This window comes from Dendrobates tinctorius, unplaced genomic scaffold, assembly GCF_039654945.1.
Source record: "Dendrobates tinctorius isolate UK_male_01 unplaced genomic scaffold, ASM3965494v1 ptg000011l, whole genome shotgun sequence".
NCBI classification, from domain to species: domain Eukaryota; kingdom Metazoa; phylum Chordata; class Amphibia; order Anura; family Dendrobatidae; genus Dendrobates; species Dendrobates tinctorius.
Window position 1 is genome coordinate 90,945,379 of NW_027361679.1, and position 250,683 is coordinate 91,196,061.

Below are 250,683 nucleotides of genomic sequence, written 5' to 3' on the forward strand. Positions count from 1 at the left end.
ATGTAAGGAGTTTTAATATAAAATAGATCTTTCTTTTCTACAACATAGGCATTTTCCTGCTGACCAGTTTTACTTTTACATATAAGAAGGCGAAAACAAAGTTACAAAGAAAACAGGAATCTTTCTGTTATTTAATCATCAGGAAAATATTGTCTAGATTTGACAAAACACCTACTTCAACAAACAGGCTTGTGGCTCTGTGGCGCAATGGATAGCAATTGGCGCAATTGGACTTCTATTGGACTTCAATTTAAAATTGAACTATGCAATTCAGCCACTGAAGGCTCATTGACACAATGGATAACAGATAGGGCACAATTCATTATTGCATATTTTTGGTCTAGTGTTTGGTGTTCTGTTACCTGTATTCAGTAGACCATATTCTTTCTTGAATTTGAACCTTTCTAAAATTCTTATTTGTATGTGATTGCAAGATATTTCTTGATGATCTCTAATGTCGGGATTTGGAGTTTCTAGATATTTTTGGCTGATTTGTCAACTATAACTTTAAAAAATGCAACTTTGGTGCAAGCATTCTCCAGTCCATCCATAGTTTGATGAAATGTTTGCATGGCTTTTTGGTATCAATTTTATGTCATTAATGCAAAACATGGACAATTGTTTGCTTAAAAGTAAAAAATAGGTTTAAAGATAAGAACAGAGTGTTATCAGCTGCCTTGTCCTCATAAACACCTTCTGCTGTGCTGATGAGACCACGGAAATCATACAAGCAGGTCATTTTTGGGAAACTGAAATTTAGTGGAAATGAGTTTTTTGCGATTAATTTAATTTTTATGGTAAGAACTGAGTTTGCAATTTTGGGCAATTCATCTGATCTCTTTTCAGAATAATCTAGAGTTAACACAAATTACCAGTATAAAATCTAAGGCAGTAAACTGTGAAAGCCAAATTTGGTATCAGTCTGAAAACTTTTCACCACTATTGTACAGTCCTAGATATTCTTAGAAAAACTGCAAAAGGAAAAAATGAGGAATGGAAAAACATCTAAAGAAAAGTATAGCTGACTGCTAAAATCAGGATATCTAGTAGGAGACTCCAGGAAATTTCCCAGCATTTATTTGGACTAAAACAAAGCTTCTCTGATAGTTTTTTCACATGGATAAAATTATTTATTTTGTTTTGACTAATTTCCTTCCCAAACCAGTGGCCCATTAGCGTACAACGAAACTAATGTTCCAATCCGTTTTTCTCAGCTTAAGTTCCTGAGGGTCAGTGGCTACTGCATTGAATCTGGAGAAAGTGAAAAAGATCAAAGCTTGAGATTTAGAAACCAACAAAAGCTACCCCTTTTGTTATCTTGCATGAATTTCTATGTGACACTTTACCAACAGGGACCTTTGTTAGTAATTTAAAATGAACTGCTGGCATGTAAGACTAAAAAGTGCATGTAAGGAGTTTTAATATAAAATAGATCTTTCTTTTCTACAACATAGGCATTTTCCTGCTGACCAGTTTTACTTTTACATATAAGAAGGCGAAAACAAAGTTACAAAGAAAACAGGAATCTTTCTGTTATTTAATCATCAGGAAAATATTGTCTAGATTTGACAAAACACCTATTTCAACAAACAGGCTTGTGGCTCTGTGGCGCAATGGATAGCAATTGGCGCAATTGGACTTCTATTGGACTTCAATTTAAAATTGAACTATGCAATTCAGCCACTGAAGGCTCATTGACACAATGGATAACAGATAGGGCACAATTCATTATTGCATATTTTTGGTCTAGTGTTTGGTGTTCTGTTACCTGTATTCAGTAGACCATATTCTTTCTTGAATTTGAACCTTTCTAAAATTCTTATTTGTATGTGATTGCAAGATATTTCTTGATGATCTCTAATGTCGGGATTTGGAGTTTCTAGATATTTTTGGCTGATTTGTCAACTATAACTTTAAAAAATGCAACTTTGGTGCAAGCATTCTCCAGTCCATCCATAGTTTGATGAAATGTTTGCATGGCTTTTTGGTATCAATTTTATGTCATTAATGCAAAACATGGACAATTGTTTGCTTAAAAGTAAAAAATAGGTTTAAAGATAAGAACAGAGTGTTATCAGCTGCCTTGTCCTCATAAACACCTTCTGCTGTGCTGATGAGACCACGGAAATCATACAAGCAGGTCATTTTTGGGAAACTGAAATTTAGTGGAAATGAGTTTTTTGCGATTAATTTAATTTTTATGGTAAGAACTGAGTTTGCAATTTTGGGCAATTCATCTGATCTCTTTTCAGAATAATCTAGAATTAACACAAATTACCAGTATAAAATCTAAGGCAGTAAACTGTGAAAGCCAAATTTGGTATCAGTCTGAAAACTTTTCACCACTATTGTACAGTCCTAGATATTCTTAGAAAAACTGCAAAAGGAAAAAATGAGGAATGGAAAAACATCTAAAGAAAAGTATAGCTGACTGCTAAAATCAGGATATCTAGTAGGAGACTCCAGGAAATTTCCCAGCATATATTTGGACTAAAACAAAGCTTCTCTGATAGTTTTTTCACATGGATAAAATTATTTATTTTGTTTTGACTAATTTCCTTCCCAAACCAGTGGCCCATTAGCGTACAACGAAACTAATGTTCCAATCCGTTTTTCTCAGCTTAAGTTCCTGAGGGTCAGGGCTACTGCATTGAATCTGGAGAAAGTGAAAAAGATCAAAGCTTGAGATTTAGAAACCAACAAAAGCTACCCCTTTTGTTATCTTGCATGAATTTCTATGTGACACTTTACCAACAGGGACCTTTGTTAGTAATTTAAAATGAACTGCTGGCATGTAAGACTAAAAAGTGCATGTAAGGAGTTTTAATATAAAATAGATCTTTCTTTTCTACAACATAGGCATTTTCCTGCTGACCAGTTTTACTTTTACATATAAGAAGGCGAAAACAAAGTTACAAAGAAAACAGGAATCTTTCTGTTATTTAATCATCAGGAAAATATTGTCAAGATTTGACAAAACACCTACTTCAACAAAAAGGCTTGTGGCTCTGTGGCGCAATGGATAGCAATTGGCGCAATTGTACTTCTAGGGAGCAGATTGTGCTCTGTGGCGCAATGGATAGCAATTGGCGCAATTGTACTTCTAGGGAGCTGATGTGATTCAAAGGTTGTGGGTTCGAGTCCCACCAGAGTTGTATTTTGAGACATTAATACTTTAACTCGGTTCATCTTGAAAAGATGAAAAATGTTAATAACGTTTAGAGCAAATTAGATGTTACATTTAAAATTGAACTATGCAATTCAGACACTGAAGGCTCATTGACACAATGGATAACAGATAGGGCACAATTCATTATTGCATATTTTTGGTCTAGTGTTTGGTGTTCTGTTACCTGTATTCAGTAGACCATATTCTTTCTTGAATATGAACCTTTCTAAAATTCTTATTTGTATGTGATTGCAAGATATTTCTTGATGATCTCTAATGTCGGGATTTGGAGTTTCTAGATATTTTTGGCTGATTTGTCAACTATAACTTTAAAAAATGCAACTTTGGTGCAAGCATTCTCCAGTCCATCCATAGTTTGATGAAATGTTTGCATGGCTTTTTGGTATCAATTTTATGTCATTAATGCAAAACATGGACAATTGTTTGCTTAAAAGTAAAAAATAGGTTTAAAGATAAGAACAGAGTGTTATCAGCTGCCTTGTCCTCATAAACACCTTCTGCTGTGCTGATGAGACCACGGAAATCATACAAGCAGGTCATTTTTGGGAAACTGAAATTTAGTGGAAATGAGTTTTTTGCGATTAATTTAATTTTCATGGTAAGAACTGAGTTTGCAATTTTGGGCAATTCATCTGATCTCTTTTCAGAATAATCTAGAGTTAACACAAATTACCAGTATAAAATCTAAGGCAGTAAACTGTGAAAGCCAAATTTGGTATCAGTCTGAAAACTTTTCACCACTATTGTACAGTCCTAGATATTCTTAGAAAAACTGCAAAAGGAAAAAATGAGGAATGGAAAAACATCTAAAGAAAAGTATAGCTGACTGCTAAAATCAGGATATCTAGTAGGAGACTCCAGGAAATTTCCCATCATTTATTTGGACTAAAACAAAGCTTCTCTGATAGTTTTTTCACATGGATAAAATTATTTATTTTGTTTTGACTAATTTCCTTCCCAAACCAGTGGCCCATTAGCGTACAACGAAACTAATGTTCCAATCCGTTTTTCTCAGCTTAAGTTCCTGAGGGTCAGTGGCTACTGCATTGAATCTGGAGAAAGTGAAAAAGATCAAAGCTTGAGATTTAGAAACCAACAAAAGCTACCCCTTTTGTTATCTTGCATGAATTTCTATGTGACACTTTACCAACAGGGACCTTTGTTAGTAATTTAAAATGAACTGCTGGCATGTAAGACTAAAAAGTGCATGTAAGGAGTTTTAATATAAAATAGATCTTTCTTTTCTACAACATAGGCATTTTCCTGCTGACCAGTTTTACTTTTACATATAAGAAGGCGAAAACAAAGTTACAAAGAAAACAGGAATCTTTCTGTTATTTAATCATCAGGAAAATATTGTCTAGATTTGACAAAACACCTACTTCAACAAAAAGGCTTGTGGCTCTGTGGCGCAATGGATAGCGCATTGGACTTCTAGGGAGCTGATGTGATTCAAAGGTTGTGGGTTCGAGTCCCACCAGAGTCGTATTTTGAGACATTAATACTTTAACTCGGTTGATCTTGAAAAGATGAAAAATGTTAATAACGTTTAGAGCAAATTACATGTTATATTTAAAATTGAACTATGCAATTCAGCCACTGAAGGCTCACTGACCCAATGGATAACAGATAGGGCACAATTCATTATTGCATATTTTTGGTCTAGTGTTTGGTGTTCTGTTACCTGTATTCAGTAGACCATATTCTTTCTTGAATTTGAACCTTTCTAAAATTCTTATTTGTATGTGATTGCAAGATATTTCTTGATGATCTCTAATGTCGGGATTTGGAGTTTCTAGATATTTTTGGCTGATTTGTCAACTATAACTTTAAAAAATGCAACTTTGGTGCAAGCATTCTCCAGTCCATCCATAGTTTGATGAAATGTTTGCATGGCTTTTTGGTATCAATTTTATGTCATTAATGCAAAACATGGACAATTGTTTGCTTAAAAGTAAAAAATAGGTTTAAAGATAAGAACAGAGTGTTATCAGCTGCCTTGTCCTCATAAACACCTTCTGCTGTGCTGATGAGACCACGGAAATCATACAAGCAGGTCATTTTTGGGAAACTGAAATTTAGTGGAAATGAGTTTTTTGCGATTAATTTAATTTTCATGGTAAGAACTGAGTTTGCAATTTTGGGCAATTCATCTGATCTCTTTTCAGAATAATCTAGAGTTAACACAAATTACCAGTATAAAATCTAAGGCAGTAAACTGTGAAAGCCAAATTTGGTATCAGTCTGAAAACTTTTCACCACTATTGTACAGTCCTAGATATTCTTAGAAAAACTGCAAAAGGAAAAAATGAGGAATGGAAAAACATCTAAAGAAAAGTATAGCTGACTGCTAAAATCAGGATATCTAGTAGGAGACTCCAGGAAATTTCCCAGCATTTATTTGGACTAAAACAAAGCTTCTCTGATAGTTTTTTCACATGGATAAAATTATTTATTTTGTTTTGACTAATTTCCTTCCCAAACCAGTGGCCCATTAGCGTACAACGAAACTAATGTTCCAATCCGTTTTTCTCAGCTTAAGTTCCTGAGGGTCAGTGGCTACTGCATTGAATCTGGAGAAAGTGAAAAAGATCAAAGCTTGAGATTTAGAAACCAACAAAAGCTACCCCTTTTGTTATCTTGCATGAATTTCTATGTGACACTTTACCAACAGGGACCTTTGTTAGTAATTTAAAATGAACTGCTGGCATGTAAGACTAAAAAGTGCATGTAAGGAGTTTTAATATAAAATAGATCTTTCTTTTCTACAACATAGGCATTTTCCTGCTGACCAGTTTTACTTTTACATATAAGAAGGCGAAAACAAAGTTACAAAGAAAACAGGAATCTTTCTGTTATTTAATCATCAGGAAAATATTGTCTAGATTTGACAAAACACCTACTTCAACAAAAAGGCTTGTGGCTCTGTGGCGCAATGGATAGCGCATTGGACTTCTAGGGAGCTGATGTGATTCAAAGGTTGTGGGTTCGAGTCCCACCAGAGTCGTATTTTGATATTTTGGTATTTAACTCGGTTGATCTTGACAAGATGAAAAATGTTAATAACGTTTAGAGCAAATTAGATGTTACATTTAAAATTGAACTATGCAATTCAGCCACTGAAGGCTCATTGACACAATGGATAACAGATAGGGCACAATTCATTATTGCATATTTTTGGTCTAGTGTTTGGTGTTCTGTTACCTGTATTCAGTAGACCATATTCTTTCTTGAATTTGAACCTTTCTAAAATTCTTATTTGTATGTGATTGCAAGATATTTCTTGATGATCTCTAATGTCGGGATTTGGAGTTTCTAGATATTTTTGGCTGATTTGTCAACTATAACTTTAAAAAATGCAACTTTGGTGCAAGCATTCTCCAGTCCATCCATAGTTTGATGAAATGTTTGCATGGCTTTTTGGTATCAATTTTATGTCATTAATGCAAAACATGGACAATTGTTTGCTTAAAAGTAAAAAATAGGTTTAAAGATAAGAACAGAGTGTTATCAGCTGCCTTGTCCTCATAAACACCTTCTGCTGTGCTGATGAGACCACGGAAATCATACAAGCAGGTCATTTTTGGGAAACTGAAATTTAGTGGAAATGAGTTTTTTGCGATTAATTTAATTTTCATGGTAAGAACTGAGTTTGCAATTTTGGGCAATTCATCTGATCTCTTTTCAGAATAATCTAGAGTTAACACAAATTACCAGTATAAAATCTAAGGCAGTAAACTGTGAAAGCCAAATTTGGTATCAGTCTGAAAACTTTTCACCACTATTGTACAGTCCTAGATATTCTTAGAAAAACTGCAAAAGGAAAAAATGAGGAATGGAAAAACATCTAAAGAAAAGTATAGCTGACTGCTAAAATCAGGATATCTAGTAGGAGACTCCAGGAAATTTCCCAGCATTTATTTGGACTAAAACAAATCTTCTCTGATAGTTTTTTCACATGGATAAAATTATTTATTTTGTTTTGACTAATTTCCTTCCCAAACCAGTGGCCCATTAGCGTACAACGAAACTAATGTTCCAATCCGTTTTTCTCAGCTTAAGTTCCTGAGGGTCAGTGGCTACTGCATTGAATCTGGAGAAAGTGAAAAAGATCAAAGCTTGAGATTTAGAAACCAACAAAAGCTACCCCTTTTGTTATCTTGCATGAATTTCTATGTGACACTTTACCAACAGGGACCTTTGTTAGTAATTTAAAATGAACTGCTGGCATGTAAGACTAAAAAGTGCATGTAAGGAGTTTTAATATAAAATAGATCTTTCTTTTCTACAACATAGGCATTTTCCTGCTGACCAGTTTTACTTTTACATATAAGAAGGCGAAAACAAAGTTACAAAGAAAACAGGAATCTTTCTGTTATTTAATCATCAGGAAAATATTGTCTAGATTTGACAAAACACCTACTTCAACAATAAGTCTTGTGGCTCTGTGGCGCAATGGATAGCGCATTGGACTTCTAGGGAGCTGATGTGATTCAAAGGTTGTGGGTTCGAGTCCCACCAGAGTCGTATTTTGATATTTTGGTATTTAACTCGGTTGATCTTGACAAGATGAAAAATGTTAATAACGTTTAGAGCAAATTAGATGTTACATTTAAAATTGAACTATGCAATTCAGCCACTGAAGGCTCATTGACACAATGGATAACAGATAGGGCACAATTCATTATTGCATATTTTTGGTCTAGTGTTTGGTGTTCTGTTACCTGTATTCAGTAGACCATATTCTTTCTTGAATTTGAACCTTTCTAAAATTCTTATTTGTATGTGATTGCAAGATATTTCTTGATGATCTCTAATGTCGGGATTTGGAGTTTCTAGATATTTTTGGCTGATTTGTCAACTATAACTTTAAAAAATGCAACTTTGGTGCAAGCATTCTCCAGTCCATCCATAGTTTGATGAAATGTTTGCATGGCTTTTTGGTATCAATTTTATGTCATTAATGCAAAACATGGACAATTGTTTGCTTAAAAGTAAAAAATAGGTTTAAAGATAAGAACAGAGTGTTATCAGCTGCCTTGTCCTCATAAACACCTTCTGCTGTGCTGATGAGACCACGGAAATCATACAAGCAGGTCATTTTTGGGAAACTGAAATTTAGTGGAAATGAGTTTTTTGCGATTAATTTAATTTTCATGGTAAGAACTGAGTTTGCAATTTTGGGCAATTCATCTGATCTCTTTTCAGAATAATCTAGAGTTAACACAAATTACCAGTATAAAATCTAAGGCAGTAAACTGTGAAAGCCAAATTTGGTATCAGTCTGAAAACTTTTCACCACTATTGTACAGTCCTAGATATTCTTAGAAAAACTGCAAAAGGAAAAAATGAGGAATGGAAAAACATCTAAAGAAAAGTATAGCTGACTGCTAAAATCAGGATATCTAGTAGGAGACTCCAGGAAATTTCCCAGCATTTATTTGGACTAAAACAAATCTTCTCTGATAGTTTTTTCACATGGATAAAATTATTTATTTTGTTTTGACTAATTTCCTTCCCAAACCAGTGGCCCATTAGCGTACAACGAAACTAATGTTCCAATCCGTTTTTCTCAGCTTAAGTTCCTGAGGGTCAGTGGCTACTGCATTGAATCTGGAGAAAGTGAAAAAGATCAAAGCTTGAGATTTAGAAACCAACAAAAGCTACCCCTTTTGTTATCTTGCATGAATTTCTATGTGACACTTTACCAACAGGGACCTTTGTTAGTAATTTAAAATGAACTGCTGGCATGTAAGACTAAAAAGTGCATGTAAGGAGTTTTAATATAAAATAGATCTTTCTTTTCTACAACATAGGCATTTTCCTGCTGACCAGTTTTACTTTTACATATAAGAAGGCGAAAACAAAGTTACAAAGAAAACAGGAATCTTTCTGTTATTTAATCATCAGGAAAATATTGTCTAGATTTGACAAAACACCTACTTCAACAAAAAGGCTTGTGGCTCTGTGGCGCAATGGATAGCGCATTGGACTTCTAGGGAGCTGATGTGATTCAAAGGTTGTGGGTTCGAGTCCCACCAGAGTCATATTTTGAGACATTAATACTTTAACTCGGTTGATCTTGAAAAGATGAAAAATGTTAATAACGTTTAGAGCAAATTAGATGTTACATTTAAAATTGAACTATGCAATTCAGCCACTGAAGGCTCACTGACCCAATGGATAACAGATAGGGCACAATTCATTATTGCATATTTTTGGTCTAGTGTTTGGTGTTCTGTTACCTGTATTCAGTAGACCATATTCTTTCTTGAATTTGAACCTTTCTAAAATTCTTATTTGTATGTGATTTCAAGATATTTCTTGATGATCTCTAATGTCGGGATTTGGAGTTTCTAGATATTTTTGGCTGATTTGTCAACTATAACTTTAAAAAATGCAACTTTGGTGCAAGCATTCTCCAGTCCATCCATAGTTTGATGAAATGTTTGCATGGCTTTTTGGTATCAATTTTATGTCATTAATGCAAAACATGGACAATTGTTTGCTTAAAAGTAAAAAATAGGTTTAAAGATAAGAACAGAGTGTTATCAGCTGCCTTGTCCTCATAAACACCTTCTGCTGTGCTGATGAGACCACGGAAATCATACAAGCAGGTCATTTTTGGGAAACTGAAATTTAGTGGAAATGAGTTTTTTGCGATTAATTTAATTTTCATGGTAAGAACTGAGTTTGCAATTTTGGGCAATTCATCTGATCTCTTTTCAGAATAATCTAGAGTTAACACAAATTACCAGTATAAAATCTAAGGCAGTAAACTGTGAAAGCCAAATTTGGTATCAGTCTGAAAACTTTTCACCACTATTGTACAGTCCTAGATATTCTTAGAAAAACTGCAAAAGGAAAAAATGAGGAATGGAAAAACATCTAAAGAAAAGTATAGCTGACTGCTAAAATCAGGATATCTAGTAGGAGACTCCAGGAAATTTCCCAGCATTTATTTGGACTAAAACAAATCTTCTCTGATAGTTTTTTCACATGGATAAAATTATTTATTTTGTTTTGACTAATTTCCTTCCCAAACCAGTGGCCCATTAGCGTACAACGAAACTAATGTTCCAATCCGTTTTTCTCAGCTTAAGTTCCTGAGGGTCAGTGGCTACTGCATTGAATCTGGAGAAAGTGAAAAAGATCAAAGCTTGAGATTTAGAAACCAACAAAAGCTACCCCTTTTGTTATCTTGCATGAATTTCTATGTGACACTTTACCAACAGGGACCTTTGTTAGTAATTTAAAATGAACTGCTGGCATGTAAGACTAAAAAGTGCATGTAAGGAGTTTTAATATAAAATAGATCTTTCTTTTCTACAACATAGGCATTTTCCTGCTGACCAGTTTTACTTTTACATATAAGAAGGCGAAAACAAAGTTACAAAGAAAACAGGAATCTTTCTGTTATTTAATCATCAGGAAAATATTGTCTAGATTTGACAAAACACCTACTTCAACAACAAGGCTTGTGGCTCTGTGGCGCAATGGATAGCGCATTGGACTTCTAGGGAGCTGATGTGATTCAAAGGTTGTGGGTTCGAGTCCCACCAGAGTCGTATTTTGAGACATTAATACTTTAACTCGGTTGATCTTGAAAAGATGAAAAATGTTAATAACGTTTAGAGCAAATTAGATGTTACATTTAAAATTGAACTATGCAATTCAGCCACTGAAGGCTCACTGACCCAATGGATAACAGATAGGGCACAATTCATTATTGCATATTTTTGGTCTAGTGTTTGGTGTTCTGTTACCTGTATTCAGTAGACCATATTCTTTCTTGAATTTGAACCTTTCTAAAATTCTTATTTGTATGTGATTGCAAGATATTTCTTGATGATCTCTAATGTCGGGATTTGGAGTTTCTAGATATTTTTGGCTGATTTGTCAACTATAACTTTAAAAAATGCAACTTTGGTGCAAGCATTCTCCAGTCCATCCATAGTTTGATGAAATGTTTGCATGGCTTTTTGGTATCAATTTTTTGTCATTAATGCAAAACATGGACAATTGTTTGCTTAAAAGTAAAAAATAGGTTTAAAGATAAGAACAGAGTGTTATCAGCTGCCTTGTCCTCATAAACACCTTCTGCTGTGCTGATGAGACCACGGAAATCATACAAGCAGGTCATTTTTGGGAAACTGAAATTTAGTGGAAATGAGTTTTTTGCGATTAATTTAATTTTCATGGTAAGAACTGAGTTTGCAATTTTGGGCAATTCATCTGATCTCTTTTCAGAATAATCTAGAGTTAACACAAATTACCAGTATAAAATCTAAGGCAGTAAACTGTGAAAGCCAAATTTGGTATCAGTCTGAAAACTTTTCACCACTATTGTACAGTCCTAGATATTCTTAGAAAAACTGCAAAAGGAAAAAATGAGGAATGGAAAAACATCTAAAGAAAAGTATAGCTGACTGCTAAAATCAGGATATCTAGTAGGAGACTCCAGGAAATTTCCCAGCATTTATTTGGACTAAAACAAATCTTCTCTGATAGTTTTTTCACATGGATAAAATTATTTATTTTGTTTTGACTAATTTCCTTCCCAAACCAGTGGCCCATTAGCGTACAACGAAACTAATGTTCCAATCCGTTTTTCTCAGCTTAAGTTCCTGAGGGTCAGTGGCTACTGCATTGAATCTGGAGAAAGTGAAAAAGATCAAAGCTTGAGATTTAGAAACCAACAAAAGCTACCCCTTTTGTTATCTTGCATGAATTTCTATGTGACACTTTACCAACAGGGACCTTTGTTAGTAATTTAAAATGAACTGCTGGCATGTAAGACTAAAAAGTGCATGTAAGGAGTTTTAATATAAAATAGATCTTTCTTTTCTACAACATAGGCATTTTCCTGCTGACCAGTTTTACTTTTACATATAAGAAGGCGAAAACAAAGTTACAAAGAAAACAGGAATCTTTCTGTTATTTAATCATCAGGAAAATATTGTCTAGATTTGACAAAACACCTACATCAACAAAAAGGCTTGTGGCTCTGTGGCGCAATGGATAGCAATTGGCGCAATTGGACTTCTAGGGAGCTGATGTGATTCAAAGGTTGTGGGTTCGAGTCCCACCAGAGTCATATTTTGAGACATTAATACTTTAACTCGGTTGATCTTGAAAAGATGAAAAATGTTAATAACGTTTAGAGCAAATTAGATGTTACATTTAAAATTGAACTATGCAATTCAGCCACTGAAGGCTCATTGACACAATGGATAACAGATAGGGCACAATTCATTATTGCATATTTTTGGTCTAGTGTTTGATGTTCTGTTACCTGTATTCAGTAGACCATATTCTTTCTTGAATTTGAACCTTTCTAAAATTCTTATTTGTATGTGATTGCAAGATATTTCTTGATGATCTCTAATGTCGGGATTTGGAGTTTCTAGATATTTTTGGCTGATTTGTCAACTATAACTTTAAAAAATGCAACTTTGGTGCAAGCATTCTCCAGTCCATCCATAGTTTGATGAAATGTTTGCATGGCTTTTTGGTATCAATTTTATGTCATTAATGCAAAACATGGACAATTGTTTGCTTAAAAGTAAAAAATAGGTTTAAAGATAAGAACAGAGTGTTATCAGCTGCCTTGTCCTCATAAACACCTTCTGCTGTGCTGATGAGACCACGGAAATCATACAAGCAGGTCATTTTTGGGAAACTGAAATTTAGTGGAAATGAGTTTTTTGCGATTAATTTAATTTTCATGGTAAGAGCTGAGTTTGCAATTTTGGGCAATTCATCTGATCTCTTTTCAGAATAATCTAGAGTTAACACAAATTACCAGTATAAAATCTAAGGCAGTAAACTGTGAAAGCCAAATTTGGTATCAGTCTGAAAACTTTTCACCACTATTGTACAGTCCTAGATATTCTTAGAAAAACTGCAAAAGGAAAAAATGAGGAATGGAAAAACATCTAAAGAAAAGTATAGCTGACTGCTAAAATCAGGATATCTAGTAGGAGACTCCAGGAAATTTCCCAGCATTTATTTGGACTAAAACAAATCTTCTCTGATAGTTTTTTCACATGGATAAAATTATTTATTTTGTTTTGACTAATTTCCTTCCCAAACCAGTGGCCCATTAGCGTACAACGAAACTAATGTTCCAATCCGTTTTTCTCAGCTTAAGTTCCTGAGGGTCAGTGGCTACTGCATTGAATCTGGAGAAAGTGAAAAAGATCAAAGCTTGAGATTTAGAAACCAACAAAAGCTACCCCTTTTGTTATCTTGCATGAATTTCTATGTGACACTTTACCAACAGGGACCTTTGTTAGTAATTTAAAATGAACTGCTGGCATGTAAGACTAAAAAGTGCATGTAAGGAGTTTTAATATAAAATAGATCTTTCTTTTCTACAACATAGGCATTTTCCTGCTGACCAGTTTTACTTTTACATATAAGAAGGCGAAAACAAAGTTACAAAGAAAACAGGAATCTTTCTGTTATTTAATCATCAGGAAAATATTGTCTAGATTTGACAAAACACCTACTTCAACAAAAAGGCTTGTGGCTCTGTGGCGCAATGGATAGCGCATTGGACTTCTAGGGAGCTGATGTGATTCAAAGGTTGTGGGTTCGAGTCCCACCAGAGTCGTATTTTGAGACATTAATACTTTAACTCGGTTGATCTTGAAAAGATGAAAAATGTTAATAACGTTTAGAGCAAATTAGATGTTACATTTAAAATTGAACTATGCAATTCAGCCACTGAAGGCTCACTGACCCAATGGATAACAGATAGGGCACAATTCATTATTGCATATTTTTGGTCTAGTGTTTGGTGTTCTGTTACCTGTATTCAGTAGACCATATTCTTTCTTGAATTTGAACCTTTCTAAAATTCTTATTTGTATGTGATTGCAAGATATTTCTTGATGATCTCTAATGTCGGGATTTGGAGTTTCTAGATATTTTTGGCTGATTTGTCAACTATAACTTTAAAAAATGCAACTTTGGTGCAAGCATTCTCCAGTCCATCCATAGTTTGATGAAATGTTTGCATGGCTTTTTGGTATCAATTTTATGTCATTAATGCAAAACATGGACAATTGTTTGCTTAAAAGTAAAAAATAGGTTTAAAGATAAGAACAGAGTGTTATCAGCTGCCTTGTCCTCATAAACACCTTCTGCTGTGCTGATGAGACCACGGAAATCATACAAGCAGGTCATTTTTGGGAAACTGAAATTTAGTGGAAATGAGTTTTTTGCGATTAATTTAATTTTCATGGTAAGAACTGAGTTTGCAATTTTGGGCAATTCATCTGATCTCTTTTCAGAATAATCTAGAGTTAACACAAATTACCAGTATAAAATCTAAGGCAGTAAACTGTGAAAGCCAAATTTGGTATCAGTCTGAAAACTTTTCACCACTATTGTACAGTCCTAGATATTCTTAGAAAAACTGCAAAAGGAAAAAATGAGGAATGGAAAAACATCTAAAGAAAAGTATAGCTGACTGCTAAAATCAGGATATCTAGTAGGAGACTCCAGGAAATTTCCCAGCATTTATTTGGACTAAAACAAATCTTCTCTGATAGTTTTTTCACATGGATAAAATTATTTATTTTGTTTTGACTAATTTCCTTCCCAAACCAGTGGCCCATTAGCGTACAACGAAACTAATGTTCCAATCCGTTTTTCTCAGCTTAAGTTCCTGAGGGTCAGTGGCTACTGCATTGAATCTGGAGAAAGTGAAAAAGATCAAAGCTTGAGATTTAGAAACCAACAAAAGCTACCCCTTTTGTTATCTTGCATGAATTTCTATGTGACACTTTACCAACAGGGACCTTTGTTAGTAATTTAAAATGAACTGCTGGCATGTAAGACTAAAAAGTGCATGTAAGGAGTTTTAATATAAAATAGATCTTTCTTTTCTACAACATAGGCATTTTCCTGCTGACCAGTTTTACTTTTACATATAAGAAGGCGAAAACAAAGTTACAAAGAAAACAGGAATCTTTCTGTTATTTAATCATCAGGAAAATATTGTCTAGATTTGACAAAACACCTACTTCAACAAAAAGGCTTGTGACTCTGTGGCGCAATGGATAGCGCATTGGACTTCTAGGGAGCTGATGTGATTCAAAGGTTGTGGGTTCGAGTCCCACCAGAGTCGTATTTTGAGACATTAATACTTTAACTCGGTTGATCTTGACAAGATGAAAAATGTTAATAACGTTTAGAGCAAATTAGATGTTACATTTAAAATTGAACTATGCAATTCAGCCACTGAAGGCTCATTGACACAATGGATAACAGATAGGGCACAATTCATTATTGCATATTTTTGGTCTAGTGTTTGGTGTTCTGTTACCTGTATTCAGTAGACCATATTCTTTCTTGAATTTGAACCTTTCTAAAATTCTTATTTGTATGTGATTGCAAGATATTTCTTGATGATCTCTAATGTCGGGATTTGGAGTTTCTAGATATTTTTGGCTGATTTGTCAACTATAACTTTAAAAAATGCAACTTTGGTGCAAGCATTCTCCAGTCCATCCATAGTTTGATGAAATGTTTGCATGGCTTTTTGGTATCAATTTTATGTCATTAATGCAAAACATGGACAATTGTTTGCTTAAAAGTAAAAAATAGGTTTAAAGATAAGAACAGAGTGTTATCAGCTGCCTTGTCCTCATAAACACCTTCTGCTGTGCTGATGAGACCACGGAAATCATACAAGCAGGTCATTTTTGGGAAACTGAAATTTAGTGGAAATGAGTTTTTTGCGATTAATTTAATTTTCATGGTAAGAACTGAGTTTGCAATTTTGGGCAATTCATCTGATCTCTTTTCAGAATAATCTAGAGTTAACACAAATTACCAGTATAAAATCTAAGGCAGTAAACTGTGAAAGCCAAATTTGGTATCAGTCTGAAAACTTTTCACCACTATTGTACAGTCCTAGATATTCTTAGAAAAACTGCAAAAGGAAAAAATGAGGAATGGAAAAACATCTAAAGAAAAGTATAGCTGACTGCTAAAATCAGGATATCTAGTAGGAGACTCCAGGAAATTTCCCAGCATTTATTTGGACTAAAACAAATCTTCTCTGATAGTTTTTTCACATGGATAAAATTATTTATTTTGTTTTGACTAATTTCCTTCCCAAACCAGTGGCCCATTAGCGTACAGCGAAACTAATGTTCCAATCCGTTTTTCTCAGCTTAAGTTCCTGAGGGTCAGTGGCTACTGCATTGAATCTGGAGAAAGTGAAAAAGATCAAAGCTTGAGATTTAGAAACCAACAAAAGCTACCCCTTTTGTTATCTTGCATGAATTTCTATGTGACACTTTACCAACAGGGACCTTTGTTAGTAATTTAAAATGAACTGCTGGCATGTAAGACTAAAAAGTGCATGTAAGGAGTTTTAATATAAAATAGATCTTTCTTTTCTACAACATAGGCATTTTCCTGCTGACCAGTTTTACTTTTACATATAAGAAGGCGAAAACAAAGTTACAAAGAAAACAGGAATCTTTCTGTTATTTAATCATCAGGAAAATATTGTCTAGATTTGACAAAACACCTACTTCAACAAAAAGGCTTGTGGCTCTGTGGCGCAATGGATAGCGCATTGGACTTCTAGGGAGCTGATGTGATTCAAAGGTTGTGGGTTCGAGTCCCACCAGAGTCGTATTTTGAGACATTAATACTTTAACTCGGTTGATCTTGACAAGATGAAAAATGTTAATAACGTTTAGAGCAAATTAGATGTTACATTTAAAATTGAACTATGCAATTCAGCCACTGAAGGCTCATTGACACAATGGATAACAGATAGGGCACAATTCATTATTGCATATTTTTGGTCTAGTGTTTGGTGTTCTGTTACCTGTATTCAGTAGACCATATTCTTTCTTGAATTTGAACCTTTCTAAAATTCTTATTTGTATGTGATTGCAAGATATTTCTTGATGATCTCTAATGTCGGGATTTGGAGTTTCTAGATATTTTTGGCTGATTTGTCAACTATAACTTTAAAAAATGCAACTTTGGTGCAAGCATTCTCCAGTCCATCCATAGTTTGATGAAATGTTTGCATGGCTTTTTGGTATCAATTTTATGTCATTAATGCAAAACATGGACAATTGTTTGCTTAAAAGTAAAAAATAGGTTTAAAGATAAGAACAGAGTGTTATCAGCTGCCTTGTCCTCATAAACACCTTCTGCTGTGCTGATGAGACCACGGAAATCATACAAGCAGGTCATTTTTGGGAAACTGAAATTTAGTGGAAATGAGTTTTTTGCGATTAATTTAATTTTCATGGTAAGAACTGAGTTTGCAATTTTGGGCAATTCATCTGATCTCTTTTCAGAATAATCTAGAGTTAACACAAATTACCAGTATAAAATCTAAGGCAGTAAACTGTGAAAGCCAAATTTGGTATCAGTCTGAAAACTTTTCACCACTATTGTACAGTCCTAGATATTCTTAGAAAAACTGCAAAAGGAAAAAATGAGGAATGGAAAAACATCTAAAGAAAAGTATAGCTGACTGCTAAAATCAGGATATCTAGTAGGAGACTCCAGGAAATTTCCCAGCATTTATTTGGACTAAAACAAATCTTCTCTGATAGTTTTTTCACATGGATAAAATTATTTATTTTGTTTTGACTAATTTCCTTCCCAAACCAGTGGCCCATTAGCGTACAACGAAACTAATGTTCCAATCCGTTTTTCTCAGCTTAAGTTCCTGAGGGTCAGTGGCTACTGCATTGAATCTGGAGAAAGTGAAAAAGATCAAAGCTTGAGATTTAGAAACCAACAAAAGCTACCCCTTTTGTTATCTTGCATGAATTTCTATGTGACACTTTACCAACAGGGACCTTTGTTAGTAATTTAAAATGAACTGCTGGCATGTAAGACTAAAAAGTGCATGTAAGGAGTTTTAATATAAAATAGATCTTTCTTTTCTACAACATAGGCATTTTCCTGCTGACCAGTTTTACTTTTACATATAAGAAGGCGAAAACAAAGTTACAAAGAAAACAGGAATCTTTCTGTTATTTAATCATCAGGAAAATATTGTCTAGATTTGACAAAACACCTACTTCAACAAAAAGGCTTGTGACTCTGTGGCGCAATGGATAGCGCATTGGACTTCTAGGGAGCTGATGTGATTCAAAGGTTGTGGGTTCGAGTCCCACCAGAGTCGTATTTTGAGACATTAATACTTTAACTCGGTTGATCTTGACAAGATGAAAAATGTTAATAACGTTTAGAGCAAATTAGATGTTACATTTAAAATTGAACTATGCAATTCAGCCACTGAAGGCTCATTGACACAATGGATAACAGATAGGGCACAATTCATTATTGCATATTTTTGGTCTAGTGTTTGGTGTTCTGTTACCTGTATTCAGTAGACCATATTCTTTCTTGAATTTGAACCTTTCTAAAATTCTTATTTGTATGTGATTGCAAGATATTTCTTGATGATCTCTAATGTCGGGATTTGGAGTTTCTAGATATTTTTGGCTGATTTGTCAACTATAACTTTAAAAAATGCAACTTTGGTGCAAGCATTCTCCAGTCCATCCATAGTTTGATGAAATGTTTGCATGGCTTTTTGGTATCAATTTTATGTCATTAATGCAAAACATGGACAATTGTTTGCTTAAAAGTAAAAAATAGGTTTAAAGATAAGAACAGAGTGTTATCAGCTGCCTTGTCCTCATAAACACCTTCTGCTGTGCTGATGAGACCACGGAAATCATACAAGCAGGTCATTTTTGGGAAACTGAAATTTAGTGGAAATGAGTTTTTTGCGATTAATTTAATTTTCATGGTAAGAACTGAGTTTGCAATTTTGGGCAATTCATCTGATCTCTTTTCAGAATAATCTAGAGTTAACACAAATTACCAGTATAAAATCTAAGGCAGTAAACTGTGAAAGCCAAATTTGGTATCAGTCTGAAAACTTTTCACCACTATTGTACAGTCCTAGATATTCTTAGAAAAACTGCAAAAGGAAAAAATGAGGAATGGAAAAACATCTAAAGAAAAGTATAGCTGACTGCTAAAATCAGGATATCTAGTAGGAGACTCCAGGAAATTTCCCAGCATTTATTTGGACTAAAACAAATCTTCTCTGATAGTTTTTTCACATGGATAAAATTATTTATTTTGTTTTGACTAATTTCCTTCCCAAACCAGTGGCCCATTAGCGTACAACGAAACTAATGTTCCAATCCGTTTTTCTCAGCTTAAGTTCCTGAGGGTCAGTGGCTACTGCATTGAATCTGGAGAAAGTGAAAAAGATCAAAGCTTGAGATTTAGAAACCAACAAAAGCTACCCCTTTTGTTATCTTGCATGAATTTCTATGTGACACTTTACCAACAGGGACCTTTGTTAGTAATTTAAAATGAACTGCTGGCATGTAAGACTAAAAAGTGCATGTAAGGAGTTTTAATATAAAATAGATCTTTCTTTTCTACAACATAGGCATTTTCCTGCTGACCAGTTTTACTTTTACATATAAGAAGGCGAAAACAAAGTTACAAAGAAAACAGGAATCTTTCTGTTATTTAATCATCAGGAAAATATTGTCTAGATTTGACAAAACACCTACTTCAACAAAAAGGCTTGTGGCTCTGTGGCGCAATGGATAGCGCATTGGACTTCTAGGGAGCTGATGTGATTCAAAGGTTGTGGGTTCGAGTCCCACCAGAGTCATATTTTGAGACATTAATACTTTAACTCGGTTGATCTTGAAAAGATGAAAAATGTTAATAACGTTTAGAGCAAATTAGATGTTACATTTAAAATTGAACTATGCAATTCAGCCACTGAAGGCTCACTGACCCAATGGATAACAGATAGGGCACAATTCATTATTGCATATTTTTGGTCTAGTGTTTGGTGTTCTGTTACCTGTATTCAGTAGACCATATTCTTTCTTGAATTTGAACCTTTCTAAAATTCTTATTTGTATGTGATTTCAAGATATTTCTTGATGATCTCTAATGTCGGGATTTGGAGTTTCTAGATATTTTTGGCTGATTTGTCAACTATAACTTTAAAAAATGCAACTTTGGTGCAAGCATTCTCCAGTCCATCCATAGTTTGATGAAATGTTTGCATGGCTTTTTGGTATCAATTTTATGTCATTAATGCAAAACATGGACAATTGTTTGCTTAAAAGTAAAAAATAGGTTTAAAGATAAGAACAGAGTGTTATCAGCTGCCTTGTCCTCATAAACACCTTCTGCTGTGCTGATGAGACCACGGAAATCATACAAGCAGGTCATTTTTGGGAAACTGAAATTTAGTGGAAATGAGTTTTTTGCGATTAATTTAATTTTCATGGTAAGAACTGAGTTTGCAATTTTGGGCAATTCATCTGATCTCTTTTCAGAATAATCTAGAGTTAACACAAATTACCAGTATAAAATCTAAGGCAGTAAACTGTGAAAGCCAAATTTGGTATCAGTCTGAAAACTTTTCACCACTATTGTACAGTCCTAGATATTCTTAGAAAAACTGCAAAAGGAAAAAATGAGGAATGGAAAAACATCTAAAGAAAAGTATAGCTGACTGCTAAAATCAGGATATCTAGTAGGAGACTCCAGGAAATTTCCCAGCATTTATTTGGACTAAAACAAATCTTCTCTGATAGTTTTTTCACATGGATAAAATTATTTATTTTGTTTTGACTAATTTCCTTCCCAAACCAGTGGCCCATTAGCGTACAACGAAACTAATGTTCCAATCCGTTTTTCTCAGCTTAAGTTCCTGAGGGTCAGTGGCTACTGCATTGAATCTGGAGAAAGTGAAAAAGATCAAAGCTTGAGATTTAGAAACCAACAAAAGCTACCCCTTTTGTTATCTTGCATGAATTTCTATGTGACACTTTACCAACAGGGACCTTTGTTAGTAATTTAAAATGAACTGCTGGCATGTAAGACTAAAAAGTGCATGTAAGGAGTTTTAATATAAAATAGATCTTTCTTTTCTACAACATAGGCATTTTCCTGCTGACCAGTTTTACTTTTACATATAAGAAGGCGAAAACAAAGTTACAAAGAAAACAGGAATCTTTCTGTTATTTAATCATCAGGAAAATATTGTCTAGATTTGACAAAACACCTACTTCAACAACAAGGCTTGTGGCTCTGTGGCGCAATGGATAGCGCATTGGACTTCTAGGGAGCTGATGTGATTCAAAGGTTGTGGGTTCGAGTCCCACCAGAGTCGTATTTTGAGACATTAATACTTTAACTCGGTTGATCTTGAAAAGATGAAAAATGTTAATAACGTTTAGAGCAAATTAGATGTTACATTTAAAATTGAACTATGCAATTCAGCCACTGAAGGCTCACTGACCCAATGGATAACAGATAGGGCACAATTCATTATTGCATATTTTTGGTCTAGTGTTTGGTGTTCTGTTACCTGTATTCAGTAGACCATATTCTTTCTTGAATTTGAACCTTTCTAAAATTCTTATTTGTATGTGATTGCAAGATATTTCTTGATGATCTCTAATGTCGGGATTTGGAGTTTCTAGATATTTTTGGCTGATTTGTCAACTATAACTTTAAAAAATGCAACTTTGGTGCAAGCATTCTCCAGTCCATCCATAGTTTGATGAAATGTTTGCATGGCTTTTTGGTATCAATTTTTTGTCATTAATGCAAAACATGGACAATTGTTTGCTTAAAAGTAAAAAATAGGTTTAAAGATAAGAACAGAGTGTTATCAGCTGCCTTGTCCTCATAAACACCTTCTGCTGTGCTGATGAGACCACGGAAATCATACAAGCAGGTCATTTTTGGGAAACTGAAATTTAGTGGAAATGAGTTTTTTGCGATTAATTTAATTTTCATGGTAAGAACTGAGTTTGCAATTTTGGGCAATTCATCTGATCTCTTTTCAGAATAATCTAGAGTTAACACAAATTACCAGTATAAAATCTAAGGCAGTAAACTGTGAAAGCCAAATTTGGTATCAGTCTGAAAACTTTTCACCACTATTGTACAGTCCTAGATATTCTTAGAAAAACTGCAAAAGGAAAAAATGAGGAATGGAAAAACATCTAAAGAAAAGTATAGCTGACTGCTAAAATCAGGATATCTAGTAGGAGACTCCAGGAAATTTCCCAGCATTTATTTGGACTAAAACAAATCTTCTCTGATAGTTTTTTCACATGGATAAAATTATTTATTTTGTTTTGACTAATTTCCTTCCCAAACCAGTGGCCCATTAGCGTACAACGAAACTAATGTTCCAATCCGTTTTTCTCAGCTTAAGTTCCTGAGGGTCAGTGGCTACTGCATTGAATCTGGAGAAAGTGAAAAAGATCAAAGCTTGAGATTTAGAAACCAACAAAAGCTACCCCTTTTGTTATCTTGCATGAATTTCTATGTGACACTTTACCAACAGGGACCTTTGTTAGTAATTTAAAATGAACTGCTGGCATGTAAGACTAAAAAGTGCATGTAAGGAGTTTTAATATAAAATAGATCTTTCTTTTCTACAACATAGGCATTTTCCTGCTGACCAGTTTTACTTTTACATATAAGAAGGCGAAAACAAAGTTACAAAGAAAACAGGAATCTTTCTGTTATTTAATCATCAGGAAAATATTGTCTAGATTTGACAAAACACCTACATCAACAAAAAGGCTTGTGGCTCTGTGGCGCAATGGATAGCAATTGGCGCAATTGGACTTCTAGGGAGCTGATGTGATTCAAAGGTTGTGGGTTCAAGTCCCACCAGAGTCATATTTTGAGACATTAATACTTTAACTCGGTTGATCTTGAAAAGATGAAAAATGTTAATAACGTTTAGAGCAAATTAGATGTTACATTTAAAATTGAACTATGCAATTCAGCCACTGAAGGCTCATTGACACAATGGATAACAGATAGGGCACAATTCATTATTGCATATTTTTGGTCTAGTGTTTGATGTTCTGTTACCTGTATTCAGTAGACCATATTCTTTCTTGAATTTGAACCTTTCTAAAATTCTTATTTGTATGTGATTGCAAGATATTTCTTGATGATCTCTAATGTCGGGATTTGGAGTTTCTAGATATTTTTGGCTGATTTGTCAACTATAACTTTAAAAAATGCAACTTTGGTGCAAGCATTCTCCAGTCCATCCATAGTTTGATGAAATGTTTGCATGGCTTTTTGGTATCAATTTTATGTCATTAATGCAAAACATGGACAATTGTTTGCTTAAAAGTAAAAAATAGGTTTAAAGATAAGAACAGAGTGTTATCAGCTGCCTTGTCCTCATAAACACCTTCTGCTGTGCTGATGAGACCACGGAAATCATACAAGCAGGTCATTTTTGGGAAACTGAAATTTAGTGGAAATGAGTTTTTTGCGATTAATTTAATTTTCATGGTAAGAGCTGAGTTTGCAATTTTGGGCAATTCATCTGATCTCTTTTCAGAATAATCTAGAGTTAACACAAATTACCAGTATAAAATCTAAGGCAGTAAACTGTGAAAGCCAAATTTGGTATCAGTCTGAAAACTTTTCACCACTATTGTACAGTCCTAGATATTCTTAGAAAAACTGCAAAAGGAAAAAATGAGGAATGGAAAAACATCTAAAGAAAAGTATAGCTGACTGCTAAAATCAGGATATCTAGTAGGAGACTCCAGGAAATTTCCCAGCATTTATTTGGACTAAAACAAATCTTCTCTGATAGTTTTTTCACATGGATAAAATTATTTATTTTGTTTTGACTAATTTCCTTCCCAAACCAGTGGCCCATTAGCGTACAACGAAACTAATGTTCCAATCCGTTTTTCTCAGCTTAAGTTCCTGAGGGTCAGTGGCTACTGCATTGAATCTGGAGAAAGTGAAAAAGATCAAAGCTTGAGATTTAGAAACCAACAAAAGCTACCCCTTTTGTTATCTTGCATGAATTTCTATGTGACACTTTACCAACAGGGACCTTTGTTAGTAATTTAAAATGAACTGCTGGCATGTAAGACTAAAAAGTGCATGTAAGGAGTTTTAATATAAAATAGATCTTTCTTTTCTACAACATAGGCATTTTCCTGCTGACCAGTTTTACTTTTACATATAAGAAGGCGAAAACAAAGTTACAAAGAAAACAGGAATCTTTCTGTTATTTAATCATCAGGAAAATATTGTCTAGATTTGACAAAACACCTACTTCAACAAAAAGGCTTGTGGCTCTGTGGCGCAATGGATAGCGCATTGGACTTCTAGGGAGCTGATGTGATTCAAAGGTTGTGGGTTCGAGTCCCACCAGAGTCGTATTTTGAGACATTAATACTTTAACTCGGTTGATCTTGAAAAGATGAAAAATGTTAATAACGTTTAGAGCAAATTAGATGTTACATTTAAAATTGAACTATGCAATTCAGCCACTGAAGGCTCACTGACCCAATGGATAACAGATAGGGCACAATTCATTATTGCATATTTTTGGTCTAGTGTTTGGTGTTCTGTTACCTGTATTCAGTAGACCATATTCTTTCTTGAATTTGAACCTTTCTAAAATTCTTATTTGTATGTGATTGCAAGATATTTCTTGATGATCTCTAATGTCGGGATTTGGAGTTTCTAGATATTTTTGGCTGATTTGTCAACTATAACTTTAAAAAATGCAACTTTGGTGCAAGCATTCTCCAGTCCATCCATAGTTTGATGAAATGTTTGCATGGCTTTTTGGTATCAATTTTATGTCATTAATGCAAAACATGGACAATTGTTTGCTTAAAAGTAAAAAATAGGTTTAAAGATAAGAACAGAGTGTTATCAGCTGCCTTGTCCTCATAAACACCTTCTGCTGTGCTGATGAGACCACGGAAATCATACAAGCAGGTCATTTTTGGGAAACTGAAATTTAGTGGAAATGAGTTTTTTGCGATTAATTTAATTTTCATGGTAAGAACTGAGTTTGCAATTTTGGGCAATTCATCTGATCTCTTTTCAGAATAATCTAGAGTTAACACAAATTACCAGTATAAAATCTAAGGCAGTAAACTGTGAAAGCCAAATTTGGTATCAGTCTGAAAACTTTTCACCACTATTGTACAGTCCTAGATATTCTTAGAAAAACTGCAAAAGGAAAAAATGAGGAATGGAAAAACATCTAAAGAAAAGTATAGCTGACTGCTAAAATCAGGATATCTAGTAGGAGACTCCAGGAAATTTCCCAGCATTTATTTGGACTAAAACAAATCTTCTCTGATAGTTTTTTCACATGGATAAAATTATTTATTTTGTTTTGACTAATTTCCTTCCCAAACCAGTGGCCCATTAGCGTACAACGAAACTAATGTTCCAATCCGTTTTTCTCAGCTTAAGTTCCTGAGGGTCAGTGGCTACTGCATTGAATCTGGAGAAAGTGAAAAAGATCAAAGCTTGAGATTTAGAAACCAACAAAAGCTACCCCTTTTGTTATCTTGCATGAATTTCTATGTGACACTTTACCAACAGGGACCTTTGTTAGTAATTTAAAATGAACTGCTGGCATGTAAGACTAAAAAGTGCATGTAAGGAGTTTTAATATAAAATAGATCTTTCTTTTCTACAACATAGGCATTTTCCTGCTGACCAGTTTTACTTTTACATATAAGAAGGCGAAAACAAAGTTACAAAGAAAACAGGAATCTTTCTGTTATTTAATCATCAGGAAAATATTGTCTAGATTTGACAAAACACCTACTTCAACAAAAAGGCTTGTGACTCTGTGGCGCAATGGATAGCGCATTGGACTTCTAGGGAGCTGATGTGATTCAAAGGTTGTGGGTTCGAGTCCCACCAGAGTCGTATTTTGAGACATTAATACTTTAACTCGGTTGATCTTGACAAGATGAAAAATGTTAATAACGTTTAGAGCAAATTAGATGTTACATTTAAAATTGAACTATGCAATTCAGCCACTGAAGGCTCATTGACACAATGGATAACAGATAGGGCACAATTCATTATTGCATATTTTTGGTCTAGTGTTTGGTGTTCTGTTACCTGTATTCAGTAGACCATATTCTTTCTTGAATTTGAACCTTTCTAAAATTCTTATTTGTATGTGATTGCAAGATATTTCTTGATGATCTCTAATGTCGGGATTTGGAGTTTCTAGATATTTTTGGCTGATTTGTCAACTATAACTTTAAAAAATGCAACTTTGGTGCAAGCATTCTCCAGTCCATCCATAGTTTGATGAAATGTTTGCATGGCTTTTTGGTATCAATTTTATGTCATTAATGCAAAACATGGACAATTGTTTGCTTAAAAGTAAAAAATAGGTTTAAAGATAAGAACAGAGTGTTATCAGCTGCCTTGTCCTCATAAACACCTTCTGCTGTGCTGATGAGACCACGGAAATCATACAAGCAGGTCATTTTTGGGAAACTGAAATTTAGTGGAAATGAGTTTTTTGCGATTAATTTAATTTTCATGGTAAGAACTGAGTTTGCAATTTTGGGCAATTCATCTGATCTCTTTTCAGAATAATCTAGAGTTAACACAAATTACCAGTATAAAATCTAAGGCAGTAAACTGTGAAAGCCAAATTTGGTATCAGTCTGAAAACTTTTCACCACTATTGTACAGTCCTAGATATTCTTAGAAAAACTGCAAAAGGAAAAAATGAGGAATGGAAAAACATCTAAAGAAAAGTATAGCTGACTGCTAAAATCAGGATATCTAGTAGGAGACTCCAGGAAATTTCCCAGCATTTATTTGGACTAAAACAAATCTTCTCTGATAGTTTTTTCACATGGATAAAATTATTTATTTTGTTTTGACTAATTTCCTTCCCAAACCAGTGGCCCATTAGCGTACAGCGAAACTAATGTTCCAATCCGTTTTTCTCAGCTTAAGTTCCTGAGGGTCAGTGGCTACTGCATTGAATCTGGAGAAAGTGAAAAAGATCAAAGCTTGAGATTTAGAAACCAACAAAAGCTACCCCTTTTGTTATCTTGCATGAATTTCTATGTGACACTTTACCAACAGGGACCTTTGTTAGTAATTTAAAATGAACTGCTGGCATGTAAGACTAAAAAGTGCATGTAAGGAGTTTTAATATAAAATAGATCTTTCTTTTCTACAACATAGGCATTTTCCTGCTGACCAGTTTTACTTTTACATATAAGAAGGCGAAAACAAAGTTACAAAGAAAACAGGAATCTTTCTGTTATTTAATCATCAGGAAAATATTGTCTAGATTTGACAAAACACCTACTTCAACAAAAAGGCTTGTGGCTCTGTGGCGCAATGGATAGCGCATTGGACTTCTAGGGAGCTGATGTGATTCAAAGGTTGTGGGTTCGAGTCCCACCAGAGTCGTATTTTGAGACATTAATACTTTAACTCGGTTGATCTTGACAAGATGAAAAATGTTAATAACGTTTAGAGCAAATTAGATGTTACATTTAAAATTGAACTATGCAATTCAGCCACTGAAGGCTCATTGACACAATGGATAACAGATAGGGCACAATTCATTATTGCATATTTTTGGTCTAGTGTTTGGTGTTCTGTTACCTGTATTCAGTAGACCATATTCTTTCTTGAATTTGAACCTTTCTAAAATTCTTATTTGTATGTGATTGCAAGATATTTCTTGATGATCTCTAATGTCGGGATTTGGAGTTTCTAGATATTTTTGGCTGATTTGTCAACTATAACTTTAAAAAATGCAACTTTGGTGCAAGCATTCTCCAGTCCATCCATAGTTTGATGAAATGTTTGCATGGCTTTTTGGTATCAATTTTATGTCATTAATGCAAAACATGGACAATTGTTTGCTTAAAAGTAAAAAATAGGTTTAAAGATAAGAACAGAGTGTTATCAGCTGCCTTGTCCTCATAAACACCTTCTGCTGTGCTGATGAGACCACGGAAATCATACAAGCAGGTCATTTTTGGGAAACTGAAATTTAGTGGAAATGAGTTTTTTGCGATTAATTTAATTTTCATGGTAAGAACTGAGTTTGCAATTTTGGGCAATTCATCTGATCTCTTTTCAGAATAATCTAGAGTTAACACAAATTACCAGTATAAAATCTAAGGCAGTAAACTGTGAAAGCCAAATTTGGTATCAGTCTGAAAACTTTTCACCACTATTGTACAGTCCTAGATATTCTTAGAAAAACTGCAAAAGGAAAAAATGAGGAATGGAAAAACATCTAAAGAAAAGTATAGCTGACTGCTAAAATCAGGATATCTAGTAGGAGACTCCAGGAAATTTCCCAGCATTTATTTGGACTAAAACAAATCTTCTCTGATAGTTTTTTCACATGGATAAAATTATTTATTTTGTTTTGACTAATTTCCTTCCCAAACCAGTGGCCCATTAGCGTACAACGAAACTAATGTTCCAATCCGTTTTTCTCAGCTTAAGTTCCTGAGGGTCAGTGGCTACTGCATTGAATCTGGAGAAAGTGAAAAAGATCAAAGCTTGAGATTTAGAAACCAACAAAAGCTACCCCTTTTGTTATCTTGCATGAATTTCTATGTGACACTTTACCAACAGGGACCTTTGTTAGTAATTTAAAATGAACTGCTGGCATGTAAGACTAAAAAGTGCATGTAAGGAGTTTTAATATAAAATAGATCTTTCTTTTCTACAACATAGGCATTTTCCTGCTGACCAGTTTTACTTTTACATATAAGAAGGCGAAAACAAAGTTACAAAGAAAACAGGAATCTTTCTGTTATTTAATCATCAGGAAAATATTGTCTAGATTTGACAAAACACCTACTTCAACAAAAAGGCTTGTGACTCTGTGGCGCAATGGATAGCGCATTGGACTTCTAGGGAGCTGATGTGATTCAAAGGTTGTGGGTTCGAGTCCCACCAGAGTCGTATTTTGAGACATTAATACTTTAACTCGGTTGATCTTGACAAGATGAAAAATGTTAATAACGTTTAGAGCAAATTAGATGTTACATTTAAAATTGAACTATGCAATTCAGCCACTGAAGGCTCATTGACACAATGGATAACAGATAGGGCACAATTCATTATTGCATATTTTTGGTCTAGTGTTTGGTGTTCTGTTACCTGTATTCAGTAGACCATATTCTTTCTTGAATTTGAACCTTTCTAAAATTCTTATTTGTATGTGATTGCAAGATATTTCTTGATGATCTCTAATGTCGGGATTTGGAGTTTCTAGATATTTTTGGCTGATTTGTCAACTATAACTTTAAAAAATGCAACTTTGGTGCAAGCATTCTCCAGTCCATCCATAGTTTGATGAAATGTTTGCATGGCTTTTTGGTATCAATTTTATGTCATTAATGCAAAACATGGACAATTGTTTGCTTAAAAGTAAAAAATAGGTTTAAAGATAAGAACAGAGTGTTATCAGCTGCCTTGTCCTCATAAACACCTTCTGCTGTGCTGATGAGACCACGGAAATCATACAAGCAGGTCATTTTTGGGAAACTGAAATTTAGTGGAAATGAGTTTTTTGCGATTAATTTAATTTTCATGGTAAGAACTGAGTTTGCAATTTTGGGCAATTCATCTGATCTCTTTTCAGAATAATCTAGAGTTAACACAAATTACCAGTATAAAATCTAAGGCAGTAAACTGTGAAAGCCAAATTTGGTATCAGTCTGAAAACTTTTCACCACTATTGTACAGTCCTAGATATTCTTAGAAAAACTGCAAAAGGAAAAAATGAGGAATGGAAAAACATCTAAAGAAAAGTATAGCTGACTGCTAAAATCAGGATATCTAGTAGGAGACTCCAGGAAATTTCCCAGCATTTATTTGGACTAAAACAAATCTTCTCTGATAGTTTTTTCACATGGATAAAATTATTTATTTTGTTTTGACTAATTTCCTTCCCAAACCAGTGGCCCATTAGCGTACAGCGAAACTAATGTTCCAATCCGTTTTTCTCAGCTTAAGTTCCTGAGGGTCAGTGGCTACTGCATTGAATCTGGAGAAAGTGAAAAAGATCAAAGCTTGAGATTTAGAAACCAACAAAAGCTACCCCTTTTGTTATCTTGCATGAATTTCTATGTGACACTTTACCAACAGGGACCTTTGTTAGTAATTTAAAATGAACTGCTGGCATGTAAGACTAAAAAGTGCATGTAAGGAGTTTTAATATAAAATAGATCTTTCTTTTCTACAACATAGGCATTTTCCTGCTGACCAGTTTTACTTTTACATATAAGAAGGCGAAAACAAAGTTACAAAGAAAACAGGAATCTTTCTGTTATTTAATCATCAGGAAAATATTGTCTAGATTTGACAAAACACCTACTTCAACAAAAAGGCTTGTGGCTCTGTGGCGCAATGGATAGCGCATTGGACTTCTAGGGAGCTGATGTGATTCAAAGGTTGTGGGTTCGAGTCCCACCAGAGTCGTATTTTGAGACATTAATACTTTAACTCGGTTGATCTTGACAAGATGAAAAATGTTAATAACGTTTAGAGCAAATTAGATGTTACATTTAAAATTGAACTATGCAATTCAGCCACTGAAGGCTCATTGACACAATGGATAACAGATAGGGCACAATTCATTATTGCATATTTTTGGTCTAGTGTTTGGTGTTCTGTTACCTGTATTCAGTAGACCATATTCTTTCTTGAATTTGAACCTTTCTAAAATTCTTATTTGTATGTGATTGCAAGATATTTCTTGATGATCTCTAATGTCGGGATTTGGAGTTTCTAGATATTTTTGGCTGATTTGTCAACTATAACTTTAAAAAATGCAACTTTGGTGCAAGCATTCTCCAGTCCATCCATAGTTTGATGAAATGTTTGCATGGCTTTTTGGTATCAATTTTATGTCATTAATGCAAAACATGGACAATTGTTTGCTTAAAAGTAAAAAATAGGTTTAAAGATAAGAACAGAGTGTTATCAGCTGCCTTGTCCTCATAAACACCTTCTGCTGTGCTGATGAGACCACGGAAATCATACAAGCAGGTCATTTTTGGGAAACTGAAATTTAGTGGAAATGAGTTTTTTGCGATTAATTTAATTTTCATGGTAAGAGCTGAGTTTGCAATTTTGGGCAATTCATCTGATCTCTTTTCAGAATAATCTAGAGTTAACACAAATTACCAGTATAAAATCTAAGGCAGTAAACTGTGAAAGCCAAATTTGGTATCAGTCTGAAAACTTTTCACCACTATTGTACAGTCCTAGATATTCTTAGAAAAACTGCAAAAGGAAAAAATGAGGAATGGAAAAACATCTAAAGAAAAGTATAGCTGACTGCTAAAATCAGGATATCTAGTAGGAGACTCCAGGAAATTTCCCAGCATTTATTTGGACTAAAACAAATCTTCTCTGATAGTTTTTTCACATGGATAAAATTATTTATTTTGTTTTGACTAATTTCCTTCCCAAACCAGTGGCCCATTAGCGTACAACGAAACTAATGTTCCAATCCGTTTTTCTCAGCTTAAGTTCCTGAGGGTCAGTGGCTACTGCATTGAATCTGGAGAAAGTGAAAAAGATCAAAGCTTGAGATTTAGAAACCAACAAAAGCTACCCCTTTTGTTATCTTGCATGAATTTCTATGTGACACTTTACCAACAGGGACCTTTGTTAGTAATTTAAAATGAACTGCTGGCATGTAAGACTAAAAAGTGCATGTAAGGAGTTTTAATATAAAATAGATCTTTCTTTTCTACAACAGGCATTTTCCTGCTGACCAGTTTTACTTTTACATATAAGAAGGCGAAAACAAAGTTACAAAGAAAACAGGAATCTTTCTGTTATTTAATCATCAGGAAAATATTGTCTAGATTTGACAAAACACCTACTTCAACAAAAAGGCTTGTGGCTCTGTGGCGCAATGGATAGCGCATTGGACTTCTAGGGAGCTGATGTGATTCAAAGGTTGTGGGTTCGAGTCCCACCAGAGTCGTATTTTGAGACATTAATACTTTAACTCGGTTGATCTTGAAAAGATGAAAAATGTTAATAACGTTTAGAGCAAATTAGATGTTACATTTAAAATTGAACTATGCAATTCAGCCACTGAAGGCTCACTGACCCAATGGATAACAGATAGGGCACAATTCATTATTGCATATTTTTGGTCTAGTGTTTGGTGTTCTGTTACCTGTATTCAGTAGACCATATTCTTTCTTGAATTTGAACCTTTCTAAAATTCTTATTTGTATGTGATTGCAAGATATTTCTTGATGATCTCTAATGTCGGGATTTGGAGTTTCTAGATATTTTTGGCTGATTTGTCAACTATAACTTTAAAAAATGCAACTTTGGTGCAAGCATTCTCCAGTCCATCCATAGTTTGATGAAATGTTTGCATGGCTTTTTGGTATCAATTTTATGTCATTAATGCAAAACATGGACAATTGTTTGCTTAAAAGTAAAAAATAGGTTTAAAGATAAGAACAGAGTGTTATCAGCTGCCTTGTCCTCATAAACACCTTCTGCTGTGCTGATGAGACCACGGAAATCATACAAGCAGGTCATTTTTGGGAAACTGAAATTTAGTGGAAATGAGTTTTTTGCGATTAATTTAATTTTCATGGTAAGAACTGAGTTTGCAATTTTGGGCAATTCATCTGATCTCTTTTCAGAATAATCTAGAGTTAACACAAATTACCAGTATAAAATCTAAGGCAGTAAACTGTGAAAGCCAAATTTGGTATCAGTCTGAAAACTTTTCACCACTATTGTACAGTCCTAGATATTCTTAGAAAAACTGCAAAAGAAAAAAAAATGAGGAATGGAAAAACATCTAAAGAAAAGTATAGCTGACTGCTAAAATCAGGATATCTAGTAGGAGACTCCAGGAAATTTCCCAGCATTTATTTGGACTAAAACAAATCTTCTCTGATAGTTTTTTCACATGGATAAAATTATTTATTTTGTTTTGACTAATTTCCTTCCCAAACCAGTGGCCCATTAGCGTACAACGAAACTAATGTTCCAATCCGTTTTTCTCAGCTTAAGTTCCTGAGGGTCAGTGGCTACTGCATTGAATCTGGAGAAAGTGAAAAAGATCAAAGCTTGAGATTTAGAAACCAACAAAAGCTACCCCTTTTGTTATCTTGCATGAATTTCTATGTGACACTTTACCAACAGGGACCTTTGTTAGTAATTTAAAAATGAACTGCTGGCATGTAAGACTAAAAAGTGCATGTAAGGAGTTTTAATATAAAATAGATCTTTCTTTTCTACAACATAGGCATTTTCCTGCTGACCAGTTTTACTTTTACATATAAGAAGGCGAAAACAAAGTTACAAAGAAAACAGGAATCTTTCTGTTATTTAATCATCAGGAAAATATTGTCTAGATTTGACAAAACACCTACTTCAACAAAAAGGCTTGTGGCTCTGTGGCGCAATGGATAGCACATTGGACTTCTAGGGAGCTGATGTGATTCAAAGGTTGTGGGTTTGAGTCCCACCAGAGTCGTATTTTGAGACATTAATACTTTAACTCGGTTGATCTTGAAAAGATGAAAAATGTTAATAACGTTTAGAGCAAATTAGATGTTACATTTAAAATTAAACTATGCAATTCAGCCACTGAAGGCTCACTGACCCAATGGATAACAGATAGGGCACAATTCATTATTGCATATTTTTGGTCTAGTGTTTGGTGTTCTGTTACCTGTATTCAGTAGACCATATTCTTTCTTGAATTTGAACCTTTCTAAAATTCTTATTTGTATGTGATTGCAAGATATTTCTTGATGATCTCTAATGTCGGGATTTCTCTAATGTCGGGATTTGGAGTTTGCATGGCTTTTTGGTATCAATTTTATGTCATTAATGCAAAACATGGACAATTGTTTGCTTAGAAAAGTATAGCTGACTGCTAAAATCAGGATATCTAGTAGGAGACTCCAGGAAATTTCCCAGCATTTATTTGGACTAAAACAAATCTTCTCTGATAGTTTTTTCACATGGATAAAATTATTTATTTTGTTTTGACTAATTTCCTTCCCAAACCAGTGGCCTATTAGCGTACAACGAAACTAATGTTCCAATCCGTTTTTCTCAGCTTAAGTTCCTGAGGGTCAGTGGCTACTGCATTGAATCTGGAGAAAGTGAAAAAGATCAAAGCTTGAGATTTAGAAACCAACAAAAGCTACCCCTTTTGTTATCTTGCATGAATTTCTATGTGACACTTTACCAACAGGGACCTTTGTTAGTAATTTAAAATGAACTGCTGGCATGTAAGACTAAAAAGTGCATGTAAGGAGTTTTAATATAAAATAGATCTTTCTTTTCTACAACATAGGCATTTTCCTGCTGACCAGTTTGACTTTTACATATAAGAAGGCGAAAACAAAGTTACAAAGAAAACAGGAATCTTTCTGTTATTTAATCATCAGGAAAATATTGTCTAGATTTGAAAAATGTTAATAACGTTTAGAGCAAATTAGATGTTACATTTAAAATTTAACTATGCAATTCAGCCACTGAAGGCTCACTGACCCAATGGATAACAGATAGGGCACAATTCATTATTGCATATTTTTGGTCTAGTGTTTGGTGTTCTGTTACCTGTATTCAGTAGACCATATTCTTTCTTGAATTTGAACCTTTCTAAAATTCTTATTTGTATGTGATTGCAAGATATTTCTTGATGATCTCTAATGTCGGGATTTGGAGTTTCTAGATATTTTTGGCTGATTTGTCAACTATAACTTTAAAAAATGCAACTTTGGTGCAAGCATTCTCCAGTCCATCCATAGTTTGATGAAATGTTTGCATGGCTTTTTGGTATCAATTTTATGTCATTAATGCAAAACATGGACAATTGTTTGCTTAAAAGTAAAAAATAGGTTTAAAGATAAGAACAGAGTGTTATCAGCTGCCTTGTCCTCATAAACACCTTCTGCTGTGCTGATGAGACCACGGAAATCATACAAGCAGGTCATTTTTGGGAAACTGAAATTTAGTGGAAATGAGTTTTTTGCGATTAATTTAATTTTCATGGTAAGAACTGAGTTTGCAATTTTGGGCAATTCATCTGATCTCTTTTCAGAATAATCTAGAGTTAACACAAATTACCAGTATAAAATCTAAGGCAGTAAACTGTGAAAGCCAAATTTGGTATCAGTCTGAAAACTTTTCACCACTATTGTACAGTCCTAGATATTCTTAGAAAAACTGCAAAAGGAAAAAATGAGGAATGGAAAAACATCTAAAGAAAAGTATAGCTGACTGCTAAAATCAGGATATCTAGTAGGAGACTCCAGGAAATTTCCCAGCATTTATTTGGACTAAAACAAATCTTCTCTGATAGTTTTTTCACATGGATAAAATTATTTATTTTGTTTTGACTAATTTCCTTCCCAAACCAGTGGCCCATTAGCGTACAACGAAACTAATGTTCCAATCCGTTTTTCTCAGCTTAAGTTCCTGAGGGTCAGTGGCTACTGCATTGAATCTGGAGAAAGTGAAAAAGATCAAAGCTTGAGATTTAGAAACCAACAAAAGCTACCCCTTTTGTTATCTTGCATGAATTTCTATGTGACACTTTACCAACAGGGACCTTTGTTAGTAATTTAAAATGAACTGCTGGCATGTAAGACTAAAAAGTGCATGTAAGGAGTTTTAATATAAAATAGATCTTTCTTTTCTACAACATAGGCATTTTCCTGCTGACCAGTTTTACTTTTACATATAAGAAGGCGAAAACAAAGTTACAAAGAAAACAGGAATCTTTCTGTTATTTAATCATCAGGAAAATATTGTCTAGATTTGACAAAACACCTACTTCAACAAAAAGGCTTGTGGCTCTGTGGCGCAATGGATAGCGCATTGGACTTCTAGGGAGCTGATGTGATTCAAAGGTTGTGGGTTCGAGTCCCACCAGAGTCGTATTTTGAGACATTAATACTTTAACTCGGTTGATCTTGAAAAGATGAAAAATGTTAATAACGTTTAGAGCAAATTAGATGTTACATTTAAAATTTAACTATGCAATTCAGCCACTGAAGGCTCACAGATAACAGATAGGGCACAATTCATTATTGCATATTTTTGGTCTAGTGTTTGGTGTTCTGTTACCTGTATTCAGTAGACCATATTCTTTCTTGAATTTGAACCTTTCTAAAATTCTTATTTGTATGTGATTGCAAGATATTTCTTGATGATCTCTAATGTCGGGATTTGGAGTTTCTAGATATTTTTGGCTGATTTGTCAACTATAACTTTAAAAAATGCAACTTTGGTGCAAGCATTCTCCAGTCCATCCATAGTTTGATGAAATGTTTGCATGGCTTTTTGGTATCAATTTTATGTCATTAATGCAAAACATGGACAATTGTTTGCTTAAAAGTAAAAAATAGGTTTAAAGATAAGAACAGAGTGTTATCAGCTGCCTTGTCCTCATAAACACCTTCTGCTGTGCTGATGAGACCACGGAAATCATACAAGCAGGTCATTTTTGGGAAACTGAAATTTAGTGGAAATGAGTTTTTTGCGATTAATTTAATTTTCATGGTAAGAACTGAGTTTGCAATTTTGGGCAATTCATCTGATCTCTTTTCAGAATAATCTAGAGTTAACACAAATTACCAGTATAAAATCTAAGGCAGTAAACTGTGAAAGCCAAATTTGGTATCAGTCTGAAAACTTTTCACCACTATTGTACAGTCCTAGATATTCTTAGAAAAAACTGCAAAAGGAAAAAATGAGGAATGGAAAAACATCTAAAGAAAAGTATAGCTGACTGCTAAAATCAGGATATCTAGTAGGAGACTCCAGGAAATTTCCCAGCATTTATTTGGACTAAAACAAATCTTCTCTGATAGTTTTTTCACATGGATAAAATTATTTCTTTTGTTTTGACTAATTTCCTTCCCAAACCAGTGGCCCATTAGCGTACAACGAAACTAATGTTCCAATCCGTTTTTCTCAGCTTAAGTTCCTGAGGGTCAGTGGCTACTGCATTGAATCTGTAGAAAGTGAAAAAGATCAAAGCTTGAGATTTAGAAACCAACAAAAGCTCCCCCTTTTGTTATCTTGCATGAATTTCTATGTGACACTTTACCAACAGGTACCTTTGTTAGTAATTTAAAATGAACTGCTGGCATGTATGACTAAAAAGTGCATGTAAGGAGTTTTAATATAAAATAGATCTTTCTTTTCTACAACATAGGCATTTTCCTGCTGACCAGTTTTACTTTTACATATAAGAAGGCGAAAACAAAGTTACAAAGAAAACAGGAATCTTTCTGTTATTTAATCATCAGGAAAATATTGTCAAGATTTGACGAAACACCTACTTCATCATCAGCTTCTAGGGAGCTGATGTGATTCAAAGGTTGTGGGTTCGAGTCCCACCAGATTCGTATTTTGAGACATTAATACTTTAACTCGGTTGATCTTGAAAAGATGAAAAATGTTAATAACGTTTAGAGCAAATTAGATGTTACATTTAAAATTTAACTATGCAATTCAGCCACTGAAGGCTCACTGACCCAATGGATAACAGATAGGGCACAATTCATTATTGCATATTTTTGGTCTAGTGTTTGGTGTTCTGTTACCTGTATTCAGTAGACCATATTCTTTCTTGAATTTGAACCTTTCTAAAATTCTTATTTGTATGTGATTGCAAGATATTTCTTGATGATCTCTAATGTCGGGATTTGGAGTTTCTAGATATTTTTGGCTGATTTGTCAACTATAACTTTAAAAAATGCAACTTTGGTGCAAGCATTCTCCAGTCCATCCATAGTTTGATGAAATGTTTGCATGGCTTTTTGGTATCAATTTTATGTCATTAATGCAAAACATGGACAATTGTTTGCTTAAAAGTAAAAAATAGGTTTAAAGATAAGAACAGAGTGTTATCAGCTGCCTTGTCCTCATAAACACCTTCTGCTGTGCTGATGAGACCACGGAAATCATACAAGCAGGTCATTTTTGGGAAACTGAAATTTAGTGGAAATGAGTTTTTTGCGATTAATTTAATTTTCATGGTAAGAACTGAGTTTGCAATTTTGGGCAATTCATCTGATCTCTTTTCAGAATAATCTAGAGTTAACACAAATTACCAGTATAAAATCTAAGGCAGTAAACTGTGAAAGCCAAATTTGGTATCAGTCTGAAAACTTTTCACCACTATTGTACAGTCCTAGATATTCTTAGAAAAACTGCAAAAGGAAAAAATGAGGAATGGAAAAACATCTAAAGAAAAGTATAGCTGACTGCTAAAATCAGGATATCTAGTAGGAGACTCCAGGAAATTTCCCAGCATTTATTTGGACTAAAACAAATCTTCTCTGATAGTTTTTTCACATGGATAAAATTATTTATTTTGTTTTGACTAATTTCCTTCCCAAACCAGTGGCCCATTAGCGTACAACGAAACTAATGTTCCAATCCGTTTTTCTCAGCTTAAGTTCCTGAGGGTCAGTGGCTACTGCATTGAATCTGGAGAAAGTGAAAAAGATCAAAGCTTGAGATTTAGAAACCAACAAAAGCTACCCCTTTTGTTATCTTGCATGAATTTCTATGTGACACTTTACCAACAGGGACCTTTGTTAGTAATTTAAAATGAACTGCTGGCATGTAAGACTAAAAAGTGCATGTAAGGAGTTTTAATATAAAATAGATCTTTCTTTTCTACAACATAGGCATTTTCCTGCTGACCAGTTTTACTTTTACATATAAGAAGGCGAAAACAAAGTTACAAAGAAAACAGGAATCTTTCTGTTATTTAATCATCAGGAAAATATTGTCTAGATTTGACAAAACACCTACTTCAACAAAAAGGCTTGTGGCTCTGTGGCGCAATGGATAGCGCATTGGACTTCTAGGGAGCTGATGTGATTCAAAGGTTGTGGGTTCGAGTCCCACCAGAGTCGTATTTTGAGACATTAATACTTTAACTCGGTTGATCTTGAAAAGATGAAAAATGTTAATAACGTTTAGAGCAAATTAGATGTTACATTTAAAATTGAACTATGCAATTCAGCCACTGAAGGCTCACTGACCCAATGGATAACAGATAGGGCACAATTCATTATTGCATATTTTTGGTCTAGTGTTTGGTGTTCTGTTACCTGTATTCAGTAGACCATATTCTTTCTTGAATTTGAACCTTTCTAAAATTCTTATTTGTATGTGATTGCAAGATATTTCTTGATGATCTCTAATGTCGGGATTTCTCTAATGTCGGGATTTGGAGTTTGCATGGCTTTTTGGTATCAATTTTATGTCATTAATGCAAAACATGGACAATTGTTTGCTTAGAAAAGTATAGCTGACTGCTAAAATCAGGATATCTAGTAGGAGACTCCAGGAAATTTCCCAGCATTTATTTGGACTAAAACAAATCTTCTCTGATAGTTTTTTCACATGGATAAAATTATTTATTTTGTTTTGACTAATTTCCTTCCCAAACCAGTGGCCCATTAGCGTACAACGAAACTAATGTTCCAATCCGTTTTTCTCAGCTTAAGTTCCTGAGGGTCAGTGGCTACTGCATTGAATCTGGAGAAAGTGAAAAAGATCAAAGCTTGAGATTTAGAAACCAACAAAAGCTACCCCTTTTGTTATCTTGCATGAATTTCTATGTGACACTTTACCAACAGGGACCTTTGTTAGTAATTTAAAATGAACTGCTGGCATGTAAGACTAAAAAGTGCATGTAAGGAGTTTTAATATAAAATAGATCTTTCTTTTCTACAACATAGGCATTTTCCTGCTGACCAGTTTTACTTTTACATATAAGAAGGCGAAAACAAAGTTACAAAGAAAACAGGAATCTTTCTGTTATTTAATCATCAGGAAAATATTGTCTAGATTTGAAAAATGTTAATAACGTTTAGAGCAAATTAGATGTTACATTTAAAATTTAACTATGCAATTCAGCCACTGAAGGCTCACTGACCCAATGGATAACAGATAGGGCACAATTCATTATTGCATATTTTTGGTCTAGTGTTTGGTGTTCTGTTACCTGTATTCAGTAGACCATATTCTTTCTTGAATTTGAACCTTTCTAAAATTCTTATTTGTATGTGATTGCAAGATATTTCTTGATGATCTCTAATGTCGGGATTTGGAGTTTCTAGATATTTTTGGCTGATTTGTCAACTATAACTTTAAAAAATGCAACTTTGGTGCAAGCATTCTCCAGTCCATCCATAGTTTGATGAAATGTTTGCATGGCTTTTTGGTATCAATTTTATGTCATTAATGCAAAACATGGACAATTGTTTGCTTAAAAGTAAAAAATAGGTTTAAAGATAAGAACAGAGTGTTATCAGCTGCCTTGTCCTCATAAACACCTTCTGCTGTGCTGATGAGACCACGGAAATCATACAAGCAGGTCATTTTTGGGAAACTGAAATTTAGTGGAAATGAGTTTTTTGCGATTAATTTAATTTTCATGGTAAGAACTGAGTTTGCAATTTTGGGCAATTCATCTGATCTCTTTTCAGAATAATCTAGAGTTAACACAAATTACCAGTATAAAATCTAAGGCAGTAAACTGTGAAAGCCAAATTTGGTATCAGTCTGAAAACTTTTCACCACTATTGTACAGTCCTAGATATTCTTAGAAAAAACTGCAAAAGGAAAAAATGAGGAATGGAAAAACATCTAAAGAAAAGTATAGCTGACTGCTAAAATCAGGATATCTAGTAGGAGACTCCAGGAAATTTCCCAGCATTTATTTGGACTAAAACAAATCTTCTCTGATAGTTTTTTCACATGGATAAAATTATTTCTTTTGTTTTGACTAATTTCCTTCCCAAACCAGTGGCCCATTAGCGTACAACGAAACTAATGTTCCAATCCGTTTTTCTCAGCTTAAGTTCCTGAGGGTCAGTGGCTACTGCATTGAATCTGTAGAAAGTGAAAAAGATCAAAGCTTGAGATTTAGAAACCAACAAAAGCTCCCCCTTTTGTTATCTTGCATGAATTTCTATGTGACACTTTACCAACAGGTACCTTTGTTAGTAATTTAAAATGAACTGCTGGCATGTATGACTAAAAAGTGCATGTAAGGAGTTTTAATATAAAATAGATCTTTCTTTTCTACAACATAGGCATTTTCCTGCTGACCAGTTTTACTTTTACATATAAGAAGGCGAAAACAAAGTTACAAAGAAAACAGGAATCTTTCTGTTATTTAATCATCAGGAAAATATTGTCAAGATTTGACGAAACACCTACTTCATCATCAGCTTCTAAGGAGCTGATGTGATTCAAAAGTTGTGGGTTCGAGTCCCACCAGAGTCGTATTTTGAGACATTAATACTTTAACTCGGTTGATCTTGAAAAGATGAAAAATGTTAATAACCTTTAGAGCAAATTAGATGTTACATTTAAAATTGAACTATGCAATTCAGCCACTGAAGGCTCACTGACCCAATGGATAACAGATAGGGCACAATTCATTATTGCATATTTTTGGTCTAGTGTTTGGTGTTCTGTTACCTGTATTCAGTAGACCATATTCTTTCTTGAATTTGAACCTTTCTAAAATTCTTATTTGTATGTGATTGCAAGATATTTCTTGATGATCTCTAATGTCGGGATTTGGAGTTTCTAGATATTTTTGGCTGATTTGTCAACTATAACTTTAAAAAATGCAACTTTGGTGCAAGCATTCTCCAGTCCATCCATAGTTTGATGAAATGTTTGCATGGCTTTTTGGTATCAATTTTATGTCATTAATGCAAAACATGGACAATTGTTTGCTTAAAAGTAAAAAATAGGTTTAAAGATAAGAACAGAGTGTTATCAGCTGCCTTGTCCTCATAAACACCTTCTGCTGTGCTGATGAGACCACGGAAATCATACAAGCAGGTCATTTTTGGGAAACTGAAATTTAGTGGAAATGAGTTTTTTGCGATTAATTTAATTTTCATGGTAAGAACTGAGTTTGCAATTTTGGGCAATTCATCTGATCTCTTTTCAGAATAATCTAGAGTTAACACAAATTACCAGTATAAAATCTAAGGCAGTAAACTGTGAAAGCCAAATTTGGTATCAGTCTGAAAACTTTTCACCACTATAGTACAGTCCTAGATATTCTTAGAAAAACTGCAAAAGGAAAAAATGAGGAATGGAAAAACATCTAAAGAAAAGTATAGCTGACTGCTAAAATCAGGATATCTAGTAGGAGACTCCAGGAAATTTCCCAGCATTTATTTGGACTAAAACAAAGCTTCTCTGATAGTTTTTTCACATGGATAAAATTATTTATTTTGTTTTGACTAATTTCCTTCCCAAACCAGTGGCCCATTAGCGTACAACGAAACTAATGTTCCAATCCGTTTTTCTCAGCTTAAGTTCCTGAGGGTCAGTGGCTACTGCATTGAATCTGGAGAAAGTGAAAAAGATCAAAGCTTGAGATTTAGAAACCAACAAAAGCTACCCCTTTTGTTATCTTGCATGAATTTCTATGTGACACTTTACCAACAGGGACCTTTGTTAGTAATTTAAAATGAACTGCTGGCATGTAAGACTAAAAAGTGCATGTAAGGAGTTTTAATATAAAATAGATCTTTCTTTTCTACAACATAGGCATTTTCCTGCTGACCAGTTTTACTTTTACATATAAGAAGGTGAAAACAAAGTTACAAAGAAAACAGGAATCTTTCTGTTATTTAATCATCAGGAAAATATTGTCTAGATTTGACAAAACACCTACTTCAACAGAAAGGCTTGTGGCTCTGTGGATAGCGCATTGGACTTCTAGGGAGCTGATGTGATTCAAAGGTTGTGGGTTCGAGTCCCACCAGAGTCGTATTTTGAGACATTAATACTTTAACTCGGTTGATCTTGAAAAGATGAAAAATGTTTAGAGCAAATTAGATGTTACATTTAAAATTTAACTATGCAATTCAGCCACTGAAGGCTCACTGACCCAATGGATAACAGATAGGGCACAATTCATTATTGCATATTTTTGGTCTAGTGTTTGGTGTTCTGTTACCTGTATTCAGTAGACCATATTCTTTCTTGAATTTGAACCTTTCTAAAATTCTTATTTGTATGTGATTGCAAGATATTTCTTGATGATCTCTAATGTCGGGATTTGGAGTTTCTAGATATTTTTGGCTGATTTGTCAACTATAACTTTAAAAAATGCAACTTTGGTGCAAGCATTCTCCAGTCCATCCATAGTTTGATGAAATGTTTGCATGGCTTTTTGGTATCAATTTTATGTCATTAATGCAAAACATGGACAATTGTTTGCTTAAAAGTAAAAAATAGGTTTAAAGATAAGAACAGAGTGTTATCAGCTGCCTTGTCCTCATAAACACCTTCTGCTGTGCTGATGAGACCACGGAAATCATACAAGCAGGTCATTTTTGGGAAACTGAAATTTAGTGGAAATGAGTTTTTTGCGATTAATTTAATTTTCATGGTAAGAACTGAGTTTGCAATTTTGGGCAATTCATCTGATCTCTTTTCAGAATAATCTAGAGTTAACACAAATTACCAGTATAAAATCTAAGGCAGTAAACTGTGAAAGCCAAATTTGGTATCAGTCTGAAAACTTTTCACCACTATTGTACAGTCCTAGATATTCTTAGAAAAACTGCAAAAGGAAAAAATGAGGAATGGAAAAACATCTAAAGAAAAGTATAGCTGACTGCTAAAATCAGGATATCTAGTAGGAGACTCCAGGAAATTTCCCAGCATTTATTTGGACTAAAACAAAGCTTCTCTGATAGTTTTTTCACATGGATAAAATTATTTATTTTGTTTTGACTAATTTCCTTCCCAAACCAGTGGCCCATTAGCGTACAACGAAACTAATGTTCCAATCCGTTTTTCTCAGCTTAAGTTCCTGAGGGTCAGTGGCTACTGCATTGAATCTGGAGAAAGTGAAAAAGATCAAAGCTTGAGATTTAGAAACCAACAAAAGCTACCCCTTTTGTTATCTTGCATGAATTTCTATGTGACACTTTACCAACAGGGACCTTTGTTAGTAATTTAAAATGAACTGCTGGCATGTAAGACTAAAAAGTGCATGTAAGGAGTTTTAATATAAAATAGATCTTTCTTTTCTACAACATAGGCATTTTCCTGCTGACCAGTTTTACTTTTACATATAAGAAGGTGAAAACAAAGTTACAAAGAAAACAGGAATCTTTCTGTTATTTAATCATCAGGAAAATATTGTCTAGATTTGACAAAACACCTACTTCAACAGAAAGGCTTGTGGCTCTGTGGATAGCGCATTGGACTTCTAGGGAGCTGATGTGATTCAAAGGTTGTGGGTTCGAGTCCCACCAGAGTCGTATTTTGAGACATTAATACTTTAACTCGGTTGATCTTGAAAAGATGAAAAATGTTAATAACGTTTAGAGCAAATTAGATGTTACATTTAAAATTTAACTATGCAATTCAGCCACTGAAGGCTCACTGACCCAATGGATAACAGATAGGGCACAATTCATTATTGCATATTTTTGGTCTAGTGTTTGGTGTTCTGTTACCTGTATTCAGTAGACCATATTCTTTCTTGAATTTGAACCTTTCTAAAATTCTTATTTGTATGTGATTGCAAGATATTTCTTGATGATCTCTAATGTCGGGATTTGGAGTTTCTAGATATTTTTGGCTGATTTGTCAACTATAACTTTAAAAAATGCAACTTTGGTGCAAGCATTCTCCAGTCCATCCATAGTTTGATGAAATGTTTGCATGGCTTTTTGGTATCAATTTTATGTCATTAATGCAAAACATGGACAATTGTTTGCTTAAAAGTAAAAAATAGGTTTAAAGATAAGAACAGAGTGTTATCAGCTGCCTTGTCCTCATAAACACCTTCTGCTGTGCTGATGAGACCACGGAAATCATACAAGCAGGTCATTTTTGGGAAACTGAAATTTAGTGGAAATGAGTTTTTTGCGATTAATTTAATTTTCATGGTAAGAACTGAGTTTGCAATTTTGGGCAATTCATCTGATCTCTTTTCAGAATAATCTAGAGTTAACACAAATTACCAGTATAAAATCTAAGGCAGTAAACTGTGAAAGCCAAATTTGGTATCAGTCTGAAAACTTTTCACCACTATTGTACAGTCCTAGATATTCTTAGAAAAAACTGCAAAAGGAAAAAATGAGGAATGGAAAAACATCTAAAGAAAAGTATAGCTGACTGCTAAAATCAGGATATCTAGTAGGAGACTCCAGGAAATTTCCCAGCATTTATTTGGACTAAAACAAATCTTCTCTGATAGTTTTTTCACATGGATAAAATTATTTCTTTTGTTTTGACTAATTTCCTTCCCAAACCAGTGGCCCATTAGCGTACAACGAAACTAATGTTCCAATCCGTTTTTCTCAGCTTAAGTTCCTGAGGGTCAGTGGCTACTGCATTGAATCTGTAGAAAGTGAAAAAGATCAAAGCTTGAGATTTAGAAACCAACAAAAGCTCCCCCTTTTGTTATCTTGCATGAATTTCTATGTGACACTTTACCAACAGGTACCTTTGTTAGTAATTTAAAATGAACTGCTGGCATGTATGACTAAAAAGTGCATGTAAGGAGTTTTAATATAAAATAGATCTTTCTTTTCTACAACATAGGCATTTTCCTGCTGACCAGTTTTACTTTTACATATAAGAAGGCGAAAACAAAGTTACAAAGAAAACAGGAATCTTTCTGTTATTTAATCATCAGGAAAATATTGTCAAGATTTGACGAAACACCTACTTCATCATCAGCTTCTAGGGAGCTGATGTGATTCAAAAGTTGTGGGTTCGAGTCCCACCAGAGTCGTATTTTGAGACATTAATACTTTAACTCGGTTGATCTTGAAAAGATGAAAAATGTTAATAACGTTTAGAGCAAATTAGATGTTATATTTAAAATTGAACTATGCAATTCAGCCACTGAAGGCTCACTGACCCAATGGATAACAGATAGGGCACAATTCATTATTGCATATTTTTGGTCTAGTGTTTGGTGTTCTGTTACCTGTATTCAGTAGACCATATTCTTTCTTGAATTTGAACCTTTCTAAAATTCTTATTTGTATGTGATTGCAAGATATTTCTTGATGATCTCTAATGTCGGGATTTGGAGTTTCTAGATATTTTTGGCTGATTTGTCAACTATAACTTTAAAAAATGCAACTTTGGTGCAAGCATTCTCCAGTCCATCCATAGTTTGATGAAATGTTTGCATGGCTTTTTGGTATCAATTTTATGTCATTAATGCAAAACATGGACAATTGTTTGCTTAAAAGTAAAAAATAGGTTTAAAGATAAGAACAGAGTGTTATCAGCTGCCTTGTCCTCATAAACACCTTCTGCTGTGCTGATGAGACCACGGAAATCATACAAGCAGGTCATTTTTGGGAAACTGAAATTTAGTGGAAATGAGTTTTTTGCGATTAATTTAATTTTCATGGTAAGAACTGAGTTTGCAATTTTGGGCAATTCATCTGATCTCTTTTCAGAATAATCTAGAGTTAACACAAATTACCAGTATAAAATCTAAGGCAGTAAACTGTGAAAGCCAAATTTGGTATCAGTCTGAAAACTTTTCACCACTATTGTACAGTCCTAGATATTCTTAGAAAAACTGCAAAAGGAAAAAATGAGGAATGGAAAAACATCTAAAGAAAAGTATAGCTGACTGCTAAAATCAGGATATCTAGTAGGAGACTCCAGGAAATTTCCCAGCATTTATTTGGACTAAAACAAATCTTCTCTGATAGTTTTTTCACATGGATAAAATTATTTATTTTGTTTTGACTAATTTCCTTCCCAAACCAGTGGCCCATTAGCGTACAACGAAACTAATGTTCCAATCCGTTTTTCTCAGCTTAAGTTCCTGAGGGTCAGTGGCTACTGCATTGAATCTGGAGAAAGTGAAAAAGATCAAAGCTTGAGATTTAGAAACCAACAAAAGCTACCCCTTTTGTTATCTTGCATGAATTTCTATGTGACACTTTACCAACAGGGACCTTTGTTAGTAATTTAAAATGAACTGCTGGCATGTAAGACTAAAAAGTGCATGTAAGGAGTTTTAATATAAAATAGATCTTTCTTTTCTACAACATAGGCATTTTCCTGCTGACCAGTTTTACTTTTACATATAAGAAGGCGAAAACAAAGTTACAAAGAAAACAGGAATCTTTCTGTTATTTAATCATCAGGAAAATATTGTCTAGATTTGACAAAACACCTACTTCAACAAAAAGGCTTGTGGCTCTGTGGCGCAATGGATAGCGCATTGGACTTCTAGGGAGCTGATGTGATTCAAAGGTTGTGGGTTCGAGTCCCACCAGAGTCGTATTTTGAGACATTAATACTTTAACTCGGTTGATCTTGAAAAGATGAAAAATGTTAATAACGTTTAGAGCAAATTAGATGTTACATTTAAAATTGAACTATGCAATTCAGCCACTGAAGGCTCATTGACCCAATGGATAACAGATAGGGCACAATTCATTATTGCATATTTTTGGTCTAGTGTTTGGTGTTCTGTTACCTGTATTCAGTAGACCATATTCTTTCTTGAATTTGAACCTTTCTAAAATTCTTATTTGTATGTGATTGCAAGATATTTCTTGATGATCTCTAATGTCGGGATTTGGAGTTTCTAGATATTTTTGGCTGATTTGTCAACTATAACTTTAAAAAATGCAACTTTGGTGCAAGCATTCTCCAGTCCATCCATAGTTTGATGAAATGTTTGCATGGCTTTTTGGTATCAATTTTATGTCATTAATGCAAAACATGGACAATTGTTTGCTTAAAAGTAAAAAATAGGTTTAAAGATAAGAACAGAGTGTTATCAGCTGCCTTGTCCTCATAAACACCTTCTGCTGTGCTGATGAGACCACGGAAATCATACAAGCAGGTCATTTTTGGGAAACTGAAATTTAGTGGAAATGAGTTTTTTGCGATTAATTTAATTTTCATGGTAAGAACTGAGTTTGCAATTTTGGGCAATTCATCTGATCTCTTTTCAGAATAATCTAGAGTTAACACAAATTACCAGTATAAAATCTAAGGCAGTAAACTGTGAAAGCCAAATTTGGTATCAGTCTGAAAACTTTTCACCACTATTGTACAGTCCTAGATATTCTTAGAAAAACTGCAAAAGGAAAAAATGAGGAATGGAAAAACATCTAAAGAAAAGTATAGCTGACTGCTAAAATCAGGATATCTAGTAGGAGACTCCAGGAAATTTCCCAGCATTTATTTGGACTAAAACAAAGCTTCTCTGATAGTTTTTTCACATGGATAAAATTATTTATTTTGTTTTGACTAATTTCCTTCCCAAACCAGTGGCCCATTAGCGTACAACGAAACTAATGTTCCAATCCGTTTTTCTCAGCTTAAGTTCCTGAGGGTCAGTGGCTACTGCATTGAATCTGGAGAAAGTGAAAAAGATCAAAGCTTGAGATTTAGAAACCAACAAAAGCTACCCCTTTTGTTATCTTGCATGAATTTCTATGTGACACTTTACCAACAGGGACCTTTGTTAGTAATTTAAAATGAACTGCTGGCATGTAAGACTAAAAAGTGCATGTAAGGAGTTTTAATATAAAATAGATCTTTCTTTTCTACAACATAGGCATTTTCCTGCTGACCAGTTTTACTTTTACATATAAGAAGGCGAAAACAAAGTTACAAAGAAAACAGGAATCTTTCTGTTATTTAATCATCAGGAAAATATTGTCTAGATTTGACAAAACACCTACTTCACCATAAAGGCTTGTGGCTCTGTGGCGCAATGGATAGCGCATTGGACTTCTAGGGAGCTGATGTGATTCAAAGGTTGTGGGTTCGAGTCCCACCAGAGTCATATTTTGAGACATTAATACTTTAACTCGGTTGATCTTGAAAAGATGAAAAATGTTAATAACGTTTAGAGCAAATTAGATGTTATATTTAAAATTGAACTATGCAATTCAGCCACTGAAGGCTCACTGACACAATGGATAACAGATAGGGCACAATTCATTATTGCATATTTTTGGTCTAGTGTTTGGTGTTCTGTTACCTGTATTCAGTAGACCATATTCTTTCTTGAATTTGAACCTTTCTAAAATTCTTATTTGTATGTGATTGCAAGATATTTCTTGATGATCTCTAATGTCGGGATTTGGAGTTTCTAGATATTTTTGGCTGATTTGTCAACTATAACTTTAAAAAATGCAACTTTGGTGCAAGCATTCTCCAGTCCATCCATAGTTTGATGAAATGTTTGCATGGCTTTTTGGTATCAATTTTATGTCATTAATGCAAAACATGGACAATTGTTTGCTTAAAAGTAAAAAATAGGTTTAAAGATAAGAACAGAGTGTTATCAGCTGCCTTGTCCTCATAAACACCTTCTGCTGTGCTGATGAGACCACGGAAATCATACAAGCAGGTCATTTTTGGGAAACTGAAATTTAGTGGAAATGAGTTTTTTGCGATTAATTTAATTTTCATGGTAAGAACTGAGTTTGCAATTTTGGGCAATTCATCTGATCTCTTTTCAGAATAATCTAGAGTTAACACAAATTACCAGTATAAAATCTAAGGCAGTAAACTGTGAAAGCCAAATTTGGTATCAGTCTGAAAACTTTTCACCACTATTGTACAGTCCTAGATATTCTTAGAAAAACTGCAAAAGGAAAAAATGAGGAATGGAAAAACATCTAAAGAAAAGTATAGCTGACTGCTAAAATCAGGATATCTAGTAGGAGACTCCAGGAAATTTCCCAGCATTTATTTGGACTAAAACAAAGCTTCTCTGATAGTTTTTTCACATGGATAAAATTATTTATTTTGTTTTGACTAATTTCCTTCCCAAACCAGTGGCCCATTAGCGTACAACGAAACTAATGTTCCAATCCGTTTTTCTCAGCTTAAGTTCCTGAGGGTCAGTGGCTACTGCATTGAATCTGGAGAAAGTGAAAAAGATCAAAGCTTGAGATTTAGAAACCAACAAAAGCTACCCCTTTTGTTATCTTGCATGAATTTCTATGTGACACTTTACCAACAGGGACCTTTGTTAGTAATTTAAAATGAACTGCTGGCATGTAAGACTAAAAAGTGCATGTAAGGAGTTTTAATATAAAATAGATCTTTCTTTTCTACAACATAGGCATTTTCCTGCTGACCAGTTTTACTTTTACATATAAGAAGGCGAAAACAAAGTTACAAAGAAAACAGGAATCTTTCTGTTATTTAATCATCAGGAAAATATTGTCTAGATTTGACAAAACACCTACTTCAACATAAAGGCTTGTGGCTCTGTGGCGCAATGGATAGCGCATTGGACTTCTAGGGAGCTGATGTGATTCAAAGGTTGTGGGTTCGAGTCCCACCAGAGTCGTATTTTGAGACATTAATATTTTAACTCGGTTGATCTTGAAAAGATGAAAAATGTTAATAACGTTTAGAGCAAATTAGATGTTACATTTAAAATTGAACTATGCAATTCAGCCACTGAAGGCTCACTGACCCAATGGATAACAGATAGGGCACAATTCATTATTGCATATTTTTGGTCTAGTGTTTGGTGTTCTGTTACCTGTATTCAGTAGACCATATTCTTTCTTGAATTTGAACCTTTCTAAAATTCTTATTTGTATGTGATTGCAAGATATTTCTTGATGATCTCTAATGTCGGGATTTGGAGTTTCTAGATATTTTTGGCTGATTTGTCAACTATAACTTTAAAAAATGCAACTTTGGTGCAAGCATTCTCCAGTCCATCCATAGTTTGATGAAATGTTTGCATGGCTTTTTGGTATCAATTTTATGTCATTAATGCAAAACATGGACAATTGTTTGCTTAAAAGTAAAAAATAGGTTTAAAGATAAGAACAGAGTGTTATCAGCTGCCTTGTCCTCATAAACACCTTCTGCTGTGCTGATGAGACCACGGAAATCATACAAGCAGGTCATTTTTGGGAAACTGAAATTTAGTGGAAATGAGTTTTTTGCGATTAATTTAATTTTCATGGTAAGAACTGAGTTTGCAATTTTGGGCAATTCATCTGATCTCTTTTCAGAATAATCTAGAGTTAACACAAATTACCAGTATAAAATCTAAGGCAGTAAACTGTGAAAGCCAAATTTGGTATCAGTCTGAAAACTTTTCACCACTATTGTACAGTCCTAGATATTCTTAGAAAAACTGCAAAAGGAAAAAATGAGGAATGGAAAAACATCTAAAGAAAAGTATAGCTGACTGCTAAAATCAGGATATCTAGTAGGAGACTCCAGGAAATTTCCCAGCATTTATTTGGACTAAAACAAAGCTTCTCTGATAGTTTTTTCACATGGATAAAATTATTTATTTTGTTTTGACTAATTTCCTTCCCAAACCAGTGGCCCATTAGCGTACAACGAAACTAATGTTCCAATCCGTTTTTCTCAGCTTAAGTTCCTGAGGGTCAGTGGCTACTGCATTGAATCTGGAGAAAGTGAAAAAGATCAAAGCTTGAGATTTAGAAACCAACAAAAGCTACCCCTTTTGTTATCTTGCATGAATTTCTATGTGACACTTTACCAACAGGGACCTTTGTTAGTAATTTAAAATGAACTGCTGGCATGTAAGACTAAAAAGTGCATGTAAGGAGTTTTAATATAAAATAGATCTTTCTTTTCTACAACATAGGCATTTTCCTGCTGACCAGTTTTACTTTTACATATAAGAAGGCGAAAACAAAGTTACAAAGAAAACAGGAATCTTTCTGTTATTTAATCATCAGGAAAATATTGTCTAGATTTGACAAAACACCTACTTCACCATAAAGGCTTGTGGCTCTGTGGCGCAATGGATAGCGCATTGGACTTCTAGGGAGCTGATGTGATTCAAAGGTTGTGGGTTCGAGTCCCACCAGAGTCATATTTTGAGACATTAATACTTTAACTCGGTTGATCTTGAAAAGATGAAAAATGTTAATAACGTTTAGAGCAAATTAGATGTTATATTTAAAATTGAACTATGCAATTCAGCCACTGAAGGCTCACTGACACAATGGATAACAGATAGGGCACAATTCATTATTGCATATTTTTGGTCTAGTGTTTGGTGTTCTGTTACCTGTATTCAGTAGACCATATTCTTTCTTGAATTTGAACCTTTCTAAAATTCTTATTTGTATGTGATTGCAAGATATTTCTTGATGATCTCTAATGTCGGGATTTGGAGTTTCTAGATATTTTTGGCTGATTTGTCAACTATAACTTTAAAAAATGCAACTTTGGTGCAAGCATTCTCCAGTCCATCCATAGTTTGATGAAATGTTTGCATGGCTTTTTGGTATCAATTTTATGTCATTAATGCAAAACATGGACAATTGTTTGCTTAAAAGTAAAAAATAGGTTTAAAGATAAGAACAGAGTGTTATCAGCTGCCTTGTCCTCATAAACACCTTCTGCTGTGCTGATGAGACCACGGAAATCATACAAGCAGGTCATTTTTGGGAAACTGAAATTTAGTGGAAATGAGTTTTTTGCGATTAATTTAATTTTCATGGTAAGAACTGAGTTTGCAATTTTGGGCAATTCATCTGATCTCTTTTCAGAATAATCTAGAGTTAACACAAATTACCAGTATAAAATCTAAGGCAGTAAACTGTGAAAGCCAAATTTGGTATCAGTCTGAAAACTTTTCACCACTATTGTACAGTCCTAGATATTCTTAGAAAAACTGCAAAAGGAAAAAATGAGGAATGGAAAAACATCTAAAGAAAAGTATAGCTGACTGCTAAAATCAGGATATCTAGTAGGAGACTCCAGGAAATTTCCCAGCATTTATTTGGACTAAAACAAAGCTTCTCTGATAGTTTTTTCACATGGATAAAATTATTTATTTTGTTTTGACTAATTTCCTTCCCAAACCAGTGGCCCATTAGCGTACAACGAAACTAATGTTCCAATCCGTTTTTCTCAGCTTAAGTTCCTGAGGGTCAGTGGCTACTGCATTGAATCTGGAGAAAGTGAAAAAGATCAAAGCTTGAGATTTAGAAACCAACAAAAGCTACCCCTTTTGTTATCTTGCATGAATTTCTATGTGACACTTTACCAACAGGGACCTTTGTTAGTAATTTAAAATGAACTGCTGGCATGTAAGACTAAAAAGTGCATGTAAGGAGTTTTAATATAAAATAGATCTTTCTTTTCTACAACATAGGCATTTTCCTGCTGACCAGTTTTACTTTTACATATAAGAAGGCGAAAACAAAGTTACAAAGAAAACAGGAATCTTTCTGTTATTTAATCATCAGGAAAATATTGTCTAGATTTGACAAAACACCTACTTCAACAAAAAGGCTTGTGGCTCTGTGGCGCAATGGATAGCGCATTGGACTTCTAGGGAGCTGATGTGATTCAAAGGTTGTGGGTTCGAGTCCCACCAGAGTCGTATTTTGAGACATTAATACTTTAACTCGGTTGATCTTGAAAAGATGAAAAATGTTAATAACGTTTAGAGCAAATTAGATGTTACATTTAAAATTGAACTATGCAATTCAGCCACTGAAGGCTCATTGACACAATGGATAACAGATAGGGCACAATTCATTATTGCATATTTTTGGTCTAGTGTTTGGTGTTCTGTTACCTGTATTCAGTAGACCATATTCTTTCTTGAATTTGAACCTTTCTAAAATTCTTATTTGTATGTGATTGCAAGATATTTCTTGATGATCTCTAATGTCGGGATTTGGAGTTTCTAGATATTTTTGGCTGATTTGTCAACTATAACTTTAAAAAATGCAACTTTGGTGCAAGCATTCTCCAGTCCATCCATAGTTTGATGAAATGTTTGCATGGCTTTTTGGTATCAATTTTATGTCATTAATGCAAAACATGGACAATTGTTTGCTTAAAAGTAAAAAATAGGTTTAAAGATAAGAACAGAGTGTTATCAGCTGCCTTGTCCTCATAAACACCTTCTGCTGTGCTGATGAGACCACGGAAATCATACAAGCAGGTCATTTTTGGGAAACTGAAATTTAGTGGAAATGAGTTTTTTGCGATTAATTTAATTTTCATGGTAAGAACTGAGTTTGCAATTTTGGGCAATTCATCTGATCTCTTTTCAGAATAATCTAGAGTTAACACAAATTACCAGTATAAAATCTAAGGCAGTAAACTGTGAAAGCCAAATTTGGTATCAGTCTGAAAACTTTTCACCACTATTGTACAGTCCTAGATATTCTTAGAAAAACTGCAAAAGGAAAAAATGAGGAATGGAAAAACATCTAAAGAAAAGTATAGCTGACTGCTAAAATCAGGATATCTAGTAGGAGACTCCAGGAAATTTCCCAGCATTTATTTGGACTAAAACAAAGCTTCTCTGATAGTTTTTTCACATGGATAAAATTATTTATTTTGTTTTGACTAATTTCCTTCCCAAACCAGTGGCCCATTAGCGTACAACGAAACTAATGTTCCAATCCGTTTTTCTCAGCTTAAGTTCCTGAGGGTCAGTGGCTACTGCATTGAATCTGGAGAAAGTGAAAAAGATCAAAGCTTGAGATTTAGAAACCAACAAAAGCTACCCCTTTTGTTATCTTGCATGAATTTCTATGTGACACTTTACCAACAGGGACCTTTGTTAGTAATTTAAAATGAACTGCTGGCATGTAAGACTAAAAAGTGCATGTAAGGAGTTTTAATATAAAATAGATCTTTCTTTTCTACAACATAGGCATTTTCCTGCTGACCAGTTTTACTTTTACATATAAGAAGGCGAAAACAAAGTTACAAAGAAAACAGGAATCTTTCTGTTATTTAATCATCAGGAAAATATTGTCTAGATTTGACAAAACACCTACTTCACCATAAAGGCTTGTGGCTCTGTGGCGCAATGGATAGCGCATCGGACTTCTAGGGAGCTGATGTGATTCAAAGGTTGTGGGTTCGAGTCCCACCAGAGTCATATTTTGAGACATTAATACTTTAACTCGGTTGATCTTGAAAAGATGAAAAATGTTAATAACGTTTAGAGCAAATTAGATGTTATATTTAAAATTGAACTATGCAATTCAGCCACTGAAGGCTCACTGACACAATGGATAACAGATAGGGCACAATTCATTATTGCATATTTTTGGTCTAGTGTTTGGTGTTCTGTTACCTGTATTCAGTAGACCATATTCTTTCTTGAATTTGAACCTTTCTAAAATTCTTATTTGTATGTGATTGCAAGATATTTCTTGATGATCTCTAATGTCGGGATTTGGAGTTTCTAGATATTTTTGGCTGATTTGTCAACTATAACTTTAAAAAATGCAACTTTGGTGCAAGCATTCTCCAGTCCATCCATAGTTTGATGAAATGTTTGCATGGCTTTTTGGTATCAATTTTATGTCATTAATGCAAAACATGGACAATTGTTTGCTTAAAAGTAAAAAATAGGTTTAAAGATAAGAACAGAGTGTTATCAGCTGCCTTGTCCTCATAAACACCTTCTGCTGTGCTGATGAGACCACGGAAATCATACAAGCAGGTCATTTTTGGGAAACTGAAATTTAGTGGAAATGAGTTTTTTGCGATTAATTTAATTTTCATGGTAAGAACTGAGTTTGCAATTTTGGGCAATTCATCTGATCTCTTTTCAGAATAATCTAGAGTTAACACAAATTACCAGTATAAAATCTAAGGCAGTAAACTGTGAAAGCCAAATTTGGTATCAGTCTGAAAACTTTTCACCACTATTGTACAGTCCTAGATATTCTTAGAAAAACTGCAAAAGGAAAAAATGAGGAATGGAAAAACATCTAAAGAAAAGTATAGCTGACTGCTAAAATCAGGATATCTAGTAGGAGACTCCAGGAAATTTCCCAGCATTTATTTGGACTAAAACAAAGCTTCTCTGATAGTTTTTTCACATGGATAAAATTATTTATTTTGTTTTGACTAATTTCCTTCCCAAACCAGTGGCCCATTAGCGTACAACGAAACTAATGTTCCAATCCGTTTTTCTCAGCTTAAGTTCCTGAGGGTCAGTGGCTACTGCATTGAATCTGGAGAAAGTGAAAAAGATCAAAGCTTGAGATTTAGAAACCAACAAAAGCTACCCCTTTTGTTATCTTGCATGAATTTCTATGTGACACTTTACCAACAGGGACCTTTGTTAGTAATTTAAAATGAACTGCTGGCATGTAAGACTAAAAAGTGCATGTAAGGAGTTTTAATATAAAATAGATCTTTCTTTTCTACAACATAGGCATTTTCCTGCTGACCAGTTTTACTTTTACATATAAGAAGGCGAAAACAAAGTTACAAAGAAAACAGGAATCTTTCTGTTATTTAATCATCAGGAAAATATTGTCTAGATTTGACAAAACACCTACTTCAACATAAAGGCTTGTGGCTCTGTGGCGCAATGGATAGCGCATTGGACTTCTAGGGAGCTGATGTGATTCAAAGGTTGTGGGTTCGAGTCCCACCAGAGTCGTATTTTGAGACATTAATATTTTAACTCGGTTGATCTTGAAAAGATGAAAAATGTTAATAACGTTTAGAGCAAATTAGATGTTACATTTAAAATTGAACTATGCAATTCAGCCACTGAAGGCTCACTGACCCAATGGCTAACAGATAGGGCACAATTCATTATTGCATATTTTTGGTCTAGTGTTTGGTGTTCTGTTACCTGTATTCAGTAGACCATATTCTTTCTTGAATTTGAACCTTTCTAAAATTCTTATTTGTATGTGATTGCAAGATATTTCTTGATGATCTCTAATGTCGGGATTTGGAGTTTCTAGATATTTTTGGCTGATTTGTCAACTATAACTTTAAAAAATGCAACTTTGGTGCAAGCATTCTCCAGTCCATCCATAGTTTGATGAAATGTTTGCATGGCTTTTTGGTATCAATTTTATGTCATTAATGCAAAACATGGACAATTGTTTGCTTAAAAGTAAAAAATAGGTTTAAAGATAAGAACAGAGTGTTATCAGCTGCCTTGTCCTCATAAACACCTTCTGCTGTGCTGATGAGACCACGGAAATCATACAAGCAGGTCATTTTTGGGAAACTGAAATTTAGTGGAAATGAGTTTTTTGCGATTAATTTAATTTTCATGGTAAGAACTGAGTTTGCAATTTTGGGCAATTCATCTGATCTCTTTTCAGAATAATCTAGAGTTAACACAAATTACCAGTATAAAATCTAAGGCAGTAAACTGTGAAAGCCAAATTTGGTATCAGTCTGAAAACTTTTCACCACTATTGTACAGTCCTAGATATTCTTAGAAAAACTGCAAAAGGAAAAAATGAGGAATGGAAAAACATCTAAAGAAAAGTATAGCTGACTGCTAAAATCAGGATATCTAGTAGGAGACTCCAGGAAATTTCCCAGCATTTATTTGGACTAAAACAAAGCTTCTCTGATAGTTTTTTCACATGGATAAAATTATTTCTTTTGTTTTGACTAATTTCCTTCCCAAACCAGTGGCCCATTAGCGTACAACGAAACTAATGTTCCAATCCGTTTTTCTCAGCTTAAGTTCCTGAGGGTCAGTGGCTACTGCATTGAATCTGGAGAAAGTGAAAAAGATCAAAGCTTGAGATTTAGAAACCAACAAAAGCTACCCCTTTTGTTATCTTGCATGAATTTCTATGTGACACTTTACCAACAGGGACCTTTGTTAGTAATTTAAAATGAACTGCTGGCATGTAAGACTAAAAAGTGCATGTAAGGAGTTTTAATATAAAATAGATCTTTCTTTTCTACAACATAGGCATTTTCCTGCTGACCAGTTTTACTTTTACATATAAGAAGGCGAAAACAAAGTTACAAAGAAAACAGGAATCTTTCTGTTATTTAATCATCAGGAAAATATTGTCTAGATTTGACAAAACACCTACTTCAACATAAAGGCTTGTGGCTCTGTGGCGCAATGGATAGCGCATTGGACTTCTAGGGAGCTGATGTGATTCAAAGGTTGTGGGTTCGAGTCCCACCAGAGTCATATTTTGAGACATTAATACTTTAACTCGGTTGATCTTGAAAAGATGAAAAATGTTAATAACGTTTAGAGCAAATTAGATGTTATATTTAAAATTGAACTATGCAATTCAGCCACTGAAGGCTCACTGACACAATGGATAACAGATAGGGCACAATTCATTATTGCATATTTTTGGTCTAGTGTTTGGTGTTCTGTTACCTGTATTCAGTAGACCATATTCTTTCTTGAATTTGAACCTTTCTAAAATTCTTATTTGTATGTGATTGCAAGATATTTCTTGATGATCTCTAATGTCGGGATTTGGAGTTTCTAGATATTTTTGGCTGATTTGTCAACTATAACTTTAAAAAATGCAACTTTGGTGCAAGCATTCTCCAGTCCATCCATAGTTTGATGAAATGTTTGCATGGCTTTTTGGTATCAATTTTATGTCATTAATGCAAAACATGGACAATTGTTTGCTTAAAAGTAAAAAATAGGTTTAAAGATAAGAACAGAGTGTTATCAGCTGCCTTGTCCTCATAAACACCTTCTGCTGTGCTGATGAGACCACGGAAATCATACAAGCAGGTCATTTTTGGGAAACTGAAATTTAGTGGAAATGAGTTTTTTGCGATTAATTTAATTTTCATGGTAAGAACTGAGTTTGCAATTTTGGGCAATTCATCTGATCTCTTTTCAGAATAATCTAGAGTTAACACAAATTACCAGTATAAAATCTAAGGCAGTAAACTGTGAAAGCCAAATTTGGTATCAGTCTGAAAACTTTTCACCACTATTGTACAGTCCTAGATATTCTTAGAAAAACTGCAAAAGGAAAAAATGAGGAATGGAAAAACATCTAAAGAAAAGTATAGCTGACTGCTAAAATCAGGATATCTAGTAGGAGACTCCAGGAAATTTCCCAGCATTTATTTGGACTAAAACAAAGCTTCTCTGATAGTTTTTTCACATGGATAAAATTATTTATTTTGTTTTGACTAATTTCCTTCCCAAACCAGTGGCCCATTAGCGTACAACGAAACTAATGTTCCAATCAGTTTTTCTCAGCTTAAGTTCCTGAGTGTCAGTGGCTACTGCATTGAATCTGGAGAAAGTGAAAAAGATCAAAGCTTGAGATTTAGAAACCAACAAAAGCTACCCCTTTTGTTATCTTGCATGAATTTCTATGTGACACTTTACCAACAGGGACCTTTGTTAGTAATTTAAAATGAACTGCTGGCATGTAAGACTAAAAAGTGCATGTAAGGAGTTTTAATATAAAATAGATCTTTCTTTTCTACAACATAGGCATTTTCCTGCTGACCAGTTTTACTTTTACATATAAGAAGGCGAAAACAAAGTTACAAAGAAAACAGGAATCTTTCTGTTATTTAATCATCAGGAAAATATTGTCTAGATTTGATAAAACACCTACTTCAACATAAAGGCTTGTGGCTCTGTGGCGCAATGGATAGCGCATTGGACTTCTAGGGAGCTGATGTGATTCAAAGGTTGTGGGTTCGAGTCCCACCAGAGTCGTATTTTGAGACATTAATACTTTAACTCGGTTGATCTTGAAAAGATGAAAAATGTTAATAACGTTTAGAGCAAATTAGATGTTATATTTAAAATTGAACTATGCAATTCAGCCACTGAAGGCTCACTGACCCAATGGATAACAGATAGGGCACAATTCATTATTGCATATTTTTGGTCTAGTGTTTGGTGTTCTGTTACCTGTATTCAGTAGACCATATTCTTTCTTGAATTTGAACCTTTCTAAAATTCTTATTTGTGTGTGATTGCAAGATATTTCTTGATGATCTCTAATGTCGGGATTTGGAGTTTCTAGATATTTTTGGCTGATTTGTCAACTATAACTTTAAAAAATGCAACTTTGGTGCAAGCATTCTCCAGTCCATCCATAGTTTGATGAAATGTTTGCATGGCTTTTTGGTATCAATTTTATGTCATTAATGCAAAACATGGACAATTGTTTGCTTAAAAGTAAAAAATAGGTTTAAAGATAAGAACAGAGTGTTATCAGCTGCCTTGTCCTCATAAACACCTTCTGCTGTGCTGATGAGACCACGGAAATCATACAAGCAGGTCATTTTTGGGAAACTGAAATTTAGTGGAAATGAGTTTTTTGCGATTAATTTAATTTTCATGGTAAGAACTGAGTTTGCAATTTTGGGCAATTCATCTGATCTCTTTTCAGAATAATCTAGAGTTAACACAAATTACCAGTATAAAATCTAAGGCAGTAAACTGTGAAAGCCAAATTTGGTATCAGTCTGAAAACTTTTCACCACTATTGTACAGTCCTAGATATTCTTAGAAAAACTGCAAAAGGAAAAAATGAGGAATGGAAAAACATCTAAAGAAAAGTATAGCTGACTGCTAAAATCAGGATATCTAGTAGGAGACTCCAGGAAATTTCCCAGCATTTATTTGGACTAAAACAAAGCTTCTCTGATAGTTTTTTCACATGGATAAAATTATTTATTTTGTTTTGACTAATTTCCTTCCCAAACCAGTGGCCCATTAGCGTACAACGAAACTAATGTTCCAATCCGTTTTTCTCAGCTTAAGTTCCTGAGGGTCAGTGGCTACTGCATTGAATCTGGAGAAAGTGAAAAAGATCAAAGCTTGAGATTTAGAAACCAACAAAAGCTACCCCTTTTGTTATCTTGCATGAATTTCTATGTGACACTTTACCAACAGGGACCTTTGTTAGTAATTTAAAATGAACTGCTGGCATGTAAGACTAAAAAGTGCATGTAAGGAGTTTTAATATAAAATAGATCTTTCTTTTCTACAACATAGGCATTTTCCTGCTGACCAGTTTTACTTTTACATATAAGAAGGCGAAAACAAAGTTACAAAGAAAACAGGAATCTTTCTGTTATTTAATCATCAGGAAAATATTGTCTAGATTTGACAAAACACCTACTTCAACATAAAGGCTTGTGGCTCTGTGGCGCAATGGATAGCGCATTGGACTTCTAGGGAGCTGATGTGATTCAAAGGTTGTGGGTTCGAGTCCCACCAGAGTCATATTTTGAGACATTAATACTTTAACTCGGTTGATCTTGAAAAGATGAAAAATGTTAATAACGTTTAGAGCAAATTAGATGTTATATTTAAAATTGAACTATGCAATTCAGCCACTGAAGGCTCACTGACACAATGGATAACAGATAGGGCACAATTCATTATTGCATATTTTTGGTCTAGTGTTTGGTGTTCTGTTACCTGTATTCAGTAGACCATATTCTTTCTTGAATTTGAACCTTTCTAAAATTCTTATTTGTATGTGATTGCAAGATATTTCTTGATGATCTCTAATGTCGGGATTTGGAGTTTCTAGATATTTTTGGCTGATTTGTCAACTATAACTTTAAAAAATGCAACTTTGGTGCAAGCATTCTCCAGTCCATCCATAGTTTGATGAAATGTTTGCATGGCTTTTTGGTATCAATTTTATGTCATTAATGCAAAACATGGACAATTGTTTGCTTAAAAGTAAAAAATAGGTTTAAAGATAAGAACAGAGTGTTATCAGCTGCCTTGTCCTCATAAACACCTTCTGCTGTGCTGATGAGACCACGGAAATCATACAAGCAGGTCATTTTTGGGAAACTGAAATTTAGTGGAAATGAGTTTTTTGCGATTAATTTAATTTTCATGGTAAGAACTGAGTTTGCAATTTTGGGCAATTCATCTGATCTCTTTTCAGAATAATCTAGAGTTAACACAAATTACCAGTATAAAATCTAAGGCAGTAAACTGTGAAAGCCAAATTTGGTATCAGTCTGAAAACTTTTCACCACTATTGTACAGTCCTAGATATTCTTAGAAAAACTGCAAAAGGAAAAAATGAGGAATGGAAAAACATCTAAAGAAAAGTATAGCTGACTGCTAAAATCAGGATATCTAGTAGGAGACTCCAGGAAATTTCCCAGCATTTATTTGGACTAAAACAAAGCTTCTCTGATAGTTTTTTCACATGGATAAAATTATTTATTTTGTTTTGACTAATTTCCTTCCCAAACCAGTGGCCCATTAGCGTACAACGAAACTAATGTTCCAATCAGTTTTTCTCAGCTTAAGTTCCTGAGTGTCAGTGGCTACTGCATTGAATCTGGAGAAAGTGAAAAAGATCAAAGCTTGAGATTTAGAAACCAACAAAAGCTACCCCTTTTGTTATCTTGCATGAATTTCTATGTGACACTTTACCAACAGGGACCTTTGTTAGTAATTTAAAATGAACTGCTGGCATGTAAGACTAAAAAGTGCATGTAAGGAGTTTTAATATAAAATAGATCTTTCTTTTCTACAACATAGGCATTTTCCTGCTGACCAGTTTTACTTTTACATATAAGAAGGCGAAAACAAAGTTACAAAGAAAACAGGAATCTTTCTGTTATTTAATCATCAGGAAAATATTGTCTAGATTTGATAAAACACCTACTTCAACATAAAGGCTTGTGGCTCTGTGGCGCAATGGATAGCGCATTGGACTTCTAGGGAGCTGATGTGATTCAAAGGTTGTGGGTTCGAGTCCCACCAGAGTCGTATTTTGAGACATTAATACTTTAACTCGGTTGATCTTGAAAAGATGAAAAATGTTAATAACGTTTAGAGCAAATTAGATGTTATATTTAAAATTGAACTATGCAATTCAGCCACTGAAGGCTCACTGACCCAATGGATAACAGATAGGGCACAATTCATTATTGCATATTTTTGGTCTAGTGTTTGGTGTTCTGTTACCTGTATTCAGTAGACCATATTCTTTCTTGAATTTGAACCTTTCTAAAATTCTTATTTGTGTGTGATTGCAAGATATTTCTTGATGATCTCTAATGTCGGGATTTGGAGTTTCTAGATATTTTTGGCTGATTTGTCAACTATAACTTTAAAAAATGCAACTTTGGTGCAAGCATTCTCCAGTCCATCCATAGTTTGATGAAATGTTTGCATGGCTTTTTGGTATCAATTTTATGTCATTAATGCAAAACATGGACAATTGTTTGCTTAAAAGTAAAAAATAGGTTTAAAGATAAGAACAGAGTGTTATCAGCTGCCTTGTCCTCATAAACACCTTCTGCTGTGCTGATGAGACCACGGAAATCATACAAGCAGGTCATTTTTGGGAAACTGAAATTTAGTGGAAATGAGTTTTTTGCGATTAATTTAATTTTCATGGTAAGAACTGAGTTTGCAATTTTGGGCAATTCATCTGATCTCTTTTCAGAATAATCTAGAGTTAACACAAATTACCAGTATAAAATCTAAGGCAGTAAACTGTGAAAGCCAAATTTGGTATCAGTCTGAAAACTTTTCACCACTATTGTACAGTCCTAGATATTCTTAGAAAAACTGCAAAAGGAAAAAATGAGGAATGGAAAAACATCTAAAGAAAAGTATAGCTGACTGCTAAAATCAGGATATCTAGTAGGAGACTCCAGGAAATTTCCCAGCATTTATTTGGACTAAAACAAAGCTTCTCTGATAGTTTTTTCACATGGATAAAATTATTTATTTTGTTTTGACTAATTTCCTTCCCAAACCAGTGGCCCATTAGCGTACAACGAAACTAATGTTCCAATCCGTTTTTCTCAGCTTAAGTTCCTGAGGGTCAGTGGCTACTGCATTGAATCTGGAGAAAGTGAAAAAGATCAAAGCTTGAGATTTAGAAACCAACAAAAGCTACCCCTTTTGTTATCTTGCATGAATTTCTATGTGACACTTTACCAACAGGGACCTTTGTTAGTAATTTAAAATGAACTGCTGGCATGTAAGACTAAAAAGTGCATGTAAGGAGTTTTAATATAAAATAGATCTTTCTTTTCTACAACATAGGCATTTTCCTGCTGACCAGTTTTACTTTTACATATAAGAAGGCGAAAACAAAGTTACAAAGAAAACAGGAATCTTTCTGTTATTTAATCATCAGGAAAATATTGTCTAGATTTGACAAAACACCTACTTCAACATAAAGGCTTGTGGCTCTGTGGCGCAATGGATAGCGCATTGGACTTCTAGGGAGCTGATGTGATTCAAAGGTTGTGGGTTCGAGTCCCACCAGAGTCATGTTTTGAGACATTAATACTTTAACTCGGTTGATCTTGAAAAGATGAAAAATGTTAATAACGTTTAGAGCAAATTAGATGTTATATTTAAAATTGAACTATGCAATTCAGCCACTGAAGGCTCACTGACCCAATGGATAACAGATAGGGCACAATTCATTATTGCATATTTTTGGTCTAGTGTTTGGTGTTCTGTTACCTGTATTCAGTAGACCATATTCTTTCTTGAATTTGAACCTTTCTAAAATTCTTATTTGTATGTGATTGCAAGATATTTCTTGATGATCTCTAATGTCGGGATTTGGAGTTTCTAGATATTTTTGGCTGATTTGTCAACTATAACTTTAAAAAATGCAACTTTGGTGCAAGCATTCTCCAGTCCATCCATAGTTTGATGAAATGTTTGCATGGCTTTTTGGTATCAATTTTATGTCATTAATGCAAAACATGGACAATTGTTTGCTTAAAAGTAAAAAATAGGTTTAAAGATAAGAACAGAGTGTTATCAGCTGCCTTGTCCTCATAAACACCTTCTGCTGTGCTGATGAGACCACGGAAATCATACAAGCAGGTCATTTTTGGGAAACTGAAATTTAGTGGAAATGAGTTTTTTGCGATTAATTTAATTTTCATGGTAAGAACTGAGTTTGCAATTTTGGGCAATTCATCTGATCTCTTTTCAGAATAATCTAGAGTTAACACAAATTACCAGTATAAAATCTAAGGCAGTAAACTGTGAAAGCCAAATTTGGTATCAGTCTGAAAACTTTTCTCCACTATTGTACAGTCCTAGATATTCTTAGAAAAACTGCAAAAGGAAAAAATGAGGAATGGAAAAACATCTAAAGAAAAGTATAGCTGACTGCTAAAATCAGGATATCTAGTAGGAGACTCCAGGAAATTTCCCAGCATTTATTTGGACTAAAACAAAGCTTCTCTGATAGTTTTTTCACATGGATAAAATTATTTCTTTTGTTTTGACTAATTTCCTTCCCAAACCAGTGGCCCATTAGCGTACAACGAAACTAATGTTCCAATCCGTTTTTCTCAGCTTAAGTTCCTGAGGGTCAGTGGCTACTGCATTGAATCTGGAGAAAGTGAAAAAGATCAAAGCTTGAGATTTAGAAACCAACAAAAGCTACCCCTTTTGTTATCTTGCATGAATTTCTATGTGACACTTTACCAACAGGGACCTTTGTTAGTAATTTAAAATGAACTGCTGGCATGTAAGACTAAAAAGTGCATGTAAGGAGTTTTAATATAAAATAGATCTTTCTTTTCTACAACATAGGCATTTTCCTGCTGACCAGTTTTACTTTTACATATAAGAAGGCGAAAACAAAGTTACAAAGAAAACAGGAATCTTTCTGTTATTTAATCATCAGGAAAATATTGTCTAGATTTGACAAAACACCTACTTCAACAAAAAGGCTTGTGGCTCTGTGGCACAATGGATAGCGCATTGGACTTCTAGGGAGCTGATGTGATTCAAAGGTTGTGGGTTCGAGTCCCACCAGAGTCGTATTTTGAGACATTAATACTTTAACTCGGTTGATCTTGAATAGATGAAAAATGTTAATAACGTTTAGAGCAAATTAGATGTTATATTTAAAATTGAACTATGCAATTCAGCCACTGAAGGCTCACTGACCCAATGGATAACAGATAGGGCACAATTCATTATTGCATATTTTTGGTCTAGTGTTTGGTGTTCTGTTACCTGTATTCAGTAGACCATATTCTTTCTTGAATTTGAACCTTTCTAAAATTCTTATTTGTATGTGATTGCAAGATATTTCTTGATGATCTCTAATGTCGGGATTTGGAGTTTCTAGATATTTTTGGCTGATTTGTCAACTATAACTTTAAAAAATGCAACTTTGGTGCAAGCATTCTCCAGTCCATCCATAGTTTGATGAAATGTTTGCATGGCTTTTTGGTATCAATTTTATGTCATTAATGCAAAACATGGACAATTGTTTGCTTAAAAGTAAAAAATAGGTTTAAAGATAAGAACAGAGTGTTATCAGCTGCCTTGTCCTCATAAACACCTTCTGCTGTGCTGATGAGACCACGGAAATCATACAAGCAGGTCATTTTTGGGAAACTGAAATTTAGTGGAAATGAGTTTTTTGCGATTAATTTAATTTTCATGGTAAGAACTGAGTTTGCAATTTTGGGCAATTCATCTGATCTCTTTTCAGAATAATCTAGAGTTAACACAAATTACCAGTATAAAATCTAAGGCAGTAAACTGTGAAAGCCAAATTTGGTATCAGTCTGAAAACTTTTCACCACTATTGTACAGTCCTAGATATTCTTAGAAAAACTGCAAAAGGAAAAAATGAGGAATGGAAAAACATCTAAAGAAAAGTATAGCTGACTGCTAAAATCAGGATATCTAGTAGGAGACTCCAGGAAATTTCCCAGCATTTATTTGGACTAAAACAAAGCTTCTCTGATAGTTTTTTCACATGGATAAAATTATTTCTTTTGTTTTGACTAATTTCCTTCCCAAACCAGTGGCCCATTAGCGTACAACGAAACTAATGTTCCAATCCGTTTTTCTCAGCTTAAGTTCCTGAGGGTCAGTGGCTACTGCATTGAATCTGTAGAAAGTGAAAAAGATCAAAGCTTGAGATTTAGAAACCAACAAAAGCTACCCCTTTTGTTATCTTGCATGAATTTCTATGTGACACTTTACCAACAGGGACCTTTGTTAGTAATTTAAAATGAACTGCTGGCATGTAAGACTAAAAAGTGCATGTAAGGAGTTTTAATATAAAATAGATCTTTCTTTTCTACAACATAGGCATTTTCCTGCTGACCAGTTTTACTTTTACATATAAGAAGGCGAAAACAAAGTTACAAAGAAAACAGGAATCTTTCTGTTATTTAATCATCAGGAAAATATTGTCTAGATTTGACAAAACACCTACTTCAACTAAAAGGCTTGTGGCTCTGTGGCGCAATGGATAGCGCATTGGACTTCTAGGGAGCTGATGTGATTCAAAGGTTGTGGGTTCGAGTCCCACCAGAGTCGTATTTTGAGACATTAATACTTTAACTCGGTTGATCTTGAATAGATGAAAAATGTTAATAACGTTTAGAGCAAATTAGATGTTATATTTAAAATTGAACTATGCAATTCAGCCACTGAAGGCTCACTGACCCAATGGATAACAGATAGGGCACAATTCATTATTGCATATTTTTGGTCTAGTGTTTGGTGTTCTGTTACCTGTATTCAGTAGACCATATTCTTTCTTGAATTTGAACCTTTCTAAAATTCTTATTTGTATGTGATTGCAAGATATTTCTTGATGATCTCTAATGTCGGGATTTGGAGTTTCTAGATATTTTTGGCTGATTTGTCAACTATAACTTTAAAAAATGCAACTTTGGTGCAAGCATTCTCCAGTCCATCCATAGTTTGATGAAATGTTTGCATGGCTTTTTGGTATCAATTTTATGTCATTAATGCAAAACATGGACAATTGTTTGCTTAAAAGTAAAAAATAGGTTTAAAGATAAGAACAGAGTGTTATCAGCTGCCTTGTCCTCATAAACACCTTCTGCTGTGCTGATGAGACCACGGAAATCATACAAGCAGGTCATTTTTGGGAAACTGAAATTTAGTGGAAATGAGTTTTTTGCGATTAATTTAATTTTCATGGTAAGAACTGAGTTTGCAATTTTGGGCAATTCATCTGATCTCTTTTCAGAATAATCTAGAGTTAACACAAATTACCAGTATAAAATCTAAGGCAGTAAACTGTGAAAGCCAAATTTGGTATCAGTCTGAAAACTTTTCACCACTATTGTACAGTCCTAGATATTCTTAGAAAAACTGCAAAAGGAAAAAATGAGGAATGGAAAAACATCTAAAGAAAAGTATAGCTGACTGCTAAAATCAGGATATCTAGTAGGAGACTCCAGGAAATTTCCCAGCATTTATTTGGACTAAAACAAAGCTTCTCTGATAGTTTTTTCACATGGATAAAATTATTTCTTTTGTTTTGACTAATTTCCTTCCCAAACCAGTGGCCCATTAGCGTACAACGAAACTAATGTTCCAATCCGTTTTTCTCAGCTTAAGTTCCTGAGGGTCAGTGGCTACTGCATTGAATCTGGAGAAAGTGAAAAAGATCAAAGCTTGAGATTTAGAAACCAACAAAAGCTACCCCTTTTGTTATCTTGCATGAATTTCTATGTGACACTTTACCAACAGGGACCTTTGTTAGTAATTTAAAATGAACTGCTGGCATGTAAGACTAAAAAGTGCATGTAAGGAGTTTTAATATAAAATAGATCTTTCTTTTCTACAACATAGGCATTTTCCTGCTGACCAGTTTTACTTTTACATATAAGAAGGCGAAAACAAAGTTACAAAGAAAACAGGAATCTTTCTGTTATTTAATCATCAGGAAAATATTGTCTAGATTTGACAAAACACCTACTTCAACAAAAAGGCTTGTGGCTCTGTGGCGCAATGGATAGCGCATTGGACTTCTAGGGAGCTGATGTGATTCAAAGGTTGTGGGTTCGAGTCCCACCAGAGTCGTATTTTGAGACATTAATACTTTAACTCGGTTGATCTTGAATAGATGAAAAATGTTAATAACGTTTAGAGCAAATTAGATGTTATATTTAAAATTGAACTATGCAATTCAGCCACTGAAGGCTCACTGACCCAATGGATAACAGATAGGGCACAATTCATTATTGCATATTTTTGGTCTAGTGTTTGGTGTTCTGTTACCTGTATTCAGTAGACCATATTCTTTCTTGAATTTGAACCTTTCTAAAATTCTTATTTGTATGTGATTGCAAGATATTTCTTGATGATCTCTAATGTCGGGATTTGGAGTTTCTAGATATTTTTGGCTGATTTGTCAACTATAACTTTAAAAAATGCAACTTTGGTGCAAGCATTCTCCAGTCCATCCATAGTTTGATGAAATGTTTGCATGGCTTTTTGGTATCAATTTTATGTCATTAATGCAAAACATGGACAATTGTTTGCTTAAAAGTAAAAAATAGGTTTAAAGATAAGAACAGAGTGTTATCAGCTGCCTTGTCCTCATAAACACCTTCTGCTGTGCTGATGAGACCACGGAAATCATACAAGCAGGTCATTTTTGGGAAACTGAAATTTAGTGGAAATGAGTTTTTTGCGATTAATTTAATTTTCATGGTAAGAACTGAGTTTGCAATTTTGGGCAATTCATCTGATCTCTTTTCAGAATAATCTAGAGTTAACACAAATTACCAGTATAAAATCTAAGGCAGTAAACTGTGAAAGCCAAATTTGGTATCAGTCTGAAAACTTTTCACCACTATTGTACAGTCCTAGATATTCTTAGAAAAACTGCAAAAGGAAAAAATGAGGAATGGAAAAACATCTAAAGAAAAGTATAGCTGACTGCTAAAATCAGGATATCTAGTAGGAGACTCCAGGAAATTTCCCAGCATTTATTTGGACTAAAACAAAGCTTCTCTGATAGTTTTTTCACATGGATAAAATTATTTATTTTGTTTTGACTAATTTCCTTCCCAAACCAGTGGCCCATTAGCGTACAACGAAACTAATGTTCCAATCCGTTTTTCTCAGCTTAAGTTCCTGAGGGTCAGTGGCTACTGCATTGAATCTGTAGAAAGTGAAAAAGATCAAAGCTTGAGATTTAGAAACCAACAAAAGCTACCCCTTTTGTTATCTTGCATGAATTTCTATGTGACACTTTACCAACAGGGACCTTTGTTAGTAATTTAAAATGAACTGCTGGCATGTAAGACTAAAAAGTGCATGTAAGGAGTTTTAATATAAAATAGATCTTTCTTTTCTACAACATAGGCATTTTCCTGCTGACCAGTTTTACTTTTACATATAAGAAGGCGAAAACAAAGTTACAAAGAAAACAGGAATCTTTCTGTTATTTAATCATCAGGAAAATATTGTATAGATTTGACAAAACACCTACTTCAACAAAAAGGCTTGTGGCTCTGTGGCGCAATGGATAGCGCATTGGACTTCTAGGGAGCTGATGTGATTCAAAGGTTGTGGGTTCGAGTCCCACCAGAGTCGTATTTTGAGACATTAATACTTTAACTCGGTTGATCTTGAATAGATGAAAAATGTTAATAACGTTTAGAGCAAATTAGATGTTATATTTAAAATTGAACTATGCAATTCAGCCACTGAAGGCTCACTGACCCAATGGATAACAGATAGGGCACAATTCATTATTGCATATTTTTGGTCTAGTGTTTGGTGTTCTGTTACCTGTATTCAGTAGACCATATTCTTTCTTGAATTTGAACCTTTCTAAAATTCTTATTTGTATGTGATTGCAAGATATTTCTTGATGATCTCTAATGTCGGGATTTGGAGTTTCTAGATATTTTTGGCTGATTTGTCAACTATAACTTTAAAAAATGCAACTTTGGTGCAAGCATTCTCCAGTCCATCCATAGTTTGATGAAATGTTTGCATGGCTTTTTGGTATCAATTTTATGTCATTAATGCAAAACATGGACAATTGTTTGCTTAAAAGTAAAAAATAGGTTTAAAGATAAGAACAGAGTGTTATCAGCTGCCTTGTCCTCATAAACACCTTCTGCTGTGCTGATGAGACCACGGAAATCATACAAGCAGGTCATTTTTGGGAAACTGAAATTTAGTGGAAATGAGTTTTTTGCGATTAATTTAATTTTCATGGTAAGAACTGAGTTTGCAATTTTGGGCAATTCATCTGATCTCTTTTCAGAATAATCTAGAGTTAACACAAATTACCAGTATAAAATCTAAGGCAGTAAACTGTGAAAGCCAAATTTGGTATCAGTCTGAAAACTTTTCACCACTATTGTACAGTCCTAGATATTCTTAGAAAAACTGCAAAAGGAAAAAATGAGGAATGGAAAAACATCTAAAGAAAAGTATAGCTGACTGCTAAAATCAGGATATCTAGTAGGAGACTCCAGGAAATTTCCCAGCATTTATTTGGACTAAAACAAAGCTTCTCTGATAGTTTTTTCACATGGATAAAATTATTTCTTTTGTTTTGACTAATTTCCTTCCCAAACCAGTGGCCCATTAGCGTACAACGAAACTAATGTTCCAATCCGTTTTTCTCAGCTTAAGTTCCTGAGGGTCAGTGGCTACTGCATTGAATCTGTAGAAAGTGAAAAAGATCAAAGCTTGAGATTTAGAAACCAACAAAAGCTACCCCTTTTGTTATCTTGCATGAATTTCTATGTGACACTTTACCAACAGGGACCTTTGTTAGTAATTTAAAATGAACTGCTGGCATGTAAGACTAAAAAGTGCATGTAAGGAGTTTTAATATAAAATAGATCTTTCTTTTCTACAACATAGGCATTTTCCTGCTGACCAGTTTTACTTTTACATATAAGAAGGCGAAAACAAAGTTACAAAGAAAACAGGAATCTTTCTGTTATTTAATCATCAGGAAAATATTGTCTAGATTTGACAAAACACCTACTTCAACTAAAAGGCTTGTGGCTCTGTGGCGCAATGGATAGCGCATTGGACTTCTAGGGAGCTGATGTGATTCAAAGGTTGTGGGTTCGAGTCCCACCAGAGTCGTATTTTGAGACATTAATACTTTAACTCGGTTGATCTTGAATAGATGAAAAATGTTAATAACGTTTAGAGCAAATTAGATGTTATATTTAAAATTGAACTATGCAATTCAGCCACTGAAGGCTCACTGACCCAATGGATAACAGATAGGGCACAATTCATTATTGCATATTTTTGGTCTAGTGTTTGGTGTTCTGTTACCTGTATTCAGTAGACCATATTCTTTCTTGAATTTGAACCTTTCTAAAATTCTTATTTGTATGTGATTGCAAGATATTTCTTGATGATCTCTAATGTCGGGATTTGGAGTTTCTAGATATTTTTGGCTGATTTGTCAACTATAACTTTAAAAAATGCAACTTTGGTGCAAGCATTCTCCAGTCCATCCATAGTTTGATGAAATGTTTGCATGGCTTTTTGGTATCAATTTTATGTCATTAATGCAAAACATGGACAATTGTTTGCTTAAAAGTAAAAAATAGGTTTAAAGATAAGAACAGAGTGTTATCAGCTGCCTTGTCCTCATAAACACCTTCTGCTGTGCTGATGAGACCACGGAAATCATACAAGCAGGTCATTTTTGGGAAACTGAAATTTAGTGGAAATGAGTTTTTTGCGATTAATTTAATTTTCATGGTAAGAACTGAGTTTGCAATTTTGGGCAATTCATCTGATCTCTTTTCAGAATAATCTAGAGTTAACACAAATTACCAGTATAAAATCTAAGGCAGTAAACTGTGAAAGCCAAATTTGGTATCAGTCTGAAAACTTTTCACCACTATTGTACAGTCCTAGATATTCTTAGAAAAACTGCAAAAGGAAAAAATGAGGAATGGAAAAACATCTAAAGAAAAGTATAGCTGACTGCTAAAATCAGGATATCTAGTAGGAGACTCCAGGAAATTTCCCAGCATTTATTTGGACTAAAACAAAGCTTCTCTGATAGTTTTTTCACATGGATAAAATTATTTCTTTTGTTTTGACTAATTTCCTTCCCAAACCAGTGGCCCATTAGCGTACAACGAAACTAATGTTCCAATCCGTTTTTCTCAGCTTAAGTTCCTGAGGGTCAGTGGCTACTGCATTGAATCTGGAGAAAGTGAAAAAGATCAAAGCTTGAGATTTAGAAACCAACAAAAGCTACCCCTTTTGTTATCTTGCATGAATTTCTATGTGACACTTTACCAACAGGGACCTTTGTTAGTAATTTAAAATGAACTGCTGGCATGTAAGACTAAAAAGTGCATGTAAGGAGTTTTAATATAAAATAGATCTTTCTTTTCTACAACATAGGCATTTTCCTGCTGACCAGTTTTACTTTTACATATAAGAAGGCGAAAACAAAGTTACAAAGAAAACAGGAATCTTTCTGTTATTTAATCATCAGGAAAATATTGTCTAGATTTGACAAAACACCTACTTCAACAAAAAGGCTTGTGGCTCTGTGGCGCAATGGATAGCGCATTGGACTTCTAGGGAGCTGATGTGATTCAAAGGTTGTGGGTTCGAGTCCCACCAGAGTCGTATTTTGAGACATTAATACTTTAACTCGGTTGATCTTGAATAGATGAAAAATGTTAATAACGTTTAGAGCAAATTAGATGTTATATTTAAAATTGAACTATGCAATTCAGCCACTGAAGGCTCACTGACCCAATGGATAACAGATAGGGCACAATTCATTATTGCATATTTTTGGTCTAGTGTTTGGTGTTCTGTTACCTGTATTCAGTAGACCATATTCTTTCTTGAATTTGAACCTTTCTAAAATTCTTATTTGTATGTGATTGCAAGATATTTCTTGATGATCTCTAATGTCGGGATTTGGAGTTTCTAGATATTTTTGGCTGATTTGTCAACTATAACTTTAAAAAATGCAACTTTGGTGCAAGCATTCTCCAGTCCATCCATAGTTTGATGAAATGTTTGCATGGCTTTTTGGTATCAATTTTATGTCATTAATGCAAAACATGGACAATTGTTTGCTTAAAAGTAAAAAATAGGTTTAAAGATAAGAACAGAGTGTTATCAGCTGCCTTGTCCTCATAAACACCTTCTGCTGTGCTGATGAGACCACGGAAATCATACAAGCAGGTCATTTTTGGGAAACTGAAATTTAGTGGAAATGAGTTTTTTGCGATTAATTTAATTTTCATGGTAAGAACTGAGTTTGCAATTTTGGGCAATTCATCTGATCTCTTTTCAGAATAATCTAGAGTTAACACAAATTACCAGTATAAAATCTAAGGCAGTAAACTGTGAAAGCCAAATTTGGTATCAGTCTGAAAACTTTTCACCACTATTGTACAGTCCTAGATATTCTTAGAAAAACTGCAAAAGGAAAAAATGAGGAATGGAAAAACATCTAAAGAAAAGTATAGCTGACTGCTAAAATCAGGATATCTAGTAGGAGACTCCAGGAAATTTCCCAGCATTTATTTGGACTAAAACAAAGCTTCTCTGATAGTTTTTTCACATGGATAAAATTATTTCTTTTGTTTTGACTAATTTCCTTCCCAAACCAGTGGCCCATTAGCGTACAACGAAACTAATGTTCCAATCCGTTTTTCTCAGCTTAAGTTCCTGAGGGTCAGTGGCTACTGCATTGAATCTGGAGAAAGTGAAAAAGATCAAAGCTTGAGATTTAGAAACCAACAAAAGCTACCCCTTTTGTTATCTTGCATGAATTTCTATGTGACACTTTACCAACAGGGACCTTTGTTAGTAATTTAAAATGAACTGCTGGCATGTAAGACTAAAAAGTGCATGTAAGGAGTTTTAATATAAAATAGATCTTTCTTTTCTACAACATAGGCATTTTCCTGCTGACCAGTTTTACTTTTACATATAAGAAGGCGAAAACAAAGTTACAAAGAAAACAGGAATCTTTCTGTTATTTAATCATCAGGAAAATATTGTCTAGATTTGACAAAACACCTACTCCAACAAAAAGGCTTGTGCCTCTGTGGCGCAATGGATAGCGCATTGGACTTCTAGGGAGCTGATGTGATTCGAAGGTTGTGGGTTCGAGTCCCACCAGAGTCGTATTTTGAGACATTAATACTTTAACTCGGTTGATCTTGAAAAGATGAAAAATGTTAATAACGTTTAGAGCAAATTAGATGTTACATTTAAAATTGAACTATGCAATTCAGCCACTGAAGGCTGATTGACACAATGGATAACAGATAGGGCACAATTCATTATTGCATATTTTTGGTCTAGTGTTTGGTGTTCTGTTACCTGTATTCAGTAGACCATATTCTTTCTTGAATTTGAACCTTTCTAAAATTCTTATTTGTATGTGATTGCAAGATATTTCTTGATGATCTCTAATGTCGGGATTTGGAGTTTCTAGATATTTTTGGCTGATTTGTCAACTATAACTTTAAAAAATGCAACTTTGGTGCAAGCATTCTCCAGTCCATCCATAGTTTGATGAAATGTTTGCATGGCTTTTTGGTATCAATTTTATGTCATTAATGCAAAACATGGACAATTGTTTGCTTAAAAGTAAAAAATAGGTTTAAAGATAAGAACAGAGTGTTATCAGCTGCCTTGTCCTCATAAACACCTTCTGCTGTGCTGATGAGACCACGGAAATCATACAAGCAGGTCATTTTTGGGAAACTGAAATTTAGTGGAAATGAGTTTTTTGCGATTAATTTAATTTTCATGGTAAGAACTGAGTTTGCAATTTTGGGCAATTCATCTGATCTCTTTTCAGAATAATCTAGAGTTAACACAAATTACCAGTATAAAATCTAAGGCAGTAAACTGTGAAAGCCAAATTTGGTATCAGTCTGAAAACTTTTCACCACTATTGTACAGTCCTAGATATTCTTAGAAAAACTGCAAAAGGAAAAAATGAGGAATGGAAAAACATCTAAAGAAAAGTATAGCTGACTGCTAAAATCAGGATATCTAGTAGGAGACTCCAGGAAATTTCCCAGCATTTATTTGGACTAAAACAAAGCTTCTCTGATAGTTTTTTCACATGGATAAAATTATTTATTTTGTTTTGACTAATTTCCTTCCCAAACCAGTGGCCCATTAGCGTACAACGAAACTAATGTTCCAATCCGTTTTTCTCAGCTTAAGTTCCTGAGGGTCAGTGGCTACTGCATTGAATCTGGAGAAAGTGAAAAAGATCAAAGCTTGAGATTTAGAAACCAACAAAAGCTACCCCTTTTGTTATCTTGCATGAATTTCTATGTGACACTTTACCAACAGGGACCTTTGTTAGTAATTTAAAATGAACTGCTGGCATGTAAGACTAAAAAGTGCATGTAAGGAGTTTTAATATAAAATAGATCTTTCTTTTCTACAACATAGGCATTTTCCTGCTGACCAGTTTTACTTTTACATATAAGAAGGCGAAAACAAAGTTACAAAGAAAACAGGAATCTTTCTGTTATTTAATCATCAGGAAAATATTGTCTAGATTTGACAAAACACCTACTTCAACAAAAAGGCTTGTGGCTCTGTGGCACAATGGATAGCGCATTGGACTTCTAGGGAGCTGATGTGATTCAAAGGTTGTGGGTTCGAGTCCCACCAGAGTCGTATTTTGAGACATTAATACTTTAACTCGGTTGATCTTGAATAGATGAAAAATGTTAATAACGTTTAGAGCAAATTAGATGTTATATTTAAAATTGAACTATGCAATTCAGCCACTGAAGGCTCACTGACCCAATGGATAACAGATAGGGCACAATTCATTATTGCATATTTTTGGTCTAGTGTTTGGTGTTCTGTTACCTGTATTCAGTAGACCATATTCTTTCTTGAATTTGAACCTTTCTAAAATTCTTATTTGTATGTGATTGCAAGATATTTCTTGATGATCTCTAATGTCGGGATTTGGAGTTTCTAGATATTTTTGGCTGATTTGTCAACTATAACTTTAAAAAATGCAACTTTGGTGCAAGCATTCTCCAGTCCATCCATAGTTTGATGAAATGTTTGCATGGCTTTTTGGTATCAATTTTATGTCATTAATGCAAAACATGGACAATTGTTTGCTTAAAAGTAAAAAATAGGTTTAAAGATAAGAACAGAGTGTTATCAGCTGCCTTGTCCTCATAAACACCTTCTGCTGTGCTGATGAGACCACGGAAATCATACAAGCAGGTCATTTTTGGGAAACTGAAATTTAGTGGAAATGAGTTTTTTGCGATTAATTTAATTTTCATGGTAAGAACTGAGTTTGCAATTTTGGGCAATTCATCTGATCTCTTTTCAGAATAATCTAGAGTTAACACAAATTACCAGTATAAAATCTAAGGCAGTAAACTGTGAAAGCCAAATTTGGTATCAGTCTGAAAACTTTTCACCACTATTGTACAGTCCTAGATATTCTTAGAAAAACTGCAAAAGGAAAAAATGAGGAATGGAAAAACATCTAAAGAAAAGTATAGCTGACTGCTAAAATCAGGATATCTAGTAGGAGACTCCAGGAAATTTCCCAGCATTTATTTGGACTAAAACAAAGCTTCTCTGATAGTTTTTTCACATGGATAAAATTATTTCTTTTGTTTTGACTAATTTCCTTCCCAAACCAGTGGCCCATTAGCGTACAACGAAACTAATGTTCCAATCCGTTTTTCTCAGCTTAAGTTCCTGAGGGTCAGTGGCTACTGCATTGAATCTGGAGAAAGTGAAAAAGATCAAAGCTTGAGATTTAGAAACCAACAAAAGCTACCCCTTTTGTTATCTTGCATGAATTTCTATGTGACACTTTACCAACAGGGACCTTTGTTAGTAATTTAAAATGAACTGCTGGCATGTAAGACTAAAAAGTGCATGTAAGGAGTTTTAATATAAAATAGATCTTTCTTTTCTACAACATAGGCATTTTCCTGCTGACCAGTTTTACTTTTACATATAAGAAGGCGAAAACAAAGTTACAAAGAAAACAGGAATCTTTCTGTTATTTAATCATCAGGAAAATATTGTCTAGATTTGACAAAACACCTACTTCAACTTAAAGGCTTGTGGCTCTGTGGCGCAATGGATAGCGCATTGGACTTCTAGGGAGCTGATGTGATTCAAAGGTTGTGGGTTCGAGTCCCACCAGAGTCGTATTTTGAGACATTAATACTTTAACTCGGTTGATCTTGAATAGATGAAAAATGTTAATAACGTTTAGAGCAAATTAGATGTTATATTTAAAATTGAACTATGCAATTCAGCCACTGAAGGCTCACTGACCCAATGGATAACAGATAGGGCACAATTCATTATTGCATATTTTTGGTCTAGTGTTTGGTGTTCTGTTACCTGTATTCAGTAGACCATATTCTTTCTTGAATTTGAACCTTTCTAAAATTCTTATTTGTATGTGATTGCAAGATATTTCTTGATGATCTCTAATGTCGGGATTTGGAGTTTCTAGATATTTTTGGCTGATTTGTCAACTATAACTTTAAAAAATGCAACTTTGGTGCAAGCATTCTCCAGTCCATCCATAGTTTGATGAAATGTTTGCATGGCTTTTTGGTATCAATTTTATGTCATTAATGCAAAACATGGACAATTGTTTGCTTAAAAGTAAAAAATAGGTTTAAAGATAAGAACAGAGTGTTATCAGCTGCCTTGTCCTCATAAACACCTTCTGCTGTGCTGATGAGACCACGGAAATCATACAAGCAGGTCATTTTTGGGAAACTGAAATTTAGTGGAAATGAGTTTTTTGCGATTAATTTAATTTTCATGGTAAGAACTGAGTTTGCAATTTTGGGCAATTCATCTGATCTCTTTTCAGAATAATCTAGAGTTAACACAAATTACCAGTATAAAATCTAAGGCAGTAAACTGTGAAAGCCAAATTTGGTATCAGTCTGAAAACTTTTCACCACTATTGTACAGTCCTAGATATTCTTAGAAAAACTGCAAAAGGAAAAAATGAGGAATGGAAAAACATCTAAAGAAAAGTATAGCTGACTGCTAAAATCAGGATATCTAGTAGGAGACTCCAGGAAATTTCCCAGCATTTATTTGGACTAAAACAAAGCTTCTCTGATAGTTTTTTCACATGGATAAAATTATTTCTTTTGTTTTGACTAATTTCCTTCCCAAACCAGTGGCCCATTAGCGTACAACGAAACTAATGTTCCAATCCGTTTTTCTCAGCTTAAGTTCCTGAGGGTCAGTGGCTACTGCATTGAATCTGGAGAAAGTGAAAAAGATCAAAGCTTGAGATTTAGAAACCAACAAAAGCTACCCCTTTTGTTATCTTGCATGAATTTCTATGTGACACTTTACCAACAGGGACCTTTGTTAGTAATTTAAAATGAACTGCTGGCATGTAAGACTAAAAAGTGCATGTAAGGAGTTTTAATATAAAATAGATCTTTCTTTTCTACAACATAGGCATTTTCCTGCTGACCAGTTTTACTTTTACATATAAGAAGGCGAAAACAAAGTTACAAAGAAAACAGGAATCTTTCTGTTATTTAATCATCAGGAAAATATTGTCTAGATTTGACAAAACACCTACTTCAACAAAAAGGCTTGTGGCTCTGTGGCACAATGGATAGCGCATTGGACTTCTAGGGAGCTGATGTGATTCAAAGGTTGTGGGTTCGAGTCCCACCAGAGTCGTATTTTGAGACATTAATACTTTAACTCGGTTGATCTTGAATAGATGAAAAATGTTAATAACGTTTAGAGCAAATTAGATGTTATATTTAAAATTGAACTATGCAATTCAGCCACTGAAGGCTCACTGACCCAATGGATAACAGATAGGGCACAATTCATTATTGCATATTTTTGGTCTAGTGTTTGGTGTTCTGTTACCTGTATTCAGTAGACCATATTCTTTCTTGAATTTGAACCTTTCTAAAATTCTTATTTGTATGTGATTGCAAGATATTTCTTGATGATCTCTAATGTCGGGATTTGGAGTTTCTAGATATTTTTGGCTGATTTGTCAACTATAACTTTAAAAAATGCAACTTTGGTGCAAGCATTCTCCAGTCCATCCATAGTTTGATGAAATGTTTGCATGGCTTTTTGGTATCAATTTTATGTCATTAATGCAAAACATGGACAATTGTTTGCTTAAAAGTAAAAAATAGGTTTAAAGATAAGAACAGAGTGTTATCAGCTGCCTTGTCCTCATAAACACCTTCTGCTGTGCTGATGAGACCACGGAAATCATACAAGCAGGTCATTTTTGGGAAACTGAAATTTAGTGGAAATGAGTTTTTTGCGATTAATTTAATTTTCATGGTAAGAACTGAGTTTGCAATTTTGGGCAATTCATCTGATCTCTTTTCAGAATAATCTAGAGTTAACACAAATTACCAGTATAAAATCTAAGGCAGTAAACTGTGAAAGCCAAATTTGGTATCAGTCTGAAAACTTTTCACCACTATTGTACAGTCCTAGATATTCTTAGAAAAACTGCAAAAGGAAAAAATGAGGAATGGAAAAACATCTAAAGAAAAGTATAGCTGACTGCTAAAATCAGGATATCTAGTAGGAGACTCCAGGAAATTTCCCAGCATTTATTTGGACTAAAACAAAGCTTCTCTGATAGTTTTTTCACATGGATAAAATTATTTCTTTTGTTTTGACTAATTTCCTTCCCAAACCAGTGGCCCATTAGCGTACAACGAAACTAATGTTCCAATCCGTTTTTCTCAGCTTAAGTTCCTGAGGGTCAGTGGCTACTGCATTGAATCTGGAGAAAGTGAAAAAGATCAAAGCTTGAGATTTAGAAACCAACAAAAGCTACCCCTTTTGTTATCTTGCATGAATTTCTATGTGACACTTTACCAACAGGGACCTTTGTTAGTAATTTAAAATGAACTGCTGGCATGTAAGACTAAAAAGTGCATGTAAGGAGTTTTAATATAAAATAGATCTTTCTTTTCTACAACATAGGCATTTTCCTGCTGACCAGTTTTACTTTTACATATAAGAAGGCGAAAACAAAGTTACAAAGAAAACAGGAATCTTTCTGTTATTTAATCATCAGGAAAATATTGTCTAGATTTGACAAAACACCTACTTCAACAAAAAGGCTTGTGGCTCTGTGGCACAATGGATAGCGCATTGGACTTCTAGGGAGCTGATGTGATTCAAAGGTTGTGGGTTCGAGTCCCACCAGAGTCATATTTTGAGACATTAATACTTTAACTCGGTTGATCTTGAATAGATGAAAAATGTTAATAACGTTTAGAGCAAATTAGATGTTATATTTAAAATTGAACTATGCAATTCAGCCACTGAAGGCTCACTGACCCAATGGATAACAGATAGGGCACAATTCATTATTGCATATTTTTGGTCTAGTGTTTGGTGTTCTGTTACCTGTATTCAGTAGACCATATTCTTTCTTGAATTTGAACCTTTCTAAAATTCTTATTTGTATGTGATTGCAAGATATTTCTTGATGATCTCTAATGTCGGGATTTGGAGTTTCTAGATATTTTTGGCTGATTTGTCAACTATAACTTTAAAAAATGCAACTTTGGTGCAAGCATTCTCCAGTCCATCCATAGTTTGAGGAAATGTTTGCATGGCTTTTTGGTATCAATTTTATGTCATTAATGCAAAACATGGACAATTGTTTGCTTAAAAGTAAAAAATAGGTTTAAAGATAAGAACAGAGTGTTATCAGCTGCCTTGTCCTCATAAACACCTTCTGCTGTGCTGATGAGACCACGGAAATCATACAAGCAGGTCATTTTTGGGAAACTGAAATTTAGTGGAAATGAGTTTTTTGCGATTAATTTAATTTTCATGGTAAGAACTGAGTTTGCAATTTTGGGCAATTCATCTGATCTCTTTTCAGAATAATCTAGAGTGAACACAAATTACCAGTATAAAATCTAAGGCAGTAAACTGTGAAAGCCAAATTTGGTATCAGTCTGAAAACTTTTCACCACTATTGTACAGTCCTAGATATTCTTAGAAAAACTGCAAAAGGAAAAAATGAGGAATGGAAAAACATCTAAAGAAAAGTATAGCTGACTGCTAAAATCAGGATATCTAGTAGGAGACTCCAGGAAATTTCCCAGCATTTATTTGGACTAAAACAAAGCTTCTCTGATAGTTTTTTCACATGGATAAAATTATTTATTTTGTTTTGACTAATTTCCTTCCCAAACCAGTGGCCCATTAGCGTACAACGAAACTAATGTTCCAATCCGTTTTTCTCAGCTTAAGTTCCTGAGGGTCAGTGGCTACTGCATTGAATCTGGAGAAAGTGAAAAAGATCAAAGCTTGAGATTTAGAAACCAACAAAAGCTACCCCTTTTGTTATCTTGCATGAATTTCTATGTGACACTTTACCAACAGGGACCTTTGTTAGTAATTTAAAATGAACTGCTGGCATGTAAGACTAAAAAGTGCATGTAAGGAGTTTTAATATAAAATAGATCTTTCTTTTCTACAACATAGGCATTTTCCTGCTGACCAGTTTTACTTTTACATATAAGAAGGCGAAAACAAAGTTACAAAGAAAACAGGAATCTTTCTGTTATTTAATCATCAGGAAAATATTGTCTAGATTTGACAAAACACCTACTTCGACAAAAAGGCTTGTGGCTCTGTGGCGCAATGGATAGCGCATTGGACTTCTAGGGAGCTGATGTGATTCAAAGGTTGTGGGTTCGAGTCCCACCAGAGTCGTATTTTGAGACATTTGACCCGGTTGATCTTGAAAAGATGAAAAATGTTAATAACGTTTAGAGCAAATTAGATGTTACATTTAAAATTGAACTATGCAATTCAGCCACTGAAGGCTCACTGACCCAATGGATAACAGATAGGGCACAATTCATTATTGCATATTTTTGGTCTAGTGTCTAGTGTTTGGTGTTCTGTTACCTGTATTCAGTAGACCATATTCTTTCTTGAATTTGAACCTTTCTAAAATTCTTATTTGTATGTGATTGCAAGATATTTCTTGATGATCTCTAATGTCGGGATTTGGAGTTTCTAGATATTTTTGGCTGATTTGTCAACTATAACTTTAAAAAATGCAACTTTGGTGCAAGCATTCTCCAGTCCATCCATAGTTTGATGAAATGTTTGCATGGCTTTTTGGTATCAATTTTATGTCATTAATGCAAAACATGGACAATTGTTTGCTTAAAAGTAAAAAATAGGTTTAAAGATAAGAACAGAGTGTTATCAGCTGCCTTGTCCTCATAAACACCTTCTGCTGTGCTGATGAGACCACGGAAATCATACAAGCAGGTCATTTTTGGGAAACTGAAATTTAGTGGAAATGAGTTTTTTGCGATTAATTTAATTTTCATGGTAAGAACTGAGTTTGCAATTTTGGGCAATTCATCTGATCTCTTTTCAGAATAATCTAGAGTTAACACAAATTACCAGTATAAAATCTAAGGCAGTAAACTGTGAAAGCCAAATTTGGTATCAGTCTGAAAACTTTTCACCACTATTGTACAGTCCTAGATATTCTTAGAAAAACTGCAAAAGGAAAAAATGAGGAATGGAAAAACATCTAAAGAAAAGTATAGCTGACTGCTAAAATCAGGATATCTAGTAGGAGACTCCAGGAAATTTCCCAGCATTTATTTGGACTAAAACAAAGCTTCTCTGATAGTTTTTTCACATGGATAAAATTATTTCTTTTGTTTTGACTAATTTCCTTCCCAAACCAGTGGCCCATTAGCGTACAACGAAACTAATGTTCCAATCCGTTTTTCTCAGCTTAAGTTCCTGAGGGTCAGTGGCTACTGCATTGAATCTGGAGAAAGTGAAAAAGATCAAAGCTTGAGATTTAGAAACCAACAAAAGCTACCCCTTTTGTTATCTTGCATGAATTTCTATGTGACACTTTACCAACAGGGACCTTTGTTAGTAATTTAAAATGAACTGCTGGCATGTAAGACTAAAAAGTGCATGTAAGGAGTTTTAATATAAAATAGATCTTTCTTTTCTACAACATAGGCATTTTCCTGCTGACCAGTTTTACTTTTACATATAAGAAGGCGAAAACAAAGTTACAAAGAAAACAGGAATCTTTCTGTTATTTAATCATCAGGAAAATATTGTCTAGATTTGACAAAACACCTACTTCAACAAAAAGGCTTGTGGCTCTGTGGCACAATGGATAGCGCATTGGACTTCTAGGGAGCTGATGTGATTCAAAGGTTGTGGGTTCGAGTCCCACCAGAGTCGTATTTTGAGACATTAATACTTTAACTCGGTTGATCTTGAATAGATGAAAAATGTTAATAACGTTTAGAGCAAATTAGATGTTATATTTAAAATTGAACTATGCAATTCAGCCACTGAAGGCTCACTGACCCAATGGATAACAGATAGGGCACAATTCATTATTGCATATTTTTGGTCTAGTGTTTGGTGTTCTGTTACCTGTATTCAGTAGACCATATTCTTTCTTGAATTTGAACCTTTCTAAAATTCTTATTTGTATGTGATTGCAAGATATTTCTTGATGATCTCTAATGTCGGGATTTGGAGTTTCTAGATATTTTTGGCTGATTTGTCAACTATAACTTTAAAAAATGCAACTTTGGTGCAAGCATTCTCCAGTCCATCCATAGTTTGATGAAATGTTTGCATGGCTTTTTGGTATCAATTTTATGTCATTAATGCAAAACATGGACAATTGTTTGCTTAAAAGTAAAAAATAGGTTTAAAGATAAGAACAGAGTGTTATCAGCTGCCTTGTCCTCATAAACACCTTCTGCTGTGCTGATGAGACCACGGAAATCATACAAGCAGGTCATTTTTGGGAAACTGAAATTTAGTGGAAATGAGTTTTTTGCGATTAATTTAATTTTCATGGTAAGAACTGAGTTTGCAATTTTGGGCAATTCATCTGATCTCTTTTCAGAATAATCTAGAGTTAACACAAATTACCAGTATAAAATCTAAGGCAGTAAACTGTGAAAGCCAAATTTGGTATCAGTCTGAAAACTTTTCACCACTATTGTACAGTCCTAGATATTCTTAGAAAAACTGCAAAAGGAAAAAATGAGGAATGGAAAAACATCTAAAGAAAAGTATAGCTGACTGCTAAAATCAGGATATCTAGTAGGAGACTCCAGGAAATTTCCCAGCATTTATTTGGACTAAAACAAAGCTTCTCTGATAGTTTTTTCACATGGATAAAATTATTTCTTTTGTTTTGACTAATTTCCTTCCCAAACCAGTGGCCCATTAGCGTACAACGAAACTAATGTTCCAATCCGTTTTTCTCAGCTTAAGTTCCTGAGGGTCAGTGGCTACTGCATTGAATCTGGAGAAAGTGAAAAAGATCAAAGCTTGAGATTTAGAAACCAACAAAAGCTACCCCTTTTGTTATCTTGCATGAATTTCTATGTGACACTTTACCAACAGGGACCTTTGTTAGTAATTTAAAATGAACTGCTGGCATGTAAGACTAAAAAGTGCATGTAAGGAGTTTTAATATAAAATAGATCTTTCTTTTCTACAACATAGGCATTTTCCTGCTGACCAGTTTTACTTTTACATATAAGAAGGCGAAAACAAAGTTACAAAGAAAACAGGAATCTTTCTGTTATTTAATCATCAGGAAAATATTGTCTAGATTTGACAAAACACCTACTTCAACAAAAAGGCTTGTGGCTCTGTGGCACAATGGATAGCGCATTGGACTTCTAGGGAGCTGATGTGATTCAAAGGTTGTGGGTTCGAGTCCCACCAGAGTCGTATTTTGAGACATTAATACTTTAACTTTCTTGAAAAGATGAAAAATGTTAATAATGTTTAGAGCAAATTAGATGTTACATTTAAAATTGAACTATGCAATTCAGCCACTGAAGGCTCACTGACCCAATGGATAACAGATAGGGCACAATTCATTATTGCATATTTTTGGTCTAGTGTCTAGTGTTTGGTGTTCTGTTACCTGTATTCAGTAGACCATATTCTTTCTTGAATTTGAACCTTTCTAAAATTCTTATTTGTATGTGATTGCAAGATATTTCTTGATGATCTCTAATGTCGGGATTTGGAGTTTCTAGATATTTTTGGCTGATTTGTCAACTATAACTTTAAAAAATGCAACTTTGGTGCAAGCATTCTCCAGTCCATCCATAGTTTGAGGAAATGTTTGCATGGCTTTTTGGTATCAATTTTATGTCATTAATGCAAAACATGGACAATTGTTTGCTTAAAAGTAAAAAATAGGTTTAAAGATAAGAACAGAGTGTTATCAGCTGCCTTGTCCTCATAAACACCTTCTGCTGTGCTGATGAGACCACGGAAATCATACAAGCAGGTCATTTTTGGGAAACTGAAATTTAGTGGAAATGAGTTTTTTGCGATTAATTTAATTTTCATGGTAAGAACTGAGTTTGCAATTTTGGGCAATTCATCTGATCTCTTTTCAGAATAATCTAGAGTGAACACAAATTACCAGTATAAAATCTAAGGCAGTAAACTGTGAAAGCCAAATTTGGTATCAGTCTGAAAACTTTTCACCACTATTGTACAGTCCTAGATATTCTTAGAAAAACTGCAAAAGGAAAAAATGAGGAATGGAAAAACATCTAAAGAAAAGTATAGCTGACTGCTAAAATCAGGATATCTAGTAGGAGACTCCAGGAAATTTCCCAGCATTTATTTGGACTAAAACAAAGCTTCTCTGATAGTTTTTTCACATGGATAAAATTATTTATTTTGTTTTGACTAATTTCCTTCCCAAACCAGTGGCCCATTAGCGTACAACGAAACTAATGTTCCAATCCGTTTTTCTCAGCTTAAGTTCCTGAGGGTCAGTGGCTACTGCATTGAATCTGTAGAAAGTGAAAAAGATCAAAGCTTGAGATTTAGAAACCAACAAAAGCTACCCCTTTTGTTATCTTGCATGAATTTCTATGTGACACTTTACCAACAGGGACCTTTGTTAGTAATTTAAAATGAACTGCTGGCATGTAAGACTAAAAAGTGCATGTAAGGAGTTTTAATATAAAATAGATCTTTCTTTTCTACAACATAGGCATTTTCCTGCTGACCAGTTTTACTTTTACATATAAGAAGGCGAAAACAAAGTTACAAAGAAAACAGGAATCTTTCTGTTATTTAATCATCAGGAAAATATTGTCTAGATTTGACAAAACACCTACTTCGACAAAAAGGCTTGTGGCTCTGTGGCGCAATGGATAGCGCATTGGACTTCTAGGGAGCTGATGTGATTCAAAGGTTGTGGGTTCGAGTCCCACCAGAGTCGTATTTTGAGACATTTGACCCGGTTGATCTTGAAAAGATGAAAAATGTTAATAACGTTTAGAGCAAATTAGATGTTACATTTAAAATTGAACTATGCAATTCAGCCACTGAAGGCTCACTGACCCAATGGATAACAGATAGGGCACAATTCATTATTGCATATTTTTGGTCTAGTGTCTAGTGTTTGGTGTTCTGTTACCTGTATTCAGTAGACCATATTCTTTCTTGAATTTGAACCTTTCTAAAATTCTTATTTGTATGTGATTGCAAGATATTTCTTGATGATCTCTAATGTCGGGATTTGGAGTTTCTAGATATTTTTGGCTGATTTGTCAACTATAACTTTAAAAAATGCAACTTTGGTGCAAGCATTCTCCAGTCCATCCATAGTTTGATGAAATGTTTGCATGGCTTTTTGGTATCAATTTTATGTCATTAATGCAAAACATGGACAATTGTTTGCTTAAAAGTAAAAAATAGGTTTAAAGATAAGAACAGAGTGTTATCAGCTGCCTTGTCCTCATAAACACCTTCTGCTGTGCTGATGAGACCACGGAAATCATACAAGCAGGTCATTTTTGGGAAACTGAAATTTAGTGGAAATGAGTTTTTTGCGATTAATTTAATTTTCATGGTAAGAACTGAGTTTGCAATTTTGGGCAATTCATCTGATCTCTTTTCAGAATAATCTAGAGTTAACACAAATTACCAGTATAAAATCTAAGGCAGTAAACTGTGAAAGCCAAATTTGGTATCAGTCTGAAAACTTTTCACCACTATTGTACAGTCCTAGATATTCTTAGAAAAACTGCAAAAGGAAAAAATGAGGAATGGAAAAACATCTAAAGAAAAGTATAGCTGACTGCTAAAATCAGGATATCTAGTAGGAGACTCCAGGAAATTTCCCAGCATTTATTTGGACTAAAACAAAGCTTCTCTGATAGTTTTTTCACATGGATAAAATTATTTCTTTTGTTTTGACTAATTTCCTTCCCAAACCAGTGGCCCATTAGCGTACAACGAAACTAATGTTCCAATCCGTTTTTCTCAGCTTAAGTTCCTGAGGGTCAGTGGCTACTGCATTGAATCTGGAGAAAGTGAAAAAGATCAAAGCTTGAGATTTAGAAACCAACAAAAGCTACCCCTTTTGTTATCTTGCATGAATTTCTATGTGACACTTTACCAACAGGGACCTTTGTTAGTAATTTAAAATGAACTGCTGGCATGTAAGACTAAAAAGTGCATGTAAGGAGTTTTAATATAAAATAGATCTTTCTTTTCTACAACATAGGCATTTTCCTGCTGACCAGTTTTACTTTTGCATATAAGAAGGCGAAAACAAAGTTACAAAGAAAACAGGAATCTTTCTGTTATTTAATCATCAGGAAAATATTGTCTAGATTTGACAAAACACCTACTTCAAAAAAAGGCTTGTGGCTCTGTGGCGCAATGGATAGTGCATTGGACTTCTAGGGAGCTGATGTGATTCAAAGGTTGTGGGTTCGAGTCCCACCAGAGTCGTATTTTGAGACATTAATACTTTAACTCGGTTGATCTTGAAAAGATGAAAAATGTTAATAAGGCTCACTGACCCAATGGATAACAGATAGGGCACAATTCATTATTGCATATTTTTGGTCTAGTGTCTAGTGTTTGGTGTTCTGTTACCTGTATTCAGAAGACCATATTCTTTCTTGAATTTGAACCTTTCTAAAATTCTTATTTGTATGTGATTGCAAGATATTTCTTGATGATCTCTAATGTCGGGATTTGGAGTTTCTAGATATTTTTGGCTGATTTGTCAACTATAACTTTAAAAAATGCAACTTTGGTGCAAGCATTCTCCAGTCCATCCATAGTTTGAGGAAATGTTTGCATGGCTTTTTGGTATCAATTTTATGTCATTAATGCAAAACATGGACAATTGTTTGCTTAAAAGTAAAAAATAGGTTTAAAGATAAGAACAGAGTGTTATCAGCTGCCTTGTCCTCATAAACACCTTCTGCTGTGCTGATGAGACCACGGAAATCATACAAGCAGGTCATTTTTGGGAAACTGAAATTTAGTGGAAATGAGTTTTTTGCGATTAATTTAATTTTCTTGGTAAGAACTGAGTTTGCAATTTTGGGCAATTCATCTGATCTCTTTTCAGAATAATCTAGAGTTAACACAAATTACCAGTATAAAATCTAAGGCAGTAAACTGTGAAAGCCAAATTTGGTATCAGTCTGAAAACTTTTCACCACTATTGTACAGTCCTAGATATTCTTAGAAAAACTGCAAAAGGAAAAAATGAGGAATGGAAAAACATCTAAAGAAAAGTATAGCTGACTGCTAAAATCAGGATATCTAGTAGGAGACTCCAGGAAATTTCCCAGCATTTATTTGGACTAAAACAAAGCTTCTCTGATAGTTTTTTCACATGGATAAAATTATTTATTTTGTTTTGACTAATTTCCTTCCCAAACCAGTGGCCCATTAGCGTACAACGAAACTAATGTTCCAATCCGTTTTTCTCAGCTTAAGTTCCTGAGGGTCAGTGGCTACTGCATTGAATCTGGAGAAAGTGAAAAAGATCAAAGCTTGAGATTTAGAAACCAACAAAAGCTACCCCTTTTGTTATCTTGCATGAATTTCTATGTGACACTTTACCAACAGGGACCTTTGTTAGTAATTTAAAATGAACTGCTGGCATGTAAGACTAAAAAGTGCATGTAAGGAGTTTTAATATAAAATAGATCTTTCTTTTCTACAACATAGGCATTTTCCTGCTGACCAGTTTTACTTTTACATATAAGAAGGCGAAAACAAAGTTACAAAGAAAACAGGAATCTTTCTGTTATTTAATCATCAGGAAAATATTGTCTAGATTTGACAAAACACCTACTTCAACAAAAAGGCTTGTGGCTCTGTGGCGCAATGGATAGCGCATTGGACTTCTAGGGAGCTGATGTGATTCAAAGGTTGTGGGTTCGAGTCCCACCAGAGTCGTATTTTGAGACATTAATACTTAATTCGGTTCATCTTGAAAAGATGAAAAATGTTAATAACGTTTAGAGCAAATTAGATGTTACATTTAAAATTGAACTATGCAATTCAGCCACTGAAGGCTCATTGACACAATGGATAACAGATAGGGCACAATTCATTATTGCATATTTTTGGTCTAGTGTTTGGTGTTCTGTTACCTGTATTCAGTAGACCATATTCTTTCTTGAATTTGAACCTTTCTAAAATTCTTATTTGTATGTGATTGCAAGATATTTCTTGATGATCTCTAATGTCGGGATTTGGAGTTTCTAGATATTTTTGGCTGATTTGTCAACTATAACTTTAAAAAATGCAACTTTGGTGCAAGCATTCTCCAGTCCATCCATAGTTTGATGAAATGTTTGCATGGCTTTTTGGTATCAATTTTATGTCATTAATGCAAAACATGGACAATTGTTTGCTTAAAAGTAAAAAATAGGTTTAAAGATAAGAACAGAGTGTTATCAGCTGCCTTGTCCTCATAAACACCTTCTGCTGTGCTGATGAGACCACGGAAATCATACAAGCAGGTCATTTTTGGGAAACTGAAATTTAGTGGAAATGAGTTTTTTGCGATTAATTTAATTTTCTTGGTAAGAACTGAGTTTGCAATTTTGGGCAATTCATCTGATCTCTTTTCAGAATAATCTAGAGTTAACACAAATTACCAGTATAAAATCTAAGGCAGTAAACTGTGAAAGCCAAATTTGGTATCAGTCTGAAAACTTTTCACCACTATTGTACAGTCCTAGATATTCTTAGAAAAACTGCAAAAGGAAAAAATGAGGAATGGAAAAACATCTAAAGAAAAGTATAGCTGACTGCTAAAATCAGGATATCTAGTAGGAGACTCCAGGAAATTTCCCAGCATTTATTTGGACTAAAACAAAGCTTCTCTGATAGTTTTTTCACATGGATAAAATTATTTATTTTGTTTTGACTAATTTCCTTCCCAAACCAGTGGCCCATTAGCGTACAACGAAACTAATGTTCCAATCCGTTTTTCTCAGCTTAAGTTCCTGAGGGTCAGTGGCTACTGCATTGAATCTGGAGAAAGTGAAAAAGATCAAAGCTTGAGATTTAGAAACCAACAAAAGCTACCCCTTTTGTTATCTTGCATGAATTTCTATGTGACACTTTACCAACAGGGACCTTTGTTAGTAATTTAAAATGAACTGCTGGCATGTAAGACTAAAAAGTGCATGTAAGGAGTTTTAATATAAAATAGATCTTTCTTTTCTACAACATAGGCATTTTCCTGCTGACCAGTTTTACTTTTGCATATAAGAAGGCGAAAACAAAGTTACAAAGAAAACAGGAATCTTTCTGTTATTTAATCATCAGGAAAATATTGTCTAGATTTGACAAAACACCTACTTCAAAAAAGGCTTGTGGCTCTGTGGCGCAATGGATAGTGCATTGGACTTCTAGGGAGCTGATGTGATTCAAAGGTTGTGGGTTCGAGTCCCACCAGAGTCGTATTTTGAGACATTAATACTTTAACTCGGTTGATCTTGAAAAGATGAAAAATGTTAATAAGGCTCACTGACCCAATGGATAACAGATAGGGCACAATTCATTATTGCATATTTTTGGTCTAGTGTCTAGTGTTTGGTGTTCTGTTACCTGTATTCAGTAGACCATATTCTTTCTTGAATTTGAACCTTTCTAAAATTCTTATTTGTATGTGATTGCAAGATATTTCTTGATGATCTCTAATGTCGGGATTTGGAGTTTCTAGATATTTTTGGCTGATTTGTCAACTATAACTTTAAAAAATGCAACTTTGGTGCAAGCATTCTCCAGTCCATCCATAGTTTGAGGAAATGTTTGCATGGCTTTTTGGTATCAATTTTATGTCATTAATGCAAAACATGGACAATTGTTTGCTTAAAAGTAAAAAATAGGTTTAAAGATAAGAACAGAGTGTTATCAGCTGCCTTGTCCTCATAAACACCTTCTGCTGTGCTGATGAGACCACGGAAATCATACAAGCAGGTCATTTTTGGGAAACTGAAATTTAGTGGAAATGAGTTTTTTGCGATTAATTTAATTTTCATGGTAAGAACTGAGTTTGCAATTTTGGGCAATTCATCTGATCTCTTTTCAGAATAATCTAGAGTTAACACAAATTACCAGTATAAAATCTAAGGCAGTAAACTGTGAAAGCCAAATTTGGTATCAGTCTGAAAACTTTTCACCACTATTGTACAGTCCTAGATATTCTTAGAAAAACTGCAAAAGGAAAAAATGAGGAATGGAAAAACATCTAAAGAAAAGTATAGCTGACTGCTAAAATCAGGATATCTAGTAGGAGACTCCAGGAAATTTCCCAGCATTTATTTGGACTAAAACAAAGCTTCTCTGATAGTTTTTTCACATGGATAAAATTATTTATTTTGTTTTGACTAATTTCCTTCCCAAACCAGTGGCCCATTAGCGTACAACGAAACTAATGTTCCAATCCGTTTTTCTCAGCTTAAGTTCCTGAGGGTCAGTGGCTACTGCATTGAATCTGGAGAAAGTGAAAAAGATCAAAGCTTGAGATTTAGAAACCAACAAAAGCTACCCCTTTTGTTATCTTGCATGAATTTCTATGTGACACTTTACCAACAGGGACCTTTGTTAGTAATTTAAAATGAACTGCTGGCATGTAAGACTAAAAAGTGCATGTAAGGAGTTTTAATATAAAATAGATCTTTCTTTTCTACAACATAGGCATTTTCCTGCTGACCAGTTTTACTTTTACATATAAGAAGGCGAAAACAAAGTTACAAAGAAAACAGGAATCTTTCTGTTATTTAATCATCAGGAAAATATTGTCTAGATTTGACAAAACACCTACTTCAACAAAAAGGCTTGTGGCTCTGTGGCGCAATGGATAGCGCATTGGACTTCTAGGGAGCTGATGTGATTCAAAGGTTGTGGGTTCGAGTCGTATTTTGAGACATTAATACTTTAATTCGGTTCATCTTGAAAAGATGAAAAATGTTAATAACGTTTAGAGCAAATTAGATGTTACATTTAAAATTGAACTATGCAATTCAGCCACTGAAGGCTCATTGACACAATGGATAACAGATAGGGCACAATTCATTATTGCATATTTTTGGTCTAGTGTTTGGTGTTCTGTTACCTGTATTCAGTAGACCATATTCTTTCTTGAATTTGAACCTTTCTAAAATTCTTATTTGTATGTGATTGCAAGATATTTCTTGATGATCTCTAATGTCGGGATTTGGAGTTTCTAGATATTTTTGGCTGATTTGTCAACTATAACTTTAAAAAATGCAACTTTGGTGCAAGCATTCTCCAGTCCATCCATAGTTTGATGAAATGTTTGCATGGCTTTTTGGTATCAATTTTATGTCATTAATGCAAAACATGGACAATTGTTTGCTTAAAAGTAAAAAATAGGTTTAAAGATAAGAACAGAGTGTTATCAGCTGCCTTGTCCTCATAAACACCTTCTGCTGTGCTGATGAGACCACGGAAATCATACAAGCAGGTCATTTTTGGGAAACTGAAATTTAGTGGAAATGAGTTTTTTGCGATTAATTTAATTTTCATGGTAAGAACTGAGTTTGCAATTTTGGGCAATTCATCTGATCTCTTTTCAGAATAATCTAGAGTTAACACAAATTACCAGTATAAAATCTAAGGCAGTAAACTGTGAAAGCCAAATTTGGTATCAGTCTGAAAACTTTTCACCACTATTGTACAGTCCTAGATATTCTTAGAAAAACTGCAAAAGGAAAAAATGAGGAATGGAAAAACATCTAAAGAAAAGTATAGCTGACTGCTAAAATCAGGATATCTAGTAGGAGACTCCAGGAAATTTCCCAGCATTTATTTGGACTAAAACAAAGCTTCTCTGATAGTTTTTTCACATGGATAAAATTATTTATTTTGTTTTGACTAATTTCCTTCCCAAACCAGTGGCCCATTAGCGTACAACGAAACTAATGTTCCAATCCGTTTTTCTCAGCTTAAGTTCCTGAGGGTCAGTGGCTACTGCATTGAATCTGGAGAAAGTGAAAAAGATCAAAGCTTGAGATTTAGAAAACAACAAAAGCTACCCCTTTTGTTATCTTGCATGAATTTCTATGTGACACTTTACCAACAGGGACCTTTGTTAGTAATTTAAAATGAACTGCTGGCATGTAAGACTAAAAAGTGCATGTAAGGAGTTTTAATATAAAATAGATCTTTCTTTTCTACAACATAGGCATTTTCCTGCTGACCAGTTTTACTTTTGCATATAAGAAGGCGAAAACAAAGTTACAAAGAAAACAGGAATCTTTCTGTTATTTAATCATCAGGAAAATATTGTCTAGATTTGACAAAACACCTACTTCAAAAAAAGGCTTGTGGCTCTGTGGCGCAATGGATAGTGCATTGGACTTCTAGGGAGCTGATGTGATTCAAAGGTTGTGGGTTCGAGTCCCACCAGAGTCGTATTTTGAGACATTAATACTTTAACTCGGTTGATCTTGAAAAGATGAAAAATGTTAATAAGGCTCACTGACCCAATGGATAACAGATAGGGCACAATTCATTATTGCATATTTTTGGTCTAGTGTCTAGTGTTTGGTGTTCTGTTACCTGTATTCAGTAGACCATATTCTTTCTTGAATTTGAACCTTTCTAAAATTCTTATTTGTATGTGATTGCAAGATATTTCTTGATGATCTCTAATGTCGGGATTTGGAGTTTCAAGATATTTTTGGCTGATTTGTCAACTATAACTTTAAAAAATGCAACTTTGGTGCAAGCATTCTCCAGTCCATCCATAGTTTGATGAAATGTTTGCATGGCTTTTTGGTATCAATTTTATGTCATTAATGCAAAACATGGACAATTGTTTGCTTAAAAGTAAAAAATAGGTTTAAAGATAAGAACAGAGTGTTATCAGCTGCCTTGTCCTCATAAACACCTTCTGCTGTGCTGATGAGACCACGGAAATCATACAAGCAGGTCATTTTTGGGAAACTGAAATTTAGTGGAAATGAGTTTTTTGCGATTAATTTAATTTTCATGGTAAGAACTGAGTTTGCAATTTTGGGCAATTCATCTGATCTCTTTTCAGAATAATCTAGAGTGAACACAAATTACCAGTATAAAATCTAAGGCAGTAAACTGTGAAAGCCAAATTTGGTATCAGTCTGAAAACTTTTCACCACTATTGTACAGTCCTAGATATTCTTAGAAAAACTGCAAAAGGAAAAAATGAGGAATGGAAAAACATCTAAAGAAAAGTATAGCTGACTGCTAAAATCAGGATATCTAGTAGGAGACTCCAGGAAATTTCCCAGCATTTATTTGGACTAAAACAAAGCTTCTCTGATAGTTTTTTCACATGGATAAAATTATTTCTTTTGTTTTGACTAATTTCCTTCCCAAACCAGTGGCCCATTAGCGTACAACGAAACTAATGTTCCAATCCGTTTTTCTCAGCTTAAGTTCCTGAGGGTCAGTGGCTACTGCATTGAATCTGGAGAAAGTGAAAAAGATCAAAGCTTGAGATTTAGAAACCAACAAAAGCTACCCCTTTTGTTATCTTGCATGAATTTCTATGTGACACTTTACCAACAGGGACCTTTGTTAGTAATTTAAAATGAACTGCTGGCATGTAAGACTAAAAAGTGCATGTAAGGAGTTTTAATATAAAATAGATCTTTCTTTTCTACAACATAGGCATTTTCCTGCTGACCAGTTTTACTTTTACATATAAGAAGGCGAAAACAAAGTTACAAAGAAAACAGGAATCTTTCTGTTATTTAATCATCAGGAAAATATTGTCTAGATTTGACAAAACACCTACTTAGACAAAAAAGCTTGTGGCTCTGTGGCGCAATGGATAGCACATTGGACTTCTAGGGAGCTGATGTGATTCAAAGGTTGTGGGTTCGAGTCCCACCAGAGTCGTATTTTGAGACATTAATACTTATTTCGGTTCATCTTGAAAAGATGAAAAATGTTGATAACGTTTAGAGCAAATTAGATGTTACATTTAAAATTGAACTATGCAATTCAGCCACTGAAGGCTCATTGACACAATGGATAACAGATAGGGCACAATTCATTATTGCATATTTTTGGTCTAGTGTTTGGTGTTCTGTTACCTGTATTCAGTAGACCATATTCTTTCTTGAATTTGAACCTTTCTAAAATTCTTATTTGTATGTGATTGCAAGATATTTCTTGATGATCTCTAATGTCGGGATTTGGAGTTTCTAGATATTTTTGGCTGATTTGTCAACTATAACTTTAAAAAATGCAACTTTGGTGCAAGCATTCTCCAGTCCATCCATAGTTTGATGAAATGTTTGCATGGCTTTTTGGTATCAATTTTATGTCATTAATGCAAAACATGGACAATTGTTTGCTTAAAAGTAAAAAATAGGTTTAAAGATAAGAACAGAGTGTTATCAGCTGCCTTGTCCTCATAAACACCTTCTGCTGTGCTGATGAGACCACGGAAATCATACAAGCAGGTCATTTTTGGGAAACTGAAATTTAGTGGAAATGAGTTTTTTGCGATTAATTTAATTTTCATGGTAAGAACTGAGTTTGCAATTTTGGGCAATTCATCTGATCTCTTTTCAGAATAATCTAGAGTTAACACAAATTACCAGTATAAAATCTAAGGCAGTAAACTGTGAAAGCCAAATTTGGTATCAGTCTGAAAACTTTTCACCACTATTGTACAGTCCTAGATATTCTTAGAAAAACTGCAAAAGGAAAAAATGAGGAATGGAAAAACATCTAAAGAAAAGTATAGCTGACTGCTAAAATCAGGATATCTAGTAGGAGACTCCAGGAAATTTCCCAGCATTTATTTGGACTTAAACAAAGCTTCTCTGATAGTTTTTTCACATGGATAAAATTATTTATTTTGTTTTGACTAATTTCCTTCCCAAACCAGTGGCCCATTAGCGTACAACGAAACTAATGTTCCAATCCGTTTTTCTCAGCTTAAGTTCCTGAGGGTCAGTGGCTACTGCATTGAATCTGGAGAAAGTGAAAAAGATCAAAGCTTGAGATTTAGAAACCAACAAAAGCTACCCCTTTTGTTATCTTGCATGAATTTCTATGTGACACTTTACCAACAGGGACCTTTGTTAGTAATTTAAAATGAACTGCTGGCATGTAAGACTAAAAAGTGCATGTAAGGAGTTTTAATATAAAATAGATCTTTCTTTTCTACAACATAGGCATTTTCCTGCTGACCAGTTTTACTTTTGCATATAAGAAGGCGAAAACAAAGTTACAAAGAAAACAGGAATCTTTCTGTTATTTAATCATCAGGAAAATATTGTCTAGATTTGACAAAACACCTACTTCAAAAAAAGGCTTGTGGCTCTGTGGCGCAATGGATAGTGCATTGGACTTCTAGGGAGCTGATGTGATTCAAAGGTTGTGGGTTCAAGTCCCACCAGAGTCGTATTTTGAGACATTAATACTTTAACTCGGTTGATCTTGAAAAGATGAAAAATGTTAATAAGGCTCACTGACCCAATGGATAACAGATAGGGCACAATTCATTATTGCATATTTTTGGTCTAGTGTCTAGTGTTTGGTGTTCTGTTACCTGTATTCAGTAGACCATATTCTTTCTTGAATTTGAACCTTTCTAAAATTCTTATTTGTATGTGATTGCAAGATATTTCTTGATGATCTCTAATGTCGGGATTTGGAGTTTCTAGATATTTTTGGCTGATTTGTCAACTATAACTTTAAAAAATGCAACTTTGGTGCAAGCATTCTCCAGTCCATCCATAGTTTGATGAAATGTTTGCATGGCTTTTTGGTATCAATTTTATGTCATTAATGCAAAACATGGACAATTGTTTGCTTAAAAGTAAAAAATAGGTTTAAAGATAAGAACAGAGTGTTATCAGCTGCCTTGTCCTCATAAACACCTTCTGCTGTGCTGATGAGACCACGGAAATCATACAAGCAGGTCATTTTTGGGAAACTGAAATTTAGTGGAAATGAGTTTTTTGCGATTAATTTAATTTTCATGGTAAGAACTGAGTTTGCAATTTTGGGCAATTCATCTGATCTCTTTTCAGAATAATCTAGAGTGAACACAAATTACCAGTATAAAATCTAAGGCAGTAAACTGTGAAAGCCAAATTTGGTATCAGTCTGAAAACTTTTCACCACTATTGTACAGTCCTAGATATTCTTAGAAAAACTGCAAAAGGAAAAAATGAGGAATGGAAAAACATCTAAAGAAAAGTATAGCTGACTGCTAAAATCAGGATATCTAGTAGGAGACTCCAGGAAATTTCCCAGCATTTATTTGGACTAAAACAAAGCTTCTCTGATAGTTTTTTCACATGGATAAAATTATTTATTTTGTTTTGACTAATTTCCTTCCCAAACCAGTGGCCCATTAGCGTACAACGAAACTAATGTTCCAATCCGTTTTTCTCAGCTTAAGTTCCTGAGGGTCAGTGGCTACTGCATTGAATCTGTAGAAAGTGAAAAAGATCAAAGCTTGAGATTTAGAAACCAACAAAAGCTACCCCTTTTGTTATCTTGCATGAATTTCTATGTGACACTTTACCAACAGGGACCTTTGTTAGTAATTTAAAATGAACTGCTGGCATGTAAGACTAAAAAGTGCATGTAAGGAGTTTTAATATAAAATAGATCTTTCTTTTCTACAACATAGGCATTTTCCTGCTGACCAGTTTTACTTTTACATATAAGAAGGCGAAAACAAAGTTACAAAGAAAACAGGAATCTTTCTGTTATTTAATCATCAGGAAAATATTGTCTAGATTTGACAAAACACCTACTTCAACAAAAAGGCTTGTGGCTCTGTGGCGCAATGGATAGCGCATTGGACTTCTAGGGAGCTGATGTGATTCAAAGGTTGTGGGTTCGAGTCCCACCAGAGTCGTATTTTGAGACATTAATACTTTAACTCGGTTGATCTTGAAAAGATGAAAAATGTTAATATTGTTTAGAGCAAATTAGATGTTACATTTAAAATTGAACTATGCAATTCAGCCACTGAAGGCTCACTGACCCAATGGATAACAGATAGGGCACAATTCATTATTGCATATTTTTGGTCTAGTGTCTAGTGTTTGGTGTTCTGTTACCTGTATTCAGTAGACCATATTCTTTCTTGAATTTGAACCTTTCTAAAATTCTTATTTGTATGTGATTGCAAGATATTTCTTGATGATCTCTAATGTCGGGATTTGGAGTTTCTAGATATTTTTGGCTGATTTGTCAACTATAACTTTAAAAAATGCAACTTTGGTGCAAGCATTCTCCAGTCCATCCATAGTTTGAGGAAATGTTTGCATGGCTTTTTGGTATCAATTTTATGTCATTAATGCAAAACATGGACAATTGTTTGCTTAAAAGTAAAAAATAGGTTTAAAGATAAGAACAGAGTGTTATCAGCTGCCTTGTCCTCATAAACACCTTCTGCTGTGCTGATGAGACCACGGAAATCATACAAGCAGGTCATTTTTGGGAAACTGAAATTTAGTGGAAATGAGTTTTTTGCGATTAATTTAATTTTCATGGTAAGAACTGAGTTTGCAATTTTGGGCAATTCATCTGATCTCTTTTCAGAATAATCTAGAGTGAACACAAATTACCAGTATAAAATCTAAGGCAGTAAACTGTGAAAGCCAAATTTGGTATCAGTCTGAAAACTTTTCACCACTATTGTACAGTCCTAGATATTCTTAGAAAAACTGCAAAAGGAAAAAATGAGGAATGGAAAAACATCTAAAGAAAAGTATAGCTGACTGCTAAAATCAGGATATCTAGTAGGAGACTCCAGGAAATTTCCCAGCATTTATTTGGACTAAAACAAAGCTTCTCTGATAGTTTTTTCACATGGATAAAATTATTTATTTTGTTTTGACTAATTTCCTTCCCAAACCAGTGGCCCATTAGCGTACAACGAAACTAATGTTCCAATCCGTTTTTCTCAGCTTAAGTTCCTGAGGGTCAGTGGCTACTGCATTGAATCTGTAGAAAGTGAAAAAGATCAAAGCTTGAGATTTAGAAACCAACAAAAGCTACCCCTTTTGTTATCTTGCATGAATTTCTATGTGACACTTTACCAACAGGGACCTTTGTTAGTAATTTAAAATGAACTGCTGGCATGTAAGACTAAAAAGTGCATGTAAGGAGTTTTAATATAAAATAGATCTTTCTTTTCTACAACATAGGCATTTTCCTGCTGACCAGTTTTACTTTTACATATAAGAAGGCGAAAACAAAGTTACAAAGAAAACAGGAATCTTTCTGTTATTTAATCATCAGGAAAATATTGTCTAGATTTGACAAAACACCTACTTCGACAAAAAGGCTTGTGGCTCTGTGGCGCAATGGATAGCGCATTGGACTTCTAGGGAGCTGATGTGATTCAAAGGTTGTGGGTTCGAGTCCCACCAGAGTCGTATTTTGAGACATTTGACCCGGTTGATCTTGAAAAGATGAAAAATGTTATTAACGTTTAGAGCAAATTAGATGTTACATTTAAAATTGGACTATGCAATTCAGCCACTGAAGGCTCACTGACCCAATGGATAACAGATAGGGCACAATTCATTATTGCATATTTTTGGTCTAGTGTCTAGTGTTTGGTGTTCTGTTACCTGTATTCAGTAGACCATATTCTTTCTTGAATTTGAACCTTTCTAAAATTCTTATTTGTATGTGATTGCAAGATATTTCTTGATGATCTCTAATGTCGGGATTTGGAGTTTCTAGATATTTTTGGCTGATTTGTCAACTATAACTTTAAAAAATGCAACTTTGGTGCAAGCATTCTCCAGTCCATCCATAGTTTGATGAAATGTTTGCATGGCTTTTTGGTATCAATTTTATGTCATTAATGCAAAACATGGACAATTGTTTGCTTAAAAGTAAAAAATAGGTTTAAAGATAAGAACAGAGTGTTATCAGCTGCCTTGTCCTCATAAACACCTTCTGCTGTGCTGATGAGACCACGGAAATCATACAAGCAGGTCATTTTTGGGAAACTGAAATTTAGTGGAAATGAGTTTTTTGCGATTAATTTAATTTTCATGGTAAGAACTGAGTTTGCAATTTTGGGCAATTCATCTGATCTCTTTTCAGAATAATCTAGAGTTAACACAAATTACCAGTATAAAATCTAAGGCAGTAAACTGTGAAAGCCAAATTTGGTATCAGTCTGAAAACTTTTCACCACTATTGTACAGTCCTAGATATTCTTAGAAAAACTGCAAAAGGAAAAAATGAGGAATGGAAAAACATCTAAAGAAAAGTATAGCTGACTGCTAAAATCAGGATATCTAGTAGGAGACTCCAGGAAATTTCCCAGCATTTATTTGGACTAAAACAAAGCTTCTCTGATAGTTTTTTCACATGGATAAAATTATTTATTTTGTTTTGACTAATTTCCTTCCCAAACCAGTGGCCCATTAGCGTACAACGAAACTAATGTTCCAATCTGTTTTTCTCAGCTTAAGTTCCTGAGGGTCAGTGGCTACTGCATTGAATCTGTAGAAAGTGAAAAAGATCAAAGCTTGAGATTTAGAAACCAACAAAAGCTACCCCTTTTGTTATCTTGCATGAATTTCTATGTGACACTTTACCAACAGTGACCTTTGTTAGTAATTTAAAATGAACTGCTGGCATGTAAGACAAAAAAGTGCATGTAAGGAGTTTTAATATAAAATAGATCTTTCTTTTCTACAACATAGGCATTTTCCTGCTGACCAGTTTTACTTTTACATATAAGAAGGCGAAAACAAAGTTACAAAGAAAACAGGAATCTTTCTGTTATTTAATCATCAGGAAAATATTGTCTAGATTTGACAAAACACCTACTTCAACAAAAAGGCTTGTGGCTCTGTGGCGCAATGGATAGCGCATTGGGCTGATGTGATTCAAAGGTTGTGGGTTCGAGTCCCACCAGAGTCGTATTTTGAGACATTAATACTTTAACTCGGTTGATCTTGAAAAGATTAAAAATGTTAATAACGTTTAGAGCAAATTAGATGTTACATTTAAAATTGAACTATGCAATTCAGCCACTGAAGGCTCACTGACCCAATGGATAACAGATGGGGCACAATTCATTATTGCATATTTTTGGTCTAGTGTTTGGTGTTCTGTTACCTGTATTCAGTAGACCATATTCTTTCTTGAATTTGAACCTTTCTAAAATTCTTATTTGTATGTGATTGCAAGATATTTCTTGATGATCTCTAATGTCGGGATTTGGAGTTTCTAGATATTTTTGGCTGATTTGTCAACTATAACTTTAAAAAATGCAACTTTGGTGCAAGCATTCTCCAGTCCATCCATAGTTTGATGAAATGTTTGCATGGCTTTTTGGTATCAATTTTATGTCATTAATGCAAAACATGGACAATTGTTTGCTTAAAAGTAAAAAATAGGTTTAAAGATAAGAACAGAGTGTTATCAGCTGCCTTGTCCTCATAAACACCTTCTGCTGTGCTGATGAGACCACGGAAATCATACAAGCAGGTCATTTTTGGGAAACTGAAATTTAGTGGAAATGAGTTTTTTGCGATTAATTTAATTTTCATGGTAAGAACTGAGTTTGCAATTTTGGGCAATTCATCTGATCTCTTTTCAGAATAATCTAGAGTTAACACAAATTACCAGTATAAAATCTAAGGCAGTAAACTGTGAAAGCCAAATTTGGTATCAGTCTGAAAACTTTTCACCACTATTGTACAGTCCTAGATATTCTTAGAAAAACTGCAAAAGGAAAAAATGAGGAATGGAAAAACATCTAAAGAAAAGTATAGCTGACTGCTAAAATCAGGATATCTAGTAGGAGACTCCAGGAAATTTCCCAGCATTTATTTGGACTAAAACAAAGCTTCTCTGATAGTTTTTTCACATGGATAAAATTATTTATTTTGTTTTGACTAATTTCCTTCCCAAACCAGTGGCCCATTAGCGTACAACGAAACTAATGTTCCAATCTGTTTTTCTCAGCTTAAGTTCCTGAGGGTCAGTGGCTACTGCATTGAATCTGTAGAAAGTGAAAAAGATCAAAGCTTGAGATTTAGAAACCAACAAAAGCTACCCCTTTTGTTATCTTGCATGAATTTCTATGTGACACTTTACCAACAGTGACCTTTGTTAGTAATTTAAAATGAACTGCTGGCATGTAAGACAAAAAAGTGCATGTAAGGAGTTTTAATATAAAATAGATCTTTCTTTTCTACAACATAGGCATTTTCCTGCTGACCAGTTTTACTTTTACATATAAGAAGGCGAAAACAAAGTTACAAAGAAAACAGGAATCTTTCTGTTATTTAATCATCAGGAAAATATTGTCTAGATTTGACAAAACACCTACTTCAACAAAAAGGCTTGTGGCTCTGTGGCGCAATGGATAGCGCATTGGGCTGATGTGATTCAAAGGTTGTGGGTTCGAGTCCCACCAGAGTCGTATTTTGAGACATTAATACTTTAACTCGGTTGATCTTGAAAAGATTAAAAATGTTAATAACGTTTAGAGCAAATTAGATGTTACATTTAAAATTGAACTATGCAATTCAGCCACTGAAGGCTCACTGACCCAATGGATAACAGATGGGGCACAATTCATTATTGCATATTTTTGGTCTAGTGTTTGGTGTTCTGTTACCTGTATTCAGTAGACCATATTCTTTCTTGAATTTGAACCTTTCTAAAATTCTTATTTGTATGTGATTGCAAGATATTTCTTGATGATCTCTAATGTCGGGATTTGGAGTTTCTAGATATTTTTGGCTGATTTGTCAACTATAACTTTAAAAAATGCAACTTTGGTGCAAGCATTCTCCAGTCCATCCATAGTTTGATGAAATGTTTGCATGGCTTTTTGGTATCAATTTTATGTCATTAATGCAAAACATGGACAATTGTTTGCTTAAAAGTAAAAAATAGGTTTAAAGATAAGAACAGAGTGTTATCAGCTGCCTTGTCCTCATAAACACCTTCTGCTGTGCTGATGAGACCACGGAAATCATACAAGCAGGTCATTTTTGGGAAACTGAAATTTAGTGGAAATGAGTTTTTTGCGATTAATTTAATTTTCATGGTAAGAACTGAGTTTGCAATTTTGGGCAATTCATCTGATCTCTTTTCAGAATAATCTAGAGTTAACACAAATTACCAGTATAAAATCTAAGGCAGTAAACTGTGAAAGCCAAATTTGGTATCAGTCTGAAAACTTTTCACCACTATTGTACAGTCCTAGATATTCTTAGAAAAACTGCAAAAGGAAAAAATGAGGAATGGAAAAACATCTAAAGAAAAGTATAGCTGACTGCTAAAATCAGGATATCTAGTAGGAGACTCCAGGAAATTTCCCAGCATTTATTTGGACTAAAACAAAGCTTCTCTGATAGTTTTTTCACATGGATAAAATTATTTATTTTGTTTTGACTAATTTCCTTCCCAAACCAGTGGCCCATTAGCGTACAACGAAACTAATGTTCCAATCTGTTTTTCTCAGCTTAAGTTCCTGAGGGTCAGTGGCTACTGCATTGAATCTGTAGAAAGTGAAAAAGATCAAAGCTTGAGATTTAGAAACCAACAAAAGCTACCCCTTTTGTTATCTTGCATGAATTTCTATGTGACACTTTACCAACAGTGACCTTTGTTAGTAATTTAAAATGAACTGCTGGCATGTAAGACAAAAAAGTGCATGTAAGGAGTTTTAATATAAAATAGATCTTTCTTTTCTACAACATAGGCATTTTCCTGCTGACCAGTTTTACTTTTACATATAAGAAGGCGAAAACAAAGTTACAAAGAAAACAGGAATCTTTCTGTTATTTAATCATCAGGAAAATATTGTCTAGATTTGACAAAACACCTACTTCAACAAAAAGGCTTGTGGCTCTGTGGCGCAATGGATAGCGCATTGGACTTCTAGGGAGCTGATGTGATTCAAAGGTTGTGGGTTCGAGTCCCACCAGAGTCGTATTTTGAGACATTAATACTTTAATTCGGTTCATCTTGAAAAGATGAAAAATGTTAATAACGTTTAGAGCAAATTAGATGTTACATTTAAAATTGAACTATGCAATTCAGCCACTGAAGGCTCATTGACACAATGGATAACAGATAGGGCACAATTCATTATTGCATATTTTTGGTCTAGTGTTTGGTGTTCTGTTACCTGTATTCAGTAGACCATATTCTTTCTTGAATTTGAACCTTTCTAAAATTCTTATTTGTATGTGATTGCAAGATATTTCTTGATGATCTCTAATGTCGGGATTTGGAGTTTCTAGATATTTTTGGCTGATTTGTCAACTATAACTTTAAAAAATGCAACTTTGGTGCAAGCATTCTCCAGTCCATCCATAGTTTGATGAAATGTTTGCATGGCTTTTTGGTATCAATTTTATGTCATTAATGCAAAACATGGACAATTGTTTGCTTAAAAGTAAAAAATAGGTTTAAAGATAAGAACAGAGTGTTATCAGCTGCCTTGTCCTCATAAACACCTTCTGCTGTGCTGATGAGACCACGGAAATCATACAAGCAGGTCATTTTTGGGAAACTGAAATTTAGTGGAAATGAGTTTTTTGCGATTAATTTAATTTTCATGGTAAGAACTGAGTTTGCAATTTTGGGCAATTCATCTGATCTCTTTTCAGAATAATCTAGAGTTAACACAAATTACCAGTATAAAATCTAAGGCAGTAAACTGTGAAAGCCAAATTTGGTATCAGTCTGAAAACTTTTCACCACTATTGTACAGTCCTAGATATTCTTAGAAAAACTGCAAAAGGAAAAAATGAGGAATGGAAAAACATCTAAAGAAAAGTATAGCTGACTGCTAAAATCAGGATATCTAGTAGGAGACTCCAGGAAATTTCCCAGCATTTATTTGGACTAAAACAAAGCTTCTCTGATAGTTTTTTCACATGGATAAAATTATTTATTTTGTTTTGACTAATTTCCTTCCCAAACCAGTGGCCCATTAGCGTACAACGAAACTAATGTTCCAATCTGTTTTTCTCAGCTTAAGTTCCTGAGGGTCAGTGGCTACTGCATTGAATCTGTAGAAAGTGAAAAAGATCAAAGCTTGAGATTTAGAAACCAACAAAAGCTACCCCTTTTGTTATCTTGCATGAATTTCTATGTGACACTTTACCAACAGTGACCTTTGTTAGTAATTTAAAATGAACTGCTGGCATGTAAGACAAAAAAGTGCATGTAAGGAGTTTTAATATAAAATAGATCTTTCTTTTCTACAACATAGGCATTTTCCTGCTGACCAGTTTTACTTTTACATATAAGAAGGCGAAAACAAAGTTACAAAGAAAACAGGAATCTTTCTGTTATTTAATCATCAGGAAAATATTGTCTAGATTTGACAAAACACCTACTTCAACAAAAAGGCTTGTGGCTCTGTGGCGCAATGGATAGCGCATTGGACTTCTAGGGAGCTGATGTGATTCAAAGGTTGTGGGTTCGAGTCCCACCAGAGTCGTATTTTGAGACATTAATACTTTAACTCGGTTCATCTTGAAAAGATGAAAAATGTTAATAACGTTTAGAGCAAATTAGATGTTATATTTAAAATTGAACTATGCAATTCAGCCACTGAAGGCTCATTGACACAATGGATAACAGATAGGGCACAATTCATTATTGCATATTTTTGGTCTAGTGTTTGGTGTTCTGTTACCTGTATTCAGTAGACCATATTCTTTCTTGAATTTGAACCTTTCTAAAATTCTTATTTGTATGTGATTGCAAGATATTTCTTGATGATCTCTAATGTCGGGATTTGGAGTTTCTAGATATTTTTGGATGATTTGTCAACTATAACTTTAAAAAATGCAACTTTGGTGCAAGCATTCTCCAGTCCATCCATAGTTTGATGAAATGTTTGCATGGCTTTTTGGTATCAATTTTATGTCATTAATGCAAAACATGGACAATTGTTTGCTTAAAAGTAAAAAATAGGTTTAAAGATAAGAACAGAGTGTTATCAGCTGCCTTGTCCTCATAAACACCTTCTGCTGTGCTGATGAGACCACGGAAATCATACAAGCAGGTCATTTTTGGGAAACTGAAATTTAGTGGAAATGAGTTTTTTGCGATTAATTTAATTTTCATGGTAAGAACTGAGTTTGCAATTTTGGGCAATTCATCTGATCTCTTTTCAGAATAATCTAGAGTTAACACAAATTACCAGTATAAAATCTAAGGCAGTAAACTGTGAAAGCCAAATTTGGTATCAGTCTGAAAACTTTTCACCACTATTGTACAGTCCTAGATATTCTTAGAAAAACTGCAAAAGGAAAAAATGAGGAATGGAAAAACATCTAAAGAAAAGTATAGCTGACTGCTAAAATCAGGATATCTAGTAGGAGACTCCAGGAAATTTCCCAGCATTTATTTGGACTAAAACAAAGCTTCTCTGATAGTTTTTTCACATGGATAAAATTATTTATTTTGTTTTGACTAATTTCCTTCCCAAACCAGTGGCCCATTAGCGTACAACGAAACTAATGTTCCAATCTGTTTTTCTCAGCTTAAGTTCCTGAGGGTCAGTGGCTACTGCATTGAATCTGTAGAAAGTGAAAAAGATCAAAGCTTGAGATTTAGAAACCAACAAAAGCTACCCCTTTTGTTATCTTGCATGAATTTCTATGTGACACTTTACCAACAGTGACCTTTGTTAGTAATTTAAAATGAACTGCTGGCATGTAAGACAAAAAAGTGCATGTAAGGAGTTTTAATATAAAATAGATCTTTCTTTTCTACAACATAGGCATTTTCCTGCTGACCAGTTTTACTTTTACATATAAGAAGGCGAAAACAAAGTTACAAAGAAAACAGGAATCTTTCTGTTATTTAATCATCAGGAAAATATTGTCTAGATTTGACAAAACACCTACTTCAACAAAAAGGCTTGTGGCTCTGTGGCGCAATGGATAGCGCATTGGACTTCTAGGGAGCTGATGTGATTCAAAGGTTGTGGGTTCGAGTCCCACCAGAGTCGTATTTTGAGACATTAATACTTTAACTCGGTTCATCTTGAAAAGATGAAAAATGTTAATAACGTTTAGAGCAAATTAGATGTTATATTTAAAATTGAACTATGCAATTCAGCCACTGAAGGCTCATTGACACAATGGATAACAGATAGGGCACAATTCATTATTGCATATTTTTGGTCTAGTGTTTGGTGTTCTGTTACCTGTATTCAGTAGACCATATTCTTTCTTGAATTTGAACCTTTCTAAAATTCTTATTTGTATGTGATTGCAAGATATTTCTTGATGATCTCTAATGTCGGGATTTGGAGTTTCTAGATATTTTTGGCTGATTTGTCAACTATAACTTTAAAAAATGCAACTTTGGTGCAAGCATTCTCCAGTCCATCCATAGTTTGATGAAATGTTTGCATGGCTTTTTGGTATCAATTTTATGTCATTAATGCAAAACATGGACAATTGTTTGCTTAAAAGTAAAAAATAGGTTTAAAGATAAGAACAGAGTGTTATCAGCTGCCTTGTCCTCATAAACACCTTCTGCTGTGCTGATGAGACCACGGAAATCATACAAGCAGGTCATTTTTGGGAAACTGAAATTTAGTGGAAATGAGTTTTTTGCGATTAATTTAATTTTCATGGTAAGAACTGAGTTTGCAATTTTGGGCAATTCATCTGATCTCTTTTCAGAATAATCTAGAGTTAACACAAATTACCAGTATAAAATCTAAGGCAGTAAACTGTGAAAGCCAAATTTGGTATCAGTCTGAAAACTTTTCACCACTATTGTACAGTCCTAGATATTCTTAGAAAAACTGCAAAAGGAAAAAATGAGGAATGGAAAAACATCTAAAGAAAAGTATAGCTGACTGCTAAAACCAGGATATCTAGTAGGAGACTCCAGGAAATTTCCCAGCATTTATTTGGACTAAAACAAAGCTTCTCTGATAGTTTTTTCACATGGATAAAATTATTTATTTTGTTTTGACTAATTTCCTTCCCAAACCAGTGGCCCATTAGCGTACAACGAAACTAATGTTCCAATCCGTTTTTCTCAGCTTAAGTTCCTGAGGGTCAGTGGCTACTGCATTGAATCTGTAGAAAGTGAAAAAGATCAAAGCTTGAGATTTAGAAACCAACAAAAGCTACCCCTTTTGTTATCTTGCATGAATTTCTATGTGACACTTTACCAACAGGGACCTTTGTTAGTAATTTAAAATGAACTGCTGGCATGTAAGACTAAAAAGTGCATGTAAGGAGTTTTAATATAAAATAGATCTTTCTTTTCTACAACATAGGCATTTTCCTGCTGACCAGTTTTACTTTTGCATATAAGAAGGCGAATACAAAGTTACAAAGAAAACAGGAATCTTTCTGTTATTTAATCATCAGGAAAATATTGTCTAGATTTGACAAAACACCTACTTCAAAAAAAGGCTTGTGGCTCTGTGGCGCAATGGATAGCGCATTGGACTTCTAGGGATCTGATGTGATTCAAAGGTTGTGGGTTCGAGTCCCACCAGAGTCGTATTTTGAGACATTAATACTTTAACTCGGTGGATCTTGAAAAGATGAAAAATGTTAATAACGTTTAGAGCAAATTAGATGTTACATTTAAAATTGAACTATGCAATTCAGCCACTTAAGGCTCACTGACCCAATGGATAACAGATAGGGCACAATTCATTATTGCATATTTTTGGTCTAGTGTCTAGTGTTTGGTGTTCTGTTACCTGTATTCAGTAGACCATATTCTTTCTTGAATTTGAACCTTTCTAAAATTCTTATTTGTATGTGATTGCAAGATATTTCTTGATGATCTCTAATGTCGCGATTTGGAGTTTCTAGATATTTTTGGCTGATTTGTCAACTATAACTTTAAAAAATGCAACTTTGGTGCAAGCATTCTCCAGTCCATCCATAGTTTGATGAAATGTTTGCATGGCTTTTTGGTATCAATTTTATGTCATTAATGCAAAACATGGACAATTGTTTGCTTAAAAGTAAAAAATAGGTTTAAAGATAAGAACAGAGTGTTATCAGCTGCCTTGTCCTCATAAACACCTTCTGCTGTGCTGATGAGACCACGGAAATCATACAAGCAGGTCATTTTTGGGAAACTGAAATTTAGTGGAAATGAGTTTTTTGCGATTAATTTAATTTTCATGGTAAGAACTGAGTTTGCAATTTTGGGCAATTCATCTGATCTCTTTTCAGAATAATCTAGAGTTAACACAAATTACCAGTATAAAATCTAAGGCAGTAAACTGTGAAAGCCAAATTTGGTATCAGTCTGAAAACTTTTCACCACTATTGTACAGTCCTAGATATTCTTAGAAAAACTGCAAAAGGAAAAAATGAGGAATGGAAAAACATCTAAAGAAAAGTATAGCTGACTGCTAAAACCAGGATATCTAGTAGGAGACTCCAGGAAATTTCCCAGCATTTATTTGGACTAAAACAAAGCTTCTCTGATAGTTTTTTCACATGGATAAAATTATTTATTTTGTTTTGACTAATTTCCTTCCCAAACCAGTGGCCCATTAGCGTACAACAAAACTAATGTTCCAATCCGTTTTTCTCAGCTTAAGTTCCTGAGGGTCAGTGGCTACTGCATTGAATCTGTAGAAAGTGAAAAAGATCAAAGCTTGAGATTTAGAAACCAACAAAAGCTACCCCTTTTGTTATCTTGCATGAATTTCTATGTGACACTTTACCAACAGGGACCTTTGTTAGTAATTTAAAATGAACTGCTGGCATGTAAGACTAAAAAGTGCATGTAAGGAGTTTTAATATAAAATAGATCTTTCTTTTCTACAACATAGGCATTTTCCTGCTGACCAGTTTTACTTTTACATATAAGAAGGCGAAAACAAAGTTACAAAGAAAACAGGAATCTTTCTGTTATTTAATCATCAGGAAAATATTGTCTAGATTTGACAAAACACCTACTTCAACAATAAGTCTTGTGGCTCTGTGGCGCAATGGATAGCGCATTGGACTTCTAGGGAGCTGATGTGATTCAAAGGTTGTGGGTTCGAGTCCCACCAGAGTCGTATTTTGAGACATTAATACTTTAACTCGGTGGATCATGAAAAATGTTAATAACGTTTAGAGCAAATTAGATGTTACATTTAAAATTGAACTATGCAATTCAGCCACTGAAGGCTCACTGACCCAATGGATAATGGAGCTGATGTGATTCAAAGGTTGTGGGTTCGAGTCCCACCAGAGTCGTATTTTGAGACATTAATACTTTAACTCGGTGGATCTTGAAAAGATGAAAAATGTTAATAACGTTTAGAGCAAATTAGATGTTACATTTAAAATTGAACTATGCAATTCAGCCACTGAAGGCTCACTGACCCAATGGATAACAGATAGGGCACAATTCATTATTGCATATTTTTGGTCTAGTGTCTAGTGTTTGGTGTTCTGTTACCTGTATTCAGTAGACCATATTCTTTCTTGAATTTGAACCTTTCTAAAATTCTTATTTGTATGTAATTGCAAGATATTTCTTGATGATCTCTAATGTCGGGATTTGGAGTTTCTAGATATTTTTGGCTGATTTGTCAACTATAACTTTAAAAAATGCAACTTTGGTGCAAGCATTCTCCAGTCCATCCATAGTTTGATGAAATGTTTGCATGGCTTTTTGGTATCAATTTTATGTCATTAATGCAAAACATGGACAATTGTTTGCTTAAAAGTAAAAAATAGGTTTAAAGATAAGAACAGAGTGTTATCAGCTGCCTTGTCCTCATAAACACCTTCTGCTGTGCTGATGAGACCACGGAAATCATACAAGCAGGTCATTTTTGGGAAACTGAAATTTAGTGGAAATGAGTTTTTTGCGATTAATTTAATTTTCATGGTAAGAACTGAGTTTGCAATTTTGGGCAATTCATCTGATCTCTTTTCAGAATAATCTAGAGTGAACACAAATTACCAGTATAAAATCTAAGGCAGTAAACTGTGAAAGCCAAATTTGGTATCAGTCTGAAAACTTTTCACCACTATTGTACAGTCCTAGATATTCTTAGAAAAACTGCAAAAGGAAAAAATGAGGAATGGAAAAACATCTAAAGAAAAGTATAGCTGACTGCTAAAATCAGGATATCTAGTAGGAGACTCCAGGAAATTTCCCAGCATTTATTTGGACTAAAACAAAGCTTCTCTGATAGTTTTTTCACATGGATAAAATTATTTCTTTTGTTTTGACTAATTTCCTTCCCAAACCAGTGGCCCATTAGCGTACAACGAAACTAATGTTCCAATCCGTTTTTCTCAGCTTAAGTTCCTGAGGGTCAGTGGCTACTGCATTGAATCTGTAGAAAGTGAAAAAGATCAAAGCTTGAGATTTAGAAACCAACAAAAGCTACCCCTTTTGTTATCTTGCATGAATTTCTATGTGACACTTTACCAACAGGGACCTTTGTTAGTAATTTAAAATGAACTGCTGGCATGTAAGACTAAAAAGTGCATGTAAGGAGTTTTAATATAAAATAGATCTTTCTTTTCTACAACATAGGCATTTTCCTGCTGACCAGTTTTACTTTTACATATAAGAAGGCGAAAACAAAGTTACAAAGAAAACAGGAATCTTTCTGTTATTTAATCATCAGGAAAATATTGTCTAGATTTGACAAAACACCTACTTCAACAATAAGTCTTGTGGCTCTGTGGCGCAATGGATAGCGCATTGGACTTCTAGGGACCTGATGTGATTCAAAGGTTGTGGGTTCGAGTCCCACCAGAGTCGTATTTTGAGACATTAATACTTTAACTCGGTGGATCATGAAAAATGTTAATAACGTTTAGAGCAAATTAGATGTTACATTTAAAATTGAACTATGCAATTCAGCCACTGAAGGCTCACTGACCCAATGGATAATGGAGCTGATGTGATTCAAAGGTTGTGGGTTCGAGTCCCACCAGAGTCGTATTTTGAGACATTAATACTTTAACTCGGTGGATCTTGAAAAGATGAAAAATGTTAATAACGTTTAGAGCAAATTAGATGTTACATTTAAAATTGAACTATGCAATTCAGCCACTGAAGGCTCACTGACCCAATGGATAACAGATAGGGCACAATTCATTATTGCATATTTTTGGTCTAGTGTCTAGTGTTTGGTGTTCTGTTACCTGTATTCAGTAGACCATATTCTTTCTTGAATTTGAACCTTTCTAAAATTCTTATTTGTATGTAATTGCAAGATATTTCTTGATGATCTCTAATGTCGGGATTTGGAGTTTCTAGATATTTTTGGCTGATTTGTCAACTATAACTTTAAAAAATGCAACTTTGGTGCAAGCATTCTCCAGTCCATCCATAGTTTGATGAAATGTTTGCATGGCTTTTTGGTATCAATTTTATGTCATTAATGCAAAACATGGACAATTGTTTGCTTAAAAGTAAAAAATAGGTTTAAAGATAAGAACAGAGTGTTATCAGCTGCCTTGTCCTCATAAACACCTTCTGCTGTGCTGATGAGACCACGGAAATCATACAAGCAGGTCATTTTTGGGAAACTGAAATTTAGTGGAAATGAGTTTTTTGCGATTAATTTAATTTTCATGGTAAGAACTGAGTTTGCAATTTTGGGCAATTCATCTGATCTCTTTTCAGAATAATCTAGAGTGAACACAAATTACCAGTATAAAATCTAAGGCAGTAAACTGTGAAAGCCAAATTTGGTATCAGTCTGAAAACTTTTCACCACTATTGTACAGTCCTAGATATTCTTAGAAAAACTGCAAAAGGAAAAAATGAGGAATGGAAAAACATCTAAAGAAAAGTATAGCTGACTGCTAAAATCAGGATATCTAGTAGGAGACTCCAGGAAATTTCCCAGCATTTATTTGGACTAAAACAAAGCTTCTCTGATAGTTTTTTCACATGGATAAAATTATTTCTTTTGTTTTGACTAATTTCCTTCCCAAACCAGTGGCCCATTAGCGTACAACGAAACTAATGTTCCAATCCGTTTTTCTCAGCTTAAGTTCCTGAGGGTCAGTGGCTACTGCATTGAATCTGTAGAAAGTGAAAAAGATCAAAGCTTGAGATTTAGAAACCAACAAAAGCTACCCCTTTTGTTATCTTGCATGAATTTCTATGTGACACTTTACCAACAGGGACCTTTGTTAGTAATTTAAAATGAACTGCTGGCATGTAAGACTAAAAAGTGCATGTAAGGAGTTTTAATATAAAATAGATCTTTCTTTTCTACAACATAGGCATTTTCCTGCTGACCAGTTTTACTTTTACATATAAGAAGGCGAAAACAAAGTTACAAAGAAAACAGGAATCTTTCTGTTATTTAATCATCAGGAAAATATTGTCTAGATTTGACAAAACACCTACTTCAACAATAAGTCTTGTGGCTCTGTGGCGCAATGGATAGCGCATTGGACTTCTAGGGACCTGATGTGATTCAAAGGTTGTGGGTTCGAGTCCCACCAGAGTCGTATTTTGAGACATTAATACTTTAACTCGGTGGATCATGAAAAATGTTAATAACGTTTAGAGCAAATTAGATGTTACATTTAAAATTGAACTATGCAATTCAGCCACTGAAGGCTCACTGACCCAATGGATAATGGAGCTGATGTGATTCAAAGGTTGTGGGTTCGAGTCCCACCAGAGTCGTATTTTGAGACATTAATACTTTAACTCGGTGGATCTTGAAAAGATGAAAAATGTTAATAACGTTTAGAGCAAATTAGATGTTACATTTAAAATTGAACTATGCAATTCAGCCACTGAAGGCTCACTGACCCAATGGATAACAGATAGGGCACAATTCATTATTGCATATTTTTGGTCTAGTGTCTAGTGTTTGGTGTTCTGTTACCTGTATTCAGTAGACCATATTCTTTCTTGAATTTGAACCTTTCTAAAATTCTTATTTGTATGTAATTGCAAGATATTTCTTGATGATCTCTAATGTCGGGATTTGGAGTTTCTAGATATTTTTGGCTGATTTGTCAACTATAACTTTAAAAAATGCAACTTTGGTGCAAGCATTCTCCAGTCCATCCATAGTTTGATGAAATGTTTGCATGGCTTTTTGGTATCAATTTTATGTCATTAATGCAAAACATGGACAATTGTTTGCTTAAAAGTAAAAAATAGGTTTAAAGATAAGAACAGAGTGTTATCAGCTGCCTTGTCCTCATAAACACCTTCTGCTGTGCTGATGAGACCACGGAAATCATACAAGCAGGTCATTTTTGGGAAACTGAAATTTAGTGGAAATGAGTTTTTTGCGATTAATTTAATTTTCATGGTAAGAACTGAGTTTGCAATTTTGGGCAATTCATCTGATCTCTTTTCAGAATAATCTAGAGTGAACACAAATTACCAGTATAAAATCTAAGGCAGTAAACTGTGAAAGCCAAATTTGGTATCAGTCTGAAAACTTTTCACCACTATTGTACAGTCCTAGATATTCTTAGAAAAACTGCAAAAGGAAAAAATGAGGAATGGAAAAACATCTAAAGAAAAGTATAGCTGACTGCTAAAATCAGGATATCTAGTAGGAGACTCCAGGAAATTTCCCAGCATTTATTTGGACTAAAACAAAGCTTCTCTGATAGTTTTTTCACATGGATAAAATTATTTCTTTTGTTTTGACTAATTTCCTTCCCAAACCAGTGGCCCATTAGCGTACAACGAAACTAATGTTCCAATCCGTTTTTCTCAGCTTAAGTTCCTGAGGGTCAGTGGCTACTGCATTGAATCTGTAGAAAGTGAAAAAGATCAAAGCTTGAGATTTAGAAACCAACAAAAGCTACCCCTTTTGTTATCTTGCATGAATTTCTATGTGACACTTTACCAACAGGGACCTTTGTTAGTAATTTAAAATGAACTGCTGGCATGTAAGACTAAAAAGTGCATGTAAGGAGTTTTAATATAAAATAGATCTTTCTTTTCTACAACATAGGCATTTTCCTGCTGACCAGTTTTACTTTTACATATAAGAAGGCGAAAACAAAGTTACAAAGAAAACAGGAATCTTTCTGTTATTTAATCATCAGGAAAATATTGTCTAGATTTGACAAAACACCTACTTCAACAATAAGTCTTGTGGCTCTGTGGCGCAATGGATAGCGCATTGGACTTCTAGGGACCTGATGTGATTCAAAGGTTGTGGGTTCGAGTCCCACCAGAGTCGTATTTTGAGACATTAATACTTTAACTCGGTGGATCATGAAAAATGTTAATAACGTTTAGAGCAAATTAGATGTTACATTTAAAATTGAACTATGCAATTCAGCCACTGAAGGCTCACTGACCCAATGGATAATGGAGCTGATGTGATTCAAAGGTTGTGGGTTCGAGTCCCACCAGAGTCGTATTTTGAGACATTAATACTTTAACTCGGTGGATCTTGAAAAGATGAAAAATGTTAATAACGTTTAGAGCAAATTAGATGTTACATTTAAAATTGAACTATGCAATTCAGCCACTGAAGGCTCACTGACCCAATGGATAACAGATAGGGCACAATTCATTATTGCATATTTTTGGTCTAGTGTCTAGTGTTTGGTGTTCTGTTACCTGTATTCAGTAGACCATATTCTTTCTTGAATTTGAACCTTTCTAAAATTCTTATTTGTATGTAATTGCAAGATATTTCTTGATGATCTCTAATGTCGGGATTTGGAGTTTCTAGATATTTTTGGCTGATTTGTCAACTATAACTTTAAAAAATGCAACTTTGGTGCAAGCATTCTCCAGTCCATCCATAGTTTGATGAAATGTTTGCATGGCTTTTTGGTATCAATTTTATGTCATTAATGCAAAACATGGACAATTGTTTGCTTAAAAGTAAAAAATAGGTTTAAAGATAAGAACAGAGTGTTATCAGCTGCCTTGTCCTCATAAACACCTTCTGCTGTGCTGATGAGACCACGGAAATCATACAAGCAGGTCATTTTTGGGAAACTGAAATTTAGTGGAAATGAGTTTTTTGCGATTAATTTAATTTTCATGGTAAGAACTGAGTTTGCAATTTTGGGCAATTCATCTGATCTCTTTTCAGAATAATCTAGAGTGAACACAAATTACCAGTATAAAATCTAAGGCAGTAAACTGTGAAAGCCAAATTTGGTATCAGTCTGAAAACTTTTCACCACTATTGTACAGTCCTAGATATTCTTAGAAAAACTGCAAAAGGAAAAAATGAGGAATGGAAAAACATCTAAAGAAAAGTATAGCTGACTGCTAAAATCAGGATATCTAGTAGGAGACTCCAGGAAATTTCCCAGCATTTATTTGGACTAAAACAAAGCTTCTCTGATAGTTTTTTCACATGGATAAAATTATTTCTTTTGTTTTGACTAATTTCCTTCCCAAACCAGTGGCCCATTAGCGTACAACGAAACTAATGTTCCAATCCGTTTTTCTCAGCTTAAGTTCCTGAGGGTCAGTGGCTACTGCATTGAATCTGTAGAAAGTGAAAAAGATCAAAGCTTGAGATTTAGAAACCAACAAAAGCTACCCCTTTTGTTATCTTGCATGAATTTCTATGTGACACTTTACCAACAGGGACCTTTGTTAGTAATTTAAAATGAACTGCTGGCATGTAAGACTAAAAAGTGCATGTAAGGAGTTTTAATATAAAATAGATCTTTCTTTTCTACAACATAGGCATTTTCCTGCTGACCAGTTTTACTTTTACATATAAGAAGGCGAAAACAAAGTTACAAAGAAAACAGGAATCTTTCTGTTATTTAATCATCAGGAAAATATTGTCTAGATTTGACAAAACACCTACTTCAACAATAAGTCTTGTGGCTCTGTGGCGCAATGGATAGCGCATTGGACTTCTAGGGACCTGATGTGATTCAAAGGTTGTGGGTTCGAGTCCCACCAGAGTCGTATTTTGAGACATTAATACTTTAACTCGGTGGATCATGAAAAATGTTAATAACGTTTAGAGCAAATTAGATGTTACATTTAAAATTGAACTATGCAATTCAGCCACTGAAGGCTCACTGACCCAATGGATAATGGAGCTGATGTGATTCAAAGGTTGTGGGTTCGAGTCCCACCAGAGTCGTATTTTGAGACATTAATACTTTAACTCGGTGGATCTTGAAAAGATGAAAAATGTTAATAACGTTTAGAGCAAATTAGATGTTACATTTAAAATTGAACTATGCAATTCAGCCACTGAAGGCTCACTGACCCAATGGATAACAGATAGGGCACAATTCATTATTGCATATTTTTGGTCTAGTGTCTAGTGTTTGGTGTTCTGTTACCTGTATTCAGTAGACCATATTCTTTCTTGAATTTGAACCTTTCTAAAATTCTTATTTGTATGTAATTGCAAGATATTTCTTGATGATCTCTAATGTCGGGATTTGGAGTTTCTAGATATTTTTGGCTGATTTGTCAACTATAACTTTAAAAAATGCAACTTTGGTGCAAGCATTCTCCAGTCCATCCATAGTTTGATGAAATGTTTGCATGGCTTTTTGGTATCAATTTTATGTCATTAATGCAAAACATGGACAATTGTTTGCTTAAAAGTAAAAAATAGGTTTAAAGATAAGAACAGAGTGTTATCAGCTGCCTTGTCCTCATAAACACCTTCTGCTGTGCTGATGAGACCACGGAAATCATACAAGCAGGTCATTTTTGGGAAACTGAAATTTAGTGGAAATGAGTTTTTTGCGATTAATTTAATTTTCATGGTAAGAACTGAGTTTGCAATTTTGGGCAATTCATCTGATCTCTTTTCAGAATAATCTAGAGTGAACACAAATTACCAGTATAAAATCTAAGGCAGTAAACTGTGAAAGCCAAATTTGGTATCAGTCTGAAAACTTTTCACCACTATTGTACAGTCCTAGATATTCTTAGAAAAACTGCAAAAGGAAAAAATGAGGAATGGAAAAACATCTAAAGAAAAGTATAGCTGACTGCTAAAATCAGGATATCTAGTAGGAGACTCCAGGAAATTTCCCAGCATTTATTTGGACTAAAACAAAGCTTCTCTGATAGTTTTTTCACATGGATAAAATTATTTCTTTTGTTTTGACTAATTTCCTTCCCAAACCAGTGGCCCATTAGCGTACAACGAAACTAATGTTCCAATCCGTTTTTCTCAGCTTAAGTTTCTGAGGGTCAGTGGCTACTGCATTGAATCTGTAGAAAGTGAAAAAGATCAAAGCTTGAGATTTAGAAGCCAACAAAAGCTACCCCTTTTGTTATCTTGCATGAATTTCTATGTGACACTTTACCAACAGGGACCTTTGTTAGTAATTTAAAATGAACTGCTGGCATGTAAGACTAAAAAGTGCATGTAAGGAGTTTTAATATAAAATAGATCTTTCTTTTCTACAACATAGGCATTTTCCTGCTGACCAGTTTTACTTTTACATATAAGAAGGCGAAAACAAAGTTACAAAGAAAACAGGAATCTTTCTGTTATTTAATCATCAGGAAAATATTGTCTAGATTTGACAAAACACCTACTTCAACAAAAAGGCTTGTGGCTCTGTGGCGCAATGGATAGCGCATTTGACTTCTAGGGAGCTGATGTGATTCAAAGGTTGTGGGTTCGAGTCCCACCAGAGTCGTATTTTGAGACATTAATACTTTAACTCGGTTGATCTTGAAAAGATGAAAAATGTTAATAAGGCTCACTGACCCAATGGATAACAGATAGGGCACAATTCATTATTGCATATTTTTGGTCTAGTGTCTAGTGTTTGGTGTTCTGTTACCTGTATTCAGTAGACCATATTCTTTCTTGAATTTGAACCTTTCTAAAATTCTTATTTGTATGTAATTGCAAGATATTTCTTGATGATCTCTAATGTCGGGATTTGGAGTTTCTAGATATTTTTGGCTGATTTGTCAACTATAACTTTAAAAAATGCAACTTTGGTGCAAGCATTCTCCAGTCCATCCATAGTTTGATGAAATGTTTGCATGGCTTTTTGGTATCAATTTTATGTCATTAATGCAAAACATGGACAATTGTTTGCTTAAAAGTAAAAAATAGGTTTAAAGATAAGAACAGAGTGTTATCAGCTGCCTTGTCCTCATAAACACCTTCTGCTGTGCTGATGAGACCACGGAAATCATACAAGCAGGTCATTTTTGGGAAACTGAAATTTAGTGGAAATGAGTTTTTTGCGATTAATTTAATTTTCATGGTAAGAACTGAGTTTGCAATTTTGGGCAATTCATCTGATCTCTTTTCAGAATAATCTAGAGTGAACACAAATTACCAGTATAAAATCTAAGGCAGTAAACTGTGAAAGCCAAATTTGGTATCAGTCTGAAAACTTTTCACCACTATTGTACAGTCCTAGATATTCTTAGAAAAACTGCAAAAGGAAAAAATGAGGAATGGAAAAACATCTAAAGAAAAGTATAGCTGACTGCTAAAATCAGGATATCTAGTAGGAGACTCCAGGAAATTTCCCAGCATTTATTTGGACTAAAACAAAGCTTCTCTGATAGTTTTTTCACATGGATAAAATTATTTCTTTTGTTTTGACTAATTTCCTTCCCAAACCAGTGGCCCATTAGCGTACAACGAAACTAATGTTCCAATCCGTTTTTCTCAGCTTAAGTTCCTGAGGGTCAGTGGCTACTGCATTGAATCTGTAGAAAGTGAAAAAGATCAAAGCTTGAGATTTAGAAACCAACAAAAGCTACCCCTTTTGTTATCTTGCATGAATTTCTATGTGACACTTTACCAACAGGGACCTTTGTTAGTAATTTAAAATGAACTGCTGGCATGTAAGACTAAAAAGTGCATGTAAGGAGTTTTAATATAAAATAGATCTTTCTTTTCTACAACATAGGCATTTTCCTGCTGACCAGTTTTACTTTTACATATAAGAAGGCGAAAACAAAGTTACAAAGAAAACAGGAATCTTTCTGTTATTTAATCATCAGGAAAATATTGTCTAGATTTGACAAAACACCTACTTCAACAATAAGTCTTGTGGCTCTGTGGCGCAATGGATAGCGCATTGGACTTCTAGGGACCTGATGTGATTCAAAGGTTGTGGGTTCGAGTCCCACCAGAGTCGTATTTTGAGACATTAATACTTTAACTCGGTGGATCATGAAAAATGTTAATAACGTTTAGAGCAAATTAGATGTTACATTTAAAATTGAACTATGCAATTCAGCCACTGAAGGCTCACTGACCCAATGGATAATGGAGCTGATGTGATTCAAAGGTTGTGGGTTCGAGTCCCACCAGAGTCGTATTTTGAGACATTAATACTTTAACTCGGTGGATCTTGAAAAGATGAAAAATGTTAATAACGTTTAGAGCAAATTAGATGTTACATTTAAAATTGAACTATGCAATTCAGCCACTGAAGGCTCACTGACCCAATGGATAACAGATAGGGCACAATTCATTATTGCATATTTTTGGTCTAGTGTCTAGTGTTTGGTGTTCTGTTACCTGTATTCAGTAGACCATATTCTTTCTTGAATTTGAACCTTTCTAAAATTCTTATTTGTATGTAATTGCAAGATATTTCTTGATGATCTCTAATGTCGGGATTTGGAGTTTCTAGATATTTTTGGCTGATTTGTCAACTATAACTTTAAAAAATGCAACTTTGGTGCAAGCATTCTCCAGTCCATCCATAGTTTGATGAAATGTTTGCATGGCTTTTTGGTATCAATTTTATGTCATTAATGCAAAACATGGACAATTGTTTGCTTAAAAGTAAAAAATAGGTTTAAAGATAAGAACAGAGTGTTATCAGCTGCCTTGTCCTCATAAACACCTTCTGCTGTGCTGATGAGACCACGGAAATCATACAAGCAGGTCATTTTTGGGAAACTGAAATTTAGTGGAAATGAGTTTTTTGCGATTAATTTAATTTTCATGGTAAGAACTGAGTTTGCAATTTTGGGCAATTCATCTGATCTCTTTTCAGAATAATCTAGAGTGAACACAAATTACCAGTATAAAATCTAAGGCAGTAAACTGTGAAAGCCAAATTTGGTATCAGTCTGAAAACTTTTCACCACTATTGTACAGTCCTAGATATTCTTAGAAAAACTGCAAAAGGAAAAAATGAGGAATGGAAAAACATCTAAAGAAAAGTATAGCTGACTGCTAAAATCAGGATATCTAGTAGGAGACTCCAGGAAATTTCCCAGCATTTATTTGGACTAAAACAAAGCTTCTCTGATAGTTTTTTCACATGGATAAAATTATTTCTTTTGTTTTGACTAATTTCCTTCCCAAACCAGTGGCCCATTAGCGTACAACGAAACTAATGTTCCAATCCGTTTTTCTCAGCTTAAGTTCCTGAGGGTCAGTGGCTACTGCATTGAATCTGTAGAAAGTGAAAAAGATCAAAGCTTGAGATTTAGAAACCAACAAAAGCTACCCCTTTTGTTATCTTGCATGAATTTCTATGTGACACTTTACCAACAGGGACCTTTGTTAGTAATTTAAAATGAACTGCTGGCATGTAAGACTAAAAAGTGCATGTAAGGAGTTTTAATATAAAATAGATCTTTCTTTTCTACAACATAGGCATTTTCCTGCTGACCAGTTTTACTTTTACATATAAGAAGGCGAAAACAAAGTTACAAAGAAAACAGGAATCTTTCTGTTATTTAATCATCAGGAAAATATTGTCTAGATTTGACAAAACACCTACTTCAACAATAAGTCTTGTGGCTCTGTGGCGCAATGGATAGCGCATTGGACTTCTAGGGACCTGATGTGATTCAAAGGTTGTGGGTTCGAGTCCCACCAGAGTCGTATTTTGAGACATTAATACTTTAACTCGGTGGATCATGAAAAATGTTAATAACGTTTAGAGCAAATTAGATGTTACATTTAAAATTGAACTATGCAATTCAGCCACTGAAGGCTCACTGACCCAATGGATAATGGAGCTGATGTGATTCAAAGGTTGTGGGTTCGAGTCCCACCAGAGTCGTATTTTGAGACATTAATACTTTAACTCGGTGGATCTTGAAAAGATGAAAAATGTTAATAACGTTTAGAGCAAATTAGATGTTACATTTAAAATTGAACTATGCAATTCAGCCACTGAAGGCTCACTGACCCAATGGATAACAGATAGGGCACAATTCATTATTGCATATTTTTGGTCTAGTGTCTAGTGTTTGGTGTTCTGTTACCTGTATTCAGTAGACCATATTCTTTCTTGAATTTGAACCTTTCTAATATTCTTATTTGTATGTAATTGCAAGATATTTCTTGATGATCTCTAATGTCGGGATTTGGAGTTTCTAGATATTTTTGGCTGATTTGTCAACTATAACTTTAAAAAATGCAACTTTGGTGCAAGCATTCTCCAGTCCATCCATAGTTTGATGAAATGTTTGCATGGCTTTTTGGTATCAATTTTATGTCATTAATGCAAAACATGGACAATTGTTTGCTTAAAAGTAAAAAATAGGTTTAAAGATAAGAACAGAGTGTTATCAGCTGCCTTGTCCTCATAAACACCTTCTGCTGTGCTGATGAGACCACGGAAATCATACAAGCAGGTCATTTTTGGGAAACTGAAATTTAGTGGAAATGAGTTTTTTGCGATTAATTTAATTTTCATGGTAAGAACTGAGTTTGCAATTTTGGGCAATTCATCTGATCTCTTTTCAGAATAATCTAGAGTGAACACAAATTACCAGTATAAAATCTAAGGCAGTAAACTGTGAAAGCCAAATTTGGTATCAGTCTGAAAACTTTTCACCACTATTGTACAGTCCTAGATATTCTTAGAAAAACTGCAAAAGGAAAAAATGAGGAATGGAAAAACATCTAAAGAAAAGTATAGCTGACTGCTAAAATCAGGATATCTAGTAGGAGACTCCAGGAAATTTCCCAGCATTTATTTGGACTAAAACAAAGCTTCTCTGATAGTTTTTTCACATGGATAAAATTATTTCTTTTGTTTTGACTAATTTCCTTCCCAAACCAGTGGCCCATTAGCGTACAACGAAACTAATGTTCCAATCCGTTTTTCTCAGCTTAAGTTCCTGAGGGTCAGTGGCTACTGCATTGAATCTGTAGAAAGTGAAAAAGATCAAAGCTTGAGATTTAGAAACCAACAAAAGCTACCCCTTTTGTTATCTTGCATGAATTTCTATGTGACACTTTACCAACAGGGACCTTTGTTAGTAATTTAAAATGAACTGCTGGCATGTAAGACTAAAAAGTGCATGTAAGGAGTTTTAATATAAAATAGATCTTTCTTTTCTACAACATAGGCATTTTCCTGCTGACCAGTTTTACTTTTACATATAAGAAGGCGAAAACAAAGTTACAAAGAAAACAGGAATCTTTCTGTTATTTAATCATCAGGAAAATATTGTCTAGATTTGACAAAACACCTACTTCAACAATAAGTCTTGTGGCTCTGTGGCGCAATGGATAGCGCATTGGACTTCTAGGGACCTGATGTGATTCAAAGGTTGTGGGTTCGAGTCCCACCAGAGTCGTATTTTGAGACATTAATACTTTAACTCGGTGGATCATGAAAAATGTTAATAACGTTTAGAGCAAATTAGATGTTACATTTAAAATTGAACTATGCAATTCAGCCACTGAAGGCTCACTGACCCAATGGATAATGGAGCTGATGTGATTCAAAGGTTGTGGGTTCGAGTCCCACCAGAGTCGTATTTTGAGACATTAATACTTTAACTCGGTGGATCTTGAAAAGATGAAAAATGTTAATAACGTTTAGAGCAAATTAGATGTTACATTTAAAATTGAACTATGCAATTCAGCCACTGAAGGCTCACTGACCCAATGGATAACAGATAGGGCACAATTCATTATTGCATATTTTTGGTCTAGTGTCTAGTGTTTGGTGTTCTGTTACCTGTATTCAGTAGACCATATTCTTTCTTGAATTTGAACCTTTCTAAAATTCTTATTTGTATGTAATTGCAAGATATTTCTTGATGATCTCTAATGTCGGGATTTGGAGTTTCTAGATATTTTTGGCTGATTTGTCAACTATAACTTTAAAAAATGCAACTTTGGTGCAAGCATTCTCCAGTCCATCCATAGTTTGATGAAATGTTTGCATGGCTTTTTGGTATCAATTTTATGTCATTAATGCAAAACATGGACAATTGTTTGCTTAAAAGTAAAAAATAGGTTTAAAGATAAGAACAGAGTGTTATCAGCTGCCTTGTCCTCATAAACACCTTCTGCTGTGCTGATGAGACCACGGAAATCATACAAGCAGGTCATTTTTGGGAAACTGAAATTTAGTGGAAATGAGTTTTTTGCGATTAATTTAATTTTCATGGTAAGAACTGAGTTTGCAATTTTGGGCAATTCATCTGATCTCTTTTCAGAATAATCTAGAGTGAACACAAATTACCAGTATAAAATCTAAGGCAGTAAACTGTGAAAGCCAAATTTGGTATCAGTCTGAAAACTTTTCACCACTATTGTACAGTCCTAGATATTCTTAGAAAAACTGCAAAAGGAAAAAATGAGGAATGGAAAAACATCTAAAGAAAAGTATAGCTGACTGCTAAAATCAGGATATCTAGTAGGAGACTCCAGGAAATTTCCCAGCATTTATTTGGACTAAAACAAAGCTTCTCTGATAGTTTTTTCACATGGATAAAATTATTTCTTTTGTTTTGACTAATTTCCTTCCCAAACCAGTGGCCCATTAGCGTACAACGAAACTAATGTTCCAATCCGTTTTTCTCAGCTTAAGTTTCTGAGGGTCAGTGGCTACTGCATTGAATCTGTAGAAAGTGAAAAAGATCAAAGCTTGAGATTTAGAAGCCAACAAAAGCTACCCCTTTTGTTATCTTGCATGAATTTCTATGTGACACTTTACCAACAGGGACCTTTGTTAGTAATTTAAAATGAACTGCTGGCATGTAAGACTAAAAAGTGCATGTAAGGAGTTTTAATATAAAATAGATCTTTCTTTTCTACAACATAGGCATTTTCCTGCTGACCAGTTTTACTTTTACATATAAGAAGGCGAAAACAAAGTTACAAAGAAAACAGGAATCTTTCTGTTATTTAATCATCAGGAAAATATTGTCTAGATTTGACAAAACACCTACTTCAACAAAAAGGCTTGTGGCTCTGTGGCGCAATGGATAGCGCATTTGACTTCTAGGGAGCTGATGTGATTCAAAGGTTGTGGGTTCGAGTCCCACCAGAGTCGTATTTTGAGACATTAATACTTTAACTCGGTTGATCTTGAAAAGATGAAAAATGTTAATAAGGCTCACTGACCCAATGGATAACAGATAGGGCACAATTCATTATTGCATATTTTTGGTCTAGTGTCTAGTGTTTGGTGTTCTGTTACCTGTATTCAGTAGACCATATTCTTTCTTGAATTTGAACCTTTCTAAAATTCTTATTTGTATGTGATTGCAAGATATTTCTTGATGATCTCTAATGTCGGGATTTGGAGTTTCTAGATATTTTTGGCTGATTTGTCAACTATAACTTTAAAAAATGCAACTTTGGTGCAAGCATTCTCCAGTCCATCCATAGTTTGATGAAATGTTTGCATGGCTTTTTGGTATCAATTTTATGTCATTAATGCAAAACATGGACAATTGTTTGCTTAAAAGTAAAAAATAGGTTTAAAGATAAGAACAGAGTGTTATCAGCTGCCTTGTCCTCATAAACACCTTCTGCTGTGCTGATGAGACCACGGAAATCATACAAGCAGGTCATTTTTGGGAAACTGAAATTTAGTGGAAATGAGTTTTTTGCGATTAATTTAATTTTCATGGTAAGAACTGAGTTTGCAATTTTGGGCAATTCATCTGATCTCTTTTCAGAATAATCTAGAGTTAACACAAATTACCAGTATAAAATCTAAGGCAGTAAACTGTGAAAGCCAAATTTGGTATCAGTCTGAAAACTTTTCACCACTATTGTACAGTCCTAGATATTCTTAGAAAAACTGCAAAAGGAAAAAATGAGGAATGGAAAAACATCTAAAGAAAAGTATAGCTGACTGCTAAAATCAGGATATCTAGTAGGAGACTCCAGGAAATTTCCCAGCATTTATTTGGACTAAAACAAAGCTTCTCTGATAGTTTTTTCACATGGATAAAATTATTTATTTTGTTTTGACTAATTTCCTTCCCAAACCAGTGGCCCATTAGCGTACAACGAAACTAATGTTCCAATCCGTTTTTCTCAGCTTAAGTTCCTGAGGGTCAGTGGCTACTGCATTGAATCTGGAGAAAGTGAAAAAGATCAAAGCTTGAGATTTAGAAACCAACAAAAGCTACCCCTTTTGTTATCTTGCATGAATTTCTATGTGACACTTTACCAACAGGGACCTTTGTTAGTAATTTAAAATGAACTGCTGGCATGTAAGACTAAAAAGTGCATGTAAGGAGTTTTAATATAAAATAGATCTTTCTTTTCTACAACATAGGCATTTTCCTGCTGACCAGTTTTACTTTTGCATATAAGAAGGCGAAAACAAAGTTACAAAGAAAACAGGAATCTTTCTGTTATTTAATCATCAGGAAAATATTGTCTAGATTTGACAAAACACCTACTTCAAAAAAAGGCTTGTGGCTCTGTGGCGCAATGGATAGTGCATTGGACTTCTAAGGAGCTGATGTGATTCAAAGGTTGTGGGTTCGAGTCCCACCAGAGTCGTATTTTGAGACATTAATACTTTAACTCGGTTGATCTTGAAAAGATGAAAAATGTTAATAAGGCTCACTGACCCAATGGATAACAGATAGGGCACAATTCATTATTGCATATTTTTGGTCTAGTGTCTAGTGTTTGGTGTTCTGTTACCTGTATTCAGTAGACCATATTCTTTCTTGAATTTGAACCTTTCTAAAATTCTTATTTGTATGTGATTGCAAGATATTTCTTGATGATCTCTAATGTCGGGATTTGGAGTTTCTAGATATTTTTGGCTGATTTGTCAACTATAACTTTAAAAAATGCAACTTTGGTGCAAGCATTCTCCAGTCCATCCATAGTTTGATGAAATGTTTGCATGGCTTTTTGGTATCAATTTTATGTCATTAATGCAAAACATGGACAATTGTTTGCTTAAAAGTAAAAAATAGGTTTAAAGATAAGAACAGAGTGTTATCAGCTGCCTTGTCCTCATAAACACCTTCTGCTGTGCTGATGAGACCACGGAAATCATACAAGCAGGTCATTTTTGGGAAACTGAAATTTAGTGGAAATGAGTTTTTTGCGATTAATTTAATTTTCATGGTAAGAACTGAGTTTGCAATTTTGGGCAATTCATCTGATCTCTTTTCAGAATAATCTAGAGTTAACACAAATTACCAGTATAAAATCTAAGGCAGTAAACTGTGAAAGCCAAATTTGGTATCAGTCTGAAAACTTTTCACCACTATTGTACAGTCCTAGATATTCTTAGAAAAACTGCAAAAGGAAAAAATGAGGAATGGAAAAACATCTAAAGAAAAGTATAGCTGACTGCTAAAACCAGGATATCTAGTAGGAGACTCCAGGAAATTTCCCAGCATTTATTTGGACTAAAACAAAGCTTCTCTGATAGTTTTTTCACATGGATAAAATTATTTATTTTGTTTTGACTAATTTCCTTCCCAAACCAGTGGCCCATTAGCGTACAACGAAACTAATGTTCCAATCCGTTTTTCTCAGCTTAAGTTCCTGAGGGTCAGTGGCTACTGCATTGAATCTGTAGAAAGTGAAAAAGATCAAAGCTTGAGATTTAGAAACCAACAAAAGCTACCCCTTTTGTTATCTTGCATGAATTTCTATGTGACACTTTACCAACAGGGACCTTTGTTAGTAATTTAAAATGAACTGCTGGCATGTAAGACTAAAAAGTGCATGTAAGGAGTTTTAATATAAAATAGATCTTTCTTTTCTACAACATAGGCATTTTCCTGCTGACCAGTTTTACTTTTGCATATAAGAAGGCGAATACAAAGTTACAAAGAAAACAGGAATCTTTCTGTTATTTAATCATCAGGAAAATATTGTCTAGATTTGACAAAACACCTACTTCATAAAAAGGCTTGTGGCTCTGTGGCGCAATGGATAGCGCATTGGACTTCTAGGGATCTGATGTGATTCAAAGGTTGTGGGTTCGAGTCCCACCAGAGTCGTATTTTGAGACATTAATACTTTAACTCGGTGGATCTTGAAAAGATGAAAAATGTTAATAACGTTTAGAGCAAATTAGATGTTACATTTAAAATTGAACTATGCAATTCAGCCACTTAAGGCTCACTGACCCAATGGATAACAGATAGGGCACAATTCATTATTGCATATTTTTGGTCTAGTGTCTAGTGTTTGGTGTTCTGTTACCTGTATTCAGTAGACCATATTCTTTCTTGAATTTGAACCTTTCTAAAATTCTTATTTGTATGTGATTGCAAGATATTTCTTGATGATCTCTAATGTCGCGATTTGGAGTTTCTAGATATTTTTGGCTGATTTGTCAACTATAACTTTAAAAAATGCAACTTTGGTGCAAGCATTCTCCAGTCCATCCATAGTTTGATGAAATGTTTGCATGGCTTTTTGGTATCAATTTTATGTCATTAATGCAAAACATGGACAATTGTTTGCTTAAAAGTAAAAAATAGGTTTAAAGATAAGAACAGAGTGTTATCAGCTGCCTTGTCCTCATAAACACCTTCTGCTGTGCTGATGAGACCACGGAAATCATACAAGCAGGTCATTTTTGGGAAACTGAAATTTAGTGGAAATGAGTTTTTTGCGATTAATTTAATTTTCATGGTAAGAACTGAGTTTGCAATTTTGGGCAATTCATCTGATCTCTTTTCAGAATAATCTAGAGTTAACACAAATTACCAGTATAAAATCTAAGGCAGTAAACTGTGAAAGCCAAATTTGGTATCAGTCTGAAAACTTTTCACCACTATTGTACAGTCCTAGATATTCTTAGAAAAACTGCAAAAGGAAAAAATGAGGAATGGAAAAACATCTAAAGAAAAGTATAGCTGACTGCTAAAACCAGGATATCTAGTAGGAGACTCCAGGAAATTTCCCAGCATTTATTTGGACTAAAACAAAGCTTCTCTGATAGTTTTTTCACATGGATAAAATTATTTATTTTGTTTTGACTAATTTCCTTCCCAAACCAGTGGCCCATTAGCGTACAACAAAACTAATGTTCCAATCCGTTTTTCTCAGCTTAAGTTCCTGAGGGTCAGTGGCTACTGCATTGAATCTGTAGAAAGTGAAAAAGATCAAAGCTTGAGATTTAGAAACCAACAAAAGCTACCCCTTTTGTTATCTTGCATGAATTTCTATGTGACACTTTACCAACAGGGACCTTTGTTAGTAATTTAAAATGAACTGCTGGCATGTAAGACTAAAAAGTGCATGTAAGGAGTTTTAATATAAAATAGATCTTTCTTTTCTACAACATAGGCATTTTCCTGCTGACCAGTTTTACTTTTACATATAAGAAGGCGAAAACAAAGTTACAAAGAAAACAGGAATCTTTCTGTTATTTAATCATCAGGAAAATATTGTCTAGATTTGACAAAACACCTACTTCAACAATAAGTCTTGTGGCTCTGTGGCGCAATGGATAGCGCATTGGACTTCTAGGGACCTGATGTGATTCAAAGGTTGTGGGTTCGAGTCCCACCAGAGTCGTATTTTGAGACATTAATACTTTAACTCGGTGGATCATGAAAAATGTTAATAACGTTTAGAGCAAATTAGATGTTACATTTAAAATTGAACTATGCAATTCAGCCACTGAAGGCTCACTGACCCAATGGATAATGGAGCTGATGTGATTCAAAGGTTGTGGGTTCGAGTCCCACCAGAGTCGTATTTTGAGACATTAATACTTTAACTCGGTGGATCTTGAAAAGATGAAAAATGTTAATAACGTTTAGAGCAAATTAGATGTTACATTTAAAATTGAACTATGCAATTCAGCCACTGAAGGCTCACTGACCCAATGGATAACAGATAGGGCACAATTCATTATTGCATATTTTTGGTCTAGTGTCTAGTGTTTGGTGTTCTGTTACCTGTATTCAGTAGACCATATTCTTTCTTGAATTTGAACCTTTCTAAAATTCTTATTTGTATGTAATTGCAAGATATTTCTTGATGATCTCTAATGTCGGGATTTGGAGTTTCTAGATATTTTTGGCTGATTTGTCAACTATAACTTTAAAAAATGCAACTTTGGTGCAAGCATTCTCCAGTCCATCCATAGTTTGATGAAATGTTTGCATGGCTTTTTGGTATCAATTTTATGTCATTAATGCAAAACATGGACAATTGTTTGCTTAAAAGTAAAAAATAGGTTTAAAGATAAGAACAGAGTGTTATCAGCTGCCTTGTCCTCATAAACACCTTCTGCTGTGCTGATGAGACCACGGAAATCATACAAGCAGGTCATTTTTGGGAAACTGAAATTTAGTGGAAATGAGTTTTTTGCGATTAATTTAATTTTCATGGTAAGAACTGAGTTTGCAATTTTGGGCAATTCATCTGATCTCTTTTCAGAATAATCTAGAGTGAACACAAATTACCAGTATAAAATCTAAGGCAGTAAACTGTGAAAGCCAAATTTGGTATCAGTCTGAAAACTTTTCACCACTATTGTACAGTCCTAGATATTCTTAGAAAAACTGCAAAAGGAAAAAATGAGGAATGGAAAAACATCTAAAGAAAAGTATAGCTGACTGCTAAAATCAGGATATCTAGTAGGAGACTCCAGGAAATTTCCCAGCATTTATTTGGACTAAAACAAAGCTTCTCTGATAGTTTTTTCACATGGATAAAATTATTTCTTTTGTTTTGACTAATTTCCTTCCCAAACCAGTGGCCCATTAGCGTACAACGAAACTAATGTTCCAATCCGTTTTTCTCAGCTTAAGTTCCTGAGGGTCAGTGGCTACTGCATTGAATCTGTAGAAAGTGAAAAAGATCAAAGCTTGAGATTTAGAAGCCAACAAAAGCTACCCCTTTTGTTATCTTGCATGAATTTCTATGTGACACTTTACCAACAGGGACCTTTGTTAGTAATTTAAAATGAACTGCTGGCATGTAAGACTAAAAAGTGCATGTAAGGAGTTTTAATATAAAATAGATCTTTCTTTTCTACAACATAGGCATTTTCCTGCTGACCAGTTTTACTTTTACATATAAGAAGGCGAAAACAAAGTTACAAAGAAAACAGGAATCTTTCTGTTATTTAATCATCAGGAAAATATTGTCTAGATTTGACAAAACACCTACTTCAACAAAAAGGCTTGTGGCTCTGTGGCGCAATGGATAGCGCATTTGACTTCTAGGGAGCTGATGTGATTCAAAGGTTGTGGGTTCGAGTCCCACCAGAGTCGTATTTTGAGACATTAATACTTTAACTCGGTTGATCTTGAAAAGATGAAAAATGTTAATAAGGCTCACTGACCCAATGGATAACAGATAGGGCACAATTCATTATTGCATATTTTTGGTCTAGTGTCTAGTGTTTGGTGTTCTGTTACCTGTATTCAGTAGACCATATTCTTTCTTGAATTTGAACCTTTCTAAAATTCTTATTTGTATGTGATTGCAAGATATTTCTTGATGATCTCTAATGTCGGGATTTGGAGTTTCTAGATATTTTTGGCTGATTTGTCAACTATAACTTTAAAAAATGCAACTTTGGTGCAAGCATTCTCCAGTCCATCCATAGTTTGAGGAAATGTTTGCATGGCTTTTTGGTATCAATTTTATGTCATTAATGCAAAACATGGACAATTGTTTGCTTAAAAGTAAAAAATAGGTTTAAAGATAAGAACAGAGTGTTATCAGCTGCCTTGTCCTCATAAACACCTTCTGCTGTGCTGATGAGACCACGGAAATCATACAAGCAGGTCATTTTTGGGAAACTGAAATTTAGTGGAAATGAGTTTTTTGCGATTAATTTAATTTTCATGGTAAGAACTGAGTTTGCAATTTTGGGCAATTCATCTGATCTCTTTTCAGAATAATCTAGAGTTAACACAAATTACCAGTATAAAATCTAAGGCAGTAAACTGTGAAAGCCAAATTTGGTATCAGTCTGAAAACTTTTCACCACTATTGTACAGTCCTAGATATTCTTAGAAAAACTGCAAAAGGAAAAAATGAGGAATGGAAAAACATCTAAAGAAAAGTATAGCTGACTGCTAAAATCAGGATATCTAGTAGGAGACTCCAGGAAATTTCCCAGCATTTATTTGGACTAAAACAAAGCTTCTCTGATAGTTTTTTCACATGGATAAAATTATTTATTTTGTTTTGACTAATTTCCTTCCCAAACCAGTGGCCCATTAGCGTACAACGAAACTAATGTTCCAATCCGTTTTTCTCAGCTTAAGTTCCTGAGGGTCAGTGGCTACTGCATTGAATCTGGAGAAAGTGAAAAAGATCAAAGCTTGAGATTTAGAAACCAACAAAAGCTACCCCTTTTGTTATCTTGCATGAATTTCTATGTGACACTTTACCAACAGGGACCTTTGTTAGTAATTTAAAATGAACTGCTGGCATGTAAGACTAAAAAGTGCATGTAAGGAGTTTTAATATAAAATAGATCTTTCTTTTCTACAACATAGGCATTTTCCTGCTGACCAGTTTTACTTTTGCATATAAGAAGGCGAAAACAAAGTTACAAAGAAAACAGGAATCTTTCTGTTATTTAATCATCAGGAAAATATTGTCTAGATTTGACAAAACACCTACTTCAAAAAAAGGCTTGTGGCTCTGTGGCGCAATGGATAGTGCATTGGACTTCTAAGGAGCTGATGTGATTCAAAGGTTGTGGGTTCGAGTCCCACCAGAGTCGTATTTTGAGACATTAATACTTTAACTCGGTTGATCTTGAAAAGATGAAAAATGTTAATAAGGCTCACTGACCCAATGGATAACAGATAGGGCACAATTCATTATTGCATATTTTTGGTCTAGTGTCTAGTGTTTGGTGTTCTGTTACCTGTATTCAGTAGACCATATTCTTTCTTGAATTTGAACCTTTCTAAAATTCTTATTTGTATGTGATTGCAAGATATTTCTTGATGATCTCTAATGTCGGGATTTGGAGTTTCTAGATATTTTTGGCTGATTTGTCAACTATAACTTTAAAAAATGCAACTTTGGTGCAAGCATTCTCCAGTCCATCCATAGTTTGATGAAATGTTTGCATGGCTTTTTGGTATCAATTTTATGTCATTAATGCAAAACATGGACAATTGTTTGCTTAAAAGTAAAAAATAGGTTTAAAGATAAGAACAGAGTGTTATCAGCTGCCTTGTCCTCATAAACACCTTCTGCTGTGCTGATGAGACCACGGAAATCATACAAGCAGGTCATTTTTGGGAAACTGAAATTTAGTGGAAATGAGTTTTTTGCGATTAATTTAATTTTCATGGTAAGAACTGAGTTTGCAATTTTGGGCAATTCATCTGATCTCTTTTCAGAATAATCTAGAGTTAACACAAATTACCAGTATAAAATCTAAGGCAGTAAACTGTGAAAGCCAAATTTGGTATCAGTCTGAAAACTTTTCACCACTATTGTACAGTCCTAGATATTCTTAGAAAAACTGCAAAAGGAAAAAATGAGGAATGGAAAAACATCTAAAGAAAAGTATAGCTGACTGCTAAAATCAGGATATCTAGTAGGAGACTCCAGGAAATTTCCCAGCATTTATTTGGACTAAAACAAAGCTTCTCTGATAGTTTTTTCACATGGATAAAATTATTTATTTTGTTTTGACTAATTTCCTTCCCAAACCAGTGGCCCATTAGCGTACAACGAAACTAATGTTCCAATCCGTTTTTCTCAGCTTAAGTTCCTGAGGGTCAGTGGCTACTGCATTGAATCTGTAGAAAGTGAAAAAGATCAAAGCTTGAGATTTAGAAGCCAACAAAAGCTACCCCTTTTGTTATCTTGCATGAATTTCTATGTGACACTTTACCAACAGGGACCTTTGTTAGTAATTTAAAATGAACTGCTGGCATGTAAGACTAAAAAGTGCATGTAAGGAGTTTTAATATAAAATAGATCTTTCTTTTCTACAACATAGGCATTTTCCTGCTGACCAGTTTTACTTTTACATATAAGAAGGCGAAAACAAAGTTACAAAGAAAACAGGAATCTTTCTGTTATTTAATCATCAGGAAAATATTGTCTAGATTTGACAAAACACCTACTTCAAAAAAAGGCTTGTGGCTCTGTGGCGCAATGGATAGTGCATTGGACTTCTAGTGAGCTGATGTGATTCAAAGTTTGTGGGTTCGAGTCCCACCAGAGTCGTATTTTGAGACATTAATACTTTAACTCGGTTGATCTTGAAAAGATTAAAAATGTTAATAACGTTTAGAGCAAATTAGATGTTACATTTAAAATTGAACTATGCAATTCAGCCACTGAAGGCTCACTGACCCAATGGATAACAGATGGGGCACAATTCATTATTGCATATTTTTGGTCTAGTGTTTGGTGTTCTGTTACCTGTATTCAGTAGACCATATTCTTTCTTGAATTTGAACCTTTCTAAAATTCTTATTTGTATGTGATTGCAAGATATTTCTTGATGATCTCTAATGTCGGGATTTGGAGTTTCTAGATATTTTTGGCTGATTTGTCAACTATAACTTTAAAAAATGCAACTTTGGTGCAAGCATTCTCCAGTCCATCCATAGTTTGATGAAATGTTTGCATGGCTTTTTGGTATCAATTTTATGTCATTAATGCAAAACATGGACAATTGTTTGCTTAAAAGTAAAAAATAGGTTTAAAGATAAGAACAGAGTGTTATCAGCTGCCTTGTCCTCATAAACACCTTCTGCTGTGCTGATGAGACCACGGAAATCATACAAGCAGGTCATTTTTGGGAAACTGAAATTTAGTGGAAATGAGTTTTTTGCGATTAATTTAATTTTCATGGTAAGAACTGAGTTTGCAATTTTGGGCAATTCATCTGATCTCTTTTCAGAATAATATAGAGTTAACACAAATTACCAGTATAAAATCTAAGGCAGTAAACTGTGAAAGCCAAATTTGGTATCAGTCTGAAAACTTTTCACCACTATTGTACAGTCCTAGATATTCTTAGAAAAACTGCAAAAGGAAAAAATGAGGAATGGAAAAACATCTAAAGAAAAGTATAGCTGACTGCTAAAATCAGGATATCTAGTAGGAGACTCCAGGAAATTTCCCAGCATTTATTTGGACTAAAACAAAGCTTCTCTGATAGTTTTTTCACATGGATAAAATTATTTATTTTGTTTTGACTAATTTCCTTCCCAAACCAGTGGCCCATTAGCGTACAACGAAACTAATGTTCCAATCCGTTTTTCTCAGCTTAAGTTCCTGAGGGTCAGTGGCTACTGCATTGAATCTGTAGAAAGTGAAAAAGATCAAAGCTTGAGATTTAGAAACCAACAAAAGCTACCCCTTTTGTTATCTTGCATGAATTTCTATGTGACACTTTACCAACAGGGACCTTTGTTAGTAATTTAAAATGAACTGCTGGCATGTAAGACTAAAAAGTGCTTGTAAGGAGTTTTAATATAAAATAGATCTTTCTTTTCTACAACATAGGCATTTTCCTGCTGACCAGTTTTACTTTTACATATAAGAAGGCGAAAACAAAGTTACAAAGAAAACAGGAATCTTTCTGTTATTTAATCATCAGGAAAATATTGTCTAGATTTGACAAAACACCTACTTCAACAAAAAGGCTTGTGGCTCTGTGGCGCAATGGATAGCGCATTGGACTTCTAGGGAGCTGATGTGATTCAAAGGTTGTGGGTTCGAGTCCCACCAGAGTCGTATTTTGAGACATTAATACTTTAACTCGGTTGATCTTGAAAAGAGGAAAAATGTTAATAACGTTTAGAGCAAATTAGATGTTACATTTAAAATTGAACTATGCAATTCAGCCACTGAAGGCTCACTGACCCAATGGATAACAGATAGGGCACAATTCATTATTGCATATTTTTGGTCTAGTGTTTGGTGTTCTGTTACCTGTATTCAGTAGACCATATTCTTTCTTGAATTTGAACCTTTCTAAAATTCTTATTTGTATGTGATTGCAAGATATTTCTTGATGATCTCTAATGTCGGGATTTGGAGTTTCTAGATATTTTTGGCTGATTTGTCAACTATAACTTTAAAAAATGCAACTTTGGTGCAAGCATTCTCCAGTCCATCCATAGTTTGATGAAATGTTTGCATGGCTTTTTGGTATCAATTTTATGTCATTAATGCAAAACATGGACAATTGTTTGCTTAAAAGTAAAAAATAGGTTTAAAGATAAGAACAGAGTGTTATCAGCTGCCTTGTCCTCATAAACACCTTCTGCTGTGCTGATGAGACCACGGAAATCATACAAGCAGGTCATTTTTGGGAAACTGAAATTTAGTGGAAATGAGTTTTTTGCGATTAATTTAATTTTCATGGTAAGAACTGAGTTTGCAATTTTGGGCAATTCATCTGATCTCTTTTCAGAATAATCTAGAGTTAACACAAATTACCAGTATAAAATCTAAGGCAGTAAACTGTGAAAGCCAAATTTGGTATCAGTCTGAAAACTTTTCACCACTATTGTACAGTCCTAGATATTCTTAGAAAAACTGCAAAAGGAAAAAATGAGGAATGGAAAAACATCTAAAGAAAAGTATAGCTGACTGCTAAAATCAGGATATCTAGTAGGAGACTCCAGGAAATTTCCCAGCATTTATTTGGACTAAAACAAAGCTTCTCTGATAGTTTTTTCACATGGATAAAATTATTTATTTTGTTTTGACTAATTTCCTTCCCAAACCAGTGGCCCATTAGCGTACAACGAAACTAATGTTCCAATCCGTTTTTCTCAGCTTAAGTTCCTGAGGGTCAGTGGCTACTGCATTGAATCTGTAGAAAGTGAAAAAGATCAAAGCTTGAGATTTAGAAACCAACAAAAGCTACCCCTTTTGTTATCTTGCATGAATTTCTATGTGACACTTTACCAACAGGGACCTTTGTTAGTAATTTAAAATGAACTGCTGGCATGTAAGACTAAAAAGTGCATGTAAGGAGTTTTAATATAAAATAGATCTTTCTTTTCTACAACATAGGCATTTTCCTGCTGACCAGTTTTACTTTTACATATAAGAAGGCGAAAACAAAGTTACAAAGAAAACAGGAATCTTTCTGTTATTTAATCATCAGGAAAATATTGTCTAGATTTGACAAAACACCTACTTCCGCTAAAAGGCTTGTGGCTCTGTGGCGCAATGGATAGCGCATTGGACTTCTAGGGAGCTGATGTGATTCAAAGGTTGTGGGTTCGAGTCCCACCAGAGTCGTATTTTGAGACATTAATACTTTAACTCGGTTGATCTTGAAAAGATGAAAAATGTTAATAACGTTTAGAGCAAATTAGATGTTACATTTAAAATTGAACTATGCAATTCAGCCACTGAAGGCTCACTGACCCAATGGATAACAGATATAGGGCACAATTCATTATTGCATATTTTTGGTCTAGTGTCTAGTGTTTGGTGTTCTGTTACCTGTATTCAGTAGACCATATTCTTTCTTGAATTTGAACCTTTCTAAAATTCTTATTTGTATGTGATTGCAAGATATTTCTTGATGATCTCTAATGTCGGGATTTGGAGTTTCTAGATATTTTTGGCTGATTTGTCAACTATAACTTTAAAAAATGCAACTTTGGTGCAAGCATTCTCCAGTCCATCCATAGTTTGATGAAATGTTTGCATGGCTTTTTGGTATCAATTTTATGTCATTAATGCAAAACATGGACAATTGTTTGCTTAAAAGTAAAAAATAGGTTTAAAGATAAGAACAGAGTGTTATCAGCTGCCTTGTCCTCATAAACACCTTCTGCTGTGCTGATGAGCACGGAAATCATACAAGCAGGTCATTTTTGGGAAACTGAAATTTAGTGGAAATGAGTTTTTTGCGATTAATTTAATTTTCATGGTAAGAACTGAGTTTGCAATTTTGGGCAATTCATCTGATCTCTTTTCAGAATAATCTAGAGTTAACACAAATTACCAGTATAAAATCTAAGGCAGTAAACTGTGAAAGCCAAATTTGGTATCAGTCTGAAAACTTTTCACCACTATTGTACAGTCCTAGATATTCTTAGAAAAACTGCAAAAGGAAAAAATGAGGAATGGAAAAACATCTAAAGAAAAGTATAGCTGACTGCTAAAATCAGGATATCTAGTAGGAGACTCCAGGAAATTTCCCAGCATTTATTTGGACTAAAACAAAGCTTCTCTGATAGTTTTTTCACATGGATAAAATTATTTATTTTGTTTTGACTAATTTCCTTCCCAAACCAGTGGCCCATTAGCGTACAACGAAACTAATGTTCCAATCCATTTTTCTCAGCTTAAGTTCCTGAGGGTCAGTGGCTACTGCATTGAATCTGTAGAAAGTGAAAAAGATCAAAGCTTGAGATTTAGAAACCAACAAAAGCTACCCCTTTTGTTATCTTGCATGAATTTCTATGTGACACTTTACCAACAGGGACCTTTGTTAGTAATTTAAAATGAACTGCTGGCATGTAAGACTAAAAAGTGCATATAAGGAGTTTTAATATAAAATAGATCTTTCTTTTCTACAACATAGGCATTTTCCTGCTGACCAGTTTTACTTTTACATATAAGAAGGCGAAAACAAAGTTACAAAGAAAACAGGAATCTTTCTGTTATTTAATCATCAGGAAAATATTGTCTAGATTTGACAAAACACCTACTTCAACAAAAAGGCTTGTGGCTCTGTGGCGCAATGGATAGCGAGTCCCACCAGAGTCGTATTTTGAGACATTAATACTTTAACTCGGTTCATCTTGAAAAGATGAAAAATGTTAATAACGTTTAGAGCAAATTAGATGTTACATTTAAAATTGAACTATGCAATTCAGCCACTGAAGGCTCATTGACACAATGGATAACAGATAGGGCACAATTCATTATTGCATATTTTTGGTCTAGTGTCTAGTGTTTGGTGTTCTGTTACCTGTATTCAGTAGACCATATTCTTTCTTGAATTTGAACCTTTCTAAAATTCTTATTTGTATGTGATTGCAAGATATTTCTTGATGATCTCTAATGTCGGGATTTGGAGTTTCTAGATATTTTTGGCTGATTTGTCAACTATAACTTTAAAAAATGCAACTTTGGTGCAAGCATTCTCCAGTCCATCCATAGTTTGATGAAATGTTTGCATGGCTTTTTGGTATCAATTTTATGTCATTAATGCAAAACATGGACAATTGTTTGCTTAAAAGTAAAAAATAGGTTTAAAGATAAGAACAGAGTGTTATCAGCTGCCTTGTCCTCATAAACACCTTCTGCTGTGCTGATGAGCACGGAAATCATACAAGCAGGTCATTTTTGGGAAACTGAAATTTAGTGGAAATGAGTTTTTTGCGATTAATTTAATTTTCATGGTAAGAACTGAGTTTGCAATTTTGGGCAATTCATCTGATCTCTTTTCAGAATAATCTAGAGTTAACACAAATTACCAGTATAAAATCTAAGGCAGTAAACTGTGAAAGCCAAATTTGGTATCAGTCTGAAAACTTTTCACCACTATTGTACAGTCCTAGATATTCTTAGAAAAACTGCAAAAGGAAAAAATGAGGAATGGAAAAACATCTAAAGAAAAGTATAGCTGACTGCTAAAATCAGGATATCTAGTAGGAGACTCCAGGAAATTTCCCAGCATTTATTTGGACTAAAACAAAGCTTCTCTGATAGTTTTTTCACATGGATAAAATTATTTATTTTGTTTTGACTAATTTCCTTCCCAAACCAGTGGCCCATTAGCGTACAACGAAACTAATGTTCCAATCCATTTTTCTCAGCTTAAGTTCCTGAGGGTCAGTGGCTACTGCATTGAATCTGTAGAAAGTGAAAAAGATCAAAGCTTGAGATTTAGAAACCAACAAAAGCTACCCCTTTTGTTATCTTGCATGAATTTCTATGTGACACTTTACCAACAGGGACCTTTGTTAGTAATTTAAAATGAACTGCTGGCATGTAAGACTAAAAAGTGCATATAAGGAGTTTTAATATAAAATAGATCTTTCTTTTCTACAACATAGGCATTTTCCTGCTGACCAGTTTTACTTTTACATATAAGAAGGCGAAAACAAAGTTACAAAGAAAACAGGAATCTTTCTGTTACTTAATCATCAGGAAAATATTGTCTAGATTTGACAAAACACCTACTTCAACAAAAAGGCTTGTGGCTCTGTGGCGCAATGGATAGCGAGTCCCACCAGAGTCGTATTTTGAGACATTAATACTTTAACTCGGTTCATCTTGAAAAGATGAAAAATGTTAATAACGTTTAGAGCAAATTAGATGTTACATTTAAAATTGAACTATGCAATTCAGCCACTGAAGGCTCATTGACACAATGGATAACAGATAGGGCACAATTCATTATTGCATATTTTTGGTCTAGTGTTTGGTGTTCTGTTACCTGTATTCAGTAGACCATATTCTTTCTTGAATTTGAACCTTTCTAAAATTCTTATTTGTATGTGATTGCAAGATATTTCTTGATGATCTCTAATGTCGGGATTTGGAGTTTCTAGATATTTTTGGCTGATTTGTCAACTATAACTTTAAAAAATGCAACTTTGGTGCAAGCATTCTCCAGTCCATCCATAGTTTGATGAAATGTTTGCATGGCTTTTTGGTATCAATTTTATGTCATTAATGCAAAACATGGACAATTGTTTGCTTAAAAGTAAAAAATAGGTTTAAAGATAAGAACAGAGTGTTATCAGCTGCCTTGTCCTCATAAACACCTTCTGCTGTGCTGATGAGACCACGGAAATCATACAAGCAGGTCATTTTTGGGAAACTGAAATTTAGTGGAAATGAGTTTTTTGCGATTAATTTAATTTTCATGGTAAGAACTGAGTTTGCAATTTTGGGCAATTCATCTGATCTCTTTTCAGAATAATCTAGAGTTAACACAAATTACCAGTATAAAATCTAAGGCAGTAAACTGTGAAAGCCAAATTTGGTATCAGTCTGAAAACTTTTCACCACTATTGTACAGTCCTAGATATTCTTAGAAAAACTGCAAAAGGAAAAAATGAGGAATGGAAAAACATCTAAAGAAAAGTATAGCTGACTGCTAAAATCAGGATATCTAGTAGGAGACTCCAGGAAATTTCCCAGCATTTATTTGGACTAAAACAAAGCTTCTCTGATAGTTTTTTCACATGGATAAAATTATTTATTTTGTTTTGACTAATTTCCTTCCCAAACCAGTGGCCCATTAGCGTACAACGAAACTAATGTTCCAATCCGTTTTTCTCAGCTTAAGTTCCTGAGGGTCAGTGGCTACTGCATTGAATCTGGAGAAAGTGAAAAAGATCAAAGCTTGAGATTTAGAAACCAACAAAAGCTACCCCTTTTGTTATCTTGCATGAATTTCTATGTGACACTTTACCAACAGGGACCTTTGTTAGTAATTTAAAATGAACTGCTGGCATGTAAGACTAAAAAGTGCATGTAAGGAGTTTTAATATAAAATAGATCTTTCTTTTCTACAACATAGGCATTTTCCTGCTGACCAGTTTTACTTTTACATATAAGAAGGCGAAAACAAAGTTACAAAGAAAACAGGAATCTTTCTGTTATTTAATCATCAGGAAAATATTGTCTAGATTTGACAAAACACCTACTTCAACATAAAGGCTTGTGGCTCTGTGGCGCAATGGATAGCGCATTGGACTTCTAGGGAGCTGATGTGATTCAAAGGTTGTGGGTTCGAGTCCCACCAGAGTCGTATTTTGAGACATTAATACTTTAACTCGGTTGATCTTGAAAAGATTAGAAATGTTAATAACGTTTAGAGCAAATTAGATGTTACATTTAAAATTGAACTATGCAATTCAGCCACTGAAGGCTCACTGACCCAATGGATAACAGATGGGGCACAATTCATTATTGCATATTTTTGGTCTAGTGTTTGGTGTTCTGTTACCTGTATTCAGTAGACCATATTCTTTCTTGAATTTGAACCTTTCTAAAATTCTTATTTGTATGTGATTGCAAGATATTTCTTGATGATCTCTAATGTCGGGATTTGGAGTTTCTAGATATTTTTGGCTGATTTGTCAACTATAACTTTAAAAAATGCAACTTTGGTGCAAGCATTCTCCAGTCCATCCATAGTTTGATGAAATGTTTGCATGGCTTTTTGGTATCAATTTTATGTCATTAATGCAAAACATGGACAATTGTTTGCTTAAAAGTAAAAAATAGGTTTAAAGATAAGAACAGAGTGTTATCAGCTGCCTTGTCCTCATAAACACCTTCTGCTGTGCTGATGAGACCACGGAAATCATACAAGCAGGTCATTTTTGGGAAACTGAAATTTAGTGGAAATGAGTTTTTTGCGATTAATTTAATTTTCATGGTAAGAACTGAGTTTGCAATTTTGGGCAATTCATCTGATCTCTTTTCAGAATAATCTAGAGTTAACACAAATTACCAGTATAAAATCTAAGGCAGTAAACTGTGAAAGCCAAATTTGGTATCAGTCTGAAAACTTTTCACCACTATTGTACAGTCCTAGATATTCTTAGAAAAACTGCAAAAGGAAAAAATGAGGAATGGAAAAACATCTAAAGAAAAGTATAGCTGACTGCTAAAATCAGGATATCTAGTAGGAGACTCCAGGAAATTTCCCAGCATTTATTTGGACTAAAACAAAGCTTCTCTGATAGTTTTTTCACATGGATAAAATTATTTATTTTGTTTTGACTAATTTCCTTCCCAAACCAGTGGCCCATTAGCGTACAACGAAACTAATGTTCCAATCCGTTTTTCTCAGCTTAAGTTCCTGAGGGTCAGTGGCTACTGCATTGAATCTGTAGAAAGTGAAAAAGATCAAAGCTTGAGATTTAGAAACCAACAAAAGCTACCCCTTTTGTTATCTTGCATGAATTTCTATGTGACACTTTACCAACAGGGACCTTTGTTAGTAATTTAAAATGAACTGCTGGCATGTAAGACTAAAAAGTGCTTGTAAGGAGTTTTAATATAAAATAGATCTTTCTTTTCTACAACATAGGCATTTTCCTGCTGACCAGTTTTACTTTTACATATAAGAAGGCGAAAACAAAGTTACAAAGAAAACAGGAATCTTTCTGTTATTTAATCATCAGGAAAATATTGTCTAGATTTGACAAAACACCTACATCAGCAAAAAAGCTTGTGGCTCTGTGGCGCAATGGATAGCGCATTGGACTTCTAGGGAGCTGATGTGATTCAAAGGTTGTGGGTTCGAGTCCCACCAGAGTTGTATTTTGAGACATTAATACTTTAACTCGGTTGATCTTGAAAAGAGGAAAAATGTTAATAACGTTTAGAGCAAATTAGATGTTACGTTTAAAATTGAACTATGCAATTCAGCCACTGAAGGCTCACTGACCCAATGGATAACAGATAGGGCACAATTCATTATTGCATATTTTTGGTCTAGTGTTTGGTGTTCTGTTACCTGTATTCAGTAGACCATATTCTTTCTTGAATTTGAACCTTTCTAAAATTCTTATTTGTATGTGATTGCAAGATATTTCTTGATGATCTCTAATGTCGGGATTTGGAGTTTCTAGATATTTTTGGCTGATTTGTCAACTATAACTTTAAAAAATGCAACTTTGGTGCAAGCATTCTCCAGTCCATCCATAGTTTGATGAAATGTTTGCATGGCTTTTTGGTATCAATTTTATGTCATTAATGCAAAACATGGACAATTGTTTGCTTAAAAGTAAAAAATAGGTTTAAAGATAAGAACAGAGTGTTATCAGCTGCCTTGTCCTCATAAACACCTTCTGCTGTGCTGATGAGACCACGGAAATCATACAAGCAGGTCATTTTTGGGAAACTGAAATTTAGTGGAAATGAGTTTTTTGCGATTAATTTAATTTTCATGGTAAGAACTGAGTTTGCAATTTTGGGCAATTCATCTGATCTCTTTTCAGAATAATCTAGAGTTAACACAAATTACCAGTATAAAATCTAAGGCAGTAAACTGTGAAAGCCAAATTTGGTATCAGTCTGAAAACTTTTCACCACTATTGTACAGTCCTAGATATTCTTAGAAAAACTGCAAAAGGAAAAAATGAGGAATGGAAAAACATCTAAAGAAAAGTATAGCTGACTGCTAAAATCAGGATATCTAGTAGGAGACTCCAGGAAATTTCCCAGCATTTATTTGGACTAAAACAAAGCTTCTCTGATAGTTTTTTCACATGGATAAAATTATTTATTTTGTTTTGACTAATTTCCTTCCCAAACCAGTGGCCCATTAGCGTACAACGAAACTAATGTTCCAATCCGTTTTTCTCAGCTTAAGTTCCTGAGGGTCAGTGGCTACTGCATTGAATCTGGAGAAAGTGAAAAAGATCAAAGCTTGAGATTTAGAAACCAACAAAAGCTACCCCTTTTGTTATCTTGCATGAATTTCTATGTGACACTTTACCAACAGGGACCTTTGTTAGTAATTTAAAATGAACTGCTGGCATGTAAGACTAAAAAGTGCATGTAAGGAGTTTTAATATAAAATAGATCTTTCTTTTCTACAACATAGGCATTTTCCTGCTGACCAGTTTTACTTTTACATATAAGAAGGCGAAAACAAAGTTACAAAGAAAACAGGAATCTTTCTGTTATTTAATCATCAGGAAAATATTGTATAGATTTGACAAAACACCTACTTCAACAAAAAGGCTTGTGGCTCTGTGGCGCAATGGATAGCGCATTGGACTTCTAGGGAGCTGATGTGATTCAAAGGTTGTGGGTTCGAGTCCCACCAGAGTCGTATTTTGAGACATTAATACTTTAACTCGGTTAAATGTTAATAACGTTTAGAGCAAATTAGATGTTACATTTAAAATTGAACTATGCAATTCAGCCACTGAAGGCTCATTGACACAATTGATAACAGATAGGGCACAATTCATTATTGCATATTTTTGGTCTAGTGTTTGGTGTTCTGTTACCTGTATTCAGTAGACCATATTCTTGAATTTGAACCTTTCTAAAATTCTTATTTGTATGTGATTGCAAGATATTTCTTGATGATCTCTAATGTCGGGATTTGGAGTTTCTAGATATTTTTGGCTGATTTGTCAACTATAACTTTAAAAAATGCAACTTTGGTGCAAGCATTCTCCAGTCCATCCATAGTTTGATGAAATGTTTGCATGGCTTTTTGGTATCAATTTTATGTCATTAATGCAAAACATGGACAATTGTTTGCTTAAAAGTAAAAAATAGGTTTAAAGATAAGAACAGAGTGTTATCAGCTGCCTTGTCCTCATAAACACCTTCTGCTGTGCTGATGAGACCACGGAAATCATACAAGCAGGTCATTTTTGGGAAACTGAAATTTAGTGGAAATGAGTTTTTTGCGATTAATTTAATTTTCATGGTAAGAACTGAGTTTGCAATTTTGGGCAATTCATCTGATCTCTTTTCAGAATAATCTAGAGTTAACACAAATTACCAGTATAAAATCTAAGGCAGTAAACTGTGAAAGCCAAATTTGGTATCAGTCTGAAAACTTTTCACCACTATTGTACAGTCCTAGATATTCTTAGAAAAACTGCAAAAGGAAAAAATGAGGAATGGAAAAACATCTAAAGAAAAGTATAGCTGACTGCTAAAATCAGGATATCTAGTAGGAGACTCCAGGAAATTTCCCAGCATTTATTTGGACTAAAACAAAGCTTCTCTGATAGTTTTTTCACATGGATAAAATTATTTATTTTGTTTTGACTAATTTCCTTCCCAAACCAGTGGCCCATTAGCGTACAACGAAACTAATGTTCCAATCCGTTTTTCTCAGCTTAAGTTCCTGAGGGTCAGTGGCTACTGCATTGAATCTGTAGAAAGTGAAAAAGATCAAAGCTTGAGATTTAGAAACCAACAAAAGCTACCCCTTTTGTTATCTTGCATGAATTTCTATGTGACACTTTACCAACAGGGACCTTTGTTAGTAATTTAAAATGAACTGCTGGCATGTAAGACTAAAAAGTGCATGTAAGGAGTTTTAATATAAAATAGATCTTTCTTTTCTACAACATAGGCATTTTCCTGCTGACCAGTTTTACTTTTACATATAAGAAGGCGAAAACAAAGTTACAAAGAAAACAGGAATCTTTCTGTTATTTAATCATCAGGAAAATATTGTCTAGATTTGACAAAACACCTACTTCAACAAAAAGGCTTGTGGCTCTGTGGCTTCTAGGGAGCTGATGTGATTCAAAGGTTGTGGGTTCGAGTCCCACCAGAGTCGTATTTTGAGACATTAATACTTTAACTCGGTTCATCTTGAAAAGATGAAAAATGTTAATAACGTTTAGAGCAAATTAGATGTTACATTTAAAATTGAACTATGCAATTCAGCCACTGAAGGCTCATTGACACAATGGATAACAGATAGGGCACAATTCATTATTGCATATTTTTGGTCTAGTGTTTGGTGTTCTGTTACCTGTATTCAGTAGACCATATTCTTTCTTGAATTTGAACCTTTCTAAAATTCTTATTTGTATGTGATTGCAAGATATTTCTTGATGATCTCTAATGTCGGGATTTGGAGTTTCTAGATATTTTTGGCTGATTTGTCAACTATAACTTTAAAAAATGCAACTTTGGTGCAAGCATTCTCCAGTCCATCCATAGTTTGATGAAATGTTTGCATGGCTTTTTGGTATCAATTTTATGTCATTAATGCAAAACATGGACAATTGTTTGCTTAAAAGTAAAAAATAGGTTTAAAGATAAGAACAGAGTGTTATCAGCTGCCTTGTCCTCATAAACACCTTCTGCTGTGCTGATGAGACCACGGAAATCATACAAGCAGGTCATTTTTGGGAAACTGAAATTTAGTGGAAATGAGTTTTTTGCGATTAATTTAATTTTCATGGTAAGAACTGAGTTTGCAATTTTGGGCAATTCATCTGATCTCTTTTCAGAATAATCTAGAGTTAACACAAATTACCAGTATAAAATCTAAGGCAGTAAACTGTGAAAGCCAAATTTGGTATCAGTCTGAAAACTTTTCACCACTATTGTACAGTCCTAGATATTCTTAGAAAAACTGCAAAAGGAAAAAATGAGGAATGGAAAAACATCTAAAGAAAAGTATAGCTGACTGCTAAAATCAGGATATCTAGTAGGAGACTCCAGGAAATTTCCCAGCATTTATTTGGACTAAAACAAAGCTTCTCTGATAGTTTTTTCACATGGATAAAATTATTTATTTTGTTTTGACTAATTTCCTTCCCAAACCAGTGGCCCATTAGCGTACAACGAAACTAATGTTCCAATCCGTTTTTCTCAGCTTAAGTTCCTGAGGGTCAGTGGCTACTGCATTGAATCTGGAGAAAGTGAAAAAGATCAAAGCTTGAGATTTAGAAACCAACAAAAGCTACCCCTTTTGTTATCTTGCATGAATTTCTATGTGACACTTTACCAACAGGGACCTTTGTTAGTAATTTAAAATGAACTGCTGGCATGTAAGACTAAAAAGTGCATGTAAGGAGTTTTAATATAAAATAGATCTTTCTTTTCTACAACATAGGCATTTTCCTGCTGACCAGTTTTACTTTTACATATAAGAAGGCGAAAACAAAGTTACAAAGAAAACAGGAATCTTTCTGTTATTTAATCATCAGGAAAATATTGTCTAGATTTGACAAAACACCTACTTCCGCTTAAAGTCTTGTGGCTCTGTGGCGCAATGGATAGCGCATTGGACTTCTAGGGAGCTGATGTGATTCAAAGGTTGTGGGTTCGAGTCCCACCAGAGTCGTATTTTGAGACATTAATACTTTAACTTGGTTGATCTTGAAAAGATGAAATATGTTAATAACGTTTAGAGCAAATTAGATGTTACATTTAAAATTGAACTATGCAATTCAGCCACTGAAGGCTCATTGACACAATGGATAACAGATAGGGCACAATTCATTATTGCATATTTTTGGTCTAGTGTTTGGTGTTCTGTTACCTGTATTCAGTAGACCATATTCTTTCTTGAATTTGAACCTTTCTAAAATTCTTATTTGTATGTGATTGCAAGATATTTCTTGATGATCTCTAATGTCGGGATTTGGAGTTTCTAGATATTTTTGGCTGATTTGTCAACTATAACTTTAAAAAATGCAACTTTGGTGCAAGCATTCTCCTGTCCATCCATAGTTTGATGAAATGTTTGCATGGCTTTTTGGTATCAATTTTATGTCATTAATGCAAAACATGGACAATTGTTTGCTTAAAAGTAAAAAATAGGTTTAAAGATAAGAACAGAGTGTTATCAGCTGCCTTGTCCTCATAAACACCTTCTGCTGTGCTGATGAGACCACGGAAATCATACAAGCAGGTCATTTTTGGGAAACTGAAATTTAGTGGAAATGAGTTTTTTGCGATTAATTTAATTTTCATGGTAAGAACTGAGTTTGCAATTTTGGGCAATTCATCTGATCTCTTTTCAGAATAATCTAGAGTTAACACAAATTACCAGTATAAAATCTAAGGCAGTAAACTGTGAAAGCCAAATTTGGTATCAGTCTGAAAACTTTTCACCACTATTGTACAGTCCTAGATATTCTTAGAAAAACTGCAAAAGGAAAAAATGAGGAATGGAAAAACATCTAAAGAAAAGTATAGCTGACTGCTAAAATCAGGATATCTAGTAGGAGACTCCAGGAAATTTCCCAGCATTTATTTGGACTAAAACAAAGCTTCTCTGATAGTTTTTTCACATGGATAAAATTATTTATTTTGTTTTGACTAATTTCCTTCCCAAACCAGTGGCCCATTAGCGTACAACGAAACTAATGTTCCAATCCGTTTTTCTCAGCTTAAGTTCCTGAGGGTCAGTGGCTACTGCATTGAATCTGTAGAAAGTGAAAAAGATCAAAGCTTGAGATTTAGAAACCAACAAAAGCTACCCCTTTTGTTATCTTGCATGAATTTCTATGTGACACTTTACCAACAGGGACCTTTGTTAGTAATTTAAAATGAACTGCTGGCATGTAAGACTAAAAAGTGCATGTAAGGAGTTTTAATATAAAATAGATCTTTCTTTTCTACAACATAGGCATTTTCCTGCTGACCAGTTTTACTTTTACATATAAGAAGGCGAAAACAAAGTTACAAAGAAAACAGGAATCTTTCTGTTATTTAATCATCAGGAAAATATTGTATAGATTTGACAAAACACCTACTTCAACAAAAAGGCTTGTGGCTCTGTGGCGCAATGGATAGCGCATTGGACTTCTAGGGAGCTGATGTGATTCAAAGGTTGTGGGTTCGAGTCCCACCAGAGTCGTATTTTGAGACATTAATACTTTAACTCGGTTAAATGTTAATAACGTTTAGAGCAAATTAGATGTTACATTTAAAATTGAACTATGCAATTCAGCCACTGAAGGCTCATTGACACAATTGATAACAGATAGGGCACAATTCATTATTGCATATTTTTGGTCTAGTGTTTGGTGTTCTGTTACCTGTATTCAGTAGACCATATTCTTGAATTTGAACCTTTCTAAAATTCTTATTTGTATGTGATTGCAAGATATTTCTTGATGATCTCTAATGTCGGGATTTGGAGTTTCTAGATATTTTTGGCTGATTTGTCAACTATAACTTTAAAAAATGCAACTTTGGTGCAAGCATTCTCCAGTCCATCCATAGTTTGATGAAATGTTTGCATGGCTTTTTGGTATCAATTTTATGTCATTAATGCAAAACATGGACAATTGTTTGCTTAAAAGTAAAAAATAGGTTTAAAGATAAGAACAGAGTGTTATCAGCTGCCTTGTCCTCATAAACACCTTCTGCTGTGCTGATGAGACCACGGAAATCATACAAGCAGGTCATTTTTGGGAAACTGAAATTTAGTGGAAATGAGTTTTTTGCGATTAATTTAATTTTCATGGTAAGAACTGAGTTTGCAATTTTGGGCAATTCATCTGATCTCTTTTCAGAATAATCTAGAGTTAACACAAATTACCAGTATAAAATCTAAGGCAGTAAACTGTGAAAGCCAAATTTGGTATCAGTCTGAAAACTTTTCACCACTATTGTACAGTCCTAGATATTCTTAGAAAAACTGCAAAAGGAAAAAATGAGGAATGGAAAAACATCTAAAGAAAAGTATAGCTGACTGCTAAAATCAGGATATCTAGTAGGAGACTCCAGGAAATTTCCCAGCATTTATTTGGACTAAAACAAAGCTTCTCTGATAGTTTTTTCACATGGATAAAATTATTTATTTTGTTTTGACTAATTTCCTTCCCAAACCAGTGGCCCATTAGCGTACAACGAAACTAATGTTCCAATCCGTTTTTCTCAGCTTAAGTTCCTGAGGGTCAGTGGCTACTGCATTGAATCTGTAGAAAGTGAAAAAGATCAAAGCTTGAGATTTAGAAACCAACAAAAGCTACCCCTTTTGTTATCTTGCATGAATTTCTATGTGACACTTTACCAACAGGGACCTTTGTTAGTAATTTAAAATGAACTGCTGGCATGTAAGACTAAAAAGTGCATGTAAGGAGTTTTAATATAAAATAGATCTTTCTTTTCTACAACATAGGCATTTTCCTGCTGACCAGTTTTACTTTTACATATAAGAAGGCGAAAACAAAGTTACAAAGAAAACAGGAATCTTTCTGTTATTTAATCATCAGGAAAATATTGTCTAGATTTGACAAAACACCTACTTCCGCTTAAAGTCTTGTGGCTCTGTGGCGCAATGGATAGCGCATTGGACTTCTAGGGAGCTGATGTGATTCAAAGGTTGTGGGTTCGAGTCCCACCAGAGTCATATTTTGAGACATTAATACTTTAACTCGGTTAAATGTTAATAACGTTTAGAGCAAATTAGATGTTACATTTAAAATTGAACTATGCAATTCAGCCACTGAAGGCTCATTGACACAATTGATAACAGATAGGGCACAATTCATTATTGCATATTTTTGGTCTAGTGTTTGGTGTTCTGTTACCTGTATTCAGTAGACCATATTCTTGAATTTGAACCTTTCTAAAATTCTTATTTGTATGTGATTGCAAGATATTTCTTGATGATCTCTAATGTCGGGATTTGGAGTTTCTAGATATTTTTGGCTGATTTGTCAACTATAACTTTAAAAAATGCAACTTTGGTGCAAGCATTCTCCAGTCCATCCATAGTTTGATGAAATGTTTGCATGGCTTTTTGGTATCAATTTTATGTCATTAATGCAAAACATGGACAATTGTTTGCTTAAAAGTAAAAAATAGGTTTAAAGATAAGAACAGAGTGTTATCAGCTGCCTTGTCCTCATAAACACCTTCTGCTGTGCTGATGAGACCACGGAAATCATACAAGCAGGTCATTTTTGGGAAACTGAAATTTAGTGGAAATGAGTTTTTTGCGATTAATTTAATTTTCATGGTAAGAACTGAGTTTGCAATTTTGGGCAATTCATCTGATCTCTTTTCAGAATAATCTAGAGTTAACACAAATTACCAGTATAAAATCTAAGGCAGTAAACTGTGAAAGCCAAATTTGGTATCAGTCTGAAAACTTTTCACCACTATTGTACAGTCCTAGATATTCTTAGAAAAACTGCAAAAGGAAAAAATGAGGAATGGAAAAACATCTAAAGAAAAGTATAGCTGACTGCTAAAATCAGGATATCTAGTAGGAGACTCCAGGAAATTTCCCAGCATTTATTTGGACTAAAACAAAGCTTCTCTGATAGTTTTTTCACATGGATAAAATTATTTATTTTGTTTTGACTAATTTCCTTCCCAAACCAGTGGCCCATTAGCGTACAACGAAACTAATGTTCCAATCCGTTTTTCTCAGCTTAAGTTCCTGAGGGTCAGTGGCTACTGCATTGAATCTGTAGAAAGTGAAAAAGATCAAAGCTTGAGATTTAGAAACCAACAAAAGCTACCCCTTTTGTTATCTTGCATGAATTTCTATGTGACACTTTACCAACAGGGACCTTTGTTAGTAATTTAAAATGAACTGCTGGCATGTAAGACTAAAAAGTGCATGTAAGGAGTTTTAATATAAAATAGATCTTTCTTTTCTACAACATAGGCATTTTCCTGCTGACCAGTTTTACTTTTACATATAAGAAGGCGAAAACAAAGTTACAAAGAAAACAGGAATCTTTCTGTTATTTAATCATCAGGAAAATATTGTCTAGATTTGACAAAACACCTACTTCCGCTTAAAGTCTTGTGGCTCTGTGGCGCAATGGATAGCGCATTGGACTTCTAGGGAGCTGATGTGATTCAAAGGTTGTGGGTTCGAGTCCCACCAGAGTCGTATTTTGAGACATTAATACTTTAACTCGGTTGATCTTGAAAAGATGAAATATGTTAATAACGTTTAGAGCAAATTAGATGTTACATTTAAAATTGAACTATGCAATTCAGCCACTGAAGGCTCATTGACACAATGGATAACAGATAGGGCACAATTCATTATTGCATATTTTTGGTCTAGTGTTTGGTGTTCTGTTACCTGTATTCAGTAGACCATATTCTTTCTTGAATTTGAACCTTTCTAAAATTCTTATTTGTATGTGATTGCAAGATATTTCTTGATGATCTCTAATGTCGGGATTTGGAGTTTCTAGATATTTTTGGCTGATTTGTCAACTATAACTTTAAAAAATGCAACTTTGGTGCAAGCATTCTCCAGTCCATCCATAGTTTGATGAAATGTTTGCATGGCTTTTTGGTATCAATTTTATGTCATTAATGCAAAACATGGACAATTGTTTGCTTAAAAGTAAAAAATAGGTTTAAAGATAAGAACAGAGTGTTATCAGCTGCCTTGTCCTCATAAACACCTTCTGCTGTGCTGATGAGACCACGGAAATCATACAAGCAGGTCATTTTTGGGAAACTGAAATTTAGTGGAAATGAGTTTTTTGCGATTAATTTAATTTTCATGGTAAGAACTGAGTTTGCAATTTTGGGCAATTCATCTGATCTCTTTTCAGAATAATCTAGAGTTAACACAAATTACCAGTATAAAATCTAAGGCAGTAAACTGTGAAAGCCAAATTTGGTATCAGTCTGAAAACTTTTCACCACTATTGTACAGTCCTAGATATTCTTAGAAAAACTGCAAAAGGAAAAAATGAGGAATGGAAAAACATCTAAAGAAAAGTATAGCTGACTGCTAAAATCAGGATATCTAGTAGGAGACTCCAGGAAATTTCCCAGCATTTATTTGGACTAAAACAAAGCTTCTCTGATAGTTTTTTCACATGGATAAAATTATTTATTTTGTTTTGACTAATTTCCTTCCCAAACCAGTGGCCCATTAGCGTACAACGAAACTAATGTTCCAATCCGTTTTTCTCAGCTTAAGTTCCTGAGGGTCAGTGGCTACTGCATTGAATCTGTAGAAAGTGAAAAAGATCAAAGCTTGAGATTTAGAAACCAACAAAAGCTACCCCTTTTGTTATCTTGCATGAATTTCTATGTGACACTTTACCAACAGGGACCTTTGTTAGTAATTTAAAATGAACTGCTGGCATGTAAGACTAAAAAGTGCATGTAAGGAGTTTTAATATAAAATAGATCTTTCTTTTCTACAACATAGGCATTTTCCTGCTGACCAGTTTTACTTTTACATATAAGAAGGCGAAAACAAAGTTACAAAGAAAACAGGAATCTTTCTGTTATTTAATCATCAGGAAAATATTGTCTAGATTTGACAAAACACCTACTTCCGCTTAAAGTCTTGTGGCTCTGTGGCGCAATGGATAGCGCATTGGACTTCTAGGGAGCTGATGTGATTCAAAGGTTGTGGGTTCGAGTCCCACCAGAGTCGTATTTTGAGACATTAATACTTTAACTCGGTTGATCTTGAAAAGATGAAATATGTTAATAACGTTTAGAGCAAATTAGATGTTACATTTAAAATTGAACTATGCAATTCAGCCACTGAAGGCTCATTGACACAATGGATAACAGATAGGGCACAATTCATTATTGCATATTTTTGGTCTAGTGTTTGGTGTTCTGTTACCTGTATTCAGTAGACCATATTCTTTCTTGAATTTGAACCTTTCTAAAATTCTTATTTGTATGTGATTGCAAGATATTTCTTGATGATCTCTAATGTCGGGATTTGGAGTTTCTAGATATTTTTGGCTGATTTGTCAACTATAACTTTAAAAAATGCAACTTTGGTGCAAGCATTCTCCAGTCCATCCATAGTTTGATGAAATGTTTGCATGGCTTTTTGGTATCAATTTTATGTCATTAATGCAAAACATGGACAATTGTTTGCTTAAAAGTAAAAAATAGGTTTAAAGATAAGAACAGAGTGTTATCAGCTGCCTTGTCCTCATAAACACCTTCTGCTGTGCTGATGAGACCACGGAAATCATACAAGCAGGTCATTTTTGGGAAACTGAAATTTAGTGGAAATGAGTTTTTTGCGATTAATTTAATTTTCATGGTAAGAACTGAGTTTGCAATTTTGGGCAATTCATCTGATCTCTTTTCAGAATAATCTAGAGTTAACACAAATTACCAGTATAAAATCTAAGGCAGTAAACTGTGAAAGCCAAATTTGGTATCAGTCTGAAAACTTTTCACCACTATTGTACAGTCCTAGATATTCTTAGAAAAACTGCAAAAGGAAAAAATGAGGAATGGAAAAACATCTAAAGAAAAGTATAGCTGACTGCTAAAATCAGGATATCTAGTAGGAGACTCCAGGAAATTTCCCAGCATTTATTTGGACTAAAACAAAGCTTCTCTGATAGTTTTTTCACATGGATAAAATTATTTATTTTGTTTTGACTAATTTCCTTCCCAAACCAGTGGCCCATTAGCGTACAACGAAACTAATGTTCCAATCCGTTTTTCTCAGCTTAAGTTCCTGAGGGTCAGTGGCTACTGCATTGAATCTGTAGAAAGTGAAAAAGATCAAAGCTTGAGATTTAGAAACCAACAAAAGCTACCCCTTTTGTTATCTTGCATGAATTTCTATGTGACACTTTACCAACAGGGACCTTTGTTAGTAATTTAAAATGAACTGCTGGCATGTAAGACTAAAAAGTGCATGTAAGGAGTTTTAATATAAAATAGATCTTTCTTTTCTACAACATAGGCATTTTCCTGCTGACCAGTTTTACTTTTACATATAAGAAGGCGAAAACAAAGTTACAAAGAAAACAGGAATCTTTCTGTTATTTAATCATCAGGAAAATATTGTATAGATTTGACAAAACACCTACTTCAACAAAAAGGCTTGTGGCTCTGTGGCGCAATGGATAGCGCATTGGACTTCTAGGGAGCTGATGTGATTCAAAGGTTGTGGGTTCGAGTCCCACCAGAGTCGTATTTTGAGACATTAATACTTTAACTCGGTTAAATGTTAATAACGTTTAGAGCAAATTAGATGTTACATTTAAAATTGAACTATGCAATTCAGCCACTGAAGGCTCATTGACACAATTGATAACAGATAGGGCACAATTCATTATTGCATATTTTTGGTCTAGTGTTTGGTGTTCTGTTACCTGTATTCAGTAGACCATATTCTTGAATTTGAACCTTTCTAAAATTCTTATTTGTATGTGATTGCAAGATATTTCTTGATGATCTCTAATGTCGGGATTTGGAGTTTCTAGATATTTTTGGCTGATTTGTCAACTATAACTTTAAAAAATGCAACTTTGGTGCAAGCATTCTCCAGTCCATCCATAGTTTGATGAAATGTTTGCATGGCTTTTTGGTATCAATTTTATGTCATTAATGCAAAACATGGACAATTGTTTGCTTAAAAGTAAAAAATAGGTTTAAAGATAAGAACAGAGTGTTATCAGCTGCCTTGTCCTCATAAACACCTTCTGCTGTGCTGATGAGACCACGGAAATCATACAAGCAGGTCATTTTTGGGAAACTGAAATTTAGTGGAAATGAGTTTTTTGCGATTAATTTAATTTTCATGGTAAGAACTGAGTTTGCAATTTTGGGCAATTCATCTGATCTCTTTTCAGAATAATCTAGAGTTAACACAAATTACCAGTATAAAATCTAAGGCAGTAAACTGTGAAAGCCAAATTTGGTATCAGTCTGAAAACTTTTCACCACTATTGTACAGTCCTAGATATTCTTAGAAAAACTGCAAAAGGAAAAAATGAGGAATGGAAAAACATCTAAAGAAAAGTATAGCTGACTGCTAAAATCAGGATATCTAGTAGGAGACTCCAGGAAATTTCCCAGCATTTATTTGGACTAAAACAAATCTTCTCTGATAGTTTTTTCACATGGATAAAATTATTTATTTTGTTTTGACTAATTTCCTTCCCAAACCAGTGGCCCATTAGCGTACAATGAAACTAATGTTCCAATCCGTTTTTCTCAGCTAAAGTTCCTGAGGGTCAGTGGCTACTGCATTGAATCTGGAGAAAGTGAAAAAGATCAAAGCTTGAGATTTAGAAACCAACAAAAGCTACCCCTTTTGTTATCTTGCATGAATTTCTATGTGACACTTTACCAACAGGGACCTTTGTTAGTAATTTAAAATGAACTGCTGGCATGTAAGACTAAAAAGTGCATGTAAGGAGTTTTAATATAAAATAGATCTTTCTTTTCTACAACATAGGCATTTTCCTGCTGACCAGTTTTACTTTTACATATAAGAAGGCGAAAACAAAGTTACAAAGAAAACAGGAATCTTTCTGTTATTTAATCATCAGGAAAATATTGTCTAGATTTGACAAAACACCTACTTCAACTAAAAGGCTTGTGGCTCTGTGGCTTCTAGGGAGCTGATGTGATTCAAAGGTTGTGGGTTCGAGTCCCACCAGAGTCGTATTTTGAGACATTAATACTTTAACTCGGTTCATCTTGAAAAGATGAAAAATGTTAATAACGTTTAGAGCAAATTAGATGTTACATTTAAAATTGAACTATGCAATTCAGCCACTGAAGGCTCATTGACACAATGGATAACAGATAGGGCACAATTCATTATTGCATATTTTTGGTCTAGTGTTTGGTGTTCTGTTACCTGTATTCAGTAGACCATATTCTTTCTTGAATTTGAACCTTTCTAAAATTCTTATTTTTATGTGATTGCAAGATATTTCTTGATGATCTCTAATGTCGGGATTTGGAGTTTCTAGATATTTTTGGCTGATTTGTCAACTATAACTTTAAAAAATGCAACTTTGGTGCAAGCATTCTCCAGTCCATCCATAGTTTGATGAAATGTTTGCATGGCTTTTTGGTATCAATTTTATGTCATTAATGCAAAACATGGACAATTGTTTGCTTAAAAGTAAAAAATAGGTTTAAAGATAAGAACAGAGTGTTATCAGCTGCCTTGTCCTCATAAACACCTTCTGCTGTGCTGATGAGACCACGGAAATCATACAAGCAGGTCATTTTTGGGAAACTGAAATTTAGTGGAAATGAGTTTTTTGCGATTAATTTAATTTTCATGGTAAGAACTGAGTTTGCAATTTTGGGCAATTCATCTGATCTCTTTTCAGAATAATCTAGAGTTAACACAAATTACCAGTATAAAATCTAAGGCAGTAAACTGTGAAAGCCAAATTTGGTATCAGTCTGAAAACTTTTCACCACTATTGTACAGTCCTAGATATTCTTAGAAAAACTGCAAAAGGAAAAAATGAGGAATGGAAAAACATCTAAAGAAAAGTATAGCTGACTGCTAAAATCAGGATATCTAGTAGGAGACTCCAGGAAATTTCCCAGCATTTATTTGGACTAAAACAAAGCTTCTCTGATAGTTTTTTCACATGGATAAAATTATTTATTTTGTTTTGACTAATTTCCTTCCCAAACCAGTGGCCCATTAGCGTACAACGAAACTAATGTTCCAATCCGTTTTTCTCAGCTTAAGTTCCTGAGGGTCAGTGGCTACTGCATTGAATCTGGAGAAAGTGAAAAAGATCAAAGCTTGAGATTTAGAAACCAACAAAAGCTACCCCTTTTGTTATCTTGCATGAATTTCTATGTGACACTTTACCAACAGGGACCTTTGTTAGTAATTTAAAATGAACTGCTGGCATGTAAGACTAAAAAGTGCATGTAAGGAGTTTTAATATAAAATAGATCTTTCTTTTCTACAACATAGGCATTTTCCTGCTGACCAGTTTTACTTTTACATATAAGAAGGCGAAAACAAAGTTACAAAGAAAACAGGAATCTTTCTGTTATTTAATCATCAGGAAAATATTGTATAGATTTGACAAAACACCTACTTCAACAAAAAGGCTTGTGGCTCTGTGGCGCAATGGATAGCGCATTGGACTTCTAGGGAGCTGATGTGATTCAAAGGTTGTGGGTTCGAGTCCCACCAGAGTCGTATTTTGAGACATTAATACTTTAACTCGGTTAAATGTTAATAACGTTTAGAGCAAATTAGATGTTACATTTAAAATTGAACTATGCAATTCAGCCACTGAAGGCTCATTGACACAATTGATAACAGATAGGGCACAATTCATTATTGCATATTTTTGGTCTAGTGTTTGGTGTTCTGTTACCTGTATTCAGTAGACCATATTCTTGAATTTGAACCTTTCTAAAATTCTTATTTGTATGTGATTGCAAGATATTTCTTGATGATCTCTAATGTCGGGATTTGGAGTTTCTAGATATTTTTGGCTGATTTGTCAACTATAACTTTAAAAAATGCAACTTTGGTGCAAGCATTCTCCAGTCCATCCATAGTTTGATGAAATGTTTGCATGGCTTTTTGGTATCAATTTTATGTCATTAATGCAAAACATGGACAATTGTTTGCTTAAAAGTAAAAAATAGGTTTAAAGATAAGAACAGAGTGTTATCAGCTGCCTTGTCCTCATAAACACCTTCTGCTGTGCTGATGAGACCACGGAAATCATACAAGCAGGTCATTTTTGGGAAACTGAAATTTAGTGGAAATGAGTTTTTTGCGATTAATTTAATTTTCATGGTAAGAACTGAGTTTGCAATTTTGGGCAATTCATCTGATCTCTTTTCAGAATAATCTAGAGTTAACACAAATTACCAGTATAAAATCTAAGGCAGTAAACTGTGAAAGCCAAATTTGGTATCAGTCTGAAAACTTTTCACCACTATTGTACAGTCCTAGATATTCTTAGAAAAACTGCAAAAGGAAAAAATGAGGAATGGAAAAACATCTAAAGAAAAGTATAGCTGACTGCTAAAATCAGGATATCTAGTAGGAGACTCCAGGAAATTTCCCAGCATTTATTTGGACTAAAACAAAGCTTCTCTGATAGTTTTTTCACATGGATAAAATTATTTATTTTGTTTTGACTAATTTCCTTCCCAAACCAGTGGCCCATTAGCGTACAACGAAACTAATGTTCCAATCCGTTTTTCTCAGCTTAAGTTCCTGAGGGTCAGTGGCTACTGCATTGAATCTGGAGAAAGTGAAAAAGATCAAAGCTTGAGATTTAGAAACCAACAAAAGCTACCCCTTTTGTTATCTTGCATGAATTTCTATGTGACACTTTACCAACAGGGACCTTTGTTAGTAATTTAAAATGAACTGCTGGCATGTAAGACTAAAAAGTGCATGTAAGGAGTTTTAATATAAAATAGATCTTTCTTTTCTACAACATAGGCATTTTCCTGCTGACCAGTTTTACTTTTACATATAAGAAGGCGAAAACAAAGTTACAAAGAAAACAGGAATCTTTCTGTTATTTAATCATCAGGAAAATATTGTATAGATTTGACAAAACACCTACTTCAACAAAAAGGCTTGTGGCTCTGTGGCGCAATGGATAGCGCATTGGACTTCTAGGGAGCTGATGTGATTCAAAGGTTGTGGGTTCGAGTCCCACCAGAGTCGTATTTTGAGACATTAATACTTTAACTCGGTTAAATGTTAATAACGTTTAGAGCAAATTAGATGTTACATTTAAAATTGAACTATGCAATTCAGCCACTGAAGGCTCATTGACACAATTGATAACAGATAGGGCACAATTCATTATTGCATATTTTTGGTCTAGTGTTTGGTGTTCTGTTACCTGTATTCAGTAGACCATATTCTTGAATTTGAACCTTTCTAAAATTCTTATTTGTATGTGATTGCAAGATATTTCTTGATGATCTCTAATGTCGGGATTTGGAGTTTCTAGATATTTTTGGCTGATTTGTCAACTATAACTTTAAAAAATGCAACTTTGGTGCAAGCATTCTCCAGTCCATCCATAGTTTGATGAAATGTTTGCATGGCTTTTTGGTATCAATTTTATGTCATTAATGCAAAACATGGACAATTGTTTGCTTAAAAGTAAAAAATAGGTTTAAAGATAAGAACAGAGTGTTATCAGCTGCCTTGTCCTCATAAACACCTTCTGCTGTGCTGATGAGACCACGGAAATCATACAAGCAGGTCATTTTTGGGAAACTGAAATTTAGTGGAAATGAGTTTTTTGCGATTAATTTAATTTTCATGGTAAGAACTGAGTTTGCAATTTTGGGCAATTCATCTGATCTCTTTTCAGAATAATCTAGAGTTAACACAAATTACCAGTATAAAATCTAAGGCAGTAAACTGTGAAAGCCAAATTTGGTATCAGTCTGAAAACTTTTCACCACTATTGTACAGTCCTAGATATTCTTAGAAAAACTGCAAAAGGAAAAAATGAGGAATGGAAAAACATCTAAAGAAAAGTATAGCTGACTGCTAAAATCAGGATATCTAGTAGGAGACTCCAGGAAATTTCCCAGCATTTATTTGGACTAAAACAAAGCTTCTCTGATAGTTTTTTCACATGGATAAAATTATTTATTTTGTTTTGACTAATTTCCTTCCCAAACCAGTGGCCCATTAGCGTACAACGAAACTAATGTTCCAATCCGTTTTTCTCAGCTTAAGTTCCTGAGGGTCAGTGGCTACTGCATTGAATCTGTAGAAAGTGAAAAAGATCAAAGCTTGAGATTTAGAAACCAACAAAAGCTACCCCTTTTGTTATCTTGCATGAATTTCTATGTGACACTTTACCAACAGGGACCTTTGTTAGTAATTTAAAATGAACTGCTGGCATGTAAGACTAAAAAGTGCATGTAAGGAGTTTTAATATAAAATAGATCTTTCTTTTCTACAACATAGGCATTTTCCTGCTGACCAGTTTTACTTTTACATATAAGAAGGCGAAAACAAAGTTACAAAGAAAACAGGAATCTTTCTGTTATTTAATCATCAGGAAAATATTGTCTAGATTTGACAAAACACCTACTTCCGCTTAAAGTCTTGTGGCTCTGTGGCGCAATGGATAGCGCATTGGACTTCTAGGGAGCTGATGTGATTTAAAGGTTGTGGGTTCGAGTCCCACCAGAGTCGTATTTTGAGACATTAATACTTTAACTCGGTTGATCTTGAAAAGATGAAATATGTTAATAACGTTTAGAGCAAATTAGATGTTACATTTAAAATTGAACTATGCAATTCAGCCACTGAAGGCTCATTGACACAATGGATAACAGATAGGGCACAATTCATTATTGCATATTTTTGGTCTAGTGTTTGGTGTTCTGTTACCTGTATTCAGTAGACCATATTCTTTCTTGAATTTGAACCTTTCTAAAATTCTTATTTGTATGTGATTGCAAGATATTTCTTGATGATCTCTAATGTCGGGATTTGGAGTTTCTAGATATTTTTGGCTGATTTGTCAACTATAACTTTAAAAAATGCAACTTTGGTGCAAGCATTCTCCAGTCCATCCATAGTTTGATGAAATGTTTGCATGGCTTTTTGGTATCAATTTTATGTCATTAATGCAAAACATGGACAATTGTTTGCTTAAAAGTAAAAAATAGGTTTAAAGATAAGAACAGAGTGTTATCAGCTGCCTTGTCCTCATAAACACCTTCTGCTGTGCTGATGAGACCACGGAAATCATACAAGCAGGTCATTTTTGGGAAACTGAAATTTAGTGGAAATGAGTTTTTTGCGATTAATTTAATTTTCATGGTAAGAACTGAGTTTGCAATTTTGGGCAATTCATCTGATCTCTTTTCAGAATAATCTAGAGTTAACACAAATTACCAGTATAAAATCTAAGGCAGTAAACTGTGAAAGCCAAATTTGGTATCAGTCTGAAAACTTTTCACCACTATTGTACAGTCCTAGATATTCTTAGAAAAACTGCAAAAGGAAAAAATGAGGAATGGAAAAACATCTAAAGAAAAGTATAGCTGACTGCTAAAATCAGGATATCTAGTAGGAGACTCCAGGAAATTTCCCAGCATTTATTTGGACTAAAACAAAGCTTCTCTGATAGTTTTTTCACATGGATAAAATTATTTATTTTGTTTTGACTAATTTCCTTCCCAAACCAGTGGCCCATTAGCGTACAACGAAACTAATGTTCCAATCCGTTTTTCTCAGCTTAAGTTCCTGAGGGTCAGTGGCTACTGCATTGAATCTGGAGAAAGTGAAAAAGATCAAAGCTTGAGATTTAGAAACCAACAAAAGCTACCCCTTTTGTTATCTTGCATGAATTTCTATGTGACACTTTACCAACAGGGACCTTTGTTAGTAATTTAAAATGAACTGCTGGCATGTAAGACTAAAAAGTGCATGTAAGGAGTTTTAATATAAAATAGATCTTTCTTTTCTACAACATAGGCATTTTCCTGCTGACCAGTTTTACTTTTACATATAAGAAGGCGAAAACAAAGTTACAAAGAAAACAGGAATCTTTCTGTTATTTAATCATCAGGAAAATATTGTCTAGATTTGACAAAACACCTACTTCAACAAAAAGGCTTGTGGCTCTGTGGCTTCTAGGGAGCTGATGTGATTCAAAGGTTGTGGGTTCGAGTCCCACCAGAGTCGTATTTTGAGACATTAATACTTTAACTCGGTTCATCTTGAAAAGATGAAAAATGTTAATAACGTTTAGAGCAAATTAGATGTTACATTTAAAATTGAACTATGCAATTCAGCCACTGAAGGCTCATTGACACAATGGATAACAGATAGGGCACAATTCATTATTGCATATTTTTGGTCTAGTGTTTGGTGTTCTGTTACCTGTATTCAGTAGACCATATTCTTTCTTGAATTTGAACCTTTCTAAAATTCTTATTTGTATGTGATTGCAAGATATTTCTTGATGATCTCTAATGTCGGGATTTGGAGTTTCTAGATATTTTTGGCTGATTTGTCAACTATAACTTTAAAAAATGCAACTTTGGTGCAAGCATTCTCCAGTCCATCCATAGTTTGATGAAATGTTTGCATGGCTTTTTGGTATCAATTTTATGTCATTAATGCAAAACATGGACAATTGTTTGCTTAAAAGTAAAAAATAGGTTTAAAGATAAGAACAGAGTGTTATCAGCTGCCTTGTCCTCATAAACACCTTCTGCTGTGCTGATGAGACCACGGAAATCATACAAGCAGGTCATTTTTGGGAAACTGAAATTTAGTGGAAATGAGTTTTTTTGCGATTAATTTAATTTTCATGGTAAGAACTGAGTTTGCAATTTTGGGCAATTCATCTGATCTCTTTTCAGAATAATCTAGAGTTAACACAAATTACCAGTATAAAATCTAAGGCAGTAAACTGTGAAAGCCAAATTTGGTATCAGTCTGAAAACTTTTCACCACTATTGTACAGTCCTAGATATTCTTAGAAAAACTGCAAAAGGAAAAAATGAGGAATGGAAAAACATCTAAAGAAAAGTATAGCTGACTGCTAAAATCAGGATATCTAGTAGGAGACTCCAGGAAATTTCCCAGCATTTATTTGGACTAAAACAAAGCTTCTCTGATAGTTTTTTCACATGGATAAAATTATTTATTTTGTTTTGACTAATTTCCTTCCCAAACCAGTGGCCCATTAGCGTACAACGAAACTAATGTTCCAATCCGTTTTTCTCAGCTTAAGTTCCTGAGGGTCAGTGGCTACTGCATTGAATCTGGAGAAAGTGAAAAAGATCAAAGCTTGAGATTTAGAAACCAACAAAAGCTACCCCTTTTGTTATCTTGCATGAATTTCTATGTGACACTTTACCAACAGGGACCTTTGTTAGTAATTTAAAATGAACTGCTGGCATGTAAGACTAAAAAGTGCATGTAAGGAGTTTTAATATAAAATAGATCTTTCTTTTCTACAACATAGGCATTTTCCTGCTGACCAGTTTTACTTTTACATATAAGAAGGCGAAAACAAAGTTACAAAGAAAACAGGAATCTTTCTGTTATTTAATCATCAGGAAAATATTGTATAGATTTGACAAAACACCTACTTCAACAAAAAGGCTTGTGGCTCTGTGGCGCAATGGATAGCGCATTGGACTTCTAGGGAGCTGATGTGATTCAAAGGTTGTGGGTTCGAGTCCCACCAGAGTCGTATTTTGAGACATTAATACTTTAACTCGGTTAAATGTTAATAACGTTTAGAGCAAATTAGATGTTACATTTAAAATTGAACTATGCAATTCAGCCACTGAAGGCTCATTGACACAATTGATAACAGATAGGGCACAATTCATTATTGCATATTTTTGGTCTAGTGTTTGGTGTTCTGTTACCTGTATTCAGTAGACCATATTCTTGAATTTGAACCTTTCTAAAATTCTTATTTGTATGTGATTGCAAGATATTTCTTGATGATCTCTAATGTCGGGATTTGGAGTTTCTAGATATTTTTGGCTGATTTGTCAACTATAACTTTAAAAAATGCAACTTTGGTGCAAGCATTCTCCAGTCCATCCATAGTTTGATGAAATGTTTGCATGGCTTTTTGGTATCAATTTTATGTCATTAATGCAAAACATGGACAATTGTTTGCTTAAAAGTAAAAAATAGGTTTAAAGATAAGAACAGAGTGTTATCAGCTGCCTTGTCCTCATAAACACCTTCTGCTGTGCTGATGAGACCACGGAAATCATACAAGCAGGTCATTTTTGGGAAACTGAAATTTAGTGGAAATGAGTTTTTTGCGATTAATTTAATTTTCATGGTAAGAACTGAGTTTGCAATTTTGGGCAATTCATCTGATCTCTTTTCAGAATAATCTAGAGTTAACACAAATTACCAGTATAAAATCTAAGGCAGTAAACTGTGAAAGCCAAATTTGGTATCAGTCTGAAAACTTTTCACCACTATTGTACAGTCCTAGATATTCTTAGAAAAACTGCAAAAGGAAAAAATGAGGAATGGAAAAACATCTAAAGAAAAGTATAGCTGACTGCTAAAATCAGGATATCTAGTAGGAGACTCCAGGAAATTTCCCAGCATTTATTTGGACTAAAACAAAGCTTCTCTGATAGTTTTTTCACATGGATAAAATTATTTATTTTGTTTTGACTAATTTCCTTCCCAAACCAGTGGCCCATTAGCGTACAACGAAACTAATGTTCCAATCCGTTTTTCTCAGCTTAAGTTCCTGAGGGTCAGTGGCTACTGCATTGAATCTGTAGAAAGTGAAAAAGATCAAAGCTTGAGATTTAGAAACCAACAAAAGCTACCCCTTTTGTTATCTTGCATGAATTTCTATGTGACACTTTACCAACAGGGACCTTTGTTAGTAATTTAAAATGAACTGCTGGCATGTAAGACTAAAAAGTGCATGTAAGGAGTTTTAATATAAAATAGATCTTTCTTTTCTACAACATAGGCATTTTCCTGCTGACCAGTTTTACTTTTACATATAAGAAGGCGAAAACAAAGTTACAAAGAAAACAGGAATCTTTCTGTTATTTAATCATCAGGAAAATATTGTATAGATTTGACAAAACACCTACTTCAACAAAAAGGCTTGTGGCTCTGTGGCGCAATGGATAGCGCATTGGACTTCTAGGGAGCTGATGTGATTCAAAGGTTGTGGGTTCGAGTCCCACCAGAGTCGTATTTTGAGACATTAATACTTTAACTCGGTTAAATGTTAATAACGTTTAGAGCAAATTAGATGTTACATTTAAAATTGAACTATGCAATTCAGCCACTGAAGGCTCATTGACACAATTGATAACAGATAGGGCACAATTCATTATTGCATATTTTTGGTCTAGTGTTTGGTGTTCTGTTACCTGTATTCAGTAGACCATATTCTTGAATTTGAACCTTTCTAAAATTCTTATTTGTATGTGATTGCAAGATATTTCTTGATGATCTCTAATGTCGGGATTTGGAGTTTCTAGATATTTTTGGCTGATTTGTCAACTATAACTTTAAAAAATGCAACTTTGGTGCAAGCATTCTCCAGTCCATCCATAGTTTGATGAAATGTTTGCATGGCTTTTTGGTATCAATTTTATGTCATTAATGCAAAACATGGACAATTGTTTGCTTAAAAGTAAAAAATAGGTTTAAAGATAAGAACAGAGTGTTATCAGCTGCCTTGTCCTCATAAACACCTTCTGCTGTGCTGATGAGACCACGGAAATCATACAAGCAGGTCATTTTTGGGAAACTGAAATTTAGTGGAAATGAGTTTTTTGCGATTAATTTAATTTTCATGGTAAGAACTGAGTTTGCAATTTTGGGCAATTCATCTGATCTCTTTTCAGAATAATCTAGAGTTAACACAAATTACCAGTATAAAATCTAAGGCAGTAAACTGTGAAAGCCAAATTTGGTATCAGTCTGAAAACTTTTCACCACTATTGTACAGTCCTAGATATTCTTAGAAAAACTGCAAAAGGAAAAAATGAGGAATGGAAAAACATCTAAAGAAAAGTATAGCTGACTGCTAAAATCAGGATATCTAGTAGGAGACTCCAGGAAATTTCCCAGCATTTATTTGGACTAAAACAAAGCTTCTCTGATAGTTTTTTCACATGGATAAAATTATTTATTTTGTTTTGACTAATTTCCTTCCCAAACCAGTGGCCCATTAGCGTACAACGAAACTAATGTTCCAATCCGTTTTTCTCAGCTTAAGTTCCTGAGGGTCAGTGGCTACTGCATTGAATCTGTAGAAAGTGAAAAAGATCAAAGCTTGAGATTTAGAAACCAACAAAAGCTACCCCTTTTGTTATCTTGCATGAATTTCTATGTGACACTTTACCAACAGGGACCTTTGTTAGTAATTTAAAATGAACTGCTGGCATGTAAGACTAAAAAGTGCATGTAAGGAGTTTTAATATAAAATAGATCTTTCTTTTCTACAACATAGGCATTTTCCTGCTGACCAGTTTTACTTTTACATATAAGAAGGCGAAAACAAAGTTACAAAGAAAACAGGAATCTTTCTGTTATTTAATCATCAGGAAAATATTGTATAGATTTGACAAAACACCTACTTCAACAAAAAGGCTTGTGGCTCTGTGGCGCAATGGATAGCGCATTGGACTTCTAGGGAGCTGATGTGATTCAAAGGTTGTGGGTTCGAGTCCCACCAGAGTCGTATTTTGAGACATTAATACTTTAACTCGGTTAAATGTTAATAACGTTTAGAGCAAATTAGATGTTACATTTAAAATTGAACTATGCAATTCAGCCACTGAAGGCTCATTGACACAATTGATAACAGATAGGGCACAATTCATTATTGCATATTTTTGGTCTAGTGTTTGGTGTTCTGTTACCTGTATTCAGTAGACCATATTCTTGAATTTGAACCTTTCTAAAATTCTTATTTGTATGTGATTGCAAGATATTTCTTGATGATCTCTAATGTCGGGATTTGGAGTTTCTAGATATTTTTGGCTGATTTGTCAACTATAACTTTAAAAAATGCAACTTTGGTGCAAGCATTCTCCAGTCCATCCATAGTTTGATGAAATGTTTGCATGGCTTTTTGGTATCAATTTTATGTCATTAATGCAAAACATGGACAATTGTTTGCTTAAAAGTAAAAAATAGGTTTAAAGATAAGAACAGAGTGTTATCAGCTGCCTTGTCCTCATAAACACCTTCTGCTGTGCTGATGAGACCACGGAAATCATACAAGCAGGTCATTTTTGGGAAACTGAAATTTAGTGGAAATGAGTTTTTTGCGATTAATTTAATTTTCATGGTAAGAACTGAGTTTGCAATTTTGGGCAATTCATCTGATCTCTTTTCAGAATAATCTAGAGTTAACACAAATTACCAGTATAAAATCTAAGGCAGTAAACTGTGAAAGCCAAATTTGGTATCAGTCTGAAAACTTTTCACCACTATTGTACAGTCCTAGATATTCTTAGAAAAACTGCAAAAGGAAAAAATGAGGAATGGAAAAACATCTAAAGAAAAGTATAGCTGACTGCTAAAATCAGGATATCTAGTAGGAGACTCCAGGAAATTTCCCAGCATTTATTTGGACTAAAACAAAGCTTCTCTGATAGTTTTTTCACATGGATAAAATTATTTATTTTGTTTTGACTAATTTCCTTCCCAAACCAGTGGCCCATTAGCGTACAACGAAACTAATGTTCCAATCCGTTTTTCTCAGCTTAAGTTCCTGAGGGTCAGTGGCTACTGCATTGAATCTGTAGAAAGTGAAAAAGATCAAAGCTTGAGATTTAGAAACCAACAAAAGCTACCCCTTTTGTTATCTTGCATGAATTTCTATGTGACACTTTACCAACAGGGACCTTTGTTAGTAATTTAAAATGAACTGCTGGCATGTAAGACTAAAAAGTGCATGTAAGGAGTTTTAATATAAAATAGATCTTTCTTTTCTACAACATAGGCATTTTCCTGCTGACCAGTTTTACTTTTACATATAAGAAGGCGAAAACAAAGTTACAAAGAAAACAGGAATCTTTCTGTTATTTAATCATCAGGAAAATATTGTATAGATTTGACAAAACACCTACTTCAACAAAAAGGCTTGTGGCTCTGTGGCGCAATGGATAGCGCATTGGACTTCTAGGGAGCTGATGTGATTCAAAGGTTGTGGGTTCGAGTCCCACCAGAGTCGTATTTTGAGACATTAATACTTTAACTCGGTTAAATGTTAATAACGTTTAGAGCAAATTAGATGTTACATTTAAAATTGAACTATGCAATTCAGCCACTGAAGGCTCATTGACACAATTGATAACAGATAGGGCACAATTCATTATTGCATATTTTTGGTCTAGTGTTTGGTGTTCTGTTACCTGTATTCAGTAGACCATATTCTTGAATTTGAACCTTTCTAAAATTCTTATTTGTATGTGATTGCAAGATATTTCTTGATGATCTCTAATGTCGGGATTTGGAGTTTCTAGATATTTTTGGCTGATTTGTCAACTATAACTTTAAAAAATGCAACTTTGGTGCAAGCATTCTCCAGTCCATCCATAGTTTGATGAAATGTTTGCATGGCTTTTTGGTATCAATTTTATGTCATTAATGCAAAACATGGACAATTGTTTGCTTAAAAGTAAAAAATAGGTTTAAAGATAAGAACAGAGTGTTATCAGCTGCCTTGTCCTCATAAACACCTTCTGCTGTGCTGATGAGACCACGGAAATCATACAAGCAGGTCATTTTTGGGAAACTGAAATTTAGTGGAAATGAGTTTTTTGCGATTAATTTAATTTTCATGGTAAGAACTGAGTTTGCAATTTTGGGCAATTCATCTGATCTCTTTTCAGAATAATCTAGAGTTAACACAAATTACCAGTATAAAATCTAAGGCAGTAAACTGTGAAAGCCAAATTTGGTATCAGTCTGAAAACTTTTCACCACTATTGTACAGTCCTAGATATTCTTAGAAAAACTGCAAAAGGAAAAAATGAGGAATGGAAAAACATCTAAAGAAAAGTATAGCTGACTGCTAAAATCAGGATATCTAGTAGGAGACTCCAGGAAATTTCCCAGCATTTATTTGGACTAAAACAAAGCTTCTCTGATAGTTTTTTCACATGGATAAAATTATTTATTTTGTTTTGACTAATTTCCTTCCCAAACCAGTGGCCCATTAGCGTACAACGAAACTAATGTTCCAATCCGTTTTTCTCAGCTTAAGTTCCTGAGGGTCAGTGGCTACTGCATTGAATCTGTAGAAAGTGAAAAAGATCAAAGCTTGAGATTTAGAAACCAACAAAAGCTACCCCTTTTGTTATCTTGCATGAATTTCTATGTGACACTTTACCAACAGGGACCTTTGTTAGTAATTTAAAATGAACTGCTGGCATGTAAGACTAAAAAGTGCATGTAAGGAGTTTTAATATAAAATAGATCTTTCTTTTCTACAACATAGGCATTTTCCTGCTGACCAGTTTTACTTTTACATATAAGAAGGCGAAAACAAAGTTACAAAGAAAACAGGAATCTTTCTGTTATTTAATCATCAGGAAAATATTGTATAGATTTGACAAAACACCTACTTCAACAAAAAGGCTTGTGGCTCTGTGGCGCAATGGATAGCGCATTGGACTTCTAGGGAGCTGATGTGATTCAAAGGTTGTGGGTTCGAGTCCCACCAGAGTCGTATTTTGAGACATTAATACTTTAACTCGGTTAAATGTTAATAACGTTTAGAGCAAATTAGATGTTACATTTAAAATTGAACTATGCAATTCAGCCACTGAAGGCTCATTGACACAATTGATAACAGATAGGGCACAATTCATTATTGCATATTTTTGGTCTAGTGTTTGGTGTTCTGTTACCTGTATTCAGTAGACCATATTCTTGAATTTGAACCTTTCTAAAATTCTTATTTGTATGTGATTGCAAGATATTTCTTGATGATCTCTAATGTCGGGATTTGGAGTTTCTAGATATTTTTGGCTGATTTGTCAACTATAACTTTAAAAAATGCAACTTTGGTGCAAGCATTCTCCAGTCCATCCATAGTTTGATGAAATGTTTGCATGGCTTTTTGGTATCAATTTTATGTCATTAATGCAAAACATGGACAATTGTTTGCTTAAAAGTAAAAAATAGGTTTAAAGATAAGAACAGAGTGTTATCAGCTGCCTTGTCCTCATAAACACCTTCTGCTGTGCTGATGAGACCACGGAAATCATACAAGCAGGTCATTTTTGGGAAACTGAAATTTAGTGGAAATGAGTTTTTTGCGATTAATTTAATTTTCATGGTAAGAACTGAGTTTGCAATTTTGGGCAATTCATCTGATCTCTTTTCAGAATAATCTAGAGTTAACACAAATTACCAGTATAAAATCTAAGGCAGTAAACTGTGAAAGCCAAATTTGGTATCAGTCTGAAAACTTTTCACCACTATTGTACAGTCCTAGATATTCTTAGAAAAACTGCAAAAGGAAAAAATGAGGAATGGAAAAACATCTAAAGAAAAGTATAGCTGACTGCTAAAATCAGGATATCTAGTAGGAGACTCCAGGAAATTTCCCAGCATTTATTTGGACTAAAACAAATCTTCTCTGATAGTTTTTTCACATGGATAAAATTATTTATTTTGTTTTGACTAATTTCCTTCCCAAACCAGTGGCCCATTAGCGTACAATGAAACTAATGTTCCAATCCGTTTTTCTCAGCTAAAGTTCCTGAGGGTCAGTGGCTACTGCATTGAATCTGGAGAAAGTGAAAAAGATCAAAGCTTGAGATTTAGAAACCAACAAAAGCTACCCCTTTTGTTATCTTGCATGAATTTCTATGTGACACTTTACCAACAGGGACCTTTGTTAGTAATTTAAAATGAACTGCTGGCATGTAAGACTAAAAAGTGCATGTAAGGAGTTTTAATATAAAATAGATCTTTCTTTTCTACAACATAGGCATTTTCCTGCTGACCAGTTTTACTTTTACATATAAGAAGGCGAAAACAAAGTTACAAAGAAAACAGGAATCTTTCTGTTATTTAATCATCAGGAAAATATTGTCTAGATTTGACAAAACACCTACTTCAACTAAAAGGCTTGTGGCTCTGTGGCTTCTAGGGAGCTGATGTGATTCAAAGGTTGTGGGTTCGAGTCCCACCAGAGTCGTATTTTGAGACATTAATACTTTAACTCGGTTCATCTTGAAAAGATGAAAAATGTTAATAACGTTTAGAGCAAATTAGATGTTACATTTAAAATTGAACTATGCAATTCAGCCACTGAAGGCTCATTGACACAATGGATAACAGATAGGGCACAATTCATTATTGCATATTTTTGGTCTAGTGTTTGGTGTTCTGTTACCTGTATTCAGTAGACCATATTCTTTCTTGAATTTGAACCTTTCTAAAATTCTTATTTGTATGTGATTGCAAGATATTTCTTGATGATCTCTAATGTCGGGATTTGGAGTTTCTAGATATTTTTGGCTGATTTGTCAACTATAACTTTAAAAAATGCAACTTTGGTGCAAGCATTCTCCAGTCCATCCATAGTTTGATGAAATGTTTGCATGGCTTTTTGGTATCAATTTTATGTCATTAATGCAAAACATGGACAATTGTTTGCTTAAAAGTAAAAAATAGGTTTAAAGATAAGAACAGAGTGTTATCAGCTGCCTTGTCCTCATAAACACCTTCTGCTGTGCTGATGAGACCACGGAAATCATACAAGCAGGTCATTTTTGGGAAACTGAAATTTAGTGGAAATGAGTTTTTTGCGATTAATTTAATTTTCATGGTAAGAACTGAGTTTGCAATTTTGGGCAATTCATCTGATCTCTTTTCAGAATAATCTAGAGTTAACACAAATTACCAGTATAAAATCTAAGGCAGTAAACTGTGAAAGCCAAATTTGGTATCAGTCTGAAAACTTTTCACCACTATTGTACAGTCCTAGATATTCTTAGAAAAACTGCAAAAGGAAAAAATGAGGAATGGAAAAACATCTAAAGAAAAGTATAGCTGACTGCTAAAATCAGGATATCTAGTAGGAGACTCCAGGAAATTTCCCAGCATTTATTTGGACTAAAACAAAGCTTCTCTGATAGTTTTTTCACATGGATAAAATTATTTATTTTGTTTTGACTAATTTCCTTCCCAAACCAGTGGCCCATTAGCGTACAACGAAACTAATGTTCCAATCCGTTTTTCTCAGCTTAAGTTCCTGAGGGTCAGTGGCTACTGCATTGAATCTGGAGAAAGTGAAAAAGATCAAAGCTTGAGATTTAGAAACCAACAAAAGCTACCCCTTTTGTTATCTTGCATGAATTTCTATGTGACACTTTACCAACAGGGACCTTTGTTAGTAATTTAAAATGAACTGCTGGCATGTAAGACTAAAAAGTGCATGTAAGGAGTTTTAATATAAAATAGATCTTTCTTTTCTACAACATAGGCATTTTCCTGCTGACCAGTTTTACTTTTACATATAAGAAGGCGAAAACAAAGTTACAAAGAAAACAGGAATCTTTCTGTTATTTAATCATCAGGAAAATATTGTATAGATTTGACAAAACACCTACTTCAACAAAAAGGCTTGTGGCTCTGTGGCGCAATGGATAGCGCATTGGACTTCTAGGGAGCTGATGTGATTCAAAGGTTGTGGGTTCGAGTCCCACCAGAGTCGTATTTTGAGACATTAATACTTTAACTCGGTTAAATGTTAATAACGTTTAGAGCAAATTAGATGTTACATTTAAAATTGAACTATGCAATTCAGCCACTGAAGGCTCATTGACACAATTGATAACAGATAGGGCACAATTCATTATTGCATATTTTTGGTCTAGTGTTTGGTGTTCTGTTACCTGTATTCAGTAGACCATATTCTTGAATTTGAACCTTTCTAAAATTCTTATTTGTATGTGATTGCAAGATATTTCTTGATGATCTCTAATGTCGGGATTTGGAGTTTCTAGATATTTTTGGCTGATTTGTCAACTATAACTTTAAAAAATGCAACTTTGGTGCAAGCATTCTCCAGTCCATCCATAGTTTGATGAAATGTTTGCATGGCTTTTTGGTATCAATTTTATGTCATTAATGCAAAACATGGACAATTGTTTGCTTAAAAGTAAAAAATAGGTTTAAAGATAAGAACAGAGTGTTATCAGCTGCCTTGTCCTCATAAACACCTTCTGCTGTGCTGATGAGACCACGGAAATCATACAAGCAGGTCATTTTTGGGAAACTGAAATTTAGTGGAAATGAGTTTTTTGCGATTAATTTAATTTTCATGGTAAGAACTGAGTTTGCAATTTTGGGCAATTCATCTGATCTCTTTTCAGAATAATCTAGAGTTAACACAAATTACCAGTATAAAATCTAAGGCAGTAAACTGTGAAAGCCAAATTTGGTATCAGTCTGAAAACTTTTCACCACTATTGTACAGTCCTAGATATTCTTAGAAAAACTGCAAAAGGAAAAAATGAGGAATGGAAAAACATCTAAAGAAAAGTATAGCTGACTGCTAAAATCAGGATATCTAGTAGGAGACTCCAGGAAATTTCCCAGCATTTATTTGGACTAAAACAAAGCTTCTCTGATAGTTTTTTCACATGGATAAAATTATTTATTTTGTTTTGACTAATTTCCTTCCCAAACCAGTGGCCCATTAGCGTACAACGAAACTAATGTTCCAATCCGTTTTTCTCAGCTTAAGTTCCTGAGGGTCAGTGGCTACTGCATTGAATCTGTAGAAAGTGAAAAAGATCAAAGCTTGAGATTTAGAAACCAACAAAAGCTACCCCTTTTGTTATCTTGCATGAATTTCTATGTGACACTTTACCAACAGGGACCTTTGTTAGTAATTTAAAATGAACTGCTGGCATGTAAGACTAAAAAGTGCATGTAAGGAGTTTTAATATAAAATAGATCTTTCTTTTCTACAACATAGGCATTTTCCTGCTGACCAGTTTTACTTTTACATATAAGAAGGCGAAAACAAAGTTACAAAGAAAACAGGAATCTTTCTGTTATTTAATCATCAGGAAAATATTGTCTAGATTTGACAAAACACCTACTTCCGCTTAAAGTCTTGTGGCTCTGTGGCGCAATGGATAGCGCATTGGACTTCTAGGGAGCTGATGTGATTCAAAGGTTGTGGGTTCGAGTCCCACCAGAGTCGTATTTTGAGACATTAATACTTTAACTCGGTTGATCTTGAAAAGATGAAATATGTTAATAACGTTTAGAGCAAATTAGATGTTACATTTAAAATTGAACTATGCAATTCAGCCACTGAAGGCTCATTGACACAATGGATAACAGATAGGGCACAATTCATTATTGCATATTTTTGGTCTAGTGTTTGGTGTTCTGTTACCTGTATTCAGTAGACCATATTCTTTCTTGAATTTGAACCTTTCTAAAATTCTTATTTGTATGTGATTGCAAGATATTTCTTGATGATCTCTAATGTCGGGATTTGGAGTTTCTAGATATTTTTGGCTGATTTGTCAACTATAACTTTAAAAAATGCAACTTTGGTGCAAGCATTCTCCAGTCCATCCATAGTTTGATGAAATGTTTGCATGGCTTTTTGGTATCAATTTTATGTCATTAATGCAAAACATGGACAATTGTTTGCTTAAAAGTAAAAAATAGGTTTAAAGATAAGAACAGAGTGTTATCAGCTGCCTTGTCCTCATAAACACCTTCTGCTGTGCTGATGAGACCACGGAAATCATACAAGCAGGTCATTTTTGGGAAACTGAAATTTAGTGGAAATGAGTTTTTTGCGATTAATTTAATTTTCATGGTAAGAACTGAGTTTGCAATTTTGGGCAATTCATCTGATCTCTTTTCAGAATAATCTAGAGTTAACACAAATTACCAGTATAAAATCTAAGGCAGTAAACTGTGAAAGCCAAATTTGGTATCAGTCTGAAAACTTTTCACCACTATTGTACAGTCCTAGATATTCTTAGAAAAACTGCAAAAGGAAAAAATGAGGAATGGAAAAACATCTAAAGAAAAGTATAGCTGACTGCTAAAATCAGGATATCTAGTAGGAGACTCCAGGAAATTTCCCAGCATTTATTTGGACTAAAACAAAGCTTCTCTGATAGTTTTTTCACATGGATAAAATTATTTATTTTGTTTTGACTAATTTCCTTCCCAAACCAGTGGCCCATTAGCGTACAACGAAACTAATGTTCCAATCCGTTTTTCTCAGCTTAAGTTCCTGAGGGTCAGTGGCTACTGCATTGAATCTGTAGAAAGTGAAAAAGATCAAAGCTTGAAATTTAGAAACCAACAAAAGCTACCCCTTTTGTTATCTTGCATGAATTTCTATGTGACACTTTACCAACAGGGACCTTTGTTAGTAATTTAAAATGAACTGCTGGCATGTAAGACTAAAAAGTGCATGTAAGGAGTTTTAATATAAAATAGATCTTTCTTTTCTACAACATAGGCATTTTCCTGCTGACCAGTTTTACTTTTACATATAAGAAGGCGAAAACAAAGTTACAAAGAAAACAGGAATCTTTCTGTTATTTAATCATCAGGAAAATATTGTCTAGATTTGACAAAACACCTACTTCCGCTTAAAGTCTTGTGGCTCTGTGGCGCAATGGATAGCGCATTGGACTTCTAGGGAGCTGATGTGATTCAAAGGTTGTGGGTTCGAGTCCCACCAGAGTCGTATTTTGAGACATTAATACTTTAACTCGGTTGATCTTGAAAAGATGAAATATGTTAATAACGTTTAGAGCAAATTAGATGTTACATTTAAAATTGAACTATGCAATTCAGCCACTGAAGGCTCATTGACACAATGGATAACAGATAGGGCACAATTCATTATTGCATATTTTTGGTCTAGTGTTTGGTGTTCTGTTACCTGTATTCAGTAGACCATATTCTTTCTTGAATTTGAACCTTTCTAAAATTCTTATTTGTATGTGATTGCAAGATATTTCTTGATGATCTCTAATGTCGGGATTTGGAGTTTCTAGATATTTTTGGCTGATTTGTCAACTATAACTTTAAAAAATGCAACTTTGGTGCAAGCATTCTCCAGTCCATCCATAGTTTGATGAAATGTTTGCATGGCTTTTTGGTATCAATTTTATGTCATTAATGCAAAACATGGACAATTGTTTGCTTAAAAGTAAAAAATAGGTTTAAAGATAAGAACAGAGTGTTATCAGCTGCCTTGTCCTCATAAACACCTTCTGCTGTGCTGATGAGACCACGGAAATCATACAAGCAGGTCATTTTTGGGAAACTGAAATTTAGTGGAAATGAGTTTTTTGCGATTAATTTAATTTTCATGGTAAGAACTGAGTTTGCAATTTTGGGCAATTCATCTGATCTCTTTTCAGAATAATCTAGAGTTAACACAAATTACCAGTATAAAATCTAAGGCAGTAAACTGTGAAAGCCAAATTTGGTATCAGTCTGAAAACTTTTCACCACTATTGTACAGTCCTAGATATTCTTAGAAAAACTGCAAAAGGAAAAAATGAGGAATGGAAAAACATCTAAAGAAAAGTATAGCTGACTGCTAAAATCAGGATATCTAGTAGGAGACTCCAGGAAATTTCCCAGCATTTATTTGGACTAAAACAAAGCTTCTCTGATAGTTTTTTCACATGGATAAAATTATTTATTTTGTTTTGACTAATTTCCTTCCCAAACCAGTGGCCCATTAGCGTACAACGAAACTAATGTTCCAATCCGTTTTTCTCAGCTTAAGTTCCTGAGGGTCAGTGGCTACTGCATTGAATCTGTAGAAAGTGAAAAAGATCAAAGCTTGAGATTTAGAAACCAACAAAAGCTACCCCTTTTGTTATCTTGCATGAATTTCTATGTGACACTTTACCAACAGGGACCTTTGTTAGTAATTTAAAATGAACTGCTGGCATGTAAGACTAAAAAGTGCATGTAAGGAGTTTTAATATAAAATAGATCTTTCTTTTCTACAACATAGGCATTTTCCTGCTGACCAGTTTTACTTTTACATATAAGAAGGCGAAAACAAAGTTACAAAGAAAACAGGAATCTTTCTGTTATTTAATCATCAGGAAAATATTGTATAGATTTGACAAAACACCTACTTCAACAAAAAGGCTTGTGGCTCTGTGGCGCAATGTATAGCGCATTGGACTTCTAGGGAGCTGATGTGATTCAAAGGTTGTGGGTTCGAGTCCCACCAGAGTCGTATTTTGAGACATTAATACTTTAACTCGGTTAAATGTTAATAACGTTTAGAGCAAATTAGATGTTACATTTAAAATTGAACTATGCAATTCAGCCACTGAAGGCTCATTGACACAATTGATAACAGATAGGGCACAATTCATTATTGCATATTTTTGGTCTAGTGTTTGGTGTTCTGTTACCTGTATTCAGTAGACCATATTCTTGAATTTGAACCTTTCTAAAATTCTTATTTGTATGTGATTGTAAGATATTTCTTGATGATCTCTAATGTCGGGATTTGGAGTTTCTAGATATTTTTGGCTGATTTGTCAACTATAACTTTAAAAAATGCAACTTTGGTGCAAGCATTCTCCAGTCCATCCATAGTTTGATGAAATGTTTGCATGGCTTTTTGGTATCAATTTTATGTCATTAATGCAAAACATGGACAATTGTTTGCTTAAAAGTAAAAAATAGGTTTAAAGATAAGAACAGAGTGTTATCAGCTGCCTTGTCCTCATAAACACCTTCTGCTGTGCTGATGAGACCACGGAAATCATACAAGCAGGTCATTTTTGGGAAACTGAAATTTAGTGGAAATGAGTTTTTTGCGATTAATTTAATTTTCATGGTAAGAACTGAGTTTGCAATTTTGGGCAATTCATCTGATCTCTTTTCAGAATAATCTAGAGTTAACACAAATTACCAGTATAAAATCTAAGGCAGTAAACTGTGAAAGCCAAATTTGGTATCAGTCTGAAAACTTTTCACCACTATTGTACAGTCCTAGATATTCTTAGAAAAACTGCAAAAGGAAAAAATGAGGAATGGAAAAACATCTAAAGAAAAGTATAGCTGACTGCTAAAATCAGGATATCTAGTAGGAGACTCCAGGAAATTTCCCAGCATTTATTTGGACTAAAACAAAGCTTCTCTGATAGTTTTTTCACATGGATAAAATTATTTATTTTGTTTTGACTAATTTCCTTCCCAAACCAGTGGCCCATTAGCGTACAACGAAACTAATGTTCCAATCCGTTTTTCTCAGCTTAAGTTCCTGAGGGTCAGTGGCTACTGCATTGAATCTGTAGAAAGTGAAAAAGATCAAAGCTTGAGATTTAGAAACCAACAAAAGCTACCCCTTTTGTTATCTTGCATGAATTTCTATGTGACACTTTACCAACAGGGACCTTTGTTAGTAATTTAAAATGAACTGCTGGCATGTAAGACTAAAAAGTGCATGTAAGGAGTTTTAATATAAAATAGATCTTTCTTTTCTACAACATAGGCATTTTCCTGCTGACCAGTTTTACTTTTACATATAAGAAGGCGAAAACAAAGTTACAAAGAAAACAGGAATCTTTCTGTTATTTAATCATCAGGAAAATATTGTATAGATTTGACAAAACACCTACTTCAACAAAAAGGCTTGTGGCTCTGTGGCGCAATGGATAGCGCATTGGACTTCTAGGGAGCTGATGTGATTCAAAGGTTGTGGGTTCGAGTCCCACCAGAGTCGTATTTTGAGACATTAATACTTTAACTCGGTTAAATGTTAATAACGTTTAGAGCAAATTAGATGTTACATTTAAAATTGAACTATGCAATTCAGCCACTGAAGGCTCATTGACACAATTGATAACAGATAGGGCACAATTCATTATTGCATATTTTTGGTCTAGTGTTTGGTGTTCTGTTACCTGTATTCAGTAGACCATATTCTTGAATTTGAACCTTTCTAAAATTCTTATTTGTATGTGATTGCAAGATATTTCTTGATGATCTCTAATGTCGGGATTTGGAGTTTCTAGATATTTTTGGCTGATTTGTCAACTATAACTTTAAAAAATGCAACTTTGGTGCAAGCATTCTCCAGTCCATCCATAGTTTGATGAAATGTTTGCATGGCTTTTTGGTATCAATTTTATGTCATTAATGCAAAACATGGACAATTGTTTGCTTAAAAGTAAAAAATAGGTTTAAAGATAAGAACAGAGTGTTATCAGCTGCCTTGTCCTCATAAACACCTTCTGCTGTGCTGATGAGACCACGGAAATCATACAAGCAGGTCATTTTTGGGAAACTGAAATTTAGTGGAAATGAGTTTTTTGCGATTAATTTAATTTTCATGGTAAGAACTGAGTTTGCAATTTTGGGCAATTCATCTGATCTCTTTTCAGAATAATCTAGAGTTAACACAAATTACCAGTATAAAATCTAAGGCAGTAAACTGTGAAAGCCAAATTTGGTATCAGTCTGAAAACTTTTCACCACTATTGTACAGTCCTAGATATTCTTAGAAAAACTGCAAAAGGAAAAAATGAGGAATGGAAAAACATCTAAAGAAAAGTATAGCTGACTGCTAAAATCAGGATATCTAGTAGGAGACTCCAGGAAATTTCCCAGCATTTATTTGGACTAAAACAAAGCTTCTCTGATAGTTTTTTCACATGGATAAAATTATTTATTTTGTTTTGACTAATTTCCTTCCCAAACCAGTGGCCCATTAGCGTACAACGAAACTAATGTTCCAATCCGTTTTTCTCAGCTTAAGTTCCTGAGGGTCAGTGGCTACTGCATTGAATCTGTAGAAAGTGAAAAAGATCAAAGCTTGAGATTTAGAAACCAACAAAAGCTACCCCTTTTGTTATCTTGCATGAATTTCTATGTGACACTTTACCAACAGGGACCTTTGTTAGTAATTTAAAATGAACTGCTGGCATGTAAGACTAAAAAGTGCATGTAAGGAGTTTTAATATAAAATAGATCTTTCTTTTCTACAACATAGGCATTTTCCTGCTGACCAGTTTTACTTTTACATATAAGAAGGCGAAAACAAAGTTACAAAGAAAACAGGAATCTTTCTGTTATTTAATCATCAGGAAAATATTGTATAGATTTGACAAAACACCTACTTCAACAAAAAGGCTTGTGGCTCTGTGGCGCAATGGATAGCGCATTGGACTTCTAGGGAGCTGATGTGATTCAAAGGTTGTGGGTTCGAGTCCCACCAGAGTCGTATTTTGAGACATTAATACTTTAACTCGGTTAAATGTTAATAACGTTTAGAGCAAATTAGATGTTACATTTAAAATTGAACTATGCAATTCAGCCACTGAAGGCTCATTGACACAATTGATAACAGATAGGGCACAATTCATTATTGCATATTTTTGGTCTAGTGTTTGGTGTTCTGTTACCTGTATTCAGTAGACCATATTCTTGAATTTGAACCTTTCTAAAATTCTTATTTGTATGTGATTGCAAGATATTTCTTGATGATCTCTAATGTCGGGATTTGGAGTTTCTAGATATTTTTGGCTGATTTGTCAACTATAACTTTAAAAAATGCAACTTTGGTGCAAGCATTCTCCAGTCCATCCATAGTTTGATGAAATGTTTGCATGGCTTTTTGGTATCAATTTTATGTCATTAATGCAAAACATGGACAATTGTTTGCTTAAAAGTAAAAAATAGGTTTAAAGATAAGAACAGAGTGTTATCAGCTGCCTTGTCCTCATAAACACCTTCTGCTGTGCTGATGAGACCACGGAAATCATACAAGCATGTCATTTTTGGGAAACTGAAATTTAGTGGAAATGAGTTTTTTGCGATTAATTTAATTTTCATGGTAAGAACTGAGTTTGCAATTTTGGGCAATTCATCTGATCTCTTTTCAGAATAATCTAGAGTTAACACAAATTACCAGTATAAAATCTAAGGCAGTAAACTGTGAAAGCCAAATTTGGTATCAGTCTGAAAACTTTTCACCACTATTGTACAGTCCTAGATATTCTTAGAAAAACTGCAAAAGGAAAAAATGAGGAATGGAAAAACATCTAAAGAAAAGTATAGCTGACTGCTAAAATCAGGATATCTAGTAGGAGACTCCAGGAAATTTCCCAGCATTTATTTGGACTAAAACAAATCTTCTCTGATAGTTTTTTCACATGGATAAAATTATTTATTTTGTTTTGACTAATTTCCTTCCCAAACCAGTGGCCCATTAGCGTACAATGAAACTAATGTTCCAATCCGTTTTTCTCAGCTAAAGTTCCTGAGGGTCAGTGGCTACTGCATTGAATCTGGAGAAAGTGAAAAAGATCAAAGCTTGAGATTTAGAAACCAACAAAAGCTACCCCTTTTGTTATCTTGCATGAATTTCTATGTGACACTTTACCAACAGGGACCTTTGTTAGTAATTTAAAATGAACTGCTGGCATGTAAGACTAAAAAGTGCATGTAAGGAGTTTTAATATAAAATAGATCTTTCTTTTCTACAACATAGGCATTTTCCTGCTGACCAGTTTTACTTTTACATATAAGAAGGCGAAAACAAAGTTACAAAGAAAACAGGAATCTTTCTGTTATTTAATCATCAGGAAAATATTGTCTAGATTTGACAAAACACCTACTTCAACTAAAAGGCTTGTGGCTCTGTGGCTTCTAGGGAGCTGATGTGATTCAAAGGTTGTGGGTTCGAGTCCCACCAGAGTCGTATTTTGAGACATTAATACTTTAACTCGGTTCATCTTGAAAAGATGAAAAATGTTAATAACGTTTAGAGCAAATTAGATGTTACATTTAAAATTGAACTATGCAATTCAGCCACTGAAGGCTCATTGACACAATGGATAACAGATAGGGCACAATTCATTATTGCATATTTTTGGTCTAGTGTTTGGTGTTCTGTTACCTGTATTCAGTAGACCATATTCTTTCTTGAATTTGAACCTTTCTAAAATTCTTATTTGTATGTGATTGCAAGATATTTCTTGATGATCTCTAATGTCGGGATTTGGAGTTTCTAGATATTTTTGGCTGATTTGTCAACTATAACTTTAAAAAATGCAACTTTGGTGCAAGCATTCTCCAGTCCATCCATAGTTTGATGAAATGTTTGCATGGCTTTTTGGTATCAATTTTATGTCATTAATGCAAAACATGGACAATTGTTTGCTTAAAAGTAAAAAATAGGTTTAAAGATAAGAACAGAGTGTTATCAGCTGCCTTGTCCTCATAAACACCTTCTGCTGTGCTGATGAGACCACGGAAATCATACAAGCAGGTCATTTTTGGGAAACTGAAATTTAGTGGAAATGAGTTTTTTGCGATTAATTTAATTTTCATGGTAAGAACTGAGTTTGCAATTTTGGGCAATTCATCTGATCTCTTTTCAGAATAATCTAGAGTTAACACAAATTACCAGTATAAAATCTAAGGCAGTAAACTGTGAAAGCCAAATTTGGTATCAGTCTGAAAACTTTTCACCACTATTGTACAGTCCTAGATATTCTTAGAAAAACTGCAAAAGGAAAAAATGAGGAATGGAAAAACATCTAAAGAAAAGTATAGCTGACTGCTAAAATCAGGATATCTAGTAGGAGACTCCAGGAAATTTCCCAGCATTTATTTGGACTAAAACAAAGCTTCTCTGATAGTTTTTTCACATGGATAAAATTATTTATTTTGTTTTGACTAATTTCCTTCCCAAACCAGTGGCCCATTAGCGTACAACGAAACTAATGTTCCAATCCGTTTTTCTCAGCTTAAGTTCCTGAGGGTCAGTGGCTACTGCATTGAATCTGGAGAAAGTGAAAAAGATCAAAGCTTGAGATTTAGAAACCAACAAAAGCTACCCCTTTTGTTATCTTGCATGAATTTCTATGTGACACTTTACCAACAGGGACCTTTGTTAGTAATTTAAAATGAACTGCTGGCATGTAAGACTAAAAAGTGCATGTAAGGAGTTTTAATATAAAATAGATCTTTCTTTTCTACAACATAGGCATTTTCCTGCTGACCAGTTTTACTTTTACATATAAGAAGGCGAAAACAAAGTTACAAAGAAAACAGGAATCTTTCTGTTATTTAATCATCAGGAAAATATTGTATAGATTTGACAAAACACCTACTTCAACAAAAAGGCTTGTGGCTCTGTGGCGCAATGGATAGCGCATTGGACTTCTAGGGAGCTGATGTGATTCAAAGGTTGTGGGTTCGAGTCCCACCAGAGTCGTATTTTGAGACATTAATACTTTAACTCGGTTAAATGTTAATAACGTTTAGAGCAAATTAGATGTTACATTTAAAATTGAACTATGCAATTCAGCCACTGAAGGCTCATTGACACAATTGATAACAGATAGGGCACAATTCATTATTGCATATTTTTGGTCTAGTGTTTGGTGTTCTGTTACCTGTATTCAGTAGACCATATTCTTGAATTTGAACCTTTCTAAAATTCTTATTTGTATGTGATTGCAAGATATTTCTTGATGATCTCTAATGTCGGGATTTGGAGTTTCTAGATATTTTTGGCTGATTTGTCAACTATAACTTTAAAAAATGCAACTTTGGTGCAAGCATTCTCCAGTCCATCCATAGTTTGATGAAATGTTTGCATGGCTTTTTGGTATCAATTTTATGTCATTAATGCAAAACATGGACAATTGTTTGCTTAAAAGTAAAAAATAGGTTTAAAGATAAGAACAGAGTGTTATCAGCTGCCTTGTCCTCATAAACACCTTCTGCTGTGCTGATGAGACCACGGAAATCATACAAGCAGGTCATTTTTGGGAAACTGAAATTTAGTGGAAATGAGTTTTTTGCGATTAATTTAATTTTCATGGTAAGAACTGAGTTTGCAATTTTGGGCAATTCATCTGATCTCTTTTCAGAATAATCTAGAGTTAACACAAATTACCAGTATAAAATCTAAGGCAGTAAACTGTGAAAGCCAAATTTGGTATCAGTCTGAAAACTTTTCACCACTATTGTACAGTCCTAGATATTCTTAGAAAAACTGCAAAAGGAAAAAATGAGGAATGGAAAAACATCTAAAGAAAAGTATAGCTGACTGCTAAAATCAGGATATCTAGTAGGAGACTCCAGGAAATTTCCCAGCATTTATTTGGACTAAAACAAAGCTTCTCTGATAGTTTTTTCACATGGATAAAATTATTTATTTTGTTTTGACTAATTTCCTTCCCAAACCAGTGGCCCATTAGCGTACAACGAAACTAATGTTCCAATCCGTTTTTCTCAGCTTAAGTTCCTGAGGGTCAGTGGCTACTGCATTGAATCTGTAGAAAGTGAAAAAGATCAAAGCTTGAGATTTAGAAACCAACAAAAGCTACCCCTTTTGTTATCTTGCATGAATTTCTATGTGACACTTTACCAACAGGGACCTTTGTTAGTAATTTAAAATGAACTGCTGGCATGTAAGACTAAAAAGTGCATGTAAGGAGTTTTAATATAAAATAGATCTTTCTTTTCTACAACATAGGCATTTTCCTGCTGACCAGTTTTACTTTTACATATAAGAAGGCGAAAACAAAGTTACAAAGAAAACAGGAATCTTTCTGTTATTTAATCATCAGGAAAATATTGTCTAGATTTGACAAAACACCTACTTCCGCTTAAAGTCTTGTGGCTCTGTGGCGCAATGGATAGCGCATTGGACTTCTAGGGAGCTGATGTGATTCAAAGGTTGTGGGTTCGAGTCCCACCAGAGTCGTATTTTGAGACATTAATACTTTAACTCGGTTGATCTTGAAAAGATGAAATATGTTAATAACGTTTAGAGCAAATTAGATGTTACATTTAAAATTGAACTATGCAATTCAGCCACTGAAGGCTCATTGACACAATGGATAACAGATAGGGCACAATTCATTATTGCATATTTTTGGTCTAGTGTTTGGTGTTCTGTTACCTGTATTCAGTAGACCATATTCTTTCTTGAATTTGAACCTTTCTAAAATTCTTATTTGTATGTGATTGCAAGATATTTCTTGATGATCTCTAATGTCGGGATTTGGAGTTTCTAGATATTTTTGGCTGATTTGTCAACTATAACTTTAAAAAATGCAACTTTGGTGCAAGCATTCTCCAGTCCATCCATAGTTTGATGAAATGTTTGCATGGCTTTTTGGTATCAATTTTATGTCATTAATGCAAAACATGGACAATTGTTTGCTTAAAAGTAAAAAATAGGTTTAAAGATAAGAACAGAGTGTTATCAGCTGCCTTGTCCTCATAAACACCTTCTGCTGTGCTGATGAGACCACGGAAATCATACAAGCAGGTCATTTTTGGGAAACTGAAATTTAGTGGAAATGAGTTTTTTGCGATTAATTTAATTTTCATGGTAAGAACTGAGTTTGCAATTTTGGGCAATTCATCTGATCTCTTTTCAGAATAATCTAGAGTTAACACAAATTACCAGTATAAAATCTAAGGCAGTAAACTGTGAAAGCCAAATTTGGTATCAGTCTGAAAACTTTTCACCACTATTGTACAGTCCTAGATATTCTTAGAAAAACTGCAAAAGGAAAAAATGAGGAATGGAAAAACATCTAAAGAAAAGTATAGCTGACTGCTAAAATCAGGATATCTAGTAGGAGACTCCAGGAAATTTCCCAGCATTTATTTGGACTAAAACAAAGCTTCTCTGATAGTTTTTTCACATGGATAAAATTATTTATTTTGTTTTGACTAATTTCCTTCCCAAACCAGTGGCCCATTAGCGTACAACGAAACTAATGTTCCAATCCGTTTTTCTCAGCTTAAGTTCCTGAGGGTCAGTGGCTACTGCATTGAATCTGTAGAAAGTGAAAAAGATCAAAGCTTGAGATTTAGAAACCAACAAAAGCTACCCCTTTTGTTATCTTGCATGAATTTCTATGTGACACTTTACCAACAGGGACCTTTGTTAGTAATTTAAAATGAACTGCTGGCATGTAAGACTAAAAAGTGCATGTAAGGAGTTTTAATATAAAATAGATCTTTCTTTTCTACAACATAGGCATTTTCCTGCTGACCAGTTTTACTTTTACATATAAGAAGGCGAAAACAAAGTTACAAAGAAAACAGGAATCTTTCTGTTATTTAATCATCAGGAAAATATTGTATAGATTTGACAAAACACCTACTTCAACAAAAAGGCTTGTGGCTCTGTGGCGCAATGTATAGCGCATTGGACTTCTAGGGAGCTGATGTGATTCAAAGATTGTGTGTTCGAGTCCCACCAGAGTCGTATTTTGAGACATTAATACTTTAACTCGGTTAAATGTTAATAACGTTTAGAGTAAATTAGATGTTACATTTAAAATTGAACTATGCAATTCAGCCACTGAAGGCTCATTGACACAATTGATAACAGATAGGGCACAATTCATTATTGCATATTTTTGGTCTAGTGTTTGGTGTTCTGTTACCTGTATTCAGTAGACCATATTCTTGAATTTGAACCTTTCTAAAATTCTTATTTGTATGTGATTGTAAGATATTTCTTGATGATCTCTAATGTCGGGATTTGGAGTTTCTAGATATTTTTGGCTGATTTGTCAACTATAACTTTAAAAAATGCAACTTTGGTGCAAGCATTCTCCAGTCCATCCATAGTTTGATGAAATGTTTGCATGGCTTTTTGGTATCAATTTTATGTCATTAATGCAAAACATGGACAATTGTTTGCTTAAAAGTAAAAAATAGGTTTAAAGATAAGAACAGAGTGTTATCAGCTGCCTTGTCCTCATAAACACCTTCTGCTGTGCTGATGAGACCACGGAAATCATACAAGCAGGTCATTTTTGGGAAACTGAAATTTAGTGGAAATGAGTTTTTTGCGATTAATTTAATTTTCATGGTAAGAACTGAGTTTGCAATTTTGGGCAATTCATCTGATCTCTTTTCAGAATAATCTAGAGTTAACACAAATTACCAGTATAAAATCTAAGGCAGTAAACTGTGAAAGCCAAATTTGGTATCAGTCTGAAAACTTTTCACCACTATTGTACAGTCCTAGATATTCTTAGAAAAACTGCAAAAGGAAAAAATGAGGAATGGAAAAACATCTAAAGAAAAGTATAGCTGACTGCTAAAATCAGGATATCTAGTAGGAGACTCCAGGAAATTTCCCAGCATTTATTTGGACTAAAACAAAGTTCTCTGATAGTTTTTTCACATGGATAAAATTATTTATTTTGTTTTGACTAATTTCCTTCCCAAACCAGTGGCCCATTAGCGTACAACGAAACTAATGTTCCAATCCGTTTTTCTCAGCTTAAGTTCCTGAGGGTCAGTGGCTACTGCATTGAATCTGTAGAAAGTGAAAAAGATCAAAGCTTGAGATTTAGAAACCAACAAAAGCTACCCCTTTTGTTATCTTGCATGAATTTCTATGTGACACTTTACCAACAGGGACCTTTGTTAGTAATTTAAAATGAACTGCTGGCATGTAAGACTAAAAAGTGCATGTAAGGAGTTTTAATATAAAATAGATCTTTCTTTTCTACAACATAGGCATTTTCCTGCTGACCAGTTTTACTTTTACATATAAGAAGGCGAAAACAAAGTTACAAAGAAAACAGGAATCTTTCTGTTATTTAATCATCAGGAAAATATTGTCTAGATTTGACAAAACACCTACTTCAACAAAAAGGCTTGTGGCTCTGTGGCGCAATGGATAGCGCATTGGACTTCTAGGGAGCTGATGTGATTCAAAGGTTGTGGGTTCGAGTCCCACCAGAGTCGTATTTTGAGACATTAATACTTTAACTCGGTTCATCTTGAAAAGATGAAAAATGTTAACAACGTTTAGAGCAAATTAGATGTTACATTTAAAATTGAACTATGCAATTCAGCCACTGAAGGCTCATTGACACAATGGATAACAGATAGGGCACAATTCATTATTGCATATTTTTGGTCTAGTGTTTGGTGTTCTGTTACCTGTATTCAGTAGACCATATTCTTTCTTGAATTTGAACCTTTCTAAAATTCTTATTTGTATGTGATTGCAAGATATTTCTTGATGATCTCTAATGTCGGGATTTGGAGTTTCTAGATATTTTTGGCTGATTTGTCAACTATAACTTTAAAAAATGCAACTTTGGTGCAAGCATTCTCCAGTCCATCCATAGTTTGATGAAATGTTTGCATGGCTTTTTGGTATCAATTTTATGTCATTAATGCAAAACATGGACAATTGTTTGCTTAAAAGTAAAAAATAGGTTTAAAGATAAGAACAGAGTGTTATCAGCTGCCTTGTCCTCATAAACACCTTCTGCTGTGCTGATGAGACCACGGAAATCATACAAGCAGGTCATTTTTGGGAAACTGAAATTTAGTGGAAATGAGTTTTTTGCGATTAATTTAATTTTCATGGTAAGAACTGAGTTTGCAATTTTGGGCAATTCATCTGATCTCTTTTCAGAATAATCTAGAGTTAACACAAATTACCAGTATAAAATCTAAGGCAGTAAACTGTGAAAGTCAAATTTGGTATCAGTCTGAAAACTTTTCACCACTATTGTACAGTCCTAGATATTCTTAGAAAAACTGCAAAAGGAAAAAATGAGGAATGGAAAAACATCTAAAGAAAAGTATAGCTGACTGCTAAAATCAGGATATCTAGTAGGAGACTCCAGGAAATTTCCCAGCATTTATTTGGACTAAAACAAAGCTTCTCTGATAGTTTTTTCACATGGATAAAATTATTTATTTTGTTTTGACTAATTTCCTTCCCAAACCAGTGGCCCATTAGCGTACAACGAAACTAATGTTCCAATCCGTTTTTCTCAGCTTAAGTTCCTGAGGGTCAGTGGCTACTGCATTGAATCTGGAGAAAGTGAAAAAGATCAAAGCTTGAGATTTAGAAACCAACAAAAGCTACCCCTTTTGTTATCTTGCATGAATTTCTATGTGACACTTTACCAACAGGGACCTTTGTTAGTAATTTAAAATGAACTGCTGGCATGTAAGACTAAAAAGTGCATGTAAGGAGTTTTAATATAAAATAGATCTTTCTTTTCTACAACATAGGCATTTTCCTGCTGACCAGTTTTACTTTTACATATAAGAAGGCGAAAACAAAGTTACAAAGAAAACAGGAATCTTTCTGTTATTTAATCATCAGGAAAATATTGTCTAGATTTGACAAAACACCTACTTCAAGAAAAAGGCTTGTGGCTCTGTGGCGCAATGGATAGCCCATTGGACTTCTAGGGAGCTGATGTGATTCAAAGGTTGTGGGTTCGAGTCCCACCAGAGTCGTATTTTGAGACATTAATACTTTAACTCGGTTGATCTTGAAAAGATTAAAAATGTTAATAACGTTTAGAGCAAATTAGATGTTACATTTAAAATTGAACTATGCAATTCAGCCACTGAAGGCTCACTGACCCAATGGATAACAGATGGGGCACAATTCATTATTGCATATTTTTGGTCTAGTGTTTGGTGTTCTGTTACCTGTATTCAGTAGACCATATTCTTTCTTGAATTTGAACCTTTCTAAAATTCTTATTTGTATGTGATTGCAAGATATTTCTTGATGATCTCTAATGTCGGGATTTGGAGTTTCTAGATATTTTTGGCTGATTTGTCAACTATAACTTTAAAAAATGAAACTTTGGTGCAAGCATTCTCCAGTCCATCCATAGTTTGATGAAATGTTTGCATGGCTTTTTGGTATCAATTTTATGTCATTAATGCAAAACATGGACAATTGTTTGCTTAAAAGTAAAAAATAGGTTTAAAGATAAGAACAGAGTGTTATCAGCTGCCTTGTCCTCATAAACACCTTCTGCTGTGCTGATGAGACCACGGAAATCATACAAGCAGGTCATTTTTGGGAAACTGAAATTTAGTGGAAATGAGTTTTTTGCGATTAATTTAATTTTCATGGTAAGAACTGAGTTTGCAATTTTGGGCAATTCATCTGATCTCTTTTCAGAATAATCTAGAGTTAACACAAATTACCAGTATAAAATCTAAGGCAGTAAACTGTGAAAGCCAAATTTGGTATCAGTCTGAAAACTTTTCACCACTATTGTACAGTCCTAGATATTCTTAGAAAAACTGCAAAAGGAAAAAATGAGGAATGGAAAAACATCTAAAGAAAAGTATAGCTGACTGCTAAAATCAGGATATCTAGTAGGAGACTCCAGGAAATTTCCCAGCATTTATTTGGACTAAAACAAAGCTTCTCTGATAGTTTTTTCACATGGATAAAATTATTTATTTTGTTTTGACTAATTTCCTTCCCAAACCAGTGGCCCATTAGCGTACAACGAAACTAATGTTCCAATCCGTTTTTCTCAGCTTAAGTTCCTGAGGGTCAGTGGCTACTGCATTGAATCTGTAGAAAGTGAAAAAGATCAAAGCTTGAGATTTAGAAACCAACAAAAGCTACCCCTTTTGTTATCTTGCATGAATTTCTATGTGACACTTTACCAACAGGGACCTTTGTTAGTAATTTAAAATGAACTGCTGGCATGTAAGACTAAAAAGTGCATGTAAGGAGTTTTAATATAAAATAGATCTTTCTTTTCTACAACATAGGCATTTTCCTGCTGACCAGTTTTACTTTTACATATAAGAAGGCGAAAACAAAGTTACAAAGAAAACAGGAATCTTTCTGTTATTTAATCATCAGGAAAATATTGTCTAGATTTGACAAAACACCTACTTCAAGAAAAAGGCTTGTGGCTCTGTGGCGCAATGGATAGCCCATTGGACTTCTAGGGAGCTGATGTGATTCAAAGGTTGTGGGTTCGAGTCCCACCAGAGTCGTATTTTGAGACATTAATACTTTAACTCGGTTGATCTTGAAAAGATTAAAAATGTTAATAACGTTTAGAGCAAATTAGATGTTACATTTAAAATTGAACTATGCAATTCAGCCACTGAAGGCTCATTGACACAATGGATAACAGATAGGGCACAATTCATTATTGCATATTTTTGGTCTAGTGTTTGGTGTTCTGTTACCTGTATTCAGTAGACCATATTCTTTCTTGAATTTGAACCTTTCTAAAATTCTTATTTGTATGTGATTGCAAGATATTTCTTGATGATCTCTAATGTCGGGATTTGGAGTTTCTAGATATTTTTGGCTGATTTGTCAACTATAACTTTAAAAAATGCAACTTTGGTGCAAGCATTCTCCAGTCCATCCATAGTTTGATGAAATGTTTGCATGGCTTTTTGGTATCAATTTTATGTCATTAATGCAAAACATGGACAATTGTTTGCTTAAAAGTAAAAAATAGGTTTAAAGATAAGAACAGAGTGTTATCAGCTGCCTTGTCCTCATAAACACCTTCTGCTGTGCTGATGAGACCACGGAAATCATACAAGCAGGTCATTTTTGGGAAACTGAAATTTAGTGGAAATGAGTTTTTTGCGATTAATTTAATTTTCATGGTAAGAACTGAGTTTGCAATTTTGGGCAATTCATCTGATCTCTTTTCAGAATAATCTAGAGTTAACACAAATTACCAGTATAAAATCTAAGGCAGTAAACTGTGAAAGCCAAATTTGGTATCAGTCTGAAAACTTTTCACCACTATTGTACAGTCCTAGATATTCTTAGAAAAACTGCAAAAGGAAAAAATGAGGAATGGAAAAACATCTAAAGAAAAGTATAGCTGACTGCTAAAATCAGGATATCTAGTAGGAGACTCCAGGAAATTTCCCAGCATTTATTTGGACTAAAACAAAGCTTCTCTGATAGTTTTTTCACATGGATAAAATTATTTATTTTGTTTTGACTAATTTCCTTCCCAAACCAGTGGCCCATTAGCGTACAACGAAACTAATGTTCCAATCCGTTTTTCTCAGCTTAAGTTCCTGAGGGTCAGTGGCTACTGCATTGAATCTGGAGAAAGTGAAAAAGATCAAAGCTTGAGATTTAGAAACCAACAAAAGCTACCCCTTTTGTTATCTTGCATGAATTTCTATGTGACACTTTACCAACAGGGACCTTTGATAGTAATTTAAAATGAACTGCTGGCATGTAAGACTAAAAAGTGCATGTAAGGAGTTTTAATATAAAATAGATCTTTCTTTTCTACAACATAGGCATTTTCCTGCTGACCAGTTTTACTTTTACATATAAGAAGGCGAAAACAAAGTTACAAAGAAAACAGGAATCTTTCTGTTATTTAATCATCAGGAAAATATTGTCTAGATTTGACAAAACACCTACTTCAACAAAAAGGCTTGTGGCTCTGTGGCGCAATGGATAGCGCATTGGACTTCTAGGGAGCTGATGTGATTCAAAGGTTGTGGGTTCTAGTCCCACCAGAGTCATATTTTGAGACATTAATACTTTAACTCGGTTCATCTTGAAAAGATGAAAAATGTTAATAACGTTTAGAGCAAATTAGATGTTACATTTAAAATTGAACTATGCAATTCAGCCACTGAAGGCTCATTGACACAATGGATAACAGATAGGGCACAATTCATTATTGCATATTTTTGGTCTAGTGTTTGGTGTTCTGTTACCTGTATTCAGTAGACCATATTCTTTCTTGAATTTGAACCTTTCTAAAATTCTTATTTGTATGTGATTGCAAGATATTTCTTGATGATCTCTAATGTCGGGATTTGGAGTTTCTAGATATTTTTGGCTGATTTGTCAACTATAACTTTAAAAAATGCAACTTTGGTGCAAGCATTCTCCAGTCCATCCATAGTTTGATGAAATGTTTGCATGGCTTTTTGGTATCAATTTTATGTCATTAATGCAAAACATGGACAATTGTTTGCTTAAAAGTAAAAAATAGGTTTAAAGATAAGAACAGAGTGTTATCAGCTGCCTTGTCCTCATAAACACCTTCTGCTGTGCTGATGAGACCACGGAAATCATACAAGCAGGTCATTTTTGGGAAACTGAAATTTAGTGGAAATGAGTTTTTTGCGATTAATTTAATTTTCATGGTAAGAACTGAGTTTGCAATTTTTGGGCAATTCATCTGATCTCTTTTCAGAATAATCTAGAGTTAACACAAATTACCAGTATAAAATCTAAGGCAGTAAACTGTGAAAGCCAAATTTGGTATCAGTCTGAAAACTTTTCACCACTATTGTACAGTCCTAGATATTCTTAGAAAAACTGCAAAAGGAAAAAATGAGGAATGGAAAAACATCTAAAGAAAAGTATAGCTGACTGCTAAAATCAGGATATCTAGTAGGAGACTCCAGGAAATTTCCCAGCATTTATTTGGACTAAAACAAAGCTTCTCTGATAGTTTTTTCACATGGATAAAATTATTTATTTTGTTTTGACTAATTTCCTTCCCAAACCAGTGGCCCATTAGCGTACAACGAAACTAATGTTCCAATCCGTTTTTCTCAGCTTAAGTTCCTGAGGGTCAGTGGCTACTGCATTGAATCTGTAGAAAGTGAAAAAGATCAAAGCTTGAGATTTAGAAACCAACAAAAGCTACCCCTTTTGTTATCTTGCATGAATTTCTATGTGACACTTTACCAACAGGGACCTTTGTTAGTAATTTAAAATGAACTGCTGGCATGTAAGACTAAAAAGTGCTTGTAAGGAGTTTTAATATAAAATAGATCTTTCTTTTCTACAACATAGGCATTTTCCTGCTGACCAGTTTTACTTTTACATATAAGAAGGCGAAAACAAAGTTACAAAGAAAACAGGAATCTTTCTGTTATTTAATCATCAGGAAAATATTGTCTAGATTTGACAAAACACCTACATCAGCAAAAAAGCTTGTGGCTCTGTGGCGCAATGGATAGCGCATTGGACTTCTAGGGAGCTGATGTGATTCAAAGGTTGTGGGTTCGAGTCCCACCAGAGTCGTATTTTGAGACATTAATACTTTAACTCGGTTGATCTTGAAAAGAGGAAAAATGTTAATAACGTTTAGAGCAAATTAGATGTTACATTTAAAATTGAACTATGCAATTCAGCCACTGAAGGCTCACTGACCCAATGGATAACAGATAGGGCACAATTCATTATTGCATATTTTTGGTCTAGTGTTTGGTGTTCTGTTACCTGTATTCAGTAGACCATATTCTTTCTTGAATTTGAACCTTTCTAAAATTCTTATTTGTATGTGATTGCAAGATATTTCTTGATGATCTCTAATGTCGGGATTTGGAGTTTCTAGATATTTTTGGCTGATTTGTCAACTATAACTTTAAAAAATGCAACTTTGGTGCAAGCATTCTCCAGTCCATCCATAGTTTGATGAAATGTTTGCATGGCTTTTTGGTATCAATTTTATGTCATTAATGCAAAACATGGACAATTGTTTGCTTAAAAGTAAAAAATAGGTTTAAAGATAAGAACAGAGTGTTATCAGCTGCCTTGTCCTCATAAACACCTTCTGCTGTGCTGATGAGACCACGGAAATCATACAAGCAGGTCATTTTTGGGAAACTGAAATTTAGTGGAAATGAGTTTTTTGCGATTAATTTAATTTTCATGGTAAGAACTGAGTTTGCAATTTTGGGCAATTCATCTGATCTCTTTTCAGAATAATCTAGAGTTAACACAAATTACCAGTATAAAATCTAAGGCAGTAAACTGTGAAAGCCAAATTTGGTATCAGTCTGAAAACTTTTCACCACTATTGTACAGTCCTAGATATTCTTAGAAAAACTGCAAAAGGAAAAAATGAGGAATGGAAAAACATCTAAAGAAAAGTATAGCTGACTGCTAAAATCAGGATATCTAGTAGGAGACTCCAGGAAATTTCCCAGCATTTATTTGGACTAAAACAAAGCTTCTCTGATAGTTTTTTCACATGGATAAAATTATTTATTTTGTTTTGACTAATTTCCTTCCCAAACCAGTGGCCCATTAGCGTACAACGAAACTAATGTTCCAATCCGTTTTTCTCAGCTTAAGTTCCTGAGGGTCAGTGGCTACTGCATTGAATCTGTAGAAAGTGAAAAAGATCAAAGCTTGAGATTTAGAAACCAACAAAAGCTACCCCTTTTGTTATCTTGCATGAATTTCTATGTGACACTTTACCAACAGGGACCTTTGATAGTAATTTAAAATGAACTGCTGGCATGTAAGACTAAAAAGTGCATGTAAGGAGTTTTAATATAAAATAGATCTTTCTTTTCTACAACATAGGCATTTTCCTGCTGACCAGTTTTACTTTTACATATAAGAAGGCGAAAACAAAGTTACAAAGAAAACAGGAATCTTTCTGTTATTTAATCATCAGGAAAATATTGTCTAGATTTGACAAAACACCTACATCAGCAAAAAAGCTTGTGGCTCTGTGGCGCAATGGATAGCGCATTGGACTTCTAGGGAGCTGATGTGATTCAAAGGTTGTGGGTTCGAGTCCCACCAGAGTCGTATTTTGAGACATTAATACTTTAACTCGGTTGATCTTGAAAAGAGGAAAAATGTTAATAACGTTTAGAGCAAATTAGATGTTACATTTAAAATTGAACTATGCAATTCAGCCACTGAAGGCTCACTGACCCAATGGATAACAGATAGGGCACAATTCATTATTGCATATTTTTGGTCTAGTGTTTGGTGTTCTGTTACCTGTATTCAGTAGACCATATTCTTTCTTGAATTTGAACCTTTCTAAAATTCTTATTTGTATGTGATTGCAAGATATTTCTTGATGATCTCTAATGTCGGGATTTGGAGTTTCTAGATATTTTTGGCTGATTTGTCAACTATAACTTTAAAAAATGCAACTTTGGTGCAAGCATTCTCCAGTCCATCCATAGTTTGATGAAATGTTTGCATGGCTTTTTGGTATCAATTTTATGTCATTAATGCAAAACATGGACAATTGTTTGCTTAAAAGTAAAAAATAGGTTTAAAGATAAGAACAGAGTGTTATCAGCTGCCTTGTCCTCATAAACACCTTCTGCTGTGCTGATGAGACCACGGAAATCATACAAGCAGGTCATTTTTGGGAAACTGAAATTTAGTGGAAATGAGTTTTTTGCGATTAATTTAATTTTCATGGTAAGAACTGAGTTTGCAATTTTGGGCAATTCATCTGATCTCTTTTCAGAATAATCTAGAGTTAACACAAATTACCAGTATAAAATCTAAGGCAGTAAACTGTGAAAGCCAAATTTGGTATCAGTCTGAAAACTTTTCACCACTATTGTACAGTCCTAGATATTCTTAGAAAAACTGCAAAAGGAAAAAATGAGGAATGGAAAAACATCTAAAGAAAAGTATAGCTGACTGCTAAAATCAGGATATCTAGTAGGAGACTCCAGGAAATTTCCCAGCATTTATTTGGACTAAAACAAAGCTTCTCTGATAGTTTTTTCACATGGATAAAATTATTTATTTTGTTTTGACTAATTTCCTTCCCAAACCAGTGGCCCATTAGCGTACAACGAAACTAATGTTCCAATCCGTTTTTCTCAGCTTAAGTTCCTGAGGGTCAGTGGCTACTGCATTGAATCTGGAGAAAGTGAAAAAGATCAAAGCTTGAGATTTAGAAACCAACAAAAGCTACCCCTTTTGTTATCTTGCATGAATTTCTATGTGACACTTTACCAACAGGGACCTTTGATAGTAATTTAAAATGAACTGCTGGCATGTAAGACTAAAAAGTGCATGTAAGGAGTTTTAATATAAAATAGATCTTTCTTTTCTACAACATAGGCATTTTCCTGCTGACCAGTTTTACTTTTACATATAAGAAGGCGAAAACAAAGTTACAAAGAAAACAGGAATCTTTCTGTTATTTAATCATCAGGAAAATATTGTCTAGATTTGACAAAACACCTACTTCAACAAAAAGGCTTGTGGCTCTGTGGCGCAATGGATAGCGCATTGGACTTCTAGGGAGCTGATGTGATTCAAAGGTTGTGGGTTCTAGTCCCACCAGAGTCGTATTTTGAGACATTAATACTTTAACTCGGTTCATCTTGAAAAGATGAAAAATGTTAATAACGTTTAGAGCAAATTAGATGTTACATTTAAAATTGAACTATGCAATTCAGCCACTGAAGGCTCATTGACACAATGGATAACAGATAGGGCACAATTCATTATTGCATATTTTTGGTCTAGTGTTTGGTGTTCTGTTACCTGTATTCAGTAGACCATATTCTTTCTTGAATTTGAACCTTTCTAAAATTCTTATTTGTATGTGATTGCAAGATATTTCTTGATGATCTCTAATGTCGGGATTTGGAGTTTCTAGATATTTTTGGCTGATTTGTCAACTATAACTTTAAAAAATGCAACTTTGGTGCAAGCATTCTCCAGTCCATCCATAGTTTGATGAAATGTTTGCATGGCTTTTTGGTATCAATTTTATGTCATTAATGCAAAACATGGACAATTGTTTGCTTAAAAGTAAAAAATAGGTTTAAAGATAAGAACAGAGTGTTATCAGCTGCCTTGTCCTCATAAACACCTTCTGCTGTGCTGATGAGACCACGGAAATCATACAAGCAGGTCATTTTTTGGAAACTGAAATTTAGTGGAAATGAGTTTTTTGCGATTAATTTAATTTTCATGGTAAGAACTGAGTTTGCAATTTTGGGCAATTCATCTGATCTCTTTTCAGAATAATCTAGAGTTAACACAAATTACCAGTATAAAATCTAAGGCAGTAAACTGTGAAAGCCAAATTTGGTATCAGTCTGAAAACTTTTCACCACTATTGTACAGTCCTAGATATTCTTAGAAAAACTGCAAAAGGAAAAAATGAGGAATGGAAAAACATCTAAAGAAAAGTATAGCTGACTGCTAAAATCAGGATATCTAGTAGGAGACTCCAGGAAATTTCCCAGCATTTATTTGGACTAAAACAAATCTTCTCTGATAGTTTTTTCACATGGATAAAATTATTTATTTTGTTTTGACTAATTTCCTTCCCAAACCAGTGGCCCATTAGCGTACAATGAAACTAATGTTCCAATCCGTTTTTCTCAGCTAAAGTTCCTGAGGGTCAGTGGCTACTGCATTGAATCTGGAGAAAGTGAAAAAGATCAAAGCTTGAGATTTAGAAACCAACAAAAGCTACCCCTTTTGTTATCTTGCATGAATTTCTATGTGACACTTTACCAACAGGGACCTTTGTTAGTAATTTAAAATGAACTGCTGGCATGTAAGACTAAAAAGTGCATGTAAGGAGTTTTAATATAAAATAGATCTTTCTTTTCTACAACATAGGCATTTTCCTGCTGACCAGTTTTACTTTTACATATAAGAAGGCGAAAACAAAGTTACAAAGAAAACAGGAATCTTTCTGTTATTTAATCATCAGGAAAATATTGTCTAGATTTGACAAAACACCTACTTCAACAAAAAGGCTTGTGGCTCTGTGGCGCAATGGATAGCGCATTGGACTTCTAGGGAGCTGATGTGATTCAAAGGTTGTGGGTTCTAGTCCCACCAGAGTCGTATTTTGAGACATTAATACTTTAACTCGGTTCATCTTGAAAAGATGAAAAATGTTAATAACGTTTAGAGCAAATTAGATGTTACATTTAAAATTGAACTATGCAATTCAGCCACTGAAGGCTCATTGACACAATGGATAACAGATAGGGCACAATTCATTATTGCATATTTTTGGTCTAGTGTTTGGTGTTCTGTTACCTGTATTCAGTAGACCATATTCTTTCTTGAATTTGAACCTTTCTAAAATTCTTATTTGTATGTGATTGCAAGATATTTCTTGATGATCTCTAATGTCGGGATTTGGAGTTTCTAGATATTTTTGGCTGATTGTCAACTATAACTTTAAAAAATGCAACTTTGGTGCAAGCATTCTCCAGTCCATCCATAGTTTGATGAAATGTTTGCATGGCTTTTTGGTATCAATTTTATGTCATTAATGCAAAACATGGACAATTGTTTGCTTAAAAGTAAAAAATAGGTTTAAAGATAAGAACAGAGTGTTATCAGCTGCCTTGTCCTCATAAACACCTTCTGCTGTGCTGATGAGACCACGGAAATCATACAAGCAGGTCATTTTTGGGAAACTGAAATTTAGTGGAAATGAGTTTTTTGCGATTAATTTAATTTTCATGGTAAGAACTGAGTTTGCAATTTTGGGCAATTCATCTGATCTCTTTTCAGAATAATCTAGAGTTAACACAAATTACCAGTATAAAATCTAAGGCAGTAAACTGTGAAAGCCAAATTTGGTATCAGTCTGAAAACTTTTCACCACTATTGTACAGTCCTAGATATTCTTAGAAAAACTGCAAAAGGAAAAAATGAGGAATGGAAAAACATCTAAAGAAAAGTATAGCTGACTGCTAAAATCAGGATATCTAGTAGGAGACTCCAGGAAATTTCCCAGCATTTATTTGGACTAAAACAAATCTTCTCTGATAGTTTTTTCACATGGATAAAATTATTTATTTTGTTTTGACTAATTTCCTTCCCAAACCAGTGGCCCATTAGCGTACAATGAAACTAATGTTCCAATCCGTTTTTCTCAGCTAAAGTTCCTGAGGGTCAGTGGCTACTGCATTGAATCTGGAGAAAGTGAAAAAGATCAAAGCTTGAGATTTAGAAACCAACAAAAGCTACCCCTTTTGTTATCTTGCATGAATTTCTATGTGACACTTTACCAACAGGGACCTTTGTTAGTAATTTAAAATGAACTGCTGGCATGTAAGACTAAAAAGTGCATGTAAGGAGTTTTAATATAAAATAGATCTTTCTTTTCTACAACATAGGCATTTTCCTGCTGACCAGTTTTACTTTTACATATAAGAAGGCGAAAACAAAGTTACAAAGAAAACAGGAATCTTTCTGTTATTTAATCATCAGGAAAATATTGTCTAGATTTGACAAAACACCTACTTCAACAAAAAGGCTTGTGGCTCTGTGGCGCAATGGATAGCGCATTGGACTTCTAGGTAGCTGATGTGATTCAAAGGTTGTGGGTTCGAGTCCCACCAGAGTCGTATTTTGAGACATTAATACTTTAACTCGGTTCATCTTGAAAAGATGAAAAATGTTAATAACGTTTAGAGCAAATTAGATGTTACATTTAAAATTGAACTATGCAATTCAGCCACTGAAGGCTCATTGACACAATGGATAACAGATAGGGCACAATTCATTATTGCATATTTTTGGTCTAGTGTTTGGTGTTCTGTTACCTGTATTCAGTAGACCATATTCTTTCTTGAATTTGAACCTTTCTAAAATTCTTATTTGTATGTGATTGCAAGATATTTCTTGATGATCTCTAATGTCGGGATTTGGAGTTTCTAGATATTTTTGGCTGATTTGTCAACTATAACTTTAAAAAATGCAACTTTGGTGCAAGCATTCTCCAGTCCATCCATAGTTTGATGAAATGTTTGCATGGCTTTTTGGTATCAATTTTATGTCATTAATGCAAAACATGGACAATTGTTTGCTTAAAAGTAAAAAATAGGTTTAAAGATAAGAACAGAGTGTTATCAGCTGCCTTGTCCTCATAAACACCTTCTGCTGTGCTGATGAGACCACGGAAATCATACAAGCAGGTCATTTTTTGGAAACTGAAATTTAGTGGAAATGAGTTTTTTGCGATTAATTTAATTTTCATGGTAAGAACTGAGTTTGCAATTTTGGGCAATTCATCTGATCTCTTTTCAGAATAATCTAGAGTTAACACAAATTACCAGTATAAAATCTAAGGCAGTAAACTGTGAAAGCCAAATTTGGTATCAGTCTGAAAACTTTTCACCACTATTGTACAGTCCTAGATATTCTTAGAAAAACTGCAAAAGGAAAAAATGAGGAATGGAAAAACATCTAAAGAAAAGTATAGCTGACTGCTAAAATCAGGATATCTAGTAGGAGACTCCAGGAAATTTCCCAGCATTTATTTGGACTAAAACAAATCTTCTCTGATAGTTTTTTCACATGGATAAAATTATTTATTTTGTTTTGACTAATTTCCTTCCCAAACCAGTGGCCCATTAGCGTACAATGAAACTAATGTTCCAATCCGTTTTTCTCAGCTAAAGTTCCTGAGGGTCAGTGGCTACTGCATTGAATCTGGAGAAAGTGAAAAAGATCAAAGCTTGAGATTTAGAAACCAACAAAAGCTACCCCTTTTGTTATCTTGCATGAATTTCTATGTGACACTTTACCAACAGGGACCTTTGTTAGTAATTTAAAATGAACTGCTGGCATGTAAGACTAAAAAGTGCATGTAAGGAGTTTTAATATAAAATAGATCTTTCTTTTCTACAACATAGGCATTTTCCTGCTGACCAGTTTTACTTTTACATATAAGAAGGCGAAAACAAAGTTACAAAGAAAACAGGAATCTTTCTGTTATTTAATCATCAGGAAAATATTGTCTAGATTTGACAAAACACCTACTTCAACAAAAAGGCTTGTGGCTCTGTGGCGCAATGGATAGCGCATTGGACTTCTAGGGAGCTGATGTGATTCAAAGGTTGTGGGTTCTAGTCCCACCAGAGTCGTATTTTGAGACATTAATACTTTAACTCGGTTCATCTTGAAAAGATGAAAAATGTTAATAACGTTTAGAGCAAATTAGATGTTACATTTAAAATTGAACTATGCAATTCAGCCACTGAAGGCTCATTGACACAATGGATAACAGATAGGGCACAATTCATTATTGCATATTTTTGGTCTAGTGTTTGGTGTTCTGTTACCTGTATTCAGTAGACCATATTCTTTCTTGAATTTGAACCTTTCTAAAATTCTTATTTGTATGTGATTGCAAGATATTTCTTGATGATCTCTAATGTCGGGATTTGGAGTTTCTAGATATTTTTGGCTGATTTGTCAACTATAACTTTAAAAAATGCAACTTTGGTGCAAGCATTCTCCAGTCCATCCATAGTTTGATGAAATGTTTGCATGGCTTTTTGGTATCAATTTTATGTCATTAATGCAAAACATGGACAATTGTTTGCTTAAAAGTAAAAAATAGGTTTAAAGATAAGAACAGAGTGTTATCAGCTGCCTTGTCCTCATAAACACCTTCTGCTGTGCTGATGAGACCACGGAAATCATACAAGCAGGTCATTTTTGGGAAACTGAAATTTAGTGGAAATGAGTTTTTTGCGATTAATTTAATTTTCATGGTAAGAACTGAGTTTGCAATTTTGGGCAATTCATCTGATCTCTTTTCAGAATAATCTAGAGTTAACACAAATTACCAGTATAAAATCTAAGGCAGTAAACTGTGAAAGCCAAATTTGGTATCAGTCTGAAAACTTTTCACCACTATTGTACAGTCCTAGATATTCTTAGAAAAACTGCAAAAGGAAAAAATGAGGAATGGAAAAACATCTAAAGAAAAGTATAGCTGACTGCTAAAATCAGGATATCTAGTAGGAGACTCCAGGAAATTTCCCAGCATTTATTTGGACTAAAACAAATCTTCTCTGATAGTTTTTTCACATGGATAAAATTATTTATTTTGTTTTGACTAATTTCCTTCCCAAACCAGTGGCCCATTAGCGTACAATGAAACTAATGTTCCAATCCGTTTTTCTCAGCTAAAGTTCCTGAGGGTCAGTGGCTACTGCATTGAATCTGGAGAAAGTGAAAAAGATCAAAGCTTGAGATTTAGAAACCAACAAAAGCTACCCCTTTTGTTATCTTGCATGAATTTCTATGTGACACTTTACCAACAGGGACCTTTGTTAGTAATTTAAAATGAACTGCTGGCATGTAAGACTAAAAAGTGCATGTAAGGAGTTTTAATATAAAATAGATCTTTCTTTTCTACAACATAGGCATTTTCCTGCTGACCAGTTTTACTTTTACATATAAGAAGGCGAAAACAAAGTTACAAAGAAAACAGGAATCTTTCTGTTATTTAATCATCAGGAAAATATTGTCTAGATTTGACAAAACACCTACTTCAACAAAAAGGCTTGTGTCGTATACCAGAGTCGTATTTTGAGACATTAATACTTTAACTCGGTTCATCTTGAAAAGATGAAAAATGTTAATAACGTTTAGAGCAAATTAGATGTTACATTTAAAATTGAACTATGCAATTCAGCCACTGAAGGCTCATTGACACAATGGATAACAGATAGGGCACAATTCATTATTGCATATTTTTGGTCTAGTGTTTGGTGTTCTGTTACCTGTATTCAGTAGACCATATTCTTTCTTGAATTTGAACCTTTCTAAAATTCTTATTTGTATGTGATTGCAAGATATTTCTTGATGATCTCTAATGTCGGGATTTGGAGTTTCTAGATATTTTTGGCTGATTTGTCAACTATAACTTTAAAAAATGCAACTTTGGTGCAAGCATTCTCCAGTCCATCCATAGTTTGATGAAATGTTTGCATGGCTTTTTGGTATCAATTTTATGTCATTAATGCAAAACATGGACAATTGTTTGCTTAAAAGTAAAAAATAGGTTTAAAGATAAGAACAGAGTGTTATCAGCTGCCTTGTCCTCATAAACACCTTCTGCTGTGCTGATGAGACCACGGAAATCATACAAGCAGGTCATTTTTGGGAAACTGAAATTTAGTGGAAATGAGTTTTTTGCGATTAATTTAATTTTCATGGTAAGAACTGAGTTTGCAATTTTGGGCAATTCATCTGATCTCTTTTCAGAATAATCTAGAGTTAACACAAATTACCAGTATAAAATCTAAGGCAGTAAACTGTGAAAGCCAAATTTGGTATCAGTCTGAAAACTTTTCACCACTATTGTACAGTCCTAGATATTCTTAGAAAAACTGCAAAAGGAAAAAATGAGGAATGGAAAAACATCTAAAGAAAAGTATAGCTGACTGCTAAAATCAGGATATCTAGTAGGAGACTCCAGGAAATTTCCCAGCATTTATTTGGACTAAAACAAAGCTTCTCTGATAGTTTTTTCACATGGATAAAATTATTTATTTTGTTTTGACTAATTTCCTTCCCAAACCAGTGGCCCATTAGCGTACAACGAAACTAATATTCCAATCCGTTTTTCTCAGCTTAAGTTCCTGAGGGTCAGTGGCTACTGCATTGAATCTGGAGAAAGTGAAAAAGATCAAAGCTTGAGATTTAGAAACCAACAAAAGCTACCCCTTTTGTTATCTTGCATGAATTTCTATGTGACACTTTACCAACAGGGACCTTTGTTAGTAATTTAAAATGAACTGCTGGCATGTAAGACTAAAAAGTGCATGTAAGGAGTTTTAATATAAAATAGATCTTTCTTTTCTACAACATAGGCATTTTCCTGCTGACCAGTTTTACTTTTACATATAAGAAGGCGAAAACAAAGTTACAAAGAAAACAGGAATCTTTCTGTTATTTAATCATCAGGAAAATATTGTCTAGATTTGACAAAACACCTACTTCAACAAAAAGGCTTGTGGCTCTGTGGCGCAATGGATAGCGCATTGGACTTCTAGGGAGCTGATGTGATTCAAAGGTTGTGGGTTCGAGTCCCACCAGAGTCGTATTTTGAGACATTAAAACTTTAACTCGGTTCATCTTGAAAAGATGAAAAATGTTAATAACGTTTAGAGCAAATTAGATGTTACATTTAAAATTGAACTATGCAATTCAGCCACTGAAGGCTCATTGACACAATGGATAACAGATAGGGCACAATTCATTATTGCATATTTTTGGTCTAGTGTTTGGTGTTCTGTTACCTGTATTCAGTAGACCATATTCTTTCTTGAATTTGAACCTTTCTAAAATTCTTATTTGTATGTGATTGCAAGATATTTCTTGATGATCTCTAATGTCGGGATTTGGAGTTTCTAGATATTTTTGGCTGATTTGTCAACTATAACTTTAAAAAATGCAACTTTGGTGCAAGCATTCTCCAGTCCATCCATAGTTTGATGAAATGTTTGCATGGCTTTTTGGTATCAATTTTATGTCATTAATGCAAAACATGGACAATTGTTTGCTTAAAAGTAAAAAATAGGTTTAAAGATAAGAACAGAGTGTTATCAGCTGCCTTGTCTTCATAAACACCTTCTGCTGTGCTGATGAGACCACGGAAATCATACAAGCAGGTCATTTTTGGGAAACTGAAATTTAGTGGAAATGAGTTTTTTGCGATTAATTTAATTTTCATGGTAAGAACTGAGTTTGCAATTTTGGGCAATTCATCTGATCTCTTTTCAGAATAATCTAGAGTTAACACAAATTACCAGTATAAAATCTAAGGCAGTAAACTGTGAAAGCCAAATTTGGTATCAGTCTGAAAACTTTTCACCACTATTGTACAGTCCTAGTTATTCTTAGAAAAACTGCAAAAGGAAAAAATGAGGAATGGAAAAACATCTAAAGAAAAGTATAGCTGACTGCTAAAATCAGGATATCTAGTAGGAGACTCCAGGAAATTTCCCAGCATTTATTTGGACTAAAACAAAGCTTCTCTGATAGTTTTTTCACATGGATAAAATTATTTATTTTGTTTTGACTAATTTCCTTCCCAAACCAGTGGCCCATTAGCGTACAACGAAACTAATGTTCCAATCCGTTTTTCTCAGCTTAAGTTCCTGAGGGTCAGTGGCTACTGCATTGAATCTGGAGAAAGTGAAAAAGATCAAAGCTTGAGATTTAGAAACCAACAAAAGCTACCCCTTTTGCTATCTTGCATGAATTTCTATGTGACACTTTACAAACAGGGACCTTTGTTAGTAATTTAAAATGAACTGCTGGCATGTAAGACTAAAAAGTGCATGTAAGGAGTTTTAATATAAAATAGATCTTTCTTTTCTACAACATAGGCATTTTCCTGCTGACCAGTTTTACTTTTACATATAAGAAGGCGAAAACAAAGTTACAAAGAAAACAGGAATCTTTCTGTTATTTAATCATCAGGAAAATATTGTCTAGATTTGACAAAACACCTACTTCAACAAAAAGGCTTGTGGCTCTGTGGCGCAATGGATAGCGAGTCCCACCAGAGTCGTATTTTGAGACATTAATACTTTAACTCTGTTGATCTTGAAAAGATGAAAAATGTTAATAACGTTTAGAGCAAATTAGATGTTACATTTAAAATTGAACTATGCAATTCAGCCACTGAAGGCTCATTGACACAATGGATAACAGATAGGGCACAATTCATTATTGCATATTTTTGGTCTAGTGTTTGGTGTTCTGTTACCTGTATTCAGTAGACCATATTCTTTCTTGAATTTGAACCTTTCTAAAATTCTTATTTGTATGTGATTGCAAGATATTTCTTGATGATCTCTAATGTCGGGATTTGGAGTTTCTAGATATTTTTGGCTGATTTGTCAACTATAACTTTAAAAAATGCAACTTTGGTGCAAGCATTCTCCAGTCCATCCATAGTTTGATGAAATGTTTGCATGGCTTTTTGGTATCAATTTTATGTCATTAATGCAAAACATGGACAATTGTTTGCTTAAAAGTAAAAAATAGGTTTAAAGATAAGAACAGAGTGTTATCAGCTGCCTTGTCCTCATAAACACCTTCTGCTGTGCTGATGAGACCACGGAAATCATACAAGCAGGTCATTTTTGGGAAACTGAAATTTAGTGGAAATGAGTGTTTTGCGATTAATTTAATTTTCATGGTAAGAACTGAGTTTGCAATTTTGGGCAATTCATCTGATCTCTTTTCAGAATAATCTAGAGTTAACACAAATTACCAGTATAAAATCTAAGGCAGTAAACTGTGAAAGCCAAATTTGGTATCAGTCTGAAAACTTTTCACCACTATTGTACAGTCCTAGATATTCTTAGAAAAACTGCAAAAGGAAAAAATGAGGAATGGAAAAACATCTAAAGAAAAGTATAGCTGACTGCTAAAATCAGGATATCTAGTAGGAGACTCCAGGAAATTTCCCAGCATTTATTTGGACTAAAACAAATCTTCTCTGATAGTTTTTTCACATGGATAAAATTATTTATTTTGTTTTGACTAATTTCCTTCCCAAACCAGTGGCCCATTAGCGTACAACGAAACTAATATTCCAATCCGTTTTTCTCAGCTTAAGTTCCTGAGGGTCAGTGGCTACTGCATTGAATCTGGAGAAAGTGAAAAAGATCAAAGCTTGAGATTTAGAAACCAACAAAAGCTACCCCTTTTGTTATCTTGCATGAATTTCTATGTGACACTTTACCAACAGGGACCTTTGTTAGTAATTTAAAATGAACTGCTGGCATGTAAGACTAAAAAGTGCATGTAAGGAGTTTTAATATAAAATAGATCTTTCTTTTCTACAACATAGGCATTTTCCTGCTGACCAGTTTTACTTTTACATATAAGAAGGCGAAAACAAAGTTACAAAGAAAACAGGAATCTTTCTGTTATTTAATCATCAGGAAAATATTGTCTAGATTTGACAAAACACCTACTTCAACAAAAAGGCTTGTGGCTCTGTGGCGCAATGGATAGCGAGTCCCACCAGAGTCGTATTTTGAGACATTAATACTTTAACTCGGTTCATCTTGAAAAGATGAAAAATGTTAATAACGTTTAGAGCAAATTAGATGTTACATTTAAAATTGAACTATGCAATTCAGCCACTGAAGGCTCATTGACACAATGGATAACAGATAGGGCACAATTCATTATTGCATATTTTTGGTCTAGTGTTTGGTGTTCTGTTACCTGTATTCAGTAGACCATATTCTTTCTTGAATTTGAACCTTTCTAAAATTCTTATTTGTATGTGATTGCAAGATATTTCTTGATGATCTCTAATGTCGGGATTTGGAGTTTCTAGATATTTTTGGCTGATTTGTCAACTATAACTTTAAAAAATGCAACTTTGGTGCAAGCATTCTCCAGTCCATCCATAGTTTGATGAAATGTTTGCATGGCTTTTTGGTATCAATTTTATGTCATTAATGCAAAACATGGACAATAGTTTGCTTAAAAGTAAAAAATAGGTTTAAAGATAAGAACAGAGTGTTATCAGCTGCCTTGTCCTCATAAACACCTTCTGCTGTGCTGATGAGACCACGGAAATCATACAAGCAGGTCATTTTTGGGAAACTGAAATTTAGTGGAAATGAGTTTTTTGCGATTAATTTAATTTTCATGGTAAGAACTGAGTTTGCAATTTTGGGCAATTCATCTGATCTCTTTTCAGAATAATCTAGAGTTAACACAAATTACCAGTATAAAATCTAAGGCAGTAAACTGTGAAAGCCAAATTTGGTATCAGTCTGAAAACTTTTCACCACTATTGTACAGTCCTAGATATTCTTAGAAAAACTGCAAAAGGAAAAAATGAGGAATGGAAAAACATCTAAAGAAAAGTATAGCTGACTGCTAAAATCAGGATATCTAGTAGGAGACTCCAGGAAATTTCCCAGCATTTATTTGGACTAAAACAAAGCTTCTCTGATAGTTTTTTCACATGGATAAAATTATTTATTTTGTTTTGACTAATTTCCTTCCCAAACCAGTGGCCCATTAGCGTACAATGAAACTAATGTTCCAATCCGTTTTTCTCAGCTTAAGTTCCTGAGGGTCAGTGGCTACTGCATTGAATCTGGAGAAAGTGAAAAAGATCAAAGCTTGAGATTTAGAAACCAACAAAAGCTACCCCTTTTGTTATCTTGCATGAATTTCTATGTGACACTTTACCAACAGGGACCTTTGATAGTAATTTAAAATGAACTGCTGGCATGTAAGACTAAAAAGTGCATGTAAGGAGTTTTAATATAAAATAGATCTTTCTTTTCTACAGCATAGGCATTTTCCTGCTGACCAGTTTTACTTTTACATATAAGAAGGCGAAAACAAAGTTACAAAGAAAACAGGAATCTTTCTGTTATTTAATCATCAGGAAAATATTGTCTAGATTTGACAAAACACCTACTTCAACAAAAAGGCTTGTGGCTCTGTGGCGCAATGGATAGCGCATTGGACTTCTAGGGAGCTGATGTGATTCAAAGGTTGTGGGTTCGAGTCCCACCAGCGTCGTATTTTGAGACATTAATACTTTAACTCGGTTGATCTTGAAAAGATGAAAAATGTTAATAACGTTTAGAGCAAATTAGATGTTACATTTAAAATTGAACTATGCAATTCAGCCACTGAAGGCTCACTGACCCAATGGATAACAGATAGGGCACAATTCATTATTGCATATTTTTGGTCTAGTGTCTAGTGTTTGGTGTTCTGTTACCTGTATTCAGTAGACCATATTCTTTCTTGAATTTGAACCTTTGTAAAATTCTTATTTGTATGTGATTGCAAGATATTTCTTGATGATCTCTAATGTCGGGATTTGGAGTTTCTAGATATTTTTGGCTGATTTGTCAACTATAACTTTAAAAATGCAACTTTGGTGCAAGCATTCCAGTCCATCCATAGTTTGATGAAATGTTTGCATGGCTTTTTGGTATCAATTTTATGTCATTAATGCAAAACATGGACAATTGTTTGCTTAAAAGTAAAAAATAGGTTTAAAGATAAGAACAGAGTGTTATCAGCTGCCTTGTCCTCATAAACACCTTCTGCTGTGCTGATGAGACCACGGAAATCATACAAGCAGGTCATTTTTGGGAAACTGAAATTTAGTGTAAATGAGTTTTTTGCGATTAATTTAATTTTCATGGTAAGAACTGAGTTTGCAATTTTGGGCAATTCATCTGATCTCTTTTCAGAATAATCTAGAGTTAACACAAATTACCAGTATAAAATCTAAGGCAGTAAACTGTGAAAGCCAAATTTGGTATCAGTCTGAAAACTTTTCACCACTATTGTACAGTCCTAGATATTCTTAGAAAAACTGCAAAAGGAAAAAATGAGGAATGGAAAAACATCTAAAGAAAAGTATAGCTGACTGCTAAAATCAGGATATCTAGTAGGAGACTCCAGGAAATTTCCCAGCATTTATTTGGACTAAAACAAAGCTTCTCTGATAGTTTTTTCACATGGATAAAATTATTTATTTTGTTTTGACTAATTTCCTTCCCAAACCAGTGGCCCATTAGCGTACAACGAAACTAATGTTCCAATCCGTTTTTCTCAGCTTAAGTTCCTGAGGGTCAGTGGCTACTGCATTGAATCTGGAGAAAGTGAAAAAGATCAAAGCTTGAGATTTAGAAACCAACAAAAGCTACCCCTTTTGTTATCTTGCATGAATTTCTATGTGACACTTTACCAACAGGGACCTTTGTTAGTAATTTAAAATGAACTGCTGGCATGTAAGACTAAAAAGTGCATGTAAGGAGTTTTAATATAAAATAGATCTTTCTTTTCTACAACATAGGCATTTTCCTGCTGACCAGTTTTACTTTTACATATAAGAAGGCGAAAACAAAGTTACAAAGAAAACAGGAATCTTTCTGTTATTTAATCATCAGGAAAATATTGTCTAGATTTGACAAAACACCTACTTCAACAAAAAGGCTTGTGGCTCTGTGGCGCAATGGATAGCGCATTGGACTTCTAGGGAGCTGATGTGATTCAAAGGTTGTGGGTTCGAGTCCCACCAGCGTCGTATTTTGAGACATTAATACTTTAACTCGGTTGATCTTGAAAAGATGAAAAATGTTAATAACGTTTAGAGCAAATTAGATGTTACATTTAAAATTGAACTATGCAATTCAGCCACTGAAGGCTCACTGACCCAATGGATAACAGATAGGGCACAATTCATTATTGCATATTTTTGGTCTAGTGTTTGGTGTTCTGTTACCTGTATTCAGTAGACCATATTCTTTCTTGAATTTGAACCTTTCTAAAATTCTTATTTGTATGTGATTGCAAGATATTTCTTGATGATCTCTAATGTCGGGATTTGGAGTTTCTAGATATTTTTGGCTGATTTGTCAACTATAACTTTAAAAAATGCAACTTTGGTGCAAGCATTCTCCAGTCCATCCATAGTTTGATGAAATGTTTGCATGGCTTTTTGGTATCAATTTTATGTCATTAATGCAAAACATGGACAATTGTTTGCTTAAAAGTAAAAAATAGGTTTAAAGATAAGAACAGAGTGTTATCAGCTGCCTTGTCCTCATAAACACCTTCTGCTGTGCTGATGAGACCACGGAAATCATACAAGCAGGTCATTTTTGGGAAACTGAAATTTAGTGGAAATGAGTGTTTTGCGATTAATTTAATTTTCATGGTAAGAACTGAGTTTGCAATTTTGGGCAATTCATCTGATCTCTTTTCAGAATAATCTAGAGTTAACACAAATTACCAGTATAAAATCTAAGGCAGTAAACTGTGAAAGCCAAATTTGGTATCAGTCTGAAAACTTTTCACCACTATTGTACAGTCCTAGATATTCTTAGAAAAACTGCAAAAGGAAAAAATGAGGAATGGAAAAACATCTAAAGAAAAGTATAGCTGACTGCTAAAATCAGGATATCTAGTAGGAGACTCCAGGAAATTTCCCAGCATTTATTTGGACTAAAACAAATCTTCTCTGATAGTTTTTTCACATGGATAAAATTATTTATTTTGTTTTGACTAATTTCCTTCCCAAACCAGTGGCCCATTAGCGTACAACGAAACTAATATTCCAATCCGTTTTTCTCAGCTTAAGTTCCTGAGGGTCAGTGGCTACTGCATTGAATCTGGAGAAAGTGAAAAAGATCAAAGCTTGAGATTTAGAAACCAACAAAAGCTACCCCTTTTGTTATCTTGCATGAATTTCTATGTGACACTTTACCAACAGGGACCTTTGTTAGTAATTTAAAATGAACTGCTGGCATGTAAGACTAAAAAGTGCATGTAAGGAGTTTTAATATAAAATAGATCTTTCTTTTCTACAACATAGGCATTTTCCTGCTGACCAGTTTTACTTTTACATATAAGAAGGCGAAAACAAAGTTACAAAGAAAACAGGAATCTTTCTGTTATTTAATCATCAGGAAAATATTGTCTAGATTTGACAAAACACCTACTTCAACAAAAAGGCTTGTGGCTCTGTGGCGCAATGGATAGCGAGTCCCACCAGAGTCGTATTTTGAGACATTAATACTTTAACTCGGTTCATCTTGAAAAGATGAAAAATGTTAATAACGTTTAGAGCAAATTAGATGTTACATTTAAAATTGAACTATGCAATTCAGCCACTGAAGGCTCATTGACACAATGGATAACAGATAGGGCACAATTCATTATTGCATATTTTTGGTCTAGTGTTTGGTGTTCTGTTACCTGTATTCAGTAGACCATATTCTTTCTTGAATTTGAACCTTTCTAAAATTCTTATTTGTATGTGATTGCAAGATATTTCTTGATGATCTCTAATGTCGGGATTTGGAGTTTCTAGATATTTTTGGCTGATTTGTCAACTATAACTTTAAAAAATGCAACTTTGGTGCAAGCATTCTCCAGTCCATCCATAGTTTGATGAAATGTTTGCATGGCTTTTTGGTATCAATTTTATGTCATTAATGCAAAACATGGACAATAGTTTGCTTAAAAGTAAAAAATAGGTTTAAAGATAAGAACAGAGTGTTATCAGCTGCCTTGTCCTCATAAACACCTTCTGCTGTGCTGATGAGACCACGGAAATCATACAAGCAGGTCATTTTTGGGAAACTGAAATTTAGTGGAAATGAGTTTTTTGCGATTAATTTAATTTTCATGGTAAGAACTGAGTTTGCAATTTTGGGCAATTCATCTGATCTCTTTTCAGAATAATCTAGAGTTAACACAAATTACCAGTATAAAATCTAAGGCAGTAAACTGTGAAAGCCAAATTTGGTATCAGTCTGAAAACTTTTCACCACTATTGTACAGTCCTAGATATTCTTAGAAAAACTGCAAAAGGAAAAAATGAGGAATGGAAAAACATCTAAAGAAAAGTATAGCTGACTGCTAAAATCAGGATATCTAGTAGGAGACTCCAGGAAATTTCCCAGCATTTATTTGGACTAAAACAAAGCTTCTCTGATAGTTTTTTCACATGGATAAAATTATTTATTTTGTTTTGACTAATTTCCTTCCCAAACCAGTGGCCCATTAGCGTACAATGAAACTAATGTTCCAATCCGTTTTTCTCAGCTTAAGTTCCTGAGGGTCAGTGGCTACTGCATTGAATCTGGAGAAAGTGAAAAAGATCAAAGCTTGAGATTTAGAAACCAACAAAAGCTACCCCTTTTGTTATCTTGCATGAATTTCTATGTGACACTTTACCAACAGGGACCTTTGATAGTAATTTAAAATGAACTGCTGGCATGTAAGACTAAAAAGTGCATGTAAGGAGTTTTAATATAAAATAGATCTTTCTTTTCTACAGCATAGGCATTTTCCTGCTGACCAGTTTTACTTTTACATATAAGAAGGCGAAAACAAAGTTACAAAGAAAACAGGAATCTTTCTGTTATTTAATCATCAGGAAAATATTGTCTAGATTTGACAAAACACCTACTTCAACAAAAAGGCTTGTGGCTCTGTGGCGCAATGGATAGCGCATTGGACTTCTAGGGAGCTGATGTGATTCAAAGGTTGTGGGTTCGAGTCCCACCAGCGTCGTATTTTGAGACATTAATACTTTAACTCGGTTGATCTTGAAAAGATGAAAAATGTTAATAACGTTTAGAGCAAATTAGATGTTACATTTAAAATTGAACTATGCAATTCAGCCACTGAAGGCTCACTGACCCAATGGATAACAGATAGGGCACAATTCATTATTGCATATTTTTGGTCTAGTGTCTAGTGTTTGGTGTTCTGTTACCTGTATTCAGTAGACCATATTCTTTCTTGAATTTGAACCTTTGTAAAATTCTTATTTGTATGTGATTGCAAGATATTTCTTGATGATCTCTAATGTCGGGATTTGGAGTTTCTAGATATTTTTGGCTGATTTGTCAACTATAACTTTAAAAATGCAACTTTGGTGCAAGCATTCCAGTCCATCCATAGTTTGATGAAATGTTTGCATGGCTTTTTGGTATCAATTTTATGTCATTAATGCAAAACATGGACAATTGTTTGCTTAAAAGTAAAAAATAGGTTTAAAGATAAGAACAGAGTGTTATCAGCTGCCTTGTCCTCATAAACACCTTCTGCTGTGCTGATGAGACCACGGAAATCATACAAGCAGGTCATTTTTGGGAAACTGAAATTTAGTGTAAATGAGTTTTTTGCGATTAATTTAATTTTCATGGTAAGAACTGAGTTTGCAATTTTGGGCAATTCATCTGATCTCTTTTCAGAATAATCTAGAGTTAACACAAATTACCAGTATAAAATCTAAGGCAGTAAACTGTGAAAGCCAAATTTGGTATCAGTCTGAAAACTTTTCACCACTATTGTACAGTCCTAGATATTCTTAGAAAAACTGCAAAAGGAAAAAATGAGGAATGGAAAAACATCTAAAGAAAAGTATAGCTGACTGCTAAAATCAGGATATCTAGTAGGAGACTCCAGGAAATTTCCCAGCATTTATTTGGACTAAAACAAAGCTTCTCTGATAGTTTTTTCACATGGATAAAATTATTTATTTTGTTTTGACTAATTTCCTTCCCAAACCAGTGGCCCATTAGCGTACAACGAAACTAATGTTCCAATCCGTTTTTCTCAGCTTAAGTTCCTGAGGGTCAGTGGCTACTGCATTGAATCTGGAGAAAGTGAAAAAGATCAAAGCTTGAGATTTAGAAACCAACAAAAGCTACCCCTTTTGTTATCTTGCATGAATTTCTATGTGACACTTTACCAACAGGGACCTTTGTTAGTAATTTAAAATGAACTGCTGGCATGTAAGACTAAAAAGTGCATGTAAGGAGTTTTAATATAAAATAGATCTTTCTTTTCTACAACATAGGCATTTTCCTGCTGACCAGTTTTACTTTTACATATAAGAAGGCGAAAACAAAGTTACAAAGAAAACAGGAATCTTTCTGTTATTTAATCATCAGGAAAATATTGTCTAGATTTGACAAAACACCTACTTCAACAAAAAGGCTTGTGGCTCTGTGGCGCAATGGATAGCGCATTGGACTTCTAGGGAGCTGATGTGATTCAAAGGTTGTGGGTTCGAGTCCCACCAGCGTCGTATTTTGAGACATTAATACTTTAACTCGGTTGATCTTGAAAAGATGAAAAATGTTAATAACGTTTAGAGCAAATTAGATGTTACATTTAAAATTGAACTATGCAATTCAGCCACTGAAGGCTCACTGACCCAATGGATAACAGATAGGGCACAATTCATTATTGCATATTTTTGGTCTAGTGTTTGGTGTTCTGTTACCTGTATTCAGTAGACCATATTCTTTCTTGAATTTGAACCTTTCTAAAATTCTTATTTGTATGTGATTGCAAGATATTTCTTGATGATCTCTAATGTCGGGATTTGGAGTTTCTAGATATTTTTGGCTGATTTGTCAACTATAACTTTAAAAAATGCAACTTTGGTGCAAGCATTCTCCAGTCCATCCATAGTTTGATGAAATGTTTGCATGGCTTTTTGGTATCAATTTTATGTCATTAATGCAAAACATGGACAATAGTTTGCTTAAAAGTAAAAAATAGGTTTAAAGATAAGAACAGAGTGTTATCAGCTGCCTTGTCCTCATAAACACCTTCTGCTGTGCTGATGAGACCACGGAAATCATACAAGCAGGTCATTTTTGGGAAACTGAAATTTAGTGGAAATGAGTTTTTTGCGATTAATTTAATTTTCATGGTAAGAACTGAGTTTGCAATTTTGGGCAATTCATCTGATCTCTTTTCAGAATAATCTAGAGTTAACACAAATTACCAGTATAAAATCTAAGGCAGTAAACTGTGAAAGCCAAATTTGGTATCAGTCTGAAAACTTTTCACCACTATTGTACAGTCCTAGATATTCTTAGAAAAACTGCAAAAGGAAAAAATGAGGAATGGAAAAACATCTAAAGAAAAGTATAGCTGACTGCTAAAATCAGGATATCTAGTAGGAGACTCCAGGAAATTTCCCAGCATTTATTTGGACTAAAACAAAGCTTCTCTGATAGTTTTTTCACATGGATAAAATTATTTATTTTGTTTTGACTAATTTCCTTCCCAAACCAGTGGCCCATTAGCGTACAACGAAACTAATGTTCCAATCCGTTTTTCTCAGCTTAAGTTCCTGAGGGTCAGTGGCTACTACATTGAATCTGGAGAAAGTGAAAAAGATCAAAGCTTGAGATTTAGAAACCAACAAAAGCTACCCCTTTTGTTATCTTGCATGAATTTCTATGTGACACTTTACCAACAGGGACCTTTGTTAGTAATTTAAAATGAACTGCTGGTATGTAAGACTAAAAAGTGCATGTAAGGAGTTTTAATATAAAATAGATCTTTCTTTTCTACAACATAGGCATTTTCCTGCTGACCAGTTTTACTTTTACATATAAGAAGGCGAAAACAAAGTTACAAAGAAAACAGGAATCTTTCTGTTATTTAATCATCAGGAAAATATTGTCTAGATTTGACAAAACACCTACTTCAACAAAAAGGCTTGTGGCTCTGTGGCGCAATGGATAGCGCATTGGACTTCTAGGGAGCTGATGTGATTCAAAGGTTGTGGGTTCGAGTCCCACCAGCGTCGTATTTTGAGACATTAATACTTTAACTCGGTTGATCTTGAAAAGATGAAAAATGTTAATAACGTTTAGAGCAAATTAGATGTTACATTTAAAATTGAACTATGCAATTCAGCCACTGAAGGCTCACTGACCCAATGGATAACAGATAGGGCACAATTCATTATTGCATATTTTTGGTCTAGTGTTTGGTGTTCTGTTACCTGTATTCAGTAGACCATATTCTTTCTTGAATTTGAACCTTTCTAAAATTCTTATTTGTATGTGATTGCAAGATATTTCTTGATGATCTCTAATGTCGGGATTTGGAGTTTCTAGATATTTTTGGCTGATTTGTCAACTATAACTTTAAAAAATGCAACTTTGGTGCAAGCATTCTCCAGTCCATCCATAGTTTGATGAAATGTTTGCATGGCTTTTTGGTATCAATTTTATGTCATTAATGCAAAACATGGACAATAGTTTGCTTAAAAGTAAAAAATAGGTTTAAAGATAAGAACAGAGTGTTATCAGCTGCCTTGTCCTCATAAACACCTTCTGCTGTGCTGATGAGACCACGGAAATCATACAAGCAGGTCATTTTTGGGAAACTGAAATTTAGTGGAAATGAGTTTTTTGCGATTAATTTAATTTTCATGGTAAGAACTGAGTTTGCAATTTTGGGCAATTCATCTGATCTCTTTTCAGAATAATCTAGAGTTAACACAAATTACCAGTATAAAATCTAAGGCAGTAAACTGTGAAAGCCAAATTTGGTATCAGTCTGAAAACTTTTCACCACTATTGTACAGTCCTAGATATTCTTAGAAAAACTGCAAAAGGAAAAAATGAGGAATGGAAAAACATCTAAAGAAAAGTATAGCTGACTGCTAAAATCAGGATATCTAGTAGGAGACTCCAGGAAATTTCCCAGCATTTATTTGGACTAAAACAAAGCTTCTCTGATAGTTTTTTCACATGGATAAAATTATTTATTTTGTTTTGACTAATTTCCTTCCCAAACCAGTGGCCCATTAGCGTACAACGAAACTAATGTTCCAATCCGTTTTTCTCAGCTTAAGTTCCTGAGGGTCAGTGGCTACTGCATTGAATCTGGAGAAAGTGAAAAAGATCAAAGCTTGAGATTTAGAAACCAACAAAAGCTACCCCTTTTGTTATCTTGCATGAATTTCTATGTGACACTTTACCAACAGGGACCTTTGTTAGTAATTTAAAATGAACTGCTGGCATGTAAGACTAAAAAGTGCATGTAAGGAGTTTTAATATAAAATAGATCTTTCTTTTCTACAACATAGGCATTTTCCTGCTGACCAGTTTTACTTTTACATATAAGAAGGCGAAAACAAAGTTACAAAGAAAACAGGAATCTTTCTGTTATTTAATCATCAGGAAAATATTGTCTAGATTTGACAAAACACCTACTTCAACAAAAAGGCTTGTGGCTCTGTGGCGCAATGGATAGCGCATTGGACTTCTAGGGAGCTGATGTGATTCAAAGGTTGTGGGTTCGAGTCCCACCAGCGTCGTATTTTGAGACATTAATACTTTAACTCGGTTGATCTTGAAAAGATGAAAAATGTTAATAACGTTTAGAGCAAATTAGATGTTACATTTAAAATTGAACTATGCAATTCAGCCACTGAAGGCTCACTGACCCAATGGATAACAGATAGGGCACAATTCATTATTGCATATTTTTGGTCTAGTGTTTGGTGTTCTGTTACCTGTATTCAGTAGACCATATTCTTTCTTGAATTTGAACCTTTCTAAAATTCTTATTTGTATGTGATTGCAAGATATTTCTTGATGATCTCTAATGTCGGGATTTGGAGTTTCTAGATATTTTTGGCTGATTTGTCAACTATAACTTTAAAAAATGCAACTTTGGTGCAAGCATTCTCCAGTCCATCCATAGTTTGATGAAATGTTTGCATGGCTTTTTGGTATCAATTTTATGTCATTAATGCAAAACATGGACAATTGTTTGCTTAAAAGTAAAAAATAGGTTTAAAGATAAGAACAGAGTGTTATCAGCTGCCTTGTCCTCATAAACACCTTCTGCTGTGCTGATGAGACCACGGAAATCATACAAGCAGGTCATTTTTGGGAAACTGAAATTTAGTGGAAATGAGTTTTTTGCGATTAATTTAATTTTCATGGTAAGAACTGAGTTTGCAATTTTGGGCAATTCATCTGATCTCTTTTCAGAATAATCTAGAGTTAACACAAATTACCAGTATAAAATCTAAGGCAGTAAACTGTGAAAGCCAAATTTGGTATCAGTCTGAAAACTTTTCACCACTATTGTACAGTCCTAGATATTCTTAGAAAAACTGCAAAAGGAAAAAATGAGGAATGGAAAAACATCTAAAGAAAAGTATAGCTGACTGCTAAAATCAGGATATCTAGTAGGAGACTCCAGGAAATTTCCCAGCATTTATTTGGACTAAAACAAAGCTTCTCTGATAGTTTTTTCACATGGATAAAATTATTTATTTTGTTTTGACTAATTTCCTTCCCAAACCAGTGGCCCATTAGCGTACAACGAAACTAATGTTCCAATCCGTTTTTCTCAGCTTAAGTTCCTGAGGGTCAGTGGCTATTGCATTGAATCTGGAGAAAGTGAAAAAGATCAAAGCTTGAGATTTAGAAACCAACAAAAGCTACCCCTTTTGTTATCTTGCATGAATTTCTATGTGACACTTTACCAACAGGGACCTTTGTTAGTAATTTAAAATGAACTGCTGGCATGTAAGACTAAAAAGTGCATGTAAGGAGTTTTAATATAAAATAGATCTTTCTTTTCTACAACATAGGCATTTTCCTGCTGACCAGTTTTACTTTTACATATAAGAAGGCGAAAACAAAGTTACAAAGAAAACAGGAATCTTTCTGTTATTTAATCATCAGGAAAATATTGTCTAGATTTGACAAAACACCTACTTCAACAAAAAGGCTTGTGGCTCTGTGGCGCAATGGATAGCGCATTGGACTTCTAGGTTGTGGGTTCGAGTCCCACCAGAGTCGTATTTTGAGACATTAATACTTTAACTCGGTTGATCTTGAAAAGAGGAAAAATGTTAATAACGTTTAGAGCAAATTAGATGTTACATTTAAAATTGAACTATGCAATTCAGCCACTGAAGGCTCACTGACCCAATGGATAACAGATAGGGCACAATTCATTATTGCATATTTTTGGTCTAGTGTTTGGTGTTCTGTTACCTGTATTCAGTAGACCATATTCTTTCTTGAATTTGAACCTTTCTAAAATTCTTATTTGTATGTGATTGCAAGATATTTCTTGATGATCTCTAATGTCGGGATTTGGAGTTTCTAGATATTTTTGGCTGATTTGTCAACTATAACTTTAAAAAATGCAACTTTGGTGCAAGCATTCTCCAGTCCATCCATAGTTTGATGAAATGTTTGCATGGCTTTTTGGTATCAATTTTATGTCATTAATGCAAAACATGGACAATTGTTTGCTTAAAAGTAAAAAATAGGTTTAAAGATAAGAACAGAGTGTTATCAGCTGCCTTGTCCTCATAAACACCTTCTGCTGTGCTGATGAGACCACAGAAATCATACAAGCAGGTCATTTTTGGGAAACTGAAATTTAGTGGAAATGAGTTTTTTGCGATTAATTTAATTTTCATGGTAAGAACTGAGTTTGCAATTTTGGGCAATTCATCTGATCTCTTTTCAGAATAATCTAGAGTTAACACAAATTACCAGTATAAAATCTAAGGCAGTAAACTGTGAAAGCCAAATTTGGTATCAGTCTGAAAACTTTTCACCACTATTGTACAGTCCTAGATATTCTTAGAAAAACTGCAAAAGGAAAAAATGAGGAATGGAAAAACATCTAAAGAAAAGTATAGCTGACTGCTAAAATCAGGATATCTAGTAGGAGACTCCAGGAAATTTCCCAGCATTTATTTGGACTAAAACAAAGCTTCTCTGATAGTTTTTTCACATGGATAAAATTATTTATTTTGTTTTGACTAATTTCCTTCCCAAACCAGTGGCCCATTAGCGTACAACGAAACTAATGTTCCAATCCGTTTTTCTCAGCTTAAGTTCCTGAGGGTCAGTGGCTACTGCATTGAATCTGGAGAAAGTGGAAAAGATCAAAGCTTGAGATTTAGAAACCAACAAAAGCTACCCCTTTTGTTATCTTGCATGAATTTCTATGTGACACTTTACCAACAGGGACCTTTGTTAGTAATTTAAAATGAACTGCTGGCATGTAAGACTAAAAAGTGCATGTAAGGAGTTTTAATATAAAATAGATCTTTCTTTTCTACAACATAGGCATTTTCCTGCTGACCAGTTTTACTTTTACATATAAGAAGGCGAAAACAAAGTTACAAAGAAAACAGGAATCTTTCTGTTATTTAATCATCAGGAAAATATTGTCTAGATTTGACAAAACACCTACTTCAACAAAAAGGCTTGTGGCTCTGTGGCGCAATGGATAGCGCATTCGACTTCTAGGTTGTGGGTTCGAGTCCCACCAGAGTCGTATTTTGAGACATTAATACTTTAACTCGGTTGATCTTGAAAAGATGAAAAATGTTAATAACGTTTAGAGCAAATTAGAAGTTACATTTAAAATTGAACTATGCAATTCAGCCACTGAAGGCTCACTGACCCAATGGATAACAGATAGGGCACAATTCATTATTGCATATTTTTGGTCTAGTGTCTAGTGTTTGGTGTTCTGTTACCTGTATTCAGTAGACCATATTCTTTCTTGAATTTGAACCTTTCTATAATTCTTATTTGTATGTGATTGCAAGATATTTCTTGATGATCTCTAATGTCGGGATTTGGAGTTTCTAGATATTTTTGGCTGATTTGTCAACTATAACTTTAAAAAATGCAACTTTGGTGCAAGCATTCTCCAGTCCATCCATAGTTTGATGAAATGTTTGCATGGCTTTTTGGTATCAATTTTATGTCATTAATGCAAAACATGGACAATTGTTTGCTTAAAAGTAAAAAATAGGTTTAAATATAAGAACAGAGTGTTATCAGCTGCCTTGTCCTCATAAACACCTTCTGCTGTGCTGATGAGACCACGGAAATCATACAAGCAGGTCATTTTTGGGAAACTGAAATTTAGTGGAAATGAGTTTTTTGCGATTAATTTAATTTTCATGGTAAGAACTGAGTTTGCAATTTTGGGCAATTCATCTGATCTCTTTTCAGAATAATCTAGAGTTAACACAAATTACCAGTATAAAATCTAAGGCAGTAAACTGTGAAAGCCAAATTTGGTATCAGTCTGAAAACTTTTCACCACTATTGTACAGTCCTAGATATTCTTAGAAAACCTGCAAAAGGAAAAAATGAGGAATGGAAAAACATCTAAAGAAAAGTATAGCTGACTGCTAAAATCAGGATATCTAGTAGGAGACTCCAGGAAATTTCCCAGCATTTATTTGGACTAAAACAAAGCTTCTCTGATAGTTTTTTCACATGGATAAAATTATTTATTTTGTTTTGACTAATTTCCTTCCCAAACCAGTGGCCCATTAGCGTACAACGAAACTAATGTTCCAATCCGTTTTTCTCAGCTTAAGTTCCTGAGGGTCAGTGGCTACTGCATTGAATCTGGAGAAAGTGGAAAAGATCAAAGCTTGAGATTTAGAAACCAACAAAAGCTACCCCTTTTGTTATCTTGCATGAATTTCTATGTGACACTTTACCAACAGGGACCTTTGTTAGTAATTTAAAATGAACTGCTGGCATGTAAGACTAAAAAGTGCATGTAAGGAGTTTTAATATAAAATAGATCTTTCTTTTCTACAACATAGGCATTTTCCTGCTGACCAGTTTTACTTTTACATATAAGAAGGCGAAAACAAAGTTACAAAGAAAACAGGAATCTTTCTGTTATTTAATCATCAGGAAAATATTGTCTAGATTTGACAAAACACCTACTTCAACAAAAAGGCTTGTGGCTCTGTGGCGCAATGGATAGCGCATTGGACTTCTAGGTTGTGGGTTCGAGTCCCACCAGAGTCGTATTTTGAGACATTAATACTTTAACTCGGTTGATCTTGAAAAGAGGAAAAATGTTAATAACGTTTAGAGCAAATTAGATGTTACATTTAAAATTGAACTATGCAATTCAGCCACTGAAGGCTCACTGACCCAATGGATAACAGATAGGGCACAATTCATTATTGCATATTTTTGGTCTAGTGTTTGGTGTTCTGTTACCTGTATTCAGTAGACCATATTCTTTCTTGAATTTGAACCTTTCTAAAATTCTTATTTGTATGTGATTGCAAGATATTTCTTGATGATCTCTAATGTCGGGATTTGGAGTTTCTAGATATTTTTGGCTGATATGTCAACTATAACTTTAAAAAATGCAACTTTGGTGCAAGCATTCTCCAGTCCATCCATAGTTTGATGAAATGTTTGCATGGCTTTTTGGTATCAATTTTATGTCATTAATGCAAAACATGGACAATTGTTTGCTTAAAAGTAAAAAATAGGTTTAAAGATAAGAACAGAGTGTTATCAGCTGCCTTGTCCTCATAAACACCTTCTGCTGTGCTGATGAGACCACGGAAATCATACAAGCAGGTCATTTTTGGGAAGCTGAAATTTAGTGGAAATGAGTTTTTTGCGATTAATTTAATTTTCATGGTAAGAACTGAGTTTGCAATTTTGGGCAATTCATCTGATCTCTTTTCAGAATAATCTAGAGTTAACACAAATTACCAGTATAAAATCTAAGGCAGTAAACTGTGAAAGCCAAATTTGGTATCAGTCTGAAAACTTTTCACCACTATTGTACAGTCCTAGATATTCTTAGAAAAACTGCAAAAGGAAAAAATGAGGAATGGAAAAACATCTAAAGAAAAGTATAGCTGACTGCTAAAATCAGGATATCTAGTAGGAGACTCCAGGAAATTTCCCAGCATTTATTTGGACTAAAACAAAGCTTCTCTGATAGTTTTTTCACATGGATAAAATTATTTATTTTGTTTTGACTAATTTCCTTCCCAAACCAGTGGCCCATTAGCGTACAACGAAACTAATGTTCCAATCCGTTTTTCTCAGCTTAAGTTCCTGAGGGTCAGTGGCTACTGCATTGAATCTGTAGAAAGTGAAAAAGATCAAAGCTTGAGATTTAGAAACCAACAAAAGCTACCCCTTTTGTTATCTTGCATGAATTTCTATGTGACACTTTACCAACAGGGACCTTTGTTAGTAATTTAAATGAACTGCTGGCATGTAAGACTAAAAAGTGCATGTAAGGAGTTTTAATATAAAATAGATCTTTCTTTTCTACAACATAGGCATTTTCCTGCTGACCAGTTTTACTTTTACATATAAGAAGGCGAAAACAAAGTTACAAAGAAAACAGGAATCTTTCTGTTATTTAATCATCAGGAAAATATTGTCTAGATTTGACAAAACACCTACTTCAACAAAAAGGCTTGTGGCTCTGTGGCGCAATGGATAGCGCATTGGACTTCTAGGGAGCTGATGTGATTCAAAAGTTGTGGGTTCGAGTCCCACCAGAGTCATATTTTGAGACATTAATACTTTAACTCGGTTCATCTTGAAAAGATGAACAATATGCAATATGCAATTCAGCCACTGAAGGCTCATTGACACAATGGATAACAGATAGGGCACAATTCATTATTGCATATTTTTGGTCTAGTGTTTGGTGTTCTGTTACCTGTATTCAGTAGACCATATTCTTTCTTGAATTTGAACCTTTCTAAAATTCTTATTTGTATGTGATTGCAAGATATTTCTTGATGATCTCTAATGTCGGGATTTGGAGTTTCTAGATATTTTTGGCTGATTTGTCAACTATAACTTTAAAAAATGCAACTTTGGTGCAAGCATTCTCCAGTCCATCCATAGTTTGATGAAATGTTTGCATGGCTTTTTGGTATCAATTTTATGTCATTAATGCAAAACATGGACAATTGTTTGCTTAAAAGTAAAAAATAGGTTTAAATATAAGAACAGAGTGTTATCAGCTGCCTTGTCCTCATAAACACCTTCTGCTGTGCTGATGAGACCACGGAAATCATACAAGCAGGTCATTTTTGGGAAACTGAAATTTAGTGGAAATGAGTTTTTTGCGATTAATTTAATTTTCATGGTAAGAACTGAGTTTGCAATTTTGGGCAATTCATCTGATCTCTTTTCAGAATAATCTAGAGTTAACACAAATTACCAGTATAAAATCTAAGGCAGTAAACTGTGAAAGCCAAATTTGGTATCAGTCTGAAAACTTTTCACCACTATTGTACAGTCCTAGATATTCTTAGAAAAACTGCAAAAGGAAAAAATGAGGAATGGAAAAACATCTAAAGAAAAGTATAGCTGACTGCTAAAATCAGGATATCTAGTAGGAGACTCCAGGAAATTTCCCAGCATTTATTTGGACTAAAACAAAGCTTCTCTGATAGTTTTTTCACATGGATAAAATTATTTATTTTGTTTTGACTAATTTCCTTCCCAAACCAGTGGCCCATTAGCGTACAACGAAACTAATGTTCCAATCCGTTTTTCTCAGCTTAAGTTCCTGAGGGTCAGTGGCTACTGCATTGAATCTGGAGAAAGTGAAAAAGATCAAAGCTTGAGATTTAGAAACCAACAAAAGCTACCCCTTTTGTTATCTTGCATGAATTTCTATGTGACACTTTACCAACAGGGACCTTTGTTAGTAATTTAAAATGAACTGCTGGCATGTAAGACTAAAAAGTGCATGTAAGGAGTTTTAATATAAAATAGATCTTTCTTTTCTACAACATAGGCATTTTCCTGCTGACCAGTTTTACTTTTACATATAAGAAGGCGAAAACAAAGTTACAAAGAAAACAGGAATCTTTCTGTTATTTAATCATCAGGAAAATATTGTCTAGATTTGACAAAACACCTACTTCAACAAAAAGGCTTGTGGCTCTGTGGCGCAATGGATAGCGCATTCGACTTCTAGGTTGTGGGTTCGAGTCCCACCAGAGTCGTATTTTGAGACATTAATACTTTAACTCGGTTGATCTTGAAAAGATGAAAAATGTTAATAACGTTTAGAGCAAATTAGATGTTACATTTAAAATTGAACTATGCAATTCAGCCACTGAAGGCTCACTGACCCAATGGATAACAGATAGGGCACAATTCATTATTGCATATTTTTGGTCTGGTGTCTAGTGTTTGGTGTTCTGTTACCTGTATTCAGTAGACCATATTCTTTCTTGAATTTGAACCTTTCTAATATTCTTATTTGTATGTGATTGCAAGATATTTCTTGATGATCTCTAATGTCGGGATTTGGAGTTTCTAGATATTTTTGGCTGATTTGTCAACTATAACTTTAAAAAATGCAACTTTGGTGCAAGCATTCTCCAGTCCATCCATAGTTTGATGAAATGTTTGCATGGCTTTTTGGTATCAATTTTATGTCATTAATGCAAAACATGGACAATTGTTTGCTTAAAAGTAAAAAATAGGTTTAAAGATAAGAACAGAGTGTTATCAGCTGCCTTGTCCTCATAAACACCTTCTGCTGTGCTGATGAGACCACTGAAATCATACAAGCAGGTCATTTTTGGGAAACTGAAATTTAGTGGAAATGAGTTTTTTGCGATTAATTTAATTTTCATGGTAAGAACTGAGTTTGCAATTTTGGGCAATTCATCTGATCTCTTTTCAGAATAATCTAGAGTTAACACAAATTACCAGTATAAAATCTAAGGCAGTAAACTGTGAAAGCCAAATTTGGTATCAGTCTGAAAACTTTTCACCACTATTGTACAGTCCTAGATATTCTTAGAAAAACTGCAAAAGGAAAAAATGAGGAATGGAAAAACATCTAAAGAAAAGTATAGCTGACTGCTAAATTCAGAATATCTAGTAGGAGACTCCAGGAAATTTCCCAGCATTTACTTGGACTAAAACAAATCTTCTCTGATAGTTTTTTTCACATGGATAAAATTATTTCTTTTGTTTTGACTAATTTCCTTCCCAAACCAGTGGCACATTAGCGTACAACGAAACTGATGTTCCAATCCGTTTTTCTCAGCTTAAGTTCCTGAGGGTCAGTGGCTACTGCATTGAATCTGTAGAAAGTGAAAAAGATCAAAGCTTGAGATTTAGAAACCAACAAAAGCTACCCCTTTTCTTATCTTGCATGAATTTCTATGTGACACTTTACCAACAGGTACCTTTGTTAGTAATTTAAAATGAACTGCTGGCATGTAAGACTAAAAAGTGCATGTAAGGAGTTTTAATATAAAATAGATCTTTCTTTTCTACAACATAGGCATTTTCCTGCTGACCAGTTTTACTTTTACATATAAGAAGGCGAAAACAAAGTTACAAAGAAAACAGGAATCTTTCTGTTATTTAATCATCAGGAAAATATTGTCTAGATTTGACAAAACACCTACTTCAACAAAAATGATCGTGGCTCTGTGGCGCAATGGATAGTGCATTGGACTTCTAGGGAGCTGATGTGATTCAAAGGTTGTGGGTTCGAGTCCCACCAGAGTCGTATTTTGAGACATTAATACTTTAACTCGGTTGATCTTGAAAAGATGAAAAATGTTAATAACGTTTAGAGCAAATTAGATGTTACATTTAAAATTGAACTATGCAATTCAGCCACTGAAGGCTCACTGACCCAATGGATAACAGATAGGGCACAATTCATTATTGCATATTTTTGGTCTAGTGTTTGGTGTTCTGTTACCTGTATTCAGTAGACCATATTCTTTCTTGAATTTGAACCTTTCTAAAATTCTTATTTGTATGTGATTGCAAGATATTTCTTGATGATCTCTAATGTCGGGATTTGGAGTTTCTAGATATTTTTGGCTGATATGTCAACTATAACTTTAAAAAATGCAACTTTGGTGCAAGCATTCTCCAGTCCATCCATAGTTTGATGAAATGTTTGCATGGCTTTTTGGTATCAATTTTATGTCATTAATGCAAAACATGGACAATTGTTTGCTTAAAAGTAAAAAATAGGTTTAAAGATAAGAACAGAGTGTTATCAGCTGCCTTGTCCTCATAAACACCTTCTGCTGTGCTGATGAGACCACGGAAATCATACAAGCAGGTCATTTTTGGGAAACTGAAATTTAGTGGAAATGAGTTTTTTGCGATTAATTTAATTTTCATGGTAAGAACTGAGTTTGCAATTTTGGGCAATTCATCTGATCTCTTTTCAGAATAATCTAGAGTTAACACAAATTACCAGTATAAAATCTAAGGCAGTAAACTGTGAAAGCCAAATTTGGTATCAGTCTGAAAACTTTTCACCACTATTGTACAGTCCTAGATATTCTTAGAAAAACTGCAAAAGGAAAAAATGAGGAATGGAAAAACATCTAAAGAAAAGTATAGCTGACTGCTAAAATCAGGATATCTAGTAGGAGACTCCAGGAAATTTCCCAGCATTTATTTGGACTAAAACAAAGCTTCTCTGATAGTTTTTTCACATGGATAAAATTATTTATTTTGTTTTGACTAATTTCCTTCCCAAACCAGTGGCCCATTAGCGTACAACGAAACTAATGTTCCAATCCGTTTTTCTCAGCTTAAGTTCCTGAGGGTCAGTGGCTACTGCATTGAATCTGGAGAAAGTGAAAAAGATCAAAGCTTGAGATTTAGAAACCAACAAAAGCTACCCCTTTTGTTATCTTGCATGAATTTCTATGTGACACTTTACCAACAGGGACCTTTGTTAGTAATTTAAAATGAACTGCTGGCATGTAAGACTAAAAAGTGCATGTAAGGAGTTTTAATATAAAATAGATCTTTCTTTTCTACAACATAGGCATTTTCCTGCTGACCAGTTTTACTTTTACATATAAGAAGGCGAAAACAAAGTTACAAAGAAAACAGGAATCTTTCTGTTATTTAATCATCAGGAAAATATTGTCTAGATTTGACAAAACACCTACTTCAACAAAAAGGCTTGTGGCTCTGTGGCGCAATGGATAGCGCATTGGACTTCTAGGGAGCTGATGTGATTCAAAGGTTGTGGGTTCGAGTCCCACCAGCGTCGTATTTTGAGACATTAATACTTTAACTCGGTTGATCTTGAAAAGATGAAAAATGTTAATAACGTTTAGAGCAAATTAGATGTTACATTTAAAATTTAACTATGCAATTCAGCCACTGAAGGCTCACTGACCCAATGGATAACAGATAGGGCACAATTCATTATTGCATATTTTTGGTCTAGTGTCTAGTGTTTGGTGTTCTGTTACCTGTATTCAGTAGACCATATTCTTTCTTGAATTTGAACCTTTCTAAAATTCTTATTTGTATGTGATTGCAAGATATTTCTTGATGATCTCTAATGTCGGGATTTGGAGTTTCTAGATATTTTTGGCTGATTTGTCAACTATAACTTTAAAAATGCAACTTTGGTGCAAGCATTCCAGTCCATCCATAGTTTGATGAAATGTTTGCATGGCTTTTTGGTATCAATTTTATGTCATTAATGCAAAACATGGACAATTGTTTGCTTAAAAGTAAAAAATAGGTTTAAAGATAAGAACAGAGTGTTATCAGCTGCCTTGTCCTCATAAACACCTTCTGCTGTGCTGATGAGACCACGGAAATCATACAAGCAGGTCATTTTTGGGAAACTGAAATTTAGTGGAAATGAGTTTTTTGCGATTAATTTAATTTTCATGGTAAGAACTGAGTTTGCAATTTTGGGCAATTCATCTGATCTCTTTTCAGAATAATCTAGAGTTAACACAAATTACCAGTATAAAATCTAAGGCAGTAAACTGTGAAAGCCAAATTTGGTATCAGTCTGAAAACTTTTCACCACTATTGTACAGTCCTAGATATTCTTAGAAAAACTGCAAAAGGAAAAAATGAGGAATGGAAAAACATCTAAAGAAAAGTATAGCTGACTGCTAAAATCAGGATATCTAGTAGGAGACTCCAGGAAATTTCCCAGCATTTATTTGGACTAAAACAAAGCTTCTCTGATAGTTTTTTCACATGGATAAAATTATTTATTTTGTTTTGACTAATTTCCTTCCCAAACCAGTGGCCCATTAGCGTACAACGAAACTAATGTTCCAATCCGTTTTTCTCAGCTTAAGTTCCTGAGGGTCAGTGGCTACTGCATTGAATCTGGAGAAAGTGAAAAAGATCAAAGCTTGAGATTTAGAAACCAACAAAAGCTACCCCTTTTGTTATCTTGCATGAATTTCTATGTGACACTTTACCAACAGGGACCTTTGTTAGTAATTTAAAATGAACTGCTGGCATGTAAGACTAAAAAGTGCATGTAAGGAGTTTTAATATAAAATAGATCTTTCTTTTCTACAACATAGGCATTTTCCTGCTGACCAGTTTTACTTTTACATATAAGAAGGCGAAAACAAAGTTACAAAGAAAACAGGAATCTTTCTGTTATTTAATCATCAGGAAAATATTGTCTAGATTTGACAAAACACCTACTTCAACAAAAAGGCTTGTGGCTCTGTGGCGCAATGGATAGCGCATTCGACTTCTAGGTTGTGGGTTCGAGTCCCACCAGAGTCGTATTTTGAGACATTAATACTTTAACTCGGTTGATCTTGAAAAGATGAAAAATGTTAATAACGTTTAGAGCAAATTAGATGTTACATTTAAAATTGAACTATGCAATTCAGCCACTGAAGGCTCACTGACCCAATGGATAACAGATAGGGCACAATTCATTATTGCATATTTTTGGTCTGGTGTCTAGTGTTTGGTGTTCTGTTACCTGTATTCAGTAGACCATATTCTTTCTTGAATTTGAACCTTTCTAATATTCTTATTTGTATGTGATTGCAAGATATTTCTTGATGATCTCTAATGTCGGGATTTGGAGTTTCTAGATATTTTTGGCTGATTTGTCAACTATAACTTTAAAAAATGCAACTTTGGTGCAAGCATTCTCCAGTCCATCCATAGTTTGATGAAATGTTTGCATGGCTTTTTGGTATCAATTTTATGTCATTAATGCAAAACATGGACAATTGTTTGCTTAAAAGTAAAAAATAGGTTTAAAGATAAGAACAGAGTGTTATCAGCTGCCTTGTCCTCATAAACACCTTCTGCTGTGCTGATGAGACCACTGAAATCATACAAGCAGGTCATTTTTGGGAAACTGAAATTTAGTGGAAATGAGTTTTTTGCGATTAATTTAATTTTCATGGTAAGAACTGAGTTTGCAATTTTGGGCAATTCATCTGATCTCTTTTCAGAATAATCTAGAGTTAACACAAATTACCAGTATAAAATCTAAGGCAGTAAACTGTGAAAGCCAAATTTGGTATCAGTCTGAAAACTTTTCACCACTATTGTACAGTCCTAGATATTCTTAGAAAAACTGCAAAAGGAAAAAATGAGGAATGGAAAAACATCTAAAGAAAAGTATAGCTGACTGCTAAATTCAGAATATCTAGTAGGAGACTCCAGGAAATTTCCCAGCATTTACTTGGACTAAAACAAATCTTCTCTGATAGTTTTTTTCACATGGATAAAATTATTTCTTTTGTTTTGACTAATTTCCTTCCCAAACCAGTGGCACATTAGCGTACAACGAAACTGATGTTCCAATCCGTTTTTCTCAGCTTAAGTTCCTGAGGGTCAGTGGCTACTGCATTGAATCTGTAGAAAGTGAAAAAGATCAAAGCTTGAGATTTAGAAACCAACAAAAGCTACCCCTTTTCTTATCTTGCATGAATTTCTATGTGACACTTTACCAACAGGTACCTTTGTTAGTAATTTAAAATGAACTGCTGGCATGTAAGACTAAAAAGTGCATGTAAGGAGTTTTAATATAAAATAGATCTTTCTTTTCTACAACATAGGCATTTTCCTGCTGACCAGTTTTACTTTTACATATAAGAAGGCGAAAACAAAGTTACAAAGAAAACAGGAATCTTTCTGTTATTTAATCATCAGGAAAATATTGTCTAGATTTGACAAAACACCTACTTCAACAAAAATGATCGTGGCTCTGTGGCGCAATGGATAGTGCATTGGACTTCTAGGGAGCTGATGTGATTCAAAGGTTGTGGGTTCGAGTCCCACCAGAGTCGTATTTTGAGACATTAATACTTTAACTCGGTTGATCTTGAAAAGATGAAAAATGTTAATAACGTTTAGAGCAAATTAGATGTTACATTTAAAATTGAACTATGCAATTCAGCCACTGAAGGCTCACTGACCCAATGGATAACAGATAGGGCACAATTCATTATTGCATATTTTTGGTCTAGTGTTTGGTGTTCTGTTACCTGTATTCAGTAGACCATATTCTTTCTTGAATTTGAACCTTTCTAAAATTCTTATTTGTATGTGATTGCAAGATATTTCTTGATGATCTCTAATGTCGGGATTTGGAGTTTCTAGATATTTTTGGCTGATATGTCAACTATAACTTTAAAAAATGCAACTTTGGTGCAAGCATTCTCCAGTCCATCCATAGTTTGATGAAATGTTTGCATGGCTTTTTGGTATCAATTTTATGTCATTAATGCAAAACATGGACAATTGTTTGCTTAAAAGTAAAAAATAGGTTTAAAGATAAGAACAGAGTGTTATCAGCTGCCTTGTCCTCATAAACACCTTCTGCTGTGCTGATGAGACCACGGAAATCATACAAGCAGGTCATTTTTGGGAAACTGAAATTTAGTGGAAATGAGTTTTTTGCGATTAATTTAATTTTCATGGTAAGAACTGAGTTTGCAATTTTGGGCAATTCATCTGATCTCTTTTCAGAATAATCTAGAGTTAACACAAATTACCAGTATAAAATCTAAGGCAGTAAACTGTGAAAGCCAAATTTGGTATCAGTCTGAAAACTTTTCACCACTATTGTACAGTCCTAGATATTCTTAGAAAAACTGCAAAAGGAAAAAATGAGGAATGGAAAAACATCTAAAGAAAAGTATAGCTGACTGCTAAAATCAGGATATCTAGTAGGAGACTCCAGGAAATTTCCCAGCATTTATTTGGACTAAAACAAAGCTTCTCTGATAGTTTTTTCACATGGATAAAATTATTTATTTTGTTTTGACTAATTTCCTTCCCAAACCAGTGGCCCATTAGCGTACAACGAAACTAATGTTCCAATCCGTTTTTCTCAGCTTAAGTTCCTGAGGGTCAGTGGCTACTGCATTGAATCTGGAGAAAGTGAAAAAGATCAAAGCTTGAGATTTAGAAACCAACAAAAGCTACCCCTTTTGTTATCTTGCATGAATTTCTATGTGACACTTTACCAACAGGGACCTTTGTTAGTAATTTAAAATGAACTGCTGGCATGTAAGACTAAAAAGTGCATGTAAGGAGTTTTAATATAAAATAGATCTTTCTTTTCTACAACATAGGCATTTTCCTGCTGACCAGTTTTACTTTTACATATAAGAAGGCGAAAACAAAGTTACAAAGAAAACAGGAATCTTTCTGTTATTTAATCATCAGGAAAATATTGTCTAGATTTGACAAAACACCTACTTCAACAAAAAGGCTTGTGGCTCTGTGGCGCAATGGATAGCGCATTGGACTTCTAGGGAGCTGATGTGATTCAAAGGTTGTGGGTTCGAGTCCCACCAGCGTCGTATTTTGAGACATTAATACTTTAACTCGGTTGATCTTGAAAAGATGAAAAATGTTAATAACGTTTAGAGCAAATTAGATGTTACATTTAAAATTTAACTATGCAATTCAGCCACTGAAGGCTCACTGACCCAATGGATAACAGATAGGGCACAATTCATTATTGCATATTTTTGGTCTAGTGTCTAGTGTTTGGTGTTCTGTTACCTGTATTCAGTAGACCATATTCTTTCTTGAATTTGAACCTTTCTAAAATTCTTATTTGTATGTGATTGCAAGATATTTCTTGATGATCTCTAATGTCGGGATTTGGAGTTTCTAGATATTTTTGGCTGATTTGTCAACTATAACTTTAAAAATGCAACTTTGGTGCAAGCATTCCAGTCCATCCATAGTTTGATGAAATGTTTGCATGGCTTTTTGGTATCAATTTTATGTCATTAATGCAAAACATGGACAATTGTTTGCTTAAAAGTAAAAAATAGGTTTAAAGATAAGAACAGAGTGTTATCAGCTGCCTTGTCCTCATAAACACCTTCTGCTGTGCTGATGAGACCACGGAAATCATACAAGCAGGTCATTTTTGGGAAACTGAAATTTAGTGGAAATGAGTTTTTTGCGATTAATTTAATTTTCATGGTAAGAACTGAGTTTGCAATTTTGGGCAATTCATCTGATCTCTTTTCAGAATAATCTAGAGTTAACACAAATTACCAGTATAAAATCTAAGGCAGTAAACTGTGAAAGCCAAATTTGGTATCAGTCTGAAAACTTTTCACCACTATTGTACAGTCCTAGATATTCTTAGAAAAACTGCAAAAGGAAAAAATGAGGAATGGAAAAACATCTAAAGAAAAGTATAGCTGACTGCTAAAATCAGGATATCTAGTAGGAGACTCCAGGAAATTTCCCAGCATTTATTTGGACTAAAACAAAGCTTCTCTGATAGTTTTTTCACATGGATAAAATTATTTATTTTGTTTTGACTAATTTCCTTCCCAAACCAGTGGCCCATTAGCGTACAACGAAACTAATGTTCCAATCCGTTTTTCTCAGCTTAAGTTCCTGAGGGTCAGTGGCTACTGCATTGAATCTGGAGAAAGTGAAAAAGATCAAAGCTTGAGATTTAGAAACCAACAAAAGCTACCCCTTTTGTTATCTTGCATGAATTTCTATGTGACACTTTACCAACAGGGACCTTTGTTAGTAATTTAAAATGAACTGCTGGCATGTAAGACTAAAAAGTGCATGTAAGGAGTTTTAATATAAAATAGATCTTTCTTTTCTACAACATAGGCATTTTCCTGCTGACCAGTTTTACTTTTACATATAAGAAGGCGAAAACAAAGTTACAAAGAAAACAGGAATCTTTCTGTTATTTAATCATCAGGAAAATATTGTCTAGATTTGACAAAACACCTACTTCAACAAAAAGGCTTGTGGATAGCGCATTGGACTTCTAGGGAGCTGATGTGATTCAAAGGTTGTGGGTTCGAGTCCCACCAGAGTCGTATTTTGAGACATTAATACTTTAACTCGGTTCATCTTGAAAAGATGAAAAATGTTAATAACGTTTAGAGCAAATTAGAAGTTACATTTAAAATTGAACTATGCAATTCAGCCACTGAAGGCTCACTGACCCAATGGATAACAGATAGGGCACAATTCATTATTGCATATTTTTGGTCTAGTGTCTAGTGTTTGGTGTTCTGTTACCTGTATTCAGTAGACCATATTCTTTCTTGAATTTGAACCTTTCTAAAATTCTTATTTGTATGTGATTGCAAGATATTTCTTGATGATCTCTAATGTCGGGATTTGGAGTTTCTAGATATTTTTGGCTGATTTGTCAACTATAACTTTAAAAAATGCAACTTTGGTGCAAGCATTCTCCAGTCCATCCATAGTTTGATGAAATGTTTGCATGGCTTTTTGGTATCAATTTTATGTCATTAATGCAAAACATGGACAATTGTTTGCTTAAAAGTAAAAAATAGGTTTAAAGATAAGAACAGAGTGTTATCAGCTGCCTTGTCCTCATAAACACCTTCTGCTGTGCTGATGAGACCACGGAAATCATACAAGCAGGTCATTTTTGGGAAACTGAAATTTAGTGGAAATGAGTTTTTTGCGATTAATTTAATTTTCATGGTAAGAACTGAGTTTGCAATTTTGGGCAATTCATCTGATCTCTTTTCAGAATAATCTAGAGTTAACACAAATTACCAGTATAAAATCTAAGGCAGTAAACTGTGAAAGCCAAATTTGGTATCAGTCTGAAAACTTTTCACCACTATTGTACAGTCCTAGATATTCTTAGAAAAACTGCAAAAGGAAAAAATGAGGAATGGAAAAACATCTAAAGAAAAGTATAGCTGACTGCTAAAATCAGGATATCTAGTAGGAGACTCCAGGAAATTTCCCAGCATTTATTTGGACTAAAACAAATCTTCTCTGATAGTTTTTTCACATGGATAAAATTATTTATTTTGTTTTGACTAATTTCCTTCCCAAACCAGTGGCCCATTAGCGTACAACGAAACTAATATTCCAATCCGTTTTTCTCAGCTTAAGTTCCTGAGGGTCAGTGGCTACTGCATTGAATCTGGAGAAAGTGAAAAAGATCAAAGCTTGAGATTTAGAAACCAACAAAAGCTACCCCTTTTGTTATCTTGCATGAATTTCTATGTGACATTTTACCAACAGGGACCTTTGTTAGTAATTTAAAATGAACTGCTGGCATGTAAGACTAAAAAGTGCATGTAAGGAGTTTTAATATAAAATAGATCTTTCTTTTCTACAACATAGGCATTTTCCTGCTGACCAGTTTTACTTTTACATATAAGAAGGCGAAAACAAAGTTACAAAGAAAACAGGAATCTTTCTGTTATTTAATCATCAGGAAAATATTGTCTAGATTTGACAAAACACCTACTTCAACAAAAAGGCTTGTGGCTCTGTGGCGCAATGGATAGCGAGTCCCACCAGAGTCGTATTTTGAGACATTAATACTTTAACTCGGTTCATCTTGAAAAGATGAAAAATGTTAATAACGTTTAGAGCAAATTAGAAGTTACATTTAAAATTGAACTATGCAATTCAGCCACTGAAGGCTCACTGACCCAATGGATAACAGATAGGGCACAATTCATTATTGCATATTTTTGGTCTAGTGTCTAGTGTTTGGTGTTCTGTTACCTGTATTCAGTAGACCATATTCTTTCTTGAATTTGAACCTTTCTAAAATTCTTATTTGTATGTGATTGCAAGATATTTCTTGATGATCTCTAATGTCGGGATTTGGAGTTTCTAGATATTTTTGGCTGATTTGTCAACTATAACTTTAAAAAATGCAACTTTGGTGCAAGCATTCTCCAGTCCATCCATAGTTTGATGAAATGTTTGCATGGCTTTTTGGTATCAATTTTATGTCATTAATGCAAAACATGGACAATTGTTTGCTTAAAAGTAAAAAATAGGTTTAAAGATAAGAACAGAGTGTTATCAGCTGCCTTGTCCTCATAAACACCTTCTGCTGTGCTGATGAGACCACGGAAATCATACAAGCAGGTCATTTTTGGGAAACTGAAATTTAGTGGAAATGAGTTTTTTGCGATTAATTTAATTTTCATGGTAAGAACTGAGTTTGCAATTTTGGGCAATTCATCTGATCTCTTTTCAGAATAATCTAGAGTTAACACAAATTACCAGTATAAAATCTAAGGCAGTAAACTGTGAAAGCCAAATTTGGTATCAGTCTGAAAACTTTTCACCACTATTGTACAGTCCTAGATATTCTTAGAAAAACTGCAAAAGGAAAAAATGAGGAATGGAAAAACATCTAAAGAAAAGTATAGCTGACTGCTAAAATCAGGATATCTAGTAGGAGACTCCAGGAAATTTCCCAGCATTTATTTGGACTAAAACAAAGCTTCTCTGATAGTTTTTTCACATGGATAAAATTATTTATTTTGTTTTGACTAATTTCCTTCCCAAACCAGTGGCCCATTAGCGTACAACGAAACTAATGTTCCAATCCGTTTTTCTCAGCTTAAGTTCCTGAGGGTCAGTGGCTACTGCATTGAATCTGGAGAAAGTGAAAAAGATCAAAGCTTGAGATTTAGAAACCAACAAAAGCTACCCCTTTTGTTATCTTGCATGAATTTCTATGTGACACTTTACCAACAGGGACCTTTGTTAGTAATTTAAAATGAACTGCTGGCATGTAAGACTAAAAAGTGCATGTAAGGAGTTTTAATATAAAATAGATCTTTCTTTTCTACAACATAGGCATTTTCCTGCTGACCAGTTTTACTTTTACATATAAGAAGGCGAAAACAAAGTTACAAAGAAAACAGGAATCTTTCTGTTATTTAATCATCAGGAAAATATTGTCTAGATTTGACAAAACACCTACTTCAACAAAAAGGCTTGTGGCTCTGTGGCGCAATGGATAGCGCATTGGACTTCTAGGGAGCTGATGTGATTCAAAGGTTGTGGGTTCGAGTCCCACCAGTGTCGTATTTTGAGACATTAATACTTTAACTCGGTTGATCTTGAAAAGATGAAAAATGTTAATAACGTTTAGAGCAAATTAGATGTTACATTTAAAATTTAACTATGCAATTCAGCCACTGAAGGCTCACTGACCCAATGGATAACAGATAGGGCACAATTCATTATTGCATATTTTTGGTCTAGTGTCTAGTGTTTGGTGTTCTGTTACCTGTATTCAGTAGACCATATTCTTTCTTGAATTTGAACCTTTCTAAAATTCTTATTTGTATGTGATTGCAAGATATTTCTTGATGATCTCTAATGTCGGGATTTGGAGTTTCTAGATATTTTTGGCTGATTTGTCAACTATAACTTTAAAAATGCAACTTTGGTGCAAGCATTCCAGTCCATCCATAGTTTGATGAAATGTTTGCATGGCTTTTTGGTATCAATTTTATGTCATTAATGCAAAACATGGACAATTGTTTGCTTAAAAGTAAAAAATAGGTTTAAAGATAAGAACAGAGTGTTATCAGCTGCCTTGTCCTCATAAACACCTTCTGCTGTGCTGATGAGACCACGGAAATCATACAAGCAGGTCATTTTTGGGAAACTGAAATTTAGTGGAAATGAGTTTTTTGCGATTAATTTAATTTTCATGGTAAGAACTGAGTTTGCAATTTTGGGCAATTCATCTGATCTCTTTTCAGAATAATCTAGAGTTAACACAAATTACCAGTATAAAATCTAAGGCAGTAAACTGTGAAAGCCAAATTTGGTATCAGTCTGAAAACTTTTCACCACTATTGTACAGTCCTAGATATTCTTAGAAAAACTGCAAAAGGAAAAAATGAGGAATGGAAAAACATCTAAAGAAAAGTATAGCTGACTGCTAAAATCAGGATATCTAGTAGGAGACTCCAGGAAATTTCCCAGCATTTATTTGGACTAAAACAAAGCTTCTCTGATAGTTTTTTCACATGGATAAAATTATTTATTTTGTTTTGACTAATTTCCTTCCCAAACCAGTGGCCCATTAGCGTACAACGAAACTAATGTTCCAATCCGTTTTTCTCAGCTTAAGTTCCTGAGGGTCAGTGGCTACTGCATTGAATCTGGAGAAAGTGAAAAAGATCAAAGCTTGAGATTTAGAAACCAACAAAAGCTACCCCTTTTGTTATCTTGCATGAATTTCTATGTGACACTTTACCAACAGGGACCTTTGTTAGTAATTTAAAATGAACTGCTGGCATGTAAGACTAAAAAGTGCATGTAAGGAGTTTTAATATAAAATAGATCTTTCTTTTCTACAACATAGGCATTTTCCTGCTGACCAGTTTTACTTTTACATATAAGAAGGCGAAAACAAAGTTACAAAGAAAACAGGAATCTTTCTGTTATTTAATCATCAGGAAAATATTGTCTAGATTTGACAAAACACCTACTTCAACAAAAAGGCTTGTGGATAGCGCATTGGACTTCTAGGGAGCTGATGTGATTCAAAGGTTGTGGGTTCGAGTCCCACCAGAGTCGTATTTTGAGACATTAATACTTTAACTCGGTTCATCTTGAAAAGATGAAAAATGTTAATAACGTTTAGAGCAAATTAGAAGTTACATTTAAAATTGAACTATGCAATTCAGCCACTGAAGGCTCACTGACCCAATGGATAACAGATAGGGCACAATTCATTATTGCATATTTTTGGTCTAGTGTCTAGTGTTTGGTGTTCTGTTACCTGTATTCAGTAGACCATATTCTTTCTTGAATTTGAACCTTTCTAAAATTCTTATTTGTATGTGATTGCAAGATATTTCTTGATGATCTCTAATGTCGGGATTTGGAGTTTCTAGATATTTTTGGCTGATTTGTCAACTATAACTTTAAAAAATGCAACTTTGGTGCAAGCATTCTCCAGTCCATCCATAGTTTGATGAAATGTTTGCATGGCTTTTTGGTATCAATTTTATGTCATTAATGCAAAACATGGACAATTGTTTGCTTAAAAGTAAAAAATAGGTTTAAAGATAAGAACAGAGTGTTATCAGCTGCCTTGTCCTCATAAACACCTTCTGCTGTGCTGATGAGACCACGGAAATCATACAAGCAGGTCATTTTTGGGAAACTGAAATTTAGTGGAAATGAGTTTTTTGCGATTAATTTAATTTTCATGGTAAGAACTGAGTTTGCAATTTTGGGCAATTCATCTGATCTCTTTTCAGAATAATCTAGAGTTAACACAAATTACCAGTATAAAATCTAAGGCAGTAAACTGTGAAAGCCAAATTTGGTATCAGTCTGAAAACTTTTCACCACTATTGTACAGTCCTAGATATTCTTAGAAAAACTGCAAAAGGAAAAAATGAGGAATGGAAAAACATCTAAAGAAAAGTATAGCTGACTGCTAAAATCAGGATATCTAGTAGGAGACTCCAGGAAATTTCCCAGCATTTATTTGGACTAAAACAAATCTTCTCTGATAGTTTTTTCACATGGATAAAATTATTTATTTTGTTTTGACTAATTTCCTTCCCAAACCAGTGGCCCATTAGCGTACAACGAAACTAATATTCCAATCCGTTTTTCTCAGCTTAAGTTCCTGAGGGTCAGTGGCTACTGCATTGAATCTGGAGAAAGTGAAAAAGATCAAAGCTTGAGATTTAGAAACCAACAAAAGCTACCCCTTTTGTTATCTTGCATGAATTTCTATGTGACATTTTACCAACAGGGACCTTTGTTAGTAATTTAAAATGAACTGCTGGCATGTAAGACTAAAAAGTGCATGTAAGGAGTTTTAATATAAAATAGATCTTTCTTTTCTACAACATAGGCATTTTCCTGCTGACCAGTTTTACTTTTACATATAAGAAGGCGAAAACAAAGTTACAAAGAAAACAGGAATCTTTCTGTTATTTAATCATCAGGAAAATATTGTCTAGATTTGACAAAACACCTACTTCAACAAAAAGGCTTGTGGCTCTGTGGCGCAATGGATAGCGAGTCCCACCAGAGTCGTATTTTGAGACATTAATACTTTAACTCGGTTCATCTTGAAAAGATGAAAAATGTTAATAACGTTTAGAGCAAATTAGAAGTTACATTTAAAATTGAACTATGCAATTCAGCCACTGAAGGCTCACTGACCCAATGGATAACAGATAGGGCACAATTCATTATTGCATATTTTTGGTCTAGTGTCTAGTGTTTGGTGTTCTGTTACCTGTATTCAGTAGACCATATTCTTTCTTGAATTTGAACCTTTCTAAAATTCTTATTTGTATGTGATTGCAAGATATTTCTTGATGATCTCTAATGTCGGGATTTGGAGTTTCTAGATATTTTTGGCTGATTTGTCAACTATAACTTTAAAAAATGCAACTTTGGTGCAAGCATTCTCCAGTCCATCCATAGTTTGATGAAATGTTTGCATGGCTTTTTGGTATCAATTTTATGTCATTAATGCAAAACATGGACAATTGTTTGCTTAAAAGTAAAAAATAGGTTTAAAGATAAGAACAGAGTGTTATCAGCTGCCTTGTCCTCATAAACACCTTCTGCTGTGCTGATGAGACCACGGAAATCATACAAGCAGGTCATTTTTGGGAAACTGAAATTTAGTGGAAATGAGTTTTTTGCGATTAATTTAATTTTCATGGTAAGAACTGAGTTTGCAATTTTGGGCAATTCATCTGATCTCTTTTCAGAATAATCTAGAGTTAACACAAATTACCAGTATAAAATCTAAGGCAGTAAACTGTGAAAGCCAAATTTGGTATCAGTCTGAAAACTTTTCACCACTATTGTACAGTCCTAGATATTCTTAGAAAAACTGCAAAAGGAAAAAATGAGGAATGGAAAAACATCTAAAGAAAAGTATAGCTGACTGCTAAAATCAGGATATCTAGTAGGAGACTCCAGGAAATTTCCCAGCATTTATTTGGACTAAAACAAATCTTCTCTGATAGTTTTTTCACATGGATAAAATTATTTATTTTGTTTTGACTAATTTCCTTCCCAAACCAGTGGCCCATTAGCGTACAACGAAACTAATATTCCAATCCGTTTTTCTCAGCTTAAGTTCCTGAGGGTCAGTGGCTACTGCATTGAATCTGGAGAAAGTGAAAAAGATCAAAGCTTGAGATTTAGAAACCAACAAAAGCTACCCCTTTTGTTATCTTGCATGAATTTCTATGTGACATTTTACCAACAGGGACCTTTGTTAGTAATTTAAAATGAACTGCTGGCATGTAAGACTAAAAAGTGCATGTAAGGAGTTTTAATATAAAATAGATCTTTCTTTTCTACAACATAGGCATTTTCCTGCTGACCAGTTTTACTTTTACATATAAGAAGGCGAAAACAAAGTTACAAAGAAAACAGGAATCTTTCTGTTATTTAATCATCAGGAAAATATTGTCTAGATTTGACAAAACACCTACTTCAACAAAAAGGCTTGTGGCTCTGTGGCGCAATGGATAGCGAGTCCCACCAGAGTCGTATTTTGAGACATTAATACTTTAACTCGGTTCATCTTGAAAAGATGAAAAATGTTAATAACGTTTAGAGCAAATTAGATGTTACATTTAAAATTGAACTATGCAATTCAGCCACTGAAGGCTCATTGACACAATGGGTAACAGATAGGGCACAATTCATTATTGCATATTTTTGGTCTAGTGTTTGGTGTTCTGTTACCTGTATTCAGTAGACCATATTCTTTCTTGAATTTGAACCTTTCTAAAATTCTTATTTGTATGTGATTGCAAGATATTTCTTGATGATCTCTAATGTCGGGATTTGGAGTTTCTAGATATTTTTGGCTGATTTGTCAACTATAACTTTAAAAAATGCAACTTTGGTGCAAGCATTCTCCAGTCCATCCATAGTTTGATGAAATGTTTGCATGGCTTTTTGGTATCAATTTTATGTCATTAATGCGAAACATGGACAATTGTTTGCTTAAAAGTAAAAAATAGGTTTAAAGATAAGAACAGAGTGTTATCAGCTGCCTTGTCCTCATAAACACCTTCTGCTGTGCTGATGAGACCACGGAAATCATACAAGCAGGTCATTTTTGGGAAACTGAAATTTAGTGGAAATGAGTTTTTTGCGATTAATTTAATTTTCATGGTAAGAACTGAGTTTGCAATTTTGGGCAATTCATCTGATCTCTTTTCAGAATAATCTAGAGTTAACACAAATTACCAGTATAAAATCTAAGGCAGTAAACTGTGAAAGCCAAATTTGGTATCAGTCTGAAAACTTTTCACCACTATTGTACAGTCCTAGATATTCTTAGAAAAACTGCAAAAGGAAAAAATGAGGAATGGAAAAACATCTAAAGAAAAGTATAGCTGACTGCTAAAATCAGGATATCTAGTAGGAGACTCCAGGAAATTTCCCAGCATTTATTTGGACTAAAACAAAGCTTCTCTGATAGTTTTTTCACATGGATAAAATTATTTATTTTGTTTTGACTAATTTCCTTCCCAAACCAGTGGCCCATTAGCGTACAACGAAACTAATGTTCCAATCCGTTTTTCTCAGCTTAAGTTCCTGAGGGTCAGTGGCTACTGCATTGAATCTGGAGAAAGTGAAAAAGATCAAAGCTTGAGATTTAGAAACCAACAAAAGCTACCCCTTTTGTTATCTTGCATGAATTTCTATGTGACACTTTACCAACAGGGACCTTTGTTAGTAATTTAAAATGAACTGCTGGCATGTAAGACTAAAAAGTGCATGTAAGGAGTTTTAATATAAAATAGATCTTTCTTTTCTACAACATAGGCATTTTCCTGCTGACCAGTTTTACTTTTACATATAAGAAGGCGAAAACAAAGTTACAAAGAAAACAGGAATCTTTCTGTTATTTAATCATCAGGAAAATATTGTCTAGATTTGACAAAACACCTACTTGAACAAAAAGGCTTGTGGCTCTGTGGCGCAATGGTAAGACTTCTAGGGAGCTGATGTGATTCAAAGGTTGTGGGTTCGAGTCCCACCAGAGTCGTATTTTGAGACATTAATACTTTAACTCGGTTGATCTTGAAAAGATGAAAAATGTTAATAACGTTTAGAGCAAATTAGATGTTACATTTAAAATTTAACTATGCAATTCAGCCACTGAAGGCTCACTGACCCAATGGATAACAGATAGGGCACAATTCATTATTGCATATTTTTGGTCTAGTGTCTAGTGTTTGGTGTTCTGTTACCTGTATTCAGTAGACCATATTCTTTCTTGAATTTGAACCTTTCTAAAATTCTTATTTGTATGTGATTGCAAGATATTTCTTGATGATCTCTAATGTCGGGATTTGGAGTTTCTAGATATTTTTGGCTGATTTGTCAACTATAACTTTAAAAATGCAACTTTGGTGCAAGCATTCCAGTCCATCCATAGTTTGATGAAATGTTTGCATGGCTTTTTGGTATCAATTTTATGTCATTAATGCAAAACATGGACAATTGTTTGCTTAAAAGTAAAAAATAGGTTTAAAGATAAGAACAGAGTGTTATCAGCTGCCTTGTCCTCATAAACACCTTCTGCTGTGCTGATGAGACCACGGAAATCATACAAGCAGGTCATTTTTGGGAAACTGAAATTTAGTGGAAATGAGTTTTTTGCGATTAATTTAATTTTCATGGTAAGAACTGAGTTTGCAATTTTGGGCAATTCATCTGATCTCTTTTCAGAATAATCTAGAGTTAACACAAATTACCAGTATAAAATCTAAGGCAGTAAACTGTGAAAGCCAAATTTGGTATCAGTCTGAAAACTTTTCACCACTATTGTACAGTCCTAGATATTCTTAGAAAAACTGCAAAAGGAAAAAATGAGGAATGGAAAAACATCTAAAGAAAAGTATAGCTGACTGCTAAAATCAGGATATCTAGTAGGAGACTCCAGGAAATTTCCCAGCATTTATTTGGACTAAAACAAAGCTTCTCTGATAGTTTTTTCACATGGATAAAATTATTTATTTTGTTTTGACTAATTTCCTTCCCAAACCAGTGGCCCATTAGCGTACAACGAAACTAATGTTCCAATCCGTTTTTCTCAGCTTAAGTTCCTGAGGGTCAGTGGCTACTGCATTGAATCTGGAGAAAGTGAAAAAGATCAAAGCTTGAGATTTAGAAACCAACAAAAGCTACCCCTTTTGTTATCTTGCATGAATTTCTATGTGACACTTTACCAACAGGGACCTTTGTTAGTAATTTAAAATGAACTGCTGGCATGTAAGACTAAAAAGTGCATGTAAGGAGTTTTAATATAAAATAGATCTTTCTTTTCTACAACATAGGCATTTTCCTGCTGACCAGTTTTACTTTTACATATAAGAAGGCGAAAACAAAGTTACAAAGAAAACAGGAATCTTTCTGTTATTTAATCATCAGGAAAATATTGTCTAGATTTGACAAAACACCTACTTCAACAAAAAGGCTTGTGGATAGCGCATTGGACTTCTAGGGAGCTGATGTGATTCAAAGGTTGTGGGTTCGAGTCCCACCAGAGTCGTATTTTGAGACATTAATACTTTAACTCGGTTCATCTTGAAAAGATGAAAAATGTTAATAACGTTTAGAGCAAATTAGAAGTTACATTTAAAATTGAACTATGCAATTCAGCCACTGAAGGCTCACTGACCCAATGGATAACAGATAGGGCACAATTCATTATTGCATATTTTTGGTCTAGTGTCTAGTGTTTGGTGTTCTGTTACCTGTATTCAGTAGACCATATTCTTTCTTGAATTTGAACCTTTCTAAAATTCTTATTTGTATGTGATTGCAAGATATTTCTTGATGATCTCTAATGTCGGGATTTGGAGTTTCTAGATATTTTTGGCTGATTTGTCAACTATAACTTTAAAAAATGCAACTTTGGTGCAAGCATTCTCCAGTCCATCCATAGTTTGATGAAATGTTTGCATGGCTTTTTGGTATCAATTTTATGTCATTAATGCAAAACATGGACAATTGTTTGCTTAAAAGTAAAAAATAGGTTTAAAGATAAGAACAGAGTGTTATCAGCTGCCTTGTCCTCATAAACACCTTCTGCTGTGCTGATGAGACCACGGAAATCATACAAGCAGGTCATTTTTGGGAAACTGAAATTTAGTGGAAATGAGTTTTTTGCGATTAATTTAATTTTCATGGTAAGAACTGAGTTTGCAATTTTGGGCAATTCATCTGATCTCTTTTCAGAATAATCTAGAGTTAACACAAATTACCAGTATAAAATCTAAGGCAGTAAACTGTGAAAGCCAAATTTGGTATCAGTCTGAAAACTTTTCACCACTATTGTACAGTCCTAGATATTCTTAGAAAAACTGCAAAAGGAAAAAATGAGGAATGGAAAAACATCTAAAGAAAAGTATAGCTGACTGCTAAAATCAGGATATCTAGTAGGAGACTCCAGGAAATTTCCCAGCATTTATTTGGACTAAAACAAATCTTCTCTGATAGTTTTTTCACATGGATAAAATTATTTATTTTGTTTTGACTAATTTCCTTCCCAAACCAGTGGCCCATTAGCGTACAACGAAACTAATATTCCAATCCGTTTTTCTCAGCTTAAGTTCCTGAGGGTCAGTGGCTACTGCATTGAATCTGGAGAAAGTGAAAAAGATCAAAGCTTGAGATTTAGAAACCAACAAAAGCTACCCCTTTTGTTATCTTGCATGAATTTCTATGTGACATTTTACCAACAGGGACCTTTGTTAGTAATTTAAAATGAACTGCTGGCATGTAAGACTAAAAAGTGCATGTAAGGAGTTTTAATATAAAATAGATCTTTCTTTTCTACAACATAGGCATTTTCCTGCTGACCAGTTTTACTTTTACATATAAGAAGGCGAAAACAAAGTTACAAAGAAAACAGGAATCTTTCTGTTATTTAATCATCAGGAAAATATTGTCTAGATTTGACAAAACACCTACTTCAACAAAAAGGCTTGTGGCTCTGTGGCGCAATGGATAGCGAGTCCCACCAGAGTCGTATTTTGAGACATTAATACTTTAACTCGGTTCATCTTGAAAAGATGAAAAATGTTAATAACGTTTAGAGCAAATTAGATGTTACATTTAAAATTTAACTATGCAATTCAGCCACTGAAGGCTCACTGACCCAATGGATAACAGATAGGGCACAATTCATTATTGCATATTTTTGGTCTAGTGTCTAGTGTTTGGTGTTCTGTTACCTGTATTCAGTAGACCATATTCTTTCTTGAATTTGAACCTTTCTAAAATTCTTATTTGTATGTGATTGCAAGATATTTCTTGATGATCTCTAATGTCGGGATTTGGAGTTTCTAGATATTTTTGGCTGATTTGTCAACTATAACTTTAAAAATGCAACTTTGGTGCAAGCATTCCAGTCCATCCATAGTTTGATGAAATGTTTGCATGGCTTTTTGGTATCAATTTTATGTCATTAATGCAAAACATGGACAATTGTTTGCTTAAAAGTAAAAAATAGGTTTAAAGATAAGAACAGAGTGTTATCAGCTGCCTTGTCCTCATAAACACCTTCTGCTGTGCTGATGAGACCACGGAAATCATACAAGCAGGTCATTTTTGGGAAACTGAAATTTAGTGGAAATGAGTTTTTTGCGATTAATTTAATTTTCATGGTAAGAACTGAGTTTGCAATTTTGGGCAATTCATCTGATCTCTTTTCAGAATAATCTAGAGTTAACACAAATTACCAGTATAAAATCTAAGGCAGTAAACTGTGAAAGCCAAATTTGGTATCAGTCTGAAAACTTTTCACCACTATTGTACAGTCCTAGATATTCTTAGAAAAACTGCAAAAGGAAAAAATGAGGAATGGAAAAACATCTAAAGAAAAGTATAGCTGACTGCTAAAATCAGGATATCTAGTAGGAGACTCCAGGAAATTTCCCAGCATTTATTTGGACTAAAACAAAGCTTCTCTGATAGTTTTTTCACATGGATAAAATTATTTATTTTGTTTTGACTAATTTCCTTCCCAAACCAGTGGCCCATTAGCGTACAACGAAACTAATGTTCCAATCCGTTTTTCTCAGCTTAAGTTCCTGAGGGTCAGTGGCTACTGCATTGAATCTGGAGAAAGTGAAAAAGATCAAAGCTTGAGATTTAGAAACCAACAAAAGCTACCCCTTTTGTTATCTTGCATGAATTTCTATGTGACACTTTACCAACAGGGACCTTTGTTAGTAATTTAAAATGAACTGCTGGCATGTAAGACTAAAAAGTGCATGTAAGGAGTTTTAATATAAAATAGATCTTTCTTTTCTACAACATAGGCATTTTCCTGCTGACCAGTTTTACTTTTACATATAAGAAGGCGAAAACAAAGTTACAAAGAAAACAGGAATCTTTCTGTTATTTAATCATCAGGAAAATATTGTCTAGATTTGACAAAACACCTACTTCAACAAAAAGGCTTGTGGATAGCGCATTGGACTTCTAGGGAGCTGATGTGATTCAAAGGTTGTGGGTTCGAGTCCCACCAGAGTCGTATTTTGAGACATTAATACTTTAACTCGGTTCATCTTGAAAAGATGAAAAATGTTAATAACGTTTAGAGCAAATTAGAAGTTACATTTAAAATTGAACTATGCAATTCAGCCACTGAAGGCTCACTGACCCAATGGATAACAGATAGGGCACAATTCATTATTGCATATTTTTGGTCTAGTGTCTAGTGTTTGGTGTTCTGTTACCTGTATTCAGTAGACCATATTCTTTCTTGAATTTGAACCTTTCTAAAATTCTTATTTGTATGTGATTGCAAGATATTTCTTGATGATCTCTAATGTCGGGATTTGGAGTTTCTAGATATTTTTGGCTGATTTGTCAACTATAACTTTAAAAAATGCAACTTTGGTGCAAGCATTCTCCAGTCCATCCATAGTTTGATGAAATGTTTGCATGGCTTTTTGGTATCAATTTTATGTCATTAATGCAAAACATGGACAATTGTTTGCTTAAAAGTAAAAAATAGGTTTAAAGATAAGAACAGAGTGTTATCAGCTGCCTTGTCCTCATAAACACCTTCTGCTGTGCTGATGAGACCACGGAAATCATACAAGCAGGTCATTTTTGGGAAACTGAAATTTAGTGGAAATGAGTTTTTTGCGATTAATTTAATTTTCATGGTAAGAACTGAGTTTGCAATTTTGGGCAATTCATCTGATCTCTTTTCAGAATAATCTAGAGTTAACACAAATTACCAGTATAAAATCTAAGGCAGTAAACTGTGAAAGCCAAATTTGGTATCAGTCTGAAAACTTTTCACCACTATTGTACAGTCCTAGATATTCTTAGAAAAACTGCAAAAGGAAAAA

The 250,683-nt window shown here is 34.2% G+C and overlaps 127 non-coding genes across 127 annotated transcripts; all 127 read left to right on the forward strand.

Annotated features, from left to right (window-relative positions):
* Nucleotides 1-4,590: 4,590 nt before the first annotated feature.
* Nucleotides 4,591-4,676, forward strand: TRNAR-UCU (transfer RNA arginine (anticodon UCU)). The gene is given in 2 exon segments: nucleotides 4,591-4,627; nucleotides 4,641-4,676. It is a non-coding gene; the product is annotated as a tRNA-Arg (tRNA).
* A 1,435-nt stretch (nucleotides 4,677-6,111) lies between these two features.
* On the forward strand, nucleotides 6,112-6,197 carry TRNAR-UCU (transfer RNA arginine (anticodon UCU)). Its single transcript is given in 2 exon segments — nucleotides 6,112-6,148; nucleotides 6,162-6,197. It is a non-coding gene; the product is annotated as a tRNA-Arg (tRNA).
* Nucleotides 6,198-7,631: 1,434 nt separating this feature from the next.
* On the forward strand, nucleotides 7,632-7,717 carry TRNAR-UCU (transfer RNA arginine (anticodon UCU)). Its single transcript is given in 2 exon segments — nucleotides 7,632-7,668; nucleotides 7,682-7,717. It is a non-coding gene; the product is annotated as a tRNA-Arg (tRNA).
* Nucleotides 7,718-9,151: 1,434 nt separating this feature from the next.
* Nucleotides 9,152-9,237, forward strand: TRNAR-UCU (transfer RNA arginine (anticodon UCU)). Its single transcript is given in 2 exon segments — nucleotides 9,152-9,188; nucleotides 9,202-9,237. It is a non-coding gene; the product is annotated as a tRNA-Arg (tRNA).
* Nucleotides 9,238-10,672: 1,435 nt separating this feature from the next.
* TRNAR-UCU (transfer RNA arginine (anticodon UCU)) lies at nucleotides 10,673-10,758 on the forward strand. Its single transcript is given in 2 exon segments — nucleotides 10,673-10,709; nucleotides 10,723-10,758. It is a non-coding gene; the product is annotated as a tRNA-Arg (tRNA).
* Nucleotides 10,759-13,722: 2,964 nt separating this feature from the next.
* Nucleotides 13,723-13,808, forward strand: TRNAR-UCU (transfer RNA arginine (anticodon UCU)). Its single transcript is given in 2 exon segments — nucleotides 13,723-13,759; nucleotides 13,773-13,808. It is a non-coding gene; the product is annotated as a tRNA-Arg (tRNA).
* Nucleotides 13,809-15,243: 1,435 nt separating this feature from the next.
* On the forward strand, nucleotides 15,244-15,329 carry TRNAR-UCU (transfer RNA arginine (anticodon UCU)). The gene is given in 2 exon segments: nucleotides 15,244-15,280; nucleotides 15,294-15,329. It is a non-coding gene; the product is annotated as a tRNA-Arg (tRNA).
* A 1,435-nt stretch (nucleotides 15,330-16,764) lies between these two features.
* Nucleotides 16,765-16,850, forward strand: TRNAR-UCU (transfer RNA arginine (anticodon UCU)). Its single transcript is given in 2 exon segments — nucleotides 16,765-16,801; nucleotides 16,815-16,850. It is a non-coding gene; the product is annotated as a tRNA-Arg (tRNA).
* Nucleotides 16,851-18,285: 1,435 nt separating this feature from the next.
* Nucleotides 18,286-18,371, forward strand: TRNAR-UCU (transfer RNA arginine (anticodon UCU)). The gene is given in 2 exon segments: nucleotides 18,286-18,322; nucleotides 18,336-18,371. It is a non-coding gene; the product is annotated as a tRNA-Arg (tRNA).
* A 1,435-nt stretch (nucleotides 18,372-19,806) lies between these two features.
* On the forward strand, nucleotides 19,807-19,892 carry TRNAR-UCU (transfer RNA arginine (anticodon UCU)). The gene is given in 2 exon segments: nucleotides 19,807-19,843; nucleotides 19,857-19,892. It is a non-coding gene; the product is annotated as a tRNA-Arg (tRNA).
* A 1,435-nt stretch (nucleotides 19,893-21,327) lies between these two features.
* Nucleotides 21,328-21,413, forward strand: TRNAR-UCU (transfer RNA arginine (anticodon UCU)). The gene is given in 2 exon segments: nucleotides 21,328-21,364; nucleotides 21,378-21,413. It is a non-coding gene; the product is annotated as a tRNA-Arg (tRNA).
* Nucleotides 21,414-24,377: 2,964 nt separating this feature from the next.
* Nucleotides 24,378-24,463, forward strand: TRNAR-UCU (transfer RNA arginine (anticodon UCU)). Its single transcript is given in 2 exon segments — nucleotides 24,378-24,414; nucleotides 24,428-24,463. It is a non-coding gene; the product is annotated as a tRNA-Arg (tRNA).
* Nucleotides 24,464-25,898: 1,435 nt separating this feature from the next.
* On the forward strand, nucleotides 25,899-25,984 carry TRNAR-UCU (transfer RNA arginine (anticodon UCU)). Its single transcript is given in 2 exon segments — nucleotides 25,899-25,935; nucleotides 25,949-25,984. It is a non-coding gene; the product is annotated as a tRNA-Arg (tRNA).
* A 1,435-nt stretch (nucleotides 25,985-27,419) lies between these two features.
* Nucleotides 27,420-27,505, forward strand: TRNAR-UCU (transfer RNA arginine (anticodon UCU)). Its single transcript is given in 2 exon segments — nucleotides 27,420-27,456; nucleotides 27,470-27,505. It is a non-coding gene; the product is annotated as a tRNA-Arg (tRNA).
* A 1,435-nt stretch (nucleotides 27,506-28,940) lies between these two features.
* Nucleotides 28,941-29,026, forward strand: TRNAR-UCU (transfer RNA arginine (anticodon UCU)). Its single transcript is given in 2 exon segments — nucleotides 28,941-28,977; nucleotides 28,991-29,026. It is a non-coding gene; the product is annotated as a tRNA-Arg (tRNA).
* A 1,435-nt stretch (nucleotides 29,027-30,461) lies between these two features.
* Nucleotides 30,462-30,547, forward strand: TRNAR-UCU (transfer RNA arginine (anticodon UCU)). Its single transcript is given in 2 exon segments — nucleotides 30,462-30,498; nucleotides 30,512-30,547. It is a non-coding gene; the product is annotated as a tRNA-Arg (tRNA).
* A 1,433-nt stretch (nucleotides 30,548-31,980) lies between these two features.
* On the forward strand, nucleotides 31,981-32,066 carry TRNAR-UCU (transfer RNA arginine (anticodon UCU)). The gene is given in 2 exon segments: nucleotides 31,981-32,017; nucleotides 32,031-32,066. It is a non-coding gene; the product is annotated as a tRNA-Arg (tRNA).
* Nucleotides 32,067-33,504: 1,438 nt separating this feature from the next.
* Nucleotides 33,505-33,590, forward strand: TRNAR-UCU (transfer RNA arginine (anticodon UCU)). Its single transcript is given in 2 exon segments — nucleotides 33,505-33,541; nucleotides 33,555-33,590. It is a non-coding gene; the product is annotated as a tRNA-Arg (tRNA).
* A 2,334-nt stretch (nucleotides 33,591-35,924) lies between these two features.
* Nucleotides 35,925-36,010, forward strand: TRNAR-UCU (transfer RNA arginine (anticodon UCU)). Its single transcript is given in 2 exon segments — nucleotides 35,925-35,961; nucleotides 35,975-36,010. It is a non-coding gene; the product is annotated as a tRNA-Arg (tRNA).
* Nucleotides 36,011-38,920: 2,910 nt separating this feature from the next.
* TRNAR-UCU (transfer RNA arginine (anticodon UCU)) lies at nucleotides 38,921-39,006 on the forward strand. Its single transcript is given in 2 exon segments — nucleotides 38,921-38,957; nucleotides 38,971-39,006. It is a non-coding gene; the product is annotated as a tRNA-Arg (tRNA).
* Nucleotides 39,007-47,325: 8,319 nt separating this feature from the next.
* TRNAR-UCU (transfer RNA arginine (anticodon UCU)) lies at nucleotides 47,326-47,411 on the forward strand. Its single transcript is given in 2 exon segments — nucleotides 47,326-47,362; nucleotides 47,376-47,411. It is a non-coding gene; the product is annotated as a tRNA-Arg (tRNA).
* A 1,435-nt stretch (nucleotides 47,412-48,846) lies between these two features.
* TRNAR-UCU (transfer RNA arginine (anticodon UCU)) lies at nucleotides 48,847-48,932 on the forward strand. Its single transcript is given in 2 exon segments — nucleotides 48,847-48,883; nucleotides 48,897-48,932. It is a non-coding gene; the product is annotated as a tRNA-Arg (tRNA).
* A 1,435-nt stretch (nucleotides 48,933-50,367) lies between these two features.
* On the forward strand, nucleotides 50,368-50,453 carry TRNAR-UCU (transfer RNA arginine (anticodon UCU)). Its single transcript is given in 2 exon segments — nucleotides 50,368-50,404; nucleotides 50,418-50,453. It is a non-coding gene; the product is annotated as a tRNA-Arg (tRNA).
* Nucleotides 50,454-51,888: 1,435 nt separating this feature from the next.
* TRNAR-UCU (transfer RNA arginine (anticodon UCU)) lies at nucleotides 51,889-51,974 on the forward strand. The gene is given in 2 exon segments: nucleotides 51,889-51,925; nucleotides 51,939-51,974. It is a non-coding gene; the product is annotated as a tRNA-Arg (tRNA).
* A 1,435-nt stretch (nucleotides 51,975-53,409) lies between these two features.
* Nucleotides 53,410-53,495, forward strand: TRNAR-UCU (transfer RNA arginine (anticodon UCU)). Its single transcript is given in 2 exon segments — nucleotides 53,410-53,446; nucleotides 53,460-53,495. It is a non-coding gene; the product is annotated as a tRNA-Arg (tRNA).
* A 1,435-nt stretch (nucleotides 53,496-54,930) lies between these two features.
* TRNAR-UCU (transfer RNA arginine (anticodon UCU)) lies at nucleotides 54,931-55,016 on the forward strand. The gene is given in 2 exon segments: nucleotides 54,931-54,967; nucleotides 54,981-55,016. It is a non-coding gene; the product is annotated as a tRNA-Arg (tRNA).
* Nucleotides 55,017-56,451: 1,435 nt separating this feature from the next.
* Nucleotides 56,452-56,537, forward strand: TRNAR-UCU (transfer RNA arginine (anticodon UCU)). Its single transcript is given in 2 exon segments — nucleotides 56,452-56,488; nucleotides 56,502-56,537. It is a non-coding gene; the product is annotated as a tRNA-Arg (tRNA).
* Nucleotides 56,538-57,972: 1,435 nt separating this feature from the next.
* TRNAR-UCU (transfer RNA arginine (anticodon UCU)) lies at nucleotides 57,973-58,058 on the forward strand. Its single transcript is given in 2 exon segments — nucleotides 57,973-58,009; nucleotides 58,023-58,058. It is a non-coding gene; the product is annotated as a tRNA-Arg (tRNA).
* A 1,435-nt stretch (nucleotides 58,059-59,493) lies between these two features.
* Nucleotides 59,494-59,579, forward strand: TRNAR-UCU (transfer RNA arginine (anticodon UCU)). Its single transcript is given in 2 exon segments — nucleotides 59,494-59,530; nucleotides 59,544-59,579. It is a non-coding gene; the product is annotated as a tRNA-Arg (tRNA).
* A 1,435-nt stretch (nucleotides 59,580-61,014) lies between these two features.
* Nucleotides 61,015-61,100, forward strand: TRNAR-UCU (transfer RNA arginine (anticodon UCU)). The gene is given in 2 exon segments: nucleotides 61,015-61,051; nucleotides 61,065-61,100. It is a non-coding gene; the product is annotated as a tRNA-Arg (tRNA).
* A 1,435-nt stretch (nucleotides 61,101-62,535) lies between these two features.
* TRNAR-UCU (transfer RNA arginine (anticodon UCU)) lies at nucleotides 62,536-62,621 on the forward strand. The gene is given in 2 exon segments: nucleotides 62,536-62,572; nucleotides 62,586-62,621. It is a non-coding gene; the product is annotated as a tRNA-Arg (tRNA).
* Nucleotides 62,622-64,056: 1,435 nt separating this feature from the next.
* Nucleotides 64,057-64,142, forward strand: TRNAR-UCU (transfer RNA arginine (anticodon UCU)). The gene is given in 2 exon segments: nucleotides 64,057-64,093; nucleotides 64,107-64,142. It is a non-coding gene; the product is annotated as a tRNA-Arg (tRNA).
* A 1,435-nt stretch (nucleotides 64,143-65,577) lies between these two features.
* TRNAR-UCU (transfer RNA arginine (anticodon UCU)) lies at nucleotides 65,578-65,663 on the forward strand. Its single transcript is given in 2 exon segments — nucleotides 65,578-65,614; nucleotides 65,628-65,663. It is a non-coding gene; the product is annotated as a tRNA-Arg (tRNA).
* A 1,435-nt stretch (nucleotides 65,664-67,098) lies between these two features.
* Nucleotides 67,099-67,184, forward strand: TRNAR-UCU (transfer RNA arginine (anticodon UCU)). Its single transcript is given in 2 exon segments — nucleotides 67,099-67,135; nucleotides 67,149-67,184. It is a non-coding gene; the product is annotated as a tRNA-Arg (tRNA).
* Nucleotides 67,185-68,619: 1,435 nt separating this feature from the next.
* On the forward strand, nucleotides 68,620-68,705 carry TRNAR-UCU (transfer RNA arginine (anticodon UCU)). Its single transcript is given in 2 exon segments — nucleotides 68,620-68,656; nucleotides 68,670-68,705. It is a non-coding gene; the product is annotated as a tRNA-Arg (tRNA).
* A 1,435-nt stretch (nucleotides 68,706-70,140) lies between these two features.
* Nucleotides 70,141-70,226, forward strand: TRNAR-UCU (transfer RNA arginine (anticodon UCU)). Its single transcript is given in 2 exon segments — nucleotides 70,141-70,177; nucleotides 70,191-70,226. It is a non-coding gene; the product is annotated as a tRNA-Arg (tRNA).
* A 1,435-nt stretch (nucleotides 70,227-71,661) lies between these two features.
* On the forward strand, nucleotides 71,662-71,747 carry TRNAR-UCU (transfer RNA arginine (anticodon UCU)). The gene is given in 2 exon segments: nucleotides 71,662-71,698; nucleotides 71,712-71,747. It is a non-coding gene; the product is annotated as a tRNA-Arg (tRNA).
* Nucleotides 71,748-73,182: 1,435 nt separating this feature from the next.
* On the forward strand, nucleotides 73,183-73,268 carry TRNAR-UCU (transfer RNA arginine (anticodon UCU)). Its single transcript is given in 2 exon segments — nucleotides 73,183-73,219; nucleotides 73,233-73,268. It is a non-coding gene; the product is annotated as a tRNA-Arg (tRNA).
* Nucleotides 73,269-74,703: 1,435 nt separating this feature from the next.
* Nucleotides 74,704-74,789, forward strand: TRNAR-UCU (transfer RNA arginine (anticodon UCU)). The gene is given in 2 exon segments: nucleotides 74,704-74,740; nucleotides 74,754-74,789. It is a non-coding gene; the product is annotated as a tRNA-Arg (tRNA).
* A 1,435-nt stretch (nucleotides 74,790-76,224) lies between these two features.
* On the forward strand, nucleotides 76,225-76,310 carry TRNAR-UCU (transfer RNA arginine (anticodon UCU)). The gene is given in 2 exon segments: nucleotides 76,225-76,261; nucleotides 76,275-76,310. It is a non-coding gene; the product is annotated as a tRNA-Arg (tRNA).
* A 1,435-nt stretch (nucleotides 76,311-77,745) lies between these two features.
* TRNAR-UCU (transfer RNA arginine (anticodon UCU)) lies at nucleotides 77,746-77,831 on the forward strand. The gene is given in 2 exon segments: nucleotides 77,746-77,782; nucleotides 77,796-77,831. It is a non-coding gene; the product is annotated as a tRNA-Arg (tRNA).
* Nucleotides 77,832-79,266: 1,435 nt separating this feature from the next.
* Nucleotides 79,267-79,352, forward strand: TRNAR-UCU (transfer RNA arginine (anticodon UCU)). Its single transcript is given in 2 exon segments — nucleotides 79,267-79,303; nucleotides 79,317-79,352. It is a non-coding gene; the product is annotated as a tRNA-Arg (tRNA).
* A 1,435-nt stretch (nucleotides 79,353-80,787) lies between these two features.
* TRNAR-UCU (transfer RNA arginine (anticodon UCU)) lies at nucleotides 80,788-80,873 on the forward strand. The gene is given in 2 exon segments: nucleotides 80,788-80,824; nucleotides 80,838-80,873. It is a non-coding gene; the product is annotated as a tRNA-Arg (tRNA).
* A 1,435-nt stretch (nucleotides 80,874-82,308) lies between these two features.
* Nucleotides 82,309-82,394, forward strand: TRNAR-UCU (transfer RNA arginine (anticodon UCU)). The gene is given in 2 exon segments: nucleotides 82,309-82,345; nucleotides 82,359-82,394. It is a non-coding gene; the product is annotated as a tRNA-Arg (tRNA).
* Nucleotides 82,395-83,829: 1,435 nt separating this feature from the next.
* Nucleotides 83,830-83,915, forward strand: TRNAR-UCU (transfer RNA arginine (anticodon UCU)). The gene is given in 2 exon segments: nucleotides 83,830-83,866; nucleotides 83,880-83,915. It is a non-coding gene; the product is annotated as a tRNA-Arg (tRNA).
* Nucleotides 83,916-85,350: 1,435 nt separating this feature from the next.
* Nucleotides 85,351-85,436, forward strand: TRNAR-UCU (transfer RNA arginine (anticodon UCU)). Its single transcript is given in 2 exon segments — nucleotides 85,351-85,387; nucleotides 85,401-85,436. It is a non-coding gene; the product is annotated as a tRNA-Arg (tRNA).
* A 1,436-nt stretch (nucleotides 85,437-86,872) lies between these two features.
* On the forward strand, nucleotides 86,873-86,958 carry TRNAR-UCU (transfer RNA arginine (anticodon UCU)). Its single transcript is given in 2 exon segments — nucleotides 86,873-86,909; nucleotides 86,923-86,958. It is a non-coding gene; the product is annotated as a tRNA-Arg (tRNA).
* A 1,434-nt stretch (nucleotides 86,959-88,392) lies between these two features.
* On the forward strand, nucleotides 88,393-88,478 carry TRNAR-UCU (transfer RNA arginine (anticodon UCU)). Its single transcript is given in 2 exon segments — nucleotides 88,393-88,429; nucleotides 88,443-88,478. It is a non-coding gene; the product is annotated as a tRNA-Arg (tRNA).
* A 1,384-nt stretch (nucleotides 88,479-89,862) lies between these two features.
* On the forward strand, nucleotides 89,863-89,948 carry TRNAR-UCU (transfer RNA arginine (anticodon UCU)). Its single transcript is given in 2 exon segments — nucleotides 89,863-89,899; nucleotides 89,913-89,948. It is a non-coding gene; the product is annotated as a tRNA-Arg (tRNA).
* A 1,432-nt stretch (nucleotides 89,949-91,380) lies between these two features.
* On the forward strand, nucleotides 91,381-91,466 carry TRNAR-UCU (transfer RNA arginine (anticodon UCU)). The gene is given in 2 exon segments: nucleotides 91,381-91,417; nucleotides 91,431-91,466. It is a non-coding gene; the product is annotated as a tRNA-Arg (tRNA).
* Nucleotides 91,467-94,359: 2,893 nt separating this feature from the next.
* On the forward strand, nucleotides 94,360-94,445 carry TRNAR-UCU (transfer RNA arginine (anticodon UCU)). The gene is given in 2 exon segments: nucleotides 94,360-94,396; nucleotides 94,410-94,445. It is a non-coding gene; the product is annotated as a tRNA-Arg (tRNA).
* A 1,384-nt stretch (nucleotides 94,446-95,829) lies between these two features.
* Nucleotides 95,830-95,915, forward strand: TRNAR-UCU (transfer RNA arginine (anticodon UCU)). Its single transcript is given in 2 exon segments — nucleotides 95,830-95,866; nucleotides 95,880-95,915. It is a non-coding gene; the product is annotated as a tRNA-Arg (tRNA).
* A 1,433-nt stretch (nucleotides 95,916-97,348) lies between these two features.
* Nucleotides 97,349-97,434, forward strand: TRNAR-UCU (transfer RNA arginine (anticodon UCU)). Its single transcript is given in 2 exon segments — nucleotides 97,349-97,385; nucleotides 97,399-97,434. It is a non-coding gene; the product is annotated as a tRNA-Arg (tRNA).
* Nucleotides 97,435-98,818: 1,384 nt separating this feature from the next.
* On the forward strand, nucleotides 98,819-98,904 carry TRNAR-UCU (transfer RNA arginine (anticodon UCU)). The gene is given in 2 exon segments: nucleotides 98,819-98,855; nucleotides 98,869-98,904. It is a non-coding gene; the product is annotated as a tRNA-Arg (tRNA).
* Nucleotides 98,905-100,346: 1,442 nt separating this feature from the next.
* TRNAR-UCU (transfer RNA arginine (anticodon UCU)) lies at nucleotides 100,347-100,432 on the forward strand. Its single transcript is given in 2 exon segments — nucleotides 100,347-100,383; nucleotides 100,397-100,432. It is a non-coding gene; the product is annotated as a tRNA-Arg (tRNA).
* A 1,435-nt stretch (nucleotides 100,433-101,867) lies between these two features.
* TRNAI-GAU (transfer RNA isoleucine (anticodon GAU)) lies at nucleotides 101,868-101,942 on the forward strand. The gene has a single exon. It is a non-coding gene; the product is annotated as a tRNA-Ile (tRNA).
* Nucleotides 101,943-103,377: 1,435 nt separating this feature from the next.
* On the forward strand, nucleotides 103,378-103,452 carry TRNAI-GAU (transfer RNA isoleucine (anticodon GAU)). Its single transcript has one exon. It is a non-coding gene; the product is annotated as a tRNA-Ile (tRNA).
* Nucleotides 103,453-104,887: 1,435 nt separating this feature from the next.
* Nucleotides 104,888-104,973, forward strand: TRNAR-UCU (transfer RNA arginine (anticodon UCU)). Its single transcript is given in 2 exon segments — nucleotides 104,888-104,924; nucleotides 104,938-104,973. It is a non-coding gene; the product is annotated as a tRNA-Arg (tRNA).
* Nucleotides 104,974-106,408: 1,435 nt separating this feature from the next.
* TRNAR-UCU (transfer RNA arginine (anticodon UCU)) lies at nucleotides 106,409-106,494 on the forward strand. Its single transcript is given in 2 exon segments — nucleotides 106,409-106,445; nucleotides 106,459-106,494. It is a non-coding gene; the product is annotated as a tRNA-Arg (tRNA).
* Nucleotides 106,495-107,929: 1,435 nt separating this feature from the next.
* Nucleotides 107,930-108,015, forward strand: TRNAR-UCU (transfer RNA arginine (anticodon UCU)). The gene is given in 2 exon segments: nucleotides 107,930-107,966; nucleotides 107,980-108,015. It is a non-coding gene; the product is annotated as a tRNA-Arg (tRNA).
* A 1,434-nt stretch (nucleotides 108,016-109,449) lies between these two features.
* TRNAR-UCU (transfer RNA arginine (anticodon UCU)) lies at nucleotides 109,450-109,535 on the forward strand. The gene is given in 2 exon segments: nucleotides 109,450-109,486; nucleotides 109,500-109,535. It is a non-coding gene; the product is annotated as a tRNA-Arg (tRNA).
* Nucleotides 109,536-110,977: 1,442 nt separating this feature from the next.
* Nucleotides 110,978-111,063, forward strand: TRNAR-UCU (transfer RNA arginine (anticodon UCU)). The gene is given in 2 exon segments: nucleotides 110,978-111,014; nucleotides 111,028-111,063. It is a non-coding gene; the product is annotated as a tRNA-Arg (tRNA).
* A 1,623-nt stretch (nucleotides 111,064-112,686) lies between these two features.
* On the forward strand, nucleotides 112,687-112,772 carry TRNAR-UCU (transfer RNA arginine (anticodon UCU)). Its single transcript is given in 2 exon segments — nucleotides 112,687-112,723; nucleotides 112,737-112,772. It is a non-coding gene; the product is annotated as a tRNA-Arg (tRNA).
* Nucleotides 112,773-114,395: 1,623 nt separating this feature from the next.
* On the forward strand, nucleotides 114,396-114,481 carry TRNAR-UCU (transfer RNA arginine (anticodon UCU)). The gene is given in 2 exon segments: nucleotides 114,396-114,432; nucleotides 114,446-114,481. It is a non-coding gene; the product is annotated as a tRNA-Arg (tRNA).
* Nucleotides 114,482-116,104: 1,623 nt separating this feature from the next.
* TRNAR-UCU (transfer RNA arginine (anticodon UCU)) lies at nucleotides 116,105-116,190 on the forward strand. The gene is given in 2 exon segments: nucleotides 116,105-116,141; nucleotides 116,155-116,190. It is a non-coding gene; the product is annotated as a tRNA-Arg (tRNA).
* Nucleotides 116,191-117,813: 1,623 nt separating this feature from the next.
* Nucleotides 117,814-117,899, forward strand: TRNAR-UCU (transfer RNA arginine (anticodon UCU)). Its single transcript is given in 2 exon segments — nucleotides 117,814-117,850; nucleotides 117,864-117,899. It is a non-coding gene; the product is annotated as a tRNA-Arg (tRNA).
* A 1,623-nt stretch (nucleotides 117,900-119,522) lies between these two features.
* Nucleotides 119,523-119,608, forward strand: TRNAR-UCU (transfer RNA arginine (anticodon UCU)). The gene is given in 2 exon segments: nucleotides 119,523-119,559; nucleotides 119,574-119,608. It is a non-coding gene; the product is annotated as a tRNA-Arg (tRNA).
* Nucleotides 119,609-120,992: 1,384 nt separating this feature from the next.
* Nucleotides 120,993-121,078, forward strand: TRNAR-UCU (transfer RNA arginine (anticodon UCU)). Its single transcript is given in 2 exon segments — nucleotides 120,993-121,029; nucleotides 121,043-121,078. It is a non-coding gene; the product is annotated as a tRNA-Arg (tRNA).
* A 1,623-nt stretch (nucleotides 121,079-122,701) lies between these two features.
* On the forward strand, nucleotides 122,702-122,787 carry TRNAR-UCU (transfer RNA arginine (anticodon UCU)). The gene is given in 2 exon segments: nucleotides 122,702-122,738; nucleotides 122,752-122,787. It is a non-coding gene; the product is annotated as a tRNA-Arg (tRNA).
* Nucleotides 122,788-124,410: 1,623 nt separating this feature from the next.
* On the forward strand, nucleotides 124,411-124,496 carry TRNAR-UCU (transfer RNA arginine (anticodon UCU)). The gene is given in 2 exon segments: nucleotides 124,411-124,447; nucleotides 124,461-124,496. It is a non-coding gene; the product is annotated as a tRNA-Arg (tRNA).
* A 1,623-nt stretch (nucleotides 124,497-126,119) lies between these two features.
* On the forward strand, nucleotides 126,120-126,205 carry TRNAR-UCU (transfer RNA arginine (anticodon UCU)). The gene is given in 2 exon segments: nucleotides 126,120-126,156; nucleotides 126,171-126,205. It is a non-coding gene; the product is annotated as a tRNA-Arg (tRNA).
* A 1,383-nt stretch (nucleotides 126,206-127,588) lies between these two features.
* TRNAR-UCU (transfer RNA arginine (anticodon UCU)) lies at nucleotides 127,589-127,674 on the forward strand. Its single transcript is given in 2 exon segments — nucleotides 127,589-127,625; nucleotides 127,639-127,674. It is a non-coding gene; the product is annotated as a tRNA-Arg (tRNA).
* Nucleotides 127,675-129,057: 1,383 nt separating this feature from the next.
* On the forward strand, nucleotides 129,058-129,143 carry TRNAR-UCU (transfer RNA arginine (anticodon UCU)). Its single transcript is given in 2 exon segments — nucleotides 129,058-129,094; nucleotides 129,108-129,143. It is a non-coding gene; the product is annotated as a tRNA-Arg (tRNA).
* Nucleotides 129,144-130,585: 1,442 nt separating this feature from the next.
* TRNAR-UCU (transfer RNA arginine (anticodon UCU)) lies at nucleotides 130,586-130,671 on the forward strand. The gene is given in 2 exon segments: nucleotides 130,586-130,622; nucleotides 130,636-130,671. It is a non-coding gene; the product is annotated as a tRNA-Arg (tRNA).
* A 1,623-nt stretch (nucleotides 130,672-132,294) lies between these two features.
* On the forward strand, nucleotides 132,295-132,380 carry TRNAR-UCU (transfer RNA arginine (anticodon UCU)). Its single transcript is given in 2 exon segments — nucleotides 132,295-132,331; nucleotides 132,346-132,380. It is a non-coding gene; the product is annotated as a tRNA-Arg (tRNA).
* Nucleotides 132,381-133,763: 1,383 nt separating this feature from the next.
* TRNAR-UCU (transfer RNA arginine (anticodon UCU)) lies at nucleotides 133,764-133,849 on the forward strand. Its single transcript is given in 2 exon segments — nucleotides 133,764-133,800; nucleotides 133,814-133,849. It is a non-coding gene; the product is annotated as a tRNA-Arg (tRNA).
* Nucleotides 133,850-135,232: 1,383 nt separating this feature from the next.
* On the forward strand, nucleotides 135,233-135,318 carry TRNAR-UCU (transfer RNA arginine (anticodon UCU)). Its single transcript is given in 2 exon segments — nucleotides 135,233-135,269; nucleotides 135,283-135,318. It is a non-coding gene; the product is annotated as a tRNA-Arg (tRNA).
* Nucleotides 135,319-136,753: 1,435 nt separating this feature from the next.
* TRNAR-UCU (transfer RNA arginine (anticodon UCU)) lies at nucleotides 136,754-136,839 on the forward strand. Its single transcript is given in 2 exon segments — nucleotides 136,754-136,790; nucleotides 136,804-136,839. It is a non-coding gene; the product is annotated as a tRNA-Arg (tRNA).
* Nucleotides 136,840-138,274: 1,435 nt separating this feature from the next.
* TRNAR-UCU (transfer RNA arginine (anticodon UCU)) lies at nucleotides 138,275-138,360 on the forward strand. Its single transcript is given in 2 exon segments — nucleotides 138,275-138,311; nucleotides 138,325-138,360. It is a non-coding gene; the product is annotated as a tRNA-Arg (tRNA).
* Nucleotides 138,361-142,757: 4,397 nt separating this feature from the next.
* On the forward strand, nucleotides 142,758-142,843 carry TRNAR-UCU (transfer RNA arginine (anticodon UCU)). The gene is given in 2 exon segments: nucleotides 142,758-142,794; nucleotides 142,808-142,843. It is a non-coding gene; the product is annotated as a tRNA-Arg (tRNA).
* Nucleotides 142,844-144,278: 1,435 nt separating this feature from the next.
* TRNAR-UCU (transfer RNA arginine (anticodon UCU)) lies at nucleotides 144,279-144,364 on the forward strand. Its single transcript is given in 2 exon segments — nucleotides 144,279-144,315; nucleotides 144,329-144,364. It is a non-coding gene; the product is annotated as a tRNA-Arg (tRNA).
* A 1,435-nt stretch (nucleotides 144,365-145,799) lies between these two features.
* Nucleotides 145,800-145,885, forward strand: TRNAR-UCU (transfer RNA arginine (anticodon UCU)). The gene is given in 2 exon segments: nucleotides 145,800-145,836; nucleotides 145,850-145,885. It is a non-coding gene; the product is annotated as a tRNA-Arg (tRNA).
* Nucleotides 145,886-148,799: 2,914 nt separating this feature from the next.
* Nucleotides 148,800-148,885, forward strand: TRNAR-UCU (transfer RNA arginine (anticodon UCU)). Its single transcript is given in 2 exon segments — nucleotides 148,800-148,836; nucleotides 148,850-148,885. It is a non-coding gene; the product is annotated as a tRNA-Arg (tRNA).
* Nucleotides 148,886-150,320: 1,435 nt separating this feature from the next.
* TRNAR-UCU (transfer RNA arginine (anticodon UCU)) lies at nucleotides 150,321-150,406 on the forward strand. Its single transcript is given in 2 exon segments — nucleotides 150,321-150,357; nucleotides 150,371-150,406. It is a non-coding gene; the product is annotated as a tRNA-Arg (tRNA).
* Nucleotides 150,407-151,820: 1,414 nt separating this feature from the next.
* Nucleotides 151,821-151,906, forward strand: TRNAR-UCU (transfer RNA arginine (anticodon UCU)). The gene is given in 2 exon segments: nucleotides 151,821-151,857; nucleotides 151,871-151,906. It is a non-coding gene; the product is annotated as a tRNA-Arg (tRNA).
* A 1,414-nt stretch (nucleotides 151,907-153,320) lies between these two features.
* TRNAR-UCU (transfer RNA arginine (anticodon UCU)) lies at nucleotides 153,321-153,406 on the forward strand. Its single transcript is given in 2 exon segments — nucleotides 153,321-153,357; nucleotides 153,371-153,406. It is a non-coding gene; the product is annotated as a tRNA-Arg (tRNA).
* A 1,435-nt stretch (nucleotides 153,407-154,841) lies between these two features.
* Nucleotides 154,842-154,927, forward strand: TRNAR-UCU (transfer RNA arginine (anticodon UCU)). Its single transcript is given in 2 exon segments — nucleotides 154,842-154,878; nucleotides 154,892-154,927. It is a non-coding gene; the product is annotated as a tRNA-Arg (tRNA).
* Nucleotides 154,928-156,362: 1,435 nt separating this feature from the next.
* On the forward strand, nucleotides 156,363-156,448 carry TRNAR-UCU (transfer RNA arginine (anticodon UCU)). Its single transcript is given in 2 exon segments — nucleotides 156,363-156,399; nucleotides 156,413-156,448. It is a non-coding gene; the product is annotated as a tRNA-Arg (tRNA).
* Nucleotides 156,449-159,362: 2,914 nt separating this feature from the next.
* TRNAR-UCU (transfer RNA arginine (anticodon UCU)) lies at nucleotides 159,363-159,448 on the forward strand. The gene is given in 2 exon segments: nucleotides 159,363-159,399; nucleotides 159,413-159,448. It is a non-coding gene; the product is annotated as a tRNA-Arg (tRNA).
* A 1,414-nt stretch (nucleotides 159,449-160,862) lies between these two features.
* On the forward strand, nucleotides 160,863-160,948 carry TRNAR-UCU (transfer RNA arginine (anticodon UCU)). Its single transcript is given in 2 exon segments — nucleotides 160,863-160,899; nucleotides 160,913-160,948. It is a non-coding gene; the product is annotated as a tRNA-Arg (tRNA).
* Nucleotides 160,949-162,362: 1,414 nt separating this feature from the next.
* On the forward strand, nucleotides 162,363-162,448 carry TRNAR-UCU (transfer RNA arginine (anticodon UCU)). Its single transcript is given in 2 exon segments — nucleotides 162,363-162,399; nucleotides 162,413-162,448. It is a non-coding gene; the product is annotated as a tRNA-Arg (tRNA).
* A 2,936-nt stretch (nucleotides 162,449-165,384) lies between these two features.
* On the forward strand, nucleotides 165,385-165,470 carry TRNAR-UCU (transfer RNA arginine (anticodon UCU)). Its single transcript is given in 2 exon segments — nucleotides 165,385-165,421; nucleotides 165,435-165,470. It is a non-coding gene; the product is annotated as a tRNA-Arg (tRNA).
* A 1,414-nt stretch (nucleotides 165,471-166,884) lies between these two features.
* On the forward strand, nucleotides 166,885-166,970 carry TRNAR-UCU (transfer RNA arginine (anticodon UCU)). The gene is given in 2 exon segments: nucleotides 166,885-166,921; nucleotides 166,935-166,970. It is a non-coding gene; the product is annotated as a tRNA-Arg (tRNA).
* A 1,414-nt stretch (nucleotides 166,971-168,384) lies between these two features.
* TRNAR-UCU (transfer RNA arginine (anticodon UCU)) lies at nucleotides 168,385-168,470 on the forward strand. Its single transcript is given in 2 exon segments — nucleotides 168,385-168,421; nucleotides 168,435-168,470. It is a non-coding gene; the product is annotated as a tRNA-Arg (tRNA).
* Nucleotides 168,471-169,884: 1,414 nt separating this feature from the next.
* On the forward strand, nucleotides 169,885-169,970 carry TRNAR-UCU (transfer RNA arginine (anticodon UCU)). Its single transcript is given in 2 exon segments — nucleotides 169,885-169,921; nucleotides 169,935-169,970. It is a non-coding gene; the product is annotated as a tRNA-Arg (tRNA).
* Nucleotides 169,971-171,384: 1,414 nt separating this feature from the next.
* Nucleotides 171,385-171,470, forward strand: TRNAR-UCU (transfer RNA arginine (anticodon UCU)). The gene is given in 2 exon segments: nucleotides 171,385-171,421; nucleotides 171,435-171,470. It is a non-coding gene; the product is annotated as a tRNA-Arg (tRNA).
* Nucleotides 171,471-174,384: 2,914 nt separating this feature from the next.
* TRNAR-UCU (transfer RNA arginine (anticodon UCU)) lies at nucleotides 174,385-174,470 on the forward strand. Its single transcript is given in 2 exon segments — nucleotides 174,385-174,421; nucleotides 174,435-174,470. It is a non-coding gene; the product is annotated as a tRNA-Arg (tRNA).
* Nucleotides 174,471-175,884: 1,414 nt separating this feature from the next.
* TRNAR-UCU (transfer RNA arginine (anticodon UCU)) lies at nucleotides 175,885-175,970 on the forward strand. Its single transcript is given in 2 exon segments — nucleotides 175,885-175,921; nucleotides 175,935-175,970. It is a non-coding gene; the product is annotated as a tRNA-Arg (tRNA).
* A 1,435-nt stretch (nucleotides 175,971-177,405) lies between these two features.
* On the forward strand, nucleotides 177,406-177,491 carry TRNAR-UCU (transfer RNA arginine (anticodon UCU)). The gene is given in 2 exon segments: nucleotides 177,406-177,442; nucleotides 177,456-177,491. It is a non-coding gene; the product is annotated as a tRNA-Arg (tRNA).
* A 1,435-nt stretch (nucleotides 177,492-178,926) lies between these two features.
* On the forward strand, nucleotides 178,927-179,012 carry TRNAR-UCU (transfer RNA arginine (anticodon UCU)). Its single transcript is given in 2 exon segments — nucleotides 178,927-178,963; nucleotides 178,977-179,012. It is a non-coding gene; the product is annotated as a tRNA-Arg (tRNA).
* A 1,414-nt stretch (nucleotides 179,013-180,426) lies between these two features.
* TRNAR-UCU (transfer RNA arginine (anticodon UCU)) lies at nucleotides 180,427-180,512 on the forward strand. Its single transcript is given in 2 exon segments — nucleotides 180,427-180,463; nucleotides 180,477-180,512. It is a non-coding gene; the product is annotated as a tRNA-Arg (tRNA).
* A 1,414-nt stretch (nucleotides 180,513-181,926) lies between these two features.
* Nucleotides 181,927-182,012, forward strand: TRNAR-UCU (transfer RNA arginine (anticodon UCU)). The gene is given in 2 exon segments: nucleotides 181,927-181,963; nucleotides 181,977-182,012. It is a non-coding gene; the product is annotated as a tRNA-Arg (tRNA).
* Nucleotides 182,013-184,926: 2,914 nt separating this feature from the next.
* Nucleotides 184,927-185,012, forward strand: TRNAR-UCU (transfer RNA arginine (anticodon UCU)). Its single transcript is given in 2 exon segments — nucleotides 184,927-184,963; nucleotides 184,977-185,012. It is a non-coding gene; the product is annotated as a tRNA-Arg (tRNA).
* Nucleotides 185,013-186,426: 1,414 nt separating this feature from the next.
* On the forward strand, nucleotides 186,427-186,512 carry TRNAR-UCU (transfer RNA arginine (anticodon UCU)). Its single transcript is given in 2 exon segments — nucleotides 186,427-186,463; nucleotides 186,477-186,512. It is a non-coding gene; the product is annotated as a tRNA-Arg (tRNA).
* Nucleotides 186,513-189,446: 2,934 nt separating this feature from the next.
* On the forward strand, nucleotides 189,447-189,532 carry TRNAR-UCU (transfer RNA arginine (anticodon UCU)). The gene is given in 2 exon segments: nucleotides 189,447-189,483; nucleotides 189,497-189,532. It is a non-coding gene; the product is annotated as a tRNA-Arg (tRNA).
* Nucleotides 189,533-190,967: 1,435 nt separating this feature from the next.
* Nucleotides 190,968-191,053, forward strand: TRNAR-UCU (transfer RNA arginine (anticodon UCU)). Its single transcript is given in 2 exon segments — nucleotides 190,968-191,004; nucleotides 191,018-191,053. It is a non-coding gene; the product is annotated as a tRNA-Arg (tRNA).
* A 1,435-nt stretch (nucleotides 191,054-192,488) lies between these two features.
* Nucleotides 192,489-192,574, forward strand: TRNAR-UCU (transfer RNA arginine (anticodon UCU)). Its single transcript is given in 2 exon segments — nucleotides 192,489-192,525; nucleotides 192,539-192,574. It is a non-coding gene; the product is annotated as a tRNA-Arg (tRNA).
* Nucleotides 192,575-194,009: 1,435 nt separating this feature from the next.
* On the forward strand, nucleotides 194,010-194,095 carry TRNAR-UCU (transfer RNA arginine (anticodon UCU)). The gene is given in 2 exon segments: nucleotides 194,010-194,046; nucleotides 194,060-194,095. It is a non-coding gene; the product is annotated as a tRNA-Arg (tRNA).
* A 1,436-nt stretch (nucleotides 194,096-195,531) lies between these two features.
* Nucleotides 195,532-195,617, forward strand: TRNAR-UCU (transfer RNA arginine (anticodon UCU)). Its single transcript is given in 2 exon segments — nucleotides 195,532-195,568; nucleotides 195,582-195,617. It is a non-coding gene; the product is annotated as a tRNA-Arg (tRNA).
* Nucleotides 195,618-197,052: 1,435 nt separating this feature from the next.
* Nucleotides 197,053-197,138, forward strand: TRNAR-UCU (transfer RNA arginine (anticodon UCU)). Its single transcript is given in 2 exon segments — nucleotides 197,053-197,089; nucleotides 197,103-197,138. It is a non-coding gene; the product is annotated as a tRNA-Arg (tRNA).
* Nucleotides 197,139-198,573: 1,435 nt separating this feature from the next.
* Nucleotides 198,574-198,659, forward strand: TRNAR-UCU (transfer RNA arginine (anticodon UCU)). The gene is given in 2 exon segments: nucleotides 198,574-198,610; nucleotides 198,624-198,659. It is a non-coding gene; the product is annotated as a tRNA-Arg (tRNA).
* A 1,435-nt stretch (nucleotides 198,660-200,094) lies between these two features.
* Nucleotides 200,095-200,180, forward strand: TRNAR-UCU (transfer RNA arginine (anticodon UCU)). Its single transcript is given in 2 exon segments — nucleotides 200,095-200,131; nucleotides 200,145-200,180. It is a non-coding gene; the product is annotated as a tRNA-Arg (tRNA).
* A 1,434-nt stretch (nucleotides 200,181-201,614) lies between these two features.
* TRNAR-UCU (transfer RNA arginine (anticodon UCU)) lies at nucleotides 201,615-201,700 on the forward strand. The gene is given in 2 exon segments: nucleotides 201,615-201,651; nucleotides 201,665-201,700. It is a non-coding gene; the product is annotated as a tRNA-Arg (tRNA).
* Nucleotides 201,701-203,135: 1,435 nt separating this feature from the next.
* TRNAR-UCU (transfer RNA arginine (anticodon UCU)) lies at nucleotides 203,136-203,221 on the forward strand. The gene is given in 2 exon segments: nucleotides 203,136-203,172; nucleotides 203,186-203,221. It is a non-coding gene; the product is annotated as a tRNA-Arg (tRNA).
* Nucleotides 203,222-206,108: 2,887 nt separating this feature from the next.
* On the forward strand, nucleotides 206,109-206,194 carry TRNAR-UCU (transfer RNA arginine (anticodon UCU)). The gene is given in 2 exon segments: nucleotides 206,109-206,145; nucleotides 206,159-206,194. It is a non-coding gene; the product is annotated as a tRNA-Arg (tRNA).
* Nucleotides 206,195-210,579: 4,385 nt separating this feature from the next.
* TRNAR-UCU (transfer RNA arginine (anticodon UCU)) lies at nucleotides 210,580-210,665 on the forward strand. Its single transcript is given in 2 exon segments — nucleotides 210,580-210,616; nucleotides 210,630-210,665. It is a non-coding gene; the product is annotated as a tRNA-Arg (tRNA).
* Nucleotides 210,666-212,104: 1,439 nt separating this feature from the next.
* On the forward strand, nucleotides 212,105-212,190 carry TRNAR-UCU (transfer RNA arginine (anticodon UCU)). Its single transcript is given in 2 exon segments — nucleotides 212,105-212,141; nucleotides 212,155-212,190. It is a non-coding gene; the product is annotated as a tRNA-Arg (tRNA).
* A 2,910-nt stretch (nucleotides 212,191-215,100) lies between these two features.
* Nucleotides 215,101-215,186, forward strand: TRNAR-UCU (transfer RNA arginine (anticodon UCU)). Its single transcript is given in 2 exon segments — nucleotides 215,101-215,137; nucleotides 215,151-215,186. It is a non-coding gene; the product is annotated as a tRNA-Arg (tRNA).
* Nucleotides 215,187-216,625: 1,439 nt separating this feature from the next.
* TRNAR-UCU (transfer RNA arginine (anticodon UCU)) lies at nucleotides 216,626-216,711 on the forward strand. Its single transcript is given in 2 exon segments — nucleotides 216,626-216,662; nucleotides 216,676-216,711. It is a non-coding gene; the product is annotated as a tRNA-Arg (tRNA).
* Nucleotides 216,712-218,146: 1,435 nt separating this feature from the next.
* Nucleotides 218,147-218,232, forward strand: TRNAR-UCU (transfer RNA arginine (anticodon UCU)). The gene is given in 2 exon segments: nucleotides 218,147-218,183; nucleotides 218,197-218,232. It is a non-coding gene; the product is annotated as a tRNA-Arg (tRNA).
* A 1,435-nt stretch (nucleotides 218,233-219,667) lies between these two features.
* TRNAR-UCU (transfer RNA arginine (anticodon UCU)) lies at nucleotides 219,668-219,753 on the forward strand. Its single transcript is given in 2 exon segments — nucleotides 219,668-219,704; nucleotides 219,718-219,753. It is a non-coding gene; the product is annotated as a tRNA-Arg (tRNA).
* Nucleotides 219,754-225,697: 5,944 nt separating this feature from the next.
* TRNAR-UCU (transfer RNA arginine (anticodon UCU)) lies at nucleotides 225,698-225,783 on the forward strand. The gene is given in 2 exon segments: nucleotides 225,698-225,734; nucleotides 225,748-225,783. It is a non-coding gene; the product is annotated as a tRNA-Arg (tRNA).
* Nucleotides 225,784-228,687: 2,904 nt separating this feature from the next.
* TRNAR-UCU (transfer RNA arginine (anticodon UCU)) lies at nucleotides 228,688-228,773 on the forward strand. The gene is given in 2 exon segments: nucleotides 228,688-228,724; nucleotides 228,738-228,773. It is a non-coding gene; the product is annotated as a tRNA-Arg (tRNA).
* Nucleotides 228,774-230,208: 1,435 nt separating this feature from the next.
* On the forward strand, nucleotides 230,209-230,294 carry TRNAR-UCU (transfer RNA arginine (anticodon UCU)). The gene is given in 2 exon segments: nucleotides 230,209-230,245; nucleotides 230,259-230,294. It is a non-coding gene; the product is annotated as a tRNA-Arg (tRNA).
* Nucleotides 230,295-233,242: 2,948 nt separating this feature from the next.
* On the forward strand, nucleotides 233,243-233,328 carry TRNAR-UCU (transfer RNA arginine (anticodon UCU)). The gene is given in 2 exon segments: nucleotides 233,243-233,279; nucleotides 233,293-233,328. It is a non-coding gene; the product is annotated as a tRNA-Arg (tRNA).
* Nucleotides 233,329-234,763: 1,435 nt separating this feature from the next.
* Nucleotides 234,764-234,849, forward strand: TRNAR-UCU (transfer RNA arginine (anticodon UCU)). The gene is given in 2 exon segments: nucleotides 234,764-234,800; nucleotides 234,814-234,849. It is a non-coding gene; the product is annotated as a tRNA-Arg (tRNA).
* A 4,433-nt stretch (nucleotides 234,850-239,282) lies between these two features.
* Nucleotides 239,283-239,368, forward strand: TRNAR-UCU (transfer RNA arginine (anticodon UCU)). The gene is given in 2 exon segments: nucleotides 239,283-239,319; nucleotides 239,333-239,368. It is a non-coding gene; the product is annotated as a tRNA-Arg (tRNA).
* The last annotated feature ends 11,315 nt before the right edge of the window (nucleotides 239,369-250,683 follow it).